This window comes from Eretmochelys imbricata, chromosome 10, assembly GCF_965152235.1.
Source record: "Eretmochelys imbricata isolate rEreImb1 chromosome 10, rEreImb1.hap1, whole genome shotgun sequence".
Taxonomy (NCBI): domain Eukaryota; kingdom Metazoa; phylum Chordata; order Testudines; family Cheloniidae; genus Eretmochelys; species Eretmochelys imbricata.
The window spans coordinates 83,136,577-83,424,934 of record NC_135581.1 but is presented as its reverse complement, the minus strand read 5'-3'; the positions used below and the strand labels follow the sequence as shown (position 1 = coordinate 83,424,934).

The following is a 288,358-nucleotide window of genomic DNA, read 5'->3' as shown; positions in this document are numbered from 1 at the left end:
AATTTGCGCAGCATCTAACTCTACCAGCAGGGGAGCCTCGCTCCTAAGGTAAAGTAACCATGGAAACATTAGGTAACACAGTTATGACATAAATCGAGGACACAATTTTATTGCCTGAGCCCTGAGTTTTTTAGATCAGCTTCTAGGGACTGTGTGTTGATAACAGTTTCATTCCATTTATCATGGGTCTTTATTGTCTCTTTAATGAACTCTCTAGGAAAACCTGAAGTGCATTTCCTCAGAGAATGAATGCTAAGAAATAAAATTCCAAGTTAAGTGGTTTCATTTGCTGGTGAATTCCTTATATATGCAAACGCCTTCAAGTACGTAGGAGCCTCATCAACTATTAATAACAGGACATTTACAAAGGCCGCATTACAATCTATTTGGGTGCCATTTCTTCACTAGTGCATCTCAAGCGTTAGCCTCAACAGGCTCCTCCATGAGAGGAAATGGTGTAGGAGATAACACTGGGGATGCAACAACTCCTGGACTACGCATGTGTGAGTGAGTTTTACAGTCCCAATTGTCACAAGCACAATATTTTTCTCACAGTCCACTACTTCCTAGCTAGCATTTCCGTTACGCCACTGCACATTAAGAAGTTTGTAAACGTTCATACCGCAGTATGTCACTTGTCACATACACCATGAGACTGATTCACCACAGCGTTCCTCTAATTTTATGTCAGTGTATGTGCACTGAAATCAATAGACACACAGAGACGCATCAGACCCACAAGAGTCAGTTCAGATAGATGATTATGGAGAAGAGGAGGACTGGTATATATGTAATTAAACCAATGCATATTCAAAATAAGAATGCAACAAAACAAATTTAATCATAACAGTAAAAGATGGGAAACTTTTGAAATATGGCAATATGGTTACTGTGTTATTAAAATGTTTATTATGTAAAAATAAATCCCAGTGTCTTACTGGATGGTTTTCATCGCGTTTTAACTTATATTAATTCCATCACCTACAGCATTGTAGCTTTGATATTACGGAACACTTGGTGCACTATTCTAGAATTGTATTAGGAAGTGAATAAAAAACTACATTCCATCTGAGAGTCAGCTACTTGTATGGCACAACCAGAAAGCCTCAATTTCTCTAGTCTTTTGCAGCGAACTCACTGACCTCTGATGCAAGCGTTTCTTGAGAACACAGATAGAATCCTGCAAAACTGAAGAGATAGAGTTTAGAAAAGTTGGTGCACTGTTCCAGTACCCTTCCTGATTCACATCCGCAAGCCCATTATCATCACGAGATCTATCGCTGTGAAACAGCCTCACCGACAAATTGATTCTTTCAAAAAAGGTTCTGAGCTAAGATTCTAGATGAAATATGTGGTAGCAGCAATTCAATTTATAGTGGATACGTGATGCACGTCAGCACGCCCAGAATAATATGGCCCAGCAGGTCATTTCTGCTTAGAAGATATTCAGCTAATGAACAGGAACACTGGACATAGGCCTGGGTCCTCCTGGGTCATCAAGACCTGTCCCCCAGCTACCACACGCAATCCTGTCATATAATCGCATTCAGAAACTTACCAAGCTTCCTCTACAAAGAGTTAGGGTTTTTTGCCCCCACTCCTCCTCCTCCTCTTGAAATTATGATAGCTGAACTGAAGAATTGTGAGGTCACCAGTTCAGTGCCTATATGCACATACAGAGCAGAATGCAAACACACAGACAATGTAAATCCCACTGCTAGGTCACAGCAGAAAACAGCCAGTGACACAGCTCCATTAACTGACTCCCCTGGGAAACTTAGGGTTGAGTCGTCGTGTCACTAATATTTCTGTAGATTTACCAACCGGCAATGGCATGTGGTGCTACTTATTAGGCACCTAGGTAACCACACACCTGGTGCATTGTGGCTGAGCAGAAAGGATGCTGATACAACAATGTATTCACTTCCACCCCAGAGTGTCCTCAGTAACCAACAGAAATTAACACACATAGAATGCTCACGCTCCCACCCACCCACGCTCAAACAGGAGAATCCCTTTCTCTCCAGATATATATCCAAACATTCAGCTCTGTGTACTTCTGCTTCCAAAGCAAGCAGTGCCTTCTCTGCTAACTGAGGTCAATCAATAGCAATGGCTCAATCTTCCACAGAATGTCACTTACTGAGAACGAATCTAACTTCTTCCTCCAGTTCCTGGAGGTGCTATATAGAATTTCCTAATCCCTTCCTCCATCCTGTACCTCTCAAGTGGCTCTTTATAATGTATAGGTTTTAGCCAAGTTCTCTTGAAGGGTTAATTCAAAGAAGAGAAACAAATATAAAGTTCTGTTAATGGTAAGTTAATTTTTGGTTGAGTCAGTCAGATTGCATAAAACATGATCCTATACAGATTCTGTATGGGTAACAACGGACTCCCTAGTGTCCAACACAGAATTTAAAATATACTTTCCATATCTTGGAGTCAGACACATTCCAGAAGCTACAGGAGAAGATAGTACTTTGTATCTCTGTACTGCCTTTCATCCGAGAATCTCAAAATGCTTTGCCTAAATTGCAATATGCCTGTGAAGTCAGCAAGTATTCTTACCTCTTTTTCCCATTTCACATATAAGAAAATAGAGGCAGAAAGATTAAAATGACTTGCCCAGGGTCACACAATTAGTCTGTAGCAAACAGGAACAGAACCCCAGGTCTTTTGACTCCCAGTCCTGGGCTGGTCTGCACAACCTCACTAATCTGCTTGTCACCGAATCTCACTTTAGTCACATAAAAACGGTGGTGTCTCCTTATTTCCCAATAATGTTGAAAGAAAGGGAGCAGTAGTGAGGTCTTGCATGAATAAGGCTACATTATTCTGAAGAATATTCTATAGCATGTTGACTTGTTCATTACGAAGTAGTCTATAAAACTACAGCCAACAAAATAAATGAACAAGGCACCAATTATTATTCAGCAGCCTGGAATTATTTCATTTATTTACTTATTCATTCATTTGGAAGGCAAATTACAAATGACTGAATTTTGCAGTTATTAGTGCAAACAAGGGCTCGGGAGATTCTGTTGCATGCACGCACGCACACAGAAAAACTCCAAATACTTAAAAAGCAGAGCTGATAGGTATGCAGAAATCTAACCAGACAGAATATTTTTGGTTACGGTTTAACTTCCCCATATCTCAGTGTGAAAGCGTAGCTGTACAAATGGATAATCAGAGCACCTCACTTGTACTTTGCAGCTCAAAAAGGTACCTAGCAATGAAGCTAACCCACTACAAAATATAGCCCACATTTCCCACCTCAAGACACTGTGCTGAACTGTGATTTGGCCAGTGACCAATTTTAAGAGTGTCATTCCTTATTTCTTGTCCCTATGTGGTCATGTACTTCGAAGAGTAAAATAAAAGGCACCATAGATATTTCAAATAAATTCCATCCCCACCCCTCTTGGAAGTTTTTATTCTCTACAGAAGAATATATTTTAACATAATTACTAAAGCCTTGAAGTATTCCTGTATCTTTGTCCTCTCAGAACCCCTTCATCTGTCAGCTCAGCCCCAGTCCTCACAGCAAGCAGATGTCAAGCTGTGGAAGGCAATTTTACAGTCTCTTCTGCATAAGCCGCTGTTGATATGATCAGGTGCTCTGCCATGTCCTCCTTAATGCTAACACAAATGAGCATTTGCATATTTCAGAGTAGCAGCCGTGTTAGTCTGTATCCGCAAATGGAAAAGGAGGACTTGGGGCACCTCAGAGATTAACCAATTTATTTGAGCATAAGCTTTCGTGAGCTACAGGCTGTAGCTCACGAAAGCTTATGCTCAAATAAATTGGTTAGTCTCTAAGGTGCCCCAAGTCCTCCTTTTCCATTTGCATATTGTAACCTCTTCGGGAATATGGTTCAATATGTGCAGCTTTTCTCCTGAGATTCATGTACAAGCTCTGATAGCACGGGAAGATCATTCCCAAAGGCAAAGGATATGCCGCATGCCTTGTATAAGTCTCCTGCATGGACTGACCTTGAAGACTACCACAGGTCATTTGCACACTATTTGCAACCAACAAAAAAGAATGTTCTCCATTTACGCCCTTTGTAGCACTTTTTAACTCCATTCTCTCTGCACTCAATGAATTCTTCTGGCGAAAAAAAATCTCATGTGTTCTTTCCAGTCCGTCTGCATCCAGAATCCTTATAAAAAATTGACCTTTTTCTCTGATTTGAGCAGCAGTGAAGTACTGCTTTCTACGTGGTGTGGCCGAAAGACAGGTCTCATTGTCATAGTATTTATGGTATTTCACTAAAATACCCAATAAGAAAACTGGAATGACAATTTTCATCAAATATTTTGGAACTGTTTCAGAAAAGTGCTACACATCCCAGGCATGTCAAAATCCTTAACTGGCACCAGAATTCACTACATACCATCAGAAAAGAGGCACACGTGATATTATTAAAAGGTAATTGAGGAAAATCCAACTCTTGTCTTGGCTGTTTGTGAAGAAGTCCACTCTACATTGTATACTAATCATTCAGTTTTTACTATGTCAACAAACAAATTCTACAACACAGTTTGTAACTTACAATCATTGAACATCTTCTAAAAAACACATACGCTGTTACCTAGTGTCGATTTATTTTAGTCTGCAGGTTGTTTCTAAGAGTAATTTTGCTGAATGAACATCATAGGAGTGCTGATTCTGAAGGTTTCAAGTAGGAGTATAAATTTCTTTATGAAGCCTGGTATGTTCCTCAAGAATGACAAAGAACTGAAAGGGAAAAAAATTCTTAGCTGTAATTTTGGTTTCTCCAAATATGGATCTATTGAACTGGACAAACACTCCCTGTGCTTAAAAAGAAAAGGAGGACTTGTGGCGCCTTAGAGACTAACAAATTTATTTGAGCATGAGCTTTCGTGAGCTACAGCTCACTTCAAGTATCACAAGTTAACTGGGTTTGGCATGGGAATTCTGTTTCGTCTTCCTGCAAGACAGGAGGAGAGGGAAGATGAAATGGGGCTAAAATGTCTCTGTCTCAGCACAATGGCTATGTTCGTGTCTGCAGTTTAAATCCTAACAATTGTTCTAACACTTGGAGAGGGTGTTGTCAGTTCAGCAAACATGCCAGCAGCAGCAGGGGCAGCTTTCAAATACAGTTTTTAAAAAAAGGAATTCTACCTCCAATAGGTTTGACTGGTCAGAAAAACTCATGAATTACAAGTCCTGTCCAGGTTTCAGTCCAGAGTAGTGCATCCACCACAAGACAGACAACATTATTCTCAGCCCATGTGTGGCTTGAGCATATGACCTAGAGCCAGCAAACCCAGAGTTCTTGTCCTGATTGCAAAAGTGACTCCCTCTGCAGACAGACAGACATTGCTTCAACTCTTTCTGTTGCCCTGGCTATAAAATGGGGGACAATACCATTGAAAATAACCTTTTATCTGGCTATTTACTGAAATAGATTTGTCAAATACATTAAATAAACTAAAAACATGGACTGTCAAATTTACAGCAACTTTAGGATTTTGAAAAAAATTATGATGCATGAAAAGAACAAAAGATAGGTAGGGCGCTCAGAATGCACAAAACCAAGCAAACCAAGCCCAGAAATGACTGCGGATTAACTAGCTAATGTGTACACAGCGCCTTAGAGAGATGAAAGGCAGCAGGTTTAAACACGACAAGTATTTTCATCATCCAGTTACTGACAGTCTTCCCATTATCTATCATTCAGAACTACCCTCTGAAGAAAATGGAAGCAGAGTCCACGGACATGTAAATTGCCTTGGCAGAGTTTGATTTTTTAAAATATAATTTCAATAGACAATATTGATGTTTATTTTTAAGCTTTTTTATTTGTATCCATTTACATTTTCACAGTTGAGCAAAATTCTGGGGCTTAAGCATTTACCTATTGTTATCAATTTACATTTTCACAGCTGCAGGAAATTACAGGGGATGGGGGGAATCAGACAATAAATATTTAGTAAGAGTGGATGCTGTGATTCAAGAAGTTAAAGCTCTCTACTGTTAAAAACACAAATTGTTAGCATCGTATACACAGTAAAGATTCTTAAATCAAATTCTAATAAGCTCTTAAGTAGCATTTTTCTTACTTTGCCTTTCAGTAACTTACAGATATCAACAAAAATATATTTTGCCAATTTTTGTGTGTATGGCGTGATCAATGTTTACCAACATCTACTGATAAAAATCTCACCCTCCCAATCCTGCCTGTAAAGAATAATTTCCATTTACCCCCTTCACTGCTGCACATTGTCTTGGAAAGGACTCTACTGGTAAACTCTGTGGTTAAGATTCTGATTTTACTCTACACATGTAGCTCAACCAACCTTCTAACTTCTCTGTGTCGTTTGCACATGGAGAGACCTGACTGCACATAGTTTGACAAAAAAGGGTTCCCGAGTTGGCTACTGGATACTTGTATGTGGCTGAGGTTTGGCAAACCACACATTTAACTGTGGATCAGACTGTGACCTCTCTGGGGCAAGAACTGTCCGTTATTTGTTTGTACAGTGCCTACCAGACTAGGTCCTAACCCAGGTTTAGAGGCCCTAGGCACTACTGCAATACAAACAATATAGCAAGGGCATGAGAATTCTTTTTATTACACCATATGACACAAAGGAACAAAAACTGATCTAAAACACTGGCTTAACCCTTTAAAATGTATTTAAAAATTAAGATCTGGGTTCTGATCCTGTGCCACTGACTTTCAATGACAGCAGCATCAGGCACCCAGGATATAAGTGTTAGTAGGTTTTACAGAGGAGCAAAAACTAATTCAGCGCAATCTCCGTATGCTGATCCTCTTTAAACAGCTTCTGCCATTGTCACCACTGCAGCATAGTCACAAGAGACAAGACTAGGGACACATTTGGCATCTTCTCATGCAGTCATGGGAGGAAAGCAATCTGCAAGCCGAAAAGTCACTAAATGCCACTCGTTCTATGGAGCTGGGTTTTGTGGTTTTATTTTTAAAGCAGGGCTATGTAAGACACAGACCTGTTTGGAACAAGACCCTATAGTGCATCCCTGACCTAGAATATCATGGGAGCAACTTTGGAGAACTCCAGTGTCAACGGAGAGGGAGAATTTCCTTGCGTTGTCTGTGGAAGAAACAAAGTAGCTGGAACAAGTGGATGAGCATGCCTGCAGATGAAAGGCGCTTCTGTGCCTAGCACATTGGGAGCATTGTTCACTAGCCATTCACCCTTGCGTAAGGATTGCCCTTGTAATGCTGCCAAGGTTAATCTCAGCTTGGGCCATCAGTGGCGTAAGAGCTGGTGGTTGCACTTGCACAATTGACTTCTTGGGAGTTTCTCTTCTGTGATGCTTGTAAATTGTGTTCAGCCTAAACCAAGAGCCTCCCTTTGCAATTCCTCTTCCCTTTCTTAGTACATTACATTCAAGAAGAGAGGGCTGCTCTAAGGATTGTGCTAATAACAGCGCCAAAGTTAGGAATTGGTCCACGCGTTCCGAAGAGTTGAGATGAGCAAACCAATAGGAGATTTTGATTTTGTAAAATGAACCAGAAGCTGGGGTGACCTGTACAGGGTCCCCATTTTATCCAAAATCCTTCAATCTGGAAGGGGGGAGAGCTCCATCTTGCAAGGTCCTCATCTCCTAGTGACTCCAGTGGGAGCTGAGGATCTTTCCATGATCAAGCCCTCTGCAAGGAGGAGTGAGCTAATGTCTCGGAAGGTGGCAAGGATCTCTGGGCTGATGAAAAACCACCCCAAGAGGCAGAGTGTGAAATGCAGAAGATGGAGGAGAGCACGCGCGTGCACAGTGGTGCTGGCTTGTGGTGCTGTTCTTGGAGGAACAGTTCTCTCACATTGAGTTTTATTGTTATACCTACACAGTCATTCTCGGCTCAGTCATTTCTGGCTAGGAGTCCCAATGCAAGAGTCCTGCCATGACTACACCTCAGCACACAACAGCCTAAGTCTAGGTCTCTCCAGCCACATTGTCCCGATGGCAGAGTAGCTGTGCTGGAGGGTTACGGATGATAAAGCAGGCAGAAGGTGACAATTCATTAATCCAGATGACTACAAAGTGAGGAGTATCCACAGGGCATCAGCACCAGAAAGCACTCCAGTGAGACCTGCATGACAGGGAGGTAGGTAAAGAATATTAAATGGCAAACTAAGGCAGTGACATCGATCCCTAAGGGGAAGGCAAGTGGTGTATAAACTGAAGATAAATGGGGGTGCAAGGGAACACGCCTTCTTCCCATTTCAGAATCCATCTATGGTTTGACTTGTTGCTCTCAAAATTCCCTGCAGTAGATACTAGTTCCTGCCCATGTGTTTTCATGCAATGCTATTCAGTTGTTAGTCACGCTTGCTGAAAGCTGGTTAAATGGTCCCGTGTGGACCATGGTAGTATTTTTAGATTACTCTTGGTTTTTAAATTCAGAATAAACTATAATGTTCAGTCAAGGTGTAAGGTGGGTGGAGAAAAGAAACTGCCTTTCATCCTCATGGTAGCATGCCTCAGAAGCTGGCTGGAGCAGTTTCCAGAATTGGAATTAAGAGCCTCCCCAAATGTCTCAGATTCTGACCTGTAACTTACTCTTTCTGAGCTGTTTTGACATTATATTTTCATAGTGAAGCCATTGGCAGGGTGAAAGTTAAGGCTGCATGAGGATTTTTAATGGAGATAACTGTTTTTGCAAAAGCTGTTAACAGTAAGAATAGGCTGTGGGGTGCAGCTCGTGACACACAGTCTCAGCCGGGAAATCTTTCATCCACCAATTACTCCAAAAAGTTTGGATTTGTAATTATATAAACAAACATTTACTGATTTGACCCTTTGACTTGTGACCGTGGCGGTGAAAAATCACTGATTTAAGCAATTACATTTAGCAAGCTGGTCACAGATTAGTGCAAGGTCTAGTCACTTGTGGTATTTGGAAAAAACGAACAGGAAATATTTAATTACCTCCCTCAATAAGTTTACTATGTTCAGTCTCAGAAGCAGGACTGATCAAAAAGATAAACACTTCTGCAGATCATCACAGTTTACAGGTTCAACTGCTCCAATGTGTTCACAGTCCAAGAGCCAAGATAGATCAGAAGGATGAAACAAACGAGCAGGTGGGTTGGAGGGGAAGGGCATGGTACCAAAAATAACAGCACATATTAGCAGAGACTAGCCAGTTCACAGCCAATCAGCAGCAATCACAGCTCGCGACTGGGTGATCAGTCAGACACGCGTCTTCAAAAGAGGCAGGTGATAAAAACTACAAATCTGAACCTGCAAGGTGCTGACTGCCCTCAACACGCTTTGGAAGTCAACAAGAGCCGAGGTGTGCTCAGCAGCTCAGATAATCAGCCCTGTGTATTTCAGTGGTTGGTGCTGTATCCTTTCCAGAGGTGCTTCAAAACCACAGTCCAACAACGCTGAGAAGCTGTCAGTCATGTCCACTTTCGCCCCCTTTTTTCTGTCCTCTCAATTAAAAACTATCCGTCACTCTTGAAGAAACAAGGACAATCAAATGCATCATCTGTGCTTAAATCGCATGCAGGCCTTTGCACTGCCAAACCGAACACAGGAGTCAGACAATGCAGCACTGGGGCTGTGAACTAGGGCTTTATTTCACATACTCACCCACCCACCAGGGGATGAGCCAAGGATAGAACAGGGAACTCTGTTTCCTGTCCTTCATGATAATTTTAAAAACATACCTGGGAGGCGGAGTCTGGTGTGTGAATATGAATTAGCTTGATCTTTGCCGCAACGAAATCAACAACTCTCTCTCGCTTCCAAAGATCATAATGTCAGCATGCGATGTGAATGGAAAATACAATGCAAAGATGCACAGCCATGATCCCACACCACAGAACCATGGAACTCAAAGGGGGGGAAATACGGGTCTTGGACATGGTGCTGGGTTCTTGTTGTTTATTTTTACAGAAAAGATACCATTAAAAAGCCCCTGAAGCAGAGTGCACACATACAGCACAGAAACCTCAACACTCTCATGCCTCTGTCAGACAGAAGTACATGTCTGGTGTGCTACAACTGCTTATTATCCTTGAGGCAGGAACACAGGCACCTACTAAATTTTGGAACACTGTGGTCTTTTCCTGGCGTATCTAAAAGTAACTCATGCTTGACTGGGGTTGTTTCGCTTGGATTTTCTCAGGAATACGCTGATCAGTTACCACCACGAGTTATATTTCGCTCACGGCAATTGCCAGGGAATTGGGAGGAACCCCTGCCACCCGGGCTCAGCCACTTCACATGATTCCCTTTGGACAGAATACCCCACGTGTGTGGAAAGTCTTCATAGAAATCCACCCCACTCAACCCCAAATCAGTCAAGGCTTGGATTATTCGCCTTGTTGCTCTGATATACGTTGCCATATGGCAGTGAGCACGAGTGGGCTAGGTGCATCAACAGAGCAAAGGAAACACTGATTCCGATGTACACTTCCTAAGACCCCGCTCTTTGAAGTCCTGGTCTAATACACTTTGGCCACATAATTGTCCGCAATCCCTAGACACAGTTATACAGTGCTGTCAGTTGACAGAGGAGAATTTACATGGCCAAGACAAGGAGTCCCCAATGTCCAAAGCCAGTAACTAAAGCAGTCCCAGTTACTCAGGTGAATAAACTCTCACATTTCCTCTCCCTCCCAATCCATTTCATTTGTTTAAAAGCATTTCTAGGGCACTCCTGAGCTTCTCAACCACCAGTGAATGAAGACCTCATTTCCCAGAAGCATCTATTGATTTTGGGTGCTCAGTCTGAGACCCCCTGAGCCAAATTTTCAGAAGCACTGAGCCTCTTCAACTCCTGTTGACTAAAGCTGGAGACGTGAGTGTTCAGCACCTCTGAACAACCCGAGTTCATAGGGGTTCCACGCCGGATACCCCAAAACAGAGGAACCTACAAGTAGGAGTTCTTTCAGAAAATTGTAGCCACCACCTCACAAAAGGGACTCATCATCCCCACCCCATTTTACAGATACAGAAACTGAGGTACAGTGAGGTCCAGCAATCTGCCCAAGGCCCCAAAGGTAACCTGAGGCAGAACCATGACTAGAACCCACTCCCATCCCGACTCCTAATTCTGTGGCTTAACCACAAGATCACTTGACCCCTGCACAACTACTGCTGCCAGCAAGTTCATTGTTCTACCGGAAACCACTAAGCCAAACCCATGTCCTTGATGCTGACAATAGTTTTGAGAAACTAGAGAGCATTTTTTAAACAATTTCTTCCTATTTACACACAAAGGAGATAGAGGCCAGCCATTTTACACTTGATTCCGACTAACAGGGAGGAGAAATTGGTGTGACTCTGAAGGCAATTTGGGTGAAAGTGATCATGAAATGATGATTTCTTGATTCTAAGGAAAGGAAGGAGTGAAAGCAGCAGAATAAGGACAATGGACTTCAAAAGAGCCAACTTTACCAAACTCACAGAACTGGTAGGTGAGGGAAGAAAATCTAAGGGAAAAAGGAGTTCAGGAGAGATGACAGTTTCTCAGAGAGACCATATTAAAGGTGCCACAGCAAACGATCCTAATGGGAAGGAAAGATAGGAAAAATACTGAGGCAAATATGGCTCCATGAGGACCTCTTTAATTACCTGAAAATTAAAAAGGAAGTGGAAACGGACAAATTGCTTAGGATGAGTAAAAAGAATACCATGAACATGTAGGGACAAAATCAGAAAGGCTAAAGCACAAAATGAGTTCCATCTAGCACGGGACATAAAGGGCAATCAGAAGAGGTTGCATATATACATAAGGAGCAAGAGAAAGGTGAAGGAGAGTATAGGTCCTCTACTTAATGAGGAAGGAAAGCTAACAGACAACATCAAGGCTGAAGTGTTTTGCTGATTTCAATGCAGTCTTCAGTAAAAAGATTAATCATGACCAGATACTTAACATAATTATTATTAAAAACAAGGGGGAAGGAAGTCAAGCCAAAATAGGGAAAGAACAGGTTAAAGAATATTTAGATGAGTTAAATGTATTCAGGTCATCAGGGCCTGATTAAATTCATCTTCGGATATTTAAGGAAGTAGCTGAAGCAATCTTGGAACTGTTAGCAATGACTTTCGTGAACTCCAGGAGAACAGTGGAGGTCCCAGAGGACTGGAGAAGGACAAACATAGTAATCTATTTTAAAAGGGGAACAAAGAGGACACAGGAAAATATAGACCATCAGCGTAAATTCGATACCTAGAAAGATACCAGAACAAATTATTAAACAATGAATGTGTAAGCACCTGATCAATAACAGGGTTATAAGAAATAACCAGAATGGATTTGTCAAGAACAAATCAGGCCAAACCAACCTAATTTCCTTCTCTGACAGGGCTACTGGCCTAGTAGATGGGGGGGGGGGGACTGTAGACGTGATGTACCTTGATTTTTAGCAAGGCTTTTGACACAGTCCCACATGACAGTCGCATAAGCAAACTAGGGAAATGTGGTTGAGAGGACATTACTTTAAGGTGCACAACTGGTTAAAAGATTGTACTCAATGAATAGTTATCAGTGGTCCGGTGTCAAACTGGGAGCACATATCTTGTGGAGTTCTACAGGGGTCTGTTCTGGGTCACGAAAGCTCATGCTCAAATAAATTGGTTAGTCTCTAAGGTGCCACAAGTACTCCTTTTCTTTTTGCGAATACAGACTAACACGGCTGTTACTCTGAAACCTGTTCTGGGTCTGGCACTATTCAATATTTTCATTAATGACTTGAATAATGTAGTACAGAGAGTATGCTAATAAAGTCTGCAGATGATACCAACATGGGACAGGTTGCAAACACTTTGGAGGGCAGGATTAGAATTCAAAATGACCCTGACAAATTAGAAAATTGGTCTGAATTCAACAGGATGAAATTCAAAATAAATGGAAAGTACTACACGTAAGAAGGAAAAATCCAATACACAACTACAAAATAGGGAATTAACAGGCTAGGTGGCAGAACTGCTGACAAGGATGTGGGGGTTATAGTAAATCACAAATGGAATAAGTCAACAATGTGATGCACTTGTGAAAAAAAAGTATAATTCCAGGGTGTATTAACAGGAATTTGTATGTTAGACACAGGAGGTAACTGTCCAGCTCCACTCACCACTGGTGAGGCCTAGGCTGGAGCACTGTGTCCAATTCTGGGCACCACACTTCAGGAAAGTTGGGGACAAACTGGAGAGACTGAAGTGGAGAGCATCAGAAATGTGGAATAAATAGAAAACCTGACCTATAAGGAAAGGTTAAGAAACCTGGGCATGGTTAGTCTTGAGAAAAGAAGGGGGGGGACGTAATAACACAGGCTTCAAATACATTACAAAGAGGATGGTGATCAATTGTTGTCCTCCCTTCAGGGGACATCGAGAAGTAGTAATGAGCTCAATTGTCAGTGAAGGAGGTTTAGGTTACACATTAGGAAAAACTTTCTACCTATAAGGGCAGTCAAGCACTGGAATATGCTTCCAAAAAAGATCATGGAATCCCCATTATTGGAGGTTTTTAAGAACAGGTGAGACAAATACCTGTTGGGGTGGTCTAGGTTAACTTGGTCTTGCCTCAGTTCTGTGGGCTAGACTAGATGACCTCTCTAGGTCCCTTCCAATCCTATACTTCTATGATTTTATGATAGCACCAATGGAAGCTCCAGACAAAATTCCAGCGTTAACACCATCTGGAATTTTTTGTAAATTCCAGAGTGTAGACATGGCCACAGAGTCTTTATATATGCTCCCTGTCCTTGTATGATCTTGAATGAGCATATAAAGGCTAATAAACTTTATCTTCAAAACTCACACAAAGCACCTTACAGGTTCAAGCTAATAATTATGAATAGAAATAGGACTGGAGTCTCTGGCTTGCATAACAAGCCGCAATGAGCTAAAAGAGCAAGCCCCGGTATCAAGCCCCGAGGAGGCTTGGGTTATTTTAAACTGTTCTTTACAGCTCCAGCGTGGTTAGTATTTTGTTTTGCTGATGGAGCTGTGACCTCAGCTGGGCTGGCATTTGATCCTGAAAAGGGAGAAAAAAAAAGACACTACTGTACAAAAAGTTGCAGATGGCCTAAAGCAGAAATATGCTGGAGCAATGAGCTTCTCATGACTCAAGTTCAGCTGCACAAATTGTACACTTGATTAACTGTGCTATAAACAGTAGATGTCATTGAACTCAAAAGGAAAACCAGCAAAGGGTTCCAGGATACATGGCCAAGAGAGGCGAAGCAAAAAGGCACAAACCAATATATGAAAGAACATTCCAGAGAGGAAACTGGATCTTATGAAAGAGGCAGGAAGAAGGGTAAGGGTGAGTTCTACATACCAAGCATGGTACAGTTAAATGAGGAGGGAAAAGGAGAGACACTGAGACCTTGTGTGTTTCTTTTGAAAGGTGTATGGTGCTCAGACACTATGGTGATGAACGTAGTATAAAAACCTAATCAGATTGGACAGACAGAAAGCAGTTTTATGTACAATCAACGTCAGCTTTAAACCTGTGCGTATAGTGGTTCTAGGTCTATGGTTACTTAGGGGGTGGATTGTGTTAACTAACAACTGGCAAGCTAGCAGCCTACAAAACATCATGTCATGGGTTCTTCAGCAAAAAGAGCTAGGACTTCGTAATCCACCTCCTCTGCCTACCAACATTTAAGCTAATTGAAAGATGATGGGCCAGATCCTTAGCTGGTGTAAATCAGCACAGCTTCACTGCAGCCCTTAGAGCTCTGCCAGGTTACACCAGCTGAGGATCTCAAAAGGGATCTCATGAATCAAAGACAGTGGAGTCCCAGACCTAGAATCTAATTTCTTATACCAGTGTAGGGGTGGAGTAGCTCAGTTGACTTCCAGGGATTTTCTTCAGACTTCCCTCAGCGCAACTAGGAATAAGACTGGCCTCAAGAATGCAGTATGCTCCGTTCAGATCGGGGCCCTATATTACCAGAAAGATTCTGACGAATAGGAGTCCGGAGAAGAATAACAACAGTGATGAATGGGCTGAAGGGACTGAGTTATGAGGAAAGATTAAAGGAGATAAATACAAACAGCTTGGGAAAGTGGCGACTTACTGGATATAAGAGCATAGAACCGTGCAACTGGTATTAACACCAAAGGTACATGCGTACGGTACATGGTGGGTAGGGGTGTTAAGGGGATTAAATTAAGAAAAGGGAAATATAGGCTGAATATCAGGGGAAAAAAACTTTCTGGTAGCAAGACAGTCAGTCAGTCAGCATGTACCACACCTGCCGAAGGCGCGGTGCACACCACACCAAACGGGACACCCCCGAGAAGAGTGTGTCCGAGGGAACAATGGTACGGTGGGACAGGGACTGGATGCTAGCTGGCCTGCACCATCTCTCCGTTTCTATAAAGGTGCAACTGATCATTTGCAAATAAAAGCAACTATACCAGGGGAAGAAACTGACAGGATGGTGATCAAGAGAAAGGAAGAGTTTTATAAATAAGTCAGTAAACAACTCAATGGCACAGCAGCTGTGCAGGAGACCCAAGCTCAGGAAGTAGCCTTCTCTTTCTTCTTTCTTGGGCTACTGGAGTTCAGTCTCAAGAAAAAGACGTAAATTTATTTTGAGCATCAAGCGAGCAAACAGACATTCTCTACACCACTACATTGTGCCAACCAAGCCAAGATGTGACATTAACCTTAGTTTCAGAAAAGCCTAATTACACATCACTTAGTTTAATGGAGGAGCATAACTATGGCAGCCATAGCTAAAGGAGCAGTATAAATGGTTTACGGGCAAAAGAGACACTCCAGCAAAATAAAAGAAAAAGAATTCTTATAATCCCCCATCTGGGTTGGGCCAGTCACCACATGAAGATTTAGCTCAATAGATGCCTTGAGGGTTCAACTAAAAAAAACAAAAACTTTTTTTAGTGAGTTGGTATCATCAAGATACAAAACAGAAAATCTGGTATAAACGTGATCTAGACACTTTAAAAGGATTAACAAATCAAATGGAACGGATTGGTTGGTACTATGTTTGTTTTAGCTTTTTGCTGTAGACAAGAGCTGGTAACAACTCCATGCTGATGTCTTTGTTGATCTATGATCCATCTAAAAATTCTTTGCCAATAGCTTTCTACACATGCTGTGAGCCAGCTATTGATTTTTAGCAACAGCAAAAGGTTACTTACAAGTAGACGGATGGGGATAGAGTGACGCAGCAATGGTCCTGTGTTCCCGTCAAACGATTTTTCTCCCCTTGCTAACTGAGGGATAAAACTAAGAGGCTAATTCAGACAAGAGGAGCAGATTGTGTCTTTTTTAATACTAGGCAATGATTAGTGTGATTCTTTAATCCCCAAATACAGCTCGAGCACAAGTTCTGCAAGAATGCACTCTTTCCGATGACAGAAAAATCTCTACAAAGCAGATCACTTTGCAAAAGTCAAGTTCGATGGGAGAGGGCAGCAGGATAGCTAGTTTTAGGAGAATGCTAGCCTACAGCAGGAAGAGCAGAGACTACTCAAGGGAGCTCACTTTTTTAGATGTCTTCTGAGGGAAAATGACAGGGCAAAACTCAGAATTTGCCCTGTTCTGTCTGAAACTGCAGAAACCCCCTAGAAAGTCATTTATAAGCCTACATAGCTGAGAGATAGCCATCCGCTCCAGAGATCTCTTGGGTGCCAGTTGCAGAATATCACGTGCATGAAGAACAGAGTATCTGCACATGAAATTAGCAGCAGAGGCTTGGAGCTGTCCTACCTATGGAGATCACTGTAAACAAGTACCATGTTGAAAGCACGTTTTATTTAACTATAAAATGTCCAGTGTGATAAAGGCACTTCTGAGGACAGCAGGTGCACAAACAACATGCCTGCCAATTGTCAAGGTTTTACTGGTTGGAGAGAATTCCTTATTTATATAATGGGGAAATATGGACACCAGCTGAGGAACATTTGAGTGTGCCCACTGAGCTATTTTTAAGTGTCATTTTCATTGTTTGAGGAGACATTCTACTGAATAATTTCACTTAAAAATTAGTAAAATTCTCAGGGTGTCTTGGACAATCCTATGCTCCACCCAAGTATCATTTGCTGGCATCTCTGCTCAAGGAAAAAGTTCTCTCTGTTGGGAAGCACGTTATTCTGCAATTAGTCCCATTCGTTTCACTGACATTACTTGAGTAAGGTTCTACAGAACATGAGTAAAAATGACAGAGTCAAGCCCCACGAGAGTTCTATTGCAGATATATTTATTGTAAGCCTTTTTTCAAAAGTCCCTCCCCCGCATAAAATCCAGTATTGGGTTTAACTTTTTAAACCTCTGTGCTTGGTGAACAAAAGAGCAGAGGAATGAAAAGGAGAACCTTCACTATGTAGCTAGAGTCCCGTGTTGCTTGGAGAATTCTGTTCTCCCGACAGCCCGGTATAACCATTTTCACAGCCAGGAGACAATTCCCCAAAATAATCACTATCTAGTGAAAGGCTTTTATTACACAATGGGGCCTTCTTCACCATTGCGAGGATTGTCCCCCTTCAGATCTTTACAAGAGAAGGTTCTCTTCCCTCTCTGGAATTTGTCACTAAAGAGAGGGGACACTTTTCCCAAAAGGTCCTTCCACCTCTCTATGTGTCCTACCCATAATAATCCCACTATCACCAACCCTAATTGTTCAAAATCATGAGTCACATCTCAGAAAATCACGATATTTAAAAAAATACATGAAGGATTCTTTTGATTTGCTTTCATGTTTTGGAACATTAAGAATTTGCCTTTTCAGGTCTTTTCTCTGTAGCCACAAAGGCCAGCACCTTACCTTTTTAATAAATGGCTGAGATTCTCAGGTGGTAACATCACTCCAGCAGCAGCTGGGACTCTAGCAAAATACCAGTACAGTGAGCCACGTGACCAAAACCATCAAGAGTTGGCAATACTGTGATCCTATCATGATGGCACCCTTGAGGCAGTCTCCCACCCTCCATTCTGCTGGAGCAGAATAAATTCCATGTTTGTGTAATGCTGTACGATGACTGTCTCCATGGTATAGCATTTATAGCATCCAGCACATTATGAAATATTTAAGTCTTGTTAAACATTTAAATTGAGGGTGACCAAATGGCACCACAACTGACATACATCAGGGCAAAAAACACTCATTATCAGCAACAAAACGTCAAGCTACAAAGCCAATAGGACAAAATGGTCTTTGTTAACTAGATGCTTTTGTTTTAATGCCGTCTGCTTAGATCTCTCTGGGATTTCTATATGGGATGCAGGGACTCAATGACCTAAGTCTTTTCAGTTTCTGATTGTGAAGCCTAAACAGTGTTTAGGCCTCTCTTAATATCAATGCTTTAACCTGGGTCACGTAGCTCAGTTAATTCCTCTTTATTTAGCAGATTCGGCTTCCCTTACTGGAGTAGTGCCTTTCTCCTGGAAATGAATGGGGCTACTTGAGTAGTAATTTCCTACTCAACGCAAGTGATATTGGCAGACTCCAGCCTTAATGCAGATTTTGCAGTTATGCCATGTCCCTTTATTCCCACTTTGCCTATACACATCTGAAGACAGGTTCGTTACCTTTACCCTTGGTAACCTCACCTTTGTTGATTATTACACCATAGTTGATTTCAAGGTTCACGAGTAGGTGACTGTTACCCTTTCATTTCCTGCTTTGGTGTAGTTTGGGATGTTATTCCTTGAAATAGGGGGTAGAGCAGCCATTGATGTTTGGCCACGTAGATTTTGTGGTCTCGCTAATAATCTTGCCACCAACCATCTCAAAAAGCTGCCAGCCACGCATCTGTATGAAAAACCCAACAAGAGCACAGATTGGGCAAACAAATCCCAGGCTGGATTTCCAGGATATGTCTGTGAATACATTTCCCAGCTGGTGCTCTTGCTAACTGCCATCTTCCTCCTCTTGCAAAGCTTTCCTTAAACCCCACTTTCTCCCTGAATCCATCCTGCATTGTTCTCCCCACCAGTAATCTCGCTGCATCCCTACCCTGCATGAGCCGCTTCCCAGTCTATTTTAGGTTTCAAGCTCCTCAGGGCAGAGAACAAGTCGTATTCTAGGTATGCAATGTGCTGCGTACATTTATGGCACTACACATATACGACCTCATACTAATAATACTAACGAAGAGTGCTATGTAAATGCCAAGTACTGTTATTATATTGGAGACTCTCTCAGATACAGTTCAATCTCCAGTGCTCTCTGGGACTTCTCCTGATGCGTTTTGACACATCCCCTGCTTGTTCCTACACTGAAAATCAAACATCCAGAGCTTTGTTACCTTTCCAAAGCTTTCCACATTCTTCTTTTAACCAAACCAGCTCACCCATCTCTGTGCAAAATCACTTTGTATATGACAGGTTAATTACAGTTACAAGTTTTTTGAATATTAGTTTATTAAAGCAAAAATCATTATCTTAGCATTACTAAATTAATATATTTTAACTATGGTAAATATCACAAAGTACTTTGCCATGCCTTATAACGCAAAACTGCAGTAACTTTATGCAGGCAGAGAGCTAAGCAGCCTTAAATGAGCTGTAACATTTCATGTTTGTCTTATATCATGTTGATTCATAAGATGAGAGGAAAATAAGATAGGAATTCTCGCCATAATTTCAGTTTTTAATTCCCCTTACTTCTTATCAGCAGGAATGCAGACACCTGAGTAAGAGTCCACTCCCCTTCGAACGGCATGGTTTGTCACAGACGCTTAAGAAAACCAATAAATTTCCTACAGAAAAATGCTGCCATAGCAAGCTATGCAGTAATCCCACTGGACATCCTGCCATAACCTGTGACTGAGAAACAAAGTCCAAACATCTGCACCCAGGTACCCTGGTCACCAACAATTGCATGTCAGAGGATTAATCCAGGAGTTGCAGTAGCAGAGCCCAGAAATCTGCAGTGTGATCATAATTCTTAATAAGCTAACCGAGCAAGTGAGAGAACATAAAGGGCCTGGTTTTTAAAAGACTCAACTCAGCTTCCTATTTTGTGCCTGCAATGTTGAGCAAGCTAATAACTGCTGTTACAGTTAATCTTGGGCACAAATTATGCCATGTGGACACCTAAATAGTTAGGCAGACTATGGTGCAATCAGGTAGATGACAAATATCAACATTAGCGTCTCACTTGACACAGTTATGGCCACATTCGGACCACTCTTACCCACCGCTGGGGAGGCAGTGGGGCCTAGTAGAGAAGGCACTGGACTGAGACTCCGGAGACCTAGGTTCAATTTCCGCCACTGCTTCACTGGATGACCTTGGGCAAGTAACTTCCCTCTCTGTGCCCCAGTTTTCCCATCTGTAAAATGGGGATAATGATACTGACTTCCTTTGTAAAGCACTTTGAGATCTCTGGACAATTAGAGCTAGATATTAATTACTATTATCAATACCCCTACCTGGGGGAACTCCTACTGAAATAAGTGGGACAAATCCCAAAGTAAGGTTTTATACAGAGTGCATAAGAGTGGGAGAATCTAGCCTGCTGTTCCAGGGATAACACACCACATAAGGTACTTCTCAATATGAGGAAGACAGAACCTGTGCTGTAATAAACTGCAATAACTGTGCCAGGAAGCAACCCAACTCAACAAGCCCTCTCATTCAGAATTACATCAGGAGCTAACATTGATCCTCTTTCTACAGAGCTCTAAACAAAGGCTTTGTTTCCCTCGGTAGAGAACCAAAGCAAATATTTTGAAAATACAACAGTGGTGTGTAAGCGTGATTTATTTTTTGAAAGCACATGGCATTTTCAACTTTCCCTACATGAATTCATTGCGGTCTTCAAGGTGCACAAAAAATCTAAAGCCTATCATCACACGTTAGATGGAGAAAAATTGCATTATTTCCTTAGCCAGCTCGTTTCAATGGAAGTTTAAAATATTTACTGCTTTCGCCTTCCCATGCAGTCAGCGAGTGTACTGAACCATCACTGTCTGATTAAAGCCTAATTCATTTTTTTTTAAAATACCATACACAGTAGAGATAAAATTGTGTGTGAAAGAGAGAGGGAGAGAGACAGAGAGAGTGAAAGGTTACTGATCTTACATTCGATTTGCCCAGAGAAATACCTCGCTTTTAACTGGCACGTACACAAAGTTCAATTGAAATTTTATCTTTTCCGCACATACAAAAACTGCTGCCAGAGGAATTTGCAGATCCTCTCTCCCTCCATAGATTTACATCTTTCACCGGCATGGATCACGAAAATTTCAAATACCTTTAAAGGGACACTGTCAATTTCTTTAGGTCCAAATTTTAGAGTTTTTTTTTAACTGGTGTTTATAAACCCCAAACAAAACTATATTCTTTACATAATTACCTTTTAATTAAATGAAACCAGCTGTGATGTAAATTCCCACATAGCAACACGGAGTACAGGGGAAGTCAAAAGTGCTTTCTCGGGTTCCTGTTCCACATTGACTGCCAGGATATTGGAGCAACTAGTTCAGGGTCACAGTGCAGCATAAGCAGGACAGGCAAATGGCATCCACAGTGAACTATGAACCAGATTATAAATTTATTGTGGGTTCAATAACCTAGGGCACGACAGGTGACAGGGACCACAAGGGAAGGTTTTACTAAATAACTCCTATTTTGAGGGCGTCCCTTTAAAATGTAAGTAGGAAAAACAATTACAATAAAATTACAAATCTGTTGGAGAGCTAGAGTGGGTTTTTTCACAGATGCCTAAGGGAGCTAGGCACCAAAGTCAAATGACAGTTAGACACCTCACTTGCGTATGTGCCTTTGAAAATGCCACCCTGACCCTGTATGGTCCGACTGAATTCAGGTTAACAGCCCCCCAGCATGCTGCAGGCTCAGCCCCATAGCTACCGTGGAAATGCAGGACACTTTCTTCCCTGAAATAAAACATACAAGATCAAATTCTCAGTTTGTGATTCTGGGCAATCGCTGAGTAGGCATGAGAAACTGGCCCATAAAGCACAGAAGTTTAACTTCAGTACCAAAAGCTGCTCAACCTTCTCTCTGACCTGCAGCACTGATGTGTGTTCATGTTAATCCCGTCAGGAGAGTTGATGTCATTTCCTGCTACCCTGTTAACCATCAGTGGGTGCCCATAATACTATGGTGTTAGAGCAGTGGTTTCCCACCTGGGGGTGGGGCAGGGAGGCACGCAGGTCCAGCTGCGTGTGACTTACCAACACTACACCACACGCAGCACAAGTGGGGAAAGAACAAAACAGACAGACAAGAGGCCCAGTGGCGACGCATGAGCTGGAAAAAAAAAAACCTAGTGGGACCATCAAAGCCCCAGCCGAGTCCACGGGGTGGGCAGTTAGAAACATCTTTTTACTTGTGAACCGAGCACAGAAACCGCCGGAAGTCAATGAACATGGATCCCTACACTGATGTTTTTACACAGCCACTTTTCAGAGTAAAACCTCACATTAGGGACAGACACAAACTCACTGTACACACAAGCATGCCCATAAGTTCAGATCTGACCCCATGGTTCAGACCCCGGATCGTCTGCTAAATAAGGGAAAGAAGAGCATTCTGGGTACCAGCATGCAAACGAACACATTTTACTTTGCATTAGGAGCAAAACCCTAACCCACCTCACACGAGGGATCCGAGGTCAGCTTTGAACCTGGGCGTCCCCCACACTGAAGGCAGGTGCACCAGCAGTGAGCCATAGGTCTGATATGTGTTTGTGAAAGACCTCACTACCTGCGACAGCGCAGGGTTATAACACGGAAACAGCGGAAAAGCCCCTTCCCCAGCCCCAACATACAATACGTATTGCTAAAACAGTGTTAGTAGGGGAGGAGGAGAGTACTCTGAGGTGACACAAGAAGCAAGCTGCGGTTCAGACAAGCTCATAACAAGAGAGATGAATAGTGTAGAGAGAGAGAGTACACATAGGTAATAATTCTTACCACTTCTACAGCACTTTCCAGTCACAGATCTAAGTGCTCTACCAAGATGGGTAAGCACCATTCTCCACATTTTACAGATGGGGAAACTGAGGCACAGAGCAGTTTCAGCGGGTGATTTGCTCTGTAGATTACAGATATAGAATGCCATGTTCACCTTCCCCTCTCTCACTCAGATGGACCTGAGTTTTTCCAAAGCAGCCCAGCTCATCTCTACTTGCAGTGTTTCACGCTAACGACCTCTCCATAGGAAAGAGAACCAGAATGAATCCTCATGGCCACATGTTGCTCCGACATTCATCACACCCTGATGCCCCCAGAAAGGATTTTTTAAAACTACGATCAGATTTAAACATACGGCTCCTGGCACAATCCCAAGGGCTCTCTAATTGCAGCACTCTCTCCCTTCACTATTTTAATATTTATCAGACTGACAATCTCTTACCCTTTAGGAACTCCTGCAAACACTTTGCCCAGAGCCCTTAAACCTTAAAGACACCTCTGCACCAGCATGAACAAATGTTACCAAGACCCACAGCTTGCCTAGCCTCGCATCAACTCTGCTGGGACCAGGAAGGATAACTTCTGGACCCAAACATCAAAGGTGGAAATCTTTTCTTGGTTTTGCCATTACCGTTTGTGTCTGTCAAGGGCTACACTTCTGTAAAGCAGCCTCCAAATGAGGGCACTCAAAACTTGGATTTCCTTGTGCAAATAACAACTGTGACCCCCAAACGGCACAGGTACTGTAAGTATTTAGCTACCCAAGCAGAGCAAACTGAGGCCATTAGCATGAACGAATCCGAGTTCTGGGAGCCTCAAGGTTTGGAAGCACAGGTTTAGAGATTGGGTTAAAACCCAATTGTAAGTAAAAACTTCTCCTCTCCCCACTCCCATTAAAATTAGAGTGAATTTTTTAGGACCAAAATATTTTTTCCCGTGAAAGGTACTTCACCTGTCACCACAGCATCCATTTTACTCTAGAATTCAAATACAAAATAAGGGTTTTCAGGGGGGTCGGGGGGGAGTAATCTGGCCACCTTTTGTCCCTTAAACTTCATTCTCAGCCATGGTTACTGGCCATGAAAATAGCACACCGGACGGTAGAGGACCTGTTACTCCATGCCCTTTTGGACTAAGAAATCCCATTACAGTTGGCTCCAGACAATCTTCAAAGGCCACATATGGTTAGGGGCAGCATAGGAAGTGTCCATAATTAAGTATCAAGCATTAACATTCATGATTTGCATCACTTATTTCTTAATAATTCCTACACACAGATATAGTCTAACTGCCTAGATACCTAACTGCTAATGCCCCCTAAATCTCCCTTCTTGCAGAATTCTTTGGCGTACTATACAAGTTCGTGATTACTTGATTGTGTCTCAGAAGGGGAGTGCAAAACACCTGACCTGGGATTATCTCCAATAGGTGTCTCTCATTTTGGCTACACTTCAGTCTTTGATATAACTGCTCCCACAAAGCCTTAACTTAATATAACAGGCTCTTAACTACAGCAAGCTTAATAATAACCCATTTACTTATGTTCACTTATTTATCCCCCGTGCATATTCCAAGCTAATAAGCAACATACCCTTCAATCTTATACTCCAATAAATATCACTTTACCTCCACCAAGCATAAAATTATCCTTGAGACATGACACAGAGTCATAGGTCATAAGATCAGGTCAGGGGTCAATCCTGTCTCGGACTCTGATCCCCCGGTATCTGAACCAGCCTGGTTCCCAACTCCTGCTCCAACCAGTAGGTCAGACTGCCCATGTCAGCACCATCACAGGTCAAGTTTTGTACTTAATGACCTTGAATATGTCCTTGTATATCTAACCAATCCATTCCTTATTAAAACAACGATTAACAGTATCGCTGCTCTATTGAGCTGCTTGAGACACAAAATAACATTCCCACGAGCAGCCTATAATGCCGGGGTAACTTGCCTATTTGAGGCGACACTTATCTACAGCCATGTTCGCAGATAGACTCTGCAAGTCAAGTTTCATGTACGAAGGGTTCTGCCTGTCTGTTTCAGTTAGTCACGACGGACCATGTTTTCACATATAATTAGAGCATTTTTCTACAAAAGGAAAGCTATGTCAGGTGAAACCTGCAAGAAGACTACTTAAAACACACCCATAGACCATTCAGATAGACTGCAGAGGTCACTGCAAGTTACACTAATTTTATCATCAAGAACAAACACTTTAATGATATCATGTAGCACACACAAAAATAATTCCTTGCATTCTACAGCACCTTCTATCCAAGGATCTCAAAGGACTATGCAGTGTGTCTGTATATATATATATATCTATCTTAATGAAATAAGGCTCTATCATCCCCATAAGGTCTGTAAAGTGTTCTCCTCCCTTCATTTTACAGATAGGGAAGCCAATGCCCACTGGTTAAGTGACCTACTTAATGTTACACAGAAGGTCTGTGAAAGAAGACATTACAGACTCCAGCTTAATGAGCCCCTTGTCCTATCTAGCTAAAAGTATATGGCATCCATCTCTGCATCTCACAAACATGAATTTACCCTACTGATACTCCTATGGGGGAGTTTCACAGCATGACTGAGTGACTTGCCCAAGGTCTGTCACTGAACTCGGCTCTATATTACCTCCCAGGCCTCCGCGTCAGATGCAGGAGTTCATTCCTTCAGAATAACTGAACTATTAGTAATATTCACACAGCTAAAATGTGGCAACCACAGTTGTTTTGGAAACTCCAATATCAGATTCTGATTCAACAATTCTTTCTGGAAGCTGCGGTTCTTCAAAATGCGTGAGAGAAAATTTCTCAACGTATATAAGCAGAAAATGAAACATAGGGTGTATATGTCAAGGTAAGCTCTGAGTTAGGAGAACTCGAGTTAGCAGACCCTGGATTTGATAATGTAGGGCTTAAGCCTCTGCACTCATTCGTAATTCCAGGTTAGGAATTGTTGAACCCTGGGTCTCAGCCTGGGGCGCCAATGTCTCCACTGCCTTATGCAGACCTGAGTCCAACCATCCCTATCCCCGACTTCCTAGCATCCTCCCCAAATGGGGCTGCTCTAGCAATTTGTGATGCAGTCTGGGAAAACTTGACTGTCCAAAGGACAAAGAAAATCTCCTGTGGGATGTGGAACACTTTTGGCGGATGGCCAGAAAACGAGTCCAGTGAAGTTGTGTCTACACTGCAAAGCAATAGGGCTTGGACCCTGGGTCCCAGCTTGACTCAGGCTCTGACCCTTCCTGGGACCCTGGGTCCAAGCCCTAGATTAGCACGATTTGTGTGTAGACAAAAGGGTTAGGCTTGAGCCTGAGTTTGAACCCTGGGCTTACAATGCTGTGTAGACATACCCTCAGTGCTATTACCTATGGCCAATGTAAGGAGTCAGATAAAAAGAATTTGCATGGCAACAGGTCAATCCATGTTTGTCGGTACTAAGGGCCAACTAGAGCATCAGTGGAGCAAGGATTTCACCCCAATATATTCTTTCCTTGTAGACACAGAGCTCTATGAAAGCCATTTTATTATTGTGGGGTCTCAGATTGATTATTTTCTGGGGGGGATTCCATTTTAAAAAAAATCCATCTTTATTTTTTGAATCAAAATTGTTTGATACATTAACAATTAAGTAGCCTTACTATAAATGCATAAAAATATTCAGAATTGGATTGCAATGGGAAAAATTGGTTTTACAAAAAAAATCCTACAATTTAAACAAAACATCCTGCAGATATACAGTACGCAGTAAAAGTAACACATTTTAAATCACTTTTTACTTTGGGCATGTTACTCAGTAATAGGACCAAGCTGACATTGCTGATCAATAACACAAGAAGTTCACAGAAGTAAAAGCCTCTTACACTGCCAATGTAACTGAATTTGTATTTGAATAATTTAAAAAATTTAAAAATGCACTAAACATACAAGAGAAGGTTACTTGCCTTGTGCAGTAACTGAGGTTCTTTGAGATGGCTGTCCCTGTGGGTGCTCCACTTTAGCTGTCTTGGCGCCCTGCACTTGTAAGGTCCCACATAGGAGTAGGGTCTTTCAGAGGTGGGTAGATGTTAGTCATGCCCTTTAGGAAACGCTTAGCTGTTGGGTGAGTAAAGATGGTGGTTCCGTCTACCTTATCGTGTAGTGAGGTGATTGCAGCTAGGTGGACCTTTATGGAACTGTTGGAGAGGTCCGATTTTTTAAGGCCTAGTATATAGTCCAGGGTAGAGGAGTGGAATGAGGGACATGTGGTTAGCCTCACACCAGGTGCAGAACCGTACCCACTTCTGAGCATATGTTGTCCATGTGCTGGGCCTGCAGCTATTTAAGAGAATGTCTTTAACTTCCTCGGAGTAGTCATTATCCGGCCCCGTTAGCCATGGAGTAACTCGTGAGAGGGGTTCCTGAAGAGGGACAGGGCAGGTGGGTGGGTGGGGTAGAAGTAAATGGGATAGCACAACCCTTCTGGATGATTTCCAGAACCCATTTGTCTGTAGTAATATTGTTCCAGACTCGGTAGTGTGATAGCAAGCGGTCTCCAAATGGACTGGAGGTCATCTGATATTCCGAAATGGGAGAACATAGAGCTCTCGATCCCTTGACCAATATTTCAAAATGATTGACATGAGGTTGAAAGTTGAGATGTAGCAAGCTGATCTTGGTTCTGCCTGTGTCTCGACTGTTTTTGTTTGCAGCGTTGATCATAGTGTCTCTGGGGTTGGGAGTATTGGGGTAGGATGGAATCTTTGAGTGTAAAATCTGCTCTGTTTCTTCTTATTTGGGGGGACGTAAATATCCAAGGTCTTCAAGGTGGTTCTCGAGTTCTTTAAGGCCGTGGTTCTCAAAGCTGGTCCACCGCTTGTTCAGGGAAAGCCCCTGGCAGGCCAGGCCAGTTTGTTTACCTGCCACGTCCGCAGGTTCGGCTGATTGCAGCTCCCACTGGCCGCGGTTCACCGCTCCAGGCCAATGGGGGCTGCAGAAAGTGGCGTGGGCCGAAGGACATGCTGGCCGCCCTTCCCACATCCCCCATTGGCCTGGAGCGGTGAACTGCAGCCAGTGGGAGCCGCGATCGGCCGAACCTGCGGACACGGCAGGTAAACAAACCAGCCCGGCCCGCCAGGGGCTTTCCCTGAACAAGCAGCAGACCAGCTTTGAGAACCACTGCTTTAAGGTATGTAGAGATGCATCTGTGCTTTCAGCAAATAGTTTTTGCGTCCAAAGAGGTCAAGCCTTTTCCAGTCTTTGCCATAAGGGATGGTTTTTGACTGGTGCTATTTTCCCCTTTGGTTTCCTGCCTCTACAACCAGTGAATTTGGAACCAGGTGAGTAAATAAGAATTCAGCCTCCTTCATTGGTACGGAATATTTTCTGTCCGAGCATTTACAGGAGGCTGGGATAGTGGCAGGTGTCTGCCATATTGTCTTTGCAGGATCCATTGTGGCAGCATTGATGGGCAGGGCTATCTTTGCTGATGGGGATGCCTGTAGGATGTCGGTAAGTTTGTACTGGGTCTCTGGCAGCTCTGCTAAAGAGATGTCCAGGGATTCTGCATCTCTTTTGAATAAGTCCTGGAAGGACTTGAAGTCATCTCCTGTGGTGGGAGGTGGTGGCATAATTGTTTCGGCCGGGGATGAGCATGAAATATGGGTGGATGGCAGTGTAACTCCTTCAGGGGCCTCTTCGGGCTCCGCTCCCTCTTCCTACTGGGCCTTCGATGGTGATGGGCCCCAGGGGTGAAGGGGACAGGGTGGTCCTTCATGCTGATGGATTGGGAGGTTTAAGATTCTGGGCCCTGTAGATCGCCCAGGGGTCCCAGTATGGCCAAGTGGGTGGCAGAGCAACGGGCGGTGGCATCCATGGTTGTGTCTGCAAGCTTTGTTCTAGCACAGGTGGTTGCTGGTGAGATGGTCCTGGTTTTGGGGAGGAATGACCAGGGGTCTAAAGGCCCGAGTGATCCTCTTCATCCTTATCACTGGATAGTGGAGGTGCAGATCCACTAGGAGTGCCTATTTGGCTCGGTCCTGGCCTAACTGGGGTACCTTTGGTGCCGAACAAAGGAGTCCCTGGCATGGAGGTGACTACGAGGTTCGTGTGCCTGCTGAATTGGCATAGTACCGGGAAGCTCAGTGCCGGGGATGGGAGTACACTCTGACTTGCAGTTGATGTCAGAGCGGTCGGTATCGCAGACTTGCTGTGCTGTGTGGGTACCGAGGGTGGCACCATTGCACTGCTCGGTGCCAAGGATTTCTTTGGCTCCACCAGTGCTGAGGTAGGTCTCTTATTCTGATGGCGTGCACCCAAGAGAGAGCTTGCTCATGCCGAGTCTTTAGTCTTGTGGTCCGACGGTTTCCGTGCTGTTGGTACTGAGGCAGATTTTCCCCTGGAGATCACTTTCTTTTGGGTAAATCTCTCTGTGGGGATGTGTGGGTCCACTTTTTTGAGACCTTTTTGGAAGCAGGCTCCTTGGCAACAGTCTTAGAGATAGAGCCCCTGTCAGAGGCTGCCGATGGTGATTGTTGGCCCGGAGGTTTCCTGGTCTCAGGGTCTGAGGCACTCTTCCATCATTAACAGTTTGAATGGGAGGTCCCTGGCCTTTCATGTCCTAGCTGTTAACTTTTTACAATGCGGCACTTCTGGGCAACATGAGTCTCTCCGAGGCAGCGGATGCACGGAGCGTGGCTGTCTGACACAGGAATGGAGAGTCTACAGGTCAGGCAGCGTTTGACACCAGGAGAGCCAGGCATGCCTGAGGGAAGGAGACGAGTCCCGCACTTGGCTGTTGTTATTCAAAGTCGGGGCCACACTGGAGGCGGGGTGGGTAGAAAAAAGAAACTATAAAGAAAAAGATTAGATAGATAGATAGATAGATAGATAGATAGATAGATAGATAGATAGATAGATAGATAGATAGATAGATAGATAGATAGATAGATAGATAGATTTTAAAGGGTAAAGGTAGGGTAAATAAGAGAACAAAATGAAAGGAAGGGTAGTTTATAAAGAAAAAAGGGTAGCTATCTACCATTTGAGAGAGGTGCTGCTGTCGGTCCTACTCAAGCCAAAGGCGGTAGAGAAGGAACTGAGGGCGGTTGGCTGCGCACGCTAGGTAACCGCTTGGAGCGGCACGAGACAGCTGCCATGCATGCGCAGCCAACCAGGGCACAGCTACTACAAATCTCCAATTACAAGCGCAAGGCGCCGAGACACCTAAAGAGGTGCACCCACAGGGACACTCCTCAAAGGAGAAGAATTTATCCTTTTGCAGTCACTGCTGCTGTTTTAAATTACACTCAGGACTTTCAAGCTGCCTATATTCTGAAGGAATGCTTCAATTAATCTCAAAATTGATCAAATAATTTCAAACTAGGAAATCAAGAGTTTATTATTGAGGAGGATTACGAATTGACAAACTTAAATGCCATTATTTTTGCCATCTCGGGCAGACCTCTGCATTGTGGAACATTATGGTTAGCCTTTCAGTGTTTTCCTCAGAAACGGATTCCCTCGTGTCTGTAAGGTAGATTTTTATATTTTCTAAAGCTTCTCTCTCTGTCTACAGAGCTGATAAGGAAGAAGATGTAAGGTAAGGCAACCTCTGCTACTAACCTGGCCTAACCTGTTGCTCACTTTAGATAAGCTATTACCAGCAGGACAGTGGGGTGGGAGGAGGTATTGTTTCATATTCTCTGTGTATATATAAAGTCTGCTGCAGTTTCCACGGTATGCATCTGATGAAGTGAGCTGTAGCTCACGAAAGCTCATGCTCAAATAAATTGGTTAGTCTCTAAGGTGCCACAAGGACTCCTTTTCTTTCTGCTACTTTAGGCACTCGTCCTTTCATAACCTTCAAGTAAGCACAAAGATCCAGTGGATCTGGGATGGGCTCATTCTGAGTGCTGGGCAGAAACAGCCATTGTTCATACAGTTGTGCTGAGGGGTGGGTGAGAGGCGGTAACTTGCTTGGGAACTTGCTGTAGTCTGCAAGGGATCAATCAAAACACGTCTTTTGGTGGATGGACATCCTCGTATTTGGAGAATTTGGTAAAAGCAAGCTGATAGACTTCCTGCAGACTATCCAGGATATTTCTCTTCCCTCTTATGGAGAAGTCATCCAAGAATCTGTCAGTTTTTTCACCAGCAAACCTACAGCTTTTGGGTGTTCCAGAAACCAAGACAGATCCCAGGTCTTCCATAATATTGAAAGCTGAGACAGCTGTATGGTGGCGGGTACCCTCAAAGACGGTCAGGGCTGTTATGAGTTTGGGGCAAGCTTCAGACACGAAAGCTGTCTTAAGTTCTGGCAAGTCGGATTTCTCCTGACTGCTAAGCAATGTCAAAAGGTTTGTGTCAGCCTGTGCTGATGACTTCTCTTTTTCAAGAAAAGTCCCGGCAGAGATCAATACGCTCTGCGTGGTATATTACTGCCTGAAACCAGCTATTCCATCTTGAGTGTACTGCTTCAGAGAGGACCTTTATGGTGTGCACGTCTTCTTTGGACTTAAGAAAAGCAACCCATCTTCGCTTTCTGGCTGGCTTTTTGAAGAAGGCAGATTTCATCCAAGTAATGAAAGATACCACATCACTAAAGAAGTGAAAATGCTGCCATGTCTCAACAATCAGATTGATTATGTGACAGACATGTCACATGTACTCTGTTGGGCACGACACATTTCAGGGCTTATGCTTTGATGCAGTTACAACTGCCCAAACATCCCTGGGCCTGGACTAGTTCCAATTCATTGACTCCACAGCGGCCTGTGAGAACGTGGAGTGGTTGCAGCTCTCCATGAATATCACCTCAGTCAAACAGTGCGATCTTCATCACCTGAAAAAAATATATATATTCTCTTGGCCTCATTTTTATACTTTTGTTATTGGAGGATTTCATTAAACAAACTTAAAACTCTGTAATGGAAAAAAAAAATATCCAGCTTCCAAATCACTGTAGTATCATTTAATGTTAAAAGGGTTTTTTTTAATATTATACAAGCATAATATTACAGATGCATTGCAATACACAATTACATTTCATAATGCATATTAAATATAAAATGCTTGATAAAATTATTAACTAGCATTTTCTAGAATAGCTCCAAAATCCCAATGTGGCGCTTTTTAAAAAAGCTTTTAAAAACTTTTTTTCTTAAATTATCTGTACTTAAAGTGTCTAAGTGGTTAGCCTTTTCTACGTATAACCAACATTTTCCTAAATGCACATATTATAAAAAAGCACCTACTTAGGGATCTGTCATTATAGTAAAAGAACAAAAACTTACCTATGACCATATTTAGCATGCTCCAGTTTCGGATATCTGTTGTCTAGATGATCACCACGGAAATCTTTTCCCCGTGGATTTAGGCCACCAGTGCCACCATGTGCTCCTGACAAACACACGGCAGGTGAATCTGCCAAAGCACCGCTTCATTTTCAGGCAACCCCCCCACAGTATTTTAAAGAGGAAAGGTTGAAGCTTCTTCACTTTTTCCAGCAGGATTTCAGCTTCAGCACAGACCCCAACAGAAACTTCCCCAAACGCTTGTCTGGCATCTGCAGATTTCATACTGCCTGCAACTGTTCTCTGCGGAGAGTGAGAACCTCGATGCTTCTTGTCATTTGTGGCATGATGCTTCAGATGGGTTTTTGACATTAGCTGCTCATTGCAGGTAGCTTTTTCGGTTCAACCTAACGTATGTTGCCAGCATCTGCTGAACATCATACCTCCTGATTCATAGACGTCATCAGGGAACGGAGTAGCTCTTAGCTTTCTAGATGAGCATTTTCCAGGTACAGAAGGCCTCGTAGACATGTTTAAATCACACAGTGAACCATGCGGGGGGAACCACACTAGCAGTAGCAGGCCGCGTCTCTAAGCAATGGTCAGTTAATCTACCGCAGCTGAGAAGGATAAAAATGCATATGGAGTACACCCTCACTATAATGCTCTTTGCAATAGTGAACCTCGGGCAATAGCAAACCCCATTCCTGGATCCCCACCTCAAGTGGGCGGGGCCACAGAGCTCCTCTGGCCCCTGGGCCCCAGCCAGGACATACAGATCTTCTCCAGCCCCAGAGCCAAGAAAACAAGACATCTTTCTTTTTTTTGTTTGGTATAGCACCGGATTTTTTTTTTTTTTTTTTTTTTTTTTACACAGCTCTGGATTCTACGATATTGTTTTGATTTAGCGATTCCATCCATGTTCTCGTTAACGTGGATTTCACTAGGCCCTAGACACAGAGGGTCTCTCACTTATATCTGCATAAATCTGGAGTAATTCCATAGAAATTGATGGCATTAAATTGGCGTAATGAGAGGAGAATCAAGGTCATGCAGATATTTGAATGTCTAATGCCTTATCAGACTTCTCCTGACCACAAATTCTCTAACAGAGAAAGGAGGACAAGGTAAGAAAAGCAATCCAAGCATAACTGATAACCTACCTTTTTATCCAGGACAAGCTGACAACAGGTTTGCATGCACTCTTACAAACAGAGTTAAATAGATGCAAGTATATTTTTAACAAATATTCAATGCACATTAAGAGTAAAAGAAGGGTCTGGAGTGAATTTCAGCCTATTTTAAGTACTGAGGAAACTGCACCAGCCAGCTGCATAAAGTCATCCAATTATACCTGTTCATATAATGGAGCAAACCCTGTTCCTTGAACAATAGGGCCTAGTGCTCCTCTGTGAAAGCACCAGAAATGCCACCTTCTTTCAATGTGTCTCATAAACCTGGGTCCTACAGGCAGGTGCCACCTTCAGTCAAGGATGCTGGCCAGTTAGCTTATTCCTTTAAGATGTATTTAAAACTACCCCCTTTGCCTCTTCAAGAGTCAAGGATCCTCTGCTTAGCAGGTAATCTCGAACCTATGTTAAAGGGCTACAGCTTATGAAGCAGTTCCACACAAAGCCAGCATTTCTAAAAACAGAGCACAGATTACCGTTACTGACTGCATGCCATTGTCATTTTGACATGTAACCATAACAGTAACCACCGTCTTTTCAGAAGTCTATCAGCAATTCACATTACTGCATTCAAAAACCTCTCTCCGAGTAACGTTCAAACACTCGCTTAAAGAGAGAGTGGAAAGTCAGAACTAAATAGTCCTCAGCCCATCTGACTGTGGTGCCTAGGGGAGTGCAATTGTCTAATAAAGACCCCTCCATGGACCCTCCAAGTCTCAGTCAGAGGCTCAAATTGCAGCACAGATTTGTAAAGGCACCTTGGGGACAATCCCTGAACCCACTGACGTTAATGGCAAAATTCCTGCTGATGTCAAGACGACCAAAATGTGGCACTTTCTGCACCTAAATGCTCATATGAGAATTTAAATAAAAGATCTGGCCATCACATTAAGATGCCCTTGCTTGAAAATGTGACCCACATGTGGTTCCAACATCTGCCGTGGCAAAGTGGAGTTTCATTTCTATCCCGTGGTGATAAGCATTATTCTACACAGGCCGTGGGGCAAAGCGAATCATTTCATACATCAGCTTGCGTGGTGCTAGACGAGTGCCATGGCTTCAGGTGGAAGCCGTCAGAACCCAGGTGAGATCATGCTCTACCTTGAGAGAGGTAACCCCTAGGTGGTCTCTTATGAGCCGGATAATAATGCACCACCGTGTCACTAGGGACCAAATTTTCAACCAAAATAAAGGTGACCTATGCTTTAAAACACGATTGGGCATGAAAAGTAAGGCCATTCCCCCCCCTCCCCCGACCACCACCACTTGCTATACCCATTCAAAATATGAAATTGCATGCACAGCCATATATCAATAGCTGGTCACCCACCTCCTTACATGGGCATGCTCAATGGGCGCACACCCATTAGTGGCATGGGCAAATGCGAAGCAAATGTTTAAGATGTGCCCCAGTACGCACTGCAGTACCTAAGCACAACAGGAAGACAAAGAACCCATCCATGACGGCACTTCAACAATGTGAGCAGAACAGCGTAAAGAGGAAAGAAAACCATTTTTAAGGCAGTTCAGCTAGCAAAAACATTTTCCCAGGCCAATAGTCTAGCAAAAAGGTTTTAGAACAGTCCCTTCCATACTGGTCGTGCAGATCATATTGACCATGTTAGCCTGAACCATGTGCATGTGGTTTCAAAGTCACTGTTGATGAGGCCTTGAACACAGAGCAACAGCCTCACATCTAAACCATCCTCCATCAAAACATGATTCAGCAAAACTAAAGAGCAGCAGCTTGTACGAATAAGGACCGCTGAGTGACGAGGGGCTGGAGAGCAGCTGAGTTGGAGCTAGGTGTGCCCAGTGTGGGTGCCAAACCAAGAAAAGGCAGAAGAGAGCAGGGGAATGGTGCGTATACACATCCCCTCTGCCGTATTCACTATCTCGACTCACCTACAGAGAGCTGGGCCGATCACTTACAAGAAACTATTTGCCAAATAACGGATTTGTTTTAAAAAGCGAGATGTTAAATAACTTATTAAATGAATATTAATCAGATAGCTCTGCACAGAGAACACAGTGCTCACAACAGGCTCTGTGAAAATAAAGGCAAATAAATACCTGGGAAATCAGGGGGTGTGGACCTTCACAGTGCAGAATGGCTGTCATGTTTTAGTTATAGGATTCTTTGTAAGTCCTTTGAAGGGCTGATGAATTCACTATGGAGCATGAAAGGATTTGAGCCCATTCACTTAAACAGAACGAGGTGTGTTTGCAGTATAGCTAAGGTAAGACTCAGCTCAGATGGTGCCTGGACTCAAAGTTGTACTCAAAGCTTCTGTATGCTTCCTATTTACTTTATATCCGACCACTTAATGAACAGCATAAAGACGCCCCAAGTCTTGAACCAATACCCCAGACCTGAACACTCCAAATTTTGGAAAATTCTGGAGCCAGATCGGAGTTTTGGGTCTTGTCCCCATCTTCATTTTGGTTCTTTCCCTTGATGCTGCCTGTCTGTCTTCCAGAGCACCTGGTGTACGTCAGACTCCATACAATAAGCAAGTTACAATGCACATGCCCACACAGTTACCTAGCAAGACCCTTCTCTTTATATGGTAGGTTGCCTGCAGGCATTTGGGCAGGACACAAAGGAACAGTAATAATTCCATAGCACATGTGCCAGTCATGTTTCAAAGCTAAATACCATGCCCACTTAAATTTAACCAAGTAAAAAATTTATTTCAAAATATCACATGGCATCAGTTTACTTTATTCACTATGCACCTGTATAAATTGCTATTTTAATTACAGCAGGCCAGAAAAGTAGCAAGGGTTTTATCAAAGAACTATGAACTATTTAACTGCTTTTGAATTATTTAAAAATATAATAAAAACAGAATGTGCACAATTTAACTGAAATATGATTTCAGGGTAGTGAAAAGACTGAAAAACTAGCTTAGAATTAAAAAAAAAAATCTCATCCTTAACTATACAATCACAAAGATGACGCTGTCTTAAATTACCCAACGTCATTACCAGATCAATACTGTTCATGGAGTCCGTCTCCGCAACCGGCGCGTCTACACTGCAATTGTGGCATGTCCCAGCTTTCATTTAGCTAGCTTGGGTACCAAAAGCAGTGAAGCCACGGAAGCATGGGCTGTACAAAGTGCCCGGGACCCCACGTACACACTGGAGTGGCTAACCTGTGGTGAAGTCCATGCTGTCGCAGCGTACCCAAGGTAGGTATATTAAAGTTGGCCAGGTATTCATATGCACGCTGCAGTCACAACCCCTAACTGCAGTGCAGATTGTCCACTTGACTAAAAGGCAGAAGGAAACATACACAAACAACACGAACTGTCTTAACACCACGCCGCCAGCCCTGGGACGGGGGCTGATCAGCCCTGTACTGATACACCAGGGGAGTCACAGTGACATGCCCTCGACAGTTTCTCACGCAGAAGCTAAACATCCCAAAGCAAGGCCCAGTCCTGCAAACCCCGATCACAAGACTTCACTGGGAACGTTCACTGAGTCAAGGTGGGCCCAGAAAGTTATCGACGAGAATTCCTAGCAGCATTTAATTGGTGAGACAGATAACTTGGCACGAATACTATTAGCTATTCTGTTTGTTACAACTGGGCAGAGCCATTGCTGGGTTTCTATACAGCACCTGAATGCTTTACAGAGCAAAAAAGTGAGGTACAGTTATGTGAAAGGAACTACAGATCTCCGAATTATTACTGATGATGTTGTTGTTACAACTGCACCCCGCAGGCAGCATCTCACGATTTGTTATTTCATTAGTATTTTCTTCGGTATTCTAAAAAACCCATAACTCTTTATAACCATCAGGCTGCAAAATTAATATAATAGCAAAAGTCTGGTGTAAGTCTAGCGACTAAGGGTCTCAGCTAGGGTCGCTTTCGTAATGGTTTCCCTTCTGAATGTCAGATTTTTAAACTGACTAGCATTTGCAGGGAGATTTAGCGACCAGTCAATTATATTTATGTATGTGATTATCAAGCTACTATATTTTATGGGATGTATTTAAATACAAAAGGAAACTATGAAGCAGCGATCACACTTTATGCTGGAGACTGAAGTAAAACCCTAGCATTTAATGATTACAAGAAGGGCTCCAAGCCGCTACCCCCTAACACCAGAGCCCAGTTCTACAGCCCTTACTCTGACAAGACTCCAAGGGTCTGTCTACACTGCATTAAAGCACCATGGTTGGCCTGTGCCAGCTGACAGTCTCGCGGGGCTCGGGCTGCAGTGCAGATGTTGAGGCTCAGGCTGGAGTCTGCACACAGGGACCCTGCGAGGGTCTTCAGTAGGTGTCTTGCCAGAGTAAGAGCAGCAGGAGTGAGACCTTCAAATTACTTCCTGGACACTGCTGGTCTAGTGCCACATTTGTTAATGTGTGTGAAACAGAACGCGTGCTAATGGGTGTCATTTACACTCTAAAGCCTAAATCTGAAACGCGGCCCACGCTGCCAGACGTAAGCTGCTAATTTAGTTTCATTTCACTTTAAATTCTAAGCTGCTACTTACTGTGCACAGGGTGGTTTGGTTTTGGTTTTTTTAAATGCTTTTTTACTCATTCTTCTCTGGATCGCAATTTTTTGTAAGTTCTTTCTGCGGGCCACAAAACATCCTTTTTATTTTACTGCACCAAAGATTGCAGACAAACAGCTCAGGCATGTTTCGTATACATCCTAAACATACTGATTCCACTTTCAGCAGTTGCTTTTTTCTGAGAACCACAAAGGGTAAAAAGTTTCCAAATGGACAATTTTGTGACTTCAGAAAAGGGCGCAGAGCGTATGTGACTCACATTGCGCTGAGCACAGATTTCACATTTCTGACCTTTCAAAAAAAGCCTCAAGGACTTTTCACATTATGTTAGTCACTTGCCCGCTTAGATAATGGATTCATATTTCACTTGACTATGTAGGGTTTCTTTCCTGGTCTAAGGCTTCATTTCTGTAACACAAACAAGCCTCTTTGTTCAACCCATGATGAAAACCCTCTTCTTGACTGAGCTATTAGTTAAACTGGATTTTCAGTGGATTGCTTCAGGATTTCGTTTCACCAGTCCCTGGCAGGTGATGTTAGCTCAGATCAGCTCTTCCAAAGGAGTTTTACATCCTGTGCCTCACCGCTATCCGGTGAACACATTGGAGCAAGCGAATTCTCCTGGAGTCCTGACTTCAAGGATGAATCTGGCCCAGTAAGTTTCAGCTTGAAATAGTAGATGAACTGACTGCCACATTTTTTTTTAAATGTTGGGCACAGGTAAGCAGAACAGAAGGGTTTGCTGTAGGTTTATAGACTTTTCAGGGAACCCAGAGGGAGAAAAAGAAATAGGAGTTTGCTGTTTGCAGCCCCAGGCACTTGGACCCTTCCAATCATTTCCAATTTCTTATTTCTCCACTTCAAAATTGTCATTACTGGTTCCACTCCATCCATCGCCCTACAGAAAGTGATAGCAAGACAACACTGCCTTTTTGCTTGCCTCCCAACATCTCTTCCCCCACCTGAAAGCAACAGCCCAAGAATGTGGTCACCAAGGCTTGTCATGAATCTAAGACGTCTCAGATAGAACACACAGAGGGGGACAGTTTGGGGGGTAAGCAGCCTCCTACCCCGTCCCCATCTCCCTACCCTTCCCCGTCCTACCATACCCTACCCATGCAGAGCCCAAGCACTCGGGCTTTATGCCGGTGGTATGAACTCCACTCTCACTGATCAGAAGGCATCAGTAGCCATGTGCAGCTGTCAGCATAAAAGTCTATCCCCATGTGCAGCGAATGGAGACAGAGACAGTGGTTCTGAACAGAAATAAAAGGCCAAAAAATAGGAAGTGCTTATATAACGGCTCTGACTATTAGCTTAATTATGGTCCTTACTTCTTAGAGACAGATCCCTGAATGAATCTGTCCTTTTTAGCTTCAGTCGCTTTCACTCTGCAACGTGGTCAGTGCTGGCTGCATCTCAGAAAGAGAGAGGAGACCACAGGGACTCTGACCTCCAATCTTATAAAGTCTGAACTCACTTTGGTTCCTCAGAATCACAGAAATGTTTTTTCCTATGAGCCTGATATGAAAATACAATTTCAACTGGTTACTATCTCCAGGATCCACTGCTCTCTGTCACTCAGACAATGTTCAAAAAGGAAACAGAGACTCTGGACTATCTGAGATTTAATTTAGAGCCTATACGAAAGTGCGTCTATCTAAACTATCTAACTGCATTTGAATTATTTTAAAAAATAAGAAGAACAGAATGTGCACAATTTAAATGGAATATGATTTTTAAATGTAATTGAGAAACATACCTGGATTTTATAATGATGCAATAGCAGAATATTTCAGCATGCCAACAGCCACATCTATTTGTCTGTTTAATGCCTGATGACGACACATCCTTCTCAGTGCCTCCCTGTGCACACACCAATAATACCATATAAAAATGCAAAGAACCGTCCACAGAAACAGGGGGATAACCCCACAGAAAACAGAAGCAAGCCCATCCCCTTCGATGCAAAAGCTTGTGCGTACAGATGGCCTTTGTGCCACGTCCGGAAGATGAGCAAAGAGAATCAGGCTCTGCTGGGCTGAATGGGAGAGATGAATTCCTCCAAACCAAGGGCCATTCACTGAAAATAGCCTGCTAGTTAAAATCTAGTGATTGTTCATCCAATTGCTTAAGCTCATCTCCGCTGCCGTGGTCAAGAACTGGGAGAAAGGTGATTCTTAGATGCTAAGCACCCAAGCCACTTCAGGTTTTAAATAATACAGGGGGGTAATATTGACACACGGATGTGTTCTTCCCCCGGCTCACCTCCCAGTGCCCCACGCAAGCTAGCTGACTAGGCCTCTGCCTTGGCCAGCTCAGAGCATTTCTTCACACCGCCTGCTTGTAGAGACAATTTTTAAATTAAATCATCGAAATTACTTAGCACATTTTCACTGAGCGGGGGCCTGGTTTACACAGCAAAAACAAAGTGTGAGAAATCGAAGCGTGACTGTGACCTGGAAAACAGCATGGTTTAAGCGGCGCACAGGCCAAGCACAGAAGAGTGAAAGAAATCTCTGAGGCCAGCCTTATCCCCTGGCAAAAGAAAGGGGAGAATCCGGAAAGAGCTGGGAGAAAGCAAATGGGACTCTCTTCCTTCCCTTTGCCCTGCCAGTTAGACAGCACCCGTACAGCTTTCAAGAGAGACACAGGGTTCAATTCACCTCGGGCAGGAAGCAGGCAAAACTCCACTGAAGCCGATGGACTTGCAGCCAGTAAATCTGGTAACAGAATTATCCCATGTGTTGTAATAATTGGGGGCCTAAAAACGTACTCTACTTGTGAGCTCAACTGAAGAAGCATGTGAAAGTTCACAAGATGTTACAATAACCTGTAACAGGTACTGAGGGGGAAACAGACCTAAATTGGTCTAAACAAAAAGGCCTTCGGAGGTCATTCAAGACCTGACATGATTATACCATGCTTGGTAAAAACAGAAGATGTGGACCTGGAAATTCATGAACCAGATTTGGTGTGTCTGATATTAGGCCTTAGTGGTGGACAAAATAATGAAGGGATGAACTATGCCATCCCCTTCCTTCCCCCCGCCTCCTCTTTGCAGTTTTTGACAGAAGACTTTGGGGGGGAAAATCTCATCCCAACACATCTTCCCTTCACAGCTCTCATCTTGTCCCAACTGCTCTCATCTTCCTCGACCACGAGATAGAGGGAGGAGGCTAGACCAAAAAATTGTCTTCCCGAGAGGAAAGTCATCAGGCCTTGCAGGCCTTTATTGCTTTTCATCTGAGTGTCATAATATCATTGTGACACCCAGTCCTCTGCCCATCAGTGGGGATAACTGATGGCTAGCATAGCAGAGGCTCAGAACATCCTGTTCTGTCTCCCTTCCTTGTTGTGTTACTTTCTGCCCAATCCTCTTGCTCTCTCAGCTTCTCATCAAATCCTGAAATTAACAGTACTGCTTCAGCATAGCAAGAGGAGAGGGCCCCAATCCTGCCCTGTCTAAGAAGAAAGGACCCAACCAGACGATGTCCGTGATAGGGACGTGAGCCTGGGGCCAAGCAACAGGCGTTGTGGTTGCCCTGCCAGTCTAAAGCATCTATCGGTAACTGACCAGCTGCCCGGTGTTCTCAGAACATCTATAAAAGGCTGCATTTCCCACACCCAGGGAAATAAAATAGGAGAACACACCCTGCACACATCAGGGCAGAGAAAAATTAACCCTTTGCTTGTCATCAAAGAAAGGTTGCTAATGAAAATAAGAGACTGATATTTTGCCTCCAAAAGGATAGACACTTTAATCAGTTTTGATTATGTTTGTTTTGTAGAATTCTCAATTTCTGTTTAAATATAAATGCTTGTTTAATTTTGGAAGGGGGGGAGATTATGTTTGACAAATAAACTTCCAACATTAGAATAAACGCTTTTGGGTGTTTGCCAAAAAAAGGAGCAAACCAGGGTCTTGGTAAGGGGAAAAAACCCAAACCACTATTTTAATGTTGGGCAGAGACAGAGTTTAACACCTTTAATGCTTTTGGTCTTTGATATTATACAGCAGGTACCAGAAGAGCTGTTAGATGGGACTCAGACGCCAGAAGGTTCCATGGCAGGTGGGATGGAGATCGGGACAGGTCAGTGATGTCTGAGGAGGGGGGGGAGTTAACCTTCTGGGCCAAGTTCCAACCCTGGGAGTCCTGTACTCTCCTCTCCGAAACCAAACTCAGTTTACTACAGCTTTAGGGTACTTGGCTTAAGGTATCGTTCAGGAATATGGGAGTGTCAGGTAGGCAGCTGTAAGGTCTATTGAAGGTTTCACTGCCACCTGGTGGAAACCTCTCCAGAAAGCACAGCCAGGTCAACTCATCACGTGAAGGAGACAAACCCCAGTAAGAACCGCTGTGAAAAGCTGGATCCATACCCGTTTTCCTACCCTGTGGAAGGAGGGAGGAGGGTATTGGGAGCACTGACTTTTTTCTGCATTTGGTGTTTCTGCACCAAATCAGTAACTATTTCAGGAAAAAACCCAGTACAGAAGTTTAAAATCACCCAGCAACACGCTCCAAGCAACCCACTCATTAGTGTTTTCAGTTCATAGAATCTCAGGGTTGGAAGGGACCTCAGGAGGTCGTCTAGTCCAACCCCCTGCTCAAAGCAGGACCAATCCCCAATTTTTGCCCCAGATCCTGAAATGGCCCCCTCAAGGATTGAACTCACAACCCTGGGTTTAGCAGGCCAATTGAAGTCCTGCTCCATCCAAGTTGGTCAAACTAGATACTAACAAATTAAAAGAAAGGCTTTAAGCTTTGACCCATAACCAAAGAACTTTCCACAATTTGAAATAAATATATACGATTACCACATACTTATACAATTATTATCGTAACACTTTGCTCGTGTTGATATCATCACTCTATGTTTGTTATTGACAAGCAATATAGAGATCACTCTGCCTTTATAAAAATGATAATACTGTATTTATATTCCTAAGCAACTGCACTAATTGCACAAAACATCTAGGTCTCTCCCCTCACAACTCCTGGCCTGTCATTTATTCCTCTCAATACTGCACTTCAGCTTTAAGAAGCACAGCATGTCTGGAAAGCACAGCGTCTAGCTGAATTTCCTTCTACTTGATTTGGATTTGGGAACCTGAACTGACAATGGAGAGTCTGTTAGTATACAACAAACCTGCTGATGCTGTGAGACGACAGTTTGTTGAAATCAGCAGATAAACTTCAGCCAACACCTTTAACCTATTTCCCAAAGTTCCAGTGGGAGATTTTCATTAAACTCTCTACATAATTTTTTCTGCTCTTCAGCTTTCTTGTCAGTCTAATAATTCCCATCATTTTGATGATTACATCAAAAACTTCTTCAAAGAACAATGGAAAAAGGGCTTAGCTATTTTTTCTCCTTTGCAAAGATTATGTAATCCACATGCTGTCATTCCTGCAGTGCTAAAGACAGCAAAGACGTGCAGGACAAAGTTCACTTGTTTTCCTTTGACAGATTTCTGCTGAAGAAGGTTTTATAGTCAAAAATGTGGCAATTAAATTTACTTTCTATTTTTTGGCCTTTATTTTAACTGGAGTTGTATGAAATAATCCACATCAGTGGCAAAACGGGCCCCAAAACAATCACTTTTTTGTTAGATCAGTGCAGATTGGGAAGCGGTGGTATCTGGTCTTTGGTCTGGATTTGGGGGGCCGGGGGTGGGGGGGGCGTAGAGAAGAGGGAAGGAGTGAGGCAAAACCCTAACCTATGTCTAGCAGTAGCCTCTGGAAAGCACCACGTCCTTCTGCATGCCTGGCCAGAACATACACTTTTAAAATCGTCTCTGGGAGGCTCTTGCCACCAGCTCATGGAGCTTCCCGGGTACCGTTTCCATGGCAAACAGCAACAAACAGATTTTCATGAAAAAGTGTCAAGTTTTAGTGCCTTCAAACCGCTTCCGGCCAGCAGGAAATACGTAGCACCACTGCAGACCATGTAGGCGCAAGCAGAAAAAAAGCGAGCCTGCTCTGGGGGACAACGCATTCACAGGGAAAGGGTGCCAAGGGATGCAGGGGGAGGGCACTCGGGTCCCCTGCCTTCTGTCCCTGACACCACCAGGGAGTCTCCGTGGGATCTTGAGTTGCTTCATTTAACTCTTCTGTGCTCCAGCTACCCCGGCTGTACAACGAGAAAAACACTTCCCCACTTAATCAGTTTCTGTTAATCACTTTGGCTATGTCCACACTGCCTCTGGAAACCAGCCCCCCAGCTCAGGTCCACGGACGGATGTTAGCAGGGCTCACGCTAGTGTGCTGAAACGAGCGGCGTAGCCCGTGCTTAGACACTGCTGCTCGGGGGAGAGCTCTGGCACTTCAGCCCACCCCAGCCCGAAGGCTTCAGAGCCCGAGCTCCAGCCCAAGTCGGAACGGCTACACAGCTGGTTTCACCATGCTAGCAGCGCGAGTCCCACTAATACAAATCTGTGGACCTGAGCTGGGAGGCTGGCTCCCAGATGCAGGGTAGACAGACTCTTTGAAGAGCCTTCCTTTAATTTAACATCATAATTTTTTTAAAAAAAAGAAAAGAAACCCCAACATCATTATACAATGGCCCTTAGCACGGCTGCTTCGAAGCAGGTGACTGCAAAGGTTTGGACAGTTACTCTGGTCAAGTCCCACGGCAAACTCCTAGGAAAGAGCTGGAGTAAGTTGAAGACAGTTGGTTAAAAGCTGGGTTAATTAATTTAACCCCGAGAAATAAGTCTCTAAAAACGACATTGTTGGGGTGGGGGAAGGATCCATATTATTTTGCCCCACTGAGCTCCTCAAATTTGTTCACTTCACAGTGAACAGATTTTCTTGTCCTGAACTGCCAGCCTCACACACTGTGCCTCAGATCTGAAGTCATGCCAGGGTCTCTCTGGCTTTCTCATCGCAAATAATGATTCTGCCCTTGGAATTCAGTTAACAATTCTATTAGCGACACTTGAGCCAGAAGAAAATGCAGATCACAGCTCTGGTGGTACTGCCAGGCAAGCAGGAAAATAATATTAAGGGCATAATCCAAAGCTCACTCAAGTCAATCAGATCTTTCTATAGATTTCGATGCATTTTGGATTAAACCTTAGAATTTATTTGGTCTCTAAAGCGACCTGGAGCAGTTCTGCTTAGTAAGAAGCTGCCAACTGTATATGGCAATTTTTCTGACCATAACCACACTTTAAAAAAACATGAATATGAGTAAATCTGCAGCTCTGTAAAACATAAATTATTATATGACAAGGCTATTGCAGTTACACTGCGACAAATAATCAGGCATTTGGGACTATTACAGAGATGTGTGAACTGGAAGAATTACAGCCCAACATTCCTGTGTATGAAAGAAACAAGGAAACCAGACAGACACAAACCTGACTGTAATTGTTAAAATATATTAGAGATTACGATAAGACACAGGTTTGCACAGGATTGAAAATGCATCATAGTGCAAGACTAACACCTCTGATTTAGAAAAGGAAAATTGTGTCAAATAATATTGTGCATATTTTAATACATTATCAAATTAGTTACAACGGTGAAACAGTGGTGGACGTAATTTATCTGCATTTCAGGCGAGCGTTAGATATTGTAAAACATGACAAATTGATTTACGTAGTTAGAAGGCAAACTGGTATCGGGAATGACCACTGCAATGGATTAAACATTGGCTTAGGGTCAGGAATCATCCAGGATCAGGAAAATCTGATGCACAGAGAGGTACAGAAGAACTTAACAAGAAAGGAAAAGACTGATGCCAGTGAAACATTGGGACAGTTGGCAACTAACGCCAGAGAAAACAAGAGATCAGAGGCGGAGGAAGAGGCTAGCACGGGAGGCGTTCTATAGCTTTTGATTGCATGGTGTATGACGGGAATACAGAACAAGAACTAGTTTTAGCAGCAGAAGTGAGCAGAGTGCAGTACATCCAGTCGGGAGGAAGAATACACACTGTTAGCAGCTATTGCTGAACACAAGGCTTTGCTGACATGCCAGCTGTCCCCACCAGGGGTTGGAATCACTCCAGAGCATCCGTGCTTCTGCCTTCCAGAGTGATCCCAGAGGACGGCCATAGGTGGCTGGTTGTTTGCCTACCTGAAGGACACACACAGTGTGCCAGAAGGCTCAGTCTTGTTGGCACTTCTTGTCCATTTGCTTCCGGGGCCGCTAGGAGGGCTAGCAAGGATCCATAGGCTGTAGCGCTTCCCTTTACACGGACAGATACAGAGCTGTATGTTAACCTCTCCTGACCAAGCTGGGGCAACTAAGTTTATAACTTCAAACTGGGGCTTGGTGAGAGTTAGCTGGAGAGACTGCTGGCAGGTGAGGAGAAGTAACCCAAAGAGATGCTTGAGCTCGGATCAGCTCCCTTTCTCGGAGGGATTGGGCCTGCCATTCGAGGCTCATCTTAGACCCTAAGCCGTTCCTGGATGAGCAGGCAGCAGCTGCCACAGGACTGCTTCTCCCACCCCCACCCCACCCCCATGCTTGGGGAGAAGGCTGTGAGCCAGGCGCTTGTGTCTTTGCCCCAGGGTTAATGCAATGCTGTAAAACTGGGACTATTCCAAAACTCAAGCAAGTACGGCGGAAGCCCTCTGACTAAACCATGCTTCATGCTGGGGGTACATCACAGTAGGGTGCCACAGCCGCAGTAGACATTGGCTGGTTTCCTGTGCAGCTTACGCGGTTTGTCTTGAGCTATAAAGCCCTAAATGGTTTGGGACCTGGCTACCTGAGAGACTGCCTCTCCCCCATGCCGCTGAGATCAGCTGAAGCAACAGTTCTCTAGCCCAGTGGTTCCCAAACCTTTTTCCTCCAAGGACCCCTTTGGCATCTTACCAAGTGTCCTGGACCCCTTTCATTTCTGGTACGACGGGGATGACCCTGCCAGCGTGGGGCTGAGTAGCCCTTCCACTGTGCTCAGACGCTTAACACAGACTGTGCCCAGGGTTTCCCTCAACAGGAGGGTACATTGTGATGAAGTGAAACTGAGGCCACTGTAACTCGGATACATTTGGTTCTTTGTACAAGTAAATCAGAATGGGCCGAGGCCAACAGCAGACATGTGCATTACGGCCTTCCTACCCATTCCTCCCCCCACACATCTGTTTTTACACTCAGTTCACGCAGGAGACCTGCCTTTTATAAGGGTGTAGTAGGTCCACACCGCACATTCAGGTGTGGCTGGGGCATGCTTTAATCAAGCTAGCACAGGTAACCCTAGTAGCGTAGTCATGGCACCTAGACCTCAGTGCAGGCGAGCCACCCATCTGCTAGCCCATCGGAGAGCCTGGGTGCTCACGTGGACTGCCAGCCCACACGCACCTCTCTGGCATTGCTGTGCTAGATTAAAGCTAGCATGGGTGCGCCAACCCACAATACAATTAAACCTGAATGCGTGTGACTTGGAGTTCTGCTATCAACGCAGAACTGAGTGGGCCGTTTGAAAATCTTTTTAGAAAGCCAAACACCTTGTTTTCAGCTCTTCACATCAAAAGGTAATTCACCGTAAGAGCTCTTCTGATATGAATACAGGATGTGCAATTCCAGCCTGGAAACCATGCGCTATTTTTAGCATAGGAGTGTGAAAGGTGGTAGATTGACACGAGTTATCCCTCAAACACCACCACAGCTGACTTATTTTCTAACTGAAAAACTCAGTTTTAGTAAGTTCTGTACCCCTCAGAGACGCTAGCGCCTGCAAACACACATCAGGAACAGGGACCCGAACACCGGGTAAAGGACTACGGGTTAAACGATCCTCTGCCCCCCCCACAAACGCACAGGCTGCCATTCCACGCAGCACTGGTGCAGACTGCGCAAGGGGGAGAAGACCCCTTACGCTCTCCCCACGCACCTCAGACACATTAGGAACCACAGAGCGACCTGGAACAGAATTTGGTCCTCACACAAACTCATGTCAATGGGGCTATTTGTAAAACAAGGTGCTACTCAAGGTGAGCCACAGTACAGGAAGCTATTCAGATAATTTACATCAGAAGAGAATGCACTGAGTGTTGTGGAGCGCCCGACTTACTTCTCTGCACAAAGGCAATCTGAGCATATCAGGCAGCACCCACAGTGTGTGAAATACTCTCCAGACAAACAGCGGGACACAAAGCATGCTCCTCAACTGACAGACAAGTAAACACCTGGAAAGCCCTGAAGGGCAAAAAGGGTGTATTTACAATGGTACTAGCTCAGAACGATTGTGACATGACTGAAAAACTCCATTAATAAAGGCCATGACATGGCTAGGTACTATGGGTTCAGATGGGCTCACTTGCATTTTAATGGGGTTTTTCTATGACATTAAGCTAACTCAACTAAGTTACACCCTGGCAACACACCTTTTTTGCCCCTCAAGACAGACCCAGGGGATCTGGGATGGGGCTGGGGGAGAGAGAAAACAACTGTACACCCAAAGGTAGTTTAATATATATTTTAAAGACTCTCTCACACTCTCTCACACACACACACTTACTTCTATCCAGGCCATTATTAGATGGCTAATTTCTCGTAGGCATCATAGCAAAAGTGGGTACCCCGGTGGGAGACGTAGGATGACTGGGCACCCTCCTCCTGAACTAGTTCAATAGATGTGGTCCAGGCATATGTGGGTGAAGAAGAAAACACAAGATGATACAGAGAAGCAGACAGATGTGGGAAGCGGGGAGGGGTGGAGATGGGAAGTGGATGTCAAAGCAGGTTAGATATATCCATACATGATGACTTAGTGAGGGCCAATGGCTCCTGCAATAACAAAAGTTATCTTATTTTATTTTATATGAAAAGTCAAATATTACGTGAGCACATAAATGATCTTGGCCATCCGAATGTAACAGATAGGCTAGTTGGGAAGGAATTTTCCTCCAGGGCAGATTGGAAGAGGCCCTGGAGGTTTTTCGCTTTCCTCTATAGCATGGGGCACGGGTCACTTGCTGGAGGAGTCTCTGCTCTTTGAAGTCTTTAAACCACGATTTGAGGACTTCAATAGCTCAGACATAGGTGAGAGGTTTTTCGCAGGAGTGGGTGGGTGAGATTCTGTGGCCTGCGTTGTGCAGGAGGTCAGACTAGATGATCATAATGGTCCCTTCTGACCTTAGTATCTATGAATCTATGAACATGTTCAGTCCAGGTTCTTTTGCTATCCACTTAATCTCCACAGGTGAATTTCCAAAGAGTCACCACTAGATGGGGCCCTACAAACCTTGTGCAGGCATTTGTTCCCCTGTTCCTTTAAGCTAATTGCACACACACACTGCCTTTGGAGTCATGGTTCCTCTTGCAACGTACCATAAAGCACAGGCTATTCCATCCCAAGGCATCCAAATGGGACTGCCTGCCCTGTTGCTTAGAAGGCATTTTCCCAACCCCAGGAGGAACATTCCGATGCAGAACACAGAAGCTTAACGTTTGCTTTCAGCTGAGCAGCAAAAAAAGAAGGAAAGCAAGAAGGAAAGGAAAGAAAAAGAAAAAGAAAAAAGAACAGCACACACCAATATGCTACTTTACTTAACTCACAGTGCAAGCGGCACAACTGAAGGGACGATCTGTCCAGTTCAGATGGGTTTTGATAACTTCTGAGCAACCCCAAAGCAGTGCTAAAATATATGCAGCCTTTAAAATCATAACCTTCTTATCTGACAGCGAATGCAGAACTGAGGGTTGGTGCTTAGATACCTCAGTGACAAATACCTAGGAATGCACTTGGGCCAATTTTTCATCCATGCAGAACAAAAGCACGGGAGCTTACTTAAAAACATGGTAATCCACCAGGCAACCTTGAGTCACTGGCAAAAAGTACAAAACCACCTTTCTGTCCTCAGGCTGTTTCACTGCCCTGCGGGTGACAGAGGAAACTAAGAGAGGAGAGGCTGGCTTACACATTGGTATGAAGAGAGGGCAGCAAAACGAATGCACAACAACTGTCATACAACTAACGCTGAGAAAGGAAGCACAAGTGCCCTGTGGCCCAGTCCTATATGCAGAAATCACCTTTTCAAGGTTACTAGCACAACCCACCATTGCGTTATGAAGCTCTCCTTAGGACCACACGAACTTAATGGTTCATTTTTTAAAAACCGTTTTAAAAATAGACTCCCAATACCATTTCACCTGAAGCCATAGGCAGCCCATGGCATTCAATGAAATTTCTCCCTGAAAGCTTGCTTAAACGAGAGGCAGTAACGACAGGCGCGCCAGACCACTGTAGTTCAGGTAGTATGCACTTAAACTGGGTACAGATTACACGACCTTCGTTTGAGTGAACCTGTCGCTTCCCCTCCCCTGCCCCCCACAGCCTGCATTTTACTCTGTACTACCTCTGACCCATGCTCTTCACTTCAAGACCACTGAATTATACCATGGAACCAACCTTGCATCAAACGAAAGCTCTGAACACATGGACCAGGCTGAATGTAATGGTGACAGAAGGATCAATTGTATTCATAGACGTCTCTTTGGCTTCGTCGACAGTGGCACTTTCGTCACCCATGGGTATGAACACACACACACACACCCCCCCCCCCAAAGGACAAAAGAATTAGCGATGAAAAGCACCGGAGTCAACAGCGCTTCATTGGTGGGAGCCGCGCTCCCGTCGACGAAGCTACCGCCCCTCGTTGGGGGTGGTTTTAGTTTGTCGCTGGGAGAGCTCGCTCCCGTCGACAAAAAGCGGCTACACCGTGCGCCTTACAACAGCGTGGCTGCAGCGGCAAAGCCGCACCATTGTAAGGGTCGCAGTGTAGACGTAGCTTTAGGTCCTGTTGTTACCGAGAATAAAATTATTTTGTTTTTCTATTGACACTTAAGAAGAGATGGTAACAAACATACTGGCACCGGTGACCCATAACATGGGACTTCTTATGGCCCTCTTGTATGTCAAGTTTATATAACAGCAGCTTACTCTCTTTGGAGAATAACGCTATGAAATGGTAACATGCTTTCTCTGAAAAAGAAGTAAGGAAGAAAGTTGTACAGTTACTTCAGCAGCCCCACTTTGCTCCCAGAACGTCAACATCAGAAGCACACAGTACAGTACACCGTACCACGGTTTTGCTTCAAAAAGCTGAAATAGGCTTGTCATAGGTCTTGAACAATCTTCTTATTTTCAGACAAGTTGCTATAGTCATCTAGAACAACTGGGGTCAAATTCTGGCCAATGCAGGGAAAACAACTAAACTAACCCCCTGAATGGGCACGTACCCATCATGCATGGGGCCCCTGCACTCACCTCTACAACAGGTTCTTGCTAGGAACAGAGGTTACACCAAAGGACCACTGCCGGGACAGGGATTCCATGAGTATTAACTTGTGCACTCCTTGTGTGTCCTTAACTCTAGGGCGCCCCCTCCAGCCCAGACACAGTGTTGCAGCAGACTTTGCCTTCTTCACCACCTCTGGTGGCCACTTGCTCAACCATGATGGCCAGTCCCAGCCGGTCTCCTCTCCAGATTCTCATTGAGTCTGTCTCCTGTGGCTTAGCCCTCTGGCCAAGTCACATAAGAGTTCTGTCCCCTTCTAAGACGAAAGGTCCGTCACCCCTCCTGGTCTCAGCTTCAATTCTTCAGCTCAAGACAGTTAAGTCCCAAACAAACTGCGAAGAACTATAAAAGGGTCTTTCAAAACTGGGTGACTGAGCAACAAAAAGGCAGATGAAATTCAATGTTGATAACTGTAAAGTAATGCACATTGGAAAACATAATCCCAAGTATATATATAAAATGATGGGGTCTAAATTAGCTGTTACCACTCAAGAAAGAGATCTTGGAGTCATTGTGGATAGTTCTCTGAAAACATCCACTCCATGTGCAGCGGCAGGCAAAAAAGCGAACAGAATGTTAGGCACCATTAAGAAAGGGACAGATAATAAGACAGAAAATATCGTATTGCCTCTGTATAAATCCATGGTACGCCCACAGCTTGAATACAGCCAGCCAGCAATGCCGCTCTTTCCTGTGCCCTGCCTATGTGACTCATGTAGAGAAGGACCTGCAGAGAGGCCTCTGAGGTTTGGAGTCGGGATGGAGGAACATCCCCTGCCATGTGATACAACACCTCTACAGCATGCGTGCCATCTTGCTGGGATCGGTACACGTGCATGGCCAATGAGGACTGGGTCCTGTACAAGCCATTACAATTAATTGTGATAGAACATTAAGAACTGAAGCATACAGCCACCAGGATTTAAACATTCCTATCAGTGCAGACAGAACTCACACTGGTAAAATTAGGCAAAGTTAAACTGTAATAAAATAGCATTTAAAATAGCCTACACAATGGATGCCCAGAAATGCAGGATAGTCTCCATTTGTACGGCAGCTTTACTAGCAGCTACATACCCAGTAATGATCTTCCGACCTTCGCCTCAGAGCTTAAAAGTAACCTTGCTTTTGCTGGCAATGGGATACACCAGGACATTCAGAATCCCAGCACTTAGTTGCTAATAGTACAGGACGCTATCCTTTATGCACACCTGGTAGCAACAACAGAAAAACTGAATACGACACATCTTAAACACAACAGATCCAGTTCTGTCCTCAGAAACAGGAGTGCAAATCACGAGCAGTGTCTGAGTGTACAACTGACCCTTCGGACTATAATTTAACGGATTGAAGGGAATCCAAGGTAATATGTGGTTTATTGGTATTAATGTGATGCTCAAACAGAATCTGAAAAAAAAAAAAAAGAGTAGATACCATTAAAAAAGGGACATGCACAAAAGCAGACACAAATACTGATCACTGCTTGCATTTCCTAATGAAACCTAATTCTCAAAATAGAGCAAAAAGCCATTTCAATGAGGCAGACCTAAAATATACACAAAATAAACCAATACTAACCAACAAGTGGCCATATTTCAAAACGGGATCCACAGCCAAACACAGAAAATTCAGCACAGAACAGTACAGGTACCAGCGACACACAATCCCGCCAAGGGCCTCAATGCCTGCAGCCAGCCAGTTAAACCTGATGTCTGACCATGGTACCAAAATATGCATTAAATGACCCTATCTCTGAGAAATAGACCCACACCATTGCACATGCATTGCTAATTTGTATGACAAAGGTTTCTGATTAAGTGCGTATTCTGCATAATATTTAAGTTAATTTCAAGCGGAGTTTCAAATTGGATACAGAAAGTAGGAAACAGGCAACAATTCACAAACATTATTTTTCAGAGTAACAGCCGTGTTAGTCTGTATTCGCAAAAAGAAAAGGAGTCCTTGTGGCACCTTAGAGACTAACCAATTTATTTGAGCATGAGCTTTCGTGAGCTACAGCTCACTTCATCAGATGCATACCGTGGAAACTGCAGCAGACTTTATATATACACAGAGAATATGAAACAATACATTATTTTGTTACTAACTTTTTAGTAAAGAACCAGAATTGTTGATGATTCTAGCTATTTTTTACAAAACTTACAAAAAAGAAAATGACCAATAGAAAGAGAGAAGACGATTTAACCATTAGGCTGCTGGTTTGTGGCACAGGAGACCCATGTTCCTCATTTGTAACATTGGAATACCACCTTGTGGGGATGACATGAGAATAAACATATTTACAGATGTTAGGAACTTAGGTACTGTGGTAAAGGGGGCCATATAAGTACCTTACCTAGACAGACCGGTAGGAAATACCACAGTGTTGTTGCAATATGGGTTTAGTGTCGCAACCTAGCGATTCTAACAGTGAGAGCAATTTTTTAAAAATCTTAATTCACTTGTTACTCGAACACAGGGCAGCACGCTTTATATGACCTCATTTCGCTTAGAATATTTTATTGTGGTCGCCGTATTTCCATAGATGGTCTTCTGTTTAGAAACCAGATAATGACATTCACCCCGTGCAGAGCATCACCTTGGCCCATAAATCTTAACGTAACTCCCATTTAAGTCTTGAAAACAGAACTTAAGTGGGACTTGAATGGTGAATAAATCTTAGGGATGTCTTCTATCCAGAAGGTGAATTGCATCCACAGTGATGAATACATTGCTAGCTGCAATCACAAGATGCTGAACAGCGGTGTCTCGGTCTCATTTCAGCAGATAAGAACACCTTCCTAATGCCACCACAGTACCTGGAATTTGGGGGATAGATACCCATGAAATAAATTATAATTTTCTAGTACTAGATCTAAGTTCCTTATTTAAAGAGTGCTTTATTAAAAAAACAAGCCATGCAGGATAATAAAGTTTCAAGTAACATCTAATCTAATTGAAGAGCGAAGATAGTCTCGTTCATGATTTAATTTTCCTGGCATTGATGAAAGGGATGCTTTCATGAGGTCACTTATTTGCTGAAAGTGATGTGCTACCAAACCCATACCACAGCCTTGAGGGACAAAAAGGACCCAATTCACCAAATCAAATGCTTAACTTTAAACACACGATTAAGGGCTCTGCTAAATCAGGACCAGCGCCACAACCAAACCCCTCATGGTACCAGAGTCCCTTCCTGATTTTGAAGAAACTTCTCCCCTTTAGCAGAAATACTTTGCAGTGTCACATTGGAGGTACCAAATGTGATTTATGCCTCTCCCACCTCTACTAGGGAAAAGCGTAATAAACCTACTTTAGATTAGTGGAATGAGATACACAGAGCTGAGAAGTGATCCTATGAACCTTGGGGTCCTACACTCCTTCCCTAACCACTAGGCAACACCGAGTGTACACAGCTGTCTATCCAGGGTGCGATTTTCAGAGGCACAAATGGCAGGTGGGCATCTAACAGGCATTTCTGCCTCTGAAGGTATCCCTCACACACACACACAAGAGTTTTCTTGGCATGTAAGGACCTGCAGTGACCTAATCATGCAATAGACAATATTGTTTCTCATCTGAAATTATTTTCTTATGACCAGTTTTGTTCTTGATATGAATTAAGATGACGTTATTCCCTGCCCCAGTAAAAGTTCTGACTATTCTGTTGCGTGACAATAAAGATTCTTAAGATCCCTGATTCAACTATGTGGAATTGCTAAAATATGTGCATTTTTTACCTTTACTCCCTATTCTCTGAAACATCAGCGTGTAGGGAGCTGGTGCGGTTGCCCGGTGCCCCGGAGAGGGACGAACCCTCTCTACACAGTCTTATTAATCAGGTTTTAGTCTTCTGCACTGGACAGAAAGATGTGTACCAAGGTCCAGTGCAGTATTTTCAAGAAGGTCCTCGCTATTCTAGAAATCACATCTAAGATTTTGTTAACAGGTGATGCTACAATATCAAACCACGCACAGCACTATGCAAACCAGGTGCACAGCACTGGGTCTGGGAAGCCTTTCAGAACAGGATTATAGTCTCCATTCCTAGCCAATACTGGAAGAAATAGCAGCAGCAAAGATTGCACAATCACTTCGGCTATCCCAAAGTCCAGGTTTGAAAGAGCTTGCTTAACTTAGAGAAGTACATTGATTCCTATGTATGTTGGTGTCATTCCCTGTCGTCCTCCTCCCCTGGCACATGGAATTGGGGCTAATCTTGCTTTTAGTTACATGGGTGCATCCCTGACAAAACTCTGAGATTGCACTGGAGTAACAGAGCAGAATTGGACCCCGGCATGCAAAACTTGGTGGGGGGGGGGGGTTAAAATTCCAATTCAATCAATTCTGCGAGCCAGTCATGCATCCTAACCAGCATGTGATTCCTTCATTTTACTCTTGTTGATAAAAGAAACTTCTTTTAACCTTAAACAGGCAAGATCCAATTCTGCCCTGACTTACACCTTGTGCAGTTAATTTCAGAAATAGGATTTCAAAGATTTTTGTTTTTCTTTACAGCTGTAGAGCCATCTACTTTTTTTTAATTCAGACTGGCAGTGCATGAAGAAGGGATTTTATGCTGGGTTTTATCCTTTAAATGTTCATCATGCACCTTCCCAGGTAACTATTGCACTAGGTGTTTTTATCTGTTGTGTTAGGCACCCAGAAGACCTTGGGCATCAGACACCTGATAAACAAATTTTTGTTATTAGGTACGGGTAGGAACCTCTGCCTGAATACTGGGATCCACGGTCAGTAGAAAACAGAACAGAAAAGAACAGACAGCAGGATTTTAAGTATCTATAATGACCAACGTCACAGGATGATGGCTATGTTAATTAGGCTGTATTCCCCAAAGTTTGCTTCTGCCACTCCCTCTCCTGTGCACCCCTATCATTCTGCCTGGGATCCTCCCCTTCCCCCACACTGTCCCCAGTGCCCGAGTCCTGCTCCTGCTCCCTCCAGCCTCCCCATTCCTGCCCCAGGAGACTGCAGCTATCAGTGCGAACATTCAGTTCTTGACAAAACCAAAAGCCACTATTTGGTATTTCTACAAATACCACATCAGAGGATTCCCCGCATCCCTACGTGACTACTGATGGCTTTGGATGAAGCTATGTCTGAAATAAAACGGGGGGGTTAAAGTGCCTCACAGTTACTTTCACTGGGGGAAAGTGAAGTTCCTGACTGGAAGTTTTAGCACAATGTCCCATGAAGTGAGCATGGAGGGCATCTCCTAGGCAATGGCACCATTCATCAGACATGGACAGTTGTATTTCCTCTGTTTCTATGGCAATCACAGGCCCAGCCAGCTGCCTTCAAACATTGACTTTTTTTTCTTGGAGATCCAAGGAACAAAACAAAGCAAAACAATTAAGCCCTGTCTCTAGGGGTCAAAATACAGTCATTCCTTTCAAAGAGATTTACTAGTTTCCAAGTTCCATTTCAAAGCCAACCTGAAACCCATTATTTGCTACTTTTTACTTTTATCCCTATCTTGTGGAGGTTTTATATAAACACAAAAACTGCAGCCCAGTTGAACTTACCTCCTAGTCATGTCATTTGACTAACAGGCGTGATGCCAACCATCACTTTCAAAGGTTAACTCTGCAAAGCCGTCCATATTTGTGTCTGGGTCCAAGACCATGCCTACCAAAGGATACAACCACTTTCCAGGTGTAAGGAACGATCAACAGGCAAGAGGAGAACTAAGAGAAAGGGAAACTTGTGACACTGACATGCTTAAAAAACCCAGAACTTCCATGAAAGAGGCAAGACAGCCAGGGGCCTTTGCTCAGTGCAGAGGACAGGACACCAAACCTCTGTTCCAAGAACATCAGCAGCTTTGCAGTCTGGCCAGCTTTCTAGAAACTGCACTCAAGAGTTGAAAAAACCAGCCAGTGTTCTTATCCTGCGGTATAGCATTTATATAAATCCAAGAGAGCATTCGCAAATTTTGATTTATCAGGAGTTTTGTTCAGTGAGCTGAAACAGGAATAAAGTCCTAGAAAAAAAAATGAACTAGAAATAAAAAAATTGTTTAAAAAAGCCAATTATATTCCAAGAATATAAAATAATAACTCTTCCTGCCTTGAGAGTGCAAGGTTTAATTGAGATGCTTAATGCTATCAGTTGCTAATGCACTTTAATGGAGAAATCCTCTTCTACTTCCTCTTTATTCGATGACACAATAATTATCATTGGGTAGCACTGTTGCCATGGTAAGAATTCCAGCAAGTTTCCAAAGGGAAAACCCTTCTCCTTGGCCTTGAATTGTCTTTTGCTTCATTCCATGTTTGCCTTGGTTATGACATCATGCCTCAGTGGTGACCTCATAACTTGCAGGCTCACCAAGGCAGTCATGTGAAGTAGCTGGTTATTATGAAGGATCTGGTCAGAAGTCCATGGTTAACGTGGACGTGAGCTTTGCACTTCAAGCGGAGATTAAACCTCTCCGTTATGCGTCAAGAAGAGACTGTGTTTTCCCCAAATTTACAGCATTTACTCCAAGTACAGAAAGTATTTCTGAGAACTTACCAATAAACTTGTTAGCTACAAGAGCTGCTCTTGCAGCTACACTGCCAGACTATTTGACTGAAGACTCCAGTTCTAGACACAACTTTTTTTTACTACTGAACATGTCTACCTGTCATTGGGGAAATGTGCAACATTCTCTGCTGATGCGCACAAAATATTACACACCTCAAAAGGGCACCTGTGTGCCTCTTGGCTGACATGGTTTACCTTCCTTTGTAGTCCCACATTTCAAAAGTAACAAACTCAATTTTCCCAAATGGAAGTGAATTAATATCTGTCTATCATATCTACAATTACAAGTGTCCCATCATTGTATCCGCCAAGCCCTAAACAGCAAGTCTCTATCCATACAGCCCCCATCCCCATTGTATCTGAGCACCTAACAATCTTTAACACAGTTATCCTCACAAAGCCCCTGCGAGGTAGGGATGTGCCATTATGCCCATTTGGGAGACTAAGGCACGGAGAAGCTAAGTGACGTGCCCAAGGTCACATGGGACGTCTATGGCACAGCACGGAATTGAACCCATCTCTCTCAAGTCCTAGGCTAGTGCCCTACCCACCAGACCATCCTACAATGTTTTTCGACACTGCCTAACAACTGGAAGGCAGGGTTCTAAAATGATTCATCGATAACCAGGGATCTGATATAAATATTAGCCATGGAACAGAATTGTATCCCTTCTGGAAATGTCCTATAGAATTGACTCCAGAATGATACACTTTCTATAGAATTTTCAGCCAACCAATAGCATTTGAAAATGATTCTAGATATAATTAAAATTCATTTAGATCCCACTAGAGAATGGTTTAAAAAGTCTATGGAAAGTATAGCATTCGCCATTCATTTGTATAGGGGTTTTACTGAGTAAGCTCTAAAGAAAGCTATTTAGTTTTTAGAACACTCTGAGTTTCATCCTTATTTAATTCTATGAGGCTTTTCCATAAGGGTAATACCGCAAATACCGGACATTTACATGCTTAACTTGAACCATCTAGTAATGGTGGGAGGGGAAATGGATCATTATTATTCAAATCACCCCACGTAGGAATGAATTTTTAATGAGGTAGACCTCATGTATTTCTAATTCTGCTCTAGCACCTTCTTTATAGCTGTAACTAAATCTCACTGCATCGCTGTGTTGTTAAGCTGCAGGACACAGTATCCAATTAATACCAAACCAGCATTAAAGCAACATAAAAGGTCCAACTTAAACCCAAGGAAGTAAAAAAAATTCAGAGTGAAGGCTGTCATGCCATCCTTTGCTCTCTCCGACGGGCAGCTGCCCTGAGGTTCCTGGTTTGTTCTGAAGTCCCAGATGGAGGATGATGTCATCCGTACAAACTAAGTACAACAGGTAAGTCAAAGACCTAACAGTCGTCAAAACGGGTTGACTCAAGGAAGTGGTGACAGGCTGTAGAGCCTCTGAGCTCTAAGTCACTGGTCTGAATTCAGTCCTCAATGATAACGATGCAACATTTTGACTACCTAAGGAGTAATAAGCTAAACAGAAAGAAAACACTCAAGGGAAGAACAGGCGTTTGGGACAGAAAAAGGAAAGCGCCAGTTTAATAACAGGAAACCGTTCTTAACCCTAAGATGAAACCAGGCAATGTAATATTTTAGGCAAGAAGGTGTTCAAAAGGAAGTTACATGCAGAATTTAGAGGGAAGTGATACAGGAATTCCACTGGGTGACGTGGGAACTGAGCATATACGGTACATCAACATAGACCCCTCTTTGGGTAAACCCCAACTTCAATCAATAGGAGTTTATACAAAGGTATATGCTGCAATCCTCTAAACAGCAACGCTCTATATGCAGCTCTGTTACCCAACCCTTGAATCCGACCTCTTAGCTATAGTAGCTTCTATCGTGACAGTCTGTTGAGCTGAATAAACGCATAACTCTCCAGTGCTTTCCCAGCTTCCTATGTTGTTCTACTTTTATTCCATCTGTACCACCACAATCCTGCCTCACTCAACCGCTGCGTTGAGCCATTCTTCCTCCTTCAGATTTCTTATCAACCCCAGTAGTTCTAGGACCTCCTGAATTTCAGATCCCAAATACATTCTATTCACATCACACATTTCCTCAGGAAGCTCATTGACATTTGCATGCCAAAAATTTTAGTCAGCAGGCCGTACAGTGCAATGATAATGAGAATTAAATTGATTCAAGGAAAGCACCTGCTCAGCATGTTCATTTGCTATTTTTCAGACATAAGTATATTGACATGGGCGTTTTTTAAAATCTAAAAATGCAGTCTATCCTGGGCTAACCGAATGTGTAACATGGCAAGAATCACCTCAAACTACCAACAATATCCATCTTTAAAGCACCTCTCTAGCTACAAAATGGCTTAATCGATTCTGATGATTTTTTTATAAAAGAAAATTTCATATAGGTAACTAGATGGATACTGCTCCTGGGATCAGTACTTACGTGCCAAGCTTAAGACCAATATGATTTGAAACAGCCAAGCTATAAACCCTCTCTGCAAAATGGAAAACTGTGACAGACATAACAGACATGCACTATAATTAAAGTCTTTGGTAAATGACACTAACACAGCCAAAATTTTCTATTTCAAGCTATAGCATTGATCAAATTTTGACATGCAAGATTAACTGGAAGGATCTCTCTGGACTGATGAGAACAGTAAGCCACAAAGCTTGTGTTAATTTTCCTTGATACATTTGCATTATGCATTTGACAAGATAAAGGCATCTAGCAAGTACTGACCTAAGTGTTTTATTTGTAACGCTACTGAGCAAACAAATGCCCCTCCTTTCAATATCCCAGACTATCAGAAGATATTTCTCTATGCTCAAGAGTCAAGCGATTATATTCTTTCCTCCCAGATATGAAAGTTTAAAATATGTGCCAACCTTGAATTTCCAGTGAGAAGTTCAATCAATGCAGAAAACTGAGTCTCTCAGGAAGAAAAACAGGGTTCAACAGAATGCACTGTTGTAAAGAGAATACTAACCAGTCAGGAGCGGCCAAGGTGTAGGGCCATAACAAAAACTCTTTGACAGGTTTCAGTGTAACAGCCGTGTTAGTCTGTCTTTGCAAAAAGAAAAGGAGTACTTGTGGCACCTTAGAGACTAACCAATTTATTTGAGCATGAGCTTTCGTGAGCTACAGCTCACTTCATCGGATGCATACCGTGGAAACTGCAGCAGACATTATATACACACAGAGACCATGAAACAATACCCCCTCCCACCCCACTGTCCTGCTGGTAATAGCTTATCTAAAGTGATCTGTAGCGAGCTGTAGCTCAAGAAAGCTCATGCTCAAATAAACTGGTTAGTCTCTAAGGTGCCACAAGTACTCCTTTTCTTTTTGCAAAAACTCTTTGTACTCCCAACTCAGAAATCAAAAGAAAATATTTTAAAATTAAGTAGACTCATCCTCCTTCCTGTTTACCAGGCAGATTTCAATTCTCTTGCGCATGCTACCAAGCTGCAAGCCAGTTAGGTGGCTGTTCAAACCCTCTCTTCTCCTCAGGCTGGGGGGGAACTGGACCTGGCTTTCCCACATCCCGGCTGAGTGCTCTTACCACTCGAGTGGGAGCGGTAAGGTAGGCAGCACCATCATCACCTCCTCTTCCAGCTTCCAAATTCTGAATGGAAGCCGATCTGATAGGTAGCTTCTGAGCACGCCTACCAGATCAGGCTGCAGAAGTGAGATAGGCAGACGAACACTTATCTTCCCTGGATCGTGGATGGCACCACGGCTTCGATAGGAGACAGGTGTCCAGACACCTAATCGGAGGCAGCAGTGTGCACGGCCGGAGGCAGAAACACAGGCCCTTAGGGAACTTTTACCCTAACAACTTAGGCACATACAGAATTTAGGTGCCGAGTTTGGCAACAGCCAGCCGGGAGTTTTGTAGATCGCAGTGAAGCCTAAAACTGGGATTTAGGCACCTAAATCTGGGGGTTAGGGTCCAAAGTACCTTTGTGGATCTAGGCTCAAGAGATTATTACAAATGATCGAGGAAAAACCTGCTATAACCAAGGAGTTAACAGCATTCTTTCAAACCATCCCCTCAGTCATGCAAGACACATTCATTTTCATGGATGTGCATAGGTAAGGATGTAATTTAACCAGATTAGAACTATTTCACATTTCCTTGTTTGCATCTCCAGGGCTACAAATAAAGCCATACTCCATGCAATCATACACACTGTAAATTCATCAGCCTTACAGGCAATTCTAGAATCATCAATATGAAATTGTTTGCACACTGCTGTGATAATTTACCCTGGAAAAAGTTCAACACAGAAGGATACGTTCCAAAACGTCCTTATTGCAAAAACAGCTCCAAGTCTTTCTGTAAATAAATAATAATTATTCTTTTGACCACAATCAAACAGCTGCTGAGAGAAGTATAGTTCAATTTTGCTATCTCTGTAACAGCACCATTTACTGACCCATATATTGATGAGCTATAGCCAATATTTGACAAAACTGAAAATAAACATGTCTTTTTTCAACAGCGAATCCCTGCTTGTTCCCTAGACTGGTTTAGTAATGTACTGTCATATATAACAAGTGACAATTGTGCCACATTTCTTTTGCTGCTTGAAAATGGGATTTTCAGAGCCTGCTGATTTCAGAGGTTTTTCCACTCCTATAATTTAATTTCCTATTCTGAGAAGACAGCGACACTGAGTAAACCAAAGGGGACTACTCTCATTTGAACGAGGTCATACACAGTATTGGCTCCACATTTTGGATCAAATTTTAATTTGTTACAGTATACCCACAGAGTGTTGCACTACCTATTATCTGACTGTGTGCGTACTGGAAAGTGTTGAACTGTGAAAGTAACAGCACATACGTGCCATTAGGGTTCAGCTCTCACGTTAACAGACTATGCTGTTCTGCAGACTGATGTCAAGGCAAGATGTTGCACCTGTGCAATCCTATTGACTTCAGTGGTATCATAGAGGCGTGAATTGGAACAGAATTCAATCATTATTTTGTGAACTATAGCACATGGCTAAGAGATTAATTTCTTTTGGAGAGCTAAAACTTCTTTTCAGTTCATTTTGTTACCTTGTCCTCCCAACGCATACATCACTTTTATCCATTACTTGTTACACGCTGCCTGACATGCAGATTGTGGTTTGCAGCATTGCTGTAGCCGTGTCGACCCAGGATACCAGAGAGACAAGATGGGTGAGGTAATGTCTTTCATTGGACCAACTCCTATTCATAGAATCATAGAATATCAGGGTTGGAAGGGACCTCAGGAGGTCATCTAGTCCAACCCCCTGCTCAAAGCAGGACCGATCCCCAGCTAAATCATCCCAGCCAGGGGTTTGTCAAGCCTGACCTTAAAAACTTCTAGGGAAGGAGATTCCACCACCTCCCTAGGTAACGCATTCCAGTGCTTCACCACCCTCATAGTGAAAAAGTTTTTCCTAATATCCAACCTAAACCTCCCCCACTGCAACTTGAGACCATTACTGCTTGTTCTGTCATCTGCTACCACTGAGAACAGTCTAGATCCATCCTCTTTGGAACCCCCTTTCAGGTAGTTGAAAGCAGCTATCAAATCCCCCCTCATTCTTCTCTTCTGCAGACTAAACAATCCCAGTTCCCTCAGCCTCCCCTCATACGTCATGTGCTCCAGCCCCCTAATCGTTTTCGTTGTCCTCCGCTGGACTCTATCCAATTTGTCCACATCCTTTCTGTAGTGGGGGGCCCAAAACTGGATGCAATACTCCAGATGTGGCCTCCCCAGTGCTGAATAGAGGGGAATAATTTCTTCCCTCGATCTGCTGGCAATGCCCCTACCTATACATCCCAAAATGCCATTAGCTTTCTTGGCAACAAGGGCACACTGTTGACTCATATCCAGCTTCTCGTCCACTGTAACCGCAGGTCCTTTTCTGCAGAACTGCTGCCTAGCCATTCGGTTCCTAGTCTGTAGCGGTGCATGGGATTCTTCCATCCTAAGTGCAGGACTCTGCACTTGTCCTTGTTGAACCTCTTCAGATTTCTTTTGGCCCAATCCTCCAACTTGTCTAGGTCCCTCTGTATCCTATCCCTACCCTCCAGTGTATCTACCACTCCTCCCAGTTTAGTGTCATCTGCAAACTTGCTGAGGGTGCAGTCCACGCCATCCTCCAGATCAGTAATGAAGATATTGAACAAAACCAGCCCGAGGACTGGCCCTTGGGGCACTCCGCTTGATACCGGCTGCCAACTAGACATGGAGCCATTGATCACTACCCGTTCAGCTCGACTATCTAGCCAGCTTCCTATCCACCTTATAGTGCATTCATCCAGCCCATACTTCTTTAACTTGCTGGCAAGAATACTGTGGGAGACCGTGTCAAAAGCTTTGCTAAAGTCAAGGAACAACACATCCACTGCTTTCCCCTCATCCACAGAGCCAGTTATCATAGAAGGCAATTAGATTAGTCAGGCATGACTTGCCCTTGGTGAATCCATGCTGACTGTTCCTGATCACTTTCCTCTCCTCTGAGTGCTTCAGAATTGATTCCTTGAGGACCTGCTCCATGATTTTTCCAGGGACTGAGGTGAGGCTGACTGGCCTGTAGTTCCCTGGATCCTCCCTCTTCCCTTTTTTAAAGATGGGCACTACATTAGCCTGTTTCCAGTCATCCGGGACTTCCCCCGATCGCCATGAGTTTTCAAAGATAATGGCCAATGGCTCTGCAATCACATCCGCCAACTCCTTTAGCACCCTCGGATGCAGCGCATCTGGCCCCATGGACTTGTGCTCGTCCAGCTTTTCTAAATAGTCCCGAACCACTTCTCTCTCCACAGAGGGCTGGTCACCTCCTGCCCATGCTGTGCTGCCGAGTGCAGCAGTCTGGGAGCTGACCTTGTTCGTGAAGACAGAGGCAAAAAAAAGCATTGAGTACATTAGCTTTTTCCACATCCTCTGTCACGAGGTTGCCTCCCTCATTCAGAAAGGGGCCCACACTTTCCTTGACTTTCTTCTTGTTGCTAACATACCTGAAGAAACCCTTCTTGTTACTCTTAACATCTCTTGCTAGCTGCAACTCCAGGTGTGATTTGGCCTTCCTGATTTCACTCCTGCATGCCCGAGCAATATTTTTATACTCTTCCCTGGTCATTTGTCCAATCCTCCACTTCTTGTAAGCTTCTTTTTGTATTTAAGATCAGAAAGGATTTCACTGTTAAGCCAAGCTGGTCGCCTGCCATATTTACTATTCTTTCTACACATCAGGATGGTTTGTTCCTGTAACCTCAATAAGGATTCTTTAAAATACAGCCAGCTCTCCTGGAGTCCTTTCCCCCTCATGTTATTCTCCCAGGGGATCCTGCCCATCAATTCCCTGAGGGAGTCAAAGTCTGCTTTTCCGAAGTCCAGGGCCGTATTCTGCTGCTCTCCTTTCTTCCCTGAGTCAGGATCCTGAATTCCACCATCTCATGGTCACTGTCTCCCAGGTTCCCATCCACTTTTGCTTCCCCTACTAATTCTTCCCGGTTTGTGAGCCACAGGTCAAGAAGAGCTCTGCCCCTAGTTGGTTTCTCCAGCACTTGCACCAGGTAATTGTCCCCTTCACTTTCCAAAAAGTTCTTGGATTGTCTGTGCACCGCTGTATTGCTCTTCCAGCAGATATCAGGATTATTGAAGCCTCCCATGAGAACCAGGGCCTGCGATATAGTAACTTCCATTAGTTGCCGGAAGAAAGCCTCGTCCACCTCATCCCCCTGATCCGGTGGTCTACAGCAGACTCCTACCACAACATCACCCTTGTTGCTCACACTTCTAAACTTAATCCAGAAACCCTCAGGTTTTTCTGAAGTTGATGAAAGAGACAAGCTTTGAAGCTCAGAGCTCTTCAAGTCTGGGGAAGACACTCACAGTGTCACAGCTAAACACAAGGTGGAGCACATAAGGAGTTAACACATGTTGCAAGAGACCACAGAAGAGAAGGAATATTGGGACTCATAGAAATCAGCCTCAAACCACTCACACATAAAGAGAGAGTTTTCTTCAGGACACAACTGACTTCCTCCAGAAACTCTGCAACATTAACAACCACCTCAAAACACCATCCTTGCCACCAGGGATGTCACCTCCCTTTACACCAACACCCCTCACAATGACAGAATCACTGCCTGCCTCAAATATCTGCAAGACAACGGACAATGCTAAGATTACCACCCCGAACACATCGCCAAACTCATCCATCTCATCCTCCCCCATAGCAATTTTACATTCAACACTACATGCTTTGTCCAAACCATGGGAATAGCCATGGGTACTAAGATAGCTCCCCATAATGCCAACCTCTTCATAGACAACCTAGAGGAAGAATTTCTGGACAAATATACCATAAAACCAATGATATACCTGAGATACAGTGAAGATATTTTCATCCTCTGGACAGATGACCCAAACTCCCTCATAGATTTCCACCACAATTTCAGTGACCATCACCCATCCATTAAACTCTCTTTAGAACATTCCCAATGCCAGCATCAACTTTCTGGACACCATGATCAGCTTCAACAATGGAACCCTACAGACAACTATATACAAGAAACCCACTGATCACCAAGCCTACCTTTACAGATCCAGTAACCACCCCAAACACACCAAAATATCTGTTATCTACAGCCAGGCTCTCAGATACCACAGTATATGATCCACAGAGAAAATCCAGGATACACACCTTAACACTCTTAAAACTGCTTTCACTAAACAAGGATACTAGTGCATTACAGAACGTGCCACCCAAACACCCGAGAGAACCTGCTTCAATATAAGGGAAAAAACCTTCCGTTCACACACACACCTAGTTGTCACTTACCACCCCACTCTGGGGCCCATACAGGGTATAAACAAACAATTACAATCCATACTCAAGAAATCTTTCCCAAACCCCCTCTTCTGGCCTTCAGACAACCCCGCAACCTCGCCAAGCTCATCATCACAAGCAAGCTCCCCAAAACCAGGGCACACAAACTCAAAACAGCATCAGACCTTGTCATAACAGATGCATCAGCACAGTTATGACGATCAATACCCTCCACAGCACACCTTTCAAGATCCACTAGCTCTACACATGTCCATTGCAACGTGTGGAGTACGTCATCCCATGCACTAAATGCCCCAACAACAACTATGTGGGTGAAGAGAGACAATCGCTACGCTCTCAAATGAACTCTCACAGAAAAAGGGTAAAAGACAAAAACATGACATCATCTGTGGGCAAACACCGTTCACAAAATGATCACTCCATATCTGACCTCTCATTCCTCGTTGTCAACAGAAACCTGCAGCACACTGGCAAAAGACAAGCCTGGGAACTTAAATTCATAACTCCGCTAGACACCAAAAATCATGGACTTAAAGACACCGGATCTATGGCCCCTTACAACAATCTGTAACCCACTAACCCTCCTTTGTCCTTCAACTGTAAAGGTGGTTTCTATGAGTCCCAATATTCCTTCTCTTCTATGGTCTCCTGCAACTGTAAAGGTGTTAAGTGCCTACTTCACCTTGAATGGTCTCTTGCAACATTTGTTAATTACTTATCTGTTCCACCTTGTAGGTAGCTGTGACACTCGAGTACCTTTCTCAGACCTGCAGAAGAGCTCTGTGAATGCTTGAAAGCTTCTCTCTTTCACCAACAGAAGTTGGTCCAACTAAAGATATTACCTCACCCACCTTGTCTCTCTGATGTAGATGGGGAACATTCTGGGGCAGGTACTGTTTTTACATTACTTGTCTGGGTAGTGCCTATCACAACAGGATCTCAAGGCTTCCGGGGGCTCCTAGACATCAATATAATTATTTTGTGACTCAGTATTTTAGAGGAACTTGAATGAGCCACATCCAACATTTTTTACTCAGGCAAAACTCCCACTAACTACAGTGTGGAGAGAGTCAAAAGGGTTGAATAGGACCACGTGTCATACCTATACTTCTGTAACACAATCTTGCTTAGATGTCAGGTGTAAAATGGTTGCCACATAATGGCAACAGCAATTTTGGCTCTTTGTTGACAGCCAAAATATCCAAACACTACAGAAGCAAATACTATGCCCAGTGCTCCCTCTCATACTGACAAATGGACCTTGCCATGCTGTGCTATGAACTCCAGGGTCAAATCCTGGCCCTACTGAAGATTAGTACTGTAGAAGCTTCCCCGTGCACTTCACAAGGGTTCAGATTTCACCCCAGCTCTTCATACAATAAGCAATTGTCCAACCTTCATCTGATTCCCTCTAAGAGGAGCCCGCAGTTGGAGGCTTAGTTAGGAAGTGTATCGTAAACAGACTCACTAGTCCCTCTTTGTTTAGGGACACCAAAGACCATATCATGCCATCAGCCCGTGTGTGGGACTCCCACTGAAATCAATGGAAACGCTGTCCAAGATTCAATGGTAGGACAGAGCCATGAATGAACACTGCTACCACTGTTCTTTCCTTTCAGTATGATCACTTTACCTACTGAGGAGAGAACTTAAAGGAGTCTTGTACATTCCAAGTCCTTTAAGTACGTGGGGTATGTCAGACACCCTAGAAACCTACAACTTCACTAGCTGATTTTACTGGATAAAAGCAGAAACCATCTTTTCCATTAAGCTATATATGATAAATTCAATGTTATGCACTTTTTAAAAAGAGATTTAAATAATTCCTCAATATCCTGAGGGTGGAAAAAAACTAAAAAATATTCACCTTGGAAAATGGCTACTGAACGAGAGGATAGGAGAGAGTTTCTATGTTTGTTTTACAATGCCAGCTCCTGTGCAAGTTAATAGGATGCGAGCACTTCAAGAAGCGTTGCAGTAGCCGCAGTAAAAATAGTCTTAGTGTATAGCCATGACATTTCCACTAACGCTAGCTTCCACTAAAATGAAAGTAAAGACGGCACTGTTTGCTTTAGTGGGAATTTCTGCTTTAGCACCTTTTCAACAGCTGTCTTTTTACATTCTTACAATTTAAGGTATACACTTGGAAACTAAATATGAAGTTAAAACCAAGGAAATTCTGAGTTCAGGGTACCACTAGGTCTCTTAACACCCACACATTGTGTATCTCGGCACATACACACACGATTTTGCTATTGGAAACTTCATAACGCAACGAACCCACATACCATGTGCACTTAAATGTCTAGGCACTGAATTAAGCATGCAGTACATATAGCATGCAGTTCTATAGTGATTTAGCTAGGCACGAATTACAGGTTTCTCTTACAAATGAATTTTTGTTTTTATGAGTAAATGCATTATTGGTCAATAGATTTCACGGAAAAACAGCTGTAAAGAAGTCTTGTCAATACTATTTTTACCACTGTTAAAATTGTATGTCTATAATATATAATAGTATAGGACACATGTGGTGAAATCCTAGACCCACTGAAGTCAGTAGGAGTTTTACCATCCCAGTGACTTCAGTGGGTCTAGGATTTCACCTAGGGTCAATATATTCCTGCCGATACAATTACATTACTTTAATCTTACTGGCACCTTGCTCTGAGATCGTGCAAAAAATCCACAGAGCTCTACCTACCATATAGACAAACAACATTGCCAGTGTGTTTGTTCCTCAAATTCATTCTTACTCAGTGTTTCTGAAGAGGTGTCTCTTGTTTGCAGTACTCCCTTTATTACCTGCAGTTAGTTTTCAGGCTGAGGAGAAACTAATGTTTCTGCCTTCAAACAGGAAGGCATGAGAAACAGTTCGAAACTTTATAACATGAAGCCTCATGGTTTCTTGAGTTCACAGCAGTAGGCAGAGAGCTATAATCCTCAAATGAAAAACACATCACCTTTGCTTGAGATTTCAGACAAGTAATCCCATTCTGTAAGTAGAAATTTGCTACCATCTTTCCCAGAAAAAGCAATTGGAAACTATCAGAAGATAAAAAAAAAAAAGATCGTGAACAAGCTGGGATGCTGGAACAATTCTTATAGCGGGAGTGCTGAAAGCCACTGAACAAAACTAAATCCTCTAGATCAGTGGGTTTTAACCTTTTTTCATTTGCAGACCCCTAAACAATTTTGAATGGAGGTCCGAACCCCTTTGGAAATCTTAGACATAGTCTGAGGACCCCTAGAGATTGCGGACCACAGGTTGAAAACCACTGCTCTATACGATGGAACATGCATTCTGTTGCGCTTACTTTTAGCCCGGGGATACTGCCGCATCTCCAGCACTCCTGTGTACAAGTAACCTTCACTCAGCTAGACCTGCAAGAAACAGGGGTTCCTATAGTCTATTGTGTAAATTATCTGTTAATGATCTTGTCAGGTCTTCCAATGAACTTTGCATATCGTATGGATTTTTGTCCAAGGGAGCAAAAGACTGTTAAAATTAGGACAGTTTTAAAGTTATGTGAGAAACTGTTAAATCGCAAATCCATATTTTATGTCTTCATGTTTCTCTTCCCAAGCATTCACATTCTGCTTTTCTGCAACAAAATATCAACTATCTTTTCAGTAAAGTACTTGGTGCCCTTATGCAATAAATCATTCATAATTTCAGGTTCTTTATATTACCAAATTACCAATGATATTGACATCATAGTGAAAATACTAAACTTTCCTCGGACAAGTAATATTTTTCAATGTACATTTTATTCAAAGTTTTATTAGTTTGCCTTCCTGATAAATTGTTTCATAGGGGGAACAGACATGACAAATTAATTATATGGCTACACTAGAGTCAAAACTGATGAGACCAAGCTTGATAAGTTTATGGAGGGGATGGTATGAGGGGATAGCCTAATTTTGGCAATTAATTGATCTTTGACTATTAGCGGTAAAGATGCCAAATGGCCTATGTTGGGATTTAGATGGGGTGGGATCTGAGTTACTACAGGGAATTCTTTCCTGGGTGTCTGGCTGGTGAGTCTTGCCCACATGCTCAGGGTTTAGCTAATTACCATGTTTGGGTTCGGGAAGGAATTTTCCTCTAAGGGATATTGGTAGAGGCCCTGGGGTTTTTTTGCCTTTCTCTGCAGCGTGGGACACGGGTCACTTGCTGGAGGATTCTCTGCACCTTGAAGTCTTTAAACCCCATGATTTGAGGACTTCAATAGCTCAGACATAGGTGAGAGATTTTTCGCAGGAGTGGGTGGGTGAGATTCTGTGGCCTGCGTTGTGCACAAGGTAGGACTGGACGATCATAATGGTCCCTTCTGATCTTGAAGTCTATGAGATGAACAAAAGATTTAAGGTTCCCCATGTTCTCCAGGTGATGTGTCCGGTATTGGGATTTTTAGGAACGGCTGGGATTCAGAACTTGGCTGCAGTAGTGAATGTTTAATGTTTATAAAACTTCTGTCATGTAACAGCACAACTGAACCATGACAATCTCCGACACCTTAAGATTTCTGACTCACCATCAGTTTTAGAAGCAGGGATGATACTGATTTTACTGCTTCTAATAAAAAGAAAAGGAGTACTTGTGGCACCTTAGCGACCCGAAGACCACCTAATACTATTAAACCAAAAGCTTTCCCAAGCCATGAAAATATAAACAGCTGTATGCTCCTCTACACATATAAAGTCATTGAAATAACACCACATCCCTTGTAAGTTATTGAAATCAGTGATCCTGCTTGTATTCAGACACCGAGATCAGCGCTACACATTATATCAAGGACTGTGGCTAGGAAAATAACCCTCTGATGTCAGACTTCTAGTGGATAAGAAGAATACAAAAATGTTTATGCGGGGCCTGATCCAAAGCCCACTGAAGTCAAGGTACAAAGACTCCCATTAACTGCAATGGTCTTTGGATCAGGCCCATAGTTATTTGGCTTGGGAAGGACCTTTACTGAGGCAATTAGCCCATTCAGACTGGATGTTTTAGAATGCAAATTAAGACCAAAATAGACAAAGGATTCATCACAGCATAGATGCTGACATGCTCATTTAGTGCAGCAATATTAATAAATGAGATTTCTGTAATCAAGTTCATAAAGATTTAATTGAGAAAAGGAATATTCAAAGTAACTGTCTACAAAGCATATCATTAGATGTTCTTTGTCAAGCAAAGCCAGAGGTTAAGTTTGGTTAATGGGTTTAACCAGTTCTCTTAGAGATGTATTTCTGTTAAAACCAGATCAATTTCTGAACTGTTCCTCTTTTTCAAGCAATACAAAAGCCAGCCAACGTGTCAGATGTTCAGCATTCAGAAACATGTATGTGCCACTGATGTAAATCGCTACAATCTCTCTCTATAGCCAACTACTATATGTGTCTCCATTCCCATTTACAAAATTACAAACTTCTACAGAACATCCTCACTAACCCCTTTCACATTCTGTGTATCATACTTAATGGTCCTACACACTGAAATTATAACCTCTGATTTGTATGTTGTCTCTCTATATTTAACAAAAAATGGAAGCATACATAAACAAAAATGAAAAGATACATATCAGATTGGATGAAGAAACGCCATGGATCTGTGCAAGACAGAAGAAATATCTGCATTTATAAGGTAATGACCTTCAAAACTCATTCACTGTTCTCTAGGCTGTAAATTTACAGTGATTTTCTCATTCCTGAGACATTATACATTTCCACCATGTATGCTTTAATTTGTCATGGAATATAAATACTTTTGCTTAAAAGTCAGCATGAAAGCAACAGAAAAACATTTACCTGTGGTAACCTTGAGTGCGAGGGTATTAGGAGCTGACGCTCTTTTACCGTAAATCACGCATACAACATACCAGTATTTCTGTTCACTGACCCCAAAATCATATAAACTGGTGAAACACAGCATCAAGTGGCATTTTATGTCAAAATTATATACAAGGATACTCTTATTTTAATTCTATTCCCAAGTAAATCAAAGAAAGACAATCCAGCTTTCTTCCAAACTGGATTCCCCGTACTTACCTATCTAAGCTACATTTTTATCCAATTGATTTATATTAAAAGCCATCTCTCAAAAATTAATTGATTTTTGTATAAGCACAACTAATTTGACTGCCATTACAGCCACTTAAGTCACTACTTTGCAGTTAAGGTGAGGGAGAGGCAAGCTAGGGAAGGAAATCAGTAACATTAACATTCCTGAGACGTTATTTACACAGAACAGATTTTTAAAAACACATTTATTTATTTTCCTTTGCTTAAGCAGAAGCGAAGCCTCCCACAGCCTGCAGTATTTATTTGTAACCAGTTATTTAATTCGAAGTATGCTTCTGCATGCATTTAAAAGATTTTCTACTTGCCCTAGAGCTACAATCGAGTCAGAATCAGCAACACCCAAATAAATCAGTGGAGAGATGGGAGTTGTTGTTATTTACACATTGTATCACAATTATCCAAAAAATCTTGCCTGAATTTTCTACAGCTTACAAGTTGGAAGAGTGCCAGTTGACACTGTCAGGAAACAGAATCAACGAGTAAGGCTACGAATCTGTCATGGACTCCATGATTTTACGAGACCTCCACGACTTCTTGAAAATTCCAGTAATTCAGCCCTAGGCAGTGGGAATCGGGCTTCAGCCCCAGGCGGCAGGACTCAGGCTTCAGTACCGATGTAGTTAAAACTGCATTAATGTGTGTACATTTCTGTGATTTATTGTTTATTGCCCGCATCCTGTCCATGACTTTTAATTAAAATACCCATGCCAAAATCTTAGCCTTAACAATGAGTGCTATGGTGTACATTCAGTATGCATGCTTATCACATGGATGTTCTCTGTTATGATTAAAAAATTAAGATTAAAAACTGTCTATACAAAATGGAAACCTCCTGTACATGTCAGCCACCCTGTGTCCTCTGTCCTAGTATTATAGTTCCTAGCTAGTTGTTAAGGCAATAGTGTTGTGATTAGGTTACTCACGTTCAAAACATTCTGGTAGTCTAGTAGCCTAATGATGTATCACTAAATCCTTACTAGCAAATCATTCATATCCAGATTAGAGAGAAAACTGATTTTGACTCAAGAAAATTTCATTACAACACAATATCTGAACACTTATCTGGCCTAGAACACTTTGAATAGTGATCTAGACTATTTTAAAGTTAAATCAGTCATTAGAGCAGGATAGAGGCAGTACTTCGATACATCTCCCGGTATTTGTGTTTGGCTCTGACAGCATTTACTAAACTTTAATTTGCATCAAAATCATTTTTAAAAGAACTTACTATATGTATTGCACTCATAGAGTCCTCGGCAGAATTGTATAAGTCTAAGAGCACCAATTTTACTCAGCAAGAGGTATAAATTAAGCTCTTCTTCCATCATCCAACAATGTTTACTTGATTTGATTATACCCTACCAATGGAAAGCAGCAGCACGAGAGCTGTTCTGTAATCATATTTGCACCAGGGAAGGTTAGTGAAAATTGCGGGTTTTGATTTTGAACAGAAAAAAGAATAATGTCAGTAAAACTTGCAGTAATCGTCCATGTTCTGGTTTATTATAAAAGACTGAATCAGGGTAATATATTAGTTCTATAAAATAACATAGACACTTATTTTACATACGGTATATCCAATAATAGTGATGTTGTGGGAAGGGGTGGAGGGTAAGGGGGACACAACTTTACTCCACTGAAATTCATCATATTCTATTAAATTGTTTGGGGTTTTTTTGAGGGGAGGGAAACACAGTCGGGAAAATGATAAGCTCCGTGCTAAAAGCTAGAGACTACCCCCGTTTCACAGGGCCACTTGGCCTGCGAGGAGCTATTCTTTTGTGAATGCCGAGAATTCTGACTCACAGAAGTGCTGATCAAAATAATGACGTGAGACATTATTTTCCTGGTGGAATCAAAAAGCTTCTGTGTGACTAAACTCCCTCCCCTGAGCAACATCCCAGTCAAGCTGATCAGACTTTTCTTTCTGAGGGCTGAAAAACTGGATACATCAATCTGCCCAGTTGAGAAAGGCGGGGGGGAGAGGGGGGACGCATTTCAGAATTAAAGGTCACTGAATGAAGTGGGGATTCATTTGCTTTCTTCCCCCTCCTCCCCCCACTCTGTGTGTAATGCTTCCAGCTGTTGCCGTCTAGAGCGGCTGTAATTCACTGATGAGCACCGGGTTCACACACCTAGCTGGAAAGCTACAGGTCTGTCTTTGTTCCCATCCGACGGGAAAACCACCCAGATCCTGTAGCATCCTCCATCAAACACAAACTTTACGACGCCAAGCCCAGGAGCGGCGTTCATGCTTCGAAGCCCCACGGAACCCTCTTCGCAGCCCAGGGGCCACCCCGCGGGGTGTCTCCGCGGAGCGGCCGCAGGAGGAGGAGGAGGAGGAGGACGCGGACAGCCAGCGCTGGATCCCGCGTCGCTTTTGTTTGCAGCCCGCGGACTCCATTCGGCAGCCCGGGCGGGGGGCGCTGAGAAGTGAGACTGCGGGGCACTGGGGGGGTGTGTGGGGGGGTGACACGGGGCTGCTTCTCCCCGTCCCCGATTCTGCCCCATCGCCAGTGTTTTTGTTCACACCCGCACCGATTTTTTGCCCCCAGCAGGCGAAGGGATCCCCACCGCGTTTCGGGAGCCGGCGCCAGATTGCCAGATTAAAAAAAAAACCACACACAACCCCCCCCCCACACACACACACACACCAGCACGCCCGTTTGCGCCCCCCCCCCAGAAACAAAAGTAACGTTTTCCCCAGGGGCCCGCACCCGCCGGGCTCTGGACCGCATCTCCCCGCAGGGTCAGGCGAAGCCAGGGAGTTTTCCCAAGGTCGGGCGCCCTCCAAGCTCGCCGGCTGTGCGCAAGTTCGCGCGGAGCCCCCCCCGCTCCCCAAGCCATGCTCGGGACAGGTCGCCCCCCTCCACCGCAGCCGCTGCCCGCCCGCAACCCGCGAAGCCCCGTCACCCCCCGGGGGCCGCCCGCGCGCCTCCTTCGTTCCTCCCCCGCGGCGCGCAGGGGAGAGCGGGGCGCCCCCCCCCCCAGCCCCCCGAAGGGTGAAGTTCTCCGCGGCGGGGGCGAGCCTGCGGGGCTCGGCTCCGCTCCGGGGGCGGGTCACGCAGCGAGCCCGGGCGCCGCGCTCTGCGGGCTCTGCGGTGCTCGGTGCAGCCCGGGGGGGCAGCTGCACCCCGCGCCCCCCCCCCCCCGCGCCGCGCGAGCGCCCGGCCCGCCGACCTGGAGGGTGCAGGTGTACTCGCTGTCATCCAGCAGCCGGACGGTGCAGCCGTACTCCCGCTCCAGGCTCCTGCTGCTGCCGCTCATCCAGCGGCTCAGCATCTTCCCCGGCCCGGCCGGCGGGCGGCGGCGGCGGGGCGCTCACAGGGGGCGGGCGGCTCGGCGGGGGCGCTCGCCCGCTGCCCGGCTCCGCGGCATCCCAGCGGCCCCGACGCCGGGCAGAGCCGAGTGCGAGTCCCCGCGCCGCCGCCGCTCGCGCGGCCGGGCGCCGGCCGGGGGGCGGGGCCGGCGCTGAGCGGCGGGCGGGCGGGCCAATGGCGGCGCGGGGCCGCCGCAGGCCCCGGCGCCGCCGGCGGAGAGGGAGGGGGAGGGAGAAGCCCGGCCCCGGCCTCGGCCTCGGCCTCGGCCTGGGGAGCGGGGCCGCCCCCCGGTGGGGCCTCAGCCTCGCGACCCGCCCCCGGCCCTGGGGGGCGGGGACTGCAGGGACCCCCTCTCTGGGGAGCCAAGCGCGCAGCTGCGGGGCGAGGGACCCCCTCCCGGGACCCCCCCTCCACCCGCCCTCCAGGCACGGGGACCCCCCTCGATCCCCCCTCCGCCCCCCGGGGACCCCCCAGGACCCACCAGGCACGGGGAGCCCTGCGAGGGACCCCCCTCCGCCCCCCGGGGCCACCCTCCGCCCCCCCCAGGCACGGGGAGCCCTGCGAGGGACACCCCTCCGCCCCCGGGGACCCCCTCCGCCCCCCCAGGCACGGGGAGCCCTGCAAGGGACCGCCCTCCTACCCTCCCCCAGGCACGGGGAGCCCTGCGAGGGACACCCCTCTGCCCCCGGGGACCCCCTCCGCCCCCCCAGGCACGGGCAGCCCTGCAAGGGACCGCCCTCCTACCCTCCCCCAGGCACGGGGAGCCCTGCGAGGGACACCCCTCTGCCCCCGGGGACCCCCTCCGCCCCCCCAGGCACGGGGAGCCCTGCAAGGGACCGCCCTCCTACCCTCCCCCAGGCACGGGGAGCCCTGCGAGGGACCCCCGCTCTGCCATGCTCAGGCACAGGGAGCTCTGCGCGGGACCCTCCTCTGGTTCCCCCCCCAGGGCATGGGGAGCCTGGACACCCCATGTGTCAATGGGAGCCAGGGTGGGGATTCAAGGGGTAAGAGCAGCATCCGCCCTGTCCCATGATGTGCTCGGGGAGCCTCTGCACATGCCCAGGCTGCTGCGGCCCCAAGGAGCAGGGGCCAGGTGGGTACAGAGCCCCTGACAGCCACTGCCCTGACCCCATCCTCTGCCCAGAGCCAGAGGGTAGGAATGGGCCTGCAGAAGAGAAGGGCAGATGGGCGTGGAGGGGGCACAGATCAGGGGCATCAGTGTGCGTTGGGAGAGACTTTAGAACACCTGTGTGGAATCAGGGCCCCATGGCGCTAGGTGCTGTACAAACAAGTGACATTCTAGCAAGCCCAGCCCCAGAGAGCTGATAGCCTAGTTATGGGGCTGGGGGAGATGATGGAGCAGAGGAGGGTGGAGAAGCATGTCTGTGTGGAGATCTAGGTAATGGGGGCCCGGAGAGGAGCCCATTGGAGTGCCCCTATTAGAAATGCTAGCATTAGGCACCATGCCCACAAAACACCTTTTTATAAGTCTTTTTGTCCTCCCCCATGTAGGGGGTTGAGCCACCTGGGCAGCAGTCACCCCTCTTGCTCCTATGCTTTGTCTCTGTGGCTGGAAGATATGTCTTCTATCTCCTCAGACTATGAGAGGGAATTCTCTTTGTCAGCCAGCCTACTTGAGAAGGACAAATTTCCCCTGGAAGAGAAGCACCCAGCCTGTGGCAGCAGAATGAGCCCCTACGAACCAGTCCTCCTAGCTCTCACTGGGGAGAGGGAAGTGGATTAGCAGGTTGATGTTCTAGTTTAGAGGTCCAACATCATAGCATCCAAATACTGAGATAATCCCAGGGGCATCTGTGGCCCTGTCTGCATCGTTTGACTAGGAGAGCAGTGTCTTATTTCAGATTAACTAATAAATGACCTTTTTTGGTTCATTTCACGTATTTATTCAGATTTGGCTGCAATTGCTGTTATCACAGCTGGCACTGTGGAAGTAGAACATCCGATGGTCCTATCGTACATGGGTGAGGGCTTGCATTGCCGCAGATCAGACCAGAGTTCTGCCCACAAACCCACTCATTTTCACTGACTCCATGGATGGTTGCAGCAGGGAGATGGAAGAGAGAGGATCCTGCCCAGGGAGTTCACTAAAGTTTCACCAAGTTTTCCCCCCAAACTCCCTGCAAAACAAACATCCAAAACAGACAAACAGCCACGAGGTCATTTATATCTCCAACTTCCCTCAGTCTGTCACCTTGAGAACCACTGCCTGGTGTCAGTGTTCTCTCAATTTTATGGTAAGTGCTGTTGTATAGCTCCTGACACTTCCTCCCACCATTCCTTATTGTGCCTCTAACTCCCATCAGTCCTCAGAACTACAAGTTCCAGAATTCCCCTGTTATGAAGTGGGAACAGGGCTGTCCTGGGCCTGTAGCCTGCCATTAAGGGCCTGCGTGCCCTGTTACAGAAGCTCATCCCTCAGGGGTAACCCAATAAGTCCTGCTCCACTTCTCAGTAGGCTTTGCCTTACCTCAGTCCTGATCTGCTTCGTGCCCCTCCTCAAATCCTTTCACTCCTGCCCTGCATGTCCTCCCACACCAGGCCCATTCTTCCCTCCTAGCCGGACCCTCCCCAACATCAGGTCCATCTAGGCCCTATCTACTCCTCTCCCACCTCAATCTCATACTCTCACTGTCTTCTAGAGGGAGAGCATTTAGGATTCACATCACAAAGGCCTCTTACCCCACCCTTGGCCCTGACAACATTGGGTGTGGCTCTTAACACTACCACTTCTGCATGGTCTTCCAGGGGCCCTAGTATCTGTCTTTGGGGTCCTAAAAGTCAGGCCTTCTTCCCCTTCCCTGGCCACTTAACATTTAGCAATTTTCAGGAGACCACCCCTATAATCTGGCAGCATCAGGGCCTCTGTCCAACTGACACTGCAACAGGGGACCACGCTATTAGCTTGGTAAATCGTAAAATGGAGACAAGATGAGGCAAGTTCCACAGTCTTGTAGCAGAGCATGAAACACAGGTTGTTAGGAGTGATTTGCACACCAAAGTGTTAAATATAGGAGATCATTCTCAGAAAGGAGCCCAGAGCTCTGTACACTGCTGAAAACAGGTGCTAGAAGTAGGTCAGAAGCTTACCCTGTGGACTGATAGGGGCTAGCTTGGATAACACATTATCCAGTGCTATTTGGGAGAAATAATGGCAGACCAACAGCATCAATGTGTATGGGGCATCTATTGGTACAATTTGAACATCATGATACCATAGAAGATGTATATCCCTTTTGCCCAAGATGTTGCTATAGGATTACTGAGAACTAGAGATCCTAGTTAAAAAATGCAAATAATCTTCCTTCTGTTGAAATATAACCATAGTCCTATTATTAGCCATTAAAAGTCTACTGTATATCATCTTCAGTTATGGCTCAACAATGTTACAAAAGAAATAACACAAAACACCTTCTTACACCAACAGAAGTTGGTCCAATGAAAGGAATCACCTCACCCGCCTTGTCTCTTTCATGTCCTGGGACCGACATGGCTACGACTAGGCTGCAAAACACTTATTAATTCCACAAGGTGTAGACAGTACTGCATCATAGAAAATGAACCACAGAACACTTCCCAGCTAGCTCTATCCTACACATATGCAATTATGGAGGCTACATTGGTATTTGGGGGGATACACTGGCCAAGGCTGAGGAAGAATGAATGGGGATAGGAAAAGTAGGAGATAAGTTCAATCAGGAGCCAGGGAGAAAAAATGGACCTTGAAATAGGCTCTGAAAAGAGTCAGAGAGCGGCAAGGTTAGTAGGTACCTGTGGAGACTGTTCCAGTTCCTGGGACAGCGGGAAAGAGAGAGCAGAAAGAACCCTTACAGTCAGGCCAGTGGCTCTCAATCTTCCCAGACTACTGTACCCCTTTCAGGAGTCTGATTTGCCTTACATACCCCAAGTTTCTCCTCACTTAAAAACTACTGGCTTACAAAATCAAACATAAACATACAAAAGCATCACAGCCACTGTTACTGAAAAATTGCTGATTTTCTCAGTTTACCACATAATTATAAAATAAATCAATTGGAATATAAATATTTTACTTCCATTTCAGTGTATAGTATATACAGCAGTATAAACAAGTCATTGTCCGTATGAAATTTGAGTTTGTACTGACTTCGCTAGTGCTTTTTATGTAGCCTGTTGTAAAACTAAGCAAATACTAGATGAGTTGATGTACCCCCTGGAAGACCTCTGCATACCCCCAGGGGTATGTGTACCCCTGATTGAGAACCACTGGGTTAGAGCACTCTCCTGTAAGGTAGCTGTTCAAAACCCTCTTCTCCTCAGGCTGGGGGGAACTGAATCTGGCTCTCCCACATTGATCAGGGGTTCCCAAACTGTGGTATGCATCCCCCTGGGGGCACGTGAGACATCTCTGGGGGGTATGCAGGAGAAATTGTGTAATGGTGGGTTTTATTTATTATTTCATTTATTGAATTTTCATAATAAGCTACTCAGATGCAGCTTTAAAACTTTCTGGGAATTTGTTATATAAAATATGGTAGTTAATTACTTCAAGATGTACCAATGAGAACACAGATACACCGAGACGCAGACGTACAGAACCCTTCCTCCAATCACCATACAACGCGGGTTCAGTTGCCCAGCAACTGTCCCGTCTCACTGAGCTCAGAACTTAGTCAGGAGTTTTTATTCAGTTGTCTACGTCATGCTAAAACTATATCTGTACGTAAAAGTGAAATATGGAAGATGGCTAAAGACAGGTGAGATAGTGTTAAGGAGAACATACAAAGTATCAGTGATGAGTAGGGTAGGGTACACGGGCAGCTGGTAGATCTGGAAAGGAGTACACAAAAAGAAAAATGTGTGAACTTCTGGCATAGATAACACACCACAACCTTAATTCTGCCCAGCAGCCCTTCAAGGCAGGGACCGTTTCTTTGTTATATGTTTGTATTTGGACAGTGTTTAGCACACTGGGGCCTTGAACTGTAGATGCTACAACAATCAGAATAAAATAATCATAAATAATAATTAATGCCAGCATTTGAGCACCCTTTCTGCAAACTCACCACAACCACAAAAAGACCGGACTTCCTTTCCCTACTATCTTTTCTGCACAATTCTGCAGAATCACATTTACCCATGTGTAGGGAGAGGGTGCTGAAAGGCCAAAACTCCGACTGGGGCAGAATTAAGGGGTGTTGTCTGTGGTATATGTTGGTTGTTCCACAGGTGAGAGGTGTGTATCTCTGGTAGAGGAGTAGATGCACTGTTAGATGCCTTAGCTTTTCATTTCTTTGCATGTCCTTTCCTTTCTTTTTGTGTTAGGTACGTTACGTATAAAACAACTTTAACTCGCTCAGAACCTAGTAATTGGCCATGTTTTCTTAGATTCATAAAGAATCTCCAAAACCACAGTGGCCACTTTCATAAAGAATAGGATCTCTGTGAAAGTGCCCTTTTGTGAGGCTGGAGTTCTTGAACCAGCTGGGTGGTTTCACAAACATCCTATTTGTGAACAGCAGTAGCTGCTGCTTTGTCAAAGATCTTCCTCTGCAAATGCAATAGCAATGCTCTGGAATAGTAAAACTCTGTTCCTCTCCAGCACGTTGGGGCCCAGTTGTGAAAGGAGGGCACGCAGCTTGGGGCAAATGCTAACAGACAATATTGTATGTCTCTTCTAAGTTGTTTCAAAGTAGAGGTGGCCGGCCAACTTTTTATTTTAAAAGGGAAATGTATGCTTTCCTTAGCAAAAACTAAACTTTTCATGTTCTCCATTAGGTGAACAATGCACATAACGATTCAGCTATGAGGGCTGATGCTAATAGATTAAGAAAGGCTCTTCGACACAGCAATGATTCCTTTCACAAAGAACAGAACCCGCCTCTGAACTGACTCGGCACTTTCATGAAGATCCTAATATTTGTCAAAGTTGCCACTACTTTGTCATAGATCCTGTCCTCATACACTGTTCATCTACCTCAAAGCTCCCCTTCTGAACTGCTCCTGAGTAATAGGGTCATCGCCATTCGTGGTTCTTGTTTTCATACAGACCAGGAGCTCGTGAGCCAGCTGAACAGTTTAATGAAGAACAAAATTCAGGACACACCAGCCAGCGCTTTGTCAAAGATCCTATTCTCCTGTCTACTGTTCAGATGCTAATTAGGTCTGTTCTGGAACCAACTGAACAGTTTCATCGAGAGCCTGGTCTTTGACAAAGTAGCTGCTATTTTTTTTAAGATCTTCACCGAAGCAATGCAGAAACCCCTTGAGTAGTCACACTCATTCCTCATCCCCAGGCCAGCCCCAGGGTTTGGACGCAGGGACCTTTATGGAGGTGGGAATTTCTATGTCAAAAATTGGTTTTCTTTCCTCATCCAAACCTGTTTAAAAAGGCTTCCCCTGTTTCAGATAACAAAAATAGCCCGTGAAAGTTTTCTCTATTGTCTCATTGCGGCAGACAGAAATTCAGTTTTGATTAATAATGCAACTTTTTTCTTTTTATTAATTAACAAAATAATTCCATAGCCGTAAGGAGCCCTGTGAACTCTCGCGACGAGCACATTTTTGACTCTATGGTTTGTAGTTTTAAGTTACAGGAAAAAGTCATGAGGCTCAGCATGTGAATTTTTTGGCGCCATTTATTAACCAGTTAGAACTCAGAAATTACTTTGCTTGAAAAGCCTCTGAAAATCCAAGCTTTGCTCAGAGTTTATGTGTTGAAAAATTTAAGCAGATACACTGTCGTCTGTTCCAGCCCCAATACCAATACCAAAAATTGTGGTAGAACTCCTTCTATGAGTGCAAAATAGAAGCCAACCTTAACAATGGCATGACAATGGCTTCCTCATAATAAAGCGACTAAGGCCCTGTCTACCCTGGCAGGTTTCTGGGCAGCAAAGCTGGTTTCTGCGCTGTAACGCCCGAAGCAAACACGCAGCCAAGCTACTTAGTGCTCAGAAACTGCGCAGTTGCAGCGCTGTAAAAACCCACCCTGACGAGCGGCGTAGAGCTGTCTGCACCAGGGCTACAGCACCGCGGGGCCAGTGTAGACACCCTGGTCGATGATAGCGCTGTGACTGGCCTCCGGGAGGTGTCCCACAATGCATGTTCTCGCCTCTCTGGTCATCGGTTTGAACTCTACTGCCCTGCCCTCAGGTGATGAACCGTGAGCCCCACCCCGTAAATTCCTTGGGAATTTTGAAAGTCCCCTTCTTGTTTGCTCGGTGACGCATGCAGCGGTCTCAGTGCATCTTTCCAGGTGGCCAGGCCTGCTCCACGCAGCAGGCGATCCCCTGCTTGGAGCAATGCCGAGCTGCTGGACCTCGTCAGCATTTGCGGAGAGGAGGCTGTCCAGTCCCAGCTGCGCTCCAGACAGATGTCACGATGCATGACAGAAAGAGGCCATGACGGGGACAAACTGCAGTGCAGGGTCAAAGTGAAGGAGCTGCGGAACGCCTACCACAAGGCGCGGGAGGCAAACCGCCGCTCCGGGGCTGCGCCCATGAGTTGCCGGTTCTACAAAGAGCTGGATGTGATACTCGGTGGCGACTCCACCTCCACTGCAAAGGCCTCTGTGGATACGTCGGTGGCTCGTGTGCCAATCGAGAGTGGACTGAGGTAGGAGGAGGAAATCTTGGATGAGGCTGTGGAGGGGGAGGGGGACCCAGAGGCAGAGGACGATTCAGAGGTCAGAGATGCATGCAGCAAGGAGCTCTTCTCTACCCTGGAGGAGGCTAGCCAGTCACAGCTGTCGGATGTTGGCGAAGCGCAAACAGGAGAGGAGGCCCCTCGTAAGTGGCTTTGATTTTGGGAATCGCTGAAGTGAGTTGTTGGGGGCAGGAGGGTTGCAGAAAGCAGGCTTGTGTCTGGATGACGTGTGTACCACCGCATGCCTAGTCTGAGCGGCGGAACAGGGTGTTGATTGACTCCCTCACTTCACGGGAATCTGCCTCAGAGATCTCCACGAAACTCTCATGGTGATACTGGGCAATCTGCTGCTGCAGGTTCTTTGGCAGAACTGCTTTGTGTCTTGCCCCATTAACGGTAACTTTCCCAGGCCACTCTGTCATCACAGGGCGGGAGGACCATTTCTGTATACAGGCAAGCCGCATAAGGTCCAGGGCAGAAGCCGCAGGCTTGGAGAAGACCCTCCCTTGATTCCCTGTTCACACTCAGCAGCGAGATATCTTCCATAATGAGCACAGCCTGTGGAAAATGTGGGGACAGTAATGATTATAAGCCTCCCTCCCCCCCACAGTGCTGGCTCTCCCCAAGAGCCACATGCCCAGTGCACAGTACAGTCCTGGAACGTTGATTTGCCCTGCCCCTGCAGTTACTCACCATTCTGGGGGTCTCGTGGCTCATGTGTGCTTGCCTGGGGTCAGCCAGTTAGTGACAGGTGTGTGAATAGTGGCTGTGTTTTAAATCACTGAGTCAGTGGTCTGTGTATTGCAAACAACGCTGCTTCTGTAAAACGTTGCATTTTGGCTTCACAGAGCTGACCTTGGGAGCCCAGCCTCCCTCTTTGTTATCGGTGGCAGAACGGTTGCGCAGAATTAGAAAGCGGCCACAAAGAACTAAAGAGGACTTTCTGCGTGAGGTCATGATGCACTCTGCAGCGGAGAAACAGGAATTGAAGGAGTGGGCGGGACAGGGAGAAGAGGGACGGAAAGGAGAACGCGGCGCGCCAGGACGAAGCCACGGAGCAGCTATTAAACGTTACGGCGCGCCAAGCGGACACGCTCCAGGTGCTACTAGCACTGCAAACCGAGCAGCTCCGCGCCTGCCCGCTCCTGCAGCCGCTGTCGCAAAACTTTTTCCCATGTGCCCCCCAGACACCGCCAGCGCACACTTCTCAACCTCCTGGCTCCAGTCTGTACCCGCTGCGTTCCACTCCTGCCCCGTCACAGTCCAGCCCTGCCGACTCCCAGTACCCACTGCCCTCCACACCCGTCCCGCTGCAGTTTAGCCCTGCCGAAGTACAGTACCCGCTGCACTGGACTCCAAAGGGGAAGGTTGGAGATGGTATTTGGACATACACAAATCTTCAACCATTCTCCACCTCCTCCTGGGACCCTCCCTTCCCCCATCCTCCTCAGTGCTGATGTGTTTTTTTGTTTGTCTCTCTCCTCTGGTTGTCGTTTTTTAATAAAAGAATTGTTTTGGTTTGAAAGCAATCTTTGTTCCATTAACTAACAGCAAACAGAGCCCTGCAAAGCAACAGGCAATTTTCTTAAACCTTCCTAGGGCATCGCCTGCACCAATCACAATCACCTCCTAGCATTACAAGCACTGCACTCAAGAGCATAGCAACAAATATTAGCGGTTTTCAGCTTCAAATTGCTGCCTCAAGGCATCCGTGATCCTGATGGCCCCATGCTGCACCCCTCTAATAGCCCTGGTCTCTGGCTTTTCAAATTCAGCCTCCAGACGCTAAGCCTCAGCGGTCCAGCCCTGAGTGAAGCTTTCACCCACCCCTTCACAAATATTATGGAGCATACAGCATGCGGCTATAAGCATTGGAATATTGTCGTCAGCCAGGTCCAGCCTCCCATATAGGCAGCACCAGCAGGCCTTTAAATGGCCAAAAGCACACTCAATAGTCATTCTGCACTTGCTCAGCCTGTTGTTGAACCGCTCCTTGCTGCTGTCAAGGTGCCCCATGTATGGCTTCATAAGCCACGTCATTAAGGGGTAGGTGGGGTCTCTCAGGATCACAATGAGCATTTTGACTTCCCCTACGATGATCTTCTGGTCCGTGAAGAAAGTCCCTGTTTGCAGCTTCCTGAACAGGCCAGTGTTCTGAAAGATGCATGGGATCATGCACCTTTCCGGACTAGCCTGCGATAATGTCCATGAAATGCCCACGGTGATCCATAAGTGCCTGGAGAACCATTGAGAAATACCCCTACCGATGAATGTACTTGGTGGCTAGGTGGTCTGGTGCCAGAATTGAAATGTGCCTGCCGTTTATTGCCCCTCTGCAGTTAGAGAAGCCCATTTGTGCAAAGCCATCCACAATGTCACGCACGTTGCCCAGAGTCACGGTCTTTTGGAGCAGGATGTGATTAATGGCCCTGCACACTTCCATCAGCACGAGTCCAACAGTCAATTTCCCCACTCCAAACTGGTTAGTGACCAATTGGTAGCAGTCTGGAGTAGCCAGCTTCCACAGTGCAATCGCCACGTGCTTCTCCAATGGCAGGGCAGCTCTCATTCTTGTGACCTTGCACCGCAGGGCTGGGGCGAGCTCATCACACAGTCCCATGAATGTGCCTTTCCTCATCCGAAAGTTCTGCAGCCACTGCTCCTCAGCCCAGATGTGCATGGCGATGTGATCCCACCACTCAGCGCTTGTTTCCCGAGCCCAGAGGCGGCGTTCCACTGTGGTCAGCACCTCCGTGAATGCCACAAGCAGTCTAATATCGTAGCTATTACATGTGGCAAGATCAATGTCAAACTGCTCTTGCCTTTGTCGTTTAAGGAATAACTCCGCTGCCTCTCGTGACATGTTAATCAGAGCGAGCAGCATATTGGGCAACGGTGCGGGATCCATTCCTGCAGCCCGAAGAGGCAGGGCAGAGCGTGCAGTACACAAACCATTGAAAGATGGTGCCAAATGGAACCATGGAAAGGATGGAAACACAGGGATTCCTGGGATGTGAAGCAATGCATCGTGGGACATTGGGACAGGACCCAGAATGACCTGCGACCCCTTCCACCTTTGCACAACTCTTAGCGGCAGAAGAGGAAGAGCTGTTCGGTGGGACAGAGTGCTCTGCTCCGAATATCATTGCAAGTGCCGCACGTGTGAACACACCATTGCACAGGCACCTGACAGTGTGAACACACAACAGCCGTTTCCCCGCTGGAACTGCAGTCGCTGTAACTCCACCAGTGTAGACACACCCTTAGCTTCCCAGAGCTACGAAACTTCACTTAAATAACAGGAAAAGATTTTCCAAAGCCAGACATCAGGGGGAATGTGTCCAAATGCAATCAGAAACTTCATTTCTGTCCATTTCTACTGTATGCAAACTGACCTAGGCTGGTTTTGAACTATTGATTGAAAGGTGAAAAGTTTTCTATATCCAATTACCAAGCCCATGAGCCAGTTAATACTACTGACTGGACAATTTTCATCATCCCAATCAATAGATTTATAAACAGGATTTTACAGTATGCCTCAGGCTCTCTGTTAACCATACCCTTGTATCCATCACATTTAGGTGCAAGCCTCTTCCCTTTTTGATATATCTTACAATGTAAACAGCATAGCAGCTAATTATTTACATTGCTTGTCATTTGTTCAATGACAATCATATACATGCGTTTCCAATGAAAATTGACAGTGTGATCCAGTCTGGCAAGTTTTGCTGATATTTAGAAAGTGCTCCAGCTGTTTTACAAGGTGTCTAATAATCTGACATTGACAAAATCAATGATTCAATTACCATCTTAAATTTTAAAAGGGGGCAATTTATTATCCTCTTTCTGTTCTGGATAGAGCCATGGGAATTATGATACATCTTATTTTTATGATACATAATAAACATCTAACCTTAGTACAGAAAGCGGGTATGATTGCAAACAAGGCTAAGAGAACAGAATATTCCATGTCCTAAGGAGGCATCTGGCAATAAGGAGAGCTTTCTGCTAGGGGGTCCCTAGATTTTCCACTCTGGAGGGTTCATCTGTTCATATAGGATTCTGTTTACTCAGTAATAACACTACTGAATGGCTGGTTTGACACAATTTTAAAGGGTAACTGCTTACTAAAAAACATGTTTTTAAAAATTCTCCTAATATGCTACTTATAATATCTTTATATTCGTATTAAATATGCAATACATAAATCTGATTTAATTTCCACCATTAACACTGTTTACTTTTTGTATTTCATTCTCTCATATCCTGGCTACAACAACACTGCAAACAATGTTGACATTTGCATTATTAATTATTATCAGTCTTCTGAGTTAATAGCCCATTGACAGGAACTGGGGTCAGTCACACTTCTCTGGGCTATTCTTTCAGGCAATCTGCCAACACAGGCAGACAGCTCTTCTTTGGTTTACTTCTTTCTGGCCTAGGTTTTTCTTTCTATAGACTTAAATCCGAATTCTCTGTTGATCCTTCATTTTTCAAATCTTGCCCTTAATTTATTTGTTAAATGAAATACCCTGGAAGACAAGACTGCAGCCTCCAGGGAGACGTTGCTACTCACCAAGGTGCCGTAAGCCAGCCCAATTCAACCTCTAACTTCCACTCATTTTCACTTGCTCTCGATCTAGAACAAATGCTTGTGTGTCCTTCGTCATGTTTTACTGGGTGTTTCCTAGAGTAATGAATAATTATAAACATTGCGGTCATCAAAAGGGACTCATCACGAGCTTTTTGGCCAATCTAGAATTGTGTCTGGGTTACAGATGGCAGTGTTTCTCTTTTCCGGTGGAGTGTTCTACCATTCGGTGAATCTCCGTGAAGGGGAGAAGCAGCCCTTCAGCTAGCGTGGGCACAGCTCTCATCCTCCGTCGAACGTTAGTGCCTGAGTGGAGTATTTGCCCCAGCAACTGTGTTACCACCGCCAGCAAAATTACATCAGGTCCGGAAGTTCCACTCATGTAGAGCTAGACTGTGCCTTTAAGGCATGGCATACCGCCCCTGGGGTCACTGGCTCTCCACAAAGCCCCGCAACAGCACAGTTCTTCCCAGGGGTTCTCCTGTTGCATGGGGGAGAGGAATAATTTGTCACACCACTATATAGGAGCGACATATTTGTCCCATGCAGCCGTTAGCTCTGCTGGGTAGTGTATAGGGAGGCAGACCCATGGTTTCACCTGTTCTCCTGTTCCTCCCTGGGGTGGGGGCAGTACCTGGCACACAGGGGCTCTGCACTTCTGAGGGCCTGGAACTGGGATTCAGGCAGCCCAAATGCAGTCATGCAAAAAGAAATCCTTGTGTGGTTGCATTAGGGCTAGGTGCAATCTAATCCTAAATGATGCACGACTGCAACTTGTGTGGTGTCATGCTTAAGTTCTCAAGGCTGCAGGGGAATGTTGAAATCTTAACCCTGTTATCTTTTTCTGAGTTCATAAGAAATCCTACATGTGGGTCCTAAACTGAGCTGAGAAAATCTCTTTATACAGAGTATTTTTTATACTCAAACAAAAATAAAGTTAGGACAAATAATATTTCACAGATCATAAGGCCAAAAGCGACCACTTTGATCATAGTCTGACTTGTCTAAGACAGGCCAGAGAACTTCCCTGAATTAATTCCTGTCTGAACTAGAGCAGATATTATGGGAAAACAGCCTTTCTTGATTTAAAAATGGCCAGTGCTGGAGGATATTTAACATGCCAGTCTGCAGAAGCAAGAGATTTGCAGCTGTCTGAGGCACCTGGGCCTGAGTTTTAACATACACCTACTCAGCCTCCATTTTACCAATACTATTTTGCACTTGCAAGTAATTTGTGAAAGGAACCAAGCACTTAGACTCCTGCGTGGTAGAAGCTGCTCCTGCAGGTACTTGCAGGCACAAAACTGTGACTGTGAAAAAGGGGGAGCCAGGAATGACGATCTGGCCCTAAGCCACCAGGCGCTGATCAGGGAAAATGCCAATCCCCATTCAGCTGAGCTGTTACATCGCGTCTCTTCTTATCCCACAAGATTGTACCTCAATCCAAAGACAAGCGTGGCACTTCTGTTTCTCTCATGGCTGGCTTAGTAACCTGTGAAACACTGCTGATGAGAACGCAGTGTCTGAGCCCTGCTAGTAGGGCGAGTGATTTGATATGCCCAGGTGTGAGGATTGGCTTTATCCCAGACTATACGCCATGGTTACTAACGAAAAGAAAACGTTTTCCATGTGAGATTATCTGGCTGTAGTAACAGAGTGTTATGTGAACATCTTTTCTCTGACTCAGAGGTAGTGGTTGATGTTTTAATATATTTCTTTTAATACTATCTGATGAGGGTGGGAGCTGCTCGATGGTGCAGATGGTTTGATTTGCCACTAGGGAAGAGCATTCCTCCAGATTTTCTTTGAGGATAAATTTTCCTCTGACCCAAAAGAAAACATTAAGAGGAAGCAAGAAAAGGAAGAGAGGAGGGGAGGGCAAAGAAAGGAGAGGAAAAGCCAGAGACTGATGGCCTGTCTACACTGCAGATATGACAGCAGCACAGCTGTAAGCCTAGGGCAGGCTTTCACCTGTTCAGAAGTATTGGGAACCTGCAGGGCGGCAGATTAATTACTGCTGGTTTACTGGGACAGGCTTATTAGCCTCAGATCTGCTTGAGTTCTTCCATGGGCTGTAGGGCATGATGCAGGAATTGCTGGGTGTAATGCTATGGCCTGCGTTAGGCAGGAGGTCGGACTAGATAGTCACAAAGATCCCTTCTGGCCTTAAAGTCTGTAAATCTTTTGCTCTTCCTTGAGCATAAGGGAAGTGGGAGTAGCCCTGTGGAAGAGGGAGATAAGGTTGTTTGCAAGGAGCCCTGAAAGCACCCAAACACAGGACAAGGCTCAGGTTAGGGTTCCTGCTAGGGTATTTTGGAATTTCCTCTTTGTTAATAAAAGCAATCCCAGGGTGTGGTGACTTTTTCAACTCTTCTGTCCAGATGTGATTTGTGTTGATGGGAGGAAATGGGAGTAGGGATCCTAAAGGTCCCTGCCTCAAAAAACAAAGCACAAGAAACAAAAACCCAAATTCCACAATCTGAGGTAGCATCTGGAAGGGAATATTGCTCTAATCTAGAGTTTGACCAAGGTACACAGCTATCAAGCAACCTCTGCTTAGCTCCAAAGCCTACAAACAATCCATTTCACAGGAGCATAATTACTATGCCAACAACATTTACAAACCTTATTCTAATGCCATCTGTGTAGCACTCTGCCCCTTCACTTGGCTCAGTTACCCAGGGAGAGACACATCTCTCCAAAGAGCGTGTAGGGCCAAACCACCCAGCAATTCTCCAGCAAAAGGTAACACCCACATCCAGGTACTCCCAGCAGGCTGAAGGGTTTCTTTCAGGGGCTGGATGCTTTGGTCACAGCTGGATTTTATAGGGCTGGGCTTGCTGCAGAGGAAGCTGTAGCTCACAAAAGCTTATGCTCAAATAAATTTGTTAGCCTCTAAGGTGCCACAAGTCCTCCGTTTCTTTTTGCGGATACCGACTAACACGGCCGCTACTCTGAAACCTGTCGTTGTAAACTGCGTTGCTTCTCTTTTTACACTAAGTGGTTAGATATCTATCTAGATACACACAGCATGTGTTTAGCAAAGATTACAAACAAAGGACCCTGGAATCGGGGTACCTGGGAGGTTACCTTCCCAGTGCTAGGGCAATACATCCTACCTGGAGTACTCTTACTATTCCAACCCCAAAGTAAGATCATTATGTTGATTTGCGCCTACTGACCTGATGTAGGCAAAAGGTCCACAAGGGACTAGACTAATGCTGGGATTCACTGTTTATTTCATTAATGCGTTAATGTTTTAACAGCTTTTCAGAAACAAAAAGTTGAAACCATAATCCACCACATTGCCAAAATCTGTCAGTTGTTCTATCATTCCTCTTCGGCTGCCTTCCTGCAGTGTCTGAGCCCCTGATTCAGGGCACTCTGACCTCACCTGGCTTTCAGGGGTGTCTAATTTTGGCTTTCCTTTCATCTAACAGAAGCTCTGCCACACCACAAGCCTCGCAAGGCCTTCTCAAGTTGCCATGACACCTGCATCACTCCACAGAGTTGCCAACACTCATGATTTTATCACATCTCGTGATACTTGGTGTTTTTTTCTTAAAGCCCTAGCTCCTGGCTTCATGTGAACATGTTGGAATGTTTAAAATAAATACATACAGTTTCTATCCTTCATGGTTGCAGCAAGAAGCTTGAAAATGTGACCCCTGGGCACTCCAAAAGCTCAGAAACCAGAAGGCTAACAAAAGGAACTCCTAGGGTTTTTTCAATCTCATATTTTGCTAGCCAGGCTCATGAGTTGGTGGGGGCAGGCTCATGATACTTGAACCCTTGCCGCTGCTGTGTACAAATGTTGGAATGCTAAATGTCTAGGTGCAAAGAAAAAAATAGGGTCCAAGGTTGGGATTTTCAATGGGGCCTCAAAGGAGTTAAGTTTTGGACCCTCCTATCTTTCCAGAGACAACCCTACCCTGGCCTCTGCCTACTTGGCACGGAACCCCCACTGGCACCAACCTACTGACATGCCAGGGACGTTTATTTATGTCACCCCTGAATTTGTCCCTGGTGCTGGCCACTGTCAGAGCCAGGAGGCCAGACTAGATGGGCCACGGGTCTGGTGCTATCTACCAAGTCCGTAATTTCCCTCAGACCATCAATACTAAAATGCCCTAAATGAAAGTCCATCACATACAGGAGTCGGGACTGACTCCATGTCAAGTAGGCAACTCTGTAGTAAGAGACTGAGACATCTCCTTGTGTAAAACCATCTCATTGCCTGAACTGGATATTATCCAAGACTACACCATGGCCACTGCTGCTGCAGCCCCCATCTGTAGGGCTGTCAGCCGGCAGTCTGAGCTGACCCAGGCCTAAATCTGTAGCTTTGCCACAGGGGAGAGTAAATCTGGCAGACCCTGCAGAAGAGCTATGGCTCATTCCCCACTGTTAACTCAGGCCTGCAACCCCTTTTCCATGATTAGGGGTGACAGAGTTAGAGCCTTAAGGAAACTCTCCTAAAAATATCTTTTCCCTTGGGATCGGAGAAGGGAGAACTGCCCTGGGTTAGAATAAGTCTATTCAGCAGTAGCGTGAGCCTATTAATAGCAAACAGCCCAACACTCTGTTCCAGCCACTTGTGGTAATATCACAAGGTTTGACAAGCACTGGATTTAATTTGGATTTAATTTAAACTACTTATGGCATTTCTGCTTGATTCTTCCAGTGACTGAGTTAGAAGAAACAGGAGGAGCGGATGTCACTTCAGCTCAAATACTCTCCATATGTGCAAAACATACAGTGTGTTTTTCAGCTTGTCTAGCTTTACTGTGATGAGGACAGTATACTCAATGCTTCACCAGGCGGGATGTGTAGTGGTTCGAGCAGAAGACAGAGTCAGGAAGCCTGGACTGTATGTCTGACTCTGCCTCTGGCCTTCGGCAAGGGAATCGCTCTGTGTCTCAGTTTCCCCCACTCTGTATAACAATGACGGTCATTTTTACCCACTTTTGTAAAGTGCTGTCAGATCCTTGGACCAAGATGCTGGCTAAACCTTCCTTGCACCGTGCTATAGGGGTGCACAACTCTTCACAGACAAATGCAGGATGATGCGCTTCCAACCCTGAAGAGCTTACGTCTTCAGCATCTGAGTCTGCCACCCTTAAATCCTGTTGAGAAGCATTATGTCTTACTCCACCCGACTTCAGTGGTACTACCTGCACAGTAAGGCATGACTGAGCACAAGGCTGGCGAAATGTATTGTCTGAATTACTGTAGCCCCAAAGAAGCCCCCGCGATGGATGAAGATCCCACTGTGCTAGGTGCTGTACAAACATTTAACCACAAGACAGGCCTTGGATGCCTAAAACCTACCTTTAAGACAACACCTGGATATAGACAGATGAGAGAATACAAGTAAACAGTGAGACAGTACTGGGCAGCATGACAGCACTGGTCTCTGTATTCTAGTAGCGTAATGCTTGTCATTTTCTGTAGGCGTGATGGCAAAGGAGAGTTACGTATATCCAAAGGAGGTGGGAAAGGACGTAACAGTCAGTGAAATATGCACTGCTGAAGTCTGGTACTTTTCTTGTAGGATCTATTTGTAGGTATGTTGTAAAATAATGGTCTATATAGGCAAGAGAATGGGAGAGGATCGTTAGCAACAGAGGGCTAGCCACAAGGATGGTTGGGAGGTGCAGAAATGGAGGCAAGAGAAGCTGGCTGATCCATTAGGTCACACAGTGTGTTCTAGGCATAAGGCATAATAAAAATATTAATTGCTTTTATTAATTATTTACTCCATATATGGAAAGTTTTTTCTCCCTCTCAATAGCATTTTAAAATATTTCTGGTTGTATGTTTGAAGAAAATGGTATCCTATATTGATTTTACATCTACAAATTCAAAAATTTGGGTGGAATCTTTACTAGTTGCTATCAGCAATTCCACGTGCAGAATTTTTGATAATTCCGTCTGCACGAAAGCTATATAGAAGATTTTTGCATTTACAGATTAATTATTGGTTTACTGATTGGGGTTGAATGATCTCTTACACTGTGTGAAACATACGCAAGTCTACTGTTCATTGCTGGTGGAATAAGACCTTGTGGCCTAACAGGAGAGAGTACACAGCCATTTTCTCACTAGTCACCCATCTGCATTTTCTTCAGTCTACACAGCACCTTTGACAACAGAAAAATCTTTGACTACTTCAGATTACACAGACTTTCAAGAGATGGCTGGATATTTAGGCTGGAAGTTAGAAGGTGGTTTCTAGCCAACAGAGGAGTGAGGTTCTGGAACAGCCTCCAGATAGGAGCAATGAGGGGCAAACAATTTAACAAGATGGAACTTGACAAGTTTATGAATGGGATTATATAACAGGGTTGCTTGTATCAGGAGGGAACTGGACTTGATGACCCTTCCAGTCCTATGTTCTGATAACGAATCTCAGACTGGACTTGGTGGCCAATAAGTGGAGGGTCTTCTACTGTATGTCTAGCCAGACCATGCTGTATTCTTGTTTTTCTTCATGCAATGTAGGGCTGGAAGGGACCTTGATAGGTCATCTAGTCCCATCTGCAGCACTGAGGCAGGACTAAGTACTTTCTAAACCAGTGGTCCCCAAACTGTGGGAAATGCCCTCCTCAGGGGGCACAGAGGAATGTTCAGGGGGGAGTGCAGCAGGGCAGGGCCAGCCTCCACGGGGGGGAGAGAGGGAGCACCCCCAAGCCCCAGTATGCCCCCAGCCACAGCTCCGCTCCACCCCCAACCCAGCTCTCAGCGCAGTCACAGTCCCCTCCGCCCCCAGCCCAGGTCCAGCCCCAGCCCCAGCTCCACTCTGACCCCTGCTCTGAGCCCAGCCCAGCTCTGCCCTCGTTCCCTCTCCACCCCAGGCCAACTCTCCCTCTAGCCCCAACTCCTTCCCCATCCCCAGTTCTGCCCCCAGCTTCGCCTTCAGCCCAAGCTCCTCTGCTGAGCCGACTGTGCAGTAACGGGGGGCACGGACAGATTCCATTACGGTAAGGGGGGCGTGACAGGGAAAATTTGGGCACCACTGATCTAGACCATCCCTGACAGGTGTTTGTCTAACCTGTTCTTACAAACCTCCAGTGAGGGAGATTCCACAACCTCCCTCGGTAATTTGTTCCAGTGCTTAACCACCCTTATAGTTCGAAAGTTTTCCCTGATGTCTAACCCAGGGGTGGCCAACCTGGGGCTCCGGAGCCACGTGCGGCTCCTCAGAAGTTAACATGCGGCTCCTTGTGTAGGCACCGACTCTGGGGCTGGAGCTACAGGTGCCAACTTTCCAATGTGCCGGGGGGGGTGCTCACTGCTCAACCCCTGGCTCTGCCACAGGCCCTGCCCCCACTCCACCCCTTCCCACCCCCTCCCCTAAGCCTGCCGTGCCCTCGCTCCTCCCACTCCCCCAGAGTCTCCTGCACACCACAAAACAGCTGATCAGGAGGTGCGGGAGGGAGGGAGAGGTGCTGATCAGTGGGGCTGCCGGTGGGCGGGAGGCACTGGGAGCGGGGGAGAAGGGGGGTTGCTGACATATTACTGTGGCTCTTTGACAATGTACATTGGTAAATTCTGGCTCCTTTTCAGGCTCAAGCTGGCCACGCCTGGTCTAACCTAAATCTCCCTTGCTGGAGTTTAAGACCGTTCTTCTCGTCCTGTCTTCAGTGGATCAGGAAAACAATTTATCACTCTCCTCTTTATAACAACCTTTTACATACTTGAAGACTCTTATCCTGTTCCCCCCTCAGTCTTTTCTTCTCCAGACTAAACAAATCCAGTTTTTTCAATCTTTCCTCAAGGGCCATGTTTTCTAGACCGTTAATTTTTTTTGTCCTCTTCTGAACTTCCTCCAATTTGTCCACATCTTTCCCAAAGCATGGTGCCCAGAGCTGGACACAGTACCGCAGCTGAGCCCTTATCAGAGCTGAGTAGAGTGGAAGAATTACTTCTCGTTTCTTGCTTACAACACTTCTGCTAATACACCCCAGAATGATGTTTGCTTTTTTTTGCAACAGTATTACATTGTTGACTCAAATTTAGTTTGTAATCCACTATTACCCCAGATCCTTTTCTGCAGTACTCCTTCCTAGACAGTCATTTCCCATTTTGTACATATGCAGTTGATTGTTCCTTCCTAAGTGGAGTACTTTGCATTTGTTCTTATTGAATCTCATCCTATTTACTTTAGACCATTTCTCCAATTTCTCCAAAATTCAAAAATTTTGAATTTTAATCCTGTCCTCCAAAGTGCTTGCAAGCCCCCTCAGCTTGGTATCATCTGCAAACTTTGTAAGTGTACTCTTGCCACTATCCAAATTACTTATAAAGATATTGAATAGAACTAGATTTAGGACCAATCCCTGCGGGACCTGACTCAGTATGCCCTTCCATCTTGAGTGTGAACCATTGATAACTACTCTGAGCATGGTTTTCCAACCAATTGTGCACCTACCTTATAGTATGTTCATCTAGGCTATATTTCCCTAGTTTGTTTATGAGACAGTCATGTGAGACAGTTTCAAAAGCCTTATTAAAGTCTAGATATATCACATCTATTGCTCCCCCCATCCACAAGGCTTGTTACCCTGTCAAAGAAGGATATTAGTTGGTCTGACATGATTTTTTGATGAATTCATGTGGACTGTTCTTATCACCTTATTTTCTTCTAGGTGCTTACAAACTGATGTTTGATTATTTGCTCCATTATCTTGCATGGTACCAAAGTTAAGATGACTGGTTTCTAATTCCCTGGGTTGTCCTGATTCCCCTTTTTATAGATCGGTACTACATTTTCCATTCTCTTATGAATTTAATACTTTGCAGAGCTATGTTTTCTCTAATATACACTAATAAACTAAATGCTAAGTGTTCCTTCACAAACTCATAGCTACTGTTAAGGTTTCCAACCCTCCAGGATTGTCTTGGAGTCTCCAGGAATTAAAGATTAATCTTTAATTAAAGATTATGTCATATGATGAAACCTCCAGGAATACGTCCAACCAAAACTGGCAACCCTACCTACTGTGCAAATGCTAACGTCATTTTATTGATCCCAGCCTAAAAAAATCAATGCAACGATGCCTGCTTTTTATTCAGTATATGGCATTTTCCTCATAAAGCAGTATAAAGAGTTCACATTATTGAGGTGAATCAGTTTTTAAGGGGAAAGGTACAGTGTGTTTCAAAGGGTACTGTATATGCATTGTGCAACACATCTGTCTTAAAACTTCAATAAGTAGCCCTGTAATGGTCCTGCGCTAGCTGCACTGGATGACAAGATAAGGCTGCCATTCCACTTTACCAAATTCCCATGTTCTATTTTCTCTGTGTCTGTCTGATATTCCCTTGTCCCTCCAGCTTTTAAACTGAGCGCGGTTTGGATTCCAATCAGAGAGTGTGCCAAATCACAGACAAGAGGGAAAAACATGTTTAATTTATTGCAAAGGCAGATATTTTACATGGACAAAAATTAATTAATTAGCCATCTGAAAGAAAATACCCCAATGTAATTGTATTTAAGAAAGCAGTTCTTAGCTAATTTTGTTCATCACTCCCCAAAATGCAAGCAAGCAGTTTATCCTCCCATTAAAACCCAGGGGACATGAATGAGCAGCTCCTTCCCACATAAACCTTCAGTACATCAGTGAGAACACAGGCTCTGTTTCTAGATCAGAGTAATACGTTCCCCCAGGTCACCATATATTACTGATGAGTAGAACATCAAATGGGATGGGGAGAGAGTAGTTTTCTTATGTTGGATAAACTGCAGTGAAATAATTCATCATTTTCTTTCCTAAACATTTAGTCTGTATTGCCCTTTGTTGTAAATGATCAATCTATAAAGGACACATTTTAAGTGAAATCATAACCTACAGCTTCATATGGAAGCATTCCTAGAATCCTAATTTTACCCACCCACTTCTTAAACTGCAACACAGAGAGTGCATTTCCACTTTCAGCAAAGGTTGCTCTGATGGTCCCTTTAGATAATCTAGACAGTGAGGGCCATATTCTGGATATTAGAGTTCAGCCCGGATGTGCTCAGGAAATGGCAAACTAAAGGTGCAGGGCCAAAGCATGGACTTCTCAGTCCAATATTACTCCTGGGGGGAACTCTGCACCACTGTGCCTGCGCAGAATTTATGTCCTCCACAGATTTCTTTGCTTCCCCACAGAAAAATGACTTTCTGTCAGGGAAGCAAAGGGAAGCTGCAAGAGCGGCCACGCACCACTCCCATGCTGTGCAGGTACATTGCTTCAGGCACCTGGAGCAGCCGTTGAAGAGGTAAATCACTGCTGGGCTGCGGACACCCCAGCCAGTGGCTCCTACCCTGAGCTGGAATCAGCTGCTAGTCCCAGCTGGACTGGAGGCAGGAGTGGACGGGACTTTCTCTTCCCTTGCAAAGAGTGGCTGGGGCTGTGTCAGACCTACCCCCAGAAACTTCCCACAGCTGCAGGAAGCTCAGCATCCTCCCCTGCTTCCTGCCCCAATTGGTCCTCAGCTGTGGGGGGAGGGGTCACTGTACCAGGAGCTGCTCTCCCATCTGCCCAATCCCCATGCATCTGGACCTTCCATACTAGACACCCCTACCAAGTCTCACCCTCACCCGGAACGCCCCTAACCCTCCATACCCGAATCCCACCATACTGAACCTCAACCCCTGCATCTGGAGCCCCCCTTCACCCAGACCCCCTGCCTCTGAACCCCCACCCCTGCACCCAGACCACCTCCCACTGAGCTCCCTGCACTCAAACCCCCACCCTGATGAGCCTGAGCCCCCACATCCAGACCCCCATGCCACTGACCCCCAACTAGCTGCACCCCAAGCCCCACCCCCCCAAACCCCACTCCCACAGCATCCAGACCCCTCTGCTGAGACCCAACCATCTTCACCTGGAAGCCCCTGCAGAGTCCCCTTGGCCCTGCACCTGGAACCTGCCCCCCCAATGAGCCTCTGTGCATCCAGATCCCCCACACACACCTAGACCCCCCACTGAGCTGTCTGCACCCAGATTGTCCCACACAGAATCCTCTCACCCCACACTTGGCTCCCGCACATTGAGCCCCTCCATGCTTGGTTGAGCAGGGACTGCCTGGTTGAGCCTGCCTGCCCCACACCTGGTGTGCATGGCACAGAGCAGCAGGGACCCAGAGTATTTCTGGGACAGGCCCAGGCCTTGTGCTTGGTCAGGGTCAGGAGCAGCCTCACCACTGAGTCCATGTCCTGGGGGTTGGGTGTGGGGAGGCTGCCAGGTGATCTCCCACCTTCGTACAGCCGGTTGCCTGTGCTCCTTACTGCCATGCTGGAGCCGCTGCATTTATTTATTGACAAATAAAACTTGCAGAATTTTAAAATATTGTGCGCAGAATTTTTAATTTTTTCGTGCAGAATGCCCTCAGGAGTAATTCAATATGCACCCAACATAAGGTAACTATTTTGGACTTCATTATGATGGATAAAGTTGAACTGATCACTGGCCTGGAAGTAGGTGGTTGCCTAAGGACCTGTGATCATGACCTCATTATATTGGATATGGGCAAACAGAGGACTCTGCCAATCAGTAATATATACTTCAAAAGGACTAAGTTCCCAAAGCTGAGGGAAATTTTGAGCCAAATTAATTGGGAGGAAAAAATTAAATAGAAAAATGTGAATAAAAATTGGGAATTCTTTAAGAAGAGTTTATGAGAGGGCCAAAAAACCCACAGTTCCACAATTCCACAATCAAGAAAGAGGACAACTTTGAGTAAAAGCCCAAGAGGCTAAAATTAGAAATAAAAAACAAGTGGGTAAAAGGGGACATAGATAGCAATTGATATGTTAGAAGCCATGAAGTGTAGATGATTGATTAGAGAAATGAAAGACATAAGGCAAAATCCATGGCTGATAAGGCTAAGGACAATAAGGAGTTTTTTATGTATATCAGAAACAAAAGAAATCCTAGCAGTGATATATACCTTTCAGAAGTGGTGTGCCGAGTCTTCATTTATTCACTCTAATTTAAGGTTTCGCGTGCCCGCAATACATTTTAATGTTTTTAGAACGTCTCGTTCGATAAGCCTATAATATATAACTAAACTATTGTTGTATGTAAGGTAAGGTTTTTAAGATGTTTAAGAAGCTTCATTTAAAATTAAATTAAAATGCAGAGCCCCCCGGACCAGTGGCCAGGACCCGGGCAGTGTGAGTGCCACTGAAAATCAGCTTGTGTGCCGCCTTTGGCACTCGTGCCATAGATTGCCTACCCCTGGTATATGCCCTTGACTAGAAGTAGATTGGAAAATAGTTATTACCGATGTAAAAAAGGGCAAAGTGTTCACCAAATATTTCTGTTCTGTATTTGGAAAGAAGCAGGAAGCTATCCTCATATCACATGAGGATGATGAAGTACTTTCCAGTCCATTAGTAACCAAGGAGGATGTTAAACAACATCTATTAGGGATAAACATTTTTAAATCAGCAGGCCTGGATAATTTCCACCAAAGAGTCCTAAAAGAGTTGGCTAAGGAGACCTTTGACCTGCTGACATTAATTTTTAATAAATCTTAGAACACTGGGGAAATTCCAGAACACTGCGAGAGTGCTATGTTGTGTCCATATTAAAAGAAGGGCAAGTGGGATAACCAGGGTAACTACAGGCTAGTTAGACTGACATTAATCCTGAGCAAAATAATGGAAAAGCTGATGTGGGATTCAATTAACAATTAACAGTTATAAATACAATTAATGCCAGTCAATATGACTTTATGCAAAATAGGTCTTGTTGAACATACCTGATTTCATTTTTCGATGAGATTAAAAGTTTGGTTGATAAAAGTAACTATGTAGGTAACAGTAGGGTATTTGATTTAGTACAGCACGACATTCTGATTACAAAAATAGTACATACAACAAGAGGAAAGCACACGTTAAATGGATTAAGAATTGGCTAACTGACAGATCTCAAAAAGTAACTGTCAATGGGGAATCATCACTGAATGGAGGGGTTTCTAGTGGGGTTCCACAGAGATTGGTACTCAGCCCAATTCAATATTTTTATCAGTGATCTGGAAGCAAGTATAAAATCACTGCTGATAACATTTGCAGATAACACAAAATTTGGTGGAATGGTAAATAGTGATAAGGACAGGGCAGTCATACAGAGAGATCTGGATTGCTTGGTAACCTGAGCTCATTCAAACACAATGTGTTTTAATACACCCAAATGCAAGGAACAAATAATGTAGGCCATACCTACAGATTGGGGACTGTCTCCTGGAAAGCAGTGACTCAGAAAAGGATTTAGGGACCATGGTGGACAAGCAGCTAAACACAAACTCCCAATGTGATTCTGTGGCAAAAAGGGCCATTTCAGCTCCTGGATGTACAGACAGGGGAATAGCGTGCAGGAATAGAGAGATGATTTTACTTCTGAATGCAGCACTGCTGAGCCAGATTCTGGAACACTGCATCCACTTGTGGTGTCCACACTGAAAAATTGGAGAGGGAGCAGAAAGGAACCACCAAAATTATTTGGGGGCACTGACTACAGTGGGAGCAGGACCAGGTTTGGTGGGATGGCATCAGCCAGATGGGAGTGTAATGGTGTGATCTGGCACACAAGCTAGTGGGAGCTCTGTTTGCCAGATGTGTACACAGGATATCCACCACCTCTGATACAACCCTTTCCTCATTTTTGTTCTCACTGTTTCTGAATCCAAGTCTATTTTGGAGCCATAAGGGATGAAGTTCTAAAGCCAGCTCTTCGTGAAAACAAAAGGGAACATGAAAGCAGAAAGATTTAAGCACAAACCAGACAAACTTAAAAGCTTAAAAGCAAACACTAATTAACCTTCATATTTTGAAAATCTGGCTTCACAGAGCACAGCCAACCCACATCCTAGATGGGGGCGGCCATGTTCAGACAGTACAGGAAAGCTCCTCTTCTGCAGGGAACATAATGCAGTTTGAAGAGCTTGTTTTTAGCCCTGCACAAATGAGTGATTTCAGAATATGCGTGCTGGGCTGCTTAGTGTCATTTTAGTGCCGACACAAGATGCCACGCGTGTTCAGTGGCAACACCGGCTTTTCCACGTGGCCCCACTAATGTGGCTCTGCCGTTGCGCAGAAAGAGCACGTGTGAGAAATGTTCATTCTCTGGGTCTAGTCAGTACCTGGCCTCTCTGTTCCCGATCCCGATTGGGATGGAAGCACCTCTCTGCTAGCAACTAGCACGAGCCCCCCAAATGGCATGTTGTGTTATTTCTGAAGGATAGTGACAACGGCTGTGGCATAAAGAGATCTGGCAGTCTATGCCAAAAGGAGAGAGAGAGAGACAGATCAATGGACCACAACCACTGAGGTTTGCAATATTCCTCCTTCCTGGCCATCAACAGTAAGTGGAATGAGTTCAATGAAGATTATATGTGGCTTTGGCAGGTGCATGTGCTGGCCTCCCTTGATTTCAGGGTAACTAAAGCAGACAGACTGAGATGTTTGATCAGTGGTCAGGAAGGTTTTAAACAGCCAGACACCCGTATATGCTGTACCCAATGGACTTTTCCTCCTTAAATACACTGGAGAGTCTGAGCTGCAGACTCCCTTGCTGCCTCTGTACTTCCCTCTGTTGTAGCCTCTCACCACTGAAGTGAATAGCACTTCCCAGGGATTCCATCTGTGGCACATAGCCCTGCAGCAGAATGGAAGTGATTTCATTATGCAACGCTGTATTTTGCTAGTCAGTTGAAATGGCTATATTAGACCCTTGCATAATAAAATCTTTACTGTACCACTGCAGAAAACCCACACAACGACACAGCACAGTGCTTCAGTGGGGGAACATCGCAACAGAACAAAAAGCCAAAGGCAGCAGCTGTGGCAAATTAAGACAGGATCTTTTTTTGAACCAGGATATAGGCCCCTGGTGTCAGAGAAAGCCTCTGATTTGGAAACACGAAGCAGGTGGTATGAAGGATCTGAGAGCTCAGCACAAAGACCCAGGGCTGTTTTGAAGCCCCTAGTCCTTTTCTCACCCATGTGAGAGGCTTCAGCACAGTGCAGATGGGACATGCAGGAGGGAGACAGGAACTGTTGAGACTCTTTCTAGTCAAGTGGAAAGCAGCAGCATGGGCTGCTCAAACTACTGCCATGTCCGCACTGCCATGGAAACCCTCAGTCCTCCACCGAGAGTGAGGGGACACAGTGAGCACCCACCTCTGGGAAAGGCTAGGATAATCTGAGCTTCCGGCCCCAGTTCCCAGTGAAAGCCTGCAGTAGTATCCCACTTTGCTTCTGAGCAGCCAGTTGGGAGGAAAAGTAACCGAACAGCAGCATTTCAGGGAGGGTTTTTCGGAGAAGGCTGAAATGTTGGTGTGTCGAGGGTCCATTTTGTATTAACTCCCCCTTGGAAAGCAGGAACATGCAGAGGAATCTGTAGGTCGGACTGTTCTTTTCCTTTCTCTGAGGACATCCACCGTGCAGCTACAGCAGTGTGAGAACTCAGCTGCCAGAACTAAGGGACCCTTTCATTCGACATGACCTATCATGGGATACAGGGATTCTTCTTGGATTGCTCGGGCTGAGACCTGGCAAACATCTAATGGCTGTACCATAGCCGGCCCAACAGTAGGTGACCAGCCAGCTGCAGTAGCATTCTTCTACCTGCACGAGTGGCTAGCAAATCGTAACTCTTAGCACCAAGAGGAACAGGGGCCAGGTTCCACTATCCATACTCACACTGCATAGCGCCTTACTCTGGGAGCAGGTTCACTCAGACAGGAGTACGGGTGACACAATCTGGCCCTGAGGAAACACTCACCCAGACAAAGGACTTTAAGTGGGAAGCCTCAGTACACTCAAAAAAATAACACGGTGAATTGCCCAATGAAGCAAAAAACACATTGGCAAGAAAACAGGCCTGTGGAAGTGACAAAACCGAAAAGGAGTTCAGATTTCCTCAATGTTGACCATAATCCTTCATTCTGGTAAGTAAGGAGAACTTCCACCAAAGTCAAAGGGAGCTCTGCCTGTGTACACACTGTAGGATCAGGCACTGGATCAGCTGGAAACCGCATGACCACAGCATTGTCTCAGTGCATCTGTGGTGGGTTTTAATCTCAAACCTCCCTTGCCATGTTCACAATGCCAGAATTCCCTCCTCAACACACTCAGCATCCCTGATATCTATGCACTACAGAGATCTTGTCACATTCACAACGGACCACCAGATCATGGAAAACTTGTCTTATGAAAGGAGACTCAGGGAGCTTGGCTTGTTTAGCCTAACTAAAAGAAGGCTGAGGGGAGATATGATTGCTCTCTATAAATATATCAGAGGGATAAATACCAGAGAGGGAGAGGAATTATTTAAACTCAGTACCAATGTGGACACAAGAACAAATGGCTATAAACTGGCCACTAGGAAATTTAGATTAGAAATTAGACGAAGGTTTCTAACCATCAGAGGAGTGAAGTTTTGGAATAGCCTTCCGAGGGAAGTAGTGGGGGCAAAAGATCTATCTTGCTTTAAGATTAAACTCGATAAGTTTATGGAGGAGATGGTATGATGGGATAACATGGTTTTGGTAATTAAATATTCATGGTAAATAGGCCCAATGGCCTGTGATGGGTTTTAGATGGGGTAAGATCCAAGTTACCTGGGAAAGAATTTTCTGTAGTATCTGGCTGATGAATCTTGCCCATATGCTCAGGGTTTAGCTGATCGCCATATTTGGGGTCGGGAAGGAATTTTCCTCCAGGGCAGATTGGAAGAGGCCCTGGAGGTTTTTCGCCTTCCTCTGTAGCATGGGGCACGGGTCACTTGCTGGAGGATTCTCTGCTCCTTGAGGTCTTTAAACTACAATTTGAGGACTTCAATAGCACAGATATAGGTGTGAGGTTTTTTTTGTAGGAGTGGTGGGTGAAATTCTGTGGCCTGCGTTGTGCAGGAGGTCAGACTAGATGATCATAATGGTCCCTTCTGACCTAAATATCTATGAATCTATGAATCATCTAGTCTGACCTCCTGTATATCACAGGCTACTTAACACCACGCAGTACCCACACACTGAGCCAACAACCAAAATCAGACCCAAGTATTACAGCCCTCACTGTGTTGCTGTACAGAACCAGTCCAGCCCACTTCCACCCCTGTACATCAGCAAGGTACTATTCACAATCCAAAAATTACTGACTTCTGAAAGTATCTGCAGTGTCTTTAAATACAAAGTGAAGCAGGAGTATTCATAAGTGCAGAATGAAAATCTGCTTAGTGAATAGAAACATCAATTCCAAACAGTGGACTATCTGTCACTCTAGCTGGTCATAATGCCCACAGTGTTCCAGCATCTGCCAGTGGCTCATACCTTCAGTTCATGTGTACCACCCCTCTGAAATGACCTACTTTTAAAAAAAATATTTTTAAGTATTTGCAATTACGCTGTTTATCCTTTTTTTTAATCCTTTATCCCAGTGGGGCCCACTTCATGCCTCATGAATTAAATTAAGGACTATAAAGTACCATATTGGATTAAGTCCTGTGAGGTGTTGAGCATGGCAATTCACCATCTCAAACGTTAACCAGTGGACTACAGATAATATTTCATCATATTGTTAATGACATTTACAGTCAATGGGTCTGTTCTTGTTTCCATGTAAGTTGGGGAGCTTTGCCATTGACTTTAGCAGGAGCAGGCATTTCGTCTTGTAAGAATAGGCTACTCTTTGAACTGGAGGGACAGCCCAACACTGAACTTACATAGAAAGTGTTCCTGCAGTACACACAGGGCTTGCTCCTGTCCTGTCCCACTGAGGTCACTGGGAATTGTGTAGAGAGAGCAGAATCAGGCCCACAATTATTTGCAATCAGCTTCTGATCGATTTCTTATTATTTGCCTCTACAAGTTAAAAGCCATTCGATTTGGGTTGTCCCCTTAGCTATGCACAGAGAGGGTGGCTGATAAGAGTAATGCCTTGTGATGGAGTAGGTGACTTCAAGTTCACAAAGTTGTGAGAACTTTACAGTCAAGGCTTTTTGTTGACCAGGAAGCCAGCAATAATAGACCAATTGCATGAAAGCCCACCGATACTCCAATCCCAGTATCTCTACAGAGGATTTGCTGCTGGCAACAGCGAAGATGAGGTTCCCATGGGAACTGAGAGTGCTGACATCTCCAAACTAAAAAAAGGAAAGAAGAAGCAAAGTATCTGGTCTGCAGAACTGCCTGGACATGGATGTATAGAATATATTTCTCTCTTCCCAGTAAGGAGCTTTTCTGTGCTTGAAGGTAAGATGCTTTTAAAATAATCCAAGTGTAAAGATATTAGCATGTTTCATCTCGAGGGCAGGATGCAAGCAAAGTTGTATTTATCTATTTTATGTTTGCTGTGTCATTCCAGGAAGATGCCCTGGAAAGTTCATTTTTACGTGGAGACTTTACCTGTAACTACAGTAAAGAAGACAAAGCGCCAGCACAAAGTCACACTGAGCCATTTGTCTTTCCCATGCAAAATGACTGAGATAAATAAGACACATTCAAATGCCATAGTGCTGGTGTTCAATTGTTTGTAAAGGCAATGCAGTACTGTACTGCTGCATGGTCGATTAATGCCTTAGAGTTTCAAACAGAATCCCTTTTTGGCTTGAGCAGACGTACCTCATTCTGTCAGTTCAAACCAGCGTCGGAAGGGTGGCTGACTCCGTAATGAAGTAGCCATTGGTATCCCCCTGTTAAAATGGCAATGATACCACCCCAAATGCAGGTCTCCCAGACAAACGTCCTGGATTGACTATCATACATGAAGTTTCACTGGTGAGTGTAATCCCGTTATTCTGCACAGCACAAAGTCACACCACAAACCGGCTCCATTATTTAAAGTCCAATAAAATTTCCCACAGAACTAAAGGGTGGGAGGGGGATGGACTCAGGAACAAGGACGTCTGTGTGAGCTTCTGCTCTTCTTAATACAAGATCCTTGAGAGTGAGTGGTAGGAAAAGTGTGTGGGGAGGGGACTTACCCAAGTGGTACAGGATTTTGAAAGTGCGTCAGTAAATATTCAGGGGCAGGAAGAGAAACAAGGAGGAAATACTACATTTTGTTGACCTGGTGGTACCTCTGTATAACAAAACAAAACAAAATCAATGAACTGCATCATTTTGGGATGCCAAACAGCATCATCTATTGTGGGCAGGGACTGCTGTAGGTTTAAGGGAAAGGTAGCTGCTGATACACCTGACAGATTTATGGACAGGATTGAGAGGCTCCTCCATTGGACAGACACCTTCAACATCCGTAAATGTGACAAGCCGTTAAAAAGGTTGGTTGTAGCTCTGCAAGGGCCAGAAAGAAATCCCTCAACGTAAGGCAAAGAAATAAGCCTGACTGAAAACTTCCCTCAGGATTTACCACACAGCTGGAGACTTCCTCCTAGTTAGCCCTGCAGACTGAACCACAAGCTGAAATGGACAGGGGAACTGATGAAATCATAACACAGCTGGAATGAAAGAAAGCCCTTGAGAGAGTCGATGGAGCCCTGGACCCACGCTGAGGCTAACATATCAACCACAGAGGTAATGACAGCTGCAGAGAGCTCAGCAGTGCAGCTGCAGAAAGGAAAAGTAACAAAGGTAATGAACCAGAGGAAGCCCAGGACATGGTGGGAACGAGACAAGAGCAAACAGCCCCAGTGACTGAAGTGATCCATGATAGAGAATTATCAGGACTTGTTTAGCGATGCTGAGCCTGGGATCTGCACTCATGGAAGCAAAGCAGAAGGGAAATGGAATAGCAGCACCCAACAAATATTAACAACTTATACACAGATGTAAATCTCCAAAAAGCTTGAGGGGCAGGTTCTGAGTTGGAACTCAGCACGGCTCCAAGGAGCTGAGCATCTGGAGTTCAGAGAGATTCAAACTAATGCAGCAAGTGAGAGCATTAACGATACCTGTGAACATGCACGACGCAGGCACAAAAAGGTGCTCATTTGGTGGAAACTTCTTATGGGACAGATCCTGCCCTCTCTCTGGCGGTTATGAGGAGTCCCAGCCTGTTAGTGTGGGTCTGTTTGGGCACAGAAAATGGAGAGTCCACACCTATTCTTACTGGCATCAGAGGAGCACCCAGCTGTCGCACTCAGGATCAGGGCCCCGTTATGTCACAGACAGATAGTAGAAGGCAGCTCCTGCCCCAGAGAACTCACACTCTAAGGATATGTCTGCACAGCTGTAATTTCCAGATCTGGTAGATGTACACGCACTAGCTCTGCCAAGCTAGAGCCTCAAAGTAGCAATGGCTGCCCAAGCTGGAAATGATACCTCCCAGCTCCCGTGTAGACGTTCCCTAAAAGACAAGATGTAAAAGGGGAGTGAAGCAAATGAGGGTGAGGTGGACAACAAGGCAATGATCACACCGGCGTGTTTGGCCATTTGCAGTCACACAGTGAATAAGCAGATCAACAGCAGCAATCACAACTCCCCTCCTGCTGAGCTGGTGTCAGGTGCTAGCATGCTGTAGGCCCCGGGTCAGTGACTGCAGGGGATTGAAATAGGAGCTTGAGCTCCCACAATGCACCAGCCAGGGACAGAGGTGGAGGGAGCTTGGGTTATCCAAGCCATGGGGAGGCTCCCCACACTGCTCCCCGTTTATTTTATACCCTACTGAATGCCCCTTGCAGACTGCAGCCCTGCTCTGCAGAAAGAAAAGGAGGACTTGTGGAATGCAGGTCAGAACTCCTGTAAGGAGTTAATAAGCAATCTAGTTAGATATGCATTAGATTCTGTTTTGTTTAAATGACTGATAAAATAAGCTGTCCTGAATGGAATGTAGATTCCTGTTTTTGTGTCTTTTTGTAACTTAAGGTTTTGCCTAGAGGGATTCTCTATGGTTTGAATCTGATTACCCTGTAAGGTATTTACCATCCTGATTTTACAGAGGTGATTCTTTTAATTTTTCTTTAATTAAAATTCTTCTTTTAAGAACCTGATGGCTTTTTCATTGTTCTTAAGATCCAAGGGTTTGTGTCTGTGTTCACCTATGCAAATTGATGAGGATTTTTATCAAGCCTTCCCCAGGAAAGGGGGTGTAGTGCTTGGGGGGATATTTTGGGAGGGAGACGTTTCCAAGCGGGCACTTCCCCTGTTCTTTGTGTAACACTTTGGTGGTGGCAGCATTTAACCTAAGCTGGTAAGAATAAGCTTAGGGGGGTCTTTCGTGCAGGTCCCCACATCTGTACCCTAGAGTTCAGAGTGGGGAAGGGACCTTGCATGTCCTAGTGCAGCAGGGCCTGAGTGTGGGCAGGGTGTACCTCTGAAACTGCGCCACCAGTCATTATCCTCGGGGAGCAAGGGCTGCTGCAGCCTCAGGACTGTAGTAGCAGCCGTGGAGAGGTGGGTTCCTTGCCTGTGTTCCCACTTCCAGATCCTGCCAGCTCTAAGTCCAGCTACTCCAGGTACGTTGGTACCAAGGCAGGATTTAACCCTTAGTGCAGTGGTGGCTTTGTTCCCCTGCTGCCCCCAAATTCACTCTAAGCAGAGTTTCCCTGTAATAGCAGAGGACAAAGCCATTCTGTCCTGCTGCATAGAGTGACTTGCACAGATTACTCTAACTTTCTTACCTTCACTTTAAATTTTCCCTACAACAATTACAATGTATTTAGGATATTATTATAGAAAACAACAGTTACCAGCCCCAAATTCCCCTCAGTGCTCTCCCCTCACATCCCCTCTCCCCCCACCCCACCCCCTCAAATTTCCCCCCCCTCCATGCTCCTTCCCCAGCTCTTTAAAATATCTGGACATCAGTTCTGATTTGCTGCATACCATACAGGAGGGGAAATAAAGCTAGCACCCAAAGAAAATGTCTCCCGCGTGTGCTCATTATTCTCATCAGCTGCCTCATTCAGAGAGCTGACAAAGAGCTCCTCGATTTAGCAGACAATCGCCCTGAGTTAGCAACCAGTAAAGAACAATGCTCCTTTTCCATAGTATTACCATTCCCGTCCCTCGCAAATAACTTAATTTGGGAAATTTCAAACTTGTTGGATCAGTGAGAGATAGAAAGAAAATGAATCTGAGACAGGCGGGGGAAGCCTTTAGCTCTGAGAGGTAATGAATTGTTTTTGGAAGGGTGGGTGATGGGGAGAAAGGCTGGTGTTGTTTAGGCATATGGAACCTCTTTGGAGCCAGAGCTATGTGGCCAGCCACAGACCCAACTGGTAACTCAGAGCTGGAATGCTATCACGACAGGAGAAGTTCTCCCATCAGCGTAGTTAACCCACCTTCCCAAGAGGCAATAGCTAGGTCAACAGAATTCTTCCATCAACCTAGCACTGTCTACACCAGGGATTAGGTTAACTACATCCCTCAGGAGTATGGATTTTTCACACCCCTGAGTGACATAGCTGGGTTGGTTTAACTTTTGGGTGTAGACCTGGCCTAAGTGCATTTTACAACAAGCTCCTGTTGGATGTTGGTTTCTTTGCCATTGGGTGTGGGGTGGGTAGGGAAGTAGGTTAGTACATGTGATCACGAGTTTTACAGATGGAGAAATTGTGGCTGAGGGGTTAGAGAGCTGCCCAGGGCCACAACAAAGGTTAGGGTCGCAGCTGGGATTACAACCCCGAGTATTCAACCGTGCCTCTCTCTAGTCCTAGAGTGAAATCTTGGCCCCCTGAAGTCCAGGGGAACTTTGCTATTAATATCAATGAGGCCAGAACGTCACCCAGGGTGACTCACCAGTTCCTACCTAGAGACTGGGGAGGGAATTACTGACCGTAAATTTGCAGGTCTCTCTTTGTCTCGTGATTGTGTGCATGCAACTGTGTGCGCGCCTTCTTGTATGTTCTTAAATATTTGTTCCCTAAATTGTTTGGAAATATTTTTTGAATTGCTTGTTCCCCTCCCCTATGTGTGGTTTATAAAAAACAGCAGCAGATTCCCCACTGGGATGTTGCCTTTTTGGGAGGTAGAAACATTATATTAAACAAATGGATGTGAAGGGAGCGCTTTCCCAAGCAAACTAACCAGGCGAATAGCATGAGTTCGGTCTCCAGACTGTGTCCTGTTTTCACCGTTCAGACAGTGGTGGCAGGTACTCCCGTCAGAACAGTGGCACTCCAGTGAATGAAGCAGGAGGGATGAGTGTGCGCACAAATGACTCGGCCAGCTCACTGACCTGCAGGTGGCATTTGGTCAGCACACCCCTCATTATAACCAGGGCTACTTACAAGTGTCCATTATTTAGCTCAAAGGAAACAGTAATTTTCATAAATATTCGTTCCTAAGTACAGCAGAGCGTATTTTCTAAATCAGCTTCTATACTGTGCTCCCAGCCTCCCGCTGCTCTCCTCTTGCATCGCATCACATCACATTACTACTTAGTGGTGACTGCGCCTTTCCTGATGCAATATGATGCTACACCTACAAATACGCGTTCCTGGTGAGTACTGGGTATTTCCAATTTAAGGCATCCAGAGTCTGGACATAAGCAATAGGGCTCTCAATACAGGTGCACACCAGTACTGTAAGACTCGTGTTAATGTGCACAGATTACTTCCACAGGCAATGATGTACCTGGGGACGGCTCTTGCAGAATGTGGGGAGTACTGCATACACACAGAGACCAAGCAAAACAGGCAAAAAGGCACTAAACAAGAACCGGTGTACCATCAAACAGACACACAATACACAGCACAGTAACGGCTGCTGCCTCTCAAGAAAAGACACTGCTCAGAGACCAGGCCACCCATCAAAATGTAATAAACTCAGGTAAGGCAGCATCTGCTGTGACCTATACACTTTTCACAGCCACGTGTGCAAAAGCACTTGCAGCAAATGTTGCAGGGTCTTCCCAAACTGCACTGGAACTTTGTGAGGACAGACTTCATTATTATTATTAAGAGCTGAAAAAATTCTGTTCATAGCCATGTGTCCTCCCCACTGGGGGCAAATGGGCTGGTACTGTCACTTCAAGACAACACTTGAGACACCCACCCCCCACCCACCCCGCCAACTGCTAGGCAAGGCCTCGATCCAGCAAATATGTGCTAATAGGTACAGTTCATCTCAGGTGTCAGCAGAACCACTGAGGGTAGTAAGCACTGCACCCAGTAGTGTGAGTCAGGCCCTCTGCTATGATATCTTACAACCGCTGTATTTCCCCAAAGGCAAAACAAAGGCAGCCCCTGTGTTATTCACAGCATGAAGCCATTGCCACTGTGTAACTACTCACTGATGAAATACTGCTCTGAAATGCATCAGCTTTTCTGTGTGAAGAATTGGGGGTGATCAGGTCAGGGCTTCCCTGCCAATATTCTCACACCTTCCTCTAGGCAGACTGCTCGCCCCCCCAGCTGCCAGCTACCTCGCTTTCAAAGTCCTCGCAATGATGCTGCTCATACTCTAAGGATGGGAGAGCACATAACAAAAGTGGCTAGAGAAGTCCAACGGAAAACATTGCTCAAAAAGAGCCCATCTGTGGGGATTTCTCTGGCTGTTTAATGTGTCACTCCCTCTTTTTAAGCTATTGAGTGGGCTTAAGCATTGTTTGGGTTAGGCCATAACCCACTTTTCTTTCAACAAGAAGAGAGCAAGCTTCTCTCTGCAGCTGTACATTGGGTGTTAGCACCAGACCTTGGCTTCCGAGGGCAAAGAAAGTGAAGCAGCGCATTCTGCAGGAAACAGAGAGGTTGAGACGTAGCCCATTCTTAGCATGAACCACTCGCAAGCAGACAGGATTACAAGGGCTGCCTCAGGCCTGCATGACAGACCACATGCCTAGAATTTGCTAGTGCTTGCTCTGCAATGGCTTGCTCTTTGATTGCTGTTGCTTGAAGAAATTGTACGGTAACAATGGCACAATGAAATATTTCTTTTTTTATAAGTGTCTGCGAGTCAAATTCTGACCTAAGTTATTGAAGTCCCAGGAGCAACCCTGGTGTAATGAAGATCAGAACCCAGTCTTGACTTTGGATTCCCTAGACTCCAAACTGCTCTCACAAATAACGACAGAATGTCCCTCCCTTTCAGCTCGTCACTTACCACAGGGAAGAAAAGGAAAGGGATCATTCATCTTCATGAGGCTATACCTGTATCTGCATTAGCCACAAAAGGACAGTGCAAACCACTGGACAGACATGATTCCCATTCCCCCTCCCCCCGTCCATAATGCAATCCCCCAGTAATGCTGAATGAGGTGAAAATGAGATTCGCTCTCTATGCCAAGATGACAGGTTCCTGCAGTAGATGCTTACTGATGCAATGAGAACATGACAATTTTGGGTAAATATCAGAACAAACTTCCTGACAGGGAATTAAATTGTGGGATAGACTTCCAAGGAAAGTGGAAGAATACTCTTTGCTTGGAATATTTTCAGCTTGATCAGAAAAGCACTGGAGAGTATAATGCAGGGAACAAACCTGCCTTGGAAGAAATCTTTTCCATCTCTTATTTTTGATTCTATATATTACTCAAAGGTACCAGAAAACCATTGCACAAATGCTGTGTAATGTACTCAGTAGAGAAATGCATGTCACATCTGGGTGTGACCTGACCCAAACCCCTCGATCTGAACTCCCCTAACCTTTGGGGAAGTTTGATTCTGGATTCAAACTTCATGGACTGGCCTCATCTCTAATGTGCTAACCTGTCAAATCAGGTCATGATTACAGTCTTTGTTTGTAGAAACAGGATTTTAAATCATCCACATGACAGATATAGTCCATCTCTTGCCAGACCTACTGTCTAGGTCAGAAACTCACCACTAGAACTAATGGTAAGCATATGAAATCATCTGATAGTCTGACTCCAGAAAGTCAACCCAGAGCCCAGCGGAAATAAAGACTCAGCTAAGGAACTAACATAGCTATTCTTTCCATCCATGTGGCATCACTTCTTTCTCTGAGGATGCAGGCCCTGCATTTCAGCCTGCCGGTAAGGGGAACCTCCCTTTTGGCACCTGAAATTGTCTAGACATAAATAACTTGCTAAGTAGACAATGAGAAGTGGTTTGTCAGAGCCTGCCAATGTGCCACATCAGCAAAGGCTTGCGGGTCTCAAGGTGCCAATGAATGCAGCTTATCCCTGAGAAGAGGCAGGACCACAAAGGGTAACTGGCTTTCCCCCATCTCGGTATCACCGTCCGTCACCAAATGGACTGGTATTTTTCCTGCTAAAGTCTGAATTCCGGAAAGAATGTATTGGTGGGGTTTAAAAACAAAATTAAACTTCAGATTGCTCACTTGCAACAGAAGATCTTTGTTCCTGACTGATCATGAGCAGGAGCTGCTGGGATAAGTCACAGCTGTAGTATGGATTGCCATCCTCACTCAAACTTGACAGGATAAAGAGGGGAGGAAAAGCGACAACTGAGCCTGTATGAGCTCTTGACATTCTTCCTTGGATTTACATTTTTAAGTGAAAGCTTCTACTTGAATTCCACTCTTTTGGATAAATATGAATTTTTAAAATGTGTTAAATACAGATTTGTGACAGGCCATGCAGCTGTGAGGGGTGAATGATCAGAACTGGCTTCCTAAACCCCTTTCATTCTAAAAGCGATACTCTTTATGAAAACAGGCTCATATTATTGCTCTCCCTCCCTAGCATCCAGGCACTTGTTTGTCTTATGCACCTATTGCATCTTATTAACCAGGACTGCAAGCTCTTTGGGGCAGGAACTGTCTTTTTACTAAGGTGGTGTACTGAAAACAGTGACTTAGCACTTTAAATTCTTTGGGGTTTTCCTGATCCTGCTTGCAGGCAGGGTGGCTCTGTAGGGAAGCATGCCATCAGAATCAGTGTGCAGACAGACGGCCTATGCTGAAGTGGGGTGAGCTGTGCCTTTCTGTACTAGGAAGCAGCCTGCTTTGTCTCTCTCTGTACAGTGCAGTCCTGATCCCTGTGTGGGGCCCCTAAGAGCTACTGCAATATAAATAGAAATAACTGACAATTAATTTGAAATTATATATTTTTCACTCAAGAATCACCCATGGCTACAGAAGTGTTAGACAATAGATACCTATTATTTATAAATATATGTATTGTTTATTGTGCAATAAATGCTGGTGCAGAAATAGCGTGTTTAGGCATGGGGATGCAAGCCACCATGGTCAGCTTCAGAAACTGCCCTGATCTGAAAGAACCACGTCCATTAGTAGTATGGCTTTATTATTTCTGTGAGTTGGCCATTAGATATCGAAAAGACCCATTAGCTCCTCCGGTCCTTCTCTTTGCTAGTTCAGGGAATTCACATGATTGTACGCAGTGAACATTGTTTTTCAAGATTTTCTTTTTAAAGCTGGTTTATTTAATTCCCACAGTGAGAACACCTCAATTAAATCAGGTTTTGTAGTTTAAAAGCCATTACAAATTGTCAGTTATGGAACAAGACACTACCAAACACCAATGTTCCACATTTTGATCATGTGTCACACATTTTGACTGCTGGTATCACACATTGTCAGGATTAAAGGCTGAGACTGAAGCTGCTTTCACTCTCCAGTGTGACTTTTCTATAAGGAGAAAATACTTTGGGTCTGAAGGGTTTAAAAACATTTCTTGCATATTTTAAAAGATTTAAATGTTTGCAATCAAGTGGAAAAAAGGGAAAAGAAATGCTTCCTCTCTCATCTCACGGACTTGACCTTGTCTGGATAAGGGAGAACTCACATCTCCACAAGTCCTGAGCATAAGCAAAACAGCTGACATTACAAGGGATGCAGCAATTGCACCTGCATAACTGAGGACAGGATGGTGTCCTCAGACCTTTAACAAAAACACTTACACAATAACAATCTAACGGAAACAGCTAATGAACAACACAGCCTTTCACCTGAGAAACTCAAAGCACTCACAGGGTCTGATTCTCATTTATACTAGTGCCCCTTTACACCACTTTGACAGCATAAAAGAGCCTTTATGTGGGTGTAAAAGTACTTTGTACTCACTTTGTGGCCTTTTTCCACTAAGTGCCATACTCACAGGCTCCACTTTTCTCCTATCCTAGAGGCTTTGGCCTCCCCAGTCTGGCACTGCAGGTACTTCTGTAATGAAGTAGGTCTGGAGTGATATTCCTGTCTTCTGCTGTGCTCAAGAGAACCAGCAGAATGCTTTACGTGACCCCGTTAACGGGGGAAGGAACGCTGATGTCCAGGGTAGGGAGGAATAATATGTCTACACAGCAATCCACAGCACCAAGTCTCAGAGGCCAGGCCAACTGGCTGAGGCTCACGCTACAGGGCTAAAAATAGCCACGAAGATGTTCCCCCTTGGACTGAAGCATCTATGCTGCTATTTGTAGCCCCCTAGCATTGGCCTGGGTCTGTCAACCCAGGCTCCGAGACTTGCTGCCATGGGTTTTGGTTCTGCTGTGTAGACGCACCCAAAAGATTCCACAGTAGGAGCTCCGGCCAAATGGCAGTTGAAGGAAAACAGGGGACAGGGGGTGTACCCAAGGGAACGTGAAGTGAGGCAGAGGGGAGGAGGAGAAGGGGGTAAAGGGAAGGAAAACAGAGGAAATAAAGGCTGGAAAGGACAAGAAAACAGCTGTTGGAGTGTAATAGGGCACATCACTTCCCGCATGTCCCCTCAAGACCTGGTGTGGCTCTGTAGAAGCCTTTTTCAGTTTCAGTTTCTCTCAGAACTCTTTAATAGGCTCCCCACAGGCAAACACCATCCCTGCCCGGGGCTGGTTTAACGACAGACTGTTGACAACAACGTCCAAAGTCCCAAAATAAAGTCCATCACTCCAACCCCAAAGTTCCTACTCAGCTCCAGCATCTTCAGCCAGTCCTGGAGCGCATCTCCTCTCTCGGCCTGCTCTCCCGCAGCAGCCACTCCCAGCCCTTTCTAGCTAAAGCCCAGCCTTCTTCAGCTCTCTCTCAGGCCACCCCTATACTGCGTGTGTACGCACACCTGCGCTAGCTCAAGAACAACAAGCAGCGTCGCTGTAGGAGCACGGGCAGTGGCAGCTCGGCTGAGAACATACCCAGTGGTTTCAGGCATCCTTGTTCTCGGCATGACTCAGCCATGCCTCTGCTGCCATTACCCACGCCAATGCAGCTATGCTGCTCTTCACACTCGCGCTCACTCAACTGGAGAGTGTGAGGACGCTGGGTCACACCCTGAGCTCGTAGTGTAAACGGAGCCTCACAGGTCAAGAGGTAAACACCTTCTGCTGTTCCCCTGGCTACTCAGAGTCTCCTGCAGGAGCCTTCTGCTCTCTGCAGCCTCTGTGACAGCGTCCTCCAGCAGCACCGTTACCTCCCTGGGCTGAGCAAAGACCAGTGGATAGTCACCTTCCTCTGCTGGTGTTTCCCCTTTGTAAGGCTCAGGTGCCTGCCCTTAAACCCTTTGGGGCAGCAAGTAATGAGTCACTGGACCTGCTCTCTTTTAAAGGGGCCAGTCAGCACGTGACAAGGAGCATAAGCATTTTAAGAGCCTGGCATTGCAGAGAGTCCCAGGTCTGTTGACTATTGATGGCTAGCAGCAGAGGACCTCTGAGCTGCAACAGGAGACTAGTTCTCAAATAAACTGCTCCCTTGGCACAAGGTAACAGAGAGAAAGTCAGGAATGAACAGAATATGACAGTGAAATGTGAGTGCATACAGTTGTTTAGCAAGAAGTATATTTGGCATTAGACTGAATTTTACTGGACTGTAAGTTTAGTTGAAGTTTCTGTAAGTATCAGTTTAAACAATATTTAGTTATCAAGTTTCTGAAAATACAAATCTTAAATTGAATTTTGGTAAGTAGCAATTAAGATCCAAGTTTAGATACTAGCTCTTGAAGACAAGTAAGGTAATAAAACTTACGTAGCCCGTAGTTACTTCTTTAAAAATAGCTCTGGGGAGATCATAGAATCATCATAGAAGATTAGGGTTGGAAGAGACCTCATGGGGTCATCTAGTCCAACCCCCTGCTCAAAGTGGGACCAACCCCAACTAAATCATCCCAGCCAGGGGTTTGTCAAGCCGGGCCTTAAAAACCTCCAAGGATGGAGATTCCACCACCTCCCTAGGTTACCCATTCCAGTGCTTCATCACCCCTCCTAGTGAAATAGTGTTTCCTAATATCCAATCTAAACCTCCACCACTGCCACTTGAGACCATTGCTCCTTGTTCTGTCATCTGCCACCACTGAGAACAGCCGAGCTCCATCCTCTTTGGAACCCCCCTTCAGGTAGTTGAAGGCTGCTATCAAATCCGCCCTTGTGCTTCTCTTCTCCAGACTAAATTAAGCCCAGTTCCCTCAGCCTCTCCTCGTAAATCATGTGCCCCAGCCCCCTAATCATTTTCGTTGTCCTCCACTGGACTCTCTCCAATTTGTCCACATCCTTTCTGTAGTGGAGGGCCCAAAACAGGATGCAATACTCCAGATGTGGCCTCCTCAGTGCTGAATAGAGGGGAATAATCTCTTCCCTCAATCTGCTGGCAATGATCCTACTAATGCAGCCCAATATGCCATTAGCCTTCTTGGCAACAAGGGCACACTGCTGACTCATATCCAGCTTCTCGTCCACTGTAATCCCCAGGTCCTTTTCTGCAGAACTGCCGCTTCGCCGGTCGGTCCTCAGCCTGTAGCGGTGCATGGGATTCTTCCGTCCTAAGTGCAGGACTCTGCACTCGTCCTTGTTGAACTTCATCAGATTTCTTTTGGCCCAATCCTCTAATTTGTCTAGATGGGGTGGTCCAGTAGACAGGACTCTGGACTGGATTTCCACAAACCTACTCTGAAACCTGTCACAAACCTCACTTCTCTATTTCTGGGTCTGCTATTAGCTTGCTCAATGACCTTGTCAGGTCACTTACATCGCTCTGGACCTTAATTTCCCCAAGAAGGCTAATGCTAATTTTCTTTTGACATTTACAAAGTGCTAGATAAGAGCTAAATGCCATTAAAAAGAGTGAATCATAGAATCATAGAATAACAGAGTTGGAAGGGACCTCTGGAGGCCATCTAGTCCAACCCCCTGCCCAGAGCAGGACCAATCCCAACTAAATCATCCCAGCCAGGGCTTTGTCAAGCCTGACCTTAAAAACTTCTAAGGAAGGGGATTCCACCACCTCCCTAGGTAACGCATTCCAGTGTTTCACCACCCTCCTAGTGAAAAAGTTTTTCCTAATATCCAACCTAAATCTCCCCCACTGCAACTTGAGACCATTACTCCTTGTCCTTGCATCTGCTATCACTGAGAATAGTCTAGATCCATCCTCTTTGGATCCACCTTTCAGGTAGTTATAAGCAGCTATCAAATCCCCTCTCATTCTTCTCTTCCGTAGACTAAACAATCCCAGTTCCCTCAGCCTCTCCTCATAAGTCATTTGTTCCAGACCCCTAATCATTTTTGTTGCCCTTCGCTGGACTCTCTCCAATTTCTCCACATCCTTCTTGTAGTGTGGGGCCCAAAACTGGACACAGTACTCCAGATGAGGCCTCACCAATGTCGAATAGAGGGGAACGATCACGTCCCTCAATCTGCTGGCAATGCCCCTACTTATACACCCCAAAATGCCATTGGCCTTCTTGGCAACAAGGGCACACTGTTGACTCATATCCAGCTTCTCATCCACTGTCACCTCTAGGTCCTTCTCTGCAGAACTGCTGCCGAGCCATTCGGTCCCTAGTATGTAGCGGTGCATTGGATTCTTCCGTCCTAAGTGCAGGACTCTGCACTGGTCCTTGTTGAACCTCATCAGATTTCTTTTGGCCCAATCCTCCTGTTTGTCTAGGTCCCTCTGTATCCTATCCCTACCCTCCAGCGTATCTACCACTCCTCCCAGTTTAGTGTCATCTGCAAACTTGCTGAGGGTGCAATCGACACCATCCTCCAGATCATTAATGAAGATACTGAACAAAACCGGCCCCAGGACCGACCCTTGGGGCACTCCGCTAGATACCGACTGCCAACTAGACATGGAGCCATTGATCACTACCTGTTGAGCCCGACAATCTAGACAACTTTCTACCCACCTTGTAGTGCATCCATCCAGCCCATACTTCTTTAACTTGCTGACAAGAATACTGTGGGAGACCGTGTCAAAAGCTTTGCTAAAGTCGAGGAATAACACATGGACCTATTCGAAGTGAATAGAAGGAGAAGCTGAACCACAGAGACATTCTGCATTAACCCACTTATTCCAATTCACACTTGTTACCCAAACTGGGTAATCTGACGCTGAAAATTAGCAGGGTCAATAGAAATATATCTGCTATCCACGGGTAAGTGAGCGCACACAAATCCAGAAGAATCTAATCGAAAGAGTAACCATTTACAAAAATGTTAATGCCCTAGGAGTAATTTTATGGTCTGCTGTGCTTTTGATATGCATTAGTAACTATAATGTTGCTGGAAGTTACTCTTGAAGAGGAAAATATACTAATTCACGTACAGCTTCGCTGAGGAATTCTTCAGTCACTGCATATGCACGGCTCCACAGAGAGATTAACAGTGTCAGGCAGAACTACTGCCAAATGCATGCCAAGCATGACTGAATATGAAAGGTCCATAGTCTTCCCACCCTGCTCATCTCAGAGCATCCTATAGAACCCAGGTACTGGAGGTGGACTATCAGTGATATGTAGCATTTACTGTATTTCAATCTGTGATCACTCAGGAATACAAATACAACAGACTCTGATAATACAACACTGACAGATTTTACACCTGTATAAGTCAGGAAGCTGAAAATTATGGTTCCAACAGAACTATAACTGGGACACATTACACATCCATATGAACACAGGTAAGCCATTGCCATATTCCATATTGCCATATGGATACATACAAACACTGTATGTATCCATCATACCTTGGAACTCCCTGACCTTTTGCTTCTAAAATTTCAAGTATAATGTTGCATTTTATATTATTTATTTTGCATTGAATGTTTACAGTCTATATATCAATAACAACACAACTATTAATCTGCAATGCCTCTGGAGTCATTGCTCTAGACACAGTACTAATCACTATATAAATGCAAAAGCCTGTTTTTATATAGAGCCTCAGCCTGGTCTTCCTTTTTGCACTTACAGATGAGGACATGTGCAGATCTCACTGCCTGGTTGACAAGTGCAATCAGATATTTAGATTTACATCTGCAAAAAGGAAAGCTGGATTGTAAAAATCAGACCCAAAGTATAACAAATGTTTGGCAGTCTCAAGAACTGCACATATAATACTTTTATGGAACAATTCATCAATGAATTGCATACCAACTATCAGAGCATCTAATCAGATTTACTCAGGAACAAAGTGTAAAATATAAAATAAGTAGGTTTAACATTGCACTTGTTGCCCTCGGGCGCTGGAATTATTCCATCATTCTGTACATGGGGTGTAACAAAAACATCATCAGATTCTGATGAAAACAGATTGCTCTAGCTCAAGGGCATAAAATACAGCATGTTTTGATGGTATTTAAAATGTGAAAATAGAGCTAAATAACTTCCCAAGGTCAGCTGTTTCTGGTCTTCTTGCCATTTTTAAAAACACGTTGTGTTCTGTTTGTGTCTGTTTCAGATTTATAAAATATGCAATACTCAACACTGTGGTCCACTTTTACACACTTTGCATATGTAAATAAAGTTAGATATGTAAAGTATACGTACATTTATGGTAGTGAAAGTCTATTTGTGTCTCTAGAGCCTGAGCCCTGTGTCTTTCTGCGTGCTTCTCTCTGGCTCTGGGAGCATACAGGCATCTATAAGCTACACAGGGAGTCTTTCCTTCTATGGAGTGTATATGCTAATAGATATGTTCCTTTTTTGCACTTAACCCTTGGTCTGGGGACATGCCATTAAGTAATCATAAAAAGAGCCATCCTGCTAGAATTGGAGATTGCAAGTCTTGGTCAGTGACAGTGCAAGCGTCTTCATAATGCCCTCAGTGGTCTGCAGCTCTGACCAGAGGAACCTCTTCTGGAGCCAGAGACAAAATGTGAAAAAAGAGCAGTTGTGAAACTGACAAGAATGTCAATTTCACTGCTGGTAGGCTCCCTGCTGTGAAATTGAGTCTCCAGGCTGCCAGTTCCTGGCAGTGGGGAGGACTCCAGCTGACAGCTAACAGCAGCTGACAGCTAACAGGTGCCTACAGAGACACTGCATCACCCTAACTATATCAACGTAAGCATTACTCCTCTTGTGGAGGTGGAGTTATTAATTTGATGTCGTGGGCCATTTACATGGATGGGAGCACCATTGTAGTGCAGACACTGACTAACTCTCTAGTGTGGACCAGGCCTTAAGGTACAACGTGGGCACAACAGTAGAAAGGACTAAGGGTATGTCTACACTACGAAATTAGGTCGAATTTATAGAAGTCATTATTTTAGAAATTGTTTTTATATAGTCGAGTGTGTGTGTCCCCACACAAAATGCTCCAAGTGCATTAAGTGCATTCACTCGACGGAGCGCTTCCACAGTACCGAGGCTAGAGTCGACTTCCGGAGCGTTGCACTGTGGGTAGCTATCCCACAGTTCCCACAGTCTCCGCTGCCCATTGGAATTCTGGGTTGAGATCCCAATGCCTGATGGGGCAAAAAACATTGTCGCAGGTGGTTCTGGGTACATGTTGTCGGGCCCTCCCTCCCTCTGTGAAAGCAATGGCAGACAATTGTTTGCGCCTTTTTTCCTGAGTTACCTGTGCAGACGCCATACCACAGCAAGCATGGAGCCCGCTCAGCTCACTGTCACCGTATGTCTCCTGGGTGTTGGCAGACGCAGTACTGCATTGCTACACAGCAGCAGCAACCCATTGCCTTGTGGCAGCAGATGGTGCAATAGGCCTGAAAACCATCCTCATCGTGTCCGAGGTGCTCCTGGCCGCCTCGGTAAGGTCAGTCAGGAGCGCCTGGGCAGACATGTGCGCAGGGACTAAATTAGGAGTAACTCGACCAGGTCATTCTCTTTAGCCCTGCAGGCAGTCCTATTGTACCATCTTATGGTGAGCAGGCAGGAGATGTGGATGGCTAGCAGTCCTATTGCACCATCTTCTGCTGGGCAGGCAGGAGAGGAGGATGGCTAGCAGTCCTATTGCGCCGTCTGCTGCCAGCCAAAGATGTAAAAGATAGATGGAGTGGATCAAAACAAGAAATAGACCAGATTTGTTTTGTATTCATTTGCTCCCCCCTCCCTAAAATCAACAGCTGACAATCATTTTGGTGAGGTCTGTCAGGGGCACCTTGAAAACTTTAATGGAGATTCAGTCCTGCCTGAAATACCAGAGGGAGGGATAGCTTAGTGGGTTGAGCATTGGCCTGCTAACCCCAGAGGTTTGAGTTCAATCCTTGAGGGGGCCATTCTGTATGACAGTTGTTTTTGTTTCTCCTTGATGTAAAGCCATCCCCTTTGTTGATTTTAATTCCCTGTAAGCCAACCCTGCAAGCTATGTCATCAGTCGCCCCTCCCTCCGTCAGAGCAATGGCAGACAATCGTTCCGAGCCTTTTTTCTGTGCAGAGCCATATCACGGCAAGCATGCAGCCCGCTCAGATCACTTTGGCAATTAGGAGCACATTAAACACCACGCGCATTATCCAGCAGTATATACAGCACCAGAACCTGGCAAAACGAAACCGGGCGAGTAGGCCATGTCAGCGCGGTGACGAGAGTGATGAGGACATGGACACAGGCTTCTCTCAAAGCACGGGCCCTGGCAATGCGGGCATCATGGTGCTAATGGGGCAGGTTCATGCAGTGGAATGCTGATTCTGGGCCCGGGAAACAAGCACAGACTAGTGGGACCGCATAGTGTTGCAGGTCTAGGACGATTCCCAGTGGCTGCGAAACTTTCGCATGCGTAAGGGCACTTTCATGGAACTTTGTGACTTGCTTTCCCCTGCCCTGAAGCGCATGAATACCAAGATGAGAGCAGCCCTCACAGTTGAGAAGCGAGTGGCAATAGCCCTGTGGAAGCTTGCAATGCCAGACAGCTACCGGTCAGTCGGGAATCAATTTGGAGTGGGCAAATCTACTGTGGGGGCTGCTGTGATGCAAGTAGCCAACGCAATCAAAGATCTGCTGATATCAAGGGTAGTGACCCTGGGAAATGTGCAGGTCACAGTGGATGGCTTTGCTGCAATGGGATTCCCTAACTGTGGTGGGGCCATAGACGGAACCCATATCTCTATCTTGGCACCGGAGCACCAAGCCGGTGAGTACGTAAACCGCAAGGGGTACTTTTCAATAGTGCTGCAAGTACTGGTGGATCACAAGGGACATTTCACCAACATCAACGTGGGATGGCCAGGAAAGGTACATGACGCTCGCATCTTCAGGAACTCTGGTCTGTTTCAAAAGTTGCAAGAAGGGACTTTATTCCCAGACCAGAAAATAACCGTTGCGGATGTTGAAATGCCTATAGTTATCCTTGGGGACCCAGCCTACCCCTTAATGCCATAGCTCATGAAGCCATACACAGGCAGCCTGGATAGTGGTCAGGAGCTGTTCAACTACAGGCTGAGCAAGTGCAGAATGGTGGTAGAATGTGCATTTGGACGTTTAAAAGCGCACTGGCGCAGTTTACTGACTCAGTTAGACCTCAGCGAAACCAATATTCCCACTGTTATTACTGCTTGCTGTGAGCTCCACAATATCTGTGAGAGTAAGGGGGAGACGTTTATGGTGGGGTGGGATGTTGAGGCAAATCGTCTGGCTACTGGTTACGCGCAGCCAGATACCAGGACGGTTAGAAGAGCACAGGAGGGTGCGGTGCACATCAGAGAAGCTTTGAAAACCAGTTTTGTGACTGGCCAGGCTACGGTGTGAAAGTTCCGTTTGTTTCTCCTTGATGAAACCCCCCGCCCCTTGGTTGACTCTACTTCCCTGTAAGCTACCCATCCTCCTTTCCTCCCTTTGATCACCACTTGCAGAGGCAATAAGGTCATTGTTGCTTCACATTCATGCATTCTTTATTAATTCATCACACAAATTGCGGGATAACTGCCAAGGTAGCCCGGGAAGGGTGGTGGAGGAGAGAAGCACTGGGAGGGGTGGTAGAGGAGGGAAGGACAAGGCCACACAGCACTTTAAAAGTTTAAAACTTTAAAACTTATTGAATGCCAGCCTTCTGTTGCTTGGGCAATCCTCTGGGGTGGAGTGGCTGGGTGGCCGGAGGCCCCGCACCGCGTTCTTGGGCGTCTGGGTGAGGAGGCTATGGAACTTGGGGAGGAGGACAGTTGGTTACACAGGGGCTGTAGTGGCGGTCTATGCTCCAGCTGCCTTTCCTGCAGCTCAACCATACGCTGGAGCATATTAGTTTGATCCTCCAGCAGCCTCAGCATTGAATCCTGCCTCCTCTCATCACACTGCCACCACCTTTCAGCTTCAGCCCTCTCTTTACCACTTACTCTCTTCAGCCCGCCACCTCTCCTCCCAGTCATTTTGTGCTTTCCTGCACTCTGACATTGTCTGCCTCCATGCATTCGTCTGTGCTCTGTCAGTGTGGGAGGACAGCATGAGCTCAGAGAACATTTCATTGCGAGTGCGTTTTTTTCGCCTTCTAATCTTCACTAGTTTCTGGGAAGGAGAAGATCCTGTGATCCTTGAAACACATGCAGCTGGTGGAGAAAAAAAAAGGGGCACTGGTATTTAAGACACATTTTATAGAACAATGGGTACACTCTTTCACGGTAAACCTTGCTGTTAACATTACATACATAGCACATGTGCTTTCGTTCCAAGGTCGCATTTTGCCTCCCCCCACCAAGTGGCTAGCCCCTCCCCCCTCCCCGTGGCTAACAGCAGGAATGTTTCTGTTCAGCCACAGGCAAACAGCCCAGCAGGAACGGGCACCTCTGAATGTCCCCTTAAGAAAAGCACCCTATTTCAACCAGGTGACCATGAATGATATCACTCTCCTGAGGATAACACAGAGAGATAAAGAACGGATGTTGTTTGAACGCAGGCAAACATACACTGCAATGCTTTGTTCTACAATGATTCCCGAATACATGCTACTGGCCTGGAGTGGTAAAGTGTCCTACCATGAATAAGGCTGCCCTCCCCAGAAACCTTTTGCAAAGGCTTTGGGAGTACATCCAGGAGAGCCGCAAATGCCAGGGCAAATTAATCATTAAACATGCTTGCTTTTAAACCATGTATACTATTTTAAAAAGTACACTCACCAGAGGTCCCTTCTCTGCCTGGCGGGTCCGGGAGGCAGCCTTGGGTGGGTTCGGGGGGTACTGGCTCCAGGTCCAGGGTGAGAAACAGTTCCTGGCTGTCAGGAAAACTGGTTTTTCCGCTTGCTTGCTGTGAGCTGTCTACAACTTCATCATCCTCATCATCTTCCTCCTCCCCAAAACCTGCTTCCGTGTTGCCTCCATCTCCGTTGAAGGAGTCAAACACCATGGCTGGGGTAGTGGTGGCTGAACCCCCTAAAATGGCATGCAGCTCATCATAGAAGCGGCATGTTTGGGGCTCTGACCCGGAGCGGCCGTTTACCTCTCTGGTTTTCTGGTAGGCTTGCCTCAGCTCCTTAAGTTTCACGCGGCACTGCTTTGGGTCCCCATTATGGCCTCTGTCCTTCATGCCCTGGGAGATTTTGACAAATGTTTTGGCATTTCGAAAACTGGAACGTAGTTCTGATAGCACGGATTCCTCTCCGCATACAGCGATCAGATCCTGTACCTCCCGTTCGGTCCATGCTGGAGCTCTTTTGCGATTCTGGGACTCCATCATGGTCACCTCTGCTGATGAGCTCTGCACTCACCTGCAGCTTGCCATGCTGGCCAAACAGGAAATTGAAATTCAGAAGTTCACGGGCCTTTTCCTGTACCTGGCCAGTGGATCTGAGTTGAGAGTGCTGTCCAGAGCAGTCACAATGGGGCACTGTGGGATAGCTCCCGGAGGCCAATACCGTTTAATTGCATCCACAGTACTCCAAATTCAACCCAGCAAGGCCAATTTCAGCGCTAATCCCCTTGCCAGGGGTGGAATAAGAAAATCGATTTTAAGAGCCCTTTAAGTCAAAAAAAAAAGGGTTTCGTTGTGTGAATGGGTGCAGGGTTAAATCGATTTAACGCTGCTAAATTCGACCTCAACTCCTAGTGTAGACCAGGGCTAAGACAATATGCTCACCTGGAACTTTCACTTGCATATAAGTTTCATTGTGTCTTATATTCACGCTCATAACTCATGGGGCACTAGCTATGCAACAATATGTGCCGGAACTAAAGGTATGGGGGGTGCTGATGGTGGATGGATACATTTGACTTCTCTGGATGATGCTACTATGATAGTCACTTACCCAACACTGAATTAATTGTTTGTGCCATCAGAAGCCATATGCCAGAGACCCCAGTCATGCCCTCACAGGTCAGAACTTTTTCTAATTAATCCAGTCAACACAGAAGCAGAGATTCACACCATTAAGAGTTGACTGTAGCAATAAACATGGTGATTGGTTGGTTTTATAGCCTCAGCAATAGAGGACCAAAGAGGATCAGGTTGAGTTTCCCGCCCCCAACTCACCTTTTCTGTAGACATTTGCCATCCCATGCAATTATTAGCATTTCATGATGAATGGTACTTTGGAAATATTGGTCAGGTCAGTAGCCGGAGCTCCCGTCAGTAATCCTTGCCCACATCCCTCTTAACAAATCTACATTCTGCAGAATCCTCCAATGGCTGCTGCCTGGTACCTTCTCTCCAACCCCAGACTGTCTCCCTCAACACGGAGCCCGTCCCTGGGGGATCTTGCATGAAGGAGCTTCCCCAGCATCTAAGTTTGGAAGGAACATGCTGCAGAGGAATGGCTTCCTTTCCCCACTGATTGGGCCCATTTTTCTCCACACTGAAGTGCATAAAGTAGGGGACCACGTGGCCTGTCATCAGCAGTAAAACAACAGTGTATTGTCGCCACTGAGATCAACGTAAATCAATACAAATAATTATACAGAATATCATGCCTATTGAATGGCCAGACTAAAAGCTGATTTGGAGGGGAGTACTATAATTTAAAACCAAGAGGAAGGTCCCTCACCAACATTTCCACTGGCAGGTAAACAAACTGCTCTGCAAACACAGGATGAAATGATGCTGAAGCTCAGACTCAGCATATAGTGCAAGACGGATGCTCCTGAATTTGAGAAGTCTTAAAAAACTTTTAACAGAATCTGTTAGAGAACTGCAGGGGACCTGGGGGAAATGCTGCTCTTCATCTTAAAGAGTGAAGTTTAACTGAAACCGGCTTGTGTAAGGGATCTCCCAAAACAGGGCATGTCAGTGACATAACAGCACAGTTCTAGTGTATTGCTCAGCCCTGGGCCCTGCACAGTCCCTTCACACCCGAGAAAGTGGCAGTTGTCCCCCGTAATCACACATATTGGTGTCTTACATCCTGATCCTGGAGGTGCCGAACACCTGCTGTAACTCCCACTGAAGGCAATTCTGAGCATGTGAAGAAGGGTTCAAGCTTGCAAGTGAAAGGGAATGAACCCAGGATGAATTAAAGGCACAGTACCGTGTGCATGCAAGAAACACTTCCAAATGAGCAGCTATGTCTTATAATGCCTTCTTTGGAAAAAAACATAGATCATTATAACACAAACAGGCTTAAGCTGCTGTATTAAAACCATTCCATTCAGACCCCTCAGGACCAGATTTCCAGCTAGCCAATCAGATTATTCCCTCAGTTCTGCCCTGGGGATACGGTACAATTTCTATGATCTGATCCTCACTTTATCCAAAATAGGGTCACGTCCCTGACGTCTGTTGCTTTCACTGAAGACGCTCTCAACTACGTGAATGTATTAAGTGCCTCCCATGACATTTGAATAATCAAGGTCACACTGTACATATAGCCTTTGCCAATCTTCAGTTTGCTATCCATCTTTATGCGCTGAGTGCTTTTATGCACAAGGGAAATGTGTATGTTTTGAGACATAATATGCTGCTAAATAGCAGGGTTTCCATTATTTTAATCCAAGTTGCTCAGGAGTAACTGAATTTTCCAAGTGTTAGTTGAACCCAATTAACTGATATAATACATGACGGCAGCTTTCCTGAAGGAAGAAAAACATCTTGTATTCTGCTTATGTCTGGCTACCAAGGTGATTTTTTAAAAGTTTAATTTAATTAACTTTTTGAGAATGAGAATCTGTTGAAGGAGTGTCATTGACAAGGGCTGCCCACTGCTGACATACTCTAGTACTCTGGGAAAAAAAATCTTAAGGAACACTTGGAAAAACACAATCTCATTCAGGAGAGTACATGTGGACTTCAGGAGGGTAGGTCTTCCTTTCCTAATCTCTCGGAATTCTTTAAAAATATTGTGGCAAGATAGGGGAATTGTTAAATGTAAATTTTCAGAAAGCATTTGCTAAACTTCGACATCAGAGATTAATGGCTAAGGTAAAGAGATGTTATTAGTGTGTATCTAAGGTTGTAGAAAAAATGTTTATCATATCATTTCTCAAATAATACATTACGTGATCATATAGGTAGGGACTGTAGGTAATGCATAACTTCAAGGGTTTCAAAAAAGGAATCCTACAAAAAGTAGAAACATTGTCAAATTGCTAAGAGGAAGTAAAAAAGAATAGCACAAGCATGTATGAACAAAATCAGAAAGGGCTCAGGCAAAAAATGAGTTACACCTACCAAGGGTGTAAAGGCAATAAGAAGAGGTTATTTTAACATATTAGGAGCAAGAAAAAAGACAAAGGAAAGTGTAGGTCCTCTGCTTAGTGAGGAAGGAAAGCTAATATCTGATGACATCAAGAGAAAGTTGAGTTAATGCCTATTTCACTTCAGTCTTCATTAAAAATGTTAATTATGACCAGATATTCAACACTATATCAACGAGGGGTAAGGAGTGCAAGCCAAAATAGAGATAGAACATATTGAACAATATTTAGGTAAGTTAGATGTATACAAGTCAGCAGGACATGACAAAATTCATCCTAGGGTACTTAAGGAACTAGCTGAAGCAATTTTGGGATCGTTAGCAATTATCTTTGAGAACTACTGAAGAATGGGTGAGGTCCCAGAAGACTGGAGAAGGACAAACATAGCACCTGTCTCTAAAAAGGGGAACAAAGAGGATCCAGGAGTTATAGACCAGCCAGCCTAATATAGGGCATGGCTACACTTGCAGATGTAGAGCGCTTTGAGTTAAACCCGCCTTTGGAGAGCGCAGTAGGGAAAGCGCTGCAGTCTGTCCACACTGACAGGAACAAGCACAGTGGCGTGGTCACATTTGCAGCACTTGCAGTGGCATTGGGAGTGGTGCATTATCGGCAGTTATCCCACAGAGCACCTCTTCCCATTCTGGCGCTGTGGCTTGTGGGAAGGGGGCAGGGAGTGCAGAGCATTCTGGGTCCTGTCCCAACGCCCTGTGATGGATCAGTTCGCATCCCAGCAATCCCTGTGCTTCTGTCCACATTTGGCACCATCTTTCAACATTTTTTGTACTGCACGCTCTGTCTTCCCTTTCAGTCTGCGGGAATGGAGCCCAAACTGCTGAGGAGTATGCTGACGAGTCTTGCCAGCATGTCACGTTTGGCAGTCGAGTTATTCTTTATGATCCAAAGTGACAGTAAGGGCTCCGACAATGATATCGACTTGAGTAACGCATATGACACGAGTTTGCTTGTGGCATTCACGGGCATGCTCACCACCGTGGAACGCCACTTTTGGGCTCAGGAAACAAGCACTGAGTGGTGGGATCACACTGTCATGCAAGTCTGGGATGACAAGCAGTGGCTGCAGAACTTTCAGATGAGAAAAGCCACTTTCATGGGGCTGTGTGAGGAGCTCTCCCCTATCCTGGTGCACAAGGACACGAGATTGAGAGTTGCTCTGATGGTGGAGAAGCGGGTGGCTATTGCAATCTGGAAGCTGGCAACTCCAGACAGCTACCGATCAGTCGCTAACCAGTTTGGAGTGGGGAAGTCAACCATTGGAATCGTGTTCATACAAGTTTGCAGGGCCATTAATCGCATCCTGCTCAGAAGAACCATGACTCTGGGTAAAATGCATGACATTGTGGATGGCTTTGCACAAATGGGTTTCCAAGGGGCAATAGATGGCACACATATTCCAATTCTGGCACCATCCCACCTAGCTTCCAAGTACGTTAATCGGAAGGAGTACTTCTCTATGGTTCTCCAGGTGCTTGTGGATCAGTGTGGGCATTTCATTGACATTAACGCAGGCTGGCCCAGAAAGGTGCATGACGCATGCAGCTTTCGGAACACTGGCCTGTTCAGAAAGCTGCAAGCCAGGACTTTTTTCTCAGACCAGAAGATCACCGTAGGGGAAGTCGAAATGCCCATTGTGATCTTTGGAGACCCCACTTACCCTTTAATGCTGTGGCTCATGAAACCCTACACAGGGAGCCTTGACAGCAGCAAGGAGCGGTTCAACAACAGGGTGAGCCGGTGCAGAATGACTGTGGAGAGTGCTTTTGGCTGTTTAAAGGGCCACTGGTGCTCTCTGTATGGGAAGCTGGACCTGGCCGATGACAGCATCCCTGCGGTTATATCCTTGTGCTGTACCCTCCATAACATTTGTGAAGGGAAGGATGAACGATTCACTCAGACATGGAACTCGGAGGTTCAACATCTGAAGGCTGAATTTGAACAGCCAGAGAGCAGGGCTATTAGAGGGGCCCATTGCGGGGCTGCCAGGATTAGGGATGCCTTGAGGGAGCAATTTGAGGCCGATAGCCACCAGTAATGTCTGGTGCCCTACACAGGAGTGAAGTGCAGTGGTTCCAATGTTAGTAGGAATCTGTGTTTGCTACGCTGACTTGCAGTGCCTGTTTCTTTCCTGGGCTAAGGTATCTTTTACTTTATGCAATAATAAAGAATGTTTTCAAAGATAAAAAATCCATTTATTGAAAAGAAAAATTCATTTATTGAAAAGAAACACAACTGCCTGGGAAACAGAAAGGGCAGGGGGCTGGGGTGGGGAACGGTTCAATCACAGATTTGCATATGTCTTGTTATCATACTCAGCCTTCCTGTCTGGATTGCTGTGCAATGAGTGCTGCACTTCAGGATGGCTGTACTGCATGGTGATGGGGGTTGAGTGCAGAGGGTCAGGGTCGTAGTTTTCAGGGCTCGGTGGTGAAGCTACAGGTGCTGGAGGCAGCTGGTGGTGGTAAGAACCTGGATGTTGGGGAAAGTGGGTTGGAGGTGACATGGGGGCACAAGGGAAAGAGCTTTGGGACAAGGGCTGCAGGGGGGGGTCGGGCACAGTAGTGCTCCGCCTGCGTGGCTACGAGTGCCTGGATCGAGTCCGCTTGGTGCTCCATTATGCTTATCAGCCGATCCGGGCTTTGCTGCCGGAGCACCGCGCTTTTGTGCCGGTGCTCCTCATTCTGCTGGTGGATCCTCCTTTCACTGTCCCGCCACTCCTGCACTTTTCAATTTTCATTACTTGAATGCTGCATTACTTCATGCAACGTGTCTTCCTTGCTTCTACGTGGCCTCTTTCTGATTCTTTGGAGTCTTTCGGCCTGTGATAACACGGATGGCTGAGATCTCACGGTTGCATCTGTAAAGGCACAATGCAACACTTACCAGAGGCAGCATTGTTCACACCAGACAGAGCAATGATTCCCCTGTACTTAAGTGCAAGCACAGTCTACACAATAGCATCATTTGCCCGTCCCAAAGCAAGTGCACATAACCCACAGAAGTCTCAAAATGCTGAGTAAGCACAGGGTCAAGCGTGACTGATTGTTTCACGGCTGTACTGTCCTCTGGGTTTCTGTGCCTTGGGGAAAGCCAAGAGTGGCAGGGGGTCCCTATACTGAACACTGTCCCCACATTTTCCACAGGAGTTCATCCTGGAAGCTATCTCGCTGCTGAGGGTGACCTGGGAAGCAAGGGAGGGCCTTCAACTACAATGCGGATTCCGCCCTGGCCCATATGCAGCTTGCCTGTGTGCAGCAATGGTCCCCCGGCCCCTCACGGCACAGTGGCATGGACAAGTTAGCCTTACTGGGACAAGGACCACAGTGGCTCTCCCACGAAACCTGTGCAAGCACATTTCAAAGGTCTCATCTAGAACTTGGGCAGAAATCACTGAGGCCGATTACCACGATGTGAGAGAGCACATCAACGCCCTACTCCGCATCTAGGCATGCGCACAGTCCTAACCCACCTCGCCCTAAGAGCCCGCACCAAATAACTTTCTTCCCAAAATAAAAGCCGCTTACTGGGAACCTCCTCTGGTGTTTGTCCTTCCCCAAGCACCGGCCGCCGCGACTGGCTACCTTCCTCCTGGCTTGAGAACAGCTCCTGGCTGCATGCATCTAGGGATTCTGGGGTGTCTTCCTCCGCCTCAGCACCCTCGCTCCCGCTTTGCTCCTCTTCCTTCCACCTTGTTGAACTGGGCTCTGAAGTGTCCATGGTGGTACTCGGAGTGGAGGTGGGGTCGCCCCCAAGTATCACGTCCAGCTCTTTGTAGAAACGGCAGGTTGCGGGGGCAGCACCAGAGTGGCGGTTTGCCTCTCGCGCTTTGCAGTCGGCATTCCGCAGCTCCTTCACTTTAACCCTGCATTGCAGTGCGTCCCGGTCATGGCCCCTTTCCATCATGTCCCTCGATATCTGCCCAAAGGTATCGTAATTCCTACAGCTGGAGTGCAGCTGGGACTGGACAGCTTCCTCCCCCCAAACACTGATGAGGTCCAGCACCTCGCCATTGCTCCATGCTGGGGTTCGCCTGGCTCGTGGAGGCATGGTCACCTGGAAAGATGCACTGAGAGCACTCCATGCCTGGCTGAGCAAACAGGAAGGGGATTTTCAAAATTCCCAGAGAATTTAAAGGGCAGGTCTGATGGTTGGTCACCTGAGGGCAGGGCAGTAGAGTTCAAAGTGATGACCAGAGTGGCCAGAACAGGCATTGTGGGACACCTCTGGAGGCCGATCAGAGCGCACTAATGGACCAGGTTGTCCACACTGGCAACGCGGTGCTCCCGTGGGGGTGCAGCAAACGTTACTCCACTCGCCAAGGTGGAGACCAGCAGCGCTGTAGTCATGGACTCAGAGCGCTCTACGTACCTTGCCAGCATGGACGGGTAGTGAGCTAGTTTGCCCGGGGCTCCTTTATTGCACTGTAACTCGCAAGTGTAGCCAAGCCCTTATATATCTGGAAAGATATAGGAACAATCTATTAAACAATCAGTTTGTAACCACCTGGAGAATAATAGGGTTATAAAGAACAGCTAACTTGTATTTGTCAAGAACAAATCAGGCCAAACCAACCAAATTTCCTTCTTTGCGGGATTACTGGCCACATAGCATTGTCATAAACAAACTAGGGAAATGTCATCTAGATTAAATCACTATCAAGTGGGCACACAACTGGTTGAGAGACTATACTTATCAATGGTTCATTGTCAAACTGGGAGGTTGTATCTAGTAGGGAGCTCACAAGTCAGTCCTGAATGTGGTACTATTAAATATTTTCATTAATGACTTGGATAATAGAGTGGAGTATGCTTATAAAGTTTTCAGATTGCATCAAACTGCAGCAGAAACTTTGGAGGACAGGATTAGAATTCAAAAATGACCTTGACAAATTGGAGAATTGGTCTGAATTCAACAAGATGAAATTCAATAAAGTCAAGTGCAAAGTACTTCACTTGGGAAGCTAAAAATCCAATGCATAACTACAAAATGGGGAATAACTGGCGAGGTGGTAGGACTGCTGAAAAGGATCTAAGAGTTATAGTGGATCACAGATTGAATATGAGTCAACAATGTGATGCAGCAACAAAAAAGGCTAATATTGTTCTAGGGGGTAATTAACAGTACTGTTGTATGTAAGACATGGGCGGTAGCTGTCCCGCTCCACTCAGCACTGGTGAGGCATCAACTGGAGTACTGCGTCCAATTCTGGGTGCCAAACTTTAAGAAAGATACAGATAATGTGGAGAGAATCCAGAGGAGAGCAACAAAAATTATAACAGATTTAGAAAACGTGACATACAAGGAAAGGTTAGAAAACTGGGCATGTTTAATCTTGAGAAAAGAAGAGTGAGGGGGGACCTGGTAAGAGTCTTCACATATGTTAAGGGCTGTTGTAAAGAGGATGGTGATCAATTGTTCTCCATGTCCACTGAAGATAGGACAAGAAGCAATGGGTTTAATCTGCAGCAAGAGAGATTTAGGTTAGATATTAGGAAATGCTTTCTAATTATAGGGGGTAGTCAAGCTCTTTAACAGGCTTCAAAGGAGGTTGTGGAATCCACAACATTGGATGTTTTTAAAAACAGGTTGGACAAACCCCTGTGAAGGATGGTCCAGGTTTACTTGGTTGTGCCACACTGCCTGGAGGTGGGCTTAATGACTTCTCAAGGCCCCTCCCAGCCCTACATTTCTGTGATTCTATAAGGGGCAGAATTAAGGTTGCAATATTGTTGCCTTCCCTGCTTTACTGTGCCTTTTGTATGCAGCAAGAAAGTCAGCACTGAGCAGTTTTATTATTTTACAGAAAGATATTTTTAAATGAAATTTCAGATTGCCCAGCACATAACTTGATGCTGCAAAGGGATCTGCAAGAGTGGACCTTTCTGCTGAGTAGAGTCCCCTGGAGTGTAGTGTCAATCAGAACAAGCTCACTGCTATGGCAATAACTAATTACAGGAATTTATTTGGAGACAGGCTTCAACTGATTTAGTATGAATGAATGAATGAATTGGGCATTACACTTTTTTTTCTTTTAGTTTAGGCATGACGCAAGTAATAGACAAAGCAAAAGCAACTGTAATGACCCATACAGCCCAGCTGTTAGGAGACGTGGGTTAAAGTTTGGCCTGATGTAAATCACTCTTGGATTCAATCTAAGTTAGCTCCCACTGCCTCTACCTGGAAAGCTGGGATGGATTTTAGGCCACAGAGATATTTTAAACAGAGAGTGGAGATATTCTAAAATGAACAGAAAAAAGAAAGCAGGTGGAAGCAAAAGAATGGGAAACAGAATAAACAAGACACGTTTATTATTAAAATTTACAAACCAAAATGTTGCAACAATCGAAACACAGAGTGTTCTATTTTATTAAAATGGGGTCTAAGAGATCAACAAAAATGTGACTATTCTCTCCAGGCTCTTGTAACTCAGCGAGGTATCTGAGCGACCACAGATCCCTCCATTGACTGCTCTGGGATGCACAAGGAGTCTGGTAAAATAAGGGCAGCAATGAGACACTTTTTGTGAGCCCCTCAGAACATACTGCTTGGGCTCCAGGTGCACACCAGCCAGGCCGGGGTGCGGCTACATGTTGCCTGGCTCCTGTATCTCTCTCTAGCCGTTCCAGCTTCTCCCTCATCAAACCTTCACATTCATTTGCTCACTGGCCCTTATCCTGTAACCCACTCCAGCCGGAGATCTCCAGGGAGTAATCCAACCCCACCTCATGCAGGGCCACTTGAAGAACTTCTAACAGTCTCTAGATCAGTGTTTCTCAAAGACCAGTCTGTGGACCGGCACCAGTCCCCAAGATCTCCCTGACACAGTTTAGGAAGGCAGCAAATCAGTTCCTGGTCTCAAAAAGGTTGAGAAACACTGCTCTAGATGATCCATTTCAGTTTCAGCACCTACCAATGGCCATCCCACAAGGCAACATGTTTATTAGATCAGCATGGGGGAAAATAAGGGACTGGGATAAGAAGGAAAACAGTATGTGCAGCAAGTGAAATGGAACCAAAAATACCTTCTTGTAAGCGACAGCAAGCCCAGGGCATTTTCACCTTTCTCTCCCACAAGCCATAGCCACCGACACGCTCTGCAGACCCAACCATCGGTAGGGGAAGGATGTTGTAACTCAACAAAATGTAGGCAAAGCCTTCGTGGGCTTCTGACTCTGTTACAGAGACGTTTCTGTGTGGGGCCCAATGTTTGTGGCGCTGCCAGTTGCCGCGGGGCACAGGGCCTCACCCCGCTGGCTTGAGGGAGGTGATACACGCACAGCTACCTCAGCACTGAGGCCTAGTGGTGCTGGAGCTGGTACCAGGTGGCTTCTCTCTCCATTTCCCCTCAGCCAACTCCATGCTCCAACCCCAGGAGCTTCTCCTCATGATGGAACCCCAGGTTTGTCCTCACTGCCATCCATGAGCCTACCAGTTGGGTCTACTAGCAGTTGGGTGGGGGTCACACGAGGGAGGCTGATACCTTTTGGCCACCACCTGGCAGCAGGAGCAAGTGGCGTTCTGAGGACACCAGAGTTACAGGATTGCCTCGGCTATGGCTGAGCCATTGTGGCGCTCTCAGCTAGGGCAGTTGTGACCCTAACACAGGGTGCTCTTTCCTGTAGTGGCATTCTTCTGCCTGCTCAAAAGAAATAAATCAGACCCAAAACACGTATTGCCTGTCCTCGCCCCTTCTCCCCATTCCCATCAACCGATGCTATACCACACTTGGTCTCCAATTTAAGGCAAGGCTCACAGGCCACTCAGGAAAGCAAAAGCTGGGCCCAAGAGGCCTTGCCTTCTTGAGCTCTCCATTAGTGCAGGTGATCAGGCTGAGTGATGTGACTCCAGCCCCAGGGCTTTTAGGGAGGCGGCATCTACACGCAGTGGGATGGAGAGGCAGAAAAGGAAAGCAATCAAGCTGTTGAAAGCTGCTGCATTGCTTCTCCTCTCCTGGGATGCAGGGGGTGGAGCAACATCAAGAAAACCCAAACTCCTAGTATAGGTCCTCCATCAAGGGAAGAGAGTGAAGGCAGAAAAAGCCACTTCTGCTTCTGCTTCACAGGGAGAAGTGAGTGGCCCAGGAGAGGAAGCCCCTCCTCACACTTCCCTTTGGGGAAGGAAAGGAGGAGACCAGACCATGAGGGCCTCTCATGTTTCTCTCCTCCAGTGAAAGGGTGTTTGGGGGGTGGGGGGCTTCCTGAATGTGGAGCAAGCTTCGGGGTGGGGGGGCAGAAAGGAAAGGGAAGTACATGGGAGACATCTCGCACAGGGGGAGTACATGTGATGGACATCAAAAGGGGGAGGAGGGCCACCAGCACCGTTCCCTAAATACCAATGCCTGTAGGAGAGTGGTCATAGGAGGAGCAAGAGAAGCCAGTCATCAGACCCTGATGGTGCCTCCTGTGTATCTTATTTGTAAAGGGTGTCACAGGGTGACAGTGGCCCTCTGAGGGAAGAGGTCAATGCACCCATGACTCCTCAGCTGACCCCAGTTTGGCTTAAGAGAGGACACCTGAGTCACAGAAGGAGGAAAGTGCTGGTGGGTCAGAGCTGCCTTGTAGCAAAAGAACAGCAAGTGAGAGCTGCTAGGAGACTGTGGGAGGTCCCTGGATAAACTGGAGGAGCTTCCTGGGGGAAGGCTGAAGAGCAGCAAGAGGGGTTTGCCAGCTGAGTTTCCCAAGCAGAGGGCTGAAGGCCAGACACCAGTGGAGGGTCTAACCCACTGGTTCTGCCACAGCCTGCCACTGGAGGTCACGCCAAGTGGGGTCACCCTAGACACGGGCTTTACAAGGACATCATCCATAACATACTTCTTCTCTGATTACAGATTTGCCTCACCCCCTTCCCAGACTACACAATGGCTCCATGAAGCAGAGTCCCTCAGGCTAATGGATTTTCTCACAAACTCTTTTGATGCTCTGAGTAGTTTGAATCAGCAACCCTCAATATATAAACTATCCACTGTGCTGCTAACTGTCAAGGATGTGATTAAAAAGAACCTTTTTATTTCCCTGCTGAGGTAGCTCTTGATGGTGAGGAGATAACATTTGATTTCAGTTTTTTCACTAGACTGATACTTGCTTTATGTATGGATTTTGTTGTGTAATTGCATGTTGATTGCTACTTTTTCACAATACAAACGATGAAATTACTTTTTACATCCTTTTTGATTAGTTGCTAGCCCTATTCATCTAGAAACCAAACATGGAAGCGAAGAGGGATGTTTTAACCCCCCGACTCCCTACTGAATCTGACAATTCTCTAAGTGGTACAGTGAGGATGCATTACTATCCCTTTTTTAAACACAGTGGGATTACGTAAATGTAGGAGACTAAAGATCCTTGGGACAAGAACTGTCTAGCCAGACACTTAATACAGTTCAGACACAAGAAAAACAGGATAAGCATCCAGTATGTTGGTGTTGTGTTTATTGTAATATGCACAGTGGGCCAAATTCTACTCTTGTAGTTAAACTGGGTGGTCACAAAGTTACTGTAGGCGGGATTGTGGTACGGCTACCCCTACTTCTGCACTGCTGCTGGCGGGGGCTCTGCCTTCAGAGCTGGGCAGCTGGAAAGTGGTGGCTGCTGGCCGGGAGCCCAGCTCTGAAGGCAGAGCCCCCGCCAGCAGCAGCAAGGGTGGCAACACCAGGACCCCCCTAAAATAATCTTGCGACCCCCCCCTCTGCAACTCCCTTTTGGGTCAGGACCCCCAATTTGAGAAACACTGTCTGCCCCATGAAGTCTGTAGAGTATTTGCTAAAAGCACACAAAAGACCAGATTTCACGGTCTGTGAGGCGATTTTCATGGCCAGGAATTAGGTAGGGCCCTACTCATGTGATTGAGCTTTCACAAGCAACCCCACTGCAGGTGATAGGACGATTCACAGCCCAAAAAGCATTGTGCAACTTGCCCTACATTTGGAAAAAGCCACACTGCTGTTTGAATTTAGTTCTTTCTGCAGTGTTTTCCTGGCACTTCACTTGCCAGTTGGTTATTTCCTCCTTTTTAATTCTTAGTGTTAAAATGTTTTCTTGTATCCAAAAGGTTTGTCTTTTTATTAGTTTTCATAACTGGGCATTTTTGTTAGAGAAAGCTTTCCTTGGAGATTGGGACATCTGGTCTTTACATCGCTTTTCTTTTGCAATCACAATATTGGCACAGGGAAACATAACCACAACTGCTGTGTATTGTTAAATTTCTGACTTTGGAAGCTGTGTTCCTATTCTCAGGGGTCAAAAACAAGTCATTCCCATTCCAAACTGTGCTTCCCTCTTATAAAGTATCTGCTTGTATAAACTTCACCTTCATATGTTCATTTTACAATTTCAGTCCTGGAAATCTTGTTTAATAATTTTGTAACCTGACCCAACACCTCTGAGATTGTTCATCTTGATGCCTTGAACCAGCAGTCCACCCTTAACTTTCAAGCATGTGCACCGTCGCGTTGATTTCAGTGGGACCATCACACCCTTCAGCACCTGCCCACACAATGCTAATTCAGCTTCCTCTCAGCACTGTTCAGGGCTTGTTTAGCTCCTCTGACCAAGCAGCAACTCAGTTATTTCATTTCTCCTTCCTGACAGGACACATGTCCAATTTATTTCCCCATGCTGGACAGCACCAATTGCCCCAGTTTATCGTCACCACATCCAATTCCAGGGCTCCACTATCGAGGTTACAAGTAACTCCTAGTGATTTCTAGCTCAGAGAGAGATATAGGATGCACCAACAAGAGGGGGAGACAGGATACTTTAATGGGACACGGGCCACACAGACTTCCAAAGAAATGTACTGGAGTCCTGGTTAACAGCCTGTTTGGCAAGAACAGAGCAATCGGTGAAGACCCCAGCTGAGATAACCAGTGTACTGTGTAACTAAGCCTAGAACCGAGCTAGCTACTCTTAGTGCAGCAGTTGGTCTGTGTTTATATCCTGCTAACATCAATTTTGTTTGTGATTTTCTCATATCATATGCCAAATAAACTTGGCTTTTATTTACTGTGCCTGGGGCTTGATTCTCTCCCTATGGAATTGCAAGTAACTTATTGATTTCAAAACGCAAACAGCAGGGCCAGCTCAGAGTTACCTGATGACTTCATGTGTCCAATTCTCCATCTCAAGCATCCATTAGATTGCCATCTCGGATCCAGCATGTCTCTTGGGAAATGTGTGTGATGTGTCCCATCCCTGCCTGGTATATCCCTGTGACCCTTTAATCTGGAAAAGAAAAAAAACCCATCAACCCAGTTTGATGCCCTTTTGTTGAAGGACTCCATTTTCTTCAAACTTCCAGGATGCTTTATACTATGCCCACGGGCCATCCCAGAGGTGTGGATTGCTGGAGCGCAGCTTGCTGCAGACATGCCCCTCCTTACCTCACCTCACCTCTCTCACCCTTCACAAGGTGGAGCTGCAGGCCCGATGGCATAGGAGTTGGCTACACCAGCCCTAAAACAGCTGGCTCCCCAAGCCCGAGATCCCCATCACGGAAGAGCAGACTGCTTTCCCATCCCTTGCACACTGTGAGTAGCACAATAATGGATCCTCAGCCCTGCTCTCTTTATCAGCACAACAATGACCCACAACAATTACTATTTTCGTGATACATAAATGAGATCAGAGCTGTATAAAGCTCATGTGATTAATAGGTTAATGCATAATCTATGTGGACAGTCCTTCTAGGCCTTGGGTCAACCAAACTGCTGCTTTTCCAATATTAACTTGCAGAATCTTATTTATAATACAAAAAACCTGCCAAATTTCTGCTATGGGGTGTCCTTTACACAAAGGTGGCTTTAGCTGGGGTCCCTGGGTGCAACTGCATCCACAGAAATCAGGCTAGGTCAGAGTGGTGACCTGCAACACAGGGCAGAGGGTCGCAATGCCACCCAAACTGAAAGGGAAGCTGGCCGTCTGAGCAAGCGGCATTGCGATCCTGTGTGCCAAGTTGCAACATCACGCAGGATTGGCCCAGCTGCTCCTCTGTCATGACGGAGCAGTGAGACAGCCCAATTTGTGTGAGTGGGCCTGGAGCGCAGAGTCACAGCACAGCTCAGGTTTGGGGCCCACCATAGATAGCGTGGGGAGCGGCTTGCCCTCCCTGGCTGGGCCCTGATCCCACTGGCATCGTCACCAACATCCTGGTGGGCCCAAGCTGACCTGCCAAGCCAAGACCCCAGAACTGGGAGCAGGGCTGGGGATGTCACTCCCACCAGCAGTGGGGCTGGAGCTCACGGAGATGTAGGACCAAAAGAGCACCCTGGCTACATGTAAGGCAGAGCTCCCCACATACCCACAGGCAGGACAGTGACCTGGCCTGGGCCCTATCTGACCTCCTGCACCCCAGCATGCATTGAATAGGGAAGTTCCATCTGTCCCTGCCTTTAAAAACCCTCTCGGATTCTTAAATATGACCGAAATATTTTCAGATCCATGTGATTTAATTATTTCTCCTGTTGACGAGTTGGGCCAAAAAGAGATGGAACATCTAGCATGTTTCTGGAGTGTCTGAGACTACAAAAGCCCTTTATAGATTTAGTCAGAGATACCAGAGGTTACCTAGTACACCAATAGTCTGGGATGCTTTTAATGTGTAGCTTTCTTAGACTACAAGAAAAACCAACCAGGAATCAAAACCACTAGCTAAGAACTCAGAGCACAAGGAAGCTGAATATTCAGGTAGCTGAATTCCTGCACTCAAACCTGAGGATTCTAATCCCCTGTTTGGTGCAAGCGCTCTAAACCATTTGAGTCATTATAAAGAAGGCAGGAGTGGGGCTCCTTCCTAATTACTTTTCACCACAGCACATTCTGCCTCCATTACAGAAAATGAAGCCTCCATGCCATCACAGATGTCACACTCAGAGCTCTGATCTGTACACACGAGTAAGCTTTTCAGCAGAGAAGCCAATTGTACCACGCAATTGAATTAATAGATTGAGGTGTTGTAGATAACCCACATCACCATGAAAATTCAGGTACCAAGCCTCAAAACAAAAAGTTTCACCAAATCATAAGTAGGATACCCGTAGCATTTTGATGTCTTTCATTCTACTTGCTCAAGGGGCAGAACAACATTCCTAAACTGATTGTCATGGTAGGGAGCACACGGCCTCCTATGGATAGGAAGACATCTGGTTTGTACACATGGCATAATGACATTGGCTATGCTTAAGCAGAGTTGGTTCTTTTGTCATTACTTTTTGCTTAAAGTTAATGCTTGTGAAAGTTTGTGGACTGACAGTACTGTCGACAGGCACCTTATCTACAGCACAGGCACGGCGCTCTCCTTCTAGCCTTAAACGTGTCTCAGTTTTGAGATGGAGAAGCCCGGGATAGGGAGATGTGAAGAATTCTCCTTCCATTTATTCCTTGGTCTTTCTGCTGAGACCAGCAGCCATGACTGCGTGAGTGATCATGACTTCACTCACTACAGACCTGGTCCACATTCATACCGTCCAGTTAGAAGTGAAAGGTATGGACCCATTACCACTATAACCAAGGCATCCCAATTCCAAGTCTACTATTTTCTTGTATTCCAACTCAAAAGCAGAAAGCAGCAGTGACCATTAACATAACAGGTTGGGAAAACAAAGAATTAGCACGATTTCAGCATAATTGCTTATAGCCCAGTGCACTCTCCTTGAATCTCTTAACCCTTAAAAAGGATTAATCAGTTCTTAATTGCTGATTAAGTTAATTTTAACCTAGTACTTACGCCGTAATTGATGGGCATTGTTTGCAATAGAGTTTTATAGCACTTCAATAAAGATGAAAAGTCTTGCTTCAGTTGTGTTCTTGTGTTCATGATGGCAAAGCACTATGGAAACCAGCACCACCTAGTGCTCAGACACTGAACTGTGACACAGTTAACTAAAACACTAAGATTCCTACTGAAACCCCTGTTTAAGAGTCTTAGTCATACTGTTTACTTTAGATTAAACGGATTTTAGTAAATTACTACAGTAGCTCTAGTTTTCCTTGACTGAAAGAATTTTGTCATACAAAAACACAGTCAAATTGCATTGGGGGTGCATACGGAGGAGTTCTGGGAAGGATTAGACAAATTTGGCATAATCATGACACTCAAATAGTCTAATCCTGTGAGGTGCTGAGTGTCCTCAACTCCTGTTGTCTTCCATGGGAGCCAAGAGTGCTAAGCCTCTCCCAGGATTGGTCCCAACGACAATAAAAGGGAAAAAAAAGAAGAGCCACTCTGTGAAATCATACAGTGTGAGCTTCCCAAACTTACAGGTTGTACTGATGCACCCACTTATTTATGCTCACATGACTACGTAGGTGTTGGATGGCTCCAGGAAGATTTACTTCTCACTTATACACCTTTGACAGACAGAAAGTCCTTTATTTTATGTTACATACAAGAGGTTAAGTATATTTATTAGTCCAAAGCTACTGGTACTAGAAAGCAGCCTTCCAGGATCTGCAATTATAGGTTAATGAGACTTTAACTGAGAGCCCCCCCTGTGCATCAGAGCAGAATTTGGCCCTTTAAAGTGTAAGGTTAGATTTTAGTTATTGATGTGCTTTCATTGTTAAAACCGGCAAAGAGTCCTGTGGCACCTTATAGACTAACAGACGTATTAGAGCATAAGCTTTCATGGGTGTATACCCACTTCGTCGGATGCATGCATTCACCCACGAAAGCTTATGCTCCAATACGTCTGTTAGTAAATAAGGTGCCACAGGACTCTTTGCCACTTTTACAGATCCAGACTAACACGGCTACCCCTCTGATGATTGTTAAAACAATTATAGTTATTCAACAAGAGGAAATCTAACTTGGGTGCAGTTGTATCTGCCAGTTGGTCAACACTATAAAGGACTTGACAAAAAGCTCAGTGGTTGGACAAATAATGTGTGGCCCACACATTTTGTAACCATGGCAAGAACTGCCTTCATATTCCGAAGTCAGGTATTTTAGCAGGTGACTGAAGCAAACTCACATATAGCCAAGTTAGCAGAAGTGTGCTAAGCTTGTCTACTTGAAAGTCTCACAGAGACGCCAACTCTTGCTGTTTTATCATGTGTCTCATGATATTTGATGCTTAACTTTAGAACTTCAGCACCCTTTTTGCAGCTTTTATATATTTGTTATTAACACATTAATTGTAGGGTGAACTTGTTCTACCAACAATAGTTTTACATTGTGAATCTGAGATATTATTTCTATTCCAGTAGCAATTGCAATGTGCAAGGTAATTTCCACACATGAGACACAGAAAGAGCTTATAGTCTAGAGATCACAATTTAGAAGATGTTAAGACACTATTTAGTAGCAATACAAGGGGATGAAGTATGCCTAAAAGGGTTTAAATAATACAGGCGGTAACAAATGTAAGTTACTGGGCTTTGAGGTACCCAGCTGATCAGTTTGATCAATCCCTGTGAGTTGATTGCACATGTAGGGTAAGATTAGGTGTTTTTAAATTGATTGCCTTCTCATCCTGATAAGCTGTGTGTGTTTGATTTTTGGAGATTCTGAGCATCAGCAGCCACCACTAACTTCAACTGAAGTTGTGGCTGTTCAGCACCTTTAAAAAAACAAACACCCCCGCCCCGACCTACGCCAATATTACCTTTTGTGTAGATTACGAATGTGCACTGCATTCTAGTCACCTCATAATCCAAATGTGTCAGTGGTAACCAACTCACTAGTTCTCTTTTTAGTTCTCTCATGTGAGCATGAGACCAACATCTGTTGCCAGAAACATGTCCAAATTACAATTCAAATACACGGTGTCCAGGAAATCTTGTGGCACTGGAGATAACTGAGGTGCAGAAAGGCAGCACATTATTCTTTAGAACCATTCACATGTCAAAGAAAAGCTGAATATCTTGAAGAATTAGAGTCACATTAAATGCACACAACAGTCCTGGGTTAGCCTTGCTTTGTAGAGGGTGGAGGAATGTTTACTAGGAGGGTATTTTAAAAAAACAACAACATGTGTATCTTAAAATAGTGCCCAGGAGTCCTAACTGAGATCAGGGCCTCATTGTCTGAGGTGCAGTACAACACATACAGACAGCCTCTGCCCCAAGAGACTATGACTGTATCCAAGTGACCATAAACGTAGAAGGAAAAGGACACAGTCAAAATATTTACAGCTTTCAAAATTTACATTCTCGAAATTCTAAGGGCCTACTTGTGAGACTTGTTTCCTCCTGGTCTTACTATAGAGCCCACAGATAACTACCAATGCAATGAATGACACTTGGACATCTCTGTGCCTGAAAACCAGGCACCATCAGATACGTTATAGGAGGAACTGGTAGAAACTATATTAGGTAGCTCAGCACCTTTGATTACAAAAGATGCTTGAGACCTTTTTCTGGGAAGATCTAATACCTCCATTGTTTGAGGATGGTCTCTGAAATCTGGCATGGAGGTAGCCTCGGGCTAAAGAAGTGCCTTTTCTTTGTCTCATGAAATTCCATCGAGGTTTAGCTGAGTTATAAAGTATTTATCACTATTTCCCTTCTCTTGCTCGTTTTCCTCAGGAAAATGCTGGCACACACTAGAACAAGAGCCCGGGTCACATCACCACTACAGCAGTAGCAGAAGCAATGCACACAGTCTGCCCCAAACCAAACTTTCTGTACCCAGAACATGGCCCCAGCATCGCATTGCATCCCATCCCCAGCTTTGGAGGCACCAGATAGGCAAGAGACCCCCACATACTGGGGTGGAAGAGCAAGATGCACACACCCTGGCCAGGTGTCCCCTAACTATTACCAGACCCAGCACATGACACTAGTGGGCTGTCCCCCTTCTGAGATGAACAGCTTTCTTCTGCTGAAAGTCTGCATAGTTATCCTGTAGCTCAAGAATTCCCTCGGTAGAAATCTACGCCTGTTTGAAAGCAGGGTAGATCAAATCACAATACAGAACTTCTAGTGAGCAGAAGGGCCCATGCAAACACTTAGTTCATGACAGGCCATTGCGGGATAGATTTATACCCCAGCTTGCTGTGAATGAAGTGTTTGTGTAGACAAGCCCTTAGATTGGAAAGTCAGGTGATCAAAAGCTAGCAAATACCAGATTTACAGTTACCAGTCCAATCTTAATTCTGCCCACTTGTATGAGTGTATTAAATTAGCTTTCAATTATGTGACCACATATTTTCCGTAAAACTCCTGTCTCATTCAGTACACAAGTTGGATATACAAGGGGGCAGAATTAACGTTACACAGACAACCATAATTCCAGCATTTCCTAGATTCAAGTATTTGATTTTGCAACCTAAACAATGCTCTTTTAAAGTAGTTCTTGTACGCTCGTTATCTACACATATCGATAACGCACAGCCGTATGAAAACCAACGTATTATGCACTCAGCCAGCGTCCTCTCCCCTGCCCATTTACCTTAGTGTGTCTTTACCCTGACAATACCAGACTTCAAAATCCACGTCACCATGAACTACACTGTATGTTTTCTTTTTGCATAATTTCAGTACTAATGGGTATTAATTAAAGATGACTATTACTCAGTAAATACAGAATTTAAAGAGACAGGTGTTCTTTATTTGGTATCCTATGTATTTCCTTTAATTAGTTTCCTTTGTATTTGTCTAAGAGGTGATTTAAGGGGTGCAATCTTGTTCAATAACAGCTGGTGCCTTGGTTACTCCCCCCCAACTGTGCCTCAGTTTCCCTCTCAGCTGGCAGGACAGTTGAATTTAGCCCAAAAAACAAACACACACACATAGTTCTTCACCCTTTCTGGACCACAGCTCCCTTCCTAGGGTCCTTCTCCCTTAGTAGCAGCGGTTTCCAAAAGTCATCCTACCCGGGCTGGAGGGAGTCCAAGCTCTTCAGCCACTGCAGTTCCAGTTCTTGCTGGGTTTAGGACCAGCTTTCACTCCACTGAAGGAGGAATGGGGGTATGGGTACTTCCTCTCCTAGGAGGCCCAACCATGGGCCCTGCAAGCAGTTCTGGTTAGAGCACCATGGCCCACCTGGCATCAGAGCATGGCATTGCAGGGGTCTCCATCTCCAGCACCCTGGCTGACAACTTCTTTGGCACTATAATGGCCTATCTGTCTGCATCTTCCATAGCCTAACCCTCCATCCAGCTTACCTTTAATTTCATGCACCTTCCAGGTGAACAAAAGTCCAACTGAAAATACAGATAAGGGATTCTTATGCCTCTCTTCAGCTCTGCTCAAGGTCCCTGCTCCGCTCCCCTACTCGCAGAGTTCTTCTATGCTTCCTAAGCAGAGCACTGCCTCCCAGGGCTTTTCTCCTGGAGGCCCTTCTTTCAGCAGGTTTCCCCATTGCCTGCAATCCCCAGGGATCCCAGCCACTTCTCCCAGGAGTCTCCCTGCTTCCAGACCCTCACAGGAACATAACCAGGTCCCTATAGGCTCTCTTCCACCTACCTTCAATCAGAGCAGAAACCTGTTCTCTTCCCTTTCTCTGTGGCTCTCCCTGACCCTTCCACAGCTGGGATCACTACCTGTAACTGAATCCAGAACAGGATCAGCTAAGGGTTTACTGCTAGGTCCCCAATTCCTCTTAAAGGGCCAGCCAACCTGTGCTAGCACCTTGAAAAGGAAGAAGCTGCTCACCCTAGGTTTTCTGCAAGCTCTGTCTCAATGTCCAGGGTCTTATCCTTCCCCCACTTCTGCAGCCTGTTGGTAGACTGTAGATTACAGCACTGTTCAGGCTGCTTTCTGCAGGTCCTACCAAGCCCCCAGTCAGCTCCTCCTTGGCAAGATCTGACAGCAGCCCTGGTCTATCCAAGTCTACCCCTGTTCACAGAGTGATCCATAGCAAGGCTTTCCTCTTCTCTGGTCATTCTTTCTGGAGAAAAGGGAGCTCTCCTATCTCTGTGTACCCTTCCACAGCATATGTTGCTGGTCAGCCTCTGTCCCACCAGATTATGTCCATCAGAGCTGAACAGAGACTGCACTCCCCTTCAGGAGCCCAGCCCACAGTTACAGGTGACAAACCCTTTCCCAGGGCCACTTCTTCCAAGGACAGTCCTTTTGGTGCGGCAGATGTTATATTACAAATAAAGAGTCTAAAACAATACTTCACCTTTTTAATAGCTGTTCGGAATCTCTAGTGGAGCCTTTCAGAACTTCTTGCTTTTTACCCTCACTACAGAGGTTGTTTGTTGCTGAAGGAATATCACAGGTACATGGATGCCTGGAGGTCTGGAATGGCACCACAGTAACTTCCATTTTAAAAACTACTCTTTCTTTTTTGCCAGTGTGATTTAAAGAAGGCATCCCCTCTCACACTGCCTGACTCTGCACTGAAACTCCCCAACCACTCCTTACGAACAGATGTCTCTCCTCCTCCCGATTGGCTTGAAACTTCAAATCAGTTACTGTTCCCTGTACACAAGTGTATTCTTTAGACTGTTTTTTTCACAACATTCTGCCATTCCACCTGATTCAACCTCATTATAACCCCAGATGTGTCTCAGCTTTTTTTCATAATGCAACATATATCTTAACAATCCCCTATAACAACCCTCCAAGCTACTTATCCTCAAAAAGCCTTCCATGAATATTACTCAAAGGGACTTCATTTACATAAAGAAATGTATTGATCTAATTGCCATTTTTCCCCAAGCTGTTCCATGTATAATTTTATCCCTAGAGGTAAAAGCACATATTTTGCCCTAGTAGAAAACATGCTCTAATATTTGCCTTTTGCAGCCGAAGATTCATCCTATTTCAGTGACTGGGAGATTGTTGTTTAGCTGTTTATGAACTGAAGTTAGAACTCAGGCTAGTGATTCACAACCTTTAATTTTTCTTGGGTCAGCTTCCACCCCTCCAGTGTCCCTTTACAACACATCCCAACACCTCCATCTCCCCTTTCACCATCTATTTTCTCTCTGTCTGTCCTTTTCTTTTTATTTTCCTGGTCTGTCCCTCCCTTCTTCACTTTGCTCTTTTACAAGCATTTGTGTGTATGTTCCTCTTCCCAGTGGTCCCTACTCCTATGGCTTTAATTCCTGCTCCCACATTCCCTGCACTTGCTGGAAAGTGGCAGGTTAATGGGTGTGGAATGCACCTGTTACTGCCACCCAAGAATGAACTGAGAAGCTTGGGCTCGAGGAAGGTGGCTTGTAAGAGCTTTGTCCATGTGAATGGCTCCCCCAACTGGTTACTTTAGGAGCAGTAAAGGGAGCAGGGAGAAAAGGCAGAAGGGGCTTTGAAAGACTCAGCTGCTGCTGTACCTGCAGATGTAACAGTACATTTAAAGAGTATGTATGTGTAGGGAGAAGATTTGAGGTCCTGCAGCTTTCTTTATAAACACACAGATGCTGTCCTCTCCTCTATGCTCCCCTACCCCAGGAGTAGTCAGGCACCCCCTTCCCCAGATTAGGACAAACAGTAATTAGCATTTTGAAAGTTGCAGAGGACTGGGAGCCACTCTGGCTTTTGACAAGACAGATTGCTTTTACCCTTAAAAGACATGAAATCTCTTCCAAGACAAATGTTACTAGTAAACCCTGGGCATGCTGATTCAAGTAATTTGTTGTTGATAATGAGCTTCGATAAACTTTCCAAATGCAGAAAGAATTGTCAGACAAGTTTACAAATTACTTTGTTAAGGTGTTGAATGTTAAGGAGTGCAAGCAGCCTGGTATACCCGTAAGAATTGAAGAACTCAAGGATCTGAATGTGGAAGAGTCTTGGAATTAGTTTGTCAAAGTTGCAGAAACTATCTGAAGCCTGCATCTTGTTGCCTGTATCTCAGACAACAGGAAAAAAATCATAGGGAAGGATTGCAGACCAAACTGGAAGAGCAAACATTTCAAACAAAAAAACTTCAAATCCAGACTCCAGCGAGAAACTGCTGAATTGGAATTCATTTGCAAATTGGATACTATTAATTTAGGCTTAAATAGAGACTGGGAGTGGCTAAGTCATTATGCAAGGTAGCCTATTTCCTCTTGTTTTTTCCTACCCCCCCCCTCCCCCAGATGTTCTGGTTTAACTTGGATTTAAACTTGGAGAGTGGTCAGTTTGGATGAGCTATTACCAGCAGGAGAGTGAGTTTGTGTGTGTATGGGGGTGGGTTTTTGGAGGGGGGTGAGGGAGTGAGAGAACCTGGATTTGTGCAGGAAATGGCCTAACTTGATTATCATGCACATTGTGTAAAGAGTTGTCACTTTGGATGGGCTATCACCAGCAGGAGAGTGAATTTGTGTGGGGGGGTGGAGGGTGAGAAAACCTGGATTTGTGCTGGAAATGGCCTAACCTGATGATTACTTTAGATAAGCTATTACCAGCAGGACAGTGGGGTGGGAGGAGGTATTGTTTCATATTCTCTGTGTATATATAAAGTCTGCTGCAGTTTCCACGGTATGCATCTGATGAAGTGAGCTGTAGCTCACGAAAGCTCATGCTCAAATAAATTGGTTAGTCTCTAAGGTGCCACAAGTCCTCCTTATTTCAAACAAGTTATTAATTCCTCTCTATTCGGCACTGGTGAGGCCACATCTGGAGTACTGCATCCAGTTTTGGGCCCCACACTACAGAAAGGATATGGACAAACTGGAGAGAGTCAAGAGGAGGGCAACAAAAATGATTAGGGGGCTGGGGTATATGTTTTATGAGGAGAGGCTGAGGGACCTGGGCTTATTTAGTCTGCAGAAGAGAAGAGTGAGGTGGGGCTCTGATAGCAGCCTTCAACTACCTGAAGAGGGGTTCCAGAGAGGATTGAGCTTGGCTGTTCTCAGTGGTGGCAGATGACAAAACAAAGAGCAATGGTGTTAAGTTGCAGTGGGGGAGGTCTAGGTTGAATATTAGGAAACACTATTTCACTAGGAGGGTGGTGAAACACTGGAATGGGTTACCTAGGGAGGTGGTAGAATCTCCATCCTTAGAAGTTTTTAAGGCCCAGCTTGACAAACCCCTGGCTGGGATGATTTAGTTGGGCTTGGTCCTGCGTTGAGCAGGGGGTTAGACTAGATAGCCTCCTGATGTCTCTTCCAACCCTTATCGTCTATGATTCTATGATTAAAAGAAAACCTACAAGGAATGGAAGCTACTCTTGGAGGTCAGAAAGCACAGGTGAAAAGTGAGAACTGCCAAAAAATAAGCCGAGTTGGACCTTGCAAAGGAACTCAAAACCAATAATAAAAGGGTTTTTAGCCATATAAATAAAAAGAAAACAAGGAAAGAAGTGGGACTGCTAAACATGGAGGATGGGGTCGAGATTGAAGATAATCTAGGCACGGCCCAACATGTAAACAAATATTTTGCCTCAGTTTTTAGAAAGGGTAATGAGGATTTTGGGTGCAGAGGCATGGTGGCCAATGGGAACAAGGATACAGAAGTAGAAATTACTGTATCCAAGCTGAAACCAAACTCAAACAGTTAATGGGACCAAACTGGGGTGGGGGAGCTAATCTGCATCCCAAGATTATTAAAGGAACCAGCACAAGAAATTGCAAACCTAATAGCAAAGATTTTTAATGAATCTGTAAACTCGGGGATTCTACCTTATGACTGGAGAATTTCAAATATAGTACCTATATATAAGAAACGGGGGGCGGGGGAGGGAACTGATCCAGGAAACTACAGGCCAGGTAGTTTGACCTCAATTATATGCAAATTCTTAGAACAAATTTTGAAAGAAAGGGTAGTTAAGGACATAGAAGTAAATGGTAATTGGGATAAATACAACATGATTTACATAAGGTAAATCATGCCAGACCTACCTGATCTCTTTCTTTGAGAAGGAAATCATTTTCTAGACAAAGGAAATGCAGTAGATCTAATCTACCTGGATTTCAGTAAGGCATTTGATACAATTCCACATGGGAAATTTTCACTTAAATTGGACAAGATGGGGATTAATACAAGAATCAAAAGGAAGGTAAGGAACTGGTTAAAGGGCAGACTACAGTCAGTCATGCTGGAAGGCGCACTGTCAGGCTGAATGGAGGTTACTATTGGAGTTCCTCAAGGATCGGTCTTGGGACCAATCTTATTTAACATTTTTATTAATGATGTTGGCACAAAATGATTTTATTAATGATGTTGGGAGTCTGCTAATAAAATACGTGGCTAACACAAAACTGGGAGATATTGTAAGGAGGAGGACCAGAATATCATACAAGAAGATTTGGATGACCTTGAAAACTGGAGTAATAGAAATAGGATGAAATTTAATAGTGTAAAGTGCAAGGTCACGCACTTATGGACCAGCAACAACAATTTTTGCTACAAGTTGGAAACATATCAGTTGGAAGCAACAGAGGAGGAGAAAGACCTGAGTGTATTGGTTGATCGCCAGATGACTATGAGCCACCAATGTGATCTAGCTGTGAAAAAAAGCTAATGTAATCCTAGAATGCATCTGGTGAGGTATTTCCAGTAGAGACAGGAAAGTGTTATTACCATTATATAAGGCACTGGTGAGATCTCATCCGGAATCCTGTGTGCAATTCTGGTCTCCCATGGTTAAGAAAGATGAATTCAAACTGGAGCAGGTGCTGGAGAAGGTGTACTAGGATCATCAGAGGAATGGAGAACCTGCCTTACAAGAGGAGACTTAAGCTTGGCTTGTTTAACCTAACCAAACAAAGGCAGAGGGGAGATATGATTGCCCTCTATAAATATGTCAGAGGGATAAACACCAGGGAGGGAGAGGAGTTTTTTAAGTTAAAGACTAATGCTGGCACATGAACCAATGGATATAAACTGGACGTCAATAAGTTTAGGCTTGGAATTAGACAAAGGTTTCTAACCATCAGCAGAGTAAAGCTCTGGAACAGCCTTCCAAGGGGAGCAGTGGGACAAAAAACCTAACCTGTTTTAAAACAGAGCTTAATAAATTTATGGAGGGAATGGCATAATGAGACTGCCTACAAAAGCATACTGCCCATGCGCAACTGCTATTAGCAAATATCTCCAACAGCTGGCAATGGGACACCAGATGGGGAGAGCTGAGTTACTACAGAAAATTCTTTCCCAGATTTCCAGCTGGTGGGTCTCACCCATGTGCTCCAGATCAAACTAATCACATTTGGGGTTGGGAAGGAATCTTCCCCCACGTCAGATTGGCAGAGACCTTGGGGAGTTTTCACCTTCCTCTGTAGCATGGAGTACAAGTCATCTTGTTTGCTTTTCTGACCCCAGCTGCACACTGAGCTGAAGTCTTCAGTGAGTTGTTACAATTAATTAAGAAATTCATTATGTGCATGACTGATTTAAATTTTCCCTCTAATGTAAATTTTACTTCCTATCACATTGCCTGTTCACCTGGTGTGGTTGGATCCCTCTGAAATTCCTCAAAATATCCTCTGGTCCTTAATAATCTAAATAAGTTTGTGCCATCTACAAACTTTGCTACCTCACTACTCACCCCCCTTTTATGATCTTTAATATATTAAACACCACTGGGCCCATTAAGACAGCATTTCTCAAATATGGCCACCAGAGGCTTTTCTTGCAGCCACAGACTCCTGGGCAGTGACTGGGGGAGAAAGTGAAGCAGTGGTCCCTCCACAAGGGCCACCAGCAGGGATTGGACCCTGCCTCTCTCTGGAGACACAAATACTGGAGGAGGAGGTAACTAGTAAGTTCCCCACCTTCCTGGAGATGTAGGGTTGGGCTCCAGCTCTGGAGTGGCAGGCAGAAGGCTCTGATCATGGGGCTCACCCCCTACTGCCTCTGCCAGCCTGTCATGCATTCCCCTTCCCCCCTACCTACCTCCCCATCCAGGGCTTAATTTGTCTCCAGGCCTGCCAGGACTGAGTAAGTCTGCTGCTGTGAAAAGTGATATTTGTATGTTTGGCACCTTAGAGACTAACCAATTTATTTGAGCATAAGCTTTCATGAGCTACAGCTCACTTCATCAGATGCTTATGCTCATATAAATTGGTTAGTCTCTAAGATGCCACAAGTACTCCTTTTTCTTTTTGCGAATACAGACTAACAGGGCTGTTACTCTGAAATTTGTATGTTTGTTAATATCACTTTTCACAGCAGCAGACTTACTAGCTCGCAAGTCTTTTTAAAAAAGCAACCCAAAAAAGGAAAAGAAGCAAAAAAAAAGAACCTGCAGAGCACCTTATTTGTGTTTCTGTTCTGTTTAGGTCCCGTAAAGAAGAGAGACACCTATACATTACCTTTATTATGGAGTCTGCAAAAGATTCAATACATTTACCATGATTTGGAGGCGCGTATGTGCATCTATATTTGTTTTTCCTGAAGTTAATTAAGGATTTTAGGGGAAAATGTCAGCAGGGCCACCAGCAAGAGCTGGTGGCTGCACGGGAAGGCCACCAAGCAGCGTGTTGTGAGAGCCCCTGCGTGAGGGAACCTGCAGGCTCCCTGCTGCCCGTCTTGGGCCAGGACGAGACCGGACCAGGGCACCCTGCTCCTCGCTTCGTCTCCAAGACAGGTTCTGACCCAAGGCAACGCCTCGTCCCTCACGCCAGGAGCACCCAACAACAGACCTCAACGGGGCAATTCTGGAAATTCAAAAAAAAAAATTTCAGAAACAGAAGCTGCAGCCCTGGAATTAATGCGCCGACTAGACACCATCAGACTGGGCCTGAGTAAAGACTGGGAGTGGCTGGGTCACTACAAAAACCTTAACCCCCCCTCCCCCCCAACTTCTCTCCCCGCTCCCCTCACGCCTCGACACCCGCTCCCGTACCTGCCCCCGTCACGCGGGCTTCCAGCCCAGGAGAGCGCGCGCGCGCGCGCGCCCCCGCCGCCGCTGTGCCCGCCTCTCAGGCGCCCCAGGGACTCCCCCGCCTTCCTGCGGGTGGCGGCTGACACGGCTCCCCCCGGGGAGGGGCGGGGCCCCCTGGCCCCGCGGGCCCCGCGGGCGGCGGCCCGACAGAGCGAGAGAGGCCGCCGCAGCCCCGCCACGCCCCCCGCTCGCGGCAGCGGGGCTCTCGCGAGAGCTCGGGGGGCGGGGGACGGGGGGCGCTCTCGCGAGACGCGGTAACGCGGAAGTGGCGGGGCCTGCCCTAGAGCCGCCGGCGGGGTCCGGGACCGGCGCGGGAGGAGGAAGGAGGGCGCGCGGGGTCGGCAGCGCTTCTCCGGTGCGGGGCGGGACGGCGCTCCGGGTCCCCTCGGCCGCCGCGAGCTGCCCCTGCCCCGCCACCCTCTGCGGCGCCCCCCTCGTAGCCCTGCCCCGGGGCCCCGAGGGGCCTCCCCCCGGGTCCTGAGGGGCCTTCCCCGGGCCCCGTTCTCGGCTTCTCCCCTCAGCGGTGGGCGGAGGCGGCGCGCGGCGAAGCCCCCCCGGCCTCCTCCATGGTGGGGTTCGGGGCCAACAGGAGGGGCGGCCGTCTCCCGTCCTTGGTCTTCGCGGCGCTGCTGGTGCTGATCGCCGTCCTCGCCTTCAACTACTGGAGCGCCGCGTCCCGCCAGGCCCTGCTGCAGGAGGAGGTGGCCGGGCTGCAGGGCCAGGCCAGGCGCGGCGAGGTGGCCCGCGGGCGGCTGGAGAAGAGGAACTCGGACCTCATGCTCAGGGTGGACTCCCAGCAGAAGCAGCTGGAGCAGAAGGAGGCGGACTGCAGACACCTGAGCGGCCAGCTGCAAGCCAGGGACAGCCAGGCTACCAGATGCGAGGACAGCAAGGTAAAGGGGTGCGGGGCCGACGTCCTGGCAGGGCTGGGGGGGTGGGTGTGAAAAGTACCCCTGGAAGTGAGAGTCCTTCTGTACTTCTTGCGGTGCTGTGCTCCCTGGTGTCGGGGATCTCTCTTCTTTCCTTCCACTCTCAGTCCTCTCCAGTGCCCAATATAGAGAAATAACAAACCTCAGGGCAGAGTTTGGGAGTTACTATTGCTGCCTCTTCTAGGACTAGTGACAGGTTTCAGAGTAACAGCCGTGTTAGTCTGTATTCGCAAAAAGAAAAGGAGGACTTGTGGCACCTTAGAGACTAACCAATTTATTTGAGCATAAGCTTTCCTGAGCTGCAGCTCACTTCATCGGATGCATACTGTGGAAAATACAGAAGATGTTCTTATACATACAAACCATGAAAAAATGGGTGTTTACCACTACAACAGGTTTTCTCTCCCCCCACCCCACTCTTCTGCTGGTAATAGCTTATCTAAAGTGATAGCTCTCCTTACAATGTGTATGATACTCAAGGTGGGCCATTTCCAGCATAAATCCACGGTTTAACAAGAACGTCTGAGGAAGGGGGAGGGGGGTGTGTAGGTAGGAAAAAACAAGGGGAAATAGGTTATCTTGCATAATGACTTAGCCACTCCCAGCCTCTATTCAAGCCTAAGTTAATTGTATCCAATTTGCAAATGAATTCCTATTCAACAGTCTCTCCCTGGAGTCTGGTTTTGAAGTTTTTCTGTTGTAATATCGCAACTTTCATGTCTGTAATCGCGTGACCAGAGAGATTGAAGTGTTCTCCAACTGGTTTATGAATGTTATAGTTCTTGATATCTGATTTGTGTCCATTTATTCTTTTACGTAGAGACTGTCCAGTTTGACCAATGTACATGGCAGAGGGGCATTGCTGGCACATGATGGCATATATCACATTGGTAGATGTGCAGGTGAATGAGCCTCTGATAGTGTGGTTGATGTTATTAGGCCCTGTGATGGTGTCCCCTGAATAGATATGTGGGCTAGTGAGTTTGTTATCCTAACGTTTTGCAGCTCCTGAAGGATGATGGAATGGGTGCAAGAAACAAACTCAAGGCTTTACCCAGTGTTGGATATTGGCTATTTGAGTATAACCTTGGAAGTGGGTTAATATACTGCAGGTCAGCTCATTTTTTCTTGAACTCGTTTTCTTCCATTGATCTGATCTGTTCTGACTAATGAAAAAGAGATCCGAAGCTTTAAAGCTAGGGAACTACTGTTCTGTCTAGCTTAATGGGTGACCTGTTATGGAAACATAACTCGTTTAAACAGCACATTGAAAAACCAAGATAGTACCTGCCTGTGCACTTTTCTTCACCACTTTATCTTGCAAAACTCTGTATAGAAAGTTTATTTTGATTTTTGAAATCAAAAAATACCTTTTTTTCTTTCATAATTTCCTTGCTAAAATCAGTCATGGCTGGTGCTAGTCCACTCTGTAGGGATATTTTAAACTAACTATGCAAAATGATATTTTTCCATTTGGTTTGTCATGGAAAAGAGTGCATGAATAGATTTTGTGCTAGTGGGGTACATTTTCATGACAACTTTGCCAGGCTGTGTTAAACAAGCAGCTCTTTTTAATAGTAAGAAACTAAAGATGTGGTGGTAATAGTTTGAGATGAGTGATGTGATTGAATATTGTAAGAAACACTTTGTATGGTAGTAAGTGCAGTGTCGTTTGAATGGAGTTGGGGATCGTGGTCTTGTGGTTGAACAGTTTGTACTTTTTTAATTACTATTTTTGTCATAGAATTTAGGGAAATACCATTGTGTGACAAATTTTACTGCTTTTTTGAATGCCTTTCTTTCTGATTCACATCACACAATTAATTAATTTTGCAACAAAATATCATGATCAAATAGCATGATATGAAGTGTGATGGTGTAGTTTGGTAAGTGGAATTTGACTAACCTGCTGAAATAAGAACTGTCAAGGTTGGTTTTAAAAACTGTCCTACTTAAACAGCAATTATCCCATGTCTAAATGAAAAATGCATCTTATTCCGATTAGCAGGAAATATGGTGGGAGAGCACCACAAATTTTGCCTCTTAAATGGCAGCCCAGCATATTTTGGTCTGTCTGTAGTGAAGTCATTATTTCCCACTGCAGCAATGAATGAGCTATTTAGATCTTGCCACTGAGGTGATAGGTTCTTCCAATAATTCAGTGTTTGCTGAGAATTAACTTTTGAGTGCTTAGAAAATAGACAGTGTGATTAAGTATGTATTTTTAGAAGTTGATATACCTCTCTGGAAAACAAATGATACAGAATTTAAAAAAAAAAACTACTACTACTACTGCATTTGACTTCGCAGCTGTTTGTGTTTGGTTAATTACTAAAAAGTATGTTCTACAGGGATACTAAAATTAATTGGAAATTCTGACCCTTAAGGCACTTGGAAAACTACATTGTACAGTACCAGGATAGTGGTGTGGTTTTTTGGGGTTTTTTTGTTTTGGTTTGGTTTTTTTAGTGATTTGTAAGTTACAGTTGGCTGAAATTTTCCAAACTCCAATTTTTTTGAGTTTTTCATCACTATTTCAGTGAAATCAAGTGGTGGGGTTTTTTTTTGTGTGAACTTTATCAAATTCATCCTACTTCTTGGCCAGCTCTTTCTAAATATTGCTATGACACTAACTAAGAGACTGTCTTATATTCTAAAATGCTTGGCTTATTACTTTTTTACTCTTATTGTATGGATTTTAAAAGCCAAATGTTTAGCAGCATGTACAGTATTAAGCATATTTAACAGGTTTCAGAGTAGCAGCCGTGTTAGTCTGTATTTGCAAACAGAAAAGGAGTACTTATGACACCTTAGAGACTAACAAATTTATCTGAGCATAAGCTACATGCATCCGATGAAGTGAGCTGTAGCTCACAAAAGCTTATGCTCTTTTGTACTACTTCAGATCATAACCCTAAGTCTGCTGCTTGAATTTTACCTAAATGTAGTCATCCTGAATATACATATTCAGCTAGAGATACAGTATTACAACTGACTTACGCAGAATCTGTGGTATAATAAAGAACTCTTCATTAGTACATTGTTATAACTGGCAACTATAAAACTGTACTGGGAGCATTTTATGGTAAACTGGTAGTGATTGGGTTAAATATTATGACTTGCTTATAACAGAGAACTGGTTTTTTTGGGGTTTTTTTTTTTAAGTCTGTCTTCTGCAGCGAGGACTAAATCTATTTTCCCACTTGAAAAGGCTTATGAATACTTCCCTGTGGTTTTAGGGTTTTTTTTTCACCTGTACTTAATTAAAAAGAGATGAATGTTAACAATTGAAAGTTTATGGTTATTTAGCTGCATTTATTATTTTTAAGATAGCAGCTCTATAGAGAGAGGTATTATATAAAGTACCTACTTTTCATAGCACTTCCATTTATTCCAACCTGAGAGCAGATGTAGCTTTAAAAAAAAACAGGTATTCCAAATGCCTGACTCAAAGATATTAAAACTTCAGAAAGTAGGTGGGGATTGAAATATCTAATACCCCTTTGCTTTGGGGAAAAAAGGGATATGTCCATATTGTACAATTTTAAAAGTACACTATCAGAGGCTCGTTCACCTGCACATCCACCAATGTGATTTATGCCATCATGTGCCAGCAATGCCCCTCTGCCATGTACATTGGTCAAACTGGACAGTCTCTACGTAAAAGAATAAATGGACACAAATCAGATGTCAAGAATTATAACATTCATAAACCAGTCGGAGAACACTTCAATCTCTCTGGTCACGCAATCACAGACATGAAGGTCGCTATCTTAAAACAAAAAAACTTCAAATCCAGACTCCAGCGAGAAACTGCTGAATTGGAATTCATTTGCAAATTGGATACTATTAATTTAGGCTTAAATAGAGACTGGGAGTGGCTAAGTCATTATGCAAGGTAGCCTATTTCCTCTTGTTTTTTCCTCCCCCCCCCCCTCCCCCCCCCCCCCCAGATGTTCTGGTTTAACTTGGATTTAAACTTGGAGAGTGGTCAGTTTGGACGAGCTATTACCAGCAGGAGAGTGAGTCTGTGTGTGTATGGGGGTGGGTTTTTGGAGGGGGGTGAGGGAGTGAGAGAACCTGGATTTGTGCAGGAAATGGCCTAACTTGATTATCATGCACATTGTGTAAAGAGTTGTCACTTTGGATGGGCTATCACCAGCAGGAGAGTGAATTTGTGTGGGGGGGTGGAGGGTGAGAAAACCTGGATTTGTGCTGGAAATGGCCTAACCTGACGATTACTTTAGATAAGCTATTACCAGCAGGACAGTGGGGTGGGAGGAGGTATTGTTTCATATTCTCTGTGTATATATAAAGTCTGCTGCAGTTTCCACGGTATGTATCTGATGAAGTGAGCTGTAGCTCACGAAAGCTCATGCTCAAATAAACTGGTTAGTCTCTAAGGTGCCACAAGTACTCCTTTTCTTTTTATAAATAAATTGGTTTCAGAGTAGCAGCCGTGTTAGTCCGTATTTGCAAAAAGAAAAGGAGGACTTGTGGCACCTTAGAGACTAACCAATTTATTTGAGCATAAGCTTTCGTGAGCTACAGCTCAATTTGTTAGTCTCTAAGGTGCCACAAGTCCTCCTTTTCTTTTTATAAATAAATTGTGGCTACTTTTTAAAAGGGAAGATAATTGAATTCTAATGTTTAGTTTAAACCTAAAAGTTTAGCAGCCCTACTGGGGAATACTTATGACCCCAACAGAGACAAGTTTCTTTCAAAAACTAACTGTGCAGGGGTCAGTTTCTGACATAATTCCTTGTCTCTGCGTGGTGTTTCTTTGGTTCGAGACATTGTTCCCTCACTTCTAACATTTTTCATCTTTGCTTTGGTTGATTTGTTTGACAAAATAAAGAAATATAAGGTATTTTGGCATGATAATGGCTTTATATTTACACTTACCTTTGCATGTGTTCTCGTTGGTTGTAATTGTTAGTGCTTTTACATAATGAAAATATCTAATCAAAAAATCCTTCATAGAAGTCTGGCTCCATCAGAGCTGAGGCAGATCTCTTAAAGACATGCTTTCATATGAAAAGTATTGTTTAAAGCAAATATTCTTAGTTGTTTTGCCATTGCTTTTCACTTTAGTACAACTGAAACATTTGTAAATGATTTTTCACTATTAATACTGTTTACCTTGCAGCACTTAGGCTTGGACAGTGAAATCGTGACTCGTATGTTCAGTTTTTCATGCAGTACCACAATGCAATCTTAATGTTACAAATGATAGATTTAAAGATATATTTATTTACTTTGTTAGTTTTCAGAAAATATTTCTATTAAAGGTGGGTTTAGCTAAACCTGTCTCAGCAAAACTTAGGGACTTAACTTGTAAGGAAAATGTATGATTGATTTTACTTGCAGTACCTTCCATCTGTGATTCTGAAAGCGGTTCACACAAGTTTGTAAAATGACACTATTACTTAATTGTGAGATCAAAATGTGTTCAAATGCTTCTGGCTTATTTAGGTGTAAATATATATTTACATCTTTAAGCTTCTTTCTTTGCAGATCAAACTACAGAACAACATATCATATCAAATGGCAGACATACATCGTTTAAAAGGTAAGGAACTTACTACTTACACATCGTTTGAGAATAGCATACGAACACTAAAATCTTTTAGAATTCCCTAGGTATTGAGGAGTGCATGCTGAAAGAAGAATCTAGAGTATGTCTGAGGCTGGAGTATTAACAAGTGGCAGCTTGGGTCTTTCAGCTGCGGAAGTTTTATAAAACGTAATTCTTTATCTGGCTTAGATAATAAGGGCTGGATGTATTTCCATATCAGCCTTTTCACATTATGCAGTGGAGGGAGAGGATACATTCTACAAAAACTTTTCTAAAATACCCAAAATCATTTTCAAGGTGAAATGTAATGTAATATTCTAGGTACCAGTAATATCAAATTTGTATTAAGTAATTTGTCTATTGATGTAAAGATTATGACTGAAGGAGTGAGGGGAGAGGGAGTCTGACTCCTGCATAACATAGAAAATTATAGAAATAAAAAAAGGACCAGAAAATCTATCTACGACAGTGGTCACCAACCGGTCAATTGCGATTGACTGGTTGATCCTAGAGTATCTCCCGGTCGATCCCAGAGCGGAGCTGCTGCTAAGGTAGGCTCCCCAGCTGCCCTGGCCCCATACCACTCTTGGAAGCGGCCAGGGCGGGGTCTCCCTCTGCATGCTGCCCTGCTCTGCAAGCATTGCCCCTGCAGCTCCCATTGGCTGGGAACGAGGAGCTGTGGCCAATGGGAGCTGTGGGGGCGGTGCTTGCAGAGAGGGGCAGTGCATGGAGCTGCAGGGGCACATTGCCACCTTTCGGGAGCGGTGTGGGGCCGGGGTATGCAGGAAAACCCCTGAGGTTCCTGCAGCTGGAGGAGATTTGTGAAGGTGGGTCCAGTATCCCCCTACTCCTGGAAGCGCCCCAGTCAGTGAGCTCCTAGCTGTGTCCCTGCTGGGCTGGGGCAAGACAGGACTTGTCCTTCCCTTGCCTGGCAGCTGCGGGGGAGGGTGAGAGCAGGGGGAAGATCAGACCCACTTCCGGGTACCTTTTGGGTTGGGACCCTCAAGGTTACAACATTGTGAAATTTCAGATGTTAACAGGTGAAATTGTGAAATTGACCAATTTTAAAACCCTCTGGCCATGAAATTGATCAAAGTGGACCTGAATTTGGTAGGGCCCTAATAATGTTGACTCCTAACTTGCTTAATATCTTGGTTTTCTGTTTAAAGCAATTACAAGTAATTAATACTCAATAAATATGAGTAGGCATTTTATATCTCACATTTGCACCCAAAGCAGCAGGGAGGTGAAACTTCTAAAGTAGCTGTTTTGAAAACTAAAGTGTATGTTAAATGTTAATGTAGATAGGTGTAAAAATATGACATGTATTTTTTTAAAAAAATTTTTGGAGTAAAAGAAGCACAGAATGTCTGCTGCATGCTAAGGATGATGATTATATAGTGTAAATGGCTGACCCTGTAGCGAGAGAGAGGGTTCCATTTATACTGCTATATTTTTCAAAATAAGACTATATATTAGGAGAGAATATAATATATAAGGAGATTAACATGAAATTATTTCTCACAAGTAGATGCATCATATAGCCCTTTGGAATGAAGAGTTAAATTTTTACCATATATTCTTATCCTGAAAGTATCTTATCACAAGTAGTACTCTTAGCTTCAAAATAAATGTGTATGAATTGATTTCTAGTTTACAATAATAACTTATTTGGCATGCTGTGTGGCTATGCAATGGGGGCAGGGAATCAATAAATACGGTAGAGATCAGAAAGATTTGAAAATGAGCATTTTTCATCTAAGAAGCATCAATGGTAAAAGGTATTAAAGGGGGGCATTTTTCTACTCACGTTGATTTGTGCAATTTGGCCTAGAACAACTAGCAGAATTACGCCAAGAATTCATTCGTCAAGAGGACCAGCTTCATGAGTACAAGAAGAACAATACTCGTCTTGGGAGGAGGCTGGAGTATGAGAGGTATGATGCTTTTCAGTGTTTTGTATTAACCATAGATTTGTGTACCGTTCCCATAAATGTGAACTCCCGTTAAATCACAAACTAGTCAAATAGATCTTTATTCCTCAAATAGACCTTAACCAATAGATAGCTGACAAATCAAAGAAGCTGTCAGGATTTCTAATGTAAACCTTTATTTTCTGGTGTTTTGTGTTTTGTTGGGAGTGGGAAAGTCTCTAGAGAAATGTGACTTCCCAGAATTGTGCTTTTTATTCAGTTTGACTTAACTCATACTTGAGACGATATGTGATTTGAGACAATAGAAGAACAATTATATTTAATCAAACTGTGTGTAATTGAAGTGTTACAGGTGTGTTTATCAAGGTCTTCATGACCAATTTATTTGATTGGAATTGAGGTAAAAATACTATGCTTAGGCTGAAATTAACTCGAAATGTCGGCTATAAATTTGGAAGAGAAATCAAATTTTAGGAAGCAATTCTTTCCCCCCATATATTGTAGGGAAGGGTGAGACACAGTAACGCTGAGAAAAGGCTTAAAATTTCTGAAAGCATAATTTATAATGTGTTTGGTTTAAAATATGTGTATTGGAAGCTTTCAGGACAAAATACATAGAGTAGAAAATTTAAAGCTTTGCAGGGCTACTACCTCTTCACATGTTATCCCCAAACTCCTCAATTTGTGGACCATACTTGGTTCACTTCTAGGCCTAAAAACTATTTTTAAAAATAGCTTTAAGGGTCTGTTACTTTCATATTTGTTCATGTGTTCCACCTTTCCTCCTTGAAGCTGCTGTGATAATCTCATGCTCTTTCGTCATCAGTATTAATTGGCTGTGGCTAGCACATAAGATACTACCTTCCTCTCTGTCAACTCAAGCCTTACAAGAGATAAAATACAGAGAGTAGAAGGAGGCAGACATAACCACCCTGGGTTTAACTCCTGAAAGCCTAATGGAGTAAGCCAAGCAACTCTCCCATTTTGAGATGATAGCCCTTTACTTGTTTCAGTTATGTGCCCATAAATAAACATTGTATGGAATGGAACACATTAAAACTGTCACTTAGCATAACTGTTTATTCAGCCAATATACATGCATAGGAAGGAATTCACTGCATTGTATCCTGGTTCTTTTTAACTTGAACAAACTTCTAATAATTAGAGAAACCCTAATATGTCCTTGTGAACTGCAGTTTTATAACAGTGATTTGCTGCTATTTTAACCAAATTAATGGGCTTTTCATCTAGGGCATTCTTAAACATACTATTAATTTTACAGCTTGTAGGAATTTTTGTTTCCATGATCGGTTCTGAAACTTATCCAAAAATATTTAAATACCTTAATGATACATTTCAGATGTAAGATCCATTTTGAGCAAATAAACACAGTTGTAATAAATGTTGTTTCTTTGAAGATAAGAATTAGTGATTTCAGAAGAATAGAGAATTCAGGTGGGTGAGAGTGTGTGGAAAGTTACTTTGTTTAACTGAAAGGGTTTCTAAAGCTGTATTCAAAATCAGTTTACTGACCACTGGCTTTTCTATTATAAACAAATATGAAACTCTTGCAGAGATTCTCTTCTCAATATAGAATTAGTAATATTTTATATATATACTCTGTATATATAAACGGTATTAAAAACATAAAGGTTCAAATTCAAGCACTCAGAACTTAAGTAATACCATAATTAAGGTTACCTGTGCAACTGTAATTTGGTCTCCTTGTGCATGTGCATTACAATTGTCTTTAATTATGGTCACATTTCTTTTGCATAGTACCTTAAGTGTGGCATTTCCTAACTGGAGTTCTTTACTCTGTACCCTTAATATTTTCACTATAGTTTTGTTTGTTTGTTTGTTTGTTTTTTCTCTTTAAATCTGACAAAACATACCATCCTAGTGCATAATATAAATACACCCACATAGTTCATCAGCATGGTTGGAATCTTTAGATCCACTGCACAGACCCTCTTACTAGAGCCAACAGAGTATCTGGTAGTAGAAGTAGTTTGCCATCCTTTATGAGGATGGGCACTGGAGAGGATGAGACACTTTACTCGTGAGTTTCACAGATATTTGCTGATAGAGGAATGGCGAAACTCAGGAATTTTGGGTTCTTTTCCAGGCTTGTCAGGGAGTGTACTCTGCTGGTCACAGACCCTTCTGCTCACCCCACCTTTGAAACCTTGGTATTTTCTACTATATCCCAGTTTCTACTCCTCAAGCTTCCTGTGCCAGTCCATTTTCTTTTTCTCCCAGGCAGTTATGGGAGACTTGGTATAATCCAAATCAAATGTGTAACTGTTAGTGTGCTTCCAATTAAGTTTGCAGTGTGGACAACAAATCAAAGACATGAAAATGCAACATGAAGAAAATATAAAGAAGTTAATGGACCAAGGTGTACAAGAACAAAAGGTAAATAGTAGCTAAAAATAATCCTGTTGTTGAAACAGGGGATTTTTGTTTCAATTTAATATCATCATCAGCAGCAGCAGCAATAAAATCGGAACTAGTTTGGATGTCTAAGACACTGGCTTGGGTTCACCAAAATGTCACCTTGTAATTATTTTGTTTTTTTATTTTGTTTTAATTCTATCACATTTAAGGTCTGTCTTGTGAATCAGCAGCTCTAGAAACCCTTGCTGTATCCCATAGTGGAGCTGGATGCTAGATTTTGCTCATGAGGTATGCAGTGGAACTACCTGTTAGTCCAAGGCCTATGTATGGTAACTTCCCACTAGAGGCAGAGTGGTAGAAAACCTATTAATAATGATAAAACTAATTTTTTCTAACCTTTACTGTACAATATAGTACAAGCAAAATACATGTATTATGGTGGAGTAACTGTTTTCTTGGTGGTCCTTTGGGATGATTGTGATATCTGCTTCACAAATTGTATAAGAAGTTCCGCCATTCCAAATTCATGCCAGTGAAAGCTTTGTACAACCACACAATCCTCCATTTTCTCTCTAGATATAAATGTGATGGCATACTTTCAGCCAGACAGCAACCTAGCAACCCTATTTGAGGGTGAAGTTCATGTCTGTAAAATGAACTTCAGGTACAAATCTGAGTCATTGCACCTTATTTAATATGCACCTTTGTTCAGATAGAGGTATACCTACTCTGTAATTTCACCCTTATTCTATTCTGGGGATATAAATTGTTCCTGCAAAAGGGAATTACTGAATTGAGCACCATATAAACCAGTTAAGATCTGTCTTGCTGTAAATGGAGTCATTGACTTGGTACAGGGTATTCAGGAATCCTTACCCTTGTGATGCACCTGTTGGAGGAAGAGAAACATGGTCAAGGTGGGTCCTTTACGAGCCATAAGCCTAGATTCGCTCAGGGACGTCTGTATTTGTGTTCGAAGTCTGATTTTGTGTTACCTTTCTGAAGGCTCTTTTCCCTCTTGTCCTGAGACACAATCTTTGATCTTACAATGTTCTTGAATTGGCATTTCTTTCTGATAGTCTGTTCCTGCACAACTGCAGGAATTGACTCATGTTTGGCGCACAGTTACCAACTTCCACGCAGTAAATAAGACTTTCACAATAAACCAAAAATCAAGCTAATCCCATTTCAAAACAAGGCCAAAACAAGCCAATCCCTAAGAACCCCAACACTCTATGTGACTAGATTTCCTCCCTGGCATGCAGTCTGGGACTGTGGTGGGCCCGCTTTGCATCCCGGACTCTATCTTCTCTTTTTCCCCCCTTTTGCCCCTGCTTGCCGGGAGCCAATCAAAAAAAAGAAGCAACAAGCTACAACCCAAAAACTAGTCAACAAACAACTCACAAGCCAATTAAGCCAAAAACAAGCCCAGTTTTTGTGTGTGTGTTTTTTTGTTGTTGTTTTTTTTTTTGGTGGTTTTGGCATGTCTGGTTTGGAGGGCATGGGCAGCATGTATACCTGGCAGGCAACGGCAGATGTTGGTCTATAGGGGGGTCTGGCTCATGCTCTGTCATATTACCCACTGCTCTCAAGGTTCATTCTCATAAGGAGCCAAGACATAGGTGTGAGAACTCTGCAAGATATGTTCAGAGAAGTAGCATTGCAAGGTGTAGTGAGTGATTTCCCCTCTCCTTTTAAGGGTCATCTTGATTAATGTTTAATCTGTTTTAAAAACAGGATGCACAGAGAATCCAGCCAAGACAAGACATTGAACAGGGTTTGAATGATCAAGCGATATCTAAGACTGTTCAAGAGACACATGAGAAAAATTTAGTAAAGAATGAAGAACCCTCAAGCAATCACATCCCTAATGGCAAAGGTATTTCCTTTTTGCGTCACTGGATAAATGTGTTAATTGTGTTCTACCCTCCCCGTCAAACAGAATCATTATTGTTTTTGAGGTAGGACAGTCAGCAGTTTGCCTCAGTTCAGTTGTGATTGGCTAGATATTCGGATTACAAAAGCTACTGCTATGATGCCCTTGTCCTTCTCCGCACAGAGGGAAAAGACTGAGTTCCAAGTCCCAACTGCCCTTTCATTGGTCCCTCCAGAACAGAGTGGAAGTCCACTAGCAGGGCAGTGTGCGGAATCTTGTGCTGTCATTGCTGACACACTGCCTGGTCTGTGGATAACTGACTCAATTCCAGTGCTGTCAGCCCAGTGCCTTTCACCAATGCGAAATTCACTATTAAAGTCAAAAGAACAATACAGAAGAACTTCATGTTTTTATTTTGACAGAGCAAATCAAATCAGGAGGTGATGCAGGCATGCCTGGAATAGAAGAGAATGATCCTGCTAAAGCTGAAGATACTCCTGCTGGTTGGAAAAATCATGTTCTAATTGGATAGGATATTGCTATTTGATATCATTCTGATTTAAATCTGTGAAATGTTAGACAGCCAATTAGTCAGTGAACGTAGTCCAGATGATTTAAAACCCATATATGTTAGGAGTTGTGTCAATACAGACTTTTCGGTGAGAAAACATTTGGATTTTGGTAGAAGGTAAAATGTCAAGTGCTTAAGTCACTGGGGATTAAGCTGCTTCATCATTCAAGCTCTTTTTTGAAAACTTTACTCAGAAGTTTTAATTTCTCAATTGTAGCACTGGGATTTTAAAATGAAATTTGGTATAAATAGAACTTTGTTAAAGCAAAGCCTAGAATATAGTGGTGGTTCTATTGGACAAAACTCTTATTGTGAATCCATTTATTTTCTTTAGCTTTAAAGAAGCCTCTTATTTCAGCTTCTCAAAGTGAAGGTCATCAACCCAATCTGAATCTTCCTACTTTACAGCCCCATATGCCAAATATGGTTCCAGGTATGAACTCTAACGGGCAACACTTCAAAATCTCATAAGATCTTGTTCAATAGCTAATTTCTGCTACCAAATCATTTAAGGTTAGCTGCAAGCATCCACTTATTCTGACTTTTGAAACCACAAGAAACAGTAAATTATTATTCTAAGCCTAACCAATTAGATTTAGTTCTACTAATGTCAGGCAGAGAGCAAGGGCACAGAAGATGATGATGTGGGTTTGGTTTCTGTTTTTGAAGTCCTGGGGAAAGGTTGGATTCTGTCTACACTATAGTTCAAAATGCATGTTCAAATGTTGTTAGGAAGGTGAAACATAGTTTGTTTGTGTGTAAATTGACCAAACAGCTTTAGGATATTTATAAGTTGTGCCAGTAGAACTACCAGTGGTCAAAGAAAAAATACGTCCCTTAATGGTCCATTGCAAATTCTTAAAGAAATTAAACTTAAGATACTAAAACTAGTGGATTTTTGTGTTCAGAGTTTGCATAGGTATAAGCTTAAAAATGTTTTAAATATCCAAATAGTAGGTCTTTAAGAAATGACTCTTTCTACATCTATTTCTATTATTGTACATGGCTCTGACTTTGTTCCACAAAAGCTATTTCGTTCTGGGTAAATTAGTTTTCCTCGTCTCTAAGAAAAGCAGTAGAGACCGTGTGAAATCTTGGCCCCACTGCATTCAGTAAGAGCTTTGATTTCAGTGGCAATGGGGCAAGGATTTCACTTTCTGAAAGGATTCTCTGTGCTCCTTATTCATGTGTATCTGCCACCCCATTTGCAGTGGCTTTGCATTTGAATTAAGGCTGTCAAACGGTTTAAAAAAAAGTCTCAATCACAGTTTTAATTGCATTGTTGAGCAATAATAGAATACCAATTTACATGTAATTATAAATATTTTTGGATTCTTTTCTACATTTTCAAATATGTTGATTTCAGTTACAACATGGAATACAAAGTGAACAGTGCTCACTTTATTTTATTTTTTATTACAAATATTTGCAATGTAAAAAAGAAACACAGAAATAGTATTTTTCAATTCACCTCATACAAGTCTACTCAGTCCTATTTCTTGTTCAGCCAGTTGTTAAGACAAACAAGTTTGTTTACTTTTACAGGAGATAATGCTGCCTGCTTCTTATTTAGGTCACCTGAAAGGGAGAACAGGCATTGGTGTGGCACTGTTGTAGCCAGTGTTGCAAGGTATCTACCTGCCAGATATGCTAAACATTCATATTGTTATACCAATAAAATAAAAACCAGCAGGATCTTACTAAAGAGGAAAAGGCAAAATACCACATTTATTGTGAATACAGAAAGAATCACAGTAAACAGTTATAGCTATAACATTCCATTCAATCTCATATTCACACACACACACACACACACACACACACACACACACACACACACACGTTCTGCAAGGTTGTTATCATAGTTACCAGCCTTAGAGTTGCTCATGCGAAGCCACTGGCCAGGTGGCCTGGACATGAGGAGGGAGCAGGGCCTTGTCTGATGCTCCTGGAAGTTGGTTTGCAGAATCAGACCCCCAAAGTTCTCACTTTCTAGAGTCTGTTTTTATAGGAATTTCTTCCTAGGCCAGTCTATGGGAATTGCTTCTTCATGCTGTTGCTGAATCAATCAGCAGATAGCACATTCCTGACAGCTCCGTGCTGCTAGATGTTATCTTGTTCTTTGGTTCTCCCATTCTTGAGGCTGTTGGGTGGATTCCAGTCTGCCCTCTGGGGGTCCTCTGGTTATTTCCACTTGACGCCTTCTTCAGCCGATGGACACTGGATTCTTAGGCTGGCACCTCCCTGATCATTCAGTTATTATCCACACCAAGCATCCATCCACATACATCCTCTATCTCTATTTTAATCACAATTGTTAATACAACAAAAGGGCGGGGAGTCTGTGGGTGCTGTTTCTGTTGTTACAGAGTATTGCTTTGAGTCTCTCTCTGTGTGAATTGCTTTGAGAACATACTCTGTCTTAGAATGTACTAACGCAATTAGCAGCTTGCAGGTTTCACACATAGAGGGAGAGAAACAGTACCAAAACCCAAGAGACCTCTTAATTAGTAATACCCTGGAATTTAAACTATGGGGAATCAAACTCATTTGATTTTAATACAGAACTTCTTTAATATGATCCAACATAATGACCCTTCATGCTTCGACATGTAGACTCTATAAAGTTTTACATTATTTTGTTTTTGAGTGCAGTTATGTAAAATAAATAAAAATAGTTCCACATTTGTAAGTTGCACTTTAACAATAGAGATTGTACAACAGTACTTGTATGAACTGAATTGAAAAATACTATTTCTTGTTTATAGTGCAAATATTTGTAATCAAACAGTAATATAAAGTGAGCACTGTACACTTTTTGTATTGTGTTGTAATTGAAATCAATATATTTGAAAATGTAGAAAAGAATCCAAAAATATTTATAACAACTTTAAATTGGTATTCTGTTTAACAGCACAATTACAACTGCGCTTAATCACAATTATTTTTTAATCTAGCTAATTTGTTTTGCATTTATCGCTTGAGTTAACTGTGATTGACAGCCCTAATTTAAATCATTACTCTTGAAATCTTAAATGCTGTACAGGAGGTATTGATTAAAAATCCAGGACAGAATGCATGTGGGGAGGAAGCTTAGCACAATCCTATGCTTATTGGGTCAGAAACAGATTGAAAAGTATCTGAGTGAAGCAATCAGTGCCTTGCCCTCGTCATTAATATAAGTATGGACTACACTAAATTATCTTCTTCATGCTGTAGATTTAAATGCTGACAATGAAGGAAATGTTAATATTGTGAAGCAGATACCTCCAAATCCTCCTCAGCTCTTGATTCCTGAACAAAATTTGGAAAGTAAAAAAGAACACAAAATTAAAACTGAACTTGGAAAACAAGCTCCAAAGGATAGAGTTGGTGAATTCCAGAAGATGAAGCAAAGTAAGTTACTCAATACCATTGTACTTCAATACCTTGGGATGCATCTGTCTTTTCATTTGTATCTATTGCAATAACTCATTAAAAACAGTGACCAATTGTGTGGGTGGCCTTATAGAAATTAAACATGCAGAAAATTTAAATATGTAAAGATATTACTACAGAAAGTACATTCCTTAATTTTCTTAAGACAATAGCATGTTACTATTAGAGAGATTAGTTTTAATTATTAAACTATCTTTATGGGTATTAAAAATGTAGAAATTTATAACAAAATTTACATTTTAAATAATTAAGTATGAAGACATTCAATCAAAATATTAAAATCAGTTTGTATTTTGCAGGTAGACAGCTGCTTGTATCTATCAATATGACTTAACTCCGTTTTAACTTTTTCTTCTTAGTGGCTATGTCTTGAATGCTCTTAACAAAGAAATAGTTTGGTACTATAATGGGGGAGGAAATTGACTTGGTTTGGTTGCTTTTTGCATATTGTTGAGAAGCTTGTTCTGTTCCAAACATATCATCCAGAAGAACCCTTATGTTGCCTTATGTCCATGTTGGAGAATTGTTTTTCTTCTGACAGAAGCAAGTTGCACTTAATGTGCAGCATGAGTTGTTGTCCTGCCAAGGATGGATTAGTGGGCAGAGTGTAGGTGAAACAAAGGTGCATCACAAATACAATTTCACGTGGCTCTGTAATTTATCATGTGGACTGCATGTTGTGTGTTACACACATAGTATGTTTTGTTATATTTCATCTTTAAATGGTAGTTTTCAGTCTTTGAAACATCAAGTTTTTCGTGTTAGCATTGAGGATACTCTGCTCTTCAGTACATCTTAACCCAGTTATTTTTCAAGACCTAATTTCATCTGTTTAAGAATTACTTGTTTACAATGCCTTTGGGGTGAGAAAAGGCCATTTACAATAACTTTAGCACTGTATTTTATTTTGTCTTATTTTCCTGGGAAGTCTCTTCTTGTAAATCTGTTGACATTTAGTAGAGTTAGAAGCTCAAGGTTGCACTGGCATGAGCACTTACATTGATTTTATATATTTCATCCAGGTTTTTTTTTCCCCTTACATCAAAACAAAGCTCTTCAAACTTTTCAGATGAAAAGTTCCCTGTGAAGTGTGGTTCTATGTACTGGGATAGGTTTTGTACTTCCTCTTAAAATCCCAGATTTGTGCTCTTTATAAAAAAAAAAAAACAAAACCACAAAAACTCTCTTCTGCTTGCTTGTGTTTTTTTCCAATTGAAAAGCATTTTATAAGCATATATCTGTAAAAATAAGTGACTTCTGGAAACTTAACTTTTGTTTACTGTTGACTTTTTAAAAGCACATTATCCAAATGGTGTGCATGTTATTCATGGAAGAAACAAAAGACAAGTTTTTTTGATTAAACATTCTTAAATCTACTTCTGAATGTGAAGCTTTAGAACAGTGAAAACTAACTTGTCTATAGTAAGTCTGAAGCACTTGGGCTGCTTTTAGGCAGGAAGGGTATAACAATTCTTTTTTTTTTTTTTTTTTTAAAGTAAAGCAGAATCAATTAAATGAATGAACTGACTTTGATTCAGAGTAATTATTTTGCATACCTAACAAAATGTGAACTGGACAAACTTTCTCCAATAGTGCATTGTAGTCTATTATTCTAGTAGGAACAAATATCTAAAGATACTGAAATATTTAGTTAATGGAATTCTTGTGTTGACTCTTTGGTTTCCCTTGCCTTTTGGAAGGGAACACTGTTGCTATAGAAGTCTCCAAAGAACAGCTACTTTTCCTATAGCCTGTTCTTTCTTTCTTTGACTGATTTGTCCACATGTATTCCAGTTTTTGTGACTTGCAAGCAGTGAACTCGTGTTCAGTGTCACTGAAAAATGACTGTATGATAGCTCTTCCAAAGAACGTATCAGACCTGGAGCTCTCTACCAAGGATTAGTGCTGGGTAAAGGTGTGACCTGAACTCCAGGTAGCTGTTCTACACATCTGAGATTGGAACACCTTAGTGAAACTGCAGAAGCTGCTTGAGCTCTGGGAGAGTAGGTTCTGATCTGTTTAGGTGGGTCCCAATGTTCTACCTCAAACATGTTCTAATGCAGTCCAGAACCCATTTAGATAGTGTGACAGGGTCGGGCCAGATGGCTACAGGAGAGTAATAGAAGGCAGATATATTAGCCCCAGGTTAAGTAGGTCCCTTTTCCCTGGATAAGGTAACAGGGAAGGTTCCAGAACAATCAGGACCCTTCTGGAGACAATTAAGACAGACAGGCTGATTAGAACACCTGCAGCCAATCAAGAACCTGCTAGAATCAATTAAGGCAGGCTAATCAGGGCACCTGGGTTTAAAAAGCTCACTTCAGTTTGTGGTGCACTGTGTTTGAGCTGGGAGCAAGAGGCACGAGGAGCTGAGAGTGAGAACATGTACTGTTGGAGGACCGAGGAGTACAAGCATTATCAGACACCAGGAGGAAGGTCCTATGGTGAGAATAAAGAAGGTGTTGGGAGGAGGCCATGGGGAAGTAGCCCAGGGAGTTGTAGCTGTCACACAGCTGTTCCAGGAGGCAGTCTAGACAGCTGCATTCTGCAGGGCCCTGGGCTGGAACCCTGAGTAGAGGGCGGGCCCGGGTTCCCCCCAAACCTCCCAACTCCTGGTCAGACACAGGAGGAGTTGATCTGGACTTCAGGTTCACGAAAACGGCCAAACTGAGGGCTGCCGTGAAGCTCCAAGGCGAGCAAATCCGCCAATAAGTGCAAGAGCCACCAAGGTAGAGGAGGAACTTTGTCACAACTGGTTTTGGGTACAAATGGGCTATCCTTTCACTCTACCAAATGCCAGAAACACTCTAGGTGAATTCCTGAATGTTCTTGTTCAATCCAAACAGTAAGAGAGAGTCCTGATTACGTCTTAAAAGTATGTAATCTAGCTTCCACCCCTGGCTGGTATGAGGCTTGGGGAAGAAAACTAGCAGGTGGATCGCTTATTTAGGTGAAAGTCGAGGACTACTTTAGGTGAGGGCAGGAAAATCGATCCTGTGGTTCTGTGTGGTTGTCGTCTGTGCTGTCAAACCTGCCGATGGGAGTGGAGGAAGGGTCAGAAGGTTGTCTCCTCTGGGACCTCTCCCTCTTCCTTGGAGGCTCTGTTATCTGTTGGCCTGTATTGCTTCCTCCTGGAGGTGGGGCTGTATGCCCCCAAAGAGCACAAGGTGGCTCATAAGTCTTTTAGCATACGTAAGGCCTCATTGGTATGGTACTGAGAAGGTTATGATCCTTGAACGATGGCTCCTTAGTGGTCATTTGGACCTTCTTCAGAATACTGGACAACTGCAACCAAGATGCTTTGCATGTAGTAGTTGGGGTTGCTATGGTGCTTATTGACATCTGAGACATCTAAGGATGCTTGTAAGGAGGTGCAAGTTACCAGTTGCTCCTCAATGATGAGTCTTAAGTTCTTTCCTGTTTTCCTGAGGGAGTGTCTCAATAAAATGATGTTCTGGCCCAATTCAGGAAGTTGTATCTAGCCGGAAGTTTTTGGGAGTTTGATAGGTGTGTCTGTAAGTTGGCTGAGGAATGGGCTTTACAGCCAGAGCTTTGGGTGGTCTCTATTTAGACCTCTTTGGGACAGCTGCAACTACCAAGGATCCAGGTATGGGGTGATTATAGAAATACTAATACCCCTCCAATGGGACTTGGTAGTGCCTATCTGTCTTCTGTGACGTGGGTGTTACTGACCTTTGGGTCTGCCATAGATCCCTTGTTTATTCCAAGAAACCTTTGATATTTTGGCATTGACAGTCTTCTAGAAATTGAATATGGAATGTCAAGAAGTATGTGCAACTTCTCTTGTGCTATTTCTACTGGAATTTCCAAGGTATCAGCCATTCATTGGAGGTGCTCCTGGAAGATCCAGTAATTACCTGACTGGGTTGGAACAGTTGGAGTGACAGCTTCATTAGGTGATACTGTATTGCCATTGGGATAGGCTGGACATCTGTCTCTTGAAGAAATTTTTGGTCTAAATCCTGGTCCAGATATTGGGAAGTATGGTGCACCAGTCGCCCTTCTTGATGTGGTCTAAGATGTGAGGGAGGACCTGGTTTTGGAGACAGAAACAGTTGATGAAACTTTCTGCTGTTGCGTCTCCCAACGGCCCCAGAATGGCTATGATTGTATCTGTTTGGGATGTGGTACTGTTGGCCAGAGAGGATTCCCCAAGAGGGCCCAGGGATGAGCTCCCTCCCTCCCCTTCACCTCCTGTTGTCCTGTGGAATTTTGTCCATGTCAGAATGGCTTGGCTCAAAATGAGGAGATCATGGTAAGTATGTGGGTGACATCTCTACTTTACTTGGCTGAAGTCGAGGAGGGAAGAGTATATGTCCTCCAGAAGTGGAGCCATTCTCTCAGACAGTGTAGATGGTTCCTAAATATCTTGTGTACAAACTGAGGTGGTTGACCCAGATGCCCCCAGAGCTAGGAGTTTATTAGTGGCCAGCAATGGCAATTCTGGGAGGCTGGTTACTGTTAAGTCTCCTGGTACCAAAAAGATCTGCTCTGGATGTGCATCTCACGCATTAGCAGGTAACATGGTAGGTGGTTTGTTGCCAGATGTCTCAGTGCCGGTGCTTTGGTACTAGTCAAGGCATGTACCAGCTGATGAAACAGTGCAGAGGCCATCTGGAAACCTGCTGGTGTTGAGGTGTCAGTGGCACAACGGGTCTCAAACTGTCTCCTACTCTACTGGGTGCTGATGAGGGAGATCTGTCTCTCCTATCCCTTTGAGAGCAGTGTTCTTTCCCCCTCTCTCCTCAGAACTCTGCAGCGAGGAGAGTTTGGAGGTTTTTGCTGATTCTGTGATGGATGTATGGAACTTGCTTGATGAGGACTGGACCCAGGGCTTGCAGGAGCACTAACTGACACTGTCTACTCTGGCTTGGAGGATACCCTCAGGGACCTTTCCATGAGGAAAAGTTTTAGGTGGGATTCCCTCTGTGTGTTTGTGTGTGTCTGAAAAAGCATGACATTGAGCACTTGAGCAATATGTGTGCTTCAGTGAGGCAGAAGAGGCACTTTAGGTGTCCATTATTAATATGAATAGTGACTTTGCAAGAGGGACAGGATCCTGGGGATTTTGATTTCACCATGTCCAGGTGGTACTGTACTGGAGCATCTCTCATCTAAATTTTTTTTTTTGCCAATGAGTTTAAAATTTTTACTAATCTACCTAAGAATTATAACTACAATACTGACTTAAAAACTTGATAGAGAAGGAAACTGCACAGTGCTCAGCATGGGTTCCAGCTTGTCTTTGGTAGTAAGGAGATGGACAGCCACAACCAGCCTTCAACCCTTATGCCTTTGGTGACAAGGCTCAGGTGAGACCCCGGGGGACGGTGCTGTTCAGAAGAATCCAACTTTGTATGCATGGTGGGAGGGGAGGCATGCACACCAGAAGTGGAATACTTGTGGACAGTTTCCTAAACTGTAATGGTTTTGTAAGAGCGGTTACTTAGCTTGTTTCCATACCTAGCTGCAATCAGCTCATTCAAGAAAAAGGGCAGATGATGGATCATATAAATATAATAATTTAGCTCTTGGTGCTTCTGAGAGTCCATAGCACTTTACAAATATTAATATAACAAAATATCAAGCTTTTGCAGGGCACATGGTAAAGAGTGAGAGTTTAAGTAAAAGTGAAATCTCCAGGAAATCTGTTTTGTAAATTAACAGAATTCTCACTACAAGCTTTAAGTGGGAAAAACTCAACACCTAACCTACATGACCAGTTTACTGAAAGCTTTTGTTTTCTTGTTGGGTGCAGTGGTCCCTTATTTTTGTAATATCTTTTGGAATTTTCTATAGCACCTTTTTACCATAGTATCAAAATCTATATTTTTCTTTTTCTCTTGTAGTACAGTGATATGGTACACTGCTTGGTTTAGATTATCCTTTGTTTAGATTGTTAGACCCTTTGGAACAAGGAGTGTGTCTCATACCTCGGGTGTGCATATAACAGCTAGCACAGCAGAGCTCTGATCTCATTTGTACTTCCATAATACAAATAAATAATAACCCTCTGTGCTTCCATAATACAAATAAATAATAATCTTGTCACAACTTGTAGGAACACCTGGGTATGTTAACTAAAAAGAAAAGTAACTCTCATGCCAAGCTCAATCTCTGTAAATTGAATATTTTTAAATATACTACAGATTTCCTTGACATTGATCGGAAATTATATGCCCTTATTTTTAAGTTGAGAAACTTGGTGTGCAATATCAGTGAAATTCATTTTTTTGATCTTTTTAAGGACTTGAATGGTTTTCATTGCCAATTTTACTGTCCTGTTGAATCACACTTGGTCTGCTTTATTTTATTTTTTTTTTATTTTTTTGAACACTAGAAATTGGTCCAAACACTTCATCTCCTGCTTTCATGTTTTACATTGAGGCTTAACTTTTAACAAATTCTCAAAATGATTGATGTTTTTCATGTGTCTTATATACTGATACTGAAATTTGATTTTTTTTTAAACATTTAAGCAGAGTGTCATGCAATTGAGATTAAACTATTTCTATTCACGTATCAATGGACAAAATACTGTATTATACGAATATTTGAAATCAGGAAAATTTAATGGAACTATAGCCATGGAAGTTGTTTGAATCTCCAACAAAAAATTTCCCCAAAGTGAGTATGTTCTTAATAGCAAATTAAGGTTCATCTGTGCATATGAATCTCTTTATTTGATAGTATTTATAACTAATTTCAACTAAACCAACCTAATAGGCTGTTTAAAAATAAACAAATATAGACTATTCTGTTTAGTCTTCTACTAAAGCTGGGCATATGTAAATAAAATAACATTGGAGGCGAGTTGAGTGTATTAAAAGATCATTTTGTGTCCTTACATGTGTTCCATATAGTTTTATCCTTTTAGAAATTCTGAAGGGCTTGGCATTCCTTTGAAACAAGGGTATGGAACTCCCTTTTAACTTTTTTATCAAGTGGCACTTGTCCACCTCATCGTGTCTTCTGGCTGTTCACAAAACCCATTCTGTTGATGGACTGAATATCTGAACCACTTGGGGCCCTTCCTAGTCCTGTAACATGTAAGTAGATGGCATACCAGTCTATCTACGTGCTATATGCTACAGAATAAAGCCTCAGATAGTAAGAAATCTTACAGTAATGTCCCAAATACACACTTAAACAATGACTCTGCAAAGCTAGAAAACAATCGAACAATGAAAAAATGCAGAACCTATAGTCTTGTTATATCAGTTGGCACTGTGCCATCTGTTGGCCATAGATTCTCTTTTTAGAGGGAAATTTTTATTCAAAAATACAATTTTCTGATGTTTCTGGCACATGATGGCTACAAGTCAGTACCACAGAATCGCTTGGGTTGATAGAAACTCCTGTTTGTCCTCAGATATATTGCTTCATTGTGGCACAGTGGGTTTAATTATTCTTAAATAAACTCGATAAATATTTATCCATTCTAGCCTTCAATATCTGCCACAACTCTTTAGCAGCTATGTTCTGTTTCCTACCTGTGTGCCTCAGTTTTTAACCTGAATTATCTGACTGTAGGTTATGCTAATTTTGGCTGACTAAAGTTGATCTATTATCTTCATATTTGAAAACTTAACACATGTACTTCTCTCCTGAGTTCTGACCTTTATTTGTTTAAAATGCAGTACCAAGAATACATGCAGTAATTAACTTAGTGCTAATTAAAGCAGTAGTCTCTAACATCTTTTCGATACATTCAGCATTTCACACTCGTATCTAAATGACTTTTTTGCTTGTGAGCTGGTCATAATTTCTTCTAACCTGTTATATGAAACTATTTTTGTGAGTCGTCTTATATATGGATTAATTTTGAGAAGTTCTGAGAATAGGTCGGTACCGCTCAATAGACATGTGCACTACCTGTGATTGCTCAAATAAGAAACATGGTATTGTTTCTGTTCCCTGTGGGTTTTTTGTTTTTTTAAATAAATGCATGTAGTACATACCTGTGCATGTAACCTTCCAATTTCCTTGTATAAGACTTAGAAACTTTCTGTGGACACTTGTGCCAGTTAAACTCAGATTTGCTTTCTGTGAATATTAGTGTAATAAAAAAGATGTACAAACATAGCTGAAGAGAACTCACTTAAAAATTCAAGCAAATATTTGTGGAAAACCTTACTCAGTATTTGCCAATCTCTGTTAATCACATGTTACTGTACACAATGAAGCATTAGCTTTTCCTAAAACAATGCCACTCTGTCAGATCATCCACTGCACGCACACTTTTCTCTGATACTAATGTTGAAGTGGCATTCTCCCATTCAGTTTTTCTGCATTTAATTGCTTTTTACATATGTGACTTTTCATCTGTCATGATTGTGATATAATCAAATCTCAATTTTCTGCTCATCTCCAATATATAAAGATTGTATTGCATTTTAATCTAGTTTCCAGTTGCAATCCTTCCAGGTTCATATCTGCGAATTTGATTAGCATATTGCACTCCCTCCTCCAAGTAGTTGACAAATTTATTGAATTGTAGTGGACTCGGACCCCCCTGGATACTCAACTGAACACCTGTTCTCAATTTGACATTAAACCATTCATCTTTCCTCATATATTTTTAGTTTGTGTATCCGTTTTGTAGTTCCAACTAATTCACATTTGTGTAGTACTTTATTTCATTATGGAACTATTCCTCATACCCGTTTAAAAGCTTAAGATATTTACTATATTTTTGAAACCTTTAAATCATAACAAGAAAGTTAGTATAAAGACATAGTAACTACATAGTTCAACAAAAATATTCAAGACTCCACACAGATCTTTGTTGGATTGGACCCACAGACAGCATGGTGCACTCAAAAGACTAGCTGAATTCCTTTTGCAGTATTTATACTTCACCACTGTGAGCAGAAAACCACCAATGTGCTTTCTAAGGAGAAGATTTTTTGAATTTTTGCCAATGTGATGGTAAAAGTCAGGCAAATCTAACTTCAGAATTCTTCATTGTCATGGATAAATCCTGGCATTCGAGGAAAAGTGAATGGTATTTCTGGGTCTTCCTATATGGAGCCTTCTATTGAAACACTTTTTTTTCTCCAAATTGTGAAGCCCATAGTAACCAAATGCTGTAAGAGCTAGCTGGCATGTGCCACTGACCAGCAGAATTCTCCAAACTCCTTTTAAATAATCAAGTAAATCTTTTTGCATGGAGATGTTTTCATAAAACAGTATTAGTTTTTCACAACTGACATGGCTACGAGGACTGAAGAATCTAACCTATGATCTGCTTTGTTAGAATCCTTTCTTTTCTTTCCTTTCCTCTTTGCTTCTGACTTAATCCTTTGCCTACTTCACAGGCCGATTCTTTGATGAGAATGAATCCCCTGTTGATCCGCAGCATGGCTCTAAATTGGCGGATTATAATGGGGATGATGGTAACGTGGGTGAGTATGAGGCAGACAAGCAGGCTGAACTTGCCTACAATGAGGAAGAGGATGGTGATGGTGGAGAAGAAGACGTCCAAGGTGAGCTTGGGCCTTGTCTCCATCCCACTAAAGAAAAATCTACACTGAGTTTACTTGTTGAATTTGTGTACAGCTTCAATATTACTAGCTAATCAAAACTGCCTTAGCATAAAAGAAATGTTCTTCAGGCAGTCTTTCACTTATGTTTATACTTACTGTTTCAAAACCAACCTTATAACGGTTTTCAATACAGTATATTTTAACATTGTATAAATCTTTGAAAGAATCTGCTTTATTATGCTAGTGAAGTTAGCATGACTGAAATTTCAGGAACAGTTTTATTTGCCTTCAATAATCAGGAAGTCTCATAGCTAGTTATTTTGAACATACATGCTTCTGCATTTATTAAAACAATTTCAAAGGCATATTAACATGTATTTTGAGACTACTACTTATATCTGTAGTATTCACAACTATCTTAGGGTGTTACATGTTTGCTGATCATAAAATTATCAGCACTTAGTAGCTAAAAACTAAACTAAACGTTTTTGTGCTTAATACACAGATTCAACAGACATTCAATTTACCCTATTAACTTCAAAACTAGTTAACTCAGTGATAGTCTAATATCCACTTATATGTGCATGCCTCCATCTTTTGTTCTGCGGGCACTTCAGTGTATTGACTCTTCATAGAATCATAGAATATCAGGGTTGGAAGGGACCTCAGGAGGTCATCTAGTCCAACCCCCTGCTCAAAAGCAGGACCAATCCCCAATTAAATCATCCCAGCCAGGGCTTTGTCAAGCCTGACCTTAAAAACTTCTAAGGAAGGAGATTCCACCACCTCCCTAGGCAACGCATTCCAGTGTTTCACCACCCTCCTAGTGAAAAAGTTTTTCCTAATATCCAACCTAAACCTCTTCATTGCATGTTTCCAATTACACTATTAATGTTGTATGGTAGTGTAGTAGTAGTTTGTGAAAAGTTTGCACAATTTTATGGAGAAATTGTTTCAGGTACTAAATATATCTCCAGCTAAAAGAAAATTGCATAAGACGAAATATTTTGAAGTTTTATAGGTGCCTGTTCTTGATCATCTTATTGTAACCGCATATTCTTTTCCTGAAAAGTTCCCAGATAACAGGGTTTGTACAGCAGGAAATAAATTTGAAAGACTTTCTTCTAAGCATAGTTAATAGAGACCCTAAATATGGTTAGAACCAACCGACTCCTGTAGCTGTGCACTTAAATATGCATCATGCTGTGGCTGTGTTGGCGTGGGGAAGCTAATGAACAGGTGAAGGAGTACGTAAGTACAGATCAGAACTTGGAGCAATGAATTAACTTACTGACAAACAAAGCCTACTGCTGCTCTTCCAGCATGAGGCTCCTGTTCTTGCGGTTTTGATCAGCGGTGACAGGTGCATTTCTAAATGCTCTGGATTACTGTCTTCAGTTTCATCTGAATAGGGCTGCTATGTCTTCAGTTCTGTCTGTAAAACCCACTTTGTATCTTCGATTTGGAGATCTGACCAAGTAGAATACATAGCCTGTTTATTTTATTGCCATTGACTTATAGAAGTATGGGATTTCTGCTCTTAACCATACATCTTGTAAAGTTAAGGAAAGAGTTCTATCTAGACACTCATGTGTAACTGTCTAAACCATGCATTCAGATTTTCAAAAATAGGAGCTTAAAGTTAGGCTTCAGTCTGGTTTTTGAAAAGAGATGAGCATCCAACAGCTCCCTCAGTAGGTACTTGTTGGATGCTCATCTCTTTTGACAGCTCAGGCTGATGACTAAATATGACTCCAGTTTTTTAAAACCTTGGCCATATTGCCTAGCTTTTCATTTTAGTCCCTACAATACTATGACCACTCTTAAATCTCCTCAAAGTGCTAGTTTTCTGTATTCTACTCAGTACGGTCCCCTCTCTCTCTCTCTTTACTGCTGTGCTCTATGAATCATAAATTAGAGATGGGGGAAAAACTGATTAGGTCATCTAGTCCAATGCTATGGACCAGTGCAGGATTGTTCCCCCTGCAGTATGCAGCTCTTGCTCAACTGACTAGATCAGTGTGTGAGTTCTTAGGTTGGATTCAGTTTTGACTGACCTTTCAATACTAACCCAGTGTCGTAGTGGTTTGTATTCTGCAGAGCAAGTGATGAGATTGAGTACACATAATTCGTGTTGCATGCCATTATAAACAGCATATTTTAGTATACTATTCTGTACACCAGTTCTTACAGCACGATTCTATAAGGTATGTTGGTGGGAAATTGAAAAGTTAGAGGCACAGAGAGCTGTGGTTAAATTGTATTTATTCAAATAAGCCTTGGGTTGTAAATTGCTTTAACTTGTTTGTACTTAATATCGATTTGGATCAGCTGGTGGCAAAGAGAAATTGCTTTGTAAAAGTCTTGGACGTTTACAGATACGATGCCTGACAATTCAGTAATCTGGGTTCTGCGGCTTTATTTTGGACTAGCAGATAGGAAACTTAGATTTTTGGAACTCATACTGTATACATCAAAAGTGACAGTGGGCTTAATTTTTGTCAGTAAAGGTCAGTGTGTTAACTTGTGAGCATCTGCCTGAAAAGAAGAGTAGCAGATATGATCTCTGCAGGTTCAAGATGAAAGAAGTGGCTTGGAACTGAAGGGAAAAGGAATGACAGCTGGGTATTTGCTCTGTTTTTCTGTGTGCTGGTTATTTGCCTGATTTTGGTGTACAGATCAATGGCAGGGAAAAGCCAACAATACTTTGCTCAGGGGAAGCATTAAAAATGTGTTTAGTCAACGCGCTTTTTGGTGACATGGCTTCATTGTTGTAATGAGTGAAAGGGAAAAATCTCAATGGTCTTTGGCTAAAGTGAAACCGAAATGTTTTTGGAAAATATTCTGTGGCTTTAAAGGCAAAGCAGAAAGTATTGTAGGTACAAACAAATCAAGTTAAGCAGCTCTTGTTTTTATCACAAAATGTTTATATTCCAGGTTGTATTTAATAGCAATATCAGTGTTTGAAAATTTCACATTCATATAAGAGACATCACCCAGGGGATGCAGTCTTCTTGAGTGGCTTTAATTGTTTAATAATTCTTGACACCTGTATTATGAGTCTTTGGCTCAACTGAAATACCCCTGAGCCAATGGCAGCCTGGTTTCATTGTAATGCGCATTTCACAGAGGTTAAATTTGAGACTTGGACTATTGCAGTATGTAATAGAACGGTAAGACTCCTTCCAGAATTGTTAGAAGGATACTACCATTAAAAAACTGAAACTTTCCAGCTTACAAATGCAAAGTACTTTAGGAAGGAAGATTTCAGTGTGAACTTTCTGAATAAGACACATTTTGAGGAAAGATCTAATTAAACCTCTTCCAGCAGTGAAACTTGCCCATGTTACTTCTAGGAATGGGAGGGATGCAACAAATTTGGAGAAGGGGAGCTCTAAGCTTTGAAATATCTTTCAGAATTTGCCATTGCTGTATTTGGAACTTCAGCTTTCTTGGTTTGAAAGCAGGAAGGAAAAGGCCAGAGCCCCATGTTAGGTTGGAAAGAAGAAATAGAACAGGACAGTAAAGTTTGACAATTGCTGTGGTAGGCTGTTAAGGTATTGGAAAGTTTGGTGAAAGTGAGAACTCCTCTTCCCTTCCCGTGGTTGAGGATGAAGTTACAAATCTATCAAAAGCCTACCAATCAAAGGCTGATGTGAAGGATACAATCCTCTATGCGGTGTTCACACATGGTATCTGATTAGAAATTCGACCACTTTGCAGCATCTGGAATTAGCAGTGGGGTTGGGCATTTCCCTTGGATCTCACCCTCCAAAGAAAACTTTCATCTCTACCTCTGGCTAATGTCTGGCTTAAAATATTTTTTTCCCCAAGTCCTGAGCAGGTAAATGTCATAAATGACATGGTGGATATCAGTCAGATGATAACCTTTCTGGATAACTGCATTCATCTTTTGAGCAGAAAGGGATAACTGAGAATTTTATCATGGGCAGTATGATGATATTGAAGATGAACGCACAACAAAGATTGAATTGACCTGAAGATGAAAGAAAAATATAAAACCGTATTAGAGCTAATATATAAAATATAAGACTGAAGCTTAGAGTTTGCTGTTTAAAGACTTCATAAGACACTGTACTATGGTGTCTTAGAAGCACAAATGTGAACTTTAATATAGCAGACTTCAAAAACACTGATTAAAAGTACAATTTGAAATACTGGGCATGGATTCCACTGCTTCACAATTGACTGTGCCAAAGATTTTTGGAGTGTTCCTCCTTTTTATGCTCATGAGGAAGAGAGAGAAGAAATGTATAGCTTGGTTCATTATCAGACCATATACAGCTTTTTTGGCAGTGGGAGCTAGAGGCAAGAGTGTAACTTTTCTGCATGAGGTACACAGTTTTGTTGTGTGGTGTTTTTTTCTTGTAATGCACTGTCTGTGAAGGTGGGGGAAAATGGAGAAGGCACAAAGTCTCATTCTTCTGGAAAGGATTTGGATTTAATAGGATTGTCTGGCACATTTAAAAGGGACATTCTCAACTGATAAATATAACCAGTCCTAGAATGTCTTAAAATCAATCAAATCTCTGAAACTCAGCACTCCAAAATAAGGGTATCTAGCACCATCAAAATCCCACTTCTTCAGCAGAGGCAACCCAAAAAATGAAGACCACTGGGTTTGTAATTAGATATAGCCATCATGGCATCTCTGGCATGTCTAGTCTATTCTTGTGAACAGGCAGGTTTAATATGGTGTGCACCCATGTCAGTATCCACATATATCTGTAACCTGATGTGTTCTGGAAAGCTATTTTTAAATGAGTTTCAGTAGTGATCATTTAGTTGTATATTAATTTGGATCTGAATATTTCAATTGCAGATGATGAAGAGAAAGAACTTCAAATGGACCTTGGAGACTATAGAAAGTCACGCTTCAATGATGTGCTTTAAAGCCTGAATTAAAATCTAAGAGAATTTGCAACAGAACTGAAGCACTGCAAAACTGAACCATTTTTGTTTCAGTAATCCTTAAGATGGTAATAAAGAAACAATAGGATTACTTAAAATAAATTTACTTAATGTTAGTTAAGTAATGGAAGGAGACACAAAATGCTGTGTGTATATATGTACATAGTTGTACTATTGCAAATTGTATTATCAAAATGACATTTCTGTTCTGTTATAGTGAGCCAATTAAATTTAAAGACTGTACCTTACCTGTAATCTTTGCTTTTAAAACAAACTAATATATTATCAATTTAGTCTGAATTGTTTCTGCAAATTAGGAAATCTTGTAAACTGGAGAACTTGTACAGTTTGTATCTTACATATGGAAGAAATATACTGTGGAAACAATTGGACAGCCGAAGGACTTCTTTTATACAGGAATATATCATCTGTATGAATGAAAATACCCCTTTGTTTTCCATGGGTGCTGTATTTTGTATTTTGCAGGTAAGCTTTCAATTGAGACAACTGAATGAAAATGTGTAAAAATATTTATGGGTTGCACCTTCCTTAATAAATTAAGGACAGAGATAGGTGACTGAAACATTCTACAGCAACTTTCTAGAAATCAGAGCCATTTAATCCTAGCACACAGTGACCAAAGTTTATATCCATAGTTGGAAATCAGTGATATTAGAGTATTAGTAACTTCATCCATGATGGAAGAGGTATGGCTAGCTGATTTCACCAGTCAAACTAAAAACTGAATCAGTATTTTAAAACTTCCCTTAACAAAGCTGTAGGAAACTTATTTGCTAACACCTTTAAAGGGTACAAGTGTTTCTTAAATTAGAAGTAGTCTACAACAGTTCTGTATAAATAGCTCACATTAGAGAAAACTAAAGGAAAGTATGTGCAGTCTTTGCAATCACAAGATATAATCATATGAACCCTCTTAATTTCATGAACAGCTCAAGTCTGTCATTTTTAATTTAAAGTTTAATACTGTGATACAGATCTCTTCAAACATTTGACATCTGCACTGTTGCTTTTCTATTTCAGAAGAGTTTGTACTTGTTTGTATTCTGGGTTGAAATACTTTCTGAATTCCACAGAAATGGTTTTGTTTATTTACAGTAAGTTCAAATTTAAGGTTAACGCTACCTGCCTCTCAAAAAGGGCTACTGGGAATAGAATTTATGGGGCCTATGACGGGGTGATTGTACTTTGCTATCTCTGTACTCAGGTTCAAATTTAAAATAGCATCGTATTACATTTAAGGTTCATTGTGGTGATTAAGTGAACATTTTGAATAAATTTTGAGTAAATAGTAAAAGGTCATCAGGTTTTTTTACTTCAGTAACAATTCGTAGTTATACAATAACTTCCTGAAAACAAAGCTTTGAGAAGATTCTGCTTAAGCAGCTGACCTTTTTTTTTTTTTTTGGAAGACTTGAGCTTTGTTGACTTAAGCCAGGACTATTCATTACACACTTTAAAAATATTGCATGATGTGAGTATATTTTCAACATGAAAATAAAAAGCTGAACCTGCTCAGTGAGATGCCATAACAATACCCCATTACGATACAAATCTTAAAATTCTAAATTTGCAGTCTTCAGTAGATAACACTGTACTTTGTACACTGCAAGATTTTACTTAAGATGCTTTCAAAATGTAACTTTTGTCCTGAATGAGGTGTTCAAGATTCAGTTACTGAAACCATTTATTGGGTTCTAATAAATTAAGCTAAGTTTTCACTGTCTCATTATTGGCTTTGTGGGCTATTTTAGACAAATCATATGTATCTGAAGTTAATTCTTTTCACCTCGACTTCTTGTGTGTGGTGTTGGGTTTTGTTTATTTTTGTACTGGATTAATGTCTTCATAAAAGTGATGGATTGCTGAATACTAGCCATGCGTAAGCAAATGCTGTGAAAGCTGCTGTTTATATGCCAACCAGAATAGTTATTTTGGATGAGACCATTCACTTCAAGATATGCTTTCACTTGTGATACTAAATACAGGATATTAACCTAGATTTTCATATGCAGAAAGGCTAGGCCACTGCAGAACCTAGCTCCCCTTCTAGGTTGGTTTAAGAAAGTTATAATTTTCCCTTAATACCAAATGCCAGAATGAAATGTGGACACTAAATATTTTAATGTCCTGTGGAAACAGTAAAGTAGGTGTGTCAAGGCTGATTCCCCACTCTGACACTTTGAGTGCAGACGGTGGGGCCTGCAAGGATTTTAAAAATTAATGCCATCTACTCCAGGCTGGTATTAAACTCCCAAGGTCACAGCTTCTCTCTGACCATGGATGGGTAGATGCTGCCACCACCCAAGTGCAAAAAAACAAACCCTTTTGAGCAGTGGGTCTCAATCTTCAGCCCAGTCAGCACAGCTGCGGCCTATGTGACATCCTCAGGGCCACACAGGTAGTATTGGATGTGGTCTACAATGGTAAATAGGTTGAGAACCACTGGCTTAGAGTAACTTTATTGATATGATTCTTTCCTTCTTTAATGAAACACCAACTTGACAACACTGCATATACCTATTACATAAATCTGTCACTATGTAACTCAAGTGTTTGTTTTTCAGATTTAACTGTTCAGTCCTCTCTAGGTCTGATTTGTGTGATGGTCTCTCTCTTTTACACCATTTCATCAGGAACTCCACAATCATAACTTTCTTACCTACATTTGGGACTCTGCCCCTTTTGAATATTTATTTTGTGAAACAATGGCTTGTCTACTTAAAAAAAAAAAAAAAAAAATTGGTCCTAGAAAAGATTTCACCCACCTTGTCTCATTTAAAAAAATGTCTTGCACCAAAATTGGGTGCAATATTCTGCCATGCACTGGCACATCTTGATATGGTTAGTAGCTCTGTCTGAACAAATATCCCATCTAGAATAGGTCTCAATATTTTACATCCTCTGTGGCTGCCGTCGCCTGGCAACATTTGTTATAAATGGAGGAAATTATGCAATCTACCATTTTTAGACACTAGTAAAATCACTAAAGTGGATACAGTTCATATGGGATGGTTGGTGTACTCACCATCTAATACCATTCTTGCTGTGAATTATAATCCCTTTTGTTTTCAGTTGAATCCGATTTTTACGGGGAAAATTCCTGGGTTTTACAAGAAGTATGCATTTTCCAATTTTTACTCTTTTGTATCATTCAAATATATAAAAAAACTTATGAGGAAAATACAGTACATTGCATGAGATATTTATTATGATGCTACATTCGTCTGTGTGTATATGCAAAGCTGCCTGTTGAAGTAAGGCTCTATTGGTCCAGAAGATACACATCAGAGCTTCTGTGCCTCTTTGTTCAATGTGTGTATGTCCATCTGAACATACTGATGAATCTCAGGCCCCCACATACACATTTCAAGCTGTTAGCAGATAACGGTTTGAAGATTTGATGCATGAAAATGGGAAGAAAATGAAAATCTATCCTGTCCACTAAAGTAAACCCTGATATTTATCCAGAAAAATTCCTAACTTTTTGCACTGATTTTCAGCTGGTTTTGTTGTAATAAACACCAGTAAATTCCTGTGGAAAATCAAAAACCAAAAACAAAGCGTCCTAATTGTAATGCAGGGATAGTCATTGTCAAACTTATTTCATATAGTTTTCATTTTTGTGATCTTCAGACAGATTCAGTATTGGCCAAACCATTCAGGTGCCAGTGGCTGTCTGTCTACAGTAGTCAAAATGACTTGTCAGATCATAACCAGTGAGACTGTGCATTGCCCAGTCCTAACATTCACATTCCTAGGTATGCATACAGGCCAATAATTTACATCATATAGACAGGCAGAAGAAACTATAAATGTCCACACTTGTTCATGCTGTTTTAATAGGAAAACAGAGGAAGTTTCATGTTGGTACAGTTAGAAGGGATAACCTATTAACTCATTATGAGTAACTCAATTCTTCTTTGAAATAAGGCCCTATATTAAGAATTAAATTTAGATTCCAAGGACAAAAGTAATAGGTATGGCTTCCACAGTTTATTTCCTAGTTAATCAAAGCTATAGAACGACGATGAAAAATGTCAGAGTCTACTCCTGCCTCCTGGAGTAGGAGTCCAGAAAAACATAGTGCATGCTGATATTGGTGTCTGGATCTCTTACTGAGAGAATTCCACTTCTTGAGGGCTTTTAGCAGGGGTGCTCTGAGGAAGGTTCCAGCTATATTTGACTACTGTGGAGAGAGATTGACTATCCCTTTATAGCAAAGCAAGTACAGAGGTAGCAATCTCATTTTCTCCATAGTTTTGGAAAATATTTAATTATAACCAATAGAAACATCTTTTGGTGGTCGCAGGGTATCAATTTATGGAACCTAATTTAGGTCACTGAGCACTTTACCCTTCATTCTTTAGTGAGCTAACGTTTAAAGAATGTTGTTCCTAATGTAAATTATACTGTCAAACCAATCCCACTTCAGTGAAAAAAACTCTGCATTGTTATGGGAAACTGTCAGTTTTTCTTTAGAGGCTATATGATGATCTATTCATGCCAAAAAAGACATCACTCCAGCCACTACTTAAACTAGAAAACAGGAGAACAAAACTAAAGCTGTAAGCTACAATCAGCGGCACCTTCATTCTCCAGTAACTTCCAGAGTAGAACAACAAAAAAGGTCTAGAAAACATGACATCTGAGGGAAGATTGAAAAAAACTGGGTTTGCTTAGCCTGGAGAAGAGAAAGTGGAGAGGGGACACAACAACAGTTTTCAAATACATAAAAGGTTGTTGAAGGGAGAAAAAAATTTCTTTTTAACCTCTGAGGATAGGACAAGAAGCAATGGGCTCAAATTGCAGTAAGGGCAGTTAGGAAAAACTTCCTAACTGTCAGAGTAGTTAAGCACTCAAATAAATTGCTTAGGGAGGTTGTGGAATCTCCATCGTTGGGGATTTTTAAGAGCAGGTTGGACAAACCCCTGTCAGGGATGGGCTAGAGAATACTTAGTCCTGCCTTGAGTGCAGGGGACTGGACTAGATGACCTCTCAAGGTCCCTTCCAGTCCTACAATTCTATGTGCTCAGTCCCATCTCAAATATAGAATTTATACTTTGGACAATATCCTGAGTGGCTATAAGCATGCCTAGTTCAATCCTAATGCTTAAGCTAACTATATTGTGGCACCAATGAGTTCTATAAGTAACACTCTTGCCTGTAAAAGAGGTATTCATAGAGGAGATTCACTTCTAATCATAGAATCTTCAAACCACTCGCTCCAGCATGAGGAGAGAATGACAATGCAGATATATGATTAATCTGTTTTTTTAGTCAAGAGGTTCTCAACCTTTTTCTCTCTGACACCCTCACAACATGCTGTGAAAATTCCATGACCCCGCTGGGCCACAACAGCTGTTTGTCTGCATATAAAAGCCAGGGCCGGTGTTAGTGGGTAGAGAGCCGGGCAATTGTCTGGGGCTCCATGCCACAGGGAGCGCTGCAAAGCTCAGTTGCTCAGGCTTTGACTTCAGCCCTGTGTGGTGGGACTTTGGCAACCAGGGCTACATAACTGTGCGGTGGGACTTCGGCTTTCTGCCCTGGGCCCAAGCAAGCCTAATGCCGGCCATGCTTGGTGGACCCCCTGAAACCTGCTCGGGGGCCCTGGACCCCTAGTTGAGAACCATTGTTTTAGATGGTACTAAGATAAGGTTCAAACTCTCAAGAAGTCTTAAAGGTCTAGGGCTCCCTAACTCACTATTGGAAGATTAATTTTGTAAATTTGACAAATTGCTGAACGCTTGTACTTCTTACTCATTTCAATAGATAAAAATATTTAATCTGACTTTTATGGGGAGTGAGATGTGAGTGCATTGCGAGATCTTATCTTCCTTCAAGTAGATGAAAGGAGGAGACTGGTGCAAGGGTTTTTTAAAAAGTTTTTTTTAAGTAAGTGGATCAATTTTTTAAAAATATTTTTAAAAAATTAATTTAATCACAGGATTTTGCTACTGCAGAACCATTTGAGCTGACTGCTTTCCTAGGAGCAACTATAGAACAGAGCCTTTGAAATTTAGCTATGTTCCATCCCCTGCTACAATTAAAACTGACACACGGTCAACAAAAACATAAGTGACTTTAACCTATCCAGTTTTTTAAAAATGGGTAGTTTAGAAATACCCAAACCATTCTTGCTAAGTCAGTATCAGTTTCCATGGAAATGGCAGCATACAAAACGGTGACAGATTTCAGAGACACTGCTTCTTGAACACCTGCTTGCCTAAAAACACCACCTAGACTTCAAAATTAAATTGATTCCCACAGTCTGTAGTATTAGTTTTAAAAGAAAAATTAAAACAAAGCACCTTTAAAGGACATCACCAGGGTTTTCTCTATACGTTGATGTAAATAAGAAAATTAAAATAGTCAAGCTAGTCCTGATCTGTGTGCGCATCATATACCCACACAGCTAGAATGGTATTCAGCTCATCAAATTCTTGTTTTAATGCCCACAACAAAGTACTCTCTCTAGAAAGCAGCAAATAGGACCAACTGGCCATCCTTTTTCAAAGCTTTACATAAATTCAAATTAGATTCTCTTACACTAAATGCTACATTCTTCCTCTAAAACTTGTATCACTAACTGCTTGGCCTTGTCTACAGTAGGAAAATGGAGGCATGGCAAAAATGGCTACCTGCTCTACACTAGAGTGCTACACTAGTCCTCAAAATATTTTACAAATGTTCCTATTGGTTGTCTAAAACATTCTAGAAATAATTTTAACTGAAAATGTATTTGAGTTTTAAACACAGCTCCTTAAATTAGGTAAAAAGCCTTGAGGTGAGAACTGACTATGTGTTTGGGCTTTCCAGTAAGTAATTTGCCATCGACTTAAATTCAATAGTTTCCCTTTGGGGAGATAAAAGGGAGAGAGTGTGAAGTAGTGCAATAGTTTACTATTTTTCAGTTAAAAATTTTTAGTTCCTAACTTTTTTCAATAAGGTCTTGTGAATACTACTACTTCTCTTTTGACACACACGCAGTAGAGCCAATAAAGGAAAATAACATGAAGTAGCCAAGTTGTTTTTTTCCCTAGCCTATATTTTAAATGTGCTTCTTACTGATACTAGATTCATCTGTGTAAATGAATATGTTGAACAAACCAAACCTCTGCCTCTACCCTGCTATAAATAAATAAAAATATATATAACCTACCACTTCCCTAAGACAAAAGCCTGAGTAACCAGATTAGTTTTACCCCATTCGCTGAACCTCAGCAAATGTGGGCTCTGTCAGAGCAACGAGGGAAGTAGGTTCCAGCCACAAGAGCTATATGCTGAAAAAGCCCCATCTGCTGCACCCAGAAATTCAAAGTTAGAGCCTGTGGGTGAGAGTGCATCTCAGTAGTTGTGGTAATACACAGCAGAAGTTGTCCCTTTGGTAGCAAGGACCAAACCATGCAAGGGTGTAAACATCAATGTGAACACTTTGAATATCACCTAGACATGAATAGGAAAACTGCAACCTCTGGAGCACTATTACAGGTTTAGATCACTGCATATTTCAACAGCTTTAATTTCCAATTTACCTGCAAGCATAGCTGCACATGGAGCTAATTGTACTAACTTTGTGGAGGTGACAAAAGCAGTGTTGCCAAAATTGCAGGTCTAGTTATATTTAATGTTTTTCTTAAAGCCCCTGTTCCTGGATTATTGTTACGTGAGACTCTCACCTTTCATTAAAAAAAGTTTCTAGTCTTTATAATTGTGAAGAAAAACTTGAAAATGGGAACTTAACAGCTTTAAAAAGACAAATTAAAAGAATCCCAACTTTATTTATTAAAAATCTCATGATTTTAAACATGTGAGGTGGTCAGTACTATAAAGGAATGGTTTACTGAGGCAAAGCCCATTGGAAACTGCCTAATGACAGGTTTCAGAGGAGCAGCCGTGTTTGTCTGTATCCGCAAAAAGAAAAGGAGGACTTGTGGCACCTTAAAGACTAACAAATTGTTTACCCCCTCCCTCCTACCCACCCCCCTTCCTCACACGTTCTTGTCAACTGCTGGAAATGGCCCACCTTGATTATCACTACAAAAGGTTCGTTCCCCCCCCCTCCCCGCTCGCACTCTCCTGCTGGTAATAGCTCACCTTACCTGATCACTCTTGTTACAGTGTGTATGGTAACACTCATTGTTTCATGTTCTCTGTGTATATAAATCTCCCCACTGTATTTTCCACTGCATGCATCCGATGAAGTGAGCTATAGCTCACGAAAGTTTATGCTCAAATAAATTCATTAGGCTCTAAGGTACCACAAGTACGCCTTTTCTTTTTGCCTAATGATAATAGCTAGACAAGTGGCTTGAGAGTGATTTTTATAACAAAGCATTCACTTACCTTACTACCAAAATGTATGCTTCCATGTTATACAGTTAATATATATACATAACCTTGTGTCATCACTGTCACCCTTGTCTCTCCCTCTCCACTTATTCGATACCCAACTGTTGTGTTTTGCCCAATTTACATTGTAAGCTTTCTGGGACAGGGACTAGTGTTGTCATCTGTGCAGTACCTAGTACAATGGGGCCCTGACCAAGCTGGGGCCTCTGAGTCCTATCATAATAGAAATAACAACTATTGATGAAAGAAATGAACTGGCTACTACAGCCTTTCAAGAGTCTAGGAGAAACTGGTGAAGTGGGAGTACCCAAACAGTGCACCTCACAGACAAAGGGAGGCAAAACCATGTCAGTAATGAGGGAAGGAGGAGAAGAGTTTTTATAAAGGCTTCCCCCAGCCACTGAGCAACAACTTTCTTCAATTTCCTCAACCAATTTTAATGTATCTTGCTCTGGCACTTGGGGAAGCAGACACTGCACTGTTCAGATTCAATGAAAGAGACATAGAACTTTGAACTCTATTTTCTTACATCAGTGGTTCTCAACCAGGGGCACATGTACCCCTGGGGTACACAGAGGTCTTCCAATGGGTACATCAACTCATCTAGATATTTGCCTAGTTTTACAACAGCCTACATAAAAAGCACTACCCAAGTCAGTACAAATTAAAATTTCATACAATGACTTGTCTATCTTGCTCTATATACTATACACTGAAATGTAAGTATAATATTTCTATTCCAACTGATTTATTTTATAGTTATATGGTAAAAGTGAGAAAGTAAGCAAGTTTTCAGTAATAGTGGACTGGGACACTTCTGTATTTTTATGTCTGATTTTGTAAGCAAGTAGTTTTTTAGTGAGATGAAACTTGGGGTACACAAGAGAAATCAGCCTCCTGAAAGGGATACAATAGTTTGGAAAGGTTGAGAGCCACTGTCTTACATCATGTCCCTAACTCTATCTGAGCACCTCATATTAACATACTGAGGCCACCACAGCCCAAGCAGCCTCTCTGTATCTTGTTTGGCTTCACCTACTTTGAGAAGGGAAGAACATTTGAAAAGTTGGGGGAAAATACTACAGTTTGAATTAAAAGTTACCTTTTCTTGGTATTGCTATGAACTTTGGCTCAGGCCTTTGCTTCCATATTCCTCCTCAATCCCTCTTTTCATTTATTTTTCCTTCCAGAAAAGAAAATGGAAACAGAGATACATACTAAGGATTTCAGCTCTGCAAGTTAGAAATCAAAGTAGTATATTTATTTAGTTGCCCCCTTTTCTGGCACTTTCCCGATGTGTCTCCTACTAAGCTAGAAACCTAAAAAAAAGTGAAAGCAGCTTTTAAAACCAAAAACCTTTTAAAGTTTGGAAATCTTAATTTGTCTAGCAATATTAACAGCTGTTTATGGCACAGCAGATGCTATGCTGACTGGTGCTTTTTGAAAATTTCAGATAGTACACAAGGCCATTTATCGGCTTTAGGGGATGATTAAACACTGAAGTGCTAGTGCCATTAACATCCAATTATAATATAACAATAATATTCTTCTTGCTTTGCAAGTTCTGCATTGTTACCTTCTTGTACTTTTTGGGGTATGGTTTAAATAAATAATTGTCCAAAGACAAATCTAAAAGGTGACTAATTGTTCAAGAGCACGTCACTGTGACTGAATAGTAATTATTGTTGAACAATAACGATGTTAGCAAATTGTGTGAGACAAAATGGTATTTATGGTTTGTGCCTACTGAAATCCTAGGAATATTTCTAATATTAATCTACTGCAATTTTGCAATTGTAGTTAGGCACGACAGGGCATGTGTTATGCTATAACAGAACCACTTCTTGGATGGCTTTCTTAAATCTCATGCTTTTAATACCTAAGGCATACTGCAACATAAACTTTCTCATTACTGCTTAATTAGCATAATTAGTTCCAACTCACAGCTGAATCAACAATACAGCTAGTAGTCATTAATCAGGTCTCTTAACTTATCTAAATAATTCTGCATTTAAAACATAGACCTGGAAAAGTTTGTGAAGGTGTAACCCCCAGGCATTGTTGCACTCCTCACCTATTCTTGATTTTTCAATCCACTGGAAGAATTCCTAACTAAATGTATTCTATACCTCAAACTCAATGTGGTATCCTAAAACTCAAACTGCATGCTTTCTTCATATATCCACAATACAAATTGTGGAATTCTAGTGTAACTGGCAAACCTACTGATTTGGAAGAGAACAGAATACAACATGCTCTTTGTAGTGCTGACAACAGTAAGCTGATTTCTGTCACAAAATGAATGACTAAAATATAGTGAGATGATACATATAGTAAAAGGGACCAACTATTACAAAATCACTTTCCTAACCTAAAAAGAAAAGGAGTACTTATGGCACCTTAGAGAGTACTCTTCTTTTTGCGAATACAGACTAACACGGCTGTAACTCTGAAACCTTTCCTAACCTAGTTTATTTTAAAACTGAATAAAATCATTTAGCAAGACAACCCACCACACAAAGATTTCCACCCAAAAAATATACTCATCCTTCAATAGAAGAGACACTAGAAATCCATGTGTGCAAAATATCCATACATATTTGGATGTTTTCTTCAGAATTTAATATGTTATGTTTTCCTCTCTTCTTGTTTCAGTAGCTAATATGTTCTGTATCAATCCACTGGGTCACAAAAGTGTTGAACAGGACAAATTGTCATTGCACTGAGACATCATGCTGGAAATTGCCCTGACGTCAGCTGGGGAATTTTGGGATTGACAAACTCCCATAAAGCAACTTCCAGAATTTTTTTCCTAGTCTAGAAGTTTCCCAAAATTAATTGTACCATAGTCGCTACTGAGAGACCATGTAATAATTGCCCAGGTAAAAATACTGTTGTGCCAAAAAGCAAAATTGCTTTCTGGATATCCTCAGTTGTTAGGGACATCCAAAATCAGATTTATCATCAGATTTTCTTATTCAACAGAATCATCTGAGACTTACAAAGTATAGTATAGACTTTGTCTGCAGTAGGGTGGAATAATTTAAATCAAAGCAATTTAAATCACCAATTTTAATCATGATTTAAATCAGCAGACAAGAAACCTTGATTTAAGTAATTGATTTTAATCTTGTTTTGCATATATACTTTTTAGTTTTTTTTTCCTGAAGAAAGGTTGAGTCTCATTGGTTGGTAACCTTTAAAACATTTTGATTTGCAGTTAATATAGCTTTTACAGTAAATTAGCTGCTTTTTTGCTACCAGTAGCAAACACTACATCTTATAAACATTTATTTAAACAATTATGTAGTATTTATTCAGTTTCTTAATGTTTACATTTGTTAATGTTAGAAAATGGTGAATGATACATTTCTTATTTACTACATGATAATTATTTTTTTACTCACGATTTGTGTCAAACTGTATTTGGATAGAAACTGGAATTCAATTTAAAATGCACAAAACAGCATTTTTTATTAGTTAAATAAAATTATCTTGAGTGTGCTGGATACGTAAGAACCAATACGTTTTTCAAAACATGTTTTGCATTTAAAACTGATTTATTGAAACAAATGAAGTGTTATCTGTAGTCAGTGACTTGAAATGATTATTCTGAACACTGTCTAAATATTAGGATGGGTGAACTAGAGAGCATGGCATTAAATGAGGTTATTGATATAATAGGCATTGTGGAAACTTGGTGAATGAGAATAATCAATGGTACATGTAACACCAGGATAGAAAGTACATAGGAATGACAGAGTAGGTCGCACTAGTGGGGGAGTAATACTATATGTGAAAGAAAGCAGAGTCAAATAAAGTAAAATTGAAATTAATCAAACTGTACAGAATCTCTATGGATAGAAAGTCCATGCTTGAACAGTAAGAGTATAGCAGCAGGAATATACTACCAATCATGTGACCAGGATGCTGGTAATGGTAACTGTAAGATGCTCAGGGAAATCAGAGAGGCTAAAGGCAGAAAATACAACAATAATGGGAAATTTCAACTGTCCTCATACTGAGTGGGTATATGTCACCTCAAGAGGAGATCCAGAGGTAAAACTTCTAGACACCATAAATGACTGCTTCTTAGAGCAGCTTGTCCTGGAACCCACAAGGGGAGAGGCAATTCTTGATTTAGTACTAATGGAGCACAGGATTTGGTCCAAGAGGTGAATATAGCGTAACCACACGGTAACAGCAACCATCATGTAACAAAATTTAACATCTTTGTAGGGAGAAAAATGCCAAAGAAACCCACCACAGTAGCATTTAACTTCAGAAAGGGGAACTATGCAAAAATGAGGAAGTTAGTTAAATGGAAATTAAAAGGAATAGTCACAACAGTGAAGTGCCTGCAAACTGCATGGGGACAACTAAAAACACCATAACAGAAGCTCAGACTAAATGTATACCCCAAATGAAAAAAATAAATTAGGAAGAGGACCAAAAAATGCCACCATGGCTAAACAGCAAAGTAAAAGAGATGGTTTAGAGGCAAAAAACTTTAAAACTTTAAAAACTGGAAGTCAAATCCTACTGAGAAAAACAAAGGAGCATAAACTCTGGCAAGTCAAGTATAATGAGGCAGGCCAAGAAAGAATGTGAAGACCTACTAGCTAAAGACACAAAAACTAAAAGCAAAAAAAGTACGTGCATAACAGCCAGGAAGCCTGCCAAACAGGCAGTGGGGCCACTAGACAATTGAGGTGCTAAAAGAAAAGGAGTACTTGTGGCACCTTAGAGACTAACCAATTTATTTGAGCATAAGCTTTCGTGAGCTACAGCTCACTTCATCGGACGCACTTCATCCGATGAAGTGAGCTGTAGCTCACGAAAGCTTATGTTCAAATAAATTTGTTAGTCTCTAAGGTGCCACAAGTACTCCTTTTCTTTTTGCGAATACAGACTAACACGGCTGTTACTCTGAAACCTGTGAGGTGCTAAAGGAGCATTCATGGAAGACAAGACCATTGGAGAAGCTAAAAGAATTCTCTGCATCAGTCTTCACTGCAGAGGACATGAAGGAAATCCCCACACCTGAGCCATCCTTTTTAGGTGACAAATGCAAGGAACTGTCCCAGGTTGAGGTGTCAATAAAGGTGGTTTTGGAACAGATTGATAAATTAAACAGTAATAAGTCACCAGGACCAGATGGTATTCACCCAAGACTTCTGAAGGGTACAAATATGAAACTGCAGATCTACTAACTGTGGTATATAACCTATCACTTAAATCAGCCTCTGTACCAGATGACCAGAGGATAGCTAACATAATGCCTATTTTTTTAAAAGGCTCCAGAGGCAATCCTGGCATTTACAGGCTGGTAAGTCTAACTTCAGTGCCAGACAAATTGGACACCATTACATTAGGCCTGAATAAAGACTGGGAGTGGTTGGGTCATTACAAAACCTAAACCTAATTTCCTCCACACTAATTTTCCCCTACTGTTACTCACACCTTCTTGTCAACTGTTTGAAATGGATCACTCTCATTACCACTGTTGTAAGAACGCTTGATAGAGCTCTTGTAGGTGTTTGTCTCTGTCTGAGGGGTTGGAGCAAATGTGGCTGTATCTTAGAGCTTGGCTGTAGACAATGGATCATGTGGTGTGGTGTGGATGAAAGCTGGAGGCATGTAGGTAAGTATAGCCGTCAGTAGGTTTCTGGTATAGGGTAGTGTTTATGTGACCTTCACTTATTAGCACTGTAGTGTCCAGGAAGTGGATCTCTTGTGTGGACTGGTCCAGGCTGAGGTTGATGGTAGGATGGAAATTGTTGAAATCATGGTGGAATTCCTCAAGGGCTTCTTTGCCATGGGTCCAGATGATGAAGATGTCATCAATATAGTGCAAGTAGAGTAGGGGCGTTAGGGCACGAGAGCTGAGGAAGCATTGTTCTAAGTCAGCTATAAAAATGTCAGCATACTGTGGGGCCATGCGGGTACCCATAGCAGTGCCGCTGATTTGCAGGTATACATTGTCCCCAAATGTGAAATAGTTATGGGTGAGGACAAAGTCAGGACAGGGCTCTGCATCTTACTGCGTTGCTTACTGCTGCTGTCAGCAGTAGGCCAGACTCCTGCCCTGACTGTGCCTGTCAGTTCTAGCACTGCCAACTGCATTTCACCCATGGGAAAAACTGGGGAAAAGGCTGTCTATCAGTGTTGCTATAGCCACATTGGTCCCAGAATATTACAGAAACAAAGTGGTGAGGCAATATCTTTTATTGGACCAACTTCTGTGGGTGAAGGAGAAGCTTTCAAGTTCACACAGAGCTCTTCTTCACGTCTTGCTGACCAGACCAGACCCGAAGAAGAGCTCCGTGTAAGCTTGAAAGTTTCTTTCCCCCACAGAAATTGGTTCAATAAAAGATACTAGCTTACCCACCGTGTCTCTCGAATATGCCTGTCCATCTATTTATCCCATACCAATCACAAGGGTATCTGAACCCACTGCCTCCTCACAGTGCCGGAGTATGGGCCCCTCTCACACTATAAGTGTAAAGCAGTGCTCACCCAGGCCTGCCTCCCCCTCCAGTGTGAGGTGCCCCCCACCACTCACAACCCTCTTCTGCCAGTGTGAGGTGCCCCCCGCTGACAGCCCCCTCCCAGTGTGAGCTGCCCCCCCAAGCCTCCTCTCACTGTTAGGTGCCCCCCCACTGACAGTCCCCTCCCAGTGTGAAGCAACGCCCCCACTCAGAGCCCCCTCTCACTGTGAGGCAACCCCCCCAGTGTGAGGCGCCCCCCCCAGTGTGAGGCAACGCCCCCACTCAGAGCCCACTCTCACTGTGACGCAACCCTCCCACTCAGAGCCCCCCCCAGTGTGAGGCAACACCCCCACTCAGAGCCCCCCTCCCAGTGTGAGGCAACCCCCATTCAGAGCCCCCTCTCACTGTGAGGCAACCCCCCCAGTGTGAGGCAACGCCCCCACTCAGAGCCCCCCTCCCAGTGTGAGGCAACCCCCATTCAGAGCCCCCTCTCACTGTGAGGCAACCCCCCCAGTGTGAGGCAACGCCCCCACTCAGAGCCCCCCTCCCAGTGTGAGGCAACGCCCCCACTCAGAGCCCCCCTCCCAGTGTGAGGCAACGCCCCCACTCAGAGCCCCCCTCCCAGTGTGAGGCAACCCCCATTCAGAGCCCCCTCTCACTGTGAGGCAACCCCCCCAGTGTGAGGCAACGCCCCCACTCAGAGCCCCCCTCCCAGTGTGAGGCAACGCCCCCACTCAGAGCCCCCTCCCAGTGTGAGGCAACGCCCCCACTCAGAGCCCCCCTCCCAGTGTGAGGCAACCCCCATTCAGAGCCCCCTCTCACTGTGAGGCAACCCCCCCAGTGTGAGGCAACGCCCCCACTCAGAGCCCCCCTCCCAGTGTGAGGCAACGCCCCCACTCAGAGCCCCCTCCCAGTGTGAGGCGCCCCCCCACAGCTCTCGCCCCACTGACAGCCCCCCAGGCGTGAGGCGCCCCACAATCCCCTTCCCAGCGTAAGCCCCCCCCGACAGCCCACTGACAGCCCCTCCCGGTGTCGGCCGCTCCGCCTCAGCCGCCCGCTCCCCTCGGCGTTGCCCCCCGCGCGAGGCCCCGCTCCTCCCCGGCACCGTCCCGACCCCCGCCCCCGGCAGGGCTGCGCCTGCGCGGCGGCCCCTCTCCCATCCGGGTCCCTCCGTGCGGTGTAGCAGGTCGGTAGGCGGGAAATGGCGACTGGCTGCTGAGCGGCTGCGGAGCCCCGGCGGCGGTGTAAACACAGCGGCGTCCGCCCGGCCTGGCCGCCGGGGCCCCGGATACCGGGGCCCGCCTCCTCCTCGGCACCCCGCACCCACAGGTAGCTGACACCCCCTCCCAGCCAGCGCGGGGTCCCGCCCGGGATCGGGGGGAGCCAAGGGGGCTCACTCCCAAACTGGCCCTGGAGGAGCCCCCCCTCCGGGCCTTGCCCCCCCCTTACTAGCGGGCTCCCCCCCCCGGTGTAAACCCTTCCCCGTCGGGGGCTCCTCTGCCCCGGGAGTGAGGAGACACCGCTTCCCTGGTCGCCCTCCCTCCCCACCTCAGAGGCCACTCAGTGCACCCCCCTCCGGAGAGGGGCCCCAGCCTCCCCCCCCGAACCCCCCTGTGCTGGGGGAGGGGGCTGGGGGACTGTCACCTCCCCCCTGACACCCCGAGCCTCCCCCTTCAGGCCTAGGCCTATGGTGAGACGACTCCGCCTAGAATCCCAGATGCCTCCCCCAAGCTGCTCCCCCACCTCCGGGCTGCCCCCGGTTATTCTGGGGGGTCGGTGTGTATGGTTAATGCTCTGACTCGGTAGGCTGCCTGGGTGTCCAGTGGGGGGTACCCCCCTGCTGCTGCTGGCTTGTGTGCATCCCAAGTTGGGTTTGTTTAGGGGGCGTAGCTCTGCTGGCTGCATCTGAGTCCATGTTACACACAAACACGCGCACACACAGGGGGAAGTGTGGGGAGTGCAACACAGGACCTGCCTGTTGCTGACTCTTGTTGCAATTATATTGGGGAGTGAAGCACTGGACATGGCTGTGGGCTAACTCTGAAAGTAATAGCACTGTAGTATGGGATGAGCCCGTCCTGGACTGAATAATGCTGCTGGGGAACACTGTGCCTGTGCATGCCTGTCACTGACTCTTATTGCTGTGATATTGGGGAGCGCAGTGCCAGCTGTCCCTACCCTTGACTCTAACGATAGTAGGAATGGGGTGAGTAGTGCCAGATAGGCTTGTTGCTCTGTCTATTGGTAATAATAATGGGGAACATAACCTTGGATGTGCTTGTTGCTGACTGTTAAAGGAATAATATTGGGGAGAGCATCACTGGACATTCCTGTAACTGACTACAGTAATATTATTGTAGTGGTAGACAGCCCTGTAGCCTTTTACAGTAATTAATTGGGGAACTGCCACGGTGGACGTGTCTCACTCACTATGATAATATTGGGGACCACTGCATAAGATGTCCCCATCACTGAGTTGTATCATAATATTGGGAATGCACTGCTGCACTGAATGTGTCAGTTGCTCACTTCTATAATGTTGGGGAGTGCAGCAGTGGGTTTGCCTGTTACCCATTCTGTGATGCAGTCCCAAGTATTATTGTAAAATGAGCACAATGGTCATTTTTGCAACAATTTAGTAGGCTCTATGTCAGAACCGGCTATCACTCCTTTTATCATAATACCAAAGAGTGCATTGCTGGATGTGTTTGTTCCCTTTCATAATGATGATTTTTGGGGATGTAGTTCAGTACCTGTCTCACTCTGTTTTATTAGAATATTTGGTTTCACAACTTCATATATTTATTTTTCATGTAAAAAATAATACTGAGGATCACAATGCTGCATATGCCTGGTTCTTTCTTTTTTTGGATGATGACAGTACTTTTCACTCTTATAGTGCTGTGGTGTATGAGAGGATCTCAAAGTACTTAATTATTGCTCTGTTGCCTCAGGCAAGTCACTTAACCTCTTTTCTGGTTTTCTCATCAGTAAAATGGGAATAATAATACCTCACAGGGGTGTTGTGAGGATTGATTAGTTCATGTTTGTGAAGGGCTGTGAAGATGAAAAGACTTGTATAAATGTTATGTATTATTATTATTGTGTCATGACACACTGAGGTAAGATACCTATTTTACACATGGCTGAACTGAGGTATAGCGAGGTTATGACTTAAGTTACACAAAAAGAAAAGGAGTACTTGTGGCATTTTAGAGACTAAAATTTGAGCATAAGCTTTGTAGCTCACTAAAGCTTATGCTCAGATAAATTTGTTAGTCTAAGGTGCCACAAGTACTCCTTTTCTTTTTGCGAATACAGACCAACATGGCTGCTACTCTGAAACCTGTCAAAGTTACACACTGAATGTTTCCACAGTGGCAAAAATAAAATCCTGGAACCTTAATTCTTACATGCTGTGAGCACAAGAGAACACCACTACTTTTATTTCTGTCTAATGGGTATATTATAATATTTTCTCAGATGTTATTTGTCCTAGGAAGTGTTATGATTTTGGTGAAGCTATTTTGTTTTACTTAGTTTTGGTTTTGCACACATGTCTTGCCCCTTTGTAGACTTTAAAGATGTCATGGCACTTTTTGTAAGAATTAGGGGTGCGTGCCCCAGGGTTCTGGACAAATTCAGGTAATTACATTTCGCCTCTCTAAATTCTGTTATTCCTGCCAGGATATTTACACTGTGTAAAGCATTCTTCACTTTCTTTCCTAAAATATTGTGTGGCATTCTGGTCAAGACTTGATTGTCTTCTCACTGACTTCAGGGGTACAGAATAAAGTTCCTAATCATTACCCTGTACTGTCTCAAATATGACTGCATTTCAGGGATTTGTCTTTAGATATCCCTTTCCTGTGCCACACAGGTTTTCAGAGTTTTAATGTTTGTAAAGTTATTGGAGATCTCTTGTTAAGGGTATTATAGAAGTTGAGGATATTATTTTGTAAATGTCCATGCATAACCTAAAGGTAACTTTACTTCAATAGGGTGTAAATTTAAAGCTGGAGGGAAAGATGGGACTAACAAGTTACTGTGAAAAAAGTCTTACTTTGTTCATCAAAAGAATGACATAATGACAAAACTTATTTTTGGAATAGCCAAGCTGAGTGGTGTTCTTTGTTTCCTTTTTAATTACATTATCCTCTTCAGCCATTTAGCATCCTTAATTTTACTGTGTTTGTCAGTAGCAGTCTTTCATGATTCATATAAGTGAATATTTCTTTTCTTGACACCCGTTAGTGAAATTAAGGTTGTGACACTAATAAAAGCAAGGAAATACAAAATTAAAACTGAAATTGAGACTGAGGCCTGTCCTATTGTAACTGGTAGGTAATGAAGCATGATTTATTTATATATAAAATAAATCACTGTTAGGAGACTCTTTGCAGTAGGGGGTGTAACAGGCACAGCTTACACATGGGGTGACAGCAAAAATGTAACCCTTTGCTCTTGTTTGACTCAAATTAACACTCAAATTTTGAATAGTAACTATTTTTAATCAGAATTTTTGAAGAGGTGGAGAAGAGAATCCCAAAATAGAATATCAGGGTTGGTCCTCCTGAGGTCATCTTCTAGTCCAACCCCCTGCTCAAAGCAGGACCAATCCCCAATTAAATCATCCCAGCCAGGGCTTAGTCAAGCCTGACCTTAAAAACTTCTAAGGAAGGAGATTCTACCACCTCCAAATAAATAGGTTGAAGAGTTGAAATGTATGTTAACTTCATTTAAGTTTTAGTTTTTAGAGTAATTGAGTATATATTTATTAACAATGTATTTATGAGCAGATGGTAATGGTTTCTTTGGATTGTTTACGACATTCACGGACAGATTGTCTGATGTGCTCATGTACATAGACTGCTTAAAATAGTTTTCTGGTCTCTTCTGTTTTACCATCCTTGAGAACCCCATGTAGCAGTGACCCTTCATCTAGCTGAAGGCCACTGGACATGACCTCCTCAAGAGCCAAACTAAAGCTACCCTGAGGAGTCACTTGGAGAGGTTTCTTAAGTATAAAATAATGATTTCTTCCCCAAAGAGGGACAGGTGTTCTGAATCTAAAGAACTTTTAGCTCTTGACTGCATGTTGAGTGAAGAGCCAAATTCTGTCTAGAAGCTATATCCTTTGCTGGGCTGATTTTTACCATTTCTGTTCTTTCAAACACAGAAATAAGAGACTTTCTGTTTCTGCAGAATTGTGTACTGTTTGTTACTAGAAGACAAACTGGAACTTTCAGAAGTGAAGTAACATGTACTCATGGATTTTTTGTTGGCTATTTCCCTAACTTCCAGTCTGTTCATTCTTGGAACTCCTGGGCCCTGTCCCCCTTGCTGCCAACTGGTGTGCTTACTATTTTAGCCTGGCCTCCCCTGGCCAGCCACTGAGTATCTCACACTGTTTATGGACTGCATTGATGTCAGAACAGGACTTTAATTCAGGCTGCCAAGTTTTCTTCCCTCTTGATTCCACTCCCCTTCCTTGCTTTGTCTTAGGAGCATTCCTGTTGACAAAGTGCTGTGGTGATGCACTAACGGATCAGACACTGATGCTCCCAGCTTTTACTGTCCCAGGAGGAGAAGGACTAAGCCTGAATCAAATTCTGTTCCTTCATGTAGTTGCACTTTGCATTACCAGTCATTAGAAGGAGCTTTTCTTTATTTCACACTCTCCCAATCAAATTCATAGTAAGTTATACTTAAGGATGGAATTATTTGTTGGGGAAATCCTTCTCTGATTCTCCAGCGGAATAGTAAATTCTCCCTATAAGCTTGGTCAGTAAAGTAGAATTCTGGTTCACATTGCCTTTGGCATTCAAAATGTCAAGCCCTGTAAAACATTCTTAATATTGTAGGTTATGCTAAAATGTAATGCCTGTTGCAGAGTAATGTTGTATTGATTTGTATTTTTTTAGTTTTGCTTTTCATAGATCAAGCTATTTGGAAACAAATCTGTTGATGTATGGTTGTGTTAAACTGTCTACATTGCCACTACTTTAAAATATAAAGTGGATTTATTAGTATCAGTTTTACATTTCTAGGTGAAGGTCTTAATTTTTCAACTACTATTGAAGAATTAAGAGATGATCCATACACTTCATGGATCCCTACTGTGATCACTTAAAACAATGGGATTGGTGGATTTTGAATTGTTGGCATATTTCATTTTATGTTAAGTGATTTCCATCAAGTCAGTTTCAGGGATTAGTTCAACCAAGGCTTTCTTAGGGTTTGCCTACACAGGGCCATTCAGAAAAGATATATCCAGATTAATTGAAGGTATGAATTTAAAGTGAATTAGTTAAACCACATAAACCCCTATGTGGATGCTCTTATTCAGAATTAAAGTGACCTTAATTTGGTTTAGGAAATTAATTAAAGTAAGCTGAAGACCAGCCTCTTTAATTCTGAAAGACTGCACCTTCACAGGAGCTTGTTGTTTAACTAATCCACTTTAAATTCAAACTTTAAATTAATTCTGATTAGCTTTGAGTGTCCCTGTGTAAACAAGCCCTTAGTCATGTGTAAAATATTGTAAGTGGCTTTGGTTTTACCTGGTTGTCTAGGGAGGGAAGAGGGGGACATTTCAGATAGGATGGCCCAGTGACACTCTTGAGTGTCAAGAGGCTGGTTTATTCCCAGCTCTGCGAATGACCTGCTGTGTGACCCTGAACAAATCACCACCTCTGTGATTCAGTTTCCTGATCAGTAAAATGATTTATTGTAGTTTATAAAGCATTAAGATCTATGGGCAAACCTGTGTGATGCAGAAGTATAGCTGGTGCTGAAGAATGTGTCCAGTTTTGGGCCCCACGCTACAAGAAGGATGTGGATAAATTGGAGAGAGTCCAGCGAAGGGCAACAAAAATGATTAGGGGTCTAGAACACATGAATTATGAGGAGAGGCTGAGGGAGCTGGGATTGTTTAGTCTGCAGAAGAGAAGAATGAGGGGGGATTTGATAGCTGCTTTCAACTACCTGAAAGGGGGTTCTAAAGAGGATGGCTCTAGACTGTTCTCAATGGTAGCTGATGACAGAACGAGGAGTAATGGTCTCAAGTTGCAGGGGGGGAGGTTTAGATTGGATATTAGGAAAAACTTTTTCACTATGAGGGTGGTGAAACACTGGAATGCGTTACCTAGGGAGGTGGTAGAATCTCCTTCCTTAGAGGTTTTTAAGGTCAGGCTTGACAAAGCCCTGGCTAGGATGATTTAACTGGGAATTGGTCCTGCTTCGAGCAGGGGGTTGGACTAGATGACCTTCTGGGGTCCCTTCCAACCCTGATATTCTATGAATATTCTCTTTACTAGCAGCTGCATGTGATTCCTTCTGTTGTAGTGGAAAATCTAATGAGTGTAGCTCCTGACAGCTGGTTTTATGAGAACCCAGCCCCCCCATCAACCAGGCTTGCTAAAACTAACATTAAATACAATGTTTAAAGAACCCCCTACATGTTGCAGCAGATCTAAGCGGGATCCACTGTCTAAGGGCTTGTCTACACTTGAAATGCTACAGTGGCCCAGCTGTAGCACTTAAGTGTAGACACATACCAGAGCAATGGGAGAGGTTCTCCAATTGATTTAGTTAATCCACATGCCTGAGAGGCAGTAGCTAGATCAATGGAAAAAATAGTCCATTAACCTAGGGCAGTCTATACCTGGGGTTAGGTCAATTTAACTATAAAAGCAGCAAAGAGTCCTGTGGCACCTTGTAGGCTAACAGACGTATTGGAGCATAAGCTTGTGGGTGAATACCCACTTGGACGTGCATCTGACAAAGTGGGTATTCATGCACAAAAGCTTATGTTCCAATATGTCTTAGTCTATAAGGTGCCATAGGACTCTTTGCCGCTTTTAGAGATCCAGACTAACACAGCTACCCCTCTGATACAATTTAACTAGGTCACTCAGGGTGTGACTTTTTCGCACTCCTGAGACACCTACATAGGTTGACCTAATGTAGGAGTATAGACATGGCCTAAGTTTTGTGTAGGTAGACAGTGTTGGTCAACTATGAAAATGTAGGCCATAGAAAATTTCTTTCAGAGCTCACATTCAGACTTCCTGTTAAAAGTTGGAGAAATCAAGCAAAAGATACAAAGAAAGCATAAAAATTAACTCTTCGTGAAATTTCGCACTGTTCTTCCACCTGTCTTTAGGTAAACAGGAATTTATGCCTCATTTTAAGCCCATTTTACTGTGCGTAGTAACTATGGAGTTGTTACCAGGCATCTCCATAATCATGGAGGACATAGGTGAGGAAATATTGGTACAAGCTTACATGTTTTGTTTCCTTTTTTTTTCCAGTTTTGAATTTGCAATACTTATTTTGCCTTCATGTAGTTTAATCAGGTATAAAATTATTTAGTGAGATGCCTCTCCCATGATTAAACAAGCCTTCACCTCATTTAAAAAAAAAGTGGCTTTTTTCAGGTCAACAGTGAGTTTCACTTTGCAGAATTACCAGCTCCTGTTTGATGTGATGCCCCAGGATGCCTGCTGCTGCTACCCATCTCATCCCAAAAGCTGGGGTATAAAATTAATTTTAAAAAAGAATGATAGGAATTTCTAAATAAATTTAGAATTGCCTTTACTTCATAGGTAGGCTCCAATATTGCTTTTTTGTGGTGAGTGTGACGTTGTCAAGTGATCAAGCTGGTGATCTGCAACACATTTTGACTTTGTGGAATATGCAAGTAGCAGAAGGCAGGCAAGTACACAAGGCCAAACTTAGACTTAAAAGACTAGACTTTAAAGGTGTAATATTATTTAGTTACCTACCTCAGGTTAGGACCAAGCAATTGTTCTTAGGGGGAGCTATGCTGGCCAAGTCAAAGCTTTAACAACCATATGCTAAAATTCAGTTGCTTAGACTTAAACTATGTTCAGAAAGCATTAGCTAGATTGAGGTAAGTTACTCAGTCTAATATCACATTTGTAAATTCTTGTCTAGATATCTGCAGCTACAATAGAACTACAGGATAATTGCAGGTGCTGAATATTTCTTAAAATCTGGCCTAAATTTGTTTAATTACCCTCTGTAATAGATTCTTACCTCATCTATTGTTCAACACTTCTGCTGCTTTCAGTGTATCTCCTTCCATAAACTGCTACTGCTGGTGGTTTTGAAGTAGTCTCTTCTCGATAATCTGGTTTACTAACATGAAACACAGTTAAAACTAGAATGTCCCAGCCTTCTTCTCAGGGCTTTGTAATCTGTTTTGCTCCTTCATTCCATCTGAAGGGTTTTGCCCCTCCCTCTCCCTAGCTCCAGCTTTCCCGCTGGCTGGTAGGGAAGAGCTTCTTCCGTGGGTCCCCTCTGGATTCCTTCCAGTTCTCTCTCCTTTTTACCCTTATAGCGCAGTGCATTAGATGACAGCTCTGTTCAGCCTTTTCTGGCCCTTAGTCTCCTCACCTCTGAGGCAGCAGGTGCCCTTTTATAGGAAGGACTGCCCTTGGGCTATAATGAGGTGCCTGCTCACCTGACCCAACCACTGGCTCAAGCCCAAATCCATCACCTGTGGGGCTGGGCCCATCTCCCTTAAAGGACCAGCCCAAACTGTGGTATTCTGGCTGTTTGGAGCAATGTGCGCATGCTTGTGGTGCGTGTATGTATAGGTACACACTTTATTTATACATTTTGAAAATGAAAGCTTCTATCAGAATAATTAAAAAAGCATAGTTGTGAAAGAGTTACATTGCTTCTGTGAGGAAAAGGATTATTAGGACTGCCTGAGGCCATAAGTCAGAGATCAGTTTTCTGGAAACAGCAGACAGGAAGTTACAGTAGATAAAGGTAATATATAGATAACAGAAATAGCTATTAAAAAGTTAAATGTATTTACAGACCTTGCCTAGACTAGATTTAAAGGTATGACATTAGATTGAATTACTTAATTCAGTCTAGTTAACACCTTTTAAAACTAATAAAGACAAAGCAATTATACTTTTTTAAACTGATTTAGTTTAAACATGGTTGAAAAACACCCTGCTAGCCCATCAAGACAGGGCCCATGATTGTTAAAGGAAGTGAGCCAGGAAGTTCTTTGAACCTTGACATTTTTAGTGGACATTCTTAAAAGATCAGTAAGTTTGGAAGAAACTTCTGAGAATTTGAATGTGGTAAACCTGATTCCATTGTTTAAAACAAGTGTCAAAAAGTTACTTGAGTTTAGGGGTATCCTGCTAACCAAACTGTTGGAGTTATTTAGAGGTATTTCTGCTTGATAGGGAAATTCAGTTGATTTACTGCACTTAGGTTTTCAAAAAACATACCATAATGTTCACCTTCAAAGATTGATAACCAGTATAAATGTGTCCTGGACCAGTGCATGAAGTAGGGTTCCAAACTGTAAAGTGGCTTGAGATCAGGAAATAGAGGTCTGTCATAGATGGTTCCCTACTTTTCATGTTAAAAAGATATTCCAAATGGAGTGCTCTTGCAGCCTCTCTCCATATATTTCTTTCTTCTCCTTTTTGTTTCAGGTGGCAGCAACTTTAGAGATGGAGGTGTGACAAAGTGTGCTCCTGCATATTCACACTTTTCCAGTGGTAGGGGCAATTTGAAATTGGCCTCAACTACACACAAATTTTGTACTGGCATAACTATTTCAATTAGGGGTTTGATTATTTTTTTACCAAAATAATTATACTGTACAACCCCTAGTAAGGACACAAATAGACTGGTATAGATTATTCACTTTGCTGTATAGATAGTTATAGCAGTATAATCACTTTTATACTGGCATAACAGCACCCGTACTGTGGTCAGTTGCACTGTTTTAACTATACCAGTATAGTTAAGTTAGTACAGCGGTTCTCAAACTGTGGGTTGGGCCCCCAAAGTGGGTCGTGACCCTGTTTTAATGGGGTCACCAGGGCTGGCCTTAGACTTGCGCAGGCCGAGGGCTGAAGCTAAAGCCTGAGCCCCACTGCCCGGGACTGAAGCTGAAGCCTGAAGGCTTTAGCCCTGGGTGGTGGGGCTCAGACTTCGGCTTCAACCCTGAGTAGCAGGGCTCAGGTTACAGTCCGGACATTGGGGGATGAAGCCCTCAGACTTTGGTTTGGGACTCCCATCCCCCCTCTACCCCTGCTGGGGCAGCAGGGCTTGGGCTTGGGCTCAGGCTTTGGTCCCCCTTCTTGGGGTCGTGTAGTAATTTTTGTTGTCAGAAGGGGTGCAATGAAGTTTGAGAACCGCTGAAGTAGTACAGCTTTTGTATGCAGAAAAGGTGTGTAGATAGTGTAAAACCAGTTGGTCTCATGCTTCTGTGGCTGCTTTCAGTCAGGACAGCACTCTTCCACATGAATGATTTGATCATTCTGTGAAATTCCCACACTAAAAATGAAATAATAATAGTTGGGGGGTTGTAAGAAAAGGTTTTGATGAGTCTGCACCCAGTGTCACATTTCCTTAACACAAAGTGGAACAACTGAAATGGTATTTTCCTATTTTCAGATTCAGAGTACAAATTAAAAACTATAGTGTCTGACCGGGACACTCCCTCTGAAGTTCAGAATTAGTGACATCTTAATTTGATATCAGGGTGAATAAAAATCAATGTGTGGTTTTTTTTAAATCAGAAAAATCTGATTTTTTTTATTTAAATAGAATTTTTTTTGATAAAATGCTTTTTGAGGAAAAAACCGATCTAAAGATAGTTTTTATTAAGATACATTGTAACTCAAAGAAATCTCATCATGGAATCCGGATTATAAATTCTAATTGTATAGTATGAGACAATATATTCATGTAATGTTTAAGAAAGTTTTGTAAATGAGTTTCAGTAGTTCATGGATTAGAGACCCAGTTTCATGGGGTTTCAGGGGCCTCTGTATAGATTATTTAGGTTAATCTTTCTATCTACCCAATGGGACTCGGTGCTCAGAAGATACCATCAGAGATGCTTAGTTTTGCAGTTCTCAAACTGTGGATTTGTGTCCCCAGAGATAACATGCTTGTTAACAGCAAAAATGTTTTAAAATAAATAAATAATATATAGAGGTGAGAAACAGCAGACCTCAACCCTATTGTCCCTCTGCAAATTTGTGTACACAGAGTGAATCCCTCACCTCTCTCTAAAAGTGCAAAGTTTCAAAAAGTTCAATGAATAGGTGCATTTGCATGAGCTGGCAGTCATAGTGTCTCTGGAGCCGTGGTGGGGTTACCAACCTAGCCAGATCCTGATAAGCTCCTAGTGGAAATAATAAGGGAAATGAACTGTGGTGATAAGTTTCAGAGTAACAGCCGTGTTAGTCTGTATTCGCAAAAAGAAAAGGAGTACTTGTGGCACCTTAGAGACTAACCAGTTTATTTGAGCATAAGCTTTCGTGAGCTACAGCTCACTTCATCGGATGCATACTGTGGAAAGTGTAGAAGATCTTTTTATATACACACAAAGCATGAAAAAATACCTCCTCCCACCCCACTCTCCTGCTGGTAATAGTTTATCTAAAGTGACCACTCTCCTTACAATGTGTATGATAATCAAGGTGGGCCATTTCCAGGACAAATCCAGGGTTTAACAAGAACGTCGGGGGGGTGTGGAAAAAACAAGATGAAATAGGGTTACCTTGCATAATGGCTTAGCCACTCCCAGTCTCTATTCAAGCCTAAATTTTACCTTGCATAATGACTTAGCCACTCCCAGTCTCTATTCAAGCCTAAATTTGATTTAGGCTTGAATAGAGACTGGGAGTGGCTAAGTCATTATGCAAGGTAACCTATTTCACCTTGTTTCCCCCCCCCCCCCGCCCCCAGACGTTCTTATTAAACCCTGGATTTGTGCTGGAAATGGCCCACCTTGATTATCATACACATTGTAAGGAGAGTGGTCACTTTAGATAAGCTATTACCAGCAGGAGAGTGGGGTGGGAGGAGGTATTTTTTCATGCTTTGTGTGTATATAAAAAGATCTTCTACACTTTCCACAGTATGCATCCGATGAAGTGAGCTGTAGCTCACGAAAGCTTATGCTCAGATAAATTGGTTAGTCTCTAAGGTGTCACAAGTACTCCTTTTCTTTTTGTGGTGATAAGGGTACACTCAAACTTGCCTACAGGAGTAAATGGAACCATTGCGGGGGAGGGATAGCTCAATGGTTTGAGCATTGTAAATTCAATCCTTGAGGGGGTCATTTAGGGATCTGGGGCAAAAATTGGGGATTGGTCCTACTTTGAGCAGGGGGTTGGATAGATGACCTCCTGAGGTCCCTTCCAACCCTAATATTCTGTGATACTCTGTGAATAGAAGATTGTTGGTGGTGGAATAGAGCTGGGCAAGGAGAAGCAGTATGGAGATAAATGTGAGAAGGGAGGGACAGGCAGTAGAAACAAAAGTGAAACTGTTTGAGCAGCGTATTCCAGAATGCACTTTTATGTAGAAATCCATGATTAAATCGAGTCTTCCTGACTAATGATTTCAATAATTACTTTAATCAATTTGATTTAAATCAAATCCACCGTGTGTGATATTCAAAAGGCGCATGAGGTCTCAATCAAAGCTCTGCAGAATTGATTAATGCATTCTTCAATCTGTTTTCCCTCAATCTCTGACTTTTAAAAACATGTTTTGTGGGAGTGTTCTACCATTGTTGTCTCTGAAGCTACCTGCTACTCTGCCTACCTGTTAAAAATTATAAGTATTTGAAAATAAGGCTGTTGTTTTTTTTATAAATAATTGGGATTTCTGAGCTTGCTGTTGGTGGGTAACTATCTTGCTAAAAAGGGTCCACATTTGTGACACTTACACCATGAGAGCGCCTTATGGCCAGGAACAGAGCTTGGGGAAAGTGTTAAAGCATGGTATAGTTAAAATGGCTTCTCAACAGGTTTTTGTAAGTAATTATGAGTTGGGACAAATTGTGTTAAATGTTTAAAACAAACTGTGCCTAGGCTAGAATGCACTTTTTAAAAAAACATCCTTAACTTGTCCACATTAGCCAACTAAAATGTTAGAAGTCAGTTGTGTTGGACTTTGTTCAAGCATTATTTCCAAATTTGGTTCCAAGCCCACTATGTACAGGACATAAGGAAGCTAGAAATTAATGTCTAACATTCTTCAAAACTGATTTAACACTTACGGACTTGTATATGTGGGCTTGTCCTACATGCAGGGCTTGTCTATGCTGCCCTGCAGTTCGGACTATGGGGCTGTCAACAGCAGTGTGCACCAAAGTACTGCACGGAGGCTCCCCTGTCTGGACACTGCCTGCAGAAACCAAAAGGTTCCTAGTTCACATTAAAACATTAAACACGTTGATGCGCTTTGCTATTCATACCTGCAGTGGTCTGAACTGCAGGGCAATTCAGGCATGGCCTCAGTAAAGTTAATCTGAATTAACTTTCAAAGTGGTAGTTAGACCACATTAAATCCCTGTGTGGATACTCTTATTCAGAATTAATTAAATTGAATTAAGCTAACCTGAATTAAGGCCACTTTAATTCTGAATAAGAGTATCTACACAGAGGTTTAAAGCAGTTTAACTTATCTACTTTAAATTCACACCTTTAATATCAATTGGGTTCATTTTCTTGAGTGGCCCTGTATAGAAAATTCCTTATGTTTTTTTTTTCTTTTTTTTTTCCTTCCCCCTCGTCCCCCCTTCAGTCATGATGTATAGTGAAGAAGGGCCTGAAAGAGGTGTTTGGGTGAAAGGAGGTATTCCTCTTATTTACATGAGAAATATTAAGAATTTCAAGAATGGTCTTGCCTGGTTTTGCTGGTGAGCTTCTTAAGAATTCCCCAGGATGTTTATTGTGAGCTCTCACCTTAATTGAAGAGGTAGAGGTGATGACTACCTTTTGTTCCAAGTATTTGTTAAGCAGTGAAGTTAATAGTTAACAAAAATGAACAAAAAAATCTGGCATTTTAAACAGTGTGACTATCCTTTCCTGTCTTATATGCTCACTTCTTACTCCTTTTCTTTTTGCGAATACAGACTAACACGGCTGTTACTCTGAAACTTGTTTCTTATGATGTCAAAATTTCTCTAGCTTTCTAATTGCCGTAAAGTCTCCTATGTTAGAGAAGACCTGAATTTCTAATATAAAAATTAGAAAGCCTCCCCAATTCACCCTTCCCCGCACCAAAACCCCCCACCTCCCCGCCAAACCCACAAGTCACTAACAGCAAGATCTCCTTTAAATGTCGTAAACAACAAAGAATACAAGCCCATTTTTGATCCTTGCAGGTCAGTTTTCCCTCTACAGTTTTGTAGTGCCATATGAATATATATATTCAGTATATTGTATACAACTGTGTATAAGGATGGAAAATAATGAATTCGATGAAACTTGAAAATATGAGATGATAAAGGTTATTTTTTGTTATGAGTGAGGGGAAAGGAAGATAACGATTATTCTCATCCGTATTAGAATCCAGAGGATTCCCCCAAACAGTTGTATCTCTTACTTTTATATAAATCACTCTATCACTGCAATCATCCTAATAGTCAAGGAGGACTAGACTAGAATCCCTTTGGAGCCTGGCATCATTATTCCCTAAACAGCTGCTTACTCCTGGGGGAATTCTGCATCACTGTAGATGCCCAGAATTCATGTTCCCCGCAGATTTCTTTGCTTCCCTGCAGAAAAATGACTTCCGATGGGGGAGCAAAAGAAAACTGCAAGAGCAGTCATGTGCCCCTCCCTGGCATCACAGGCAGGTTGGTTCGGGTGCCCAGAGCAGCCAATAGAGATGTAAATCACCAGCTGGGGTGTGTGAAGGGGTGAGCAGGCGTGCATGAGAGAGAGAGAGAGACACTCTGTCCCTCTCGCTCACTATTGTGGCACGCTTATCATGGAGGGAACTGAGATTGTTTAGTCTGTGGAAGAGAAGAATGAGGGGGGATTTGATAGCTGCTTTCAACTTCCTGAAAGGGGGTTCCAAAGAGGATGGATCTAGACTGTTCAGTGGTAGCAGACGAGTAATGGTCTCAAGTTGCAGTGGGGGAGGTTTAGGTTGGATATTAGGAAAAACTTTTTCACTAGGAGGATGGTGAAGCATTACCTAGGGAGGTGGTGGAATCTCCTTCCTTTGAAGTTTTTAAGGTCAGGCTTGACAAAGTCCTGGCTGGGATGATTTAGTTGGGGATTGGTCTTGCTTTGAGCAGGGGGTTGGAGGAGATGACCTTCTGAGGTCCCTTCCAACCCTGATATTCTATGAGGAGCAGGGCTTCGGAGTGTGTCTGAGGAAGTAGGTGTGGCGCAGGCTGTCCCCTCAGGCAGAGCAGAATGTAGCAGCCTGCCTGCTTAGTGAATTGTTCCCATTGTCTTTGTGAATTCTCCCAGGAGCATAAAACAGGTGTAAAAGTTTTAAAGCTCCTTTACACGGCCAGAGTGGTGTAAAGGACAGTATGGCCTTATAAATGCTTATGGTGCTTTAGTGATGAGAACTGGTCTAAATTTTTGGACTGAAAAAATTTCTCATCAGAATGTACTCCATGAACTGTTTGCTACTGATCTTTCTGGAGATGGTCAGTAGTCGATATAAATTGTGAGTTTGATTCCCCAGCCCTCACTTGTTCTTCAGTTGCCTATGAAGTAACACTGTGCATATGGATGCAGATATTTGTTGACTAATAACTAGAAATAAAGGGTCAAACCTAGCTACATTACTATTAGGCAAGGGGGCTTGGGGATTTCCTCCAATGCTCCCCCCTCCCATTCTTCATCCATTGTATTGTAGTTTAAATAAATTGCCTAATAATTGAACACATTACCTAATAATTGAAACCGGCGTGATTATATTGCATTATTTTGACAAATAAAATATGCAGAATATTAAAATATGATGTGCAGAATTTTTAATTTTTTGGTGCAGAATTCCCTCAGGAGTAACAGCTGGAGGGGTTGCTGATGAGAGACGCAAGGCATTCCATCTCTTCCCCCCTCCCAGGGGGGCTGCCTCCACAGCAGGGAAGGATTTGAAAAATCCAAGAACCACATAAATTCACAAGTACTGTTTGCCAGTGTAGACAAGCCCTAAAAGATGCAATAGTTAAAGTGCTGCCGTGGAGGTGTTTTAACATGGCTTGTGTAGTTGCGGCACAGGGCTGGGAAAGAGCTCTCCCAGTGCTCTAAAAAAACCCACCTCCATGAGGGGTGTAGGTACCAGTACTGGAAGCTCGGCTCCCAGTGCTGGTGTACTGTCTATACTGGCATGTTACAGTGCTGAAACTTGCAGCGCTCAGGGGTGTGTTTTTTCACACCCCTGAGCGAGAAAGTTGCAGCGCTGTAAAGTGCCAGTGTAGACAAGCCCTTAGTCTTGCAGGTCTATCATAAATGTTAACTAAAAAATCTCAAGTTACACACCACACTAAAATACCAACTTGTTCACATTTTCAGCACTTGAGAATGTGTCCGTGTTGTATAGATTTAATAATCGTAATATTTAATAATTCTCTAGCACCTCCTTTCTGGGGAACTTTTTAAACTTGAAAAAAGAAAAGGAGTACTTGTGGCACCTTAGAGACTAACAAATTTATTTGAGCATAAGCTTTCATGAGCTGCAGCTCACTTCATCGGATGCATGCAGTGGAAAATACAGTGGGGAGATTTATATACATAGAGAACATGAAACAATGGGTGTTACCATACACTCTGTAACAAGAGTGATCAGATAAGGTGAGCTATTACCAGCAGGAGAGTGGGGGTGGTTGTTGGGGGGAACATTTTGTAATGATAATCAAGGTGGTCCATTTCCAGCAGTTGATAAGAACGTGTGAGGAACAGTGGGGGAGGGGGAATAAATGGCAACTTGTGATGTTTTTTGTTGTTGTACCCTGAAAAATGACAACATAAAAATGGCATCTTCTTCCTCAACAGATCTGGTTCCTCTATATTTTGAGTCACCTCTGCTTACTTTTATAGTGCAAAAATACAATGTCACTACATTTTACACCTGTTAACATGGCAGAGTCATCACTGGTAGAATAAACTGGAGCCAATTAGATTGAATCAATTTAAGTGCCGCTCAGGGCAGAATTTGAGAACAGTGGGATCATACTGATGTAGCTGAAGACAGACTTTAATGTAGAGAATTGTTATTTTTTTCATTTTTTCTTAGGGCACTTGGGAAATCTTTGTGATAATTCATTTAATCATTATTTAGTATTTATACTTTAGTAGCACCCAAACACGTCTTACAGCTACAACCTGTTCCCCCACATAGTCAGTCAGTTTTGCCCTTTCTGAATAGATTGTCACACAATCACGGGGAGGAAAAATCATTTAACAAAATAGGAAAATAAGGTTGCTAAATCACAAAAATTGGCTAGGGGACTCATCTGAAACTGAGTAAATTTGGAGTTTACCATGTCTCTTCAGTGTTTTACTGTTATGTCAAAATATATATTAAAATAAACAGTATAAAGCAGCACTGAAAAGTTAATATAGCTATTAGAACCTTAACGCTTGGAGAAAAAATACTTTTCGCATTTTTTAACTGGGCATCCTTAATGATCCATTAACACAATTTTTTGTGTGCACACATATATTAGCAAGTCACTTTGGATCTCCCTGTATGAAATTGACAATAATGCAGCTCTTCAGGGAGAAATAAAAAATGGACCAAATTTGATCAGAGGAAGAATAGATTTATATCCGCATAAATATGTGTTGGAAATATATACAAATATTGAATATATGGTGTCAATAATTGATATTGAAAAAAACTCAAATTTTAACTATAAAATAAGAAAATTTGAATGTGGTAGTATCTTGGGGGTTTTTCACAGTGAGGTTGATTGACTTCATTTCCTTTAGCAGAAAATTTGTACAAAAGGAACATTCTGAATAGTCCCAAATGGAGGAAGAGAATAATTAAAAGTAGTTTAAAATATTTGTGGTGGTAATATATTTTTTTTGCAACAAGGCAATAGAATAAAAACGAAGCTGTGTGTGTGTGTTACTGATGTTTTGAAACTTGTAATTTCAAGGATGTTCATGATGTGCATTTCCTCAATACTCTCACACTTAAAAATCCTTCTTAAACTTCTTTAAGTTTATGTAATTATATTTTTGTGTTTCCAGCTATGGAACAATTAGGGAACTATTTAATTGTACGTTCTATTGGAGATAATCAAAGAAGAGTATGTACAGGAGTTTGGATACATTGTGCCCTTCTTCTCTTCCTTCAGACTAGATAAGATTTCCCTCTGTAAGGGTTTTTATACGTCCAGCCCAATTGTGCTATGGAGAAAGGCATTTTTTTATGCTAAGTAGTTTTTTCAGGATTTTGGAGGAACCCAATTCTCTTTCTTTTTTTTACCCAAACCTAAAGTTCAGGTGTTTCTGTAGGGAAACAATAAAATTGTTCTTTATTTACTCTAAAGAAGTCTCATTCTACAAGGAGAAGGTATATTGCTGTTGGAGCCAAGGTAACAGATCCTTCATACCATTTGTCGTAAGCTTTCTAAAAGATAGATAACACACATGACAAAGTCATATGTAATATGTGGCTGTGTCTCTAATGCTGTGGGAAGATAAAGGTAAATGGGAGTAAAAAAATTTTCTTGATGAAACTCAAGCAAACAAGGCTCTCTTATTTGCCCCAGTATTGCAGTGCATATGACCTTTCCACCACAAATATAGGGGGGCTATTCCATAGTCTTCTCACCACAACACAGTTTAACTTCCTAACATCTTTAAATAAACGTGTTTTCCAAGTACAACTGGCATATCTGAGCTTGCCTTTAAGACTTTCTCAGACCTCTTCTTTAGGAAAGAGAGTTGTTCATGGAGATCCATACATATCTTCAAGATGTTTCTGATTCTAAGATGTCATTGACTTTAAGACAGGCACAGGAGATGATAAAAGCAGTGCTTTTTCTATATTTTATAGCTTGTCTGCTTCCTCTAACGCAGCTCCTCTAGAGAATTCAGGTGTACCTACATATTCTGCAGAAGAAATTCAATAAGGTGACTGTGGTACCCAACCCTAAGTCCTTAGAATCTGCATAACCATATAATGCTAGGTTTTTGTTTTGCTTTGATACTGCTTTTGAAATATGTCAAGGATAATATTATATATTACAGCACAGAGTGGAAGCTGATAACAGCTTATTTAAAAAAAAAATCCCTATGAACAGCCATAGCTGTTGACAAGAAGAACCTCTAGAATTTCCTATATTTCTGAGCTTTTTTATTTAAACTTACTAACATTCATGAGGACATGAACAGTTCAGAAGTACTAACAAAATTATTATGTGAGGTCATAGTTTTCCATGACAGCCGGTTAGATATGTTCAGGAAGTGTTTAGCAACCTGGTCTACACCAGGATTGTAACAAGACTTCCAAAAATAGGCCTCTACATGCCTTACAGCATGAATTAAATGTCCAGTGTCTCTAATGTGTCTAAAGCTGGTTCATTCCACAAACACAACAGGAATAGTGCAGGTTTTAGTGGAATTTATAATTCACTCATTTAAAATAGAGCATTCTGGTCATCTAATCCAGAACGTTTGACTTTCAGAAAGATCCACTACTGTTCAGACATCCTACTTTTAGATTATTCTTCTGTTCTAAAAATCATACATTTCCATGCACTGGCCCTTGCTTTGCCTATATAGTTTTGTTTTGTTTATGGTGCAGAAGTTGGAGGTGCAAATTTCTTCATTTATAACATATGGTGTCCCAGCCTACATAAGACTAAATTATATGTTCTTTCTGCTATTTGAGACTGTCAGCCAATTTTGATATATGTTAACTATTTTAAGATAGATTCAACCTCAACTTATCTCCACTGGGGATCATCTGAGTCAAAATACAAAGACTTACTTTTTATCATTTTAGTGTGCATCATACTATCAAATACTATCAAACTACAGAAAATGCTGCGAGAAGTCAACATAAAAAGCAGCCAACTCGGACTGAAAATTAACCACTCCAAAACGAAATTTATGTGGTTTGATACCTCGCCAAAAGCCCAAATAACAATCAAGGGAGAACAAATAGAAGAAGTTGAGCCATATGTCTGTTTGGGCCAAGAAATTAACATGTTCCACGGTCAGGAAGGTGATCTCTTGAGAAGAAAGAAAGCAGGTTGGTGTGCATTCAATTCTATCAAGGATGTCCTCTTCAACTCAACAGTACTGCCAGCAATGTTGTACGGCAGCGAAACATGGGCGCTGATCAAGATGGAGGAGCAGCGACTCATGGAGAGGGCGATGGAAAGAAGAATGCTGGGAATTTCAATCCGCGACCAAGTCCCCAATGAAGTGATCAGACAGCAGAGTGGAGTGGAGGACGTCGTTGTTGAGAGCAGGCATAGTAAAATGCAATGGGCTGGGCATATAGCAAGGCTCACTGACAATAGATGGACTGCATCTGTTGCTGAGTGGTACCCACGGGACCTGAAACGACCACTCGGCCGACCTCCAAAGAGATGGGAAGATTTTATTATGAAAAGACATGGCTGCACATGGAGAAGGAAGGCCAGGATACAAGAAGAATGGAAGACGTGTTGTGATCGGCGTAATCTATACGAGGGCTGAAGGACTGATTGATTAAGATGATCAAGGTGAGTGTGCATCGTTTGTTACAGGGAGAAGACTTTTGTATGGAAAAATAATAAACTAAGAGCAGCATTTCATTTTTTGGGCTATCTAGGCTGGGAGATCATGCATTATTAGTGAAGAAATTTGTAACTCCAACTTTGCAAACAAAACTACATAGGTAGGCAAAGCAAGGGCCAGCGAATGCATGGAAGTGTATCATTTTTAGATCAGAAGAATAATCTAAATGTAGAATCTGTGAACAGGTGCTAATTACAAACAAACCCTCTTCATTCCTAGTTAAAGATATAATCTTTCTAAAGAAGGCAGAAAGTTATTGTGACGTGGAGTTGATATATGATAGTTGTGAATACTTCAGCAGTCCAACGAGTGAGTCTTTGAGTTTTTAATTTTTAAAACTTGGGTCACCTCACAACAATGAAACTTGCTGATGTGATCTGACCAGGATGATTCATCTAAAAGGAATTGAAAGATAACTTTTACTCTAATTAAATTTCTGTATCTCTGAGTCTGGCTTTTGTGTTACTGTTTGTCCCAAATCTTTTAAAAGTAACATTGACAAAGTTTCTTATCAATGAGATCTGTTTAGCTGAGGTGAATGTTAATGGAATATTGAGCTTTTCACTTCTAGGGTCACAGGTTCAAATCTAGACTAAGTTAATAGTAACAGAAAGTTGTCATTGGAGCAGTTCACTGCTCTATATAAAGTGAGTTGATCACAGACAAGTGTCCACATCATAAATGGCAGTAATTGACATCTTTATGAATAGTCTCAGTAGAGGGATTACTGAGACTGAATTACCTTCTTCTCTTTGAGAACATTGTTAGAGATGCATGGATGGGGCAGTGTGGGAAAATGCCAGTCTACAACTCTAAGACTTGAGCACAGATGAATATAGTATAAAGATACCTTCCTTCTTCCATTCCAACCCTTTACGCTAAACAAAGGATGTTCCACTCCTCCACAGAAAGTCATCACTGGCCAGGAAGAGCCTCTTCCTGACATCAGCCAAGCAGAATCTCCTTAGTCAGAGGAGGGAGAAGAATGAGATTTTTTGAAATGCACTTGGGTCTACATATCTAATCTGAGCAGAGAATGCTTAGATCAGGGGTGGGCAAACATTTTTGTCCAAGGGCCACATTGGGGAATAGAAATTATATGGCGGGCCATGAATTCTCACAAAATAGGGGTTGGGTGGCGTGAGGGCTCTTGTTGGGGGTGCAGGCTCTGGGGTGGGGCTGGGGATGAGGAGTTTGGAGTGTAGGAGGATGCTCTGGGCTGGGAACGAGGGGTTAGGAGGGCGGGAGGGGGATCAGGGCTGGGGCAGGGGGTTGGGACGTGGGGAGAGGCTTAGGGGTTCAGGCTCTGAGTGGCGCTTACCTCAAGCGGCTCCTAGAAGCAGTGGCATGTCCCTTCTCCAGCTCCTACTCAGAGGTGTGGCCAGGTGGCTCTGCACGCTGCCCTGTCCGCAGGCACCACCCCAGCAGCTCCCATTGGAGCTCTGCAAGGGGCCATTGGAGCATGTAGGAGCCAGAGCGGGACCATGCCGCAGATTCCAGGAGCTGCGTGGTGCGGCCCCGACCCTGTGCGCCGGCTGGAGCGCTGGGCAGCCCCTGACCCAGCGCCTGGTTGGAGTGGGGCCGAGCTGCATGGTCTGTCCCCTGACCCAGCAGGAGCTCACAGGCCGGCTTAGAACAGTTTGCCGGCTGGATTCGGCCCGCGGGCTGTAGTTTGCCCGCCCCGGCTTAGATACTACAATGATGGGTGCTGTAGGAAAAAAACAAACAAACAAATGAAAAACAACTCCAAACTTTTTCACATACTTTGCTTAGAATTCATTTGCTCCTGCCACTCATTTAAGCCACACACCAGCAGTGACTTTAATTTCAGTTCCTGCAGTGCTGCTATTAATCGTCTACAGCATATACCATACTTATTCTTGGAATATATAGACTCTTGAGGGATGGCAGTCCAACATGTCTGGTCACCTCCATAATTCTTAATTTTCTTATCAAGCATAATTTACCGTTAGCATTGTCATGTGTAACATTGTTCTTGCTGTTTTACCTTCTAACTGTTTTGTCTTCCAACTTTTCAATTTGGGTGGCATCTTCCTTAAGCAGTCTTTAGAGCTTTAAATTAATGGTATGTGCACACTTAAATCTGCTTTTAGTAGTTTCATAGAAAATTAGATCCTGCTCCAACATCAGTGACGGAAAAAATTAAGAAAAATTCATCCCTGATTGAAAATTGTGCAGAAATATGCTCTTTATTTAGAAATGCTAGTCATACAAAGGAGGTTCTTTCCAGTACACGCACAATATCTAAGCTGTAGAACAGAGATAATATTTAAAAGGTGGTGAACCTTTACAACTCAGTACGTAAGAACTTGAGGGAATAGAGAGAAGCTCTTTAAACTTCTTGGTTTTAACTGTTCCTTTATTACTTATTTTCCCCTCTGTCACAGAGTGCCGAATCAAGGTTGCAGTTATAATCAGGATGGATTTGTGTGAGTCAACCCGATTTAAATCACCAGGTGGAAAGCATTGATTTAAATAATTTTAATAAATTTTTCCATTTGTATTACAGTTATTTTTTAAATTCAGATGAATTCTTATTGGTTGATAAACCATTAAAACATGTTGATTTACAGCTAAATAGAGCCTTTACACTAGATTTGGTACCTCTTTTTGCTACTTAGGAGGGTAAACTATAACTATATACATTTATTTAAGCAATGATATAGATTAATATTTTCCGATTCTTACTAATTTTACATTTTTAGTGTGTTAAAAATGCTGAAAGATGTATTGCTTATTTACTAGTTAATTAACTTTTTGCTCATGATTTGTGTCAAGCTGCATTAGGATGGTGCTTGGAATTAAACACACAACAGCAAATATGATTTATTTTTATTAAACAAAACAAATGTTTTGTACACATAAACTTCTATAAAAGTATGTTTCACATTGTAGTCAGTTAGTTAAAGTGATTATTTCAGGTCAGCCTGGGAAAATTTTCAAATATGCCTAAGTGAAAGGGACTGGAGCTTAAGTTCCTGCTTGCCTGACTCTCTTGAAAATGAGACAGTTTCCTAAGTTACTTCAGCTATCCTTCAAACTTTTAAAACTAGTAGATCTCACCCCCGGCTTCCTTGATTTTATTCATTTTAAACAGGTTTACAATTTTATTAAAATTAAATAACACAATAAAAACATTTTATTTTTTTAAATAATTGATTTTTATCCACCCTGGTTATAATCCCATTCTATCCATTCCTTTTCTTTAAAGAATGAATTTCAGAATATTGTGAACTCATAGTTTCAGTCTCCAACCTTTCATCATATGTTTACTTTGTTATTGTTTAATTTTTAAGAATTGGACAAGGAAAGAAGGGAAGCAGGATATTTCTCAGAATTTTTATGTTATATAAATAAAATACGGGGACACCAATGACTTTAATCTTTTAGTGTTGAGCACATCTGCGGTAAATGTATTTATTAGTCTTCAAGCTCTTTGTGCTATGTTAACACCTTTATGAGCTTTTCATGATGTTATGTAAATAATGTTATTTTATAAGGTGGGAATTCCAGATTGGCCAAGCTATCTGCTCTTGAAAGAGACTGCTGCAAAGGAATTTGTTTGTTCAAATTATTTTTTTCTACCAAAATCCCAAAGGCAGTACAAATATATAGTTTATATGCATCCTCTTTTTTACTAACATTGTAAAGATACAAGCAAGTCTTGTCTTAGCAGAATGTGGTTAAGTGAAATGTTCAGTTACATAATATATTGCTCAGGCTCTTAATTTAATAGGATACTATGGTCACTATCTGAACAGTATGTGTGTGAGCAAGGAAATTCATGTGCATGTTTAGGCTAAAGTATTTGTACACAGTCTAGTAAGTCAGTTGTTTTGTGCATGTTTTAAAAAATCACACAAAAAGTAATACAAGTAAAAGCAGCACACTGCTGGCTGCATTGAGCATTAGGAAAGCAAACTTCTGTCATCGAGAGGATTGTAGGTAACTGTTGCTAAGTCCATTAGGGATATTTATAACTTGAGGCTTGATACCCAGGATGTGAAGTAAGCCAAAGAACTCTGTGGCATTAATGTACGGATGAGTTGAACAGTACCTTAACAGGATAAATATATATATACCATTTGGAAACATTAACTCAGTCATATTTTGATTTCTTAATTTTTGTTCCCTTTTTGAAACAGGCTACATAAGTTGTAGTTATCGTATATTTTATGAGAGATTTCCTTCACAAGTTCTATGTTTATATTACTAATGTTTCTTGTAATTAAATATTCTTTCTGGTATCTGAATTTTACAGGTATTTTGTATAAACATATATATGCACATTTGCTTGTTACAGTAGAACTTAGCTCATTCAGACCCCAAAAATGTCAGTCTTTCTCTGTTTCTCATCAGAATTTTATTAGAAGATTGCTGTAGAACTGTCATATTATTAAGGTTTGTTATTACACTAAATATACTGCAGTACTTTTGCTGGGACTTTATGAAGCATAAATAAAATTTGTTCATTTATTTTAACAACTGTAGTTTAACTTTTGGGATATATTAAACCATACCTTATTTTATTGTTTATTCACTTAATACCTAACTTGTAGTAATCAGTATTTGATAGGTATCTCAGTCAAAAATGTGAATTAGTGAGGTTCTGCTGTGTTCTTGTGCTGTTTTTTGTTTTTTATTTTGGACTGGATAGACAAAAAAAAATCTACTTGAGTATAATTTTTTATAATATAATTAGGAGATAATGAATGTTTGAATGATCTGATGAAAACTATTCCTAAAGTATAAGATCTAGAGTTCATGGAATATGTTATTGGAAGTTTCACTTTCTTTAGATTGATCAGTTTACGTACTTATGACCTCCCATCACATTAGTGTGATTGTCTCATAAACACTAGTGAATTTATTTTTATAACACCCCAGTGAGGAAGACTAATATTTATCTCCCTTTTCAAAAAGGAGAGCTGAGAAACAGAAAAATGGTGATGTACAATGATCACACAGGAAGTCTGTGGCAGAATTGACCCCAGATCTCTGAGTTCCAGTCCAGTACCTTAATCTTGATGAGCAAGAAGGGAGGAATGTGTCAGATTTGACCTTTCTGTCACAGTAATTTGGCCATCGATATATCTGTGGGTACCCCTATTCGTAATTATATATTATGTTTATATAGCATCTTGAATACCAGAAAAGACCTGGAGCAATATGTAAACTTTGCCTGTTTAGGAATCATTACAGCCATCTCTGGGGTGGAATTGGCACTTACTTTATAACACCCTGCAATACTATATAACAGTTTAGGAATACTGTATTAGATTGAAACTACTGGAGAAATTTAAATAGATTCACAGATTTTTCTTAAGGCCATAAGGTTATAGTTATTCAAATTAGAATTTGATTAGGATTCTGGGCTTAACTCTTATTTTATTTTCAGATATAGCTATTTTACAACTGTTTTTATACAGTAAGAATGCAGGCTGGAAATGGTATTGGTTAGTTTTGCTTGAATTTTTTTTCTGTTTCTTTATAATATGTAGTAGAGTTTACATCGCTAATTAGTAATGTATGTATTAAATACTTATCATCCTAATAAACTACCTTAAAAGAATGTAGTAATTGTAAAGTCAAGCTCTCAAAAAGTTAGGAAATGCCAGAATCAATGTTCTGTGTACAACCTTAATTCCCCCCCCCCCCCCCCGTGTATATGCATATGTAATTAAAAAATGAATCATAATGCACAAGCAAAAGGGAGATGAGTTAGGGTTGCATGGGCATTATTAATTTCGGCATTTCCTAACTTCTGAGAGCTTGATTTTGCCTTATATTTCTGTCTTTGAGGGGGAGCATTGAGAGTTGAAGAGAGAGAGTCTCTCAGTTCCTGTTGTTACCCAGGGTTTTCAGAACCCAAAGCAGAGGTAACTTAACTGTTTCACTGCAGGTGGTATCAGGAATAAATCAATGGGAGCACAGCACTTTCGGCTGATGAAAGATTAATGCAAGTAAGCGTGCTCTTATCTAAAAGTACTGTTTTTAGATTTAAGTACACATAGACATAAGCAATAGGTTAGAACATCACAAATAATTACCTAGAATCTGAGATGGTACTGAGTAATTAGCAGCATGTTAGCGATGGCCGTTTTTTTTACCCACCAGGGAGCATGGTGTCAGGAAAAAAATCTCAGGCTAGCTTCAGAGAACTGCTCCAAAGTACACTCTATTGTCTAGTCTTTTTATAACTAATTTTTAGAAAACACATAGCTCATAGTGACCTCTGTTGGGTCATCTCTTCTCCTAACTTCAATAAACTACTTATCAACAAAACATTTCTAACAGTCTTAGGCTATGTCTACACTACGCAGCTTTTAGCGACACAGCTATGCCGCTACAGCTGTGCTGCTAAAAGGTGAGCAGTGTAGCTGCTGTTTGTCAGCAGGAGAGCTCTCCTGCCAACAAAAAACTTCCACCCCCAACAAGTGGCGGTAGCTTTATTGGCAGGAGAACACTCCTGTCGACAAAGCGCTGTTCACACCGGTGCTTTTCCTTGACAAAACGTTTGTCTTTCGGGGGGTGTGTTTGTGTTTTTTTTAACACCTCTGCTAGTGTAGGCAAAGCCTTAGTCATAATAAGCTTCTGTATCAAAGGTGGCCAAACTCAAGATCTCCATCCACTTATTTTCCCTCAGTCTCTATTTGTTGACCCTTTTCTCACCTTCTCCCATTCTGATTAGCAGAAACTGCAGGCCTGCAGCTAGTATTTGACCTTACCTCCAGAAGCTCTGCTTGTTCAAATTAACCCTTAACTATGTGGTGTTCTATTGTATTAATTCACGGTGGCTGAATGCACACAATATGGTTGCAATTAGCTTGTTCAAATTCTGGGATAACACACTCCTCCATTCCGGGGCAGCACTGTGCAAAGTGCCAGAGTGGCCCCTGGAGGCTGGAAGAACAGTTGTAGGAAAAATCCTGCTCAACTCCTGCAGCCCAAGGATGAAGCATGCTCTATGAGGATGGTGCATAGGAGCTATGAGCTAAGTTCTCTGTAAGCTGCGTGGCCATGCAGCAGCCTGTTTAGCACCGTGCAGGCACTTAGGGAATCCGCCCGGGGACCTGCTGGAGATGGGACGCCCCTCCCCCAGCCCCAACCTAGCCCAGCCCCCAACTTGCTGTGGCTGGGGTGCCCCTCTGCCGGCCTCAATTCTGCTGTGGTCTGGAGGACCTGCCATGGCCGGGGTGCCCAGCCCCGCTGCGGCTGGAGTGGCACAGCTGGCCTGGCCTGGCCCAAGGCGCAGCTCAGCTCGGCCCCAGGCACGGCTGGGGCACCTCCCCTGGCCTGGACATGCTGTGGAAGGGGTGCCTATCCTGCATCCCCAGCCCTGGAGCTGCTGTGCCACTGAGAGGCGCCTCCCCCCCAGCCCAGCCGACATGCTGCTGCTGGGAGAGAGAGCTGGGGTGGGTCCTCTCTCCCCGCCGTAGCCCTGGAGCACCCTCCTATACCCCAAGCCCCTCATCCCCGACCTGATCCGGAGCCCTCACACCCGTGCACCCCAACCCTCTGCCACAGCCCTAAGTCCCCTCCCACACTCCAAACCCCTTGGCCCCACCCCCAGCACATGAATTTTGTTATGTGTACCAATATAGATGTGATGTGTCACACATCACCTCCATATTGGTGCACATAACAAAATTCATTCTGCACATGGGTGGGAAAAATTAGAGGGAACACTGGCTGTGAGCAAATGGAACATGCACAATGCAGACAGAGCCTTTAGAACAGGGGTCCCCAACGTGGTGCCCGTGGGTGCCATGGCGCCCGCCGGGACATTTTTGTGCGCCCACAGCACACCCCGCTGCCGAGAAGCATTGTCGTTTCTCGGCGGCATTTCGGCAGCGACGCTTCTTGCCGCTGCCACTTCTCGACGGCGATGAAGTGAGCTGTAGCTCACGAAAGCTTATGCTCAAATAAATTTGTTAGTCTCTAAGGTGCCACAAGTACTCCTTTTCTTTTTACCCTGTTAAAGTGCCCCTACTATAGATTACACAAAAAATGAATTTAGCAGCCTCAGATCATAAAGAAGAAAAAATAAGAAACAAATTATATTAGTAAATGCTGCTGTTTTACACCTTCATGTAAAAAAGTTGAAAATAACTTCATGTTCTTTTTCGAGTGATGGTCCCTATTATATTCCACTGTGGCTTATGCATGTGCACCATAAACCTGGAGCCGGAAATTTTGAAAGTAGTGATGGTTGGTCCACATGTGAGCTCTGGCTCACCTCGTGCCTCTGATGGAGGGGATAAAGGGAAGGGCAGATCATTCGCTTCTCCACTTCCTTCTCACCACTGCATGGTCCAGGTCAGAACCCTTAGTGTCCGCAGCTTTGACTTCACCTACAAACAATAAAGAACCTTATTGTAAATAGTTATCAATTTTAATCATTTATAGTTTTAGCAGTTTTAACAGTAGTTTTAGCATTAGATTAGACTTCACCAGGGTAACCCTAAATTCTGTCACCACAGGGGTGTACCTGCTTGTGGACAGATTTCAGACCATGAACAGTATCATAGTTCACATCACAAGCAACCCTCAGGAACTGGTCAAAACATGTCTGTCCCTACTAGGTCACATGGCTTGTGCACTTATATCACCCTGTTCTCAAGTCTCCACTGTTGTTGCCTTTGAACTTGGCTATAGTCAGTATGCTCCCCAAGCCATCATTCTTTGAACCCCATGGTGACAGTTCCAGCCAAGGTACTGTCCTCCCTGTTATGGGGGACAAATTCCTCATCAAGTATGTGTGGGGGTCCCCTTTCTCTCCAGACAGGATCATTGGTACAGACACATCCCAAATAGGTTGGGGAGAGCACAAGAACAACCACTGAGCTCAAGGGGCTTGGACAGCTCGAGAGGCCAAGATGCACATCAATATCTTGGAACTACGGACAGTATGGAAGGTGTGCAAGTCTTTTTTTTCCATCCGTGCTCACCGTGTCCTTATGTCAGACAACACTACAGTTGTCTTCTACATCAACAAGTGAGGTGAAGCGAGGTCTGCCTCCTTGGGAGCAGAGGCCGTCAGCCTCTGGAACTGGTGCTTCAGCACCCTATGAGCAGCCTACCTTCTGGGAAAGCAGAATATGTTTGGAGACTCCTTCAGCAGACATTTTGCACTTGACCATGAGTGAGAGCTTCATGATGCAGTACTCTGCAATATTTTAACTCTATGGGGAACCCTGACCAGGGATCTATTCGCCGCTCAAGCAAACGGCAAATGCACCACATATTGCGTCAGAGGAGCCCTAGGTCACCACTGCCAGGACGATGCTCTGCTTTTTAATTGGTCAGACCTCTTCAACTATGCGTTCCCTCTTCCACCGCTCCTGCCATGAGTCGTATGGAAGATCAAGCAGGACAGAGAGTCATCTTGATCACCCCCTTCTGGCCCAGACTGTTCTGGTTTCCCAACCTCCTAGCATGTCATCCTGCCAACCAATCATCCTCCCAAAGTTCCCCGAGCTACTTACCCAGTGGAACAGCAAGATCAAACACCCCAATCCATGGCTGCTCCACCTCTGGGCCTGACATTTGGAAGGGTAGCATCCTTAGAATGTTCTTGCTCTTCAGCTGTATGAGGCATTCTCTCTAATAGTAGAAAGGAGTCTTCTAGAAAACGTTACTTAGCTAAATGGAAATGCTTTTCATCTTGGACACAACAAAGAGGCATTCTACCAGAGACTATAGATATTCCTCTCATCTTAGACTATATCCTGTGCATGAAAACTGCAGGTTTATCCATCAACACTTACAAATCCAGTTGGCCGTGATCATGCATACCATCCACCTTCTCAAGGCTACTCAGTTTTTGCCGACCCGCTGACCATAAGATTCTGGAAAGGCTTAGTAAGAACCTTTCCACCTGTTCAGAAGGTTGCACCCCGGTGGGATCTGAATCTTGTTCTCTCAGTGCTAACAAGGCTCCCCTTTGAGCTTTTAGCTACATGTTCCATGTCCCTCCTTTCCATCAGTCGTTTTTCTCATAGCTATCACATCAGCAAGAAGGTTGGTGAACTTGGAGCAATGATGGCAGGGCCTCCATACACAGTATTCCATAAGGATAAGGTTTTTTTACATCTACACCCGAAATTAATCCCTAATATAGTTTTGGAATTTCACCTTAACCAATCCATTCACTTACCTGTGTTCTTCCTGAAACCATATTCTTCTGCAGAAGAATGAAGACTCCACTCCCTTGATGTTCGATGAGCGTTGTTTTTTTACCTGCAGAGAACACAACCAATCAGGAAATCCCTGAGACTGTTTGTTGCTGTAGCAGAAGGAGTCAGGGCATGCCATCTTCACCCAGAGAATCTCCAAATGGAAATCCAGCTGCATTCTACTCCTGCTATCAGTTCTCAACCCCCCGCCCATCTCTTACCCCAACGGGGTAAGAGCTCATTCCACAAGCGTGCAAGCAACAACTGTAGAGATTCTTCAGAAGGTAAGCCCTCCTGGACATTTGTAAAGTGGCCTTCCGGAGTTCCATTCACACATTTGCAAGGGATTATGCCCTGGTGCAGGACTCTTCTGCTGATGCCTCCTTTGGGGTGTCGGTACTCCGCTCAGCCCTTCCGTCTATGTCCTCGTACCCTCCTCATATTTAGGTATTGCTTGTCAATCACCCACAGTGGAATACAATAGGGACCAGTACTCAAAGAGGAGGAGGAGGTTACTTACCTGTAACTGGAGGTTCTTTGAGATGTGTATCTGTATTCCACTACCTACCCTCCTTCCCCTCTGCTTTGGATCTTATCTGATTCACAGTAGAGAAGGAACTGGAAAAGCGATTGGTTCACCCTGCCCTTTATCCCCTCAGTCAGAGGTATGAGCTGAGCCAGGGCGTGTACGCAGATCAAAACACGTTGGTTTTGAATTGCACAGCTCCAGCCTCATGGGGCGCATGAGTAACCCAGTGGAGTGCAAATAGGGACCACATGTCTTGAAGAACCTCCAGTTACAGGTAAGTAACCTCCTCTTTTGGTGAATAGGTGGGAAGAGATAAAATGGATTAAAGTCTTATAGAAGGTTTTCATTATTTCTTTGCCTTAACCTTTCTGTATACATTTTTTCACAACTAAATGTGATTTTATTGTAAATATTAATATGAAGACATATAAACCTAGACCCTGAGTAGTAATGCTTCTGTTACTTGATACACACAAGATTATAAATGGTCAATTTTTATAAATTTGTGTTACAGTTTCTGTGGGCCTTCATTAAATTTTGGAGAACACTAAGTATTTATTCCAGTCTTTGAAAAACCTTAACTCCTTTTACTCTTTGATATAATAGTTGGCGAATTTGGTGCTGGTTAAAAGTGCCAGATAGGGCTTCATTTCCCACAGATGTCAATGTTTGTCAACAGTTATAGAAAGTACAACATAACTAGCAGCAGCATAAATCATTCTAATGCAGTTCAACCTTGTTCTGTTGAAAGGCCCTGCCAGTTCATCACTTTGCTGCCTGTTGAGTCTACTAAAAAGCATGTAGGTAGTGATACTTTTTGTTACATGATCATCTCTGTACTAGGAATCGAATTGAGACTACTCAACTGCCAGCATTTTTTTTGTAACTTTGATCACTGTTTACTTGGGTTGGATTTGAAGTGGCCTACGGGTGAAAAGCTCAGAATCATATCATTGTGACCATGAACCATCCATTTCCCTGCTGGTATCTTTTCCTAAATCCTCAGAACAGTTGTTGTTTTGCAGTACCTAAACCTCTACATATGATAGGTAATTTCATCTGTCTACTCAGCAGTTGGAGTTAGATGAGCACTAAAGAAATTTCTGAGAAAAAAACAACAACCATGTGATGCGTATTTTATAACTAAGTCCTATGTTGTAAACATGTTTAGGACATATACATCAGTCTCTTACGATAACTCCAGGTATGGTAGTCCAGGAGATCAGCTTTCTATTCCTTTGGTAAATTGTGATAGCCTAACACACATCTAATGCACAGTCTCTACTATGATTTATACTTTGATGCAAAGCGTGACACCAAATTAGCTTTATTGCCTGAAAATGCAGTATTCTTTACATTAAGGGAGATACATAGTGAGTGAAAAACTAAGCACAGTGCATCAGACGAATGTTTGTAAATATATGCCTGCGGGGGATTCATACTTTCAGGCTTAATACAGTGCCTCAGTAACCTACTGTTCTTGTTTTCCCCTTTTTACAGGTTTACATGTGGTACACGTAGAAAATGAGGCTGAGAACGCGGAAGGCCTCTCAGCAGTCACATCAAATTCACACCCAGCGTGCTTTGCGAGCAAAGAGGAAACATTCAGAGGTAGAAGAGAGCTTACCTGTTGGAGGAGGAAAACCACAGCAGAATGAAACCGGCCTGTTGTCATCAATTAAAAAATTTATTAAAGGAAGCACGACCAAGGTATGAGCTCAGTGTTTTGTTGCTTTTTTTAAAATTTTTGAGTCGTATTCATTTTTTCTAAAGTTTGATCAAGTATTGTCTTAAGAAGAATAAGCATTTGTAAAAGGCATGTTTTATGGAGGCAGAACAGCTTTATAAACAATAGAATACACAAATTGCCCCATAATAGTTGTGTGTGAATTCAGATATAGAAGTTAAATTGCAAAGTTGCTGATACTATCCAACTCTGTATAAAACAATTACAGACGTTTATGATAGTGCCGTAAGTTTGAGGACTTAGTATCAGATGTTCCATTGGAGAAATAAGAAATGTTGCCTTATGAATACAAGAGGCCAAATTCAGCTATAGTATAATCAGGTATAATTTCTGTGTGCCTCAGTGAATTTTGTGCCTATTTATCGCACCTTAGACATGAAGTTTCAAGGCTAAATTACTGAATCTCTTTCAACTCTATCTAGACACAGATCTGAAGCACACAGATTTTCATATTTAAAACTTGCTCAGTGCAAATTATTAGAGGAAGATTATATACAGTACGTTACTTTTTTTGAGTGAGTGCCACTTTGAAATAGTTTTCAAAACTGTTATTTTTATTGTTTTTTAAAAAGATGGTCTGATTTTATAAAACCTTTCTTCAGTAAGTCTTATCAGTCTAGAAGTTCTGATGTTGCCATTTAAAAACTGTAGATACTAAAAGAACAAGAGCCAGGATGCCAGAAACATACAAAAATATTTCAGAGAAATACATGGCAGATAAATTAGTTTAGACTAGAACATGTTTTTTATTGTTAAAGTGAAGTGTTAAAAATGGCAGTTTTATAATTTTGCATTATAGTTAAAATAATACGTAAAGATGCAGTGAAGTATAAAAAATTCTAATCAAATTGTCTCAGAAAGCTGGGTGACTAGGCAACAAAATGGCAGATGAAATTCAGTGTTGATAAGTGCAAAGTAATGCACATTAGAAAACATAATCCCAACTATACATTCAAAATGTTGGGTTCTAAATTAGCTGTTAACACTTGAGAAACAGATCTGGGAGTCATCGTGGATAGTTCTCTGAAAGCATCTGCTCATCTACAGCAGCAGTCAAAAGAGAAACAGTGTTAGGAACCATTAGAAAAGAGAGAGATAGTAAGGCAGAAAATATCATAATGCTAGTATATAAATCCATGGTATGCCCATACCTTGTGTACTGCATGCAGTTCTGGTTGCCCCATCTCAAAAAAGATACATGAGAAATGGAAAAGGCAGAGGAAGGGCATAAAAATGATTAAGGGTATGGAACAGTTTCCATTTGAGGCGAGATTAAAAAACCTGGGACCGTTCATTTTAGGAAAGAGATGACTACATGGGAATATGTTAGAGGTCTATAAAATCATGAATGGTGTGGAGAAAGTGAATAATGAAGTGTTTATCCTTTCACATAACACAATAACCAGGAGTCACCCAATGAAATTAATAAGCAGCAGGTTTAAAACAAGCATAAGGAAATATTTCTTCATACAATGCACAGTCAAACTATGGAACTTTGTTTCCAGGTGATGTTGTGAAGGCCAAAAGCATAACGGGATTCAAAAGAGAATTACATAAATTCCTGGAGGATAGGTCCATCAATGACTATTAGTCAGGATGGTCAGGGACACAACCCCATGGTCTGGATGTCCCTAAATCTCTGACTGCCAGAAATTGGGACTGGACAACAGGGGATGGATCACTTGAAATGGTCCAGTTCTTTCAATTCCCTATGAAGCATCTGGCACTCGCCAGGATACTGGGCTAATTGGACCATTGGTTTCACCTAGTATAGATATTCTTATGTTCTTAGATACCATGCAACTCAGCATGTCCTAGGAATTTGTTCAGCACCCATTGTAGCAGGAAATAGGCACTGACTTAAAGGAACTATAAAATCATATATATGTTAACATTTTTTTTTAACCTGTGGAAAATTCTGTATTGTTAAAACTGTTTAAATTTTGCATATTACTAAACTCAGGCAATAAATCGATTTCACTTTCTGACTCCTATGCTCTAGCACAAAGCAAAATACTTTGGGTTGCGAACACTTCAGGGATATGGTTAAGTGCAAACAAAAACAGTTTTCATTGGAATTAAAAAAATAATTGGGAAGATTTCTGATGATTTAGATTTTGGAAAATTCCCCCATCCCTTTTTTAATCGTAAATATTCATCCTAAATTTTATCTTCACAAGTTCCCTTTAAATATAAAATTCCATGTTTTTCATAAATATTGTCTGTCTTGTCTTCTGTGTCCAGAACAGCACTTGTAGTGGCAGTGGCATTAACATTGCATGCTATTGATTGATATTGCTGGGCTATACTGCAAAGCTCTCATGACAACACAAAGTAGTCTTGTGGTTACCATGGTAACATCAGAACTCTTTCAGGTGGTATGTGTGTTATATTATACAATAGTTCAGTTACCTGTATATTATAATATAAATTAAGAGATAGATTGTATGGATCTGTGGCAATAAATGTATAGCAACATATACTTTAAAATATACTAATTCTGACATCAGAGTCATAGTCCATCACTCTGACATCATACTGATGGCTTGTGGGGGGGGTCATTAACCCCCCCCAAAAAGTTCAAGCTATTTACTTACATAAAAGTAACTAAAATATGGTTAATAAAATTCTGATGACATTGGGCCTTATCTTATAATCTACATAATGCTCTCAACTCCCATTTAAGTGAATAGATAACTTTAAAACAGTCATACTAATTCTAATATCAGAGTTACAGACCACCAGTCTGACATCATAGAGAAACTAATGCAGATAAGGATGTCGTTTAGATCAGGCACCTTGCAGGACTGAGCCCTGTTTAGAAAGCATTTTTAACAGTTTCTAAGAAGTTTAAGATAGTAGGTTTTTTTAATGATAACACATCCAGTAATATTTTTTAAAAAGTTTTAAAACTTGAAACATTACAACACATTGACTGAAGTAAGTTATACCAAATTTATTTTGTTTGTGGGTTCTGGTAACATCATAAATTACATTAGCTTTGCTTTTGTGACTTGCAGTGCATCCTCTTCTTTGGAATCATTGCAACCCATTCTTTAACTTGCATTTTTATTCCATGGTTTCTGAAAAATCTAAAGAACAGATATCCTATTGATATCAGTGTGACATTGCCATATTAGTTTCAGTATGATGCAATTAGTAATACTAATTGGATATATTCAGGATATTAATTGTAAACAGAAATCTTTACAGTAGAAATTTGTTAATATAAAGCACATAGAACAATGACATAATATTGTGCCATTTTATTCTTGAATGCTATTGACAGACACTTAACTCCACTTTTGTTAATCATGATTTTGCCAGAACCGCTCTTGTTCATTGGCTTTTCTTTCCTTATTGTATTTATTTGTTTTGCTGCTTTTAGTCTTTTCTCTGGATATTTTATTTTAATTCTTTGTTTGTTTTCATCAAATAAATATCTTTTAGAAGTGGTGGAGTTTTCTTTTGGCTTTTCTTACAGGAAAAGGAAAGTTGTCTCTACAGTTTGGGTTTTAACTTTTTTAGTGACTGTAATGCTCCTGAGAGGTGCAAAATTGACAGTCCTGGAGACTGAAATCCATTTTCCGCAGAACAGTTACAGCCAGGGCAGCAGCAGTGGTAGCTTCCCCACACCACCGTGGTCTATTCTTTTGGAGGGACCACCTCTAGGATGAAAGGGTAGTTCAGTCTCCATGCTCATTCAGTTCTTTGCCTCTCTTCTGAGACTATCAATAGGAGTTCCACTAGGTGCCAGTCATGATAGTGTTTTTTTGTGATGATTCTGTATCTGTCCACTAGGAACTGGAATGAGAACACCAATGCTTTTCACTTAGGCCACTGAACAGTCATGTGCTCCAGCCCCCTAATCATTTTTGTTGCCCTCTGCTGGATTCTTTTCAATTTTTCCACATCCTTCTTGTAGTGTGGGGCCCAAAACTGGACACAGTACTCCAGATGAGGCCTCATCAAAGTCTAATAGAGGGGAACGATCACGTCCCTCAATCTGCTGGCAATGCCCCTACTTATACAGCCCAAAATGCCGTTAGCCTTTTTGGCAACAAAGGCACACTGTTGACTCCTATCCAGCTTCTCGTCCACTGTAACCCCTAGGTCCTTTTCTGCAGAACTGTTGCCTAGCCACTCGGTCCCCAGGACCGACCCTTGGGGCACTCCACTTGATACCGCTTGCCAACTAGACATGGAGCCATTGATCACTACCTCTTGAGCCCAACAATCTACCTTATAGTTTCAGTATGCTGCAGATTGTCATCTTTAGGTTTCAGATTTAACATTCTATAAAGGTTCATGGATAGGGCCCTATCAAATTCATGGTCCATTTTGGTCAATTTCACTGTCATATTTCAGAGTAACAGCGGTGTTAGTCTGTATTCGCAAAAAGAAAAGGAGTACTTGTGGCACCTTAGAGACTAACCAATTTATTTGAGCATAAGCTTTTGTGAGCTACAGCTCACTTCATCGGCTGCATACTGTGGAAAGTGTAGAAGATCTTTTTATATACACACAAAGCATGAAAAAATACCTCCTCCCACCCACACATAGGGGGGTGAGAAAACCTGGATTTGTGCTGGAAATGGCCCAACTTGATTATCATACACATTGTAAGGAGAGTGATCACTTTAGATAAGCTATTAGCAGCAGGAGAGTGGGGTGGGAGGAGGTATTTTTTCATGCTTTGTGTGTATATAAAAAGATCTTCTACACTTTCCACAGTATGCATCCGATGAAGTGAGCTGTAGCTCACGAAAGCTTATGCTCATATAAATTGGTTAGTCTCTAAGGTGCCACAAGTACTCCTTTTCTTTTCACTGTCATAGGAACTTAAAAATCATAAATGTAATGATTTTAGCTATTTAAATCTGAAATTTCACGGTATTGTAATTGTAGGGGTCCTGACCCAAAAAGGAGTTGTGGGAAGGGGTGTGGTACTGTTACACTTACTTCTGCACTGCTGCTGGTATGGTATGGTATTGCCACCTTACTTCTGTGCTGCTGCCTGCAGAGCTTGGCCCTCAGGAAGCAGCCGCCCAGCTCTGAAGGCAGCAGCACAAGAGGAAGGGTGGCATGAATTGCTGCCCTTACTCCTGCATTGCTGGTGCCGGGGTGCTACCCTCAGAGCTGGGTGCCCGGCCAACAGCCGCCGCTCTCCGGCTGTCCAGCTCTGAAGGCAGCACAGAAGTAAGGGTGGAAATACTGTGACCCCTCTAAAATAATCTTGCAACCCGCTCTGCAACTCTTTTTGGGTCAGGACCCCCTATTTGAGAAATGCTGGTCTCCCCCATGAAATCTGGTATTTTTAGAATTTTCTGGTGTATTTAGTGGAAGAAAGGACACTATTCAGTGTGTTTTTCCTTTTCTGTTTTAAGGAAGAAAGAGAAAATCCTGCAAAGAGAAGTAGAATTGAACGTGATATAGATAACAGCTTGATTACTTCCACACCTCGAACAGGAGAAAAGCCTAACAAACAGATCTCTCGAGTAAGGCGGAAAAGTCAAGTAAATGGAGGTTTGTAAATATTTAATTCCTATATTAATAGGACAGAGTTAGAGGGTCAAGATCTAATACTTGTATGGTGACATATTAATACAGGGCTTATTAATACTCTGCCCTGTTGGAGTAAATGCAAATTTTGCCATTAACATCAGTGGGAGCAGAGTTGGACTCACAGTATCTGAAGTATTCTTTCCTGGAGAGTAATTGTAAGTATACGGCGTGGATGAGACTGAGAAACAATCTGATTAATATGATTTTTCTTTTTAGGAACCATTCAGTTATGGGAAAACCACCACATATCTTGGAACTATTTAGCCATGGTATTTTCCACTTAGAAAGACAATAGGAATACTCGTTATGTGAAATTGCTCATCTTCACAGTGTTTTACGACAAGTGAAATGTCATTCCTTAACAGGTAGTTTGTATAAGAATCATTCCACTTTGCAGGTGCTGAAGGCACTTGGTCAAATAAGCGCAAGAAATGAAATTCTTTCACAAAAGCACACACAGGCATGTATTATTCTGTGCTTGTAGTAATGCCAATTTTAAAATGTAAAATTTATATTCATATTTTAACATTCTTAACCACCTCTGCTGTTCTAGCCCTAACCTACTCCATAAAGTCAGGCTTCATCTTTAAACAGATTTCCCACTGAACTCATAACTTAAAATCCCCCCCCTTTCCTCTCCCCGCTTTATTGAAAAGCAAACCCAGAAGTGTCTTGTTCTTTGGATTATTTAAAACATCTTAAAATCTTTTTAAGGGTTGTTGAATAGCTTTGTGATCTGGTTGATAGATAGACTTTCTATTTTCAACTTGTGTGTTTATTGGGATAATTACATGACTTGGAATTCTTTGTCAGCTGATCAGACTGCAGCTTTCAAGCTATTTTCTAACTAGCCATGACTTGTCTGGTGCAGTAACAAAGGAATGTTCTATTTTCAGAGAATGTAGGGATTACTTAGTGCAAAATTTTCTTAATGAACTCATTATTTTACATCAGTTGAGTACAAGTTCTTATATTTGACAAGAAAAATAGTTGTATAAAGAATAATGTGTTCTTAATTACCTAGTAAAGCAATAATTCCATCATTCGAAACTGGTGATAATAACCTAAACCATGAATCCTATTTTAGACCAGAATAGTCTGTTTGTCACCAGTATCCCAAAATGAAATTACTTTAATGGGCTTTGGATTGAGCTGCTAATACATAGGTTGAGGAAAACAGTTTATTTTTGTAGTTGTGTTTCATCGTCCTTGTCCCTGTTCTTACTTCTTCCCCTTCTCCCCCACTTTTTTTGGTATCTCAGATTCCCAGATTCATTAATTTTAACTTTTTTTTCTCTTTATAATAACTGATTCTTGCTAATTTTGATTCCTTATTTAAAGTGCTATAGAAAACTGATGTTATTTTTGATGGTGAGATATTTAATTTTCAGTAAGTGATGGTTCTTTTTTAGTAAAATTTGTATGTCAGCTTATTTGACCTGTGGTGGAGAATGAGGAAAATTCACTGTAGCTCATATAATAAAAATTACAACAAGAAAAGAGCACAAGTAGACATGAGGAATAAAATCAGTCCATTGCAGTTTTATATCTTTTTTTTTTTCCTTTTCTTTTACAGAAGCTGGAAGTTATGAAATGACAAATCAACATGTAAAGCAAAACGGAAAATTAGAAGATAATCCTGCCACTGGCAGTCCGCCCCGGACTACATTATTGGGGACCATATTTTCTCCTGTTTTCAATTTTTTCTCACCAGCAAATAAAAATGGTAATTATTATCTAAAGCTACATAATATATATTAACATAAAAGCTAAGTATAATTCATATTTTTTTAAAGTTGTCTAGACCTCTTATGCAACAGATGATCCTTCTTGCTGACCTGCAGAGCAAGAGCTACAGTTGCCATAAAGAAAACTGTACCTAACTATTAGAAGGGTTGCTTGAGCTATATAAGAGGAGGCATGGGCTTAGTTGCATTAACATATTTGTTTCCTTGTTGTATATGTCTAACACTTCACTTTGATTTACAAGGTGTAAGAAACTAATTTGGTATTTTTCACCCTATCCAAAATAGATTTCTTTCTCCACCCACTTTTGGTTTGTATTTTAATATCGTGAATTAAATTAGGGACATCTTCAGTTATTCCAGAACACATTATCTCTGCATCTACGAATATTGATACTCTGTGAAGTAATTCGACGTTAGGATAATGATTGTACTGAAACCTCATTTCAGGAACATCAGGATCAGATTCTCCTGGGCAAGCTGTTGAAGCTGAAGAAATAGTCAAACAGCTTGATATGGAACAGGTGGATGAGATCACTACCAGTACTGCAACATCGACCAATGGAGCAATTTACACTAGCCAAGCAGTGCAAGTTAGATCTACTATCAACAACGGTTTGGAAGAAGTGGAGGAAACAACTGATCGTGATCTACCACCACTTACAGGTAAGAAACTTGCATTTTCCTGGTACTCTTAAGTTAAATGTGCAGTAATAAAAATATGTTTCTACATTTGAGTAGAAGCTTTCTAGCCCAGAGTGTTCCTGTATTTTATATAAACAAAGATTCCGCAAAGCGTTTACTTGCATATTGATTTTCGTGAGCAGTAGCCTGGGAAACACACTTTGTTATTCGCCAAAAATAGAATCTCATTGTAAACTTCTCAGGCCAAATCCATTCCTGGTGTGACTCAATTGACTTCCAAATTAAAATAAAGCCTAATTCAAATGAATATTGTGATTCCAGGTGTCAGATTTTCTGAGTCAATATTTTAATGCCAAATGTATTAGAATAAAATGTAAACTCTTGAAATGCCCATCACCAAAAAAAAGTTTCCAACCCTTTGGTTGCTGTCACCAAAATAACATAGACAAATGACAGATTTATATAGGTCCCTCCTTAATTTACAGTGTTTCCTTCAAGAGAATCATCATGTTCTTTTCGGATGAAAATTCTTGAAACATTAAATTTACCATTGTGCACAGGGCCATCACAAGCCTATGCACTATTTAAGTCTCACTTTAAAGTTTCACAAAATTGGTATTTAAGTAGAGCGTAGGTTTGTGTGGGTTCACTGCTGGGAGGTGAATTTCACCCTACAAGACGTAGGGCTGAGGTGAGGAGAAGAAGGTGGAGAATTTTCACGCTGCTATGAAGACTTGCGCATTAAGTGCAAAATTTTCACATTTTAAAACTGCACTAATAAGACTAGCTCTTGTGGGGTTTTTTGTTTTGTTTTGTGTTTTTTCCATTGAATTTTAGCACCAGTATCTCCAGACAGTGGTTATTCATCAGCTCATGCGGAAGCCACCTATGAAGAAGACTGGGAAGTCTTTGATCCGTAAGTGTTAATATTTTTACTGAAACACTACTTTTATAATTTTGGGCATTGGATAAAAAAAACCTTTTATTTGAGCAAGTGCTTTGTCATGTTTAGAACTTGCTTGCTGTGGTGAACTCTATTTGAAAACTGCTAATTGTAAAACTAGTATATTATGACTGTTCATGGCTTGTTATATTCAGTTTAAATTGTTTCTTACATTGTCTTAATTACTTTAAATTACTTTAGTTGACTTACTGCATTGTCAGTTAAGGTAATGTGAATATAGTTACACAACAAATTCTCTTTCCTTTTTAGATATTATTTCATCAAACATGTTCCACCACTAACTGAAGAACAACTTAATAGGAAGCCAGCTCTTCCACTGAAAACAAGAAGCACACCAGAATTCTCTTTAGTTCTAGACTTGGTAAATATGCATATAGACATAAGTTAGTAGTGGGGGAAGAGTGAATTTATGTTCCACTTATTTTACATATTGGACACATTGGGAACATGATGCTCCCATTATTAAAAAGAGACCTTATTAAATGCACATGTTGAAAGACTATAAATTATTCAAAAAGGTTTAAAAATTTTCAATTAAAAAGACACTGAATATAAAGAAATAATTTGAGAAACTGTCACTGAGTAACAAGAATGGAAAATTCACTGCATTTGTTGCATGATTCAACATTTTTCTTAAACATTTCAATTTTTTTTTAAATCTTCATGAATAAAAGTTAGCTGACCCTCCAGAGGTCCTTCCCAAAGGAGTAGTGGAGAAAATCAGATATAATAAAGGAGAAAATTCAGCATTACCTGTATTTGATGAAATATTTACAAAAGGATGCGTCTCCCAGTGAGATTCCCTTAAGTCTGAGAGAACTTTTCTCACAGAGAAGAAAGCATGCTTCTTTTTAGAACTATTTGTTTTCACCCTCTGTTGATCCATTTTATTGTATTTAAGCAGTTGTTACTGGATAATTCAGTCACTGGTTATATATAGTTGTCATTTAATGAATAAAGAAGTCTAATTTTTTTAATGAAATGGGGGAAAAAACAAATAACTCTAGGAAGACTCATTATATAACAGCTAAAGTTGAGATTGATATTATAAGCACTGTGTTAATGCCACAGTTACAAATGAAATTCTTTCAGATTTGCAACATTAATGGATTGTATAATATACTAATAGCTGTCTTTCAAACCTTAGCAGCAGTACATTAAAAATTAAATTGACTAGACTGAATTATAGAGTATATTTCCCTTCCAAAAGAACATAAAGAAGCAAATAGTCCTTTTCAACAGTCCTGTCACAAAAGCATCTTAATTTAGTATGATCTTTTTATTTTATTTTTTCTAGGATGAAACATTAGTGCATTGTAGTCTAAACGAGCTAGAAGATGCTGCACTCACTTTTCCAGTGCTTTTCCAAGATGTCATTTACCAGGTAATTAGAAATATATAGGAAAAATATACTTCTTTGTTTGTTTAATAGATAAAGAGATAAAGTTATCATGCCTATGTAATATCTTCTTGTCAGGAGAGAGATAAACATTGATTGGCATCTAAACAGCCATTTGAGTTATACGTTGCAGATTTGAAATTTTGTTAGGCAGGTGGTCATGTATTAGAAGTATTGTGGAGTACTTTTTATTACTACAACGTGGTAATGATGATTAATAGTAAAAATGTCAACAATGGTTAGTAAGAAAATGTAAATATTCTTTTTAGCAGCAGTATTCTATAGCAGCCTTTCTCCTTACCAGCAGATGGAGGCAGGAACATTGAGAGTTCAGGCAGTATCGTTTCCCATGTAATAGTTTGCCACAAACTGTTAACTTTCTTCCCTGCCTGGGGAAACCAATTCGTGCTGGTTGATCATTTCTTACTGTGAAAAAGGCTAATCTCCAGAGCCTGAAGTTAACTAGCTTCTATCTAGCACACCTAGTCTTGCATATCCTTTGCCGGTAACGTTTCCACCTCTTCCGCCCCAGCTAGATTCTACTTGGTGATTACAGTTACTTTAGATTGTCTTGTGGAAACTGCTAGTCATTTTTCCTGCTTCAGGCAGTATTATTAGCTTTATATGTTTTACATTGACATACCATAGAGGAACAAGCATGGGAAAGAGGAGATCTGTTCCAGCAACTGCCAAAGATGCTGCACTGACCCAGGCTGTTGTTCTCAGGTCCTTTTGTGTGATGTACCTGGGAGAGGCAACAGCTTCCCCTCCATGTAGTTCGCACGATATTGGACCCCTCTGTAGTATCTTTGGAGAATGAGCCAGTCATCAGGCACCTTAAAAGGACACTTGTCCAGGTATTTTTCCTAATTTTAAAAATGTTTTCCTTCATTGTTGCATATAAAACCCCTTGGAATTTTGAAACTAAAATAATTTTTTTAATGGGTTTCTTAACTTGTCTCCTATTTGGTGACTGCCATTCTCAGTTTCCTCCTGGATGAGCTGGAAAGGAAGCTTCAAATTAATTCTTTGGGGGCAAATAGATTAAAGCCTGTTTTTTCCTTCCCTCTCTGAGGATCTCAGTATGATTTGAGTATTTCTGGCTGTAACTATGCTCTTTTGGTGATGGTGTGTTTTACTGAGTGTAGCTGAGAGCCAGCTTAGGGTCTAATCAAAAGGAAATTTAAGTCAATGAAAAAACTATCTTACAAGGTTTCTGTATCTGTATTTAATAACATTGTACGTAAGCCTGTACCTCTTTTTATCCAATAAGATGATAATGCAGTTTCATCTATTGTGCCTTAGTTATCTTCCAAGCTTAGAATTGCAAAGGAGCAGTACCTTCACAAAGTAGACTTGATAAGGACAGCCTGTGTCTACATCAAGTATGTTGTTTTAGGATTCTTGCCCATCTGTTTATTTTATTAAAGTGCTTATACACCAGACATGGCAACCCAGAAAACATTCACCTCTTGCTACGTGAGGGATAATAAGCAGGAGACTAAACGGTCAAGAATTGAGTTATAACCGTAAAATTCAGGTAATTCCTGAACAGAAACTGGTTAATATTACATACATTCTTAGCTTTGTATTGTAGACAATAGCTAGCTATTTCATCTGCTTTTGAAAAGTGATTCTTTCAATTATCAATTTGGTCATCTCCTATGCAATAGGCCCATCTGAATTTCAGATCTCCAAACTCGCCCATAGAGTGTCATTTAAGCTTTCACTGGTATTGTCTCCTCCTGCTGGCAAGGAGGAAGTAAATGTCTGAGCAAAAGTTGAAGACAAATTATTAGGTAAGAAAATACTGTTGTGTTTATAAACTACAATACAGTGTAGCTCATTGAAAACAATACCTGACATGGAAAATCAGTTTGTGAAAATGTTTTCTATTAGTCTCTGAACATTTAATGCCTTCAGTTAGACTCTTTTAAGAAATACTATGAAATTAATGATCAAAAACATGCTTAAATCTTTTTTTAAGAAAGAGTAAAACTTAGCTCAGTACTTCTTTTCCTACAGGATTTCTCCATTCTCTCACACCCAGTTTCACTAATAATTATGCAAATGGAGATCTGGGCTTCATACCATTATGAATTCTCTACCTAACTGAAGGTCATGAAACGATACTTTTGCAGTAGGGGGAGGGTGGATGAGCAAGTAGCTTACTTTGAAGTATAGTCCAAAACTGGCCAACAATGATGCAGGAATGAAGTGATTAGAAATATAGTATCTATTGAATGCTACAATACTTCTGTCTCTGGAGAACAAGAGTAAATATTTAATTCTTTAGTACTAGTGTATGAATTTATTTCATAATGTATTAGCACTTTGTGTCAGACACTCCCTTTTGTTACTTGGTTAAGAGGTTTGCACTGTATTTAGTTTATGCTGCAGAGCCACCAATCCTAGACACTAGGTCATCTTGCTCCCTCCTCCATCCAGAGGATACCTTCCCTTTACAAGTAGGCCTTACTCAGTCAAGAGATTTCTTTCTGTTCACTCAGTTCTTGGGCTCAAGAGTCTCACTGATCTTCCTGTTTCAGCTACATAGCCCAATAGTAGCTGATCAAAAGACATTTCACATATTCTACTCCACTGCAGCCAAACATAACTGGATTGTTCAACTCATTACTATGATAGGATGTGGCAGGGGTATCTGAGAATTTTCATTCCCCTTTTGGTGAAATGCTATTCCAGTAGTTTCTCTAAAAGAGCAACAAAACCAGCAGCCTTTGGATCAGTTGTTCAGGCTTCAGTCTGTGGTAGACACCCACAAAGAAAGCTACGATCAGATTGGGACCTCTTAGCCTCGATCTAATTGGACTTCTAGAACTATGTTTTTTTCACCTGGAGAGCCATAATCAACTAAGAACCTGCTGTTTCTGTTCCTTTATATGATGATCTTCATCTTGAGTCTTTTACGATTGGGTAAGATGAGTCTAGTTGCAAATCCAGAACTGCTGAACTTCATTGACCTATAACTCCTCAGCATTTCTTTCAAGGACAGAGGAAAAAGACCCCTAAAGCACTGCAGAGTGGTGGACATCTAATTTAATAGGAAATACACATCTGGAGTTCTGCTCCTGTTACATTCTTCCTTTAGTAAAATAGCATTAAAATACAGGTCAAGACTGTTTATTTGGGTAGGTTGCTGCTGCTTATCTAAGATTCCTGAATTGTCACTCTGTGTGTCATTCGGAAGCCTACAATGTCTGTTGAGTAAGTGTGAAGCAATGGAAACAGCTACAAACATGGTTGAGAGCTCTTTTTGTTTAGAATGTCACCAGGTTACCATCCAGTTTTAAAGTTCTCAGCCATTTGACTTTACAAATTACATCCATGTGAAAGCAAGGCATGTATCTATGCCGTGCCAAGAGTCTCAGACCGTTGTGACATCAGAAGTAACTGAGCCAGTCACGACCCTTATGCTATAGCTAAATAGAATGCACTGGTTTCATTGGTTGAATGAGGGAGACTGTACAGATGGTGGATTACTTGGCCCAACTTTCACATCTGTGCAACAGCATGGGCTTTCAGCTACTAGTAGTCGTCATCATATGATATCTGGGTAACCAGACATATATTTTTGTGGGACATGAAAGAAGGAAGGGAAAAATAAGTAGTTAGTTCATCTGGTATGATAAAGTCTTAATGATTGTCTAGCTAATTATGGGATTTTTATTTAGAGCTGTGTCAGAGTGTTTACGATATTACAGAATATTTTCTCCTCCTCTTGTTTGTAATAATTCCTTAGAAATTTAACTAAAATTCATGTCCTTACCAGTTTCTACCCCTCTTCTGCACAAACATTTTGTTGTTGTTGAGCTGCTGGCATTGTTGTTTAAAAAAACATAGTAACAATATGGAAACATTGTGGGGGAAGGGGTTGTACTTGTTTTCATGGATGGAGGTCAGATATACACAGTTACATGGACTATATATAGGAAAAAACTGCATGGCACAAATTTTAGCCTATGATCATTAATGTCTCTATTTCCTTGTTAAGAGAATGTAAGGTTTTCATTAAAAAACAAAATAACTTCTTTAATGAAGATTAACTAGCTAACTTAACCAGATCATGTTTAATTTTTCTGTTTGCTCTTGCAAGTTATTGGATATCATTATTAATCTATTTTAAAATATCTGTTTACTTTTTTCATTCTTACCAGTTTTGAAGCTTGTAGTTGATCATTTTTGTCTTAAAAATATAGATTACTCATTCTGAGAATCACTTTAAAAAGTGCAGTTTCTTGAGTTCCATAGCTCTTCATTTGATTTATTTTTCCTTTAGAAGAATTTGTTTCATGCTGTATATCAGATAAAATAAAAGCTATATGCTTTTTCCAAATTAGCCACTTGACGACATTTTGAAACACTTATAATTACAAATAATTTGGGTTTTCTCAACCGAGATTGGCTAATAGTTAAAGTCTGACAGCTGGCTTGAAAAATTTGGTATACATTTTCAAAAATGCTCTGGTCAGTGTTTGAGTAGCAGCCATGTTAGTCTGTATCCGCAAAAAGAAAAGGAGTAATTGTGGCACCTTAGAGACGAACACATTTATTTGAGCATACGCTTTCGTGAGCTACATGCATCCGATGAAGTGAGCTGTAGCTCATGAAAGCGTATGCTCAAATAAATTTGTTCGTCTCTGAGGTGCCACAAGTACTCCTTTTCTTTTTTCTGGTCCATGTTGTGGCTTTTAAGTCATGGCTCGAGCTGAAGGGGTGCAGTGCTGCAGAAACCCCATAAGGAATCCTGATTTAGTCAGCTGATGTTCCCTCTCAGGGGTTCCAGGTAGTGCACAGTGCAGGGACACTTCCACCACCCTTTCAATAGGTGTACCTGCCTCTTCACTCAGTGGGAGTGGAGCCACAGAATTTAGGCACCTAGTGCCCCTAGTGGGCTAGCCAGGAGCAGAGCTTGCATTTCCCCTTGGGATTGTTCCTGGTCCCTTTACAAGGGCACATCGAGGTCAGGCTCCTTGTGTCATTATCTCTTTCCCTGCTCTTGTACACCAGATTAGACAATCAAGCCTTGTGTTCGTTACCTGTTATGATTGTAACTTACTCTCTACACCCTACTACTTTGAAAACATGAGGCACTGCTAGTACATTGAGACAATACTTTATTGTGCAAGTAAGAGACAGTCTAGTCTAGTATTCTTATAAGTTTTCATCTTCATTCTGCCACTGACTCAGTGTGGCCTGGGGCAACTGAGGAAATCTCTCTGTCTCAGTTATGGAAAGTAATGGCAAAAATGACCATTAATCATAGCTATTTCTTTTCAAAAACTACATGGTGGACCAGAAAATGCCGGAGTTGGGGGTGGGACGGGACAGGGCGGGGCAAGACTTTGTGTGCATGCACATGCAAGGGGATGTAGGCAGTGAAGGAGGGTAGGCAGAAAGTGGGGTGTGAGTATGCAGGACAATGAAGGGATGCAGGTGGGAAGGGTACACATGTTTGTGTGTTCAAGGGAATTTACAGTGCAGGGGAGAGAGGGAAACTTGGGTTGTATGAAGGAGAATGTAGAAGAAAGTAGGGAGGGAGCATTTGGCATCTGTGCACAGGGATATGTAGGGAGTGACAAGAGAAAGGGCAGGTTTGTAGGATGGGGAAAGTGGGATATACTCTCCTGTTGCTTTACTATGCTCTGGTGAAACAAAGCAGCTGTAAATGCAATTTAACTGGCTAGTATGCTCTTGCTGCAGAGTGCCATAAAGGAGTCTCAGCACACCAGTGAACTGACCATAAAAGTTATTTTTTTTTTTTAAGTTTGATACTTCATATCTTCAAACAATTGGAAATAACACATGATAACATTCTCTTTGGGTTATAAATTTTAAATTAAAAACAAACTGGGAAATTCTTAGCCCTGGTCTACACTGGGGGAGGGGAATCGATCTAAGTTACACAACTTCAGCTACATGAATAACGTAGCTGAAGTCGACGTACTTAAATCGACTTACCGCGGTGAGTCGACTGCTGCCGCTTCCCTGTCAACTCTGCCTGCGCCTCTCATGGCGCTGGAGTCCAGGAGTCAATGGAGAGCGCTCAGGGGTTGATTTATCACATCTAGACTAGACGCGATAAATTGATCCCTGCTGGATCAATTGCTGCCTGCCGATCCGAGGGTAGTGAAGATATACCATTAGAGAAAGGTATGTTAATATGGAGGTAAGGGTGAAAATACATATCAGTAAGGCTACGATTTTGTCATGGATATTTTTAGTAAAAGTCATGGACAGATCAAAAAGTCATGGATATCATGACCTATCCCTGACTTTTACTAAAAACATCCCTGACAAAATGGGAAGGGAGGAGAATCCAGCATCATGACAGCGGGTTTGGAGGGGGGGTGTTAAAATCTAATGTACATTTAAAAATCAGTTTAATCTAACCTGGGACCAGCAATACTAGAATGCTGTAATCCTATAGGCAACTGTTTGATCATGGTGTATGTGTAAAATGTCTAGTCAGGTGCCTGATGAATCCGCTTTTGGTTAACCAGCCGAATTTGGGAGCGACCCAGCTTGTTACAAATTTCACAGATTCATGTGTTCTTTGAGTGCTTGCTCATGTCCATTCCATATTAGGTGTGTGTGCTTGCCACATGCACCAGTGCTGGAAGTTTTCCCCTCAGTAGGATCCGTAGGGGACCAGCTCTGGCGTCCTCTGGAGTGACGTCCGCATGGCGCGGTATAAGGGGCACCGCTGGCTCCCCCCACCCTCAGTTCCTTCTTGCTGCAGTGATGGTGCTGGAACATCTGCTGCTTCGGCTAGCATTGTTTCGTTCTCTGTCCTTGCAAACCTTGAAAACCTGTAATATAGTTGTATATAATTAGTAGTTGAATTAGTTAGCCTTAGCAGTAGTTCTCAAACTCTTAGTCCCGAACGGGACTCAGCTGGGGAACGGGGCGTGCCCCGGTCGCCAGACTTTAAGTCCTGCAATTGTTGCAAACAGTTTATGCCCGTCAGCGATCCTCATAGTAGGTGCTTCGGTGAGGGGCACGTAAGCGACAAGTGTTGTCTTTGTAAGTCCTTCAAACCCAGCACAAAAAAGGAGCAGGACAATCTCTTGAAGGCCCTCCTGATGGAGTCAGCATTCACTCCGGCACTGGAGCAACAATCTGACTTGGCACCGAGCATTGCAGCATCGGTGCACAGTGCTTCGCCGTCGACATCCATGAGTCGCCACCAGTGCCCCTCTGTGGCTCCGGCCAAGATGACAGGAAGGGGAAGATCCCCTACCTCCTGCAAGGGAAAAGAGAGGGCTGGGGGTGAGCCAAGACCCACACTGGGCAGCTCAATGCCCCCTTCGGGAAGTCAGGCCCCAGCTCAAGACAAGCAGTGTAGTCCATCCCATGTTTTGCCTGTGACTCCAGATAGTGGTACAGGCCTCTGTCAGCTCCAGGTGCCATCGATGCCTGAGGCTCTGCAGGCAGCTCAGGAGATTGTGACGCTTCCGGTGCTGCCCACACCGGCTCCAGCGGTACCCAGGTCTTGGGGTAAGCCCACCTTGGGATCTCCGCATATGTCCCTGCCCCAGCGGTACCGTTCCCCATTGCGTGGGACGTCCTGCCACCACTTGCCTGCCCGAATCCATAATGCCTCAGATAGGCAGGCTCTGCGGAGCCCTCTTTGGTCCCTGGACCTTGGGCACTGACAGCAGGATCTGAGGCGTACCTCGACGGTAGCCTGGCACAGATCCACTGAGGCATGCTCCCCCCACCCCCCGGTAGGAGCACTGAGACCAACCCCTGCATTGCAGAGAGCTCGGTACACATCCTAGGACCAATTGAGGGATTGAAGTCACCGGATTGCCGTTGTCAGTCTCTGAGACGGGGATCGCCACATTTGGGGAGTTCCTCCCGGCAACTGGCACGTGATAGCTCCCGGTCCTGCTCGACGTCTCAGTACCAGTCGGATAGCATAAGGTGTAGATCGCCGGGTTTCCGACACCGATCAGCTGAACACCGTCAGTCCCCAAGGCCCTGACCAAGACGTTCGTCTCGCTCAGACAAGTCTGCCTCCAGACTCAGCGACGAGCACTGATCAGATAAGATCTGCCACTCCGCCAGATCCTGGTCGCTGGATAGTGACTGCTCTGGCTACAGTTCCGGCATCCAGCAGGGCTTCCTAACTGCAGGGCAACCTCCGATGCCTGCGTTATCACCTACATCATCAGCACCGAAACCTGTCCCATGGCCCCAAGCACAGTGGCCAGCATCATGGTAACCATGGAACCCCTGGGGGTTCACCCAGCCTTCCCAGGCTGCCCGCTCAGTGTCGGGAGCCTCAGACAGGCCAGTGGCCTCAACATCCTGACTTCCTCCAGTGCCCGGAACTTCGGGAGGAAGGACCCCACAGGTCCAGGAGGATGCAGGGGAGCAGCCTGCTGGACCACCAATGGACATGGATGCTCCTGTGGTACCAGCATCGTCCTTGTCTTTGCTGGACGAGGCTATCACAGAACCCCCTCACCCAGTTCCTCAAGATGACGCTAAGGCGCACCAGGAACTATTGAAGAGGGTCGCATGTCAGACTCTGTGTTTGATGTCCTCTGCTCCCAGCCTGCAATTGAGAGTGGCCAATCACCAGGCCCTCCTTGGCTGCTATGATTACAACATGTGGCAGGCCATGGCCAAGTTCAAGACTTTGCTCCCTGAAGGGTCCAGGAAGAAATTCCGGGCGATCCTCGAGAAGGACACAATAGCTGCCAGAGTGGCCCTCCAGGGGGCTTCAGACGCGACAGACTCTGCAGCCCGCACTATGGCCTCCACTATTTCCGTGCAGCGAGCTTCCTGGCTGCTCCTCTCGGGCTTGTCCACCGAGGCTCAGCAGTTGATGCAGGACCTTCCCTTCGACGGCCAGACCCTATTTGCAGAACAGATACCAAGCTGCATGGGTTAAAGGACTCCTGTACCACCCTGAAAACACTGGGGCAGTATGTCCCAGGCCCGGCACATAAGCGGTTCAAACTGCAGCAGCCTCAGGGACAAGGGAACCAACCTTGGCAGGACCCGCCTCACAAGAAGGCCAAGGGCTAAAAGTGCCACCCGAGCCACCCCATGCTCAGTCAGGCTCCACCTGGAATAAGCAAGGGGCCAAGTGACTGTTCTAAGGGTGCACCCAAGGGCGACCTACCAGACTATTCCTTGGATCCATCTCTGTTTTTTCCCAACTGCCTTTCCTTTTTCCTCCCTGCATGGACTGCAATAACCTCAGACTGTTGGGTCCTGAACACAGTGGCGCAGGGCTATACCCTCCAGTTTCTTTCTGCTCCCCACTTCTGCACCCCCTTCCCTGTCCCTCTTCAGGGACCCTTCTCACAAGACTCTCCCTGTGCAGGAGGTTCAAGGATTGCTGCATCTGGGGGCCGTGGAGGAAGTTCCTCTAGAGTACAGGAACAGGGGGTTTTATTCCCAACAGGTCCTCCTGGGAAGTAGGAAGCCCTAACTAGACTGACTTACCTGGCCAAGTGGACAAGATTTTCCCGCTGGGCATCCGAGCATGGCATCTCTCCCTTGTGCTCTTCCATAAGGCTGTCCTAGATTACCTGTTTCATTTGAGGAACTAGGACCTGGCACACTCTTCCCTTAGAGTACATCTCAAAGCCATCTCCACTTTTCACCTGCTTTTCACCTCCAAGGACAGACATTTGTTTTCCCATGACGTGACAGTCAGATTTTTGAGAGGGTTTGATATACTCTTCCCGCAGGTACAGACTCTTGTCCCACAGTGGGATCTTAACTTGGTCCTCTCTAGGCTCACTGGCCCGCCCTTTGAGCCGCTGGGTCCCTGCTCCTTTTCCCACCTGTCATGGAAGCTCACGTTCCTGGTGGCGGAGACATCGGTGAGACGAGTCTCTGAGATTAGAGCCTTGACCTGAGAACTGTCGTACATTGTCTTCTACAAAGACATGGCTCATCTGTGGCCCCACCCAGCTTTCCTGTCAAAGGTGGTGTCTACCTTCCATATGAACCAGGACTTCTTCCACCTGGTGTTCTGTCCCAAACCGCACAAGACCAGCGAAGAGAGGTGTCTTCATGCACTGGACGTCTGAAGGGCCTTGGCTTTTTACTTAGAACATACCAAGCCTTTCCGTAAATCAACTCAGCTCTTCATCACTATAGCGGATAGGATGAAGTGCTTTCCGGTGTCCTTGCGGAGGATTTCCAATTGGATCACCTTCTGCATAAGGACCTGTTATGACCATCCAGATTGGATGGGATTCTGTTTGGTCCTCCCAGCTTTCTACACTGATGTAAAAGGATGTCATATAATTTTTGCACATGTCGTGGTACTGCCATAAAGGGCGACCCCACTTTCTAAAGCTGTCTCGAATGTCGCTGTACAAAATGTTCTTGGGGATATGGTCTCCTTCCATTCTCCTGATATGACTGAGCCATTGCAACCTCCTCTTCTTGATAGTTGTTTCTAAGTGTATCTATCATGTGCGCTCCAGCACCTCTGTGTTTGGTATTTTGTCTTCCTGCTCTATTTTCTGGATCTTGCCCAGCCATCTCATGTGGAAGCTATTCAGTCTCCTAATGTGCCTAGCATATGTAGTCCATGTTTCTGAACATAAAGCAGGGATGACAGCATACAAGTCTCATAGATTTACATCTTCACCTTTGCCAATAGTTTGCTGTTATTCCATGCACGTTTCTGTAATAGCCCAAAATTCTTAGCTGCTTTTCTGATTGTTAGTTCAGTCTGATGGTCAAGATTTCTGCTGATCATAGAACCCAAGTAGCAAAAGCTGTCAACAACGCAGAGATTTACCCTCCTGAGTGATGTCAGGCATTGGTTCTTCCACCCTTTGGTACACGATCACAGTCTTCTTGAAACTAATTGTCAACCTGAAGCTCTTGCATGACACACAAAATCTACCCAAGAGATTTTGCAGGGAAGATTCACTGTGGGCAACCAAAGCTGCATCATTTGCAAATAGGAAATCTCTCAGAACCAGCTCTTCCCCCTTGGCTTTCACTCTAATTCTTGCTATGTTGAACAAGCCTCCATCTAGTGTGGTTCGAAGATAAATACTATCATTGCTGTCCTTAAATGCATCAGAGAGCAGGAATGCAAAGTAGAAGTTAAAAAACACAGCGGTTAGGACACACCCTGTTTCACCCTGTTGTTGATGTCAAAGTGTCACTTGATTCCTAGTCAGCAACGATGGCCCAGCGGTTAAGGTGATTAACCTAGATCTTGGGAGACCTGGGTTCAATTCCCTCCACAGACTGCCTTTGTGACAATGGGCAAGTCACTCAGTCTCTCTGACACTGTTCCCCATCCTGTGCTTTGGATGATTTTGTTAGCTATTTTTTAAAAAAGCCTCATCCACCTTCTTTTTGGGTTAGGTGATCTGTGATAGGTGACCGCTATCATGACGTGTATTAAGGTTCTTCAAGTATGTGTCCCTATGTGTTCTCCAACAGAGTGTGTGTGAGTGCCTGTGTGCACTCAGTTGGAGATTTTAGCAAGCAGTGTCTGAATACACAACTGCACACCACCCATCATCATGCTCCAGTATCAAGGTTATAAGGAGGTGCAAACCCACTACCACTCCAATTCCCGCTCCATAGTCCTTTGCTCAAGATGTATCTTAACAGTGTCCGCTGCTAGATTTACAGCTTCCTTGCTCTTGCTTAGTATTTTATTTTAATATGTTTTTTCATTGTTAATGTTTTAGCACACATTTATGCTTTTTTGAGGGAACGGTTCCCACATCTAATCCCTTTCCTTTGTCAGAACTTTCACTTTCAGCCGTTGCATCTTTTCTGTCCTTTTCCTGCCTGGGTTATTCCAAAGATCCCAGGCTTTAAAACCTGCTAGACCTGCCAAAGGTCTTTTCCCCTCAGTGACAGTGATTCCGTTGTCTCTGCTGTCAGGGAGAGTTCTGCGTCCTTTGGCCACGGTCTCTCTGACTGTGCCAGTGCCTTCAGCCTTGTTGAGTGAGGACCGTGGGTCAGCTTCAGAAGTGAACCATTCCAAGAGGAAGAGACCCCACTCCCTGGCGAGAAACTCCAAAAGAACAGAAAAGTCACCTTCAAGGCCAGGACTGAAGGAGAGCTTGCATCTAGGTCAGCGAGGCTCTTTATGCTGGCCCTGTGGACGTACAGCACCAGAAGGTGCCAGGGCTGACCAGATGCATACTGCTAAGGGAAAAATTTCCAGTGACTGTACTTGGGGCATGCGCATAGCTACAATGGAATGGACATGTGCAAGCATGTGAAGAAGAACTTGTCATGAACAAGTCCATGATTGGTTGAGCCCATCTGGAAAAGGTCTGAACCAATTGGTTCTTCAGGGACCACTCATGCATCTGTGAGGCATCTCTCCTGGGGCGATCTGCAACCACATTGTTTTCCCCTGCCAAATGTATTGCTACAGGGTAAATGTTGTGGCGGATGCACCAATCCTATTTCTTTATTGCCTCTGCACACAAAGAGTGAGCAACCTCGTTTGTTTATATAATACATTGCCGATTTATTGTCCGTTACTTCCTGCACAATCTTCCCTTGCAAGTGAAGAAGGAATGATCTGTGGGCCAGGTGAACAGCTCTTAATTCCAGTACATTGCTGTGCAGCGTTCTTTCTTGAGAAGACCAGTGTCCTTAAACCATTAAGTTGCTCAAGTGTGCTCCCTAATCCTTTGTTGATGCATCTAAAGTCACTGTCCAGCATGGTCCTGGAGGAGTGAATTGCACACCTTTGAGCATGTTGGTCCCGTTTGACCACCAGCGTAGAGAGGCTGTAATTTTCTGGGACATGGTGAGAGACAACTGAAGACAGTCCAAATTTGGACTGTAGATAGGGATGTCCAGTGTTGCAAAGGTATCATTGTCAGAAGGGCAAATGGAGTCATGTAGATAATGGCTGCTGTAAACCCCTTTGAGATCCAGGAGGAAGTTTATCATCAATGTGGGGCAATTTCGGATCTTCAGTAGGCATTGCTCCATTTTGAGAAATCTGTCTTCTGGAAGAAGGGCTCTCACTGCTGTTGAGTCCAATATGCGACCTATAAAGGGGATCTTTTGAATAGGACAAAAGACCGATTTGGAAAGCTGAGGAAAAATTCTAGACATGATAAGAGGTTGGTTATGGCTACAAACACTGTAGGAAGCTTTCTGTTCAAGTAAGACCAGGTCTTCAGTGGTCAAGAAATGGATGCTTCCATCAGAAGACCAAGATCCATTGCAATATGACTGTTGATGATATAGAACTTCCTATTAATCTGTGGAGTTCCCTGTTTGTTCCTTCTGAGTACTCAGGCCTTGCCTACACAGAAAATTTACACCAGTTTAGTGAAATCAGTGCAAACCCTGCGTGGACACTCTTATTTTGGTACAAGAGTGACTAATTTAAGTTTAGCTTAAATTTGTTCCTAATTGACTGAAGGGTATACAAAAATAAAGCTGATTTAAATCAAAATAAAATTGCACAGTCTTTTGCACCAGTTTAACTAATTGGTTTAAAATAACACCTTTACTTAAACTGGTGCAACTCTATATGCAAACAAGTTTGTAAAAAAGGTAAACAGAGGACAATATCCCCCCCCCAGCCCTTTGGTAGCCTTCCTGATCCTGGTGTCCAGGATCTCATCCCTGCTCAACAGTAGTAGAAATTTCCATTTGCCAATTGTAAAATCTAGTGTCACAAGGCTGGTGGTATATGACACTTTAAAATCCTGTCTAAGAATCCGTCGTCTTAATTAAATTTTTGATTTTCTGCCATGTTCAAGATGTAGCAGCTAAGATTATGCTGGGTAATACTGGTGGTTTGCAATTTGACAGTGAGATTTCTTTTTTGTGTGTTTTCCAAAATGAAGTACAAATTCAAGTAGGTAATTTTCATGACTCCTAATCTAGTGCTATAGATATTTCTTCAAGCCCAAACCCATATAATATAGGTTTCAGAGTAGCAGCCATGTTAGTCTGTATTCGCAAAAAGAAAAGGAGGACTTGTGGCACCTTAGAGACTAACAAATTTATTTGAGCATAAGTTTTCGTGAGCTACAGCTCACTTCATCGGATGCATTCAGTGGAAAATACAGTGGGGAGATTTATATACATAAAGAACATGAAACAATGGGTGTTACCATACACACTGTAACAAGAGAGTGATCACTTAAGGTGAGCTATTACCAGCAGGAGAATCGGGGGGGCGGGGGGGGACATTTTGTAGTGATAATCAAGGTGGGCCATTTCCAGCAGTTGACAAGAACGTCTGAGGAACAGTGGGGGGGAAGTAGGGGGGAATAAACATGGAGAAATAGTTTTACTTTGTGTGATGACCCATCCACTTCCAGTCTCTATTCAAGCCTAAGTTAATTGTATCCAGTTTGCAAATTAATTCCAATTCAGCAGTCTCTCGTTGGAGTCTGTTTTTGAAGTCTTTTTGTTGTAATATTGCGACTTTTAGGTCTGTAATTGAGAGACCAAAGAGATTGAAGTGTTCTCCGACTGGTTTTTGAACGTTATAATTCTTGACGTCTGATTTGTGTTCATTTATTCTTTTACGTAGAGACTGTCCAGTTTGACCAATGTATATGGTGGAGGGGTATTGCTGGCACATGATGGCATATATCACATTGGTAGATGTGCAAGTGAACGAGCCTCTGATATTGTGGCTGATGTGATTAGGCCCTATGATGGTGTCCCCTGAATAGATATGTGGGCACAGTTGGCAACGGGCTTTGTTGCAAGGATAGGTTCCTGGGTTAGTGGTTCTGTTGTGTGGTGTGTGGTTGCTGGTGAGTATTTGCTTTGGGTTGGGGGGCTGTCTGTAAGCAAGGACTGGCCTGTCTCCCAAGATCTGTGAGAGTGATGGGTTGTTCTTCAGGATAGGTTGTAGATCCTTGATGATGCGTTGGAGAGGTTTTAGTTGGGGGCTGAAGGTGATGGCTAGTGGCGTTCTGTTATTTTCTTTGTTGGGCCTGTCCTGTAGTAGGTGACTTCTGGGTACTCTTCTGGCTCTGTCAGTCTGTTTCTTCACTTCAGCAAGTGGGTATTGTAGTTGTAAGAATGCTTGATAGACATCCTGTAGGTATTTGTCTCTGTCTGAGGGGTTGGAGCAAATGCGGTTGTATCGTAGAGCTTGGCTGTAGACAATGGATTGTGTCGTGTGGTCTGGATGAAAGCTGGAGGCATGTAGGTAGGAATAGCGGTCAGTAGGTTTCCTGTATAGGGTGGTGTTTATGTGACCATCACTTATTAGCACCATAGTGTCCAGGAAGTGGATCTCTTGTGTGGACTGGTCCAGGCTGAGGTTGATGGTGGGATGGAAATTGTTGAAATCATGGTGGAATTCCTCAAGGGCTTCTTTTCCATGGGTCCAGATGATGATGATGTCATCAATGTAGCACAAGTATAGAGTAAGGGCATTAGGGGACGAGAGCTGAGGAAGCATTGTTCTAAGTCAGCCATAAAAATGTTGGCATACTGTGGGGCCATGCGGGTACCCATAGCAGTGCGCTGATTTGAAGGTATACATTGTCCCTAATGTGAAATAGTTATGGGTGAGGACAAAGTCACAAAGTTCAGTCACCAGGTTTGCCGTGATATTATTGGGGATACTGTTCCTGACGGCTTGTAGTCCATCTTTGTGTGGAATGTTGGTGTAGAGGACTTCTACATCCATAGTGGCCAGGATGGCGTTTTCAGGAAGATCACCGATGGATTGTAGTTTCCTCAGGAAGTCAGTGGTGTCTCGAAGATAGCTGGGAGTGCTGGTAGCATAGGGCTTTAGGAGGGAGTCTACATAGCCAGACAATCCTGCTGTCAGGGTGCCAATGCCTGAAATGATGGGGCATCCAGGATTTCCAGGTTTATGGATCTTGGGTAGCAGATAGAATACCGCAGGTCGGGGTTCCAGGGGTGTGTCTGTGTGGATTTGTTCTTGTGCTTTTTCAGGGAGTTTCTTGAGCAAAAGGTGTCGTTTCTTTTGGTAACCCTCAGTGGGATCAGAGGGTAATGGCTTGTAGAAAGCTTATGCTCAAATAAATTTGTTAGTCTCTAAGGTGCCACAAGTACTCCTTTTCCATATAATATAGACACGCATACACATTTTTACTGAGTTACTAGGTATGCTTGTGTTTTTGTCAGCCTGGGGCATTTGAATTGGTGGAACTTCTTTATTGGCTTCTGATACCTGTGTATCAGATGTGTAATTCTTAATGGAAGAAGGTCATTGAGAAGGCTGACTAACTAGATGTTGACATTCATCGTCTTGTAACGTGTGGCTGCTGACTGACAGAACCTGAAGCAGATTGATCAGAGTTGCAAAATACAATTTTTAGTTAAGAAATTATTACCTGGTTCCTGTATTTTTAAAATGATTTCTGACTGCATCAAGTTTTCCAGTAAGTCAGTTAAAGATTACTTTACCATTTTACCTTTTCACTCATAGAAGAGTTGACTGATATTGCAAGTTAGTTGAAATATTTTGAATGCTCAAATATTACTGTATGAGTAATCTATCATTTCTGTTCAGTGTATTCATAATGACCATTTTTCTTTAATAATCTGTACAGACTGTCTATAGCTTCAACTGTCCCTACAGTAAAGCCACTTTGAATCTTTCTGTATTATTTATTTAAATCCATCTCTTATTTCTATAGGTTTATGTGCGGTTAAGGCCGTTCTTCAGAGAATTCCTGGAACGTATGTCTCAGATTTATGAGGTAATAATACTTAGATATCTCCCTGAAATTTTTTTTATATTATATTTACTCATTTATATATGATGCTAAATAATGATGCAACATTTTCCTCCTCTAATTTATAGATCATTCTTTTTACTGCTTCTAAGAAGGTGTACGCAGACAAGTTACTGAACATACTAGATCCTAAAAAGCAACTGGTCAGGTAAACTTGATTAAAAACTTGTGTAAATATCTAATGTTAGGCTAACTGATTTCTTAATTATAATTTTGTGAAAAATAAATGGATCATTACACATTAACTACTTCGTCGTAGTGTGCCTCACTAAATTGACCTAGTGTGTATGCATGAAGGGGGAAAATGAGAGGTGGAAAGGTAATTGAATTATTGTACAAGCGATACTAGTGACATAAATCCTAGCCATTTTTGTACTCCAGTCTGACGCTTAAAGCGTATGTATCCCTTGATCCATCATAACATATTTGAGATTTACTCATTACATCCAATGAAGTGAGCTGTAGCTCACAAAAGCTTATGCTCAAATAAATTTGTTGGTCTCTAAGGTGCCACAAGTACTCCTGTTCTTTTTGTGAATACAGACTAAAATGGCTGCTACTCTGAAACCACTCATTACAAATGTAATTCTTCTAGCACCTCTTTCTCTGCTACATCATCAATATTTGACTCATTTTTAAGTGTATATCAAGAAAACAAATTGTTTTTGTCAGAAAATAGTTCATTATTTGATGACTTTTTAAAATGACTTTTTATAGGACAATTCATAAAACTAATTTTAAATCTGTTATCTGCAGGATCAAAATATTTGCATCTTTCATTCAAGCATGAAATGATTTGTTGATGATTCTGGTAACAGTTATTTAGCCTTATTCATTTCCTAGTCTCTTTACCTGAAGCCTGGGCTATGATATAGGGGAGTGTCTTGTATTGCTCAAGAACAATTCCTCAAGATTTTTAAGGAAATGTTGGAGAGATTTGCATAGTGATCCTCATCGGAAGGATGACAGACTTTTTGGATGGGAAAGTTGAAGCAGAAAAAAAGGGGAAATCCTCAGGGATCCATCCGAAATGTGATATCCTTATTAAAGGGAATAAATAATTTCCGCCTTCTCTGATTAGGGAATGCAAGATACTATGCCCAAGAGCTCATTTGTAAACTTCTCATTTGCATCATGTTAGCTCAGAAAACAGTGTGAAATCCCAGCCCCATTGAAGTATATGGAAAAACTCCCATTGACTTCAGTGAGATCAGGATTTCTCCTGTTGTTTTTAAAGTATGGGACACCAATCATAATTTACTTTAAGGCTTTAAAGATATATTATCAACTTGTTTTAATTCAAATATTTTATACTTTCTAAAACTTCAGTATTCTACTAGCATTTCACCTAATTGATATTTTTATGTAAATACTAAGCACTCTGGGGTAGGGACTGTCTTTTTATTACCTGTATGTACAGCACAGCAGAGCCCTTGTCGATGATTGGGACACTTACATGCTATAGTCATACAAATAATAATAAAGTTTTACAGTGTATAGATTCTGCACCCAAGCTAAAGCTATATTTAGGCCTGGCAGAATTTGATGTTTATTTTTTTCATAATTTTGAGAGATATCTGTTTATTTTTAGGCATTTTTTTCTTTAATTTTTGTTGATTTAAGTTTTCATGGTTGCAGGAGATTATGGGAAAGTCAGATAATAGGGTTCTCAAACAGTAATTTAATGATCGCTATTAAGATTCAAAAAGTTAAAGCTTTATAACTGTTAAAACACTAACTGTCAACATCCCATGTCAAAATATATAAAATAAATACCCTCAAATCAAGCTCTAATAAGTTCTCAAGCAGCATTTTTCTTACTTTGCCTATCTACATTTTTTGATTATTAACAATATAAATTTTTGTTGTCGGTTTGTGTGTGTGTGGTGAAATCAACATTTACAGACATTTACTAATCCTGCCAACCCTAGCCATATGCTAGCCTAGCTCTAGGAATTATGTTAGGGAAGTTGTATGGCCAGTGTTGTACAGAAAGTCAGACTAAGTGATAACAATGGGCCATTCTGGCCTTGGAATCTATGAGCTTATATTTAAGGACTATAAATACAGAAGTACTTTTTATCTATTTATGGAATCTAAACTGTGTGAGTTTCAGTTAAATAGATCTTCAGTATTGGTGTGTGGAATCTGGACATATTTCTTGTACCTTTTTAAAAGGCATTTATTCACAGATTCACTACTGTTATATTCATCATGCCAGTGTCCTCCTTAACATGCAGTAATAATATTCTTTTTGGACTCTTTTTAGGAAACCTAAACAAATGTTTTTAGATGCATTTTATCTCATTTAGTCAGCATTATAAATTTGTTTTTGATGAAAGTCTTTAAATAGAATCAAATATGAATAACATAAAAAGTAATTGTAAGTATTAAAGGAATCTATCCCATCAATATGTGGGAGGTTACATCGCTATCTCATTCTTAATGGGAGTAACCTATGTAATACTTCACAAGTCTCTGAAAAAGTCTTTTACAGCTCTAATTTTTATGACTCAGAATGCAATTTTAAACTTATTGGGACAGGATAGATATAATGGAATGGGCTGGTGCATCTGAACTAAATTCTAAGAATTTGCACTGGATCGACACTTGTGATTCATATGCCACTGAAAAGCTGACATCAAGGCTTGATTAGTTTTGACTTTAGCCTAAAGGTAAACTTCTCAGGCACTCCACACTTATGACTCAGAATTTACATATCAAATTGTTTGTCACTGAGCCATCAGCTTATTTTCTTCCATAGTAACAGTGGGAGCTCCACCCCTTTGTGAAATTAAACATTTCAGATACAGCTTTTTTTTAAAATTTTCGTTTAATCAGGTTTCCTAAGTTGTTGAACAGCCTTAGAGAGATTGTCATAATAAGAAAATTTAAAGCTTAGAAAGATGCACTTAGATTGTAATATGATTTTAATGTAACCTATATTTGAAAGTCAGTTTATTCTATAGTTGATAAGGTGATGAAGCTTCAGTTGTATTTTTAATCTACTTTAAACAACCTGACTCCTTGAGCACTATCCGAACATTTCTAATTATTATACAGCCTCTCTCTGTTGAATTAAATGGGAGCAGGGTAATTGGGGGGAAAAAAGCAGTTGATGGAATGTTTTGGCCTTGAGGCTTTTCTTAAGTTGTTGTAACTGAAATAGGTTAATTGCCAACACAGGTAACATTCAACAGAAAACATTCCTTCTAATATTGTCTATTCTGGCATGTACAGGGATCGGGAGGCTCTATTCTCTACTGGTTAGAGCAAAGGACTGGAAGCCAGGATTCCACTGAGGGGGCTAACCCCTGACATACTATGTGACCTTGGGAAGTCACTTGAGCTCCTTGTATGCCTCTGTCAGCTCATCTGGAAAACTGGTTAAAAAGCAGGACCTCACTGACAGCCAGATGCTGCATCTTTACTGTCATGGGCAAATGAATTACAAAAGAAAGTACAGAATTTTATCAATCCCTCTCTTTGGTTTTAAACATTATATGTTTAGAGAAACACACAAGTTCCATGTTAAGGCATGGCAATACTTGAATATAAGGTCTACCTATTTGCTAAGAATTTTGATGATGAAAGAATAGCCCAAAAGAGAGCCTGTTTATAAAAGGGCAGGTTCTTAAGAAGAGCTAAGCACATCAAGAAAGAAAAGTTAAGATTTTAACTTCCATAACAGTTGGCAGCATTTAATTTTCCTTTTCTCTGTGCAACATATTTTTTAAGTTACTAAATTAATTAATTTTCCTTTAACCCATAGGCATCGACTTTTCCGTGAGCATTGTGTTTGTGTACAAGGAAATTATATAAAAGATTTAAATATCCTTGGTAGAGATCTTTCAAAAACGATCATAATTGATAATTCACCACAAGCCTTTGCCTATCAGGTAAGCATTTTTGTGATAGTCACACTTTTTAGAATTTGTAAAAACCTTCTCTGAAAATGAAAACAAAAACTTTTAATTTAACTAGGTAAATTCAGAAAATGGTAGGTGTAAAAAAAAAAAAAAAAAAGTACCTCACTCATTTGTAATAAGTTCATCTCAAAATATGTAGGGTACTTTTTTAATAGGAACATTTTCGCATTTTAGGTGTTCCTTGAGCATTTCAAAAATAGTTTAATTTTAAAAAATAAAATAATGTAAGTGAAAAGAATTTCTGTGTGGCAAACGTTCTTCAGAATACTTTAAATTGGTTAGTCTCTAAGGTGCCACAAGTACTCCTTTTCTTTTTGCGAATACAGACTAACACGGCTGTTACTCTGAAACATTTCCTTTGTATTTTGATTATTTTTAATTCTTTAACACTTTTACTCAATCAATTACCTCTTCTAGAAATTCAGAAAATTCCAGTCTGTTAGGACTACTCTGACTTGGGCCGTGTTCACAAAATACACCCTTTCAGAACTAGTAGAAGAATTATGAGCAAATAAATTGCTGGTTGAGGTGAAGTGTATACAACTATCAGACTCCTGTATACTAGAGGTGTTCAAGATACATTCCATGATCCAGATTTAGTCCAAATATATGCGCGCGCGCGCGCGCTCTCTCTCTCTCTCTCTCTCTCAAATCCAGTCTCCATAATTGTATAGACATGAGGGAAATGGAGAGATTAATCTCCAGAGTCCCTCTACATTAGAGAATAGAACTAGTGTTGAAAACAGTAGTCTGCCACAGGGGTGTCTCAACCATTTTCAGTACCTGTTCAAAAGCTAGTGATACAGTTTTGTTGTCTATAAATTCTGCACTAGTTCAGGGAAATCCACGGCTCACAACTGACGTCAGCACGATTCAATTTCATATTGTAAGCTGGGCTTCTGAACCAAGATCATGATCCAGAACACACTGAAGTTAATTGAAGGAAAGGACTTTTTCTGATGTCAATGAGTACAATACAGGTCCTGATTTTGCTCCCGAGACGTTTCCTGGATTTGGCGGGCAACGAAGATCATGTTGGTTGTCCCACGGGATGGTCTAAAACCGCACTGAGATTCCAGCAATATTTCCTCAGCAAGGGGAAATAATCGGTTTAAGACGATACGGGCAGAATTTTCCCTGCTGTAGATAGCAAGGCAATGCCTCCATAGTTTCCACACTTTTGACTTATCTCCTTTCTTAATGATTGTAACAATGTTAGCGTTTCTTAAGTTGTCTGGAATCTTCTTCTTATACCAGATATGAAGAAAAAGTTTGTGGAGCTTCCTTACCAGTTCTTCACCTCCAAACTTGTAGACTTCAGCTGGTATGCCATCAGGCCCTGCTGCCTTGTTGTTCTTAGTTTGCATAATGTCTCGCGTTACTTCTTCGAGGGTGAGGGGGGTCAGCAAGAGATTCTTTTTCATGTTGTTGAGGTATAGATTCGATACTGGCATCAGGGACAGTTGACTGACTGTTCAGGAGAAACTCAAAATGCTCCTTCCATCTGGCTTTGCTGTCCTTACAATACGTTGACCCATCTTGGGCTCGGAGTGGTGTGGATCCATGGGAGCATGAACTGTAAATGGCCCTTACTGCCTGAAAAAAAACCAAAACTACTCATGTCCTGTTTATCAGCATAAAGCTCAATCTCCTTGGCCTTTCTCGACACCACTTATTTCTGATGTCATGGATTTTCCTTTGGGCTTGAGCCTTGAGTTGCTTGTATGACGTTTTTTTCTGCTGGTGTGATGTGGTTTTGCCACATGCGATGAGCTTTACTTTTCTGGTTGAGCAGGCCCTGAAGCTATAGGGCTGTAGGGTTAGGTGCCACCACCTTATGTGCAGGTTCCAGTCATTCATGTCATGGAGTCAGCATAGAGGAGCATGATCTGTGATTAAGGAGAAGGGGCTGCCCAGCAGGTAATATCGAGGGAGTCCACAGCCCACTGAATCACTAATGCCTTCTTTTCAGTAACTGAGTGAGCCTTTTCTTGATGGAATAGCTTCCTGCTCAGATATAGGATCAGGTGTTTTTCCCCCCTCCAAGTTATGCAAGAGCACGGTGCCAAGGTCAACATCCGAGGTGCCTGCATGTAGTATGAATGAATGGGAAAAGTTGGGGCTGATGGGTTTCAGCCACGGGGCCCTGCGGCCCCCCGAAAGGGTTTGAGACCTCCAGCTGAGAACTGCTGCCCTAGCGGACTGATGGTTTTATTCGTAAACAGCTGGAAAATGGTTGCAACTCCCTGGAGTTCTGAATGCCTGAAGGGGTTGAGAAAGAAGTTTTCTCTTGCGAGGATGGGAATAAAGGGATCTGTCAGAAATCCTTCATCAGTTTATTAGTGCTCAGGTACTTCACTGGTCCCAGCCACTCTAATAAATTGTCTACCCATAATATCAGATAGGCATCGAATTTTGAGATGGAGTTACCTTTCCTGAAATTGATGCAAAATCGAATCGTCTGGTTTGGGAACCACAACTATGGGGTTCTTCCATTCGCTTTTTGACTCCCTGATTATCCCAACCTCCTTGATCATGACTTCTCAGACTGTGTCCCACCACCTCCATAGTAAGGGCCTGGGGTTCTTCCTGACACATTAGCCCAAGGTGGTTTCTAGGTAGTGTTGGATTAACTGTGTTCTCCCTGGGCAGAAGTAAAATACAGTAGCAAAGTCATTGGTCAATTGGAAGAGTTGCCTCCTCTTTACAGCGGTAAGTGCCTAATCTGCAAGAGTTGGTGTCGGGTTTTGGCCACTGGGTGTTTGGAGTCCTAGTTCAGGCTCCGTAGGGAAGGGAGTGAACAGCAGGTTTTCCTTGTGTCTTCTAAGGTTTGAGAAGATTCACATGATAAATTTTGGTTTCCTTCCTTCTGCCTGTCATTTTTATCTCATCATCCACTGGCCCTTCCTGTTTAATAAATTCAAATGGACCCTGCCACTGGGCATTAACTTTGACTCGGCCAAAGGAAGCAGTAAAAAGACCTGGTCACCCGGGTAAAAGACCCATAGTCATGCCCCTCCATTATAATTTTGCACCTGCACTTATTCAGCCTTTCTTAAATGTCCTCTGGTGAACACCCCTACGTCCCCGTGTCATTCCCTTCGTTGTATGATGTACTGAATCACACTTAAAGCACCTACGTCTTGTTCCTCCCAGCCCTCTCAGAGCAAGTCCAAAATTCCCTGTGGCTGGTGGTCATAAAATAACTTGAAGGGAGAGAACCCCGTAAAGGTCTGCAGGACCTCCCTTACGGTAAAAAGGAACGGTTAGACTAGCCAGTCCTAGTGCTTGGGGTCATAACTAACAAAGCTTTTCAACATCCCCTGTGGAGTTTTATTAAATTGCTCCAGTAGGCTTATTAGCGCTCAGGTGGTACGCTGGTTGCGGGTGGCACACAGAGGTTTTCAGGGACTTGCGCTTCAGAAAGGCACGTACCTTGTGCATCATCTGGGAGGTGAAATTAGTTCCTTTATCTGTTAGTGTTTCTTGGGGAAATCCCATGCATGAGGAGCTTCAAGAGCTCAGGGGTTATAGCCGTAGTTTTCACTGAGCGAAGGGGAACAGCCTCTGGGTACCTGGTTGCTTAGTCAACAGTTACTAATATGTACTGGTGTTTGGATGCAGTTATTTCCAGGGTCCTCTCTGCCTTTTGCATGGTAATATCCTTATAAATTGTCCGTTAACAGTCAACATGGGCAGTGGGTTTCCTCAGAAATACTCAAACGGTCTAAAACGGTGAAATTAAAAATGTATTTACTCTGTATGTCAGAATTAATGCTGTTAGGTTTTGAAGGAATTTTATATGTTCTAAACAATTACCAAAATACAAATTTTGTCAGTTTTATATGTCATTAATTTCAGTGAGCAGCTGTTAAACTCAACTTCATTTGTGTATGTAAACTGGGGTCAGCATTGGTTTTACAAAAGTCTGCAGTATCTGCCCGTATTTGAACACTTTCTGAACATTTCTATGTATTTCAGTCCAGCAGAGGTTTTAGTGCTATTTAGGTCAGCATTGATGTAGAGTATCACTAGTGTTCCTTTTTAACAGTTTTGTGCAAAGGAGGGAAATTTTTTACAAGTGGATTTTAAAACAACTTCTAGAACAAAAAATATGCATTGTTAAGTTCTGTTGGCACAAAATATATTTTATATAAAATGCACTATGTCATCAGTGGTCTTTTCTGGGGATATTCAGCATAAAAGTTAACATATCTGTGATTTAATTTTAGCTTTCAAATGGAATTCCTATAGAGAGCTGGTTCATGGATAAAAATGACAATGAACTGCTAAAATTAATTCCTTTTCTGGAGAAACTTGTAGAGCTGGTGAGTAATGTATTCATCTTTTTTCATATACACTCTAGGTAAAATTTCAAAATTGTCTAAGTGATTTAGGAGCCTACATCACTTGGAAACTTCTGAAAATGTTTTACTTAGGAACTTTCCAAAACTGTCTTGTCTGGACAATAATCCAAAATATGTATAGGGAGTACTTATTTTATTAGTAAAAAGCAGAATGTATTGGATTGAGTACATGGCTAGAAGATTAGTTCCAGCTCTGACACTACCTGTGGGACCTTCAGTTAAGTGATTTGGCTACCTGCACTTCTGTTTCCTCACTTGTAAAACTGAGATTCTACTTATCTCACTGGGTTTTTGTGAATGTTAATTAGTTAATGTTGTAAAGCTCTTTGAAAATATAAATCACTGTAAATGGTGTTGTATTATTATGTATACTAACATAATTTAAAAACATAACTCTTAAAATCTTCTATTATTTTAAAAACTGTAATTTTATTTTTTTCTGCAGAATGAAGATGTCCGACCTCACATCAGAGACAGATTTCGCTTGCATGACTTGCTACCCCCAGATTAAAAACCAAGCCTTTTATCAAATTACTGAAGGGGGAGAAAATGCAGGACCCTTTTGGACTAAAACAAAAACATTGCCATTACTGTTGAAATTTTGCATTTTTGTACCCCGTCTTGCTTTTCTTATCTTTGGTGCCCAACAGTAATCAAGGGTTACAGAAAGAGACTTTCTATATCTCAGATTGAATACATACAGTACAATACAGTAGGTAGGCGAGAACAGAAAAGTCTTTAGAACTAGTGCAACTCCAATGAAATTTTTTTATGTACAGGACATCTGCAGTTTATAAAGAATTCTGTTTCTGCCACCAGCAGTTTGACCTGTAGAAACACAGGATTTTATGATATAACAGAGATTGAAAATGGACTCTTATTTTCTCTCTGTTCGGTGCTCTAAGTGGGTTTGTAGCCACTTTTCTGTTACTTTAAGATTCTCATTTCAACAGGAATGGCCAGTAAAAGTTGTTTTATTTTTCCTGTTAAGGTTTATAACCTTTTTACATTTTTGACCTGTATTAGCTTAGAATTTCATTATGCATTCCTTTTAGTTGAGGCGCTTCATAGTTTTTCTGGAAATAGCCAAATTTTATTAGTTTTTTATTATACAATTGAATGGCCGTTTTCCTGCTTTGTCTGCCTGCATACTGTATATTTGTTTAAAAATATTCTCTAGTTTTAGTCCATGTAAGTTTCATTTAGAAATACCTGCATTTATATTTTGTTTCTGTAATATTCTACTGTAGTTGAAATCTTTTCAAAAATCAAGAGACTGGCTAGATAAGAATATAAGAATTACTAATATTCAGAATATTTAAACCATTGTGATGGCATGTACTCTGGACAGACAATATCTTGCAGTGGCACGCTCAATTGATGGACAAGGAATACCTCAGATTATACTGTGCATACAAATCTTTAAGGAGAATTATTTGGTCACCTGTTGGGTTTGATGCAAATCAATTACTGCTGCCTTCGGATTCCTCCAAGAATGAAGTATTCTGCACAGTGGCTCAGTATTTTAAGATGTTTTGCATGGGCTGGTGGTACCTCCTGTTATGCTGTTTGTTTCAATCAGTTTTAAACTTTGTGTAACAGTGAAGGTACCTAATAGTAACTATGCATAATCCTGTGATACAGTACACTCCCATGCCACCAATGCAGTTAATATGCTATCATAGTGGTTTTCTATGCTATATGGAAATAGTCTTCAAGCCCTGGTTCTCTAATGCAGCTACCACAAGAGGTTGATATTTTTATAATGGTGTGTACTCTCCTTTTCAGGAGGCTTTTTATGGAAGGTATAATTTGTAAAAGTTAGGATGCTTTGCCTCTCGACTGCATTAACATGCCACAGGCTTGGACTGTTTTTGTGTAAAGGATGTCACAGAACGGCACTTTTTCTAAAGAGAAGTTTGATATTTTGTATGCTTGTTAAGAAAGTACAGTATTGGAAATTAAAGGTGGACAACTGATAATTGAGAAGTATGTCAATTAATTTTTTATGTATATTACCTGTTTACTTGTACAATTTTATTGTACAAATTACATGCAGCTTCATTTTCAAATGAGTCCTTAAAATAAGGAAAATCTTTTTAGGAAAACATTTAATTTTGTATTTTTGATTTTAAAAGGCATGAGTTATGTCAACTTTTTCCAGTGTATTAATGAAGATTTTAACTTTTCATCAGGTTGAGTGTTTTCTTACTATATTATCTGTTGTGTATGTAGCTAGCACATTGTGTCAATGAACTGTTAAAAAAAATTAGCATGTAGAGCAAGCCTGTTTTGTGGAAAATCCGTATTCATTAAAAAAAAAGTCATCATGGCAGATTTTCTGCAAAAAAAAGTGAAAAGCATTTGCAATTCAGAATACTGTTTTTTTTTTTTAATTTTTTTTGTATTTAAAGAAAGGTATTTTGCTTGCAGGAAAGAAATACTACAGATTCATTTTAATGAGAATCTTTTAAATGTATTTATCTTTAGGGCATCTGGGCATCTTTACGCTGTTTGTCTTATGTCTTTATTGAAATAAAATGTACATAACATTACCTTTATATATGCTTTTGCGCAGACGTGTGAACCCCAGAACTACCCCCACCCCTGCTGCTTTTATGCTAATATAATGGATACCCTTACTGATTTGAAAATGGTTGGTTTGTGTTTGAGTTGCTGCAAGATTCTCCCACAATTTTTAAATTATTATTATTTTTTAATCTCCCTCTCAAACGCAAATCTAAGACTTTTTAAAGTTAATTTAACAATGAACTCCTCTTCAGAATGGAACTTCTTCCAAATTACCATAAATAATATGCTATACCTTATTAGGATTTTTTTTATTCATTGCTAAATAAATCTAGCATAATGGAACTACCTTGAATAAGTTAATCATGGACATTCTCTGTGACTCAATAAAATGGTACAAGGTTTCCACCGATTAGAATCATTTTCCTAAGCATTTGCGTTCTAATTTACGCCATTTTGAGTAAAACTGTTAAAAAATTGGTCTTTTTGGTTAAGCCAAAGTACACATTTCATTTTATACATGTATCTGTGTCATGATTTCAGATCACTGAGGAAAATTAGAATGTGAGATATTGCAATCTGGTTTCTAGGAAATGTAGGGATAATTGGTGATTTGGTGCTACCTAGATGCACAACAAAAATAATCTGTATAGACTGCTCCATAATACATATTAAATACTTGAATGTTAACATGCTGCTAATCTGATTTTTATAATTATAATCCTGCTTTGCTGAGACAATGTCTTTTTTTAAAAAAATTAAGCTTATAAAAATGTCAAACACTTCTGATCTACATTATCTTTCCATCTTGTGTTCTTAGATGTAATCAGATTTTTTCCCCCGTTTTTCATTTTATTGGATTCTATGATGGGGTGGAATGACAAGAATTAAATACTACTCTGATCTTAGAATATCATACACAGCTAATTACAACCCATAATTATTGCTGATAACTGGGTGGGTTTTGGGTGTACAAGGTATTCAGGCTTTGGCCCTTTTTGAGTTACCTCACTAGTATGCAATTAATCTTGTAACTGTATCACTTACTCTGATTTTCTTGTTTTTAGAGAATTTATCAGAAGCATAGCATAACATCCTCTTTCTACAGTAAATTCTTGGTGATTTTATTTGCCGTCTTTCACTACAGCCTGCTGTTTGTATAGTGCTTTTACGTGTTCTGCACATGTTCCAGTCTAGCTTTGATCATTTTTACTTGACTTTAGCAAAGCTTTTGACACGGTCTTCCACAGTATTCTTGTCAGCAAGTTAAAGAAGTATGGGCTGGATGAATGCACTATAAGGTGGGTAGAAAGTTGTCTAGATTGTCGGGCTCAACGGGTAGTGATCAATGGCTCCATGTCTAGTTGGCAGCCGGTGTCAAGTGGAGTGCCCCAGGGGTCGGTCCTGGGGCCGGTTTTGTTCAATATCTTCATAAATGATCTGGAGGATGGTGTGGATTGCACTCTCAGCAAATTTGCGGATGATACTAAACTAGGAGGAGTGGTAGATACGCTGGAGGGCAGGGATAGGATACAGAGGGACCTGGACAAATTGGAGGATTGGGCCAAAAGAAATCTGATGAGGTTCAATAAGGATAAGTGCAGGTCCTGCACTTAGGACGGAAGAACCCAATGCACAGCTACAGACTAGGGACCGAATGGCTAGGCAGCAGTTCTGTGGAAAAGGATCTAGGGGTGTCAGTGGACAAGAAGCTGGATATGAGTCAGCAGTGTGCCCTTGTTGCCAAGAAGGCCAATGGCATTTTGGGATGTATAAGTAGGGGCATAGCGAGAAGATCGAGGGACGTGATCGTTCCCCTCTATTTGACATTGGTGAGGCCTCATCTGGAGTACTGTGTCCAGTTTTGGGCCCCAGACGACAAGAAGGATGTGGATAAATTGGAGAGAGTCCAGCGAAGGGCAACAAAAATGATTAGGGGTCTGGAACACATGACTTATGAGGAGAGGCTGAGGGAACTGGGATTGTTTAGTCTGCAGAAGAGAAGAATGAGGGGGAATTTGATAGCTGCTTTCAACTACCTGAGAGGTGGTTCCAGAGAGGATGGTTCTAGACTATTCTCAGTGGTAGAAGAGGACAGGACAAGGAGTAATGGTCTCAAGCTGCAGTGGGGGAGGTTTAGGTTGGATATTAGGAAAAACTTTTTCACTAGGAGGGTGGTGAAACACTGGAATGTGTTACCTAGGGAGGTGGTAGAATCTCCTTCCTTAGAAGTTTTTAAGGTCAGGCTTGACAAAGCCCTGGCTGGGATGATTTAATTGGGGATTGGTCCTGCTTTGAGCAGGGGGTTGGACTAGATGACCTCCTGAGGTCCCTTCCAACACTGATAGTCTATGATTCTGTGATACTTCTGACAGCAGAACTATGCTCGGGTAAAAGATTATTACAGTGTCTTAGGATTTTGCAACATGCAATATATGTGGAAGCTTTTTTTTTTTAATTTAACTGTTTATGTAGAAGGGTAACAGTCTTGATTTTATTGTTTTGTTTGTTCACATTCAATTATTTCACCTTCCATTTACATAGTAAAATATCTTTCATTATTACTCAGAAACTTTTAAAAGTCTGAATTTTTTGAGGCCTGATCAAATATTGATCAAAGGCATCCTTCTGTTGGCAGTTCTTTGTCAACCAAGTGTAAACTAAGGACACTGTGTCAACTTCCCTAAGACCCCGATTCAAGCATTTAAACACTTGATAAAAGTTAATTATGTGTTTAAGTGCTTTATTGAATCACGCTTTCATTCACAGAGCTTGTTTTGGATATTTGACAAACATTGTACAAGAAAGTAAACAGTCATGTGTGCATCCATTTTCCTTTGCTTTCTCTTCTGGCCCTAGCTTCCTTGGAGTGTTCGAATTGCTCATCACATTCCTTTATTATTCTTTGTCTAAACATCTAGCTCCATTCTGTTATCATATTACAATTGATTCTAAGTATTACAGGTCATTTGGCAATTTAACTTCAAATTCCTAAGTCATCATCTGATGCTACTTGATCAGAATTGACAAGAATATGCTTTCTTTATTTCTGACATTGAAACCGACAGATAAGAATTCATTTCACTTTCCCATCACCTTGTGGGTTCTGGAGGGCAAATGGGAGTAGTATAAACTTATTGTTGTCACTAAAGTCAGAAGCTATGAGCCAGAATTAATGAGCCATTGTCATTTTAGCATAATTTTTCTAATTCCTTTTAAGTTTTTAAGAGCTAAAGTGGCCCCAATTTGGGGCAGCAAACAATCTATTTTGCACCACTCCATTGGTGCAAAGCACTCCTAAATCCAGTGGATCCAATCAATAGAGAGTCTTCCCTTCACAGGATTCTTGGGTTGCAGAGCCATAGTGAGTCCCTGTGGTCAAGTTATGGGGTGTGGCTATAACCTCCATCTGCCCTGGTGATCTGTGACTAAGGTACTATCCTTCCCCTATGATTGGGGACGACTAGCACAGAATGGAATTGGGGGAATGGAATAGGTGACTTTGCACGCTCCTTCCATCCCACAGCACCGCCAAGTACTCCTTGATGGCAGCTGTGTGGCTCAGCTGGTAAACCCTATTATAGAAGCCTTTGTTAAACTAATAAACTTCAAAATTATTGAAATATAAAATTCTAGATTTAGATAAAAGATGCTTAACAGGATAACACTACCCATAGCATGTATGTAGATATTAAACCTGCTACCAATTAAAAAACAAAAAGTGACCAAGTCTGACTACTTGTCTTCCTGTACAAATTCAGACTGACAAGTTGCGTTTCTACATTCGCAGCAGGTGCAGAGAGAAACCAATCTCAATGCTTTTTTTTTTATTCCATTGATAGTGAGACTTCAAAAGCTGCAGCATTTTTCTAGTGTGGAAATTATGTATATATACGTGGTAGGGGAAAGCATGCCATCCAACTAGTCAATAATCATTCCGGTTATATAAAAGCAAATAACCCCTTCAAGATTTTTTTAAACTACTTAAAGACTGACACAGAGGTAGATTAATGCAAGAGCTTTGGATCTAGGCCCTGGTCAAAAAGGACCCAGATGGAGCAATGAGGTAGGGCAGTGGTTCTCAACCAGGGGTACCACATATCCCTGCGGGTACACCGAGGTCTTCCAAGGGATACATCAACTCATCTAGATCTTTGCCTCATTTTACAGCAGGTTACATAAAAGCCACTAGTGAATTCAGTACAGACTAAAATTTCATACAGACAATGATTTGTTTCTACTGCTCGATATACTATACACTGAAATGTAAGTACTGTATTTATATTCCAATTGATCTATTTTATAATTCTATGGTAAAAATGAGAAAGTCAGCACTTTTTCAGTTAGAGAGTGCTGTGATGCTTTTGTATTTTTATGTCTGATTTTGGAAGCAAATAGTTTTTAAGTGAGGTGAAACTTGGGGGTACGCAGGACAAATCAGCCTCCTGAAAGGGGTACAGTAGTCTGGAAAGGTCGAGAGCCAAAGAGGTAGGGTACTAGACAGCCATGCACAGCTGATGGATGTTGGCCAGCTGCCTTGTGAGGTAGACTAAACTTCCTCTTTTGGGAGAAAGACAACTATTTGTCTGGAGGAAAGGGAGAGGTGCCTCAAAGTTGTTTTTCCCCCCTTTTTTTTAGGAGGGGTGGGGAAGTGATTTTAATGGATTAGCATCCCTTTACCATTAATCTATCCCTGACGATACAAGTGTGTATAGGATTGTAAGTGTTAATGGTGTTTTCCAGGCTAGAAGAAAGATGAGGGCTTACAATCTACGTAAATATGTAAGGAGAAGTATTTCTTCTGAAGTCATTCACCTGAGGTTAGGTTGCAATAGTACAGCCTTTCTAGGAGAAACTAAAGGGATGCACTCAAGGATTGCTTAGTCTAACCATGTGTCACTCTAGATTTACACCATTGTTCCTGATACTGAATATTTAAAAAAACCAAAAACTTTAAATGAACCAGTGTGTATCTGATAGGAAGTAGCATACCTGTACCATTTTGTGTACTATAAATTAAATATCTCATTATGCTGTTGATATTTTTCAGCACAGGCTGCAATCTTTTTCTCTCTTCTTGTGTGGGGAGCAGGCAAGGACAGATGGATGAAGGTGAAGATTTATTCACTTGGTCCACTGTTGAGGCACATAAAACTTTAGCTTGGTAACCCTGGATGGTAACATGAAACAATTTGTTTTGTTCTGATTGATCCTTGTGTCAATTCAGGTACTGAATAGTGCTGAATCCCGAGTAGGTATTTTTATAGAGAACAGATCTACCAATTTGTGCTGCTTCTGACAAAACTGCTAATACTAAGAATCACAAGATTTGTATTAAATATTTGTTTTAGCTACTGTATTGGGATTTTTAGCCTATGTTAATTCTTTCATCTGGCATTTATCAGCAAATGCCCTTCTTGCCTACACTCCCTGCAGAAACAGTTTTCTTCAGAATATGAATTTTATGTAACTTTTAGGCTCTAAAATTGGAGGAAAAATAAACTTGTTCTTTTTTTAAAGTCAGTAATGGAGATCAAACAAGAAAAAAAAACCAAATACATGTACTTTATCTGATAAAATTGTTATACCTGGTTCATTTTGATTAGTCTTGATTTGATTCTGATGTTATATATTGTACACGGTCCAATGCATATCTTTTGTATAACTATCATAGGGCTTTAGGTGAGCAATTCTGACCTATATTATCTTCTAAGCAGGAACCTTTAGATATGGAAAGCATTTATATTAAATGAGAGTGTGTGGCCTAGGAGATAGGAGGGAATTGAAGTCCGAGACTCATAATTCTGCCACTGATGCAGCAGGTGATGTTTGGCAGATTATTTTGTTTATCTGTACTGTAGCTTGCCCTTCTGTAAAATGGGAATAATACTTGGATGTTTTAAAGCAATATGAGGTCCTGGGTGAAATGTGCTATAGAAGTGCATAGTATTTTTATAATTAACAATGCCCTCTTCTCCTCCACCCCATATTTCATGGTGGTCTCATAAAGATGACTCCTACCGTGGAGCTTATGAAAATGTGTTTGAACTTGATGGTTTTAATATTTAGTTGTGTCTTTGCTTCTATTACTTCTGCTCCTATGCCAGGTAAATGGGCAACGGAAGAGGAAACCATATATTTTGAAGTCTTTTTTTCTCCAACTGATTAAAATAGATCTTCAGAGCATCTTCCAGTTGTTAAAAGCCAGACTGATATTTTGTCTTCAGAGGAAGAAGAAATTTCCCATTATCTAATTTTCCAAACTCTCACTTCAAGCGAAGCCACAGAGAAAGAGCTAGTGAAAGAGCACGTTCATCGTCTTTCCAGGAAGTCAAAAAGCCAGTATCCTTTTAAAAAGCATAGCAAGGAAAATTAATTCAAACATGATGTTTTCCAAAAGCTCACACATCTATATTCAAAGAGATTCAACCACTTTGTATAACTACAGAAAATATTTAAATGCTAATAATGTATTCAGTGCTATACAAGATGTAGTTTCACAGTCGAGGAGCGTACACTTTACAAGACAGATACAGATAAAAAGATACATTCATGTAGGAAAATGAAAGGTTATACTACGAGGAACAAACAATGTTAGTCACACTCATAGGTTGTAGGACTGTGTCCTGTAAATGTGACTTACATTCTTTGTTCTTAGATATATAACTTGTGATTCCTGAAAAAGGATGTGGGGTGACAGTGAATAAACAGAGGTTTTTTACCTTGTGCAGTAATTGAAGTTCTGCGAGATGTGTTCCCCTATAGGTGCTCCACTCTTGATTGGAGATTTTCATTAGCAGTGTTCGTTTGGCCCACGCACGTGCTGTTGGTATCCTCATGCCCTGCACCGAGGCTATGTCAGACTGCACAGGCAAACCACCCCCTCAGTTCCTTCTCCACCACTGAGTCTCAGAAGAAACTACGAAGCAGAGGGGAAGGAGGGTGGGTAGTTGAGCACTCATAGGGGGATACGTCTTGAAGAACTACAGTTACTGCACAGGGTGAGTAACTTCTCTTTCATCTTTGAGTAGGGTCCCTATGGGTGCTCCATTCTTGGTGACTCCCAAGGAGTATTCCCAGAAGGAGGGGAAGGGGCCTTCAGAATGGAGTCCATCACAGAGGCGAGAACTGCATTGCCAAATGTAGTGTCAGATCTGGAGGCATCAACCAGGATATTGTGTCTAGAGAGAAGGCATGCACCGAAAACCATGTAGAGGCTCTGCAGATCTCTGAAATAGAAAATTTTTTAAGGAGAGCCATAGAGGTAGATTGTGATCTGTCACGTGCGCCGGTAGAGGTGGAATGTCGATACTATAGTAGCATACCTCAATACACTTGGAAATCCATTTAGAGAGTCTCTGGGTAGAAATGGCAGACCTGTCTGCAACCAAAACAAAGAGTCTAGTGGATTTACGAAATGGTTTAGTTCTATCCAGACAGAAGGATAAACGCCCTCGTGACATCTAGAATTGGAAGTATATGATTTTGGAAGGTTGGAAGTATGTGGTTTGGGAAAGAAAACTGGTAGGTATATGATCTGATTCAGATGAAATTCAGAAGTTAGTTTAGGTAGAAACCTGATTCTTGTAGAATATTGTGACGTGGGAGAGGAGGTCCGCCATTAAGGCCCCAATCTCTCTGACTCTGCAGTCTGAGGTAACAGTCACTAGGAAGGCTGTTTTACTAGACAAATCCAATAAGGAGCAGGTGAACGTCAGTTCAACAGGGTTTTTGGAGGCTTTTGAGAAACAAGTTCAGGTCCTAGGCAGGGATAGGAACCTTTATCTATAGGAAGACATTCCCCAGGCCTTTTATAAATCCTGCAGTTGTGAGGTTAGCAAACAGAGAGAACCCCTCAATAGTGGTATGAAAGGCTGTTAGGGCCACCAGGTGAACCTGGAGGGAATTATGAGACATGCTGATTTCTTAAGATGTAGCAGGTGCTTGAGGATGAGCGAAGTGGGGCAGATTCAGGAGCAGCATCGTGGAGTTCACATCAGTGGCCAAATCATGTCTCCTTTTGAAGGTAAGACGTTCTGGTGGAAACTTTTCTACTATTTAATAGTATGTGTTATATCTCACAGAGCAGGATGACTCTAGCCCTGTGAACCTGTAAAGGAACGACGCCTTCAGGCAAAGAATGCCCAAGTTGGGATGCATCAGAGGACCAGAGTCCTGGGAGAGGAAATTAGCAGCTGGGAGATTTATCGGATAGAGAGCAAGATGAAACAGGTAAGGGAACCATGCTTGCTTTTACCATATCAGGGCTATCAGAATGAGTCTGGCCTTGTCCTGTTTGATCTTATTGCCTTGAGGATGAGAGGCACTGGAGGGAAGGTATAAACAGCCCCTTCATCCATGGCAGGAGGGAAGGCCTCCCCCAGCGAATTGTGATCTAACCCACCCCACTGGACAAAATAGGTGGCATTTTTTGTTTGTAGTTGTGGCAAAAAGGTCTACTTGTGGAAACTCCCAAGCCCAAAAGAGTCCAACCAGAACCTGGGATCTAACTCCCATTTGTAGTCTTGGAAGAAGCACCTGCTGAGCATGTCAGCTGTGACATTCTGTATGCTGGGCAGCTGTGTTGCTAAGATTCTTATGTGATACTTCATGAACCAATTCCACTCATTTTATTGCCTTTGCCCAGAAGGAAGGTGATCTTGCCTTTTCTTGCCGCTTGACATAAAACATGCAAGCCATGTTGTCTGTCATGACTTTGATGGATCTGTGTCTGATGAGAGGAAGGGAATGAAGACAGGAATTTCTGACAATTGCAGACCACTTTCTAAAAGCAACACTTTACGCTTCTATAACACTCAAAGATCTCCACGTACTTCACAAATATTAGTCTCTCAACAGCACTGCAAGGTAGATATTATTCCCATTTTTCAGATGCGGAAACTGAAGGATAGAGAAATGAAATTACTTGCTCAAGGTAGCATATCATTTTTGGCTAGCCAGAAACAGAAAGAATTGTCTCTGTACTACTTCTGTGTTTTAACCACACATGTAGAGCATGCATTCTCTACAGGAATATAACAACTTCTGATTCTATGTCAGATAAAAGAAAAGGAAAAGCACACTAGGAACTGGAAAGATGCCAAAACATGGTAAATTGAGATACTCTTCCCTAACCTATGTAAGAATTTAAGTTCCCTTTCCTCTCTCCTCATAAAATCTGATTTCTTCAAGAAGAGGATTTTCTACAATCAAAATAGTGATCCCTTGGCAGCAAATCCAATGAGGCCCAGTTTGGTTAATGTTTGTTTTTAATCCCCTTCTCTCTCCTGTCTCCTACAAAGACAGATATGTAAGTGAGAAATACATAATAGTTTATCTCCCTTGATGTTTGACTGTTCTATATATGACCCAGCAGATAGGTAAGATCTGTGCTTAAACTTGTGTAAAAATTGCAGCAGCGTGTGCAGTGGGAGGAGGAGATAGGATGTGAGCCAGTTTGGCTGAAGCTAAGGACTGCATGCACATAGCTTGATATTCCCCTCAGGACTGCAAGAACACAGCCAAGCCTAAATCTGGCATGGACCAGACAAGAACAGTAGCAGCACCATGGGGGATGCAGAAGACCATATGAGGCTACGCTTCCCTCCCAATCCCCCTGGAACCAGAACATGTCCCATTGGGGCACCAGGACCCATATGGCCTCACCAGTGTCCCAGCCGTGGGAACTCGGTGAAATAAAAAAAAATGACAAGGGTGAAGCCAGCTTGAAGGCAGAGACTCAACTGGCAGGAGCAGAGACCTTCCAACACAGATTGTCATCTTGTTAACTTTCTACAGTTTTTATTCTGACCATTCCTTCCATCAGTTGGCTGCTGGAGCAAACCTTTCCCTTGCATGCCCATATCTCACATTCTCTCAGAAATTCTACTGCCCTCCATCCTCCTCTCCTCCCTTCTCTCAACATCCTTGCTCCTTTCCTTTGTCTTTTCTTGTAGCTAATCCTCTCCTAACACAACCCCACACAATAGTTTTAAAAGAAAAACCTAAACAACACAAGCAGTAACAAAAATAGTGGAACTAACTTGGTGTTTGCAAATCATCACATTGTTCACTTTGTTTGAATGTTGTTTTCCCTCCTCCCCACACTTTGTCTTGTCTGTTAAGCATGTAAACTCTTTGGGGTATGGACTGTCACCAACTCTGTTTGTACAGGGTCCAGCACAGTGGGGATCCCAGTCTCAGTTGGGATCTCCAGGCATTACCTAATACAAACAATAACTGAATGCTAGTAAAGGAACTCCTACCCAGACGTATTTTTATAGGACAGAACCTTACATGAGGATAGCATGCATGTGGATGGTGAATACAACAAACAGTAAATCGTTCAAACCTGCAGATTGCTTCTCTGTCTTTGACCAAGATGTTATCTTGACCCCATTCTAGACCCATACAAATCTGTTTAAATGAATGCTTTACAGTGTAAACTCTTCTATTCTATACCTATCACAGTGTTTCTAATCAGTGTCTTCCTCTAGCCCCTTTCTCATCATCGAGTGTATGCCTGTGATAAATGAAAGGGGGTGGGGTGTGAGTGTGTGGTGGGGGGGGGGGGGTAGCTCCCTTTTATGGACAACCAGCTAGTTAGCTATAAAATCCCTCTTAGTAGTTGTTTTTTACTTGCTTTACCTGTAAAGGGTTAAAAAATGTCCCTGCATAGGTAAAAGGAAGGCAATGGACACCTGACCAAACGAGCTAGAAGTTTTTAAAATTGGGAAAAAACTTCCCCTTTGTCTGTTTGTCTGTCTGTTGTTCTCAGGGAGAAGCAGAGACAGGGCTGGAACTATGCTGTAAGAAGCTTGGGGCCAGGTATGAAAAATCATCTGACTCATACCTAGAAACTACTCACTTGAAACCCCCAGATACGTAAGGAGATCAGGAAATGTCCAGGAAGACGCAATTAGGTTTATCTCTGTTTGTTTCTTTATGGCTTGTGGACTCCTCTGTGCTAACCGAAAATGCTTTTGTTTTGCTTGTAACCTTTAAGCTGGACCTCAAGAGGGTTATTCTTGATGCTTAATTCTTGTAAGTGGGTTTTTAAATCTAGCAATAGCCTGAATTTTCAAATGTATTTTCTTTCTTTTTGTTTTTAATAAAATTTACCTTTTTTAAGAACAGGATTGGATTTTGTGTCCTAAGAGGTTTGTGTACATGTTGTTTAATTAGCTGGTGGCAACAGCTGAGTTCCTTTGCTTTCTTTCTCAGCCCTTCCCCGGAGTGGGGGGAAAAGGGCTTAAGGTTACCCCATCATAGGAAGGAATTCCCAAGTGCACCTTCCTGGGTTCCAAAAAGGGAGGTTTTGCACTTGGGTGGTGGCAGCATATACCCATCCAAGGTCAGAGAAAAGCTGTAATCTTGGGAGTTTAATACAAGCCTGGAGTGGCCAGTATTAATTTTTAGAATCCTTGTGGGCCACCACCTTCTGCATTCAAACTGCCAGAGTAGGGAATCAGCCTTGACAATGCCTAAACTACAGTTGCCAGTGGGACAAAGTCAGGCCGGATGGCTGCAAGAGGGTCCTGGAAGGCCAATATCTTAGCCGCAGAATGTTAAGGGCCCTGTTTCTGACAAGCTGAGAAGGGGTTACCTCAGGTCACTTAGGGACACCTGAATCCAATTAAGGGCTGCCTGAGGCCTTTGAAAACCCCTCTGAGGGAGAGCAAGGGGAAGAGAGAGACAAGCTACTGCCAGGCTAGTGGCATCAGGGAAACCAGCTCTTCCAGGTTGAGAGGCTGTGTTCTTTCCCATAGGGGAATGGCCAAACTCAAGTGCCTGCTAGGGGAAGCACTGACACCCCAAGGCAAGCACCAGGATGACACCCTGCCTCAGTGAGAAAGCAGGGAAAGGTATCCCCTTTTTGGTTCTGGGTTTACAAGACACTCTTTCCTTTTTCCTTTGGGTAAGGATCACCCCTTAGGCTGACCCTGGGGCCTACCCTGAAAACACAGCCAAAAGAGCACAGAAGAGGGAAGGCACACTGCCCAGAGTGGGGCTAATTTACCCCAGGCCCACCATTGCCAGAGAGGGAAGTGCTAACTCTGGCGAGACAAAGGAGGTGCCTTGCCACACCAGAAAGCAAGGAAAGGTGTACTTCCTTTCTTCCCTCCAACACAGTAGCTTCAAGCAGCATTGTCCCTTGGCACTTCATGGAGCTGTCTGCAATGGAAAGCCTTTGGCATTCTGCGGTTACCACCGCAGAGGTAGTCAGTAGGGATGGCTAATTTTTATTGAGTTGAACCTTAAATTATATGCTATGTTTATAAAAGTTGGATTTGTTTTTAAAGAATGGCATAAATTGTTCTTTCTGGGCTAGCTTTAGCCTCTTTTTACTCTGCACATGAAAAGTACATACACCGGACCCTCGCTAGAACACAGGATTTGGGATCCATGCGCGGTACCGTGTTAATGCGGGGACCGCGTTAAAATGAATTGCAATTAAAGTGATTAAATTTGGGATCCATGGCCGCAACTGCGTTATATGCGAATTCGCACTATATAGATGCATGTTCTAGCGAGGGTCTGGTGTATATGGTGATCACAGTGCCTCAGCCAAAAGTATTCTGCTAAAGACTCTCAAATGACAAATCAAGCAGTATAAACTACCAACTGCAATTACACACTCCTGAGAGTGACCAGATGTCCTGATTTTATAGGGACAGTCCCAATATTTGAGGCTTTTTCTTATACAGAAGCCTATTACCTCCCCACCCCCTGTCCTGATTTTTCACAAGTGCTGTCTGGTCATCCTACTCCGGACACTACTTCTAGGAGGACTTGAGGGGAAAAAATGGTTAATTTCTTGCTAGTTTCAAAGGATGATCCTCATGCTGGGTGGTTTACTTCAAATTTATATCTAGTTTAAAAATTTGTTCAATTTAGTATCAAAAGCATGTCTCACAGCACACTTGAAATTAGAGCTCAACCAGTCAGAGCTTACAAACAGCACTTCAGTGCTTCTAAGAAGACATATATGAGCCACTCACCTTTAGAAAGTAAAAGATGGCACTGTCAAGACAAAAATTGCATTAAAAATTCATTACCTGTCAATAATACTTTAGATTATTAAATCATATTTTAGATTTAAAGATCCCCTTGCATCCTGAAGGATCTCAGTGTGCTTTAAAAATAATCAAATGCAACATATTACATAAAATACAACCAATTCTAGACTGAAATGTAACAATTGTTTAACTACATGCATCAATGCTGCAAACAGTCTAAGGCAGGAAGTGAAGAATATGAAATCCAATTTAAACTCATAGAATTTCAGAAGAAAGATGTAAATGCTCAGTTTGCAAGACAAGGGGGTTAACCCTCATGTCTTGGCTGAATTCAAAGTGCCATGAGATCTTTAGAGAGACAAGGTGGGTGAGGGAGTAGCTTTTATTGGACCAACTTCTGTTGGTGAAAGAGACAAGCTTTCGGCATGCATCCGATGAAGTGAGCTGTAGCTCATGAAAGCTTATGCTCAAATAAATTTGTTAGTCTCTAAGGTGCCACAAGTCCTCCTTTTCTTTTTGCAGATACAGACTAACAGGGCTGCTACTCTGAAACCTGACATCTGTGCGAGCAGCTCAAAAGCTTCTCTCCTTCACCAACAGAAGTTGGTGCAATAAAAGATATTACCTCACCCATCCTGTCTTTCTAATATCCTGGGACCAACCCAGCTGCAACACTGCAAACCAGATCTTCAAGCACTAGTCAAGACCTTCCTGCAAATGACAGTACCCACAGAAGCACAGTAGGTGGCATTCTTCCCACTGAGTCAGTACTGAATTAGTGCTCTCAGAAGGTTCCCTTTACTAAAGCACCAACTCCACTCACCACAGCACCTGTGGGTTTCTTGCGTCTCTCCCATCCTAGTACTCACTCAGACACTGCTCAGCCCTGATAAGTTGTTTTAGAATTGACTGCATCACAGCACAGGATGGTAAGTCTAAAAGAACTGTAGCAGTCTTAATTTATTTTCATCATTCATGTTGTTTATTGTTTGCATTTTCCTCTGCTTGAATAGTGTATAAATATGTTTAATAAAGGAAAGCATTTTTCAAAACACTGTGGATTGCATTTAAATGTTTCTTTTTTAGAAAAAGAGAGAGAAATCTGGTGTAAGTGGGTGCAACTCCTAGACAAGTTGATAGACGTTGCAGCTGTTTCCAATAGGGATAAAAGAAAAGGAGGACTTCAAAGTGAGCTGTAGCTCACGAAAGCTTATGCTCAAATAAATTGGTTAGTCTCTAAGGTGCCACAAGTCCTCCTTTTCTTTTTGCAAATACAGACTAACACAGCTGCTACTCTGAAACCAATAGGGATGAATTTCTCCAGTATGTATTTTAATATGTTAACTTATCTACTCTTTTAATGGCTTTAAGATTTTTTTCATAATTTGCTCAAGCTTTTAGACCCCTGAGATGGGGTCTAAATTAGCTGTTACCACTCAAGAAAGAGATCTTAGAGTCAGTGTGGATCATTCTCTGAAAACATCCACTCCACGTGCAGCGGCAGGCAAAAAAGCAAACAGAATGTTGGGAATCATTAAGAAAGGGATCGAATTGCTTCTATATAAATCCATGGTACGCCCACAGCTTGAATACTGCGTGCAGATGTGGTCGGCCCATCTCAAAAAAGATATATTGGAATTGGAAAAGGTTCAGAAAAAGGCAACAAAAATAATTAGGGGTGCAGAACAGCTTCTCTAGGAGGAGAGTTTAATAAAACACGGACTTTTCACCTTGGAAAAGAGACGACAAAGGGGGGATATGATTGAGGTCTATAAAATCCGGACCGGGGTGGAGAAAGTAAATAAGGATGTATTATTTACTCCTCCTCATAGCACAAGAACTAAGGGGGGTCACCACATGAAATTAACGGGCAGCAGGTTTAAAA

General features: G+C 42.8%; 3 protein-coding genes across 13 annotated transcripts; 2 read left to right on the top strand and 1 right to left on the bottom strand.

Moving 5' to 3' along the window:
* Nucleotides 1-125,085: 125,085 nt before the first annotated feature.
* On the bottom strand, nt 125,086-155,654 carry LOC144271416 (zinc finger and SCAN domain-containing protein 29-like). 7 transcript variants are annotated; one of them, XR_013347346.1, is made up of 6 exons: nt 155,450-155,654; nt 140,879-141,009; nt 137,271-137,426; nt 134,159-134,246; nt 133,315-133,705; nt 131,978-132,647 (listed from the first exon to the last, which is right to left on the bottom strand). XR_013347346.1 is itself a non-coding variant. In XM_077828760.1 (6 exons), the coding sequence occupies exons 4-6, from the start codon at nt 134,167-134,169 to the stop codon at nt 132,517-132,519; spliced, it is 480 nt and encodes a 159-aa protein (XP_077684886.1). In that variant the 5' UTR covers nt 134,170-134,246; nt 137,271-137,426; nt 140,879-141,009; nt 155,450-155,654; the 3' UTR covers nt 131,978-132,516. The 7 variants fall into 7 exon arrangements, 6 of the variants coding, with proteins under 6 accessions (XP_077684885.1, XP_077684886.1, XP_077684881.1 ...); XM_077828760.1 differs by having other exon boundaries at nt 133,315-133,652; XM_077828759.1 differs by lacking the exons at nt 131,978-132,647; nt 133,315-133,705; nt 134,159-134,246 and adding exons at nt 125,086-125,701; nt 126,269-126,677.
* Nucleotides 155,655-155,749: 95 nt separating this feature from the next.
* On the top strand, nt 155,750-188,392 carry GOLM2 (golgi membrane protein 2). Of its 3 annotated transcripts, XM_077829124.1 has the most exons (10): nt 155,753-156,381; nt 161,935-161,989; nt 163,830-163,932; nt 166,257-166,347; nt 168,067-168,208; nt 168,628-168,708; nt 169,111-169,209; nt 171,996-172,172; nt 181,556-181,723; nt 186,567-188,392. In XM_077829124.1, the coding sequence occupies exons 1-10, from the start codon at nt 156,055-156,057 to the stop codon at nt 186,635-186,637; spliced, it is 1,314 nt and encodes a 437-aa protein (XP_077685250.1). In that variant the 5' UTR covers nt 155,753-156,054; the 3' UTR covers nt 186,638-188,392. The 3 variants fall into 3 exon arrangements, with proteins under 3 accessions (XP_077685251.1, XP_077685250.1, XP_077685252.1); XM_077829125.1 differs by lacking the exon at nt 168,628-168,708 and having other exon boundaries at nt 155,750-156,381; XM_077829126.1 differs by lacking the exon at nt 181,556-181,723.
* Nucleotides 188,393-202,690: 14,298 nt separating this feature from the next.
* CTDSPL2 (CTD small phosphatase like 2) lies at nt 202,691-274,249 on the top strand. Of its 3 annotated transcripts, XM_077828695.1 has the most exons (14): nt 202,691-202,845; nt 228,042-228,214; nt 235,326-235,535; nt 240,960-241,098; nt 242,714-242,863; nt 243,333-243,548; nt 244,365-244,443; nt 244,741-244,852; nt 245,789-245,875; nt 262,531-262,593; nt 262,698-262,777; nt 266,402-266,528; nt 270,791-270,886; nt 271,371-274,249. In XM_077828695.1, the coding sequence occupies exons 3-14, from the start codon at nt 235,350-235,352 to the stop codon at nt 271,434-271,436; spliced, it is 1,401 nt and encodes a 466-aa protein (XP_077684821.1). In that variant the 5' UTR covers nt 202,691-202,845; nt 228,042-228,214; nt 235,326-235,349; the 3' UTR covers nt 271,437-274,249. The 3 variants fall into 3 exon arrangements, with proteins under 3 accessions (XP_077684821.1, XP_077684820.1, XP_077684822.1); XM_077828694.1 differs by lacking the exon at nt 228,042-228,214; XM_077828696.1 differs by lacking the exons at nt 202,691-202,845; nt 228,042-228,214 and adding an exon at nt 229,045-229,081.
* The last annotated feature ends 14,109 nt before the right edge of the window (nt 274,250-288,358 follow it).

Coding starts and splice junctions, on each gene's coding strand:
- LOC144271416 (XM_077828755.1), bottom strand. CDS start 133,837: ATGCCTCCACGAGCCAGGCGAACCCCAGCATGGAGCAATGGCGAGGTG. Junction 132,648..133,314: donor AACACCAGAGGAGGTTCCCA/GTAAGCGGCTTT, acceptor GTGCCTTTACAG/ATGCAACCGTGAGATCTCAG.
- GOLM2 (XM_077829124.1), top strand. CDS start 156,055: ATGGTGGGGTTCGGGGCCAACAGGAGGGGCGGCCGTCTCCCGTCCTTG. Junction 161,990..163,829: donor AGACATACATCGTTTAAAAG/GTAAGGAACTTA, acceptor AATTTGGCCTAG/AACAACTAGCAGAATTACGC. Junction 169,210..171,995: donor TATGCCAAATATGGTTCCAG/GTATGAACTCTA, acceptor TTCATGCTGTAG/ATTTAAATGCTGACAATGAA.
- CTDSPL2 (XM_077828694.1), top strand. CDS start 235,350: ATGAGGCTGAGAACGCGGAAGGCCTCTCAGCAGTCACATCAAATTCAC. Junction 235,536..240,959: donor TTAAAGGAAGCACGACCAAG/GTATGAGCTCAG, acceptor TTCTGTTTTAAG/GAAGAAAGAGAAAATCCTGC. Junction 243,549..244,364: donor TGATCTACCACCACTTACAG/GTAAGAAACTTG, acceptor ATTGAATTTTAG/CACCAGTATCTCCAGACAGT.